Source organism: Sceloporus occidentalis, unplaced genomic scaffold, assembly GCF_023333645.1.
Source record: "Sceloporus occidentalis isolate IW3139 unplaced genomic scaffold, rSceOcc1.0.p SCAF_150, whole genome shotgun sequence".
NCBI classification, from domain to species: domain Eukaryota; kingdom Metazoa; phylum Chordata; class Lepidosauria; order Squamata; family Phrynosomatidae; genus Sceloporus; species Sceloporus occidentalis.
The window spans coordinates 302,614-522,164 of NW_028317130.1; the positions used below are offsets into that span (position 1 = coordinate 302,614).

At 43.4% G+C, this 219,551-nt stretch overlaps 4 protein-coding genes across 10 annotated transcripts; 1 reads left to right on the top strand and 3 right to left on the bottom strand.

Annotated features, from left to right (window-relative positions):
- The first annotated feature begins 17,980 nt into the window (after positions 1 to 17,980).
- TEX52 (testis expressed 52) lies at positions 17,981 to 22,273 on the top strand. The gene is made up of 2 exons (XM_089500198.1): positions 17,981 to 18,498; positions 22,033 to 22,273. Exons 1-2 carry the CDS (start codon positions 17,981 to 17,983, stop codon positions 22,271 to 22,273), a joined length of 759 nt encoding a protein of 252 aa, XP_089356324.1.
- A 10,666-nt stretch (positions 22,274 to 32,939) lies between these two features.
- Positions 32,940 to 79,821, bottom strand: ITFG2 (integrin alpha FG-GAP repeat containing 2). Of its 5 annotated transcripts, XM_089500202.1 has the most exons (13): positions 79,526 to 79,819; positions 75,528 to 75,623; positions 72,790 to 72,831; positions 68,281 to 68,455; positions 63,079 to 63,218; positions 62,121 to 62,269; positions 57,506 to 57,600; positions 54,514 to 54,567; positions 49,760 to 49,851; positions 47,370 to 47,487; positions 43,724 to 43,897; positions 34,724 to 34,803; positions 33,383 to 33,508 (listed from the first exon to the last, which is right to left on the bottom strand). In XM_089500202.1, exons 1-13 carry the CDS (start codon positions 79,661 to 79,663, stop codon positions 33,476 to 33,478), a joined length of 1,386 nt encoding a protein of 461 aa, XP_089356328.1. In that variant the 5' UTR covers positions 79,664 to 79,819; the 3' UTR covers positions 33,383 to 33,475. The 5 variants fall into 5 exon arrangements, with proteins under 5 accessions (XP_089356327.1, XP_089356329.1, XP_089356328.1 ...); XM_089500201.1 differs by lacking the exon at positions 34,724 to 34,803 and having other exon boundaries at positions 32,940 to 33,508; positions 79,526 to 79,816; XM_089500203.1 differs by lacking the exon at positions 34,724 to 34,803 and having other exon boundaries at positions 32,940 to 33,508; positions 79,613 to 79,815.
- Positions 79,822 to 89,801: 9,980 nt separating this feature from the next.
- FKBP4 (FKBP prolyl isomerase 4) lies at positions 89,802 to 143,756 on the bottom strand. The gene is made up of 10 exons (XM_089500192.1): positions 143,502 to 143,756; positions 135,952 to 136,096; positions 132,091 to 132,233; positions 117,790 to 117,910; positions 114,810 to 114,966; positions 113,592 to 113,682; positions 100,501 to 100,584; positions 97,243 to 97,428; positions 94,035 to 94,274; positions 89,802 to 93,361 (listed from the first exon to the last, which is right to left on the bottom strand). The coding sequence occupies exons 1-10, from the start codon at positions 143,616 to 143,618 to the stop codon at positions 93,266 to 93,268; spliced, it is 1,380 nt and encodes a 459-aa protein (XP_089356318.1). The 5' UTR covers positions 143,619 to 143,756; the 3' UTR covers positions 89,802 to 93,265.
- A 13,793-nt stretch (positions 143,757 to 157,549) lies between these two features.
- Positions 157,550 to 218,430, bottom strand: LOC149280648 (dihydropyrimidinase-related protein 1-like). 3 transcript variants are annotated; one of them, XM_089500288.1, is made up of 14 exons: positions 218,034 to 218,430; positions 207,126 to 207,214; positions 200,912 to 201,096; positions 199,010 to 199,174; positions 195,230 to 195,291; positions 192,070 to 192,150; positions 186,985 to 187,053; positions 184,747 to 184,867; positions 182,233 to 182,389; positions 180,202 to 180,343; positions 164,269 to 164,439; positions 162,742 to 162,921; positions 159,639 to 159,804; positions 157,550 to 158,534 (listed from the first exon to the last, which is right to left on the bottom strand). In XM_089500288.1, the coding sequence occupies exons 1-14, from the start codon at positions 218,421 to 218,423 to the stop codon at positions 158,443 to 158,445; spliced, it is 2,070 nt and encodes a 689-aa protein (XP_089356414.1). In that variant the 5' UTR covers positions 218,424 to 218,430; the 3' UTR covers positions 157,550 to 158,442. The 3 variants fall into 3 exon arrangements, with proteins under 3 accessions (XP_089356414.1, XP_089356415.1, XP_089356416.1); XM_089500289.1 differs by lacking the exon at positions 218,034 to 218,430 and adding an exon at positions 211,829 to 211,881; XM_089500290.1 differs by lacking the exon at positions 218,034 to 218,430 and adding an exon at positions 202,139 to 202,257.
- Positions 218,431 to 219,551: the final 1,121 nt, after the last annotated feature.

The window sequence follows — 219,551 nt, forward strand, 5'->3', positions numbered from 1 at the left end:
AGGGATTGAGCGGAGGCGGAGGTCCTGACCGTGCCGTGCCAGTCCAATCTTCCAAGGCGTCGTCGAAGGCATCTCGACACACCTCCAAGCTGCCCGAGACGGGGGCATCCTCGGTGACATCGAGGAAGGCTGCACTGGAGGACAGAGGCAAGACATCTAAGCCTGAGTCCGTGGGAGCCGTTGTCCTCTCAGATCTGCCGGACAACCCCCCGAGGATCGGGTTGAGACGCTGCGATCATCAAAGAGGAGGCACTCCAAGGAAGCAGCTGAGGACTCCGCACCCAAGAAGTCCAAGTCCAGCCAGGACCAGAGTGGGTCGGCGATGTCCTCCAAGGGGAAGGAGCGCGCTTCCCATAAGCCGCATTCCCCATCCAAGAAGGTTCGCACACCAGCCTCCTCGCATCCAGAGGACTCCTCCGCCTTGCATGCGGCTCCCATCCTGGACACACCTCTGCCTTCGACAGTGGAAATCGCCCGTGCCGATGCAGGGACAGTCGGCCGGAGGCAGTCTCCTTCTCTCTCTCTCCACTCGGATGACGACGAACCGGTGGATGAGGACACTGACATGTTCTTCGACTCGGAGATGGGGAGATACTACATGGCAGTGCCGAGGGAGACCGCCTTCCGAGAGTTCACCAGGCTGAACCTGCGTCCTGTGGCCCCTCAGGGAGAGAAGCCCCCGTCATCGCATGTGACGGCTTCAACATCTGCCCCGCAGCGCTCCGCAACAGAGCCGTTAGCCTTGCAGATCCCGATGCATCCCGCTTCTCGATTCCGGGTCCCGGATATCCCGCTGACATCGGACACCGACTCGGAGGGGGAGCCCTTGCCATTGTCGGGGGACCTTTCAGATGACGACACCTCCGTCCAGGTGTCCCCGCAACGGATGCATCATCCTGAGCCGTCTTCTCTAACCGATGATGTGTGTTCGTTCAACGAGCACATCATCAAGATGGCAAGGGCCCTGGACACTGAGCTCTCCTTCCCCGAGGAGGAGGCTCGGGACCCAGTCGAACGTCGGGTGCATGGCCGGGTGCCCACACCGCCCTCCATCCCGCTGCTGCCATCCTTGGAGTCCATCGTCCGGAGGTCGTGGGATGCACCAGCCTCCTTGGTAGGATCGTCCCGGAGGATCGAGTCCCTCTACCGCATCTCCCCGTCGAGTTGCTCTTGGTTGGCCGACCACCCCAAGCAGAACTCGGCGATAGTGGAGGGGGCTCAGCAGGGCTTCGTCCCCAAGCAGGCTACTTCTCCAGTCGACCGAGAAGCAAGGAAAGTTGATGGTCTTGCCAAGAAGGCCAACTCAGCAGCGGCCCTCGCAGTCAAGGCCATCAATTATAACGCCCGCATGGGGCCTATATCCAGACCCTAATGGAGGGGATCTCGCCACTCATCCTGGACGTCCCGGATGAAGTCCAGAGGCGCCTGGTAGAGATCCGTGATGAAGCCCACTCCATCGGCAGCTGGCTCATCACTGCCTCCAGGAATGTGGCTGACTGTGCAGGACGGGCCATGTCGGCATCGATGGCTCTGTGCCGACATGCGTGGCTGAGGGGGTCGGACCTCAACTCCAACGTCAAGTCAGCAATCGAGGACATGCCACTCGATGGGACCGGCCTCTTCCACGCCGAGACCGACGAACGCCTGAATAGAAAGTTCAGGATGAAGGCGGCGGCCAAGAAGCACGGAATGTCGTCGGCTTCCATCTCGCCCTTCAGGAAGAGGCAGCGTCCGTGGCAGCCCCAAGGTCAGTCACAGGGGCCCTTCCAGCAGGACCGGCAATCTCAGCAGCAAGGCTCCCAGAGACGCCGTTACCCCTCTCAGTCTTCCTCCTTCTCTGGCCGTTGTAACTTTCCTCCCCGGTACCGAAAGTCCCACCGGCAGGATACCGACCAGGGGAAGAAGAGAGCCTGAAGGGTTCTCTTCCACCCTTTTCTTTTTGGACATTCTGAGGCCCTTTGCCACCACTTGGGCCTCCATCACAACGGACTCGTGGGTCCTAAACATCGTCCGTAGGGGTTATGCCCTCGAGTTCCAAGAGCTCCCCACAACCGGAGCCTTCATGTCCACTCTCCCCTTGGACACCCTTCTCGACGAAATGCACACCTTGTTAGACGAGGGGGCAATTTCCCCTTTATCGCCCTAACATACTCCAGGGCGTTCTTTTCCAGGTACTTTACGGTACTGAAGGCAGATGGTGGCATCAGACCCATCTTTGACTTGAGGGGTCTGAACTATTTTCTTGAATACCGCTGGTTCCGTATGGTAACCTTGGCTTCTATTCTGCCCCTGCTCCACCAGGACCTGTGGTTCGCGACGGTCGACTTGAAGGATGCCTACTTCCACATCGGAATTCGGGAGTCCTACTGGAGATTCCTCGCCTTCGCCGTCGGCTCCACCGCGTACCACTACAACGTGCTTCCCTTCGGCCTTGCCACGGCCCCGAGGGTTTTCACGAAGTGCCTGGCTCCAGTGGTGGCATACCTCCATCAGAGGGGTCACAGAGTCTTCCCGTACCTGGACAACTGGTTGTTTGCCGCCGACTCACAACAAGAGCTCCAGGAGGCAGTCTCATTCGCCTTGCACCTTTTGGACTCCCTCGGTTTGGTCGTCAACAAGCAGAAGTCCCACTTCACACCGACCAGGCAGGCCAAGTTCATCAGCGCCATTCTCAACTCCGAAAGATGCTCCGCCTTTCTCCCTCCAGACCGTTTCTGGGCGTTGACAGCATCGCTGAGGTCTTCTATCACCCACAGAAGGGTGAGGGCCAGGGACGTCCAGGTAGCCCTGGGCCACATGGCATCCACTACGTTTGTGACACCGTGGGCAAGGCTTCGCCTCCGACCCCTGCAGTCCTGGTTCCTCTCAGTCTTCTCTCTGATGGAGGACCCTCCGTCCAAGTGGCTCACGGTACCGAGACCGGTGGCCGCTTCCCTGAGGTGGTGGCTGGACTGCCACAATGTCTGTATCGGGATGCCCTTCCACCAACCTCAGCCTCAATTGACTTTGACAACCAATGCTTCCCTGGAAGGCTGGGGCGCCCACCTGCTCGACCTGGTTGTCAAGGTCAAGTGGTCCGCCCAGGACAAGCATTTCCACATCAAAGCATTGGAGATGCTGGCAGTCAAAAAGGCGTTGAAGGCATTCGAATCCTCAGTCGCAGGCAAGGTGGTCCTCCTGAGAACGCACAACACCACCGTGATGTATTACATCAACAAACAGGGATGCACCAGATCCAGGACTCTGCTCGAGATCACTCTCCGCATTTGGGACTGGTGCATCCACAGACGGGTGCTCCTCCAGGCGATTCACCTTCCAGGATAACGAGTTGGCGGATCGCCTAAGCAGATCTCCCTCGGTGTGCCATGAGTGGAGGCTCCATCCGGAGACAGTCAGCAACCTGTTCGATCGGTGGGGAACCCCCCATGTCGACTTCTTCGCGACCGAATGGAACAGCCACTGTCCCCAGTTCTGCTCCAGGAGGTGGATGGATGGATCTCTCGGAGACGCGTTCGCCTTCCTTTGGACAGGAGAGCTGCTCTACGCTTTTCCTCCCTTCCCTCTCATCATCAGAGTGGTGTCCAAGATGACAACAGACCGATCGGATGCGATCCTGATCACCCTGTGGTGGCCGAGGCAGCCCTGGTTCGCATCCCTTCTCCACCTCTCCAAGAGATGCTTCCTCCGTCTCGACTTCCGTCCGGACTTGCTGTCGATCCAGGACGGCTGGATTCTTCACTCGGACATCGAGAACGTGTTGTTGGTGGCCTGGAGAATCCAGCCCTAGCCTCACTGCTGGATGCGGTGAGGACTGTGATCCTGGCTGCGCAGAAACCTTCCACCCAGCGGTCCTATGCCCTGAAGTGGAGGAGGTTTAATCTCTTCTTTGATCGAAAGGGCTTGTCTCCGACTCAGGTGTCCACTCCAGTGGTACTGGAGTTCCTGATGGCGCTTTTGGATGAGGGGTTATGCCTCACATCCATCAAGTGCTATTTGTCTGCAATTTGTTCCAGGTACCAATTTGAGGGTAGGGCTTCCTTTTTTAGGGACCCCTTGGTGAAGGGGTTCCTGAAGGGATGTGCCAACCTGCACCCTCCTGTGTCGGTACCGGCCCCGGCTTGGAGCTTGGAGGCAGTGCTGGCCACCCTCCAATCCAAGCCCTTTGAACCGATGGCCACAGTGGACTTGAGACTATTGACTTTAAAAACCGCTTTTCTTGTGGCCATCACCTCTGCCCGCCGTGCGGGCGAACTGTGTGCCTTGCGGAGGGACCAGCCCTTCCTAAGATTTCACAGGGACAAGGTAGTCCTCCGGACAGACATTACTTTCTTGCCCAAGGTTGTGTCTGCTTTCCACATGTGCCAGGACATTGTGTGGCCCACTCTGGCGTCCAATCCGACTTCGGATGCGGAGCGAAGTCTACACTCTCTCAATGTCAGGAGAGCGCTGGCTTTTTACCTGGACAGAACTGCTGCTTCCAGTCAATCCGAGAGACTCTTTCAGTGCTACTCAGAACCGAGGAAGGGGTTGCCTGTGTCTCCGCAGAGGTTCTCCAAATGGGTGGCTGGTACCATCCACCTCTGCTATGAGCTTTTGGGTAAACCTCTCCCTGACAGGGTTCAGTCCCATTCCACAAGGGCAGTTTCAGCATCCTCAGCATCCCTGTCGGGGATCCCCTTGGAGGATGTTTGCAAGGCTGCCGTCTGGTCCCAACCTCTGACTTTCATAAAGCATTATAGGCTGGACACCAGGGCCATCCGAGACGCAGCTTTCGGGAGGGCTGTGTTGGTCTCAGGGTTGCATTGATTGCACCACTGGTGATTGTTGTTTATAAGGTTTATGTAAATAATGCCACTGTTTTTTACATTCTGTTGAATGTTTGGTTTGCACAATTCCGATGGGATTGGTCTTGCATGACCTTACATCCCCTTCTCAGGTTTTGCAATGTTATTGCTGTGTTGAGTTTTTGTGCACAAACAAAAGACTGACTCTTTTTATGGTTCAAGGTTTTATTGTTATAATAAATATGCCTTTGGTTTACCATAGCTTTGGTTTCAGGACACTCCCTCCGCCGCTTACCTAAGCTTGTCAGTCTAAACCCATTTGTATGATTCGCAGAGACCACGAAGAAGAAGGACAGGTTGCTTACCTGTAACAGTATTTCTTCGAGTGGTCATCTGCGAATACATACAAATCCCACCCGTCCGTCCCCTCAGTGTCTTGCTCTTATTGGCTCTTTCCATCGCCTGCTTGGCGGAAAAATTGCGGAACTGGGGAAAGAGCGGGAAGGCAGGGGCCTTATAACGGGTGGGCGGAGTTACTGCCCAAAAGTTTCTATATGTTGCAAAGTAAACTCTGCCCAGTGATTCCAGTAGGTTCCGAACAGCACTGCGCAGGCGCAGTGAAACCCATTTGTATGTATTCGCAGATGACCACTCGAAGAAATACTGTTACAGGTAAGCAACCTGTCCATCTCATAGGTTACATATTGGTCCAATTTTCATAACACCCAAACATACCAGTTACTATTTGTTCACATTAAAATACTTCATATCCAGAGAAACTTCCGGTAAGATGGTGGGGTGATGGTCACAATCTGCAGTAGCAGGTGGAGAAGCGGCACCGTTTGCGGTAATTAAAGGAAAGGGACAATGCTCCCCCCGATATAGGGGTCTCGGGTGGTCCCATGGGGTCCTCATTTGGGGCCAGGTGAATCTCGACGACCCCCCAGAGGTATTATATCCTTTGGTGGAACCAGGAATCAGACGCCAGAGGACGCAGGCATAACAGCGACTGCAAGCAGGGGCCTGCGCAAAGCCCTGCCGAAGCCGGTTTTTTAACCAGGTGCGTGAACAAAGCGAACTGATATAAAGCGTTACTAAGGAATAAGGTTCTCAGCAGTAACACTTTATCGGAAGGATAGAGGAAGAAATTGGAGATATAAGTGGATAATTTCTAAGACTACGTTTGATTTGTCATCAGTGTGGCAAAAATTATTTAATACAAAACAAGTATAAATAACCCGACTGAGGTGAAAGTTGCAAGGAGAGGAGATAGAGTGGTTTAAATTACAAACGAAGACCGGCGGGGAAAAGAGAGGAGATTGAGAAGGAACAGAACAAAGACACTAAGAGGAAGTGAGTTGAAGAAGAGAACTAAGAGAAGGAGATTTCGTAAAAAGTATTTGGGAAAAGAAACGGAGAAGAGAGAAGGATAGAAACGGAAGGAGGAAAGTGAGACGAAGGTGGACTAGGAGGAGAAGCAGACAGAGACGGGGGAAGACAAGGAGGAGAAGCGGACGGGGACAGACGAGGAGGAGAAGCAGACGACTGCGGACAAGGAAGAGAAGTAGACGACGGAGGACGAGAAGGAGAAGTAGACGACTGCGGATGAGGAGGAGAAGTAGACAATGAGGGACGAGGAGGAGAAGTAGAGGATGAGAGTGGTTAAGAAGAAAAATAGAGACAGTGAGAGAAAGGACAAAGTTGAGGCTTACCCTCGGCGTTTTCAAGGTCAGGGGCTGCATGGGAGAGACAGGAAGTGAAATAGAAGGAAGTTGTCAGTAGCCTAGATAACAAAGAAGGGAGGCAAGAAAGGATACAAAGAGATTTAAAGAGTAAAAAAAGAATAGTGAGGACACCTAGAGGACTGGAGAACCAATTACAAGTATAAGAGAGGAAGCGGATATAAAGAGAACGAGTAAGAAAAGAACCAAGAGGGACCTACAGATAAGACAGTGAATAAGCTGCAACGACCCCTAGAGGACAGGAGGGATTTGACAAGATACTGTAAGGTACTGTAATAGATAAAGACCAATAATAGCAAGAAGTGAAGGGGAAAATAAGTTAATTTTGAATTTACTGAGAAATAACCCTCTGTTGAAATACAAATATTAAAAATGGAGAAAACAACAATGATAACAAAAGGAGACAAGGAAAAGAAAATGTCACAACAACAAAATGAGCCAAAACAGAACATGGTACGTAGACCTTCATTAGAAATGAAGACAACAGACTTTAACCTTAAAATATTGAAAGCAATCCAAAAAAATGAAACAAACATAAGACAAGAGATAAAGAGAGGAACTGAAAGACAGAAGAAAATGTATTAAGATCAGAGGCCTAAGAGAAAGATACAATGAGGACCTTTATGACAAGGTGGTACCGGCCCTAGCAAAATTGATCGATTGCTCAGCTGAATATTTGGACCTGGATGTGGATAAGATCTTCAGGATCAACTCAGTGGTGGCAAAGAATAAAAATCTACCGAGGGACATTGTGGTGTACTTCACAAGAGAGAGGACTAAGGATAAGATTATACAAGAAAGCTATGAGAAGATTACAATAGATGGAGTGGAAATTAAAATATTTAAGGATGTTCCCGGTGAGACATTAAGGAAAAGAAGGGACTACCTGTCTCTAACAAGAATGTTACAGATGAAAAACATAAGATATAAATGGGAACCACTAGAAGGAATATTGTTTATGTGGAGACAGAGACATTACAAAATAGACACAATAGAAAAAGCCATAATTTTTTACAACAGATGGTTTAAAGAAGAAGAAACGTTAAACAAGGAAGCAAAGGAAGAAAGGAATAGGAAGGAGGATGAACAGTAAGAGAAGCGGGAAGACCAAGAAGGAGAAGAAAAGAAGGCTGCAGATGGAGAAGGTGAAGATCCAGGAAAAGAGACAGAAGTAAATGAAGAAGATCAACTCGTCGGAGCAGTTGGAGGAGTCGACTTGGAATGGGTAGAGGAGGCAAGAATATTGAGAGGAAGTATCGAAATAATTACAGAAGGAAGAAAAGAGATTAATAAATAATAATAATAAATAAAAGCTTTATTTTTATACCGCCCTTCTATCAATCAGGGCGGTGTACAACATAATACAAATACAAATACAATAAAGATAAAAACTACATTAAAAATTACATAAAATACCTTCTAGCCAGTTCACCATTGCCATCAAAGGGGGGGGGCTAACTAGGACTTATTTGGGGAAAGCTCGTTTGAACAGGAAGGTTTTTAGATCCTTCCTGAACTGTGCCATATGTACAGTTCAGATGAAAGAAATGAAGTGGATTTATCTGGAAGGAAAACATGGGGTTGGTGATGGGATGGTGTCTTATCTCCAGTTAAGATGGTCAGTAATGGGTATCCCTTTCCTGGCTATTGGCAGTTAGTTGGACCTATCGCTCATGTCCTGTTATGCCAGCATTGGAACAGAAGACCTACCATGAAGGAATTTTTATCAGTTTTCCTTGAACTCACTAGGGACCTTACCACACGGGGGCTTTTTGAGCGTCAGTTCGCATTGGCCAATGCGTATTCACGTTATATAGCATTGGAGTTCCACACCTGTGAGCTCTGAATACGCATTGACCAATGTGATATAACGTGAATACGCTTTGGCCAATGCGTATTTACGGCTGGGTTCCGAACTGAAGGCATCCGGCTCCTCCGTTTTCCAAGTATGCTAAATTAGGGGATCGGCTGGATCCGCACTGATGGCCAGTGCGGAACCCCTGCTGCTTTGGCTGGTGTGTACATCCAATCCGCTGGTTCTCTTGAAGACCACCGGTTACAAATCTCCCATGATGCTGCGCTGGAATTTCCCCCATCTCCTTCCGGTGGCCCTTTTCCCTTTTAGCACAACCGCTGGGGCTGGGAGCGTTATTTCCACTGAACGAGATAAAGCAGAAACCTTTTGTGTCCGGGGAGGGGGGAATGTATATGTATATGTGTGTGTGTGTGTGTGTGTGTATTGCCATGGGTATACACACACACACACACACACACACACAAAGATGTGTGTGTAAGCATATACATACAGCATTACACTTTCAGCTGCTCCACAATATATATATATATATAAACACTCAAGCAGACAGATGTGTGTGTACACATATAAATAAGGCATCACACTTTTGGCTGTGGCACAGTGTGTTTTTGTATATATATGTGTGTGTTTGTGTGTATATTATTATTATTATTATTAACCTTTATTTATAAAGCGCTGTAAATTTACACAGCACTGTATATACAATCTTTTTAATTGGACGGTTCCCTGCCCTCAGGCTTACAATCTAAAAAGACACATACATACATACATACATACATACATATAAACTCTCATCCCAATCCCAAGCGAAAGGTAGGTACATTGCCATGGGTGGGTGATCCAGTATTCCTGAGTGGCAATGTACCAACCGCATGATTTCACTGAGTGGATCCTTGGCAATTGCCATCCAGGGAAATTTCCTTGTAAAAGGGAATTCCTGCATGGCAAAGTAACATCAAGAAGCACACCCTAGGGAAATGCTGTGATTCCTGCAGCTAAACAACGGTAAAGGAAGAGGAGGAAGGAAATAGAGATACACATGTGAGGATTTAACAGGAAGTGGCCACAGTATGTGGTCAGATGTTGGTGCCTACAATGTATGGAGGGGGGACGAGCAGAAGATCATAGTTCGAAGGTCAAACTGATGTTTCTGAGCTGTGTAGAGGGCTTTCTGGCTCTGGAATGGTGTCCTCAGCTATACTGCTGTCCACTGCATTGTTATTTTTGTTGAGGGGTGAGGACTCGCCTGGGCTCTCCTCACTTTGCTGTTTGAGTTCTTCAGCTTCCGGGTCTTCATCGGTGCCATCGGGGAATGGGGTCCGAGGCTCGTCTTCCTCCAGGATGAACTCTGGGTGAGTCATGAAGTTATGAATGGAGGTTTTGGATTCGGGTTTCTGGAGGCCTTCATACAAGGAGCTACGGAATGCATTCACCACTTTGATCTGTGCCAAAGAGGAAGATGAGATTAAAAACAAAACAAAACAACCAAATACAAAAGTGAGTAGTTGCCAAGGGGAGCCCTTATGGATTTTGAGGGGGAAGAAGAACACAACAGGTAGAACAAGAACAGCAGCAGCAACAACAATAGTACTTTTGAACAAAAAGCTAAAATCAATATAAAAAGATGACCTATGGAGAACCAGAACAGTCATATGGGTAAGAGGTGAGGCACTACGCATGTGATGGGGCAGCCAACTATGAGGAGGCTTCAGGAGCTGCAAGAAAAGACACGTAACATTTTAAAGACAAAGGCTTTGGAAAGCATGGACACTCAAAGCAAAACCATTCTTAAATGTGTGCCTGCGTGTTCAACAACAACAAAATACCCCATCAAAACAGCTCAGAGTGGTGAGTTAAGACATATACTTGCAAAGTGTGATTTATTTCCAAGCCAAAATTAGTATGGGAAGTGGCGGTGACAGTTTTAAATTTTCAAACTTATAAATATTAATTTGTTGGCTGTGTCACACACAAAAAATGGTTGAGATTGTGTACTGCAGTAAACTGCAGCAGGTTGCCAATAATGATGGATGTACCAATGAGCATGCAAGAAACAAGTGCTGCTAAATGGGAGCTGCCCAAGCTTAAGGAGCTCCAAAGCTACACTCATTGAGATTAGAAACTAGATTGCATTTTCCAAGAAGAGTTACTAATTTTGGAGTTTTTATACAGCACTTATAGATATACTGAACAGGAGCTTCTCAATGTCCCTGGGTTATGGTAAGAAAAAGAATCCATGGCCTATCACCTAGTTTTATGCAGTCCATCCATAGTGATCCCTCCTGTCAATAAACGGTGCAGTGAGGAAAAATATATGGCTTCAAAGTCTTTCCACACCCTGGGTTCAGTTTCCTCCCCTCACCACCAATCAGTGAGGATGGAGTTAGGATCTCATGGGACAGTCAGTGTTGTCCAGAGGGAAAAAGCTCTCACATCTCCTGGCCTAAGGAGAGATGACTCATTTTGGCCATGAATTACATCCTCTCCTTCAGAACCCCACAAGCATGGTGGAGAAAAGTGAGAAATGGGCAGCCTGAATTTTTAAAGATCCATAGGAAACTAGGCCATTATACACATGGCTCTTGAGAAAGAATAATATATGCAGCTTCATAGATGTTTGGCAGCAAAGTGCCAAAGCTCTGCCTTCTTTGGCTGTTTTGAAAAACCCAGATGCACACTTAATATATTTTTTTGCTTCAACCCTTGCAGCAATCACAGTTTGCTCGGTCATGTGTAGATAAAATGCACATCAATTTTCATAACAAGGAAGCACTGTGGACACAGAAGTTAAGGCATCCTCTTCTCTTTTAAAGCATACTACTGAAAAAGTCACACTTACCCAGACAAAGCAACATAACAAACATGAAAGTGTGATAAGCATTCTATGTATTCCTGCATGGCAGAATCATTCTATGTATTCCCGCATGGGAGACTTAATCAATATATTCCTACATGTGAGAAGCATTCTTTGTATTCCTGCATGGCAGAAGCATTGTATGTATCCATGTATGGGAGACGTATTCGATGTATCCTCGCATTGGAGAAGAATTCCATGTATTACTGCAAGGGAGAATCATTCTTACTATTCCTGAATGGGAGTAGCATTCATATCAGGAGAATTTCTTGGGGAAATAAAAGAAGTCAAAATAAAAATAAATAAAAATTCAGATCATAATCAGATTTGGCTGGAATTATTTCAGGGGAAAAAGGAGTTTAGATGGAGACTAGATGAAGGACTAATAAAAATAAGGAAGTGGAAAAAGAAATAAGAGAGCAATTGAAATTCTTCTTTTTAGAAAACACAGAAAAGGATACTAAGATGAATATAATATGGGACACAGCAAAAGCAGCGATTAGAGGGTATCTGATAAAGAAGAAATCGGAGAGAAATAAAATAAAAAAGAAAGAGTTGCAAGTACTCTCAGAGAAAATACAAGAAAAGTAAAAAGTAAAATAAGAGATCCAGGTAATAGGAAAATAGAAAAGGAATTGAAAGTTTTAAAGAACCAATTAAATGTGATTACGGCGGAGGACATAAGCAAAAAAATGAAATTTGTGAAGCAAAGGTATTTTGAGCATGGGAACAAAGCTGGGAAATTTCTGGCATATAAAGTTAAGAAGGTGAAAGCAGATAGTAGAAATTAAGAATGAACAGACGGTAATGACAGATCAGTCTAAAATAAGGGACGTATTTTACAAGTATTATAAGAATTTATATAAAGCCAGCAAGGACCCTGTGGAAAATATCCCTAAAAATTTAAAAATAAAAAATGAATTTGGAAAATGTGCTGAATTCAAAATAAATAAAGACAAATCGGCAATAATTACATATAATATAACAAAAGCAAAGCAAGAAATACTTCAAGAAAAAATTGGAATTCAGATACAGAAGAAAGTAAAATATTTAGGTGTACAGATTACGGCTAAAAATAGCGAACTATTTGATAACAATTATAAAGTGGGGTGGCAAGAAATAAAGAAAAATATGGGAAAATGGTCAAGATTGCAACTATCCTTATTAAGTAAAATAGCAATAATTAAAATGTGTATATTGCTGAAAATTTTGTTTTTATTTCAAAATTTGCCAATAATTAACAACAAGAAGATTTTTAGTCAGTGGGAAAAAGACTTAAAGAAATTGATTTGGGCAGGGAGGAAGGCCAGAATAAACTGGAACATACTGATAGATGCAAAAGAAAGAGGAGGTTTAGGCTTACCAGATCTAAGACTGTATTACCATGCATGTTGTGTGGAATGGGTGTTAAGCTGGATATATTTAAAAGATGAACAATTACTAGAGATAGAAGGATTTAATCTGAGATAAGGCTGGCATGCCTATATGTGGTTGGGAAAGGTAGAATTAAATAAGGAATTTAAAGATCATATATTAAGAAGAACCTTATGGAAAATATGGACAATATATAAAGAAAAAGTATATAGATACCTACCAGATTGGATATCACTACATGAAGCGTTATTAAAAAAAAGGAAATTGGAAGCAAAAGATTCGTTAAGATATAAAGACATTTTAAAGATAGAGAATGGGAAATTAATAATAAAAGCAAGGGAGGAATTGAAAGCAGAAGGATATATTAATTGGTTCTTATATTATCAATTAGTAGAGAGACATAAGGTTGATGAAAAGCAGTATGGACTTTCACAAATTATGATAGAATTAGATCTGATTATATTGGATATGAAAGGAAAAAAATTCTAAATTTTACAAACTATTATTAAAACGGGAATTAGGAGAGCAAGTTAAACATTGTATGATTCAGTGGGTGCAAAATAAAGGTCATGATATTCAATTAAAAAGCTGGGAAAGAGTAAAGGGAGAAGATCAAAAATTTACCCTTTGTGCAGATATAAAAGAAAACTTCTATAAAATGATGTACAGATGATATTTAACACCAAACAGATTAGCAAAAATTTATAAAAATTACAATGGGTTGTGTTGGAAGTGTGGAAAAACTGTGGGGTAGCCTTTATCACATGTGGTGGACATGTCCAAAAGTGAATAAATATTGGAAGGAAATACATAAGGTGACACAAAAAATAATACAAACAGAGTTCCCATTATTACCCGAAATGTGCCTACTAAATATGGTGGAAAATAGTGAATTAAGACGGAAGATAAAATCACTTTTATATTTGTTGACCGCAGCTAGAATTATGTTAGCTAGCTATTGGAGAAGCAAAGAGATCCCTAGTAAAGACGAATGGCTTTGGAAGTGCTTAGAGGTGATAGAAATGGACAGTATAACGACGTTGCTGAAAGATGAAGATAGGGAGGATAATGAATCTTGGAAAACCTTGATAGAGATCTAAAAACTTGGGAAAAAAATATAAAGTATCCGGAAAAAGTTAATAGAAGAGAAGAAGTTAAGATAAGAATGTTTTGTAACACGGGCTAGAAAAGAAAATTGATGATACAATCCTAGTAATTAAGCAAAAGAGTAGATAGATGAGTGAGATAAAGGAATTTAAATTTACTTTTACTGAGAAATAGAAAGAAATTTATAGCTAATATAAATAGTAACAATAGAAAATTGAGGAAAGAAGGGGAAGGGAAGGGGTAGGGGGTATACAAGATGAATGAGGTGTGAAATGTAAGCAAGAGCAATGATGTCCCTCTTTAAATTGTAAAAAAGTCAATAAAGATTATTTTTAAAAAAATACTTCATATGCCCTGGTGGCACAGTGGTTAAATGCCTGTACTGTCTGCAGTCACAAGGTTGTGAATTCGATCCCAGGGCTCCAAGGTTGACGCAGTCTTCTATCCTTTTGCAGGTCGGTAAAATGAGTCACCAGTTTCTTGGGGGCAATTGACTTATACAGTGGGTCCTCGCCTTACGCGGGGATCTGTTCCGGATCCCTCCGCGTAAGGCGAATTCCGCCTATGCTCAAGCCCCATTGGAAACAATGGGGCTCGTGCGTGGCAGCGCGCAGGGCGCAACGGGCGCACGCGCCCATTCAATTGAATGGGACGCTCCACCCCTTCCGCCCCCGCATGTGCCCCGCGGCTTGAGCACGTATGCTCAAGCCGCGTAAAGCGCGCCCGCGTATGACGCGGGCGCGCTGTACATTGTAAACCACTTAGAGAGTGATGAGTTCACTGATAAGTGGTACAGAGATGTAATTGCTATTGCTTCATTATACTTTGTGTTTTATCTTTGCTAGTAATAAGTCATACAATTCACATACAGTTTCAAACACACCTATAATGTTAAAACATTGAAACTAAGTTACTTTCACACTTTCATCAGTAGTACATTTTCCTTTACCTTTCCCTCAAATCCACATCACGACAGTTGCAATTCACATGCATAACACTCACAGAATTATAGAGAGATTGCAAACAGAGCAATTAATTTAACAAAGTTCAGAACATATGGTATTTCCAAAAAGTTTCTATTATCACAGCAGCTGTCCATATGAGCAGCTTTTGCCTGTTAGGCTAGTCATTATCAGCAAGAAGGAGTCTAGTCTACTTTCTAGAGCAATGTTCTCTTGCAAAGGTCTTTCATTCCTGATACCACCTCTGCTTGGCCACTCTGCAATGTTTCCACTAAGATTGACTCAATTAAAGAAACTCAAGGCCTTTTCAAGACCTGGGCAGGGATATTGATGATAGGGTGACTTGATGCTTCTCTGGGTTGTCCCCAGAATATTCTGGTTCCAAATTCCACCGCCACCCTGAATTCCCCCTGTCACCTGTGCTCTCTCCCAAAAGCAATGGCTCCGTAGCAGCTGCCTTCCCAGGTGATCCTCATTCATTACCCAGCACCGTCGCTGAGGTCACAATGGCGTGGCCAGCCATGTTAATGATGCTGGTACCTTGTTCAGACCTCAGAGTGACTTGCGCCTGATGCGGCAGCAGTGAGTAAGTCACAGGACCAGATGGGAAGGGCAGAAATCCAGAGCAAAAGGTGTGGTTTTTAAATTTGGGTTAAGGAGAGGAAACACCAAACTGGATGTGGACATCATGAAGACAGGACATATCGAGCCCAGGGGGGATTCAGAGTTAATAACCCATGCAGAGGTTTGTTATTCACAAGGTTCCCAAAAGCTGGTTGGATGGCCATCTGCTGGGGGTGCTTTTATTTCTCTTACTGCATGGCAGATTAGGGTTGTACTGGATGGCCCTTGAAGTCTCTTCTGACCTATGATTCTATAATTCTAACTTGAAGCCCCTTGATGTCACATAAAAGCAACAAACTGCTGTGAGCAGACCTGTTTCATTGTCCAGGGAGAGGGCAACGGAAAATAGCATAAGTAGCAGAAGAATTTTAATCTCCTAATTATCAATAAAGAAAAGTCTTCTTAACCAGAATAAAAAACTATCCCTTCTGTGCATATGTTCCTGCCAGACATTTTGCTAGGATTATGGTGTCACTTATCTTTCCTTACAAATTTAATCATGCAGTAAAAAGTGTGAAATTTGTTATTTAAAGGACAAACGTCACCTCAGTTGATGTAAATACATTCTGCAGTTTTCCCATTGTTCTCTCTTACAACTCTATACACCCATGTTTCTGTTTAGTCTACAGCTGTTGTGTTATAATAATAATAAAATATAAATAATAATAAATGATAAAACTTTTATTTATATTCTGCTTTTTGTTTTGACAATCTAAGTGGCGTACAACATTAAAATAATACAATAATATATACAATCCCCCCCCCCCTTAAAAAAGGATTAAACAGTTCTAGCGATTAAAATTACAAACACTAAAATCTTAGTTAAATTGAAGTTGAAAATCCTGGGTGGCACCTGCAAACTGAGATCCTGATTTCTCTGAATGGAAGATGACGGGAATTGGGGCAAATATTTATGGGAAGGCGGAGACAAACAGCAAGATAAAGAAGGGGTAAGTTTGAGGAAATAAAAATAGGACTGCTTTTGCAAAGGCAGGTTAAATAGATAATAATGAAGTGATAAAATTTTAGATATCCAAAATCAGAAGTGTAAAATCATAGAATTATAAAGTTGAAAAGAACTCCATTGGTCCAACACCCTACTCAATGCAGGATCTCCAGAGCATCCACAGCAGGTAGTTGCCCAGCCTCTTTTTGAAGATGTCAAGGGAAGAAGACCCCATCACCTTTCTAGGCAATTCATACCATTGCTGAACTGCTCTTCCTGTCAAGACATTCTTTTTCATGCTCAGTCAAAATCTACCATTCTACAATGTAAAATTACTAGACAAGTTTTTGCTGTCTGGGACAGGAGGGGAAAAGCCTGCACACTCTTCCCTAGGGTAGCCCTTGAAGTTTTTAAAGAGTCCAGTCATATTGCCCCTCAATCATCTCTTCACCAGGCTTAACATGCTCAGCTTCTTCAACTTTTCCTCATATATGTTTTATTATCCATACCCCATATCATCTTTGTGACTCTTACCCATATCTTTGAAATTCAGCACAGAACTGATTTCGGTACTCTAGATGAGGCCTGAAAGAGTAGTTGAATTCTTTACTGCAGCATCACACTGCTAGGTAATGTTCAATTTATGGTCTACAATAATCCCAAGGTAATTTTCACTGTATTAGTGCCAAGCCAAGTATTCCCTATCCTATACCCTTGCATTTGGCTTTAACATAAACTTTCAAATTTGTTTCCATTAAATTTCGTTTGATTAATTTCTGCCCAATTTTCTAGTTTATCAAGGTCTTTTTCAATTCTGTTCCTATCTTCCAATGTATTAGCTACCCTTCCCAGTTTTGTATCATCCACAAACTTGATAAGAATTCCCTCTACCCCATCATCTAGTCCTGTGTTGGCTAACTCATGTCATGCATGCCCTCTGTGGCACGTGAAGCCATGTCACAGGGCATGCAGCAGCCACAGTAAGGTGGGGTGGGGAGGTGCAGAAAACCAAGCTGCAACAAGGAGGGGTGGTGCGCAGCCCTTCTGACTGGAACCCCACCCCTTCTGGGTGTAAGCCCCACCCCTTCTGACCAGATGTCCCACTCCCGAGGCACCTTGTCATCCTCCTTCCAGACAGGTGAGTGTGTGTGTTGTGTGTCTTCAAATCATTTCTGGTGATCGTATCACGGGGGGTTCTTGGCATGTTTGATCAGAGGGAGTTTTGCCATTGTTCTCTGAGGCTCAGAATTAAAGCCCTGGTGATACAGTTGTTAAATGCCAGTACTGTACCCAAAATGTTGCTGGTTTGATCCTGCAGCTTGACTCAGCCTTCTGTCTTTTCTTAGGCTGGTAAATGAATACCCAGCTTGTTGAGAGAAATTGGTTTACACATTGTAAACCACTTAGGGAGTTCTTAGCATTATAAAGCATTATAGAAATGTAAGTGTTATTGCTAAGCGTGCATGTGCTTGCTGGGGATAAATAGTTTAAAGAGGGAATAAATAGTTGTTTGGGAGCATAAGATGTGGCATGGGATTTGGGATCTTAGAGTGATCCTGGGGGCGGGGAGCTCATGCAGATCCTAACCCATTTTTACCTCCTCAGCAATGCATACTTAGATTCTTCTTACATTTTATCATGATTCAAAATGCTCTATAAATTGAAATTGTGTGGAGCAATATGGCAACCACATTGTAACTCAATATCACACTGGTGATGTCTCTGGATGTTCTTTTTCTCCAACTAGGATTGATCTGATTTCCTTTTCAAGATGACCACATGGAAAGAAAGAAACTTTCTATGTAAGGACAAATATGTATCATGGCCAGGATTTTCTCCAAGACCCTATCATAAACTGGCTGTTGAAAGACCACCACATACAGATGCCAAAATCAAGGTTTGCCAGAAAATGCGTTGCCCAGTTGAAGAAGGTGCCCAGTGGCATGTGTGGGGATATCATACATGGTTGGATGTGGGAAGGTTGCCAGCTATCTATCGCCCAAGACCTGACAAGCCTTTTGACAGCAACACCTGGCGATGGATTACTGCTCCAAGAAAAGATTCAATGGCTGAGTCACCAGTGCCACCTCCTTCACAGCTGGATGGGAACACCTATGTGAAATTTATCGAAGGGGATGCATTGTTTGTGGATCAGAGACACAAACAAAGAGTTCTGACTAGAACAAAGAATGAAATAAAGAAGTGTGAGCAACTCAAAATAAGGAGTGAATGTCGAGCTCCTCCTCTAGACAATCAGGGAAATATTGTGCCTCCCAAAGATTTCACACGGTAAGATACCAACTTCTTCTTAGCAACTTCCTCTAGTAATTGGTGTAGGTAGAGCTGATCTTCCCATGTGGAAAGGTGAATGTTTGTTTTAGTTAGAGGTTCAGGGCCTGCAAGAGAGAGTAGCAAAATAAGTGTATGCTTCAGCTGCCATTTGTTCTTCCTCCAAAGTGGATATTGCTGAGAGCCCTCTTTTCTTCTGAGAGTCCTTTTCTTCTAGTTTCCCTTTCAGTGATTTGTTCAGAGATCAGTATTGCCATCTCCATAGTCCCACCTCCCCCTGTGTTCTCCTTCTTTCTGCCATTGCTCTCCACTAGGTTAAAAGACAGGACAAGACAGTGGGCCTCTCATTAAGAACAGAAGCTAATGGTATTTTAAAAAGCAATTACAGGTTACTGCAATTGTGTTGATTGCTTATCTATCTGTTTTTTCCCTTTTTTGTTTTGGTGCTTATCACACCAGTGCAGGGGCAACCCCTATACTGGAGTGCAGAGAGCAATATCCAACAAACCTCAACCCCAACCCCCTCCAGTATGAATAAGATGAACCAATTACTTCCCTATTTTTCTCATAAGTGCTCCTATGCTCTGTTTGGCAGTGTTGTGTTTTGACCACACAGTACTACAAACACACTTTTTCATATGTGAACAGATGGTCTCTCCTCCCCCCCCCCCCTCCGCCAGATTTGCTTCCAATCTGCTCCATGGGAGATCTAACATCAATATAGTCTTACATTTGACAAATCTGACTCCCTGATGACAAAGAGGTTTCCAAGGAGTCAGATGTTAATTGCTTGACTCCCACCCTCCTTTGGGAAACTTTGGATTGCTTTTCCAGCACATGGATGTACATTGTGTTCCCTAGTTTCAGAGGGCTGAGCTGGCCTTCTTTCCTTCCAATTTGTCATTAGCCCAGTCTAAGGCCCGAAACAGACAGCTCTTTAGAGTCTGCTTTCAGGTGTCTTGGAAGTGTGGCATACACTGCATGCTTCAAAGGACTCTAGAAAGCTACACTGACCTACTCTTCTGCTACAATTTCAAACTGTTCCAAGCAGGAGGAAAAATGGGAGGTGTCTAAAGGAACTAGGATGAATGTCTAAAGAATTTCAACTGAGATAAGACTCAAAAGTGACATGGACAAGAAATGAGAAAGATGGGAAATCACCAAAGAAGAATTTAAACAATTAGCCAGATCATGTAGAGAGTAAGGGGCTGTATAGACGGGCTGTACAGAATGCAGCCCCTTTTTGCCCTGGATTGGGGCTGCGGCAACCACACTCTGAGGCCTCTGCAGGGAGCAAAAAGAAGCCTCAAAAAGCAGGTTCTTTCTGCTCCCTAGAAGCAGCAGCATAGGCTTGCCAGTGTACCATGATGACACCCCTTCCACGCTGCACCATTTCGGTGCTGCGCCACAGTCATGGTGCATGCCATGTAAATGGGTGCATGTCAAAATGGCATCATGGGGGTGGGGTCACAGTATCAAGCACGTGGATGCTACATTGTGACTCCGTCCACAGGCAGCTGCATTTTGCCGGTCTATCCAGGACCATTGTCACTCAGAAAAGCTAAAGCACAGAGCAAGCTCAAACTTACTAGAGGTTAGAAAAAGGAAATGGCAGGGCCACTGCATGGAGAAATGCTAACATGGAAAAGAGAAAAGACAGAACTGCTCAACACTTTGTTAGGCCCATTCTCTTACCAAACAGAAAACGATGCTGATCCTGGAGGGAAATGGAGCCAATGATTGAGCCGATGATGTAGTAGGGGAAATGCTGCACAGAGGAGATAAAGAGGTAGTATAGGAATACCTGCTACTCTAAACGAATTCAAGTCTCTGGGGCCAGATGAACTATATCCAAGTGTATTAAAACAACTGGCAAATGTAATCTCAGAGCTACTGTCAATAATCTTTAAGAATTCTCAGAGAACAGGAGAGGTCCCAGCAGACTGAAGGAGGGTATATGTTGTCCCCATCTTCCATGGCTCCAGAGATTAGGACAAGGAGCAATGAATTCAAACTATAGGAAAAGAGATTCCACTTCAACATTAGGAAGAACTTCCTGACAATAAGAACAATTTGACAGTGGAACACACTCCTTCAGAGAGTGGTGGAGTCTCCTCCTTTGGAGATCTTCAAACAGAGGCTGGATGACCATCTGTCAGGGTGCTTTGATTGTGTTTTCCTGAATAGCAGGGAGCTGGATTGGATGGCCCTTGAGATCTCTCCCAACTCTATGATTCTATGGTTGGAGGTTGGATTGCAGAAAGTTGAATCCAGGGTTTGGCTCTTTTTAAAGCTTTTTTTCTTTTTTCTTCTCCCCCCCCCCCCTTTGGTCTGACCTCACTAATTCCACAGGATAACTTCCCCTCAATTTGGAATCCATTTATTTCCTCTAAAGTTGCAGCTATATGGAGTCCTCATGGGCTACCTGATTTAGTTGGATATGAAACAGTAATACCAACCCTCATTCACATATTACAGATGTTGAATGTAAATGAGGCCAAGGCTTGAGCAAAAAGTGTACTCTGACTGTTCCCAGCCTATGAAGATAGCAAACTAGCTTTTTGTGCCCTCTGTCCAAAAGAACCTGCTAGAGCCCTAAGATCTTCTGGGGAAGGCTTTCTCTTGGTCCAGCCACCATCACAGCCTCACCTGGTGAGGACATGAGAGAGAGCCTTCTTAGTGGCTGCTCCTGCCCTCTGGAGTGCCCTTCAATGAGAAATAAGGTTGCCCCCCTCCATGCTTGCCTTTCGTCAGCAAGCAAACACAACTTTATTGAGGCAGGCTTTCATGTATAATCATGTGGTGGCTTGGGTGTTTGTTATATAGGTGGGTATCATGGTTTTAGTGTAGTTTTAACGTCTGTGATTTTATATTGTTTTTAGATGATATTTTTAATTGTTTTGTTGTAATATGTTTTTTATTTTTATTTGTGAGATGCCTTGGGTCCCTTTCAGGGAGAAAGGCAGGACAGAAATCAAATAAATAAATAAAATTTAATCCCCTGTGAGTTTCTCAATTTTTCAAATATGCCATTGGACTGAAAAAGGTTGAAGACTCCTATGTATCCTAAGTAGTAGGTGATTGCTGCTCTGTGTATGTCTGTGAGTGCCATTGTTAGGGCTGAACAGTCTTTTCTTCCTTGTGGCTTTATAGGAAGGCATTCTCTGTCCCAGGAATTATGTGGGTGTTGTGTCACATAGGTTACCCATCCTTCCGTTAGAATGTTGCGTATGTCAAACCCACACTTGAAAGGACACCTGAAGACTGCCAAAGGCAGTGGAAATTAATGCCCTGGAATTACTTTGCCAGCATTGTGCATACTGTGGCTCAGTATGTGCATACTGTGACTCATGCTGAGTATGTATTTCCATTTCTTTGGTTTATTCTGTGCATATCGGCAGCATGCAGGTGTTATTATTTACATTAAAAATATATACATTTTTTATTTATTCCCTGCCTTTCTCCTTGTACAGGTAGCCTGTTTTAGGCACAATAAATGGTAGGAATTATTGTTGTTATCTTACTTTCTGACAGATATAAGCATCTGCTTCAAGGAAAGGGCCCAGCATCACTGTGCGTTCAGCTGCAACCTGTCATACCCCCTTCTAGAGACTGTTGGGACTATCCTTGTCCAGATCTTGAACCCCATTACCAAGAAGCAGCTGTCAAGTTTGCTCTGAAGAACAGCAGTCCAATCTACCAGCAAGTGGTTGAAAAATACCAGAAACTGGCCTTATCTGGGAGCAAGATAAGGCCTTGTACACCTGTCAGCTAATAAATGATCTAAATAAATGGACAGGAGCAAAACCTGAAATTCACAGCATTTCTGGACAACATGTGGGAAGTTCATGTGTGATTTAGTAAGACTATTATTGTACACAGAGGTGAAGCTAATATTGCAACCAGAACTCTAAGTACAGTATGTCCAAAATAGGATACTGAGTACTGAGTATATCCACGGCAGGCAGTCTGGGTATCTCTGCATCATAAATTTAAATTGATTTCACAGTCATTGCCTATCTGCAAGGGATCTCATGAACTGTAGTTCTATGGTGGAAACTGTAATTCCCAGGATTCTTTGTTGGAAAGTTAATGAAATTTGTATAAAACAAGAGTTTAAAAATTCAACTCAACTCTTAATGACGTTACCTTAAATTAAACTGCATCAATAGAAGTATAGTGTCTAGATCAAGGGAGTAATAGTGCCACTTTATTTTCCTTGGTGAGGCCTCACCTAGAATACTATGTCCAGTTCTGGGCACCACAATTCAAAAAGGATGTTGACAAACTGGAGTGTGTCCAAAGGAGGGTGACTAAAATAGTGAAGGGTCTAGAAACCATGCTTCATGAGGAGAGACTTAGGGAGATGGGTATGTTTAGCCTTGAGAAGAGATGGTTAAGAGGTGATGTGACAGCCTTGTTTAAATATTTGAAGGGATGTCATATTGAGGATGGAGCAAGCTTGTTTTCTGCTGCTTCAGAGAACAGGACTGGGAACAATGGATGCAAGCTACAGGAAAAGAGATTCCACCTGAGCATTAGGAGGAACTTCCTGAGAGCAAGAGTAGAATGCACTCCCTTGAAGTGTGGTGGAGTCTCCTTCCTTGAAGGTCTATAAACAGAGGCTGGTTGGCCACCTGTCAGGGATGCTTTGATTAAGTAAAGAGATAGTACAGGAATACCTTGTTAATGTAAATGAATTTAAGTCTCCAGGACCAGATGAGCTACATCCAAGAACTGGCAAATGTAATATCGGAGCCATTGGCAATAATCTTTGAAAACTCCTGGAAAACAGGAGAAATCCCAGCAGACTGGAGGAGGGCAAACTCTTAAGTCTGGAAATTTAAAATCGGATTGTGTCAGTAAATAACAGCGACACCCAAAGGAAGGAGGACTAATTACAAGGTTCCAGGTTTGGAAGATTCATATATGAAGCTACATTAGTAAATTATATTATATTGACAGATAATTGTGTTGATTTAAAACATATCTGAACTATATTTAGATAAATTAAGAGAAGAGAATATATGATGTTGATTAGAATGCTTCAAATGAGAAATGTAAGATGCAGATGGGAACCGTTAGAGGGAACATCCTTTAATTGGAGACAAAAGCAATACAAAATTGACTCAGTAGAGAAAGCTCCTCCTCTCTTGGAACATAGCTGGTTGGCTGAACAAAAACTCAGATATGGATTTCATAGACTATATTGGTAAATTTGACATTGTATGTCTACAAGAAACCTGGTGCCCATATGATATTCGACTGCCAGGATTCGTATCCTTTTATGTGCCTGCAAGTAGATCCTCTAATAGGGGTAGATATAAGGGGGGACTGGCCATACTTCTAAAACTCTCATGTGGTCTTATGTATACAGTACTGACACCATGTGCATCAATAGCTTAAGTTATTTCTTTGCAATTAAGAAATATAAAGATACTTTTGTTCAATATCTATATTCCCTTTACCTCAAATGAGCCTAATTTAGCCACTTATTGGGACCAACTGTATAGCTATGTTGAAGATAACACCACCAGGTTTGTTTTTTCCAGGTGCATCTTAATGGACGACTTTAATGCAAGAATTGGGCCCTCAAATGACTTTCTATGTGAGCATCTCATGATTGATCCAAGCTTGCCTCCCTATCCCTTAAATCTCCCTCGTGTTGGAAAGGATTTAAAAGTTAATAATAATGGGTCATTCTTGATTAATCTTTGTATTAGTTATACATTTTTAATTTAAACGGTTCTGAAACGTTCCCAAAAACTGATGGTTTTACATTTATCTCACCCATAGGAAGAAGTGCTATGGATTATGTGATAAGCAGTCCTGATTTGTTGAATTTAATTGCCTATTTTGAAATTTGTGACAGGACTGAAAATGCCCATTTGCCTTTATATGTCTGTTTTGATCTATCTGAGCCAGTTTCTCCATCTTCTAGGAGTGAGTTAACAGCCTACAGATATGAGAGACTGAAGTATATTCATCTTCCAAAATGGAAGATAATATTAGCAAAAGTTATAAGAATGTACGGATCTTTAATGGGTTAAACATTTTAACTACTAGCACTAGGATAGATGATGCCTTGTTGACTTATATAGATATTGTGACCATCTTTCAAAATGAGGCCACCTATCCCGTCAGTCATTTTAAAGGTAGAAGTACATGGTTCGATAAGAGCTGTCTCATCTGGAAAAGGAATTTAAGACTAATGTTCCATCAGGCTTTGGCCAATCCGGAGGTTAAATTTGGGCCTTATTACAAAGCCCGTAAAGAATATTCAAATCTGGTGGAGGGCAAAAGGAAGATTTTTTTCCAGCACAACTGGGCGTCTCTGGATAGTGCTTTAAAATCCAAAGATGCTAAATACTTCTGGGTGGCAGTTAGGAAATGTATGAACAATGACATCTCTATGGACCATCCTAGTATATCTCCTCAGATTTGGTTTTTGTATTTTACCAACAAAATGGGACCCCAAACATTTGATAATAATCTATTAATAAAAAACCCTCCTAATTTTTGGAATTCAGTTTCAGCTGATGAGGTGCATCAATTGATCCTTAAATTAAAATCTGGTAAAGCTCCTGGTTATGATGGCCTCCCAGCAGAAATTTTGAAATTCTACCCCGAGCAATGGACAAAGGCATTGGCTAATTTGTTTACTCTTGTAAATAACTCTGGCAAGATCCCAACTGATTCCATTATAATTCCAATCTTTAAAAAGGAGGACAGACAGGATCCTGGTAACTACTGCACAATAAGTCTTTTATGGGTGGTGGACAAACTGTATGCCAGTTATTTGGATTTGAAATTGCAGAGTTGGATGAATGCACAAGCTTTGATAGGTCCGGAACAAGCAGATTTAGAAGACATATGTCCACTGTGGATAACATAACAGTGCTTTCATTCCTTGTAAACAAATACCTCTCACGCCCTAAAGGTAAACTATATGCGGCTTTTGTTGATCTGAAGGCTGCTTTTGATTCAATCCACCGGCCTTTACTTTGGGATATGTTGTCTAGGCTTAATATAGATCCTCAATTGTTTCTTTTAAGCCAACTCCATACAAATAATCATTGTAGAGTGAAATTTTCTGAATTGGGCCTATTAACAGACCCTATCTACTCTGGTACAGGAGCCAGACAGGGTTGTGTGTTGGCACCTCATCTGTTTAATTTATTTATGACTGATCTACCTGCCTTTATGACCACAATAGACTCTCACCCACCTTCACTGGGAAATTGTCCGATTTTTGTACTTCAATATGCTGACGATACTTTATTACTCTCTCTAACTTAGGTGGGTGTGGTCAGAGCCTTGGAAAGATTTTCTGTATATTGTGATAAATTTCACCTACTGGTAAACTTTGAGAAATCCAAAATACTGGTATTTTCTAAGAGATTTGTACTGAGAACATGGAAGATTGGTAATCAAACAATTGAGCAGGTCAAAAAGTATGTTTATCTTGGTGTTCTTTCCTACAATTCCCAGGATTCTCTGACACTAAGCCAGGGCAGTTAAACCAGTCTCAAACTGGATTATTTCTGCAGTGTGTTTAGACCCCTGGTTAATGGGGTGCAAGTGGTGGGATATGCATTCTAGACTTTAGGAAACAGATACTGGGGTGATCCTGTGGACAGGAATATTAAAGAGAAGGGAGTATGTGATGTCTGCTGTTGGAATCCAATCTTATAAGAATCCACACAGAGTCCAATATTCATGTAGGAGCAGTAAGTTTATTCATTCTGGAGCTACTGAGCACAGCCAGTCTCAGGAGAGTGAGATGAGGAAGAAGAGAACAATCAATCTCTCTCCAACCCTCTTAATAGTATATATATACTACAGGTGATATCACTAAGGGCTGTGTCTTAGGTACCTTGCATCACATCTCCCTTTCATGGAAATATAAAAACAATAATTATACACTTTAGAAAATAATACATTGTATACAGAATTTTAGAAACATACGTAGAAAACATAAATACAAAGAATACAATATTTCTCATTGACCTAACTTACACAAATCATAAAAAGTCACCTTAGGGTCAAGGTGCATTTTCAAGGAGTATATCTCTCTGGCCTAAACACTGGTCTACCATATGATGTTAAATATGTCGGTTGCCTATCTGCTGTTGGTGATGTTTGCACCTCATCATTATTCTCAGGATCCCCACCATATCCATTGGTTAATGCATCTGGTCTTACACTTCTGTCTCTGATAATTTCTGGCATCCGTTTTCTTAACTGGCATCTATTATGCCTATATATCCTACCATTAAGAGTCTTTATTTGGTATGACCGTGGTTGTTTACATCTTTCTATCACTGTGGCAGGAAGCCATCTTTCCTTGGGGTCATTAGATTGCATCCAAACTGCATCTCCCTCTTGTAATGGTTGAAGTGGTCTAGCTGTTCGATCATAAAAATGTTTTTGTCTTTGCTGAACTCTTTGTAGATCTTGAGGCACATTAACAGGAATCTTAGGGCATAATAAACCAGTTGTTATGGGAAGTTTACTTCTCAACATCCTGCCCGTCAACATTTGTGCAGGTGAATATGATAACCCTGTGACTGGTGTATTGCGATATTCCAACAATGCTAGATGTAAATCCCCACCAGCCTTCCCTACTTTGTTCATAAGCTGTTTGATAGACTGAATTGCTCGTTCTGCCATACCATTAGATTGTGCATATACTGGACTACTAAAGCATTGTTCAAACCCCCACTCTTTAGAAAATGTTTTAAATTCTTGACTAGCAAATGGCATGTTATCACTCATCACTATTTTTGGTATCCCACGGTGAGCAAATACAGATTTAAGCCTACAAATTACCGTTTTTGCAGTTTTATCAGGTAGACTTATTATTTCTGGATATTTTGAAAAATAATCAACTATCAACAGAAATGGACAACTATTCTGTTCAAAAATATCTATCCCCACCTTTTTCCATGGTGCTTCAGGGATATCATGTGGTTTGAGTGGTTCCTTTTGGTTGTTTGGAGCAAAACATGCACAGACACTACAGCTCCCCACAGCCACCTCAATATCTCTTGACATCCCAGGCCAATAATTAATTTCCTTGCTCTTTCTTTGGTCCTTTGAATCCCTTGATGGGACTCATGAAGTTGTGTAAGTACATTTTGTCTTTGACTTGTTGGAATAATCATTCTTTCTCCCATAAAAAGAACTCCATCCTGGCACCACACATGATCTGTAACTGGCCAGAAAGCTTTTGCTATTGGACTTACATCTCTCATATATTGTGGCCATTCTTGATCTAGGTATGTTTGAACCATCTTAAGCTGGGGATCACATTTTGTTGCCTCTTGTATTATACACACTTATACATAAATTTACCTGGGATATATACAATGTTGATACCTTTGAAGCTGCAAAAGCATTCGTTGCAATCGAGCAGGAGCACTGCCTATTGGTTTTTTACAGATTGACTCTAAAGGCTTGTGATCAGATTGAACTAACACAGTTTTACCAAACACATATTGATGAAACTTTTGAACCACATAACCGCAAGCAATTCTTTCTCTATTTGTGCATAATTTTTTTCTGCTGAGTTAAGAGACCTTGAGGCATAAGAAACTAGCTTATTGTCCTGAAGCAGACATGCTCCTAAGCCATCTTTTGACGCATCTGCCTGAATTACAACTGGCTTTGTCACGTCAAAATATTGAAGCACAGGTGTGCTACATAACTTTTGTTTGATAGCATTGAAGGCTTTTTGATGCTCTGGCATCCACTGAAAAACTACATTCTTTTTTAACACATTTCTCAATGGGGCCGTCAGCTTTGCCTCTTGTGGAATATACTTTGCCAAATATTGTGCTGACCCTAAAAATCTCAGGACCCCCTGTCTATCCTCGGGCGGTTTCATTTCTTGGACAGCCTTTACTTTCTCAGAATCTGGTCTGACTTCAGCAGTCACTATGTGACCCATGTATTTTACAGAGTTTACCTTAAACTGGATCTTTTCATTAAATTTAGTGTTGTTGGCACGTGCTGTTTTCATAACCTGGTGTAAAATTTCATCATGCTGTTCCACTGTTTCTGCTGCTATAATCATATCATCTGCTATCATATGTACACCTCTTATATGTCCAAATATTTCTTGGTTCTTTTGTTGAAAAACCTCACTTGCAGATTTAAGCCCAAATGGTAAGCGATTAAAACAATACCTTCCCCATGGCGTGTTAAATGTACATAATCTGGATGATGTTTTATCCAGTTTTACCTGCCAATAACCATCTTTTTCGTCTATGATCGTAAACAATTTTTTCCAGCTAACTGACTCAGGATTTCTTCAACTGTTGGGATGGTATAATGTTGCCTTCTAACTGCCTTGTTTAAATCTTGTGGGTCAAGACATATACGCAGAGTGCCATTATTTTTTTCTGTGATAACAAGGCTGCTCACCCAATCTGTAGGCCCTATCACTTTTGTTATAACTCCTGTATTTTCCATCTGACTGAGTGTATCCTTTATTATATATTGCAAAAGGCACTCCCCTACATCCTTGGGCAACAGGAGCAACTGTCGGATCAATATATATGTGATGACATCCAGGACGGATGGGAGTTTCTCAAAAGGGAGACACTGAAGGCCCAATTACAAGCGGTTCCAATGAGGAGGAAAAATGGGAGGTGTCTCAAGAAACCAGCATGGATGACTAAAGAACTTTCAACTGAGCTAAGTTTTAAATGGAACATGTATAAGAAATGGGAAAAGGCAGAAATCACCAAAGAGGAATTCAAACAAATAGCTAGCACACATAGGGATAAAGTCAGAAAATCTAAAGCGCAGAATTTGCTCAGACTTGCTAGAGAGGCTAAGAACAATAAAAAGGGCTTTTTTGGGTATGTTCTTAGCAAAAGGAAAAAAGAAGGAAATGGTAGGGCCACTCTGTGGAGAAGATGGCAAAATGCTAACAGAAGACAGAGAAAAGGCAGAACTGCTCAACACTTTCTTTGCCTCAGTCTTTTCACAAAAGGAAAAGGGTGATCAACCTAAGGGAAATGGAGCAAAGGACTCGACAGGGGAAATGCAGCACAGAATAAAGAGTTTATGACACGTGAAATTGGAACTCCAATCCAAAGCCACTCCGAAGGGAAGGGGAAGCAGAATCAATTCGAATCCAAGGCAAGTCGTGTGATTAATTATCACACGTGAAGAGTGAAATTGTCATTTCTGAGGCAAAACGGAGCGAGTGCTAAATAAATTATCTCACCAGTACATACCATGCCGATTCAACAATTTGAATTGGCACCCTTGCTCATGCTCAGTGGGGCTCTGAATGGATCGCGAGCCCTTGCACTTCCAAGGTGAGGAAGGGGGGGTCACTTCCTGGTTCCAGTTTCATGTGAATGCTAGCCTCACGTAAATGATAGCTTCACGTGTCTTCTTCCCACTATTTTATTCTATTTTTTACTCTATTTACTCTATTTCAACAATTTAGCAAGGCTGGCAACTCCCGCCATGTGTGGTCTCGAGTATACATACAGCCATATCCCAATGTGTCTTCTGTGTCAGTCATCCCTCCCTGCCACATCCGAATGTGTCCTCCATGTCAGTCATCCCTCCCACCCACATCCAAACGTATCCTCCGTGTCATTCCTCCCACCCACATCCAAATGTGTCCTCCGTGTCAGTCATCCCTCCCACCCACATGCAAACGTATTCTCCATGTCATCCCTCCCACCCACATCCAAATGTGTCCTCCGTGTCAGTCATCCCTCCCTGCCTCGTCCAAATGTGTCCTCCGTGTCAGTCGTCCCTCCTTGCCACATCCTAATATGTCCTTCTTGTCAGTCATCCCTTCCACCCACATCCAAACGTGTCCTCCGTGTGAGTCATCCCTCCCTGCCAAATCCGAATGTGTCCTCCGTGTCAGTCAACCCTCTCAACCACATCCAAATGTATCCTCCATTCTTGAAGGAATACCGGAAGCAAATGGAGCAAAACTGAAGCTCCGCATCATGGGAAATGTAGCACCTTGGAGGTTGGGGTGTGTGTGTGTGCCAGGACTGAAACAAAGTTGCATTCCACACCAAGACCAATTTGAATTGGTTTCGTATTGACCTTGGAAAGAGATTTGTGAATTAGCTAGTTCACTGAATTCCCCTATATCAGGAGTGACCTTGGATTGACTGAGGATCGGCCTTGGAATGACTCCCCATAGAAAGCAATCATGTGTGATAATCGATCACATTATAATGTGAATTCGCATAGTTGGGTCTGGAATAGCTTCGGATTGGAGTTGCAAAAACCGTCATGTGATAAGGGCCATAAAGAGGTAGTATAGGAATACCTGATTAATCTAAATGAATTTAACTCTCCAGGACTAACTACATTCAAGCGTATTAAAAGAACTGGCAAATGTAATCTCAGAGCCACTGGCAATAATCTGTGGGAGCAATATTACAGAGACCAATAACATAGAATCATAGAGTTGGAAGAGACCTCAAGGGCCATCCAGTCCAACCCCCTGCCATGCAGGAAATCCAGATCAAAGCATCCCCGACAGATGGACATCCATCCTCCGTTTGAAGACCTCCAAGGAGGGAGACTCCACTACACTCTGAGGAAGTGTGTTCCACTGTCGAACAGCCTTTACTGTCAGGAAATTCCTCCTAATGTTGAGGTGGAATCTCTTTTCCTGCAGCTTGCATCCATTGCTACGGCTCCTGTTCTCTGGAGCAGCAGAAAACAAGCTTGCTCCCTCCTCAATATGACATCCCTTCAAATATTTAAACAGGGCTATCATATCCCCTCTTAACCTTCTCTTCTCCAGGCTAAACATCCCCAGTTCCCTTAGTTGTTCCTCATAGGGCATGGTTTCCAGACCCTTCACCATTTTAGTCGCCCTCCTTTGGACACGATCCAGTTTCTCAATGTCCTTTTTGAATTGTGGTGCCCAGAAATGGACACAATATTCCAGGTGGGGCCTGACCAAAGCAGAATACAGTGGCACTATTACTTCTAGACACTATACTTTTATTGATGCAGCCTAAAATTGCATTGGCCTTTTTAGCTGCCGCATTGCACTGTTCACTCATATTCAACTTGTGGTCTACTTGGACTCCTTGATCCCTTTCAAACTTAGTCTCATTCAGCCAGGTGTCCCCCATCCTATATCTGTGCATTTTATTTTTCTGTCCTAAGTGCAGTACCTTACATTTCTCCGTGCTGAATTTCATTTTGTTAAGCTTTGGCCCAGCTTTCAAGTCTATTCAGGTCATTTTGAATTTTGATCCTGTTCTCTGGAGTATTAGCTATTCCTCCTAATTGGGTGTCATTTGCAAATTTAATAAGTATGCTCCCAATTCTGTCATCCAGGTCATTGATAAAGATGTTGAATAACACTGGGCCCAGGACAGAGCCCTGTGGGACCCCACTGGTCACTTCTGTCCAGGATGAAAAGGTGCCATTGTTGAGCACCCTTTGGGTTTGGTCAGTCAATTAAAAATTACAAATGCATGTAACAGTTACCTTGTCTAGCCCACATTTTACAAGCTTGTTTGCAAGAATGTCATGGGAAACCTTGTCAAAGGCCTTACTGAAATAAAGATATACTATATCCACAGTATTCCCTTCATATCTACCAAGCTAGTAATTTTATCAAAGAAAGAGATTAGATTTCTCTGGCATGACTTGTTTCTCTGAAACCCATATTGACTTTTTGTGATTATGGCATTGCCTTCTAGATGTTCACAAACCCTCTGTTTAATGATCTGCTCCAGAATCTTTCCTGATATTGAAGTCATACTAACTGGACGATAATGTTTTTTTTTTGGGCGGGTTTTTTGGGCTATGTGGCCATGTTCCAGAAAAGTTTCTGGAACATGGCCACATAGCCCGAAAAACCCACAAATACTATGGATGCCGGCCATGAAAGCCTTCAACTTTAGATTGGACGATAATTGTTGGGGTCCTCTTTTTTCCCCTTTTTGAAGATGGGAACAAAGTTTGCCTTCCTCCAGTCTGCTGGGATTTCTCCTGTTTTCCAGGAGTTTTCAAAGATTATTGTCAATGGCTCCGATATTACATTTGCCAGTTCTTTTAATACCCTTGGATGTAGTCCATCTGGCCCTGGAGACTTAAATTCATTTAGATTAACAAGGTATTCCTCTACTATCTCTATACTTATTCTGTACTGAAATTCCCCTAATCTGTCCTCTGCTCCATTATCTTCAGGTTGAGTACCCTTTTCAGCCACTATGGCAACCATGGCAGTTTCAACACTGTATCTTGTCCTGGAGCAGTTTACAAGTTAAAGAAGACAAGAAAGAGAAAATGATTACAGTATTTGTTTTATATTCACAAATTCCAATCCATTAGCAGAGGTATGAACAAAGACAATGCACACTACTAACAAATGGATTTAGCCCAAAATGTTCCTTCAATAATTCTAATATTGAACCAGTTTATATTATGCATAACACATTTTTTCCTTGTGGTCTTTTTAAAATACTATCTTTATTGAAGTTTTCATGGAAAGATAAAAATGTGATACATAGATACAAAAAACCAACAACTACAAAACAGTACAACAGAAACTACAAAGAACTATCACTTTCTCGATTTACATAACTGCTTTTATCTTTGTACTTCTCAACTTTTGTGTCAATGTTTTGTGACAGAAGAAAAAGTGTCTGAGAACTTAACACAAACAATGAGTACCACAAGAAAAAGAATGAAACAATACTTTCCCTTTGGAGAAAATGTTTCTATCATTTTAGGATTCTGCTGTTCCACTCCTTTACTGGAACTTGTTCTTAACACTGCTTTAGCTGCCTAGTAAGCGCTGAGAAGACATGAGGAGCAATGCTGTTAATTGTTTTTATGTCATCTGGTTATAAATTTTCTTGAGCAGCAGTTTGGCAGCTGGTGGAGGATGTTGTAGCAGGGACCTTATCATGAGAAAGTCTATGTAGCTGTTCTTCTGGAAAGTATAAGGTCTTGTGAATCAGATCCTTGACAGCAGGAACATCATCTTTAGCTACGAAAAATAAAGACACACACATTATCACTAATAAGAAACACTGTAGCCTTACAAGATATAATAATCACTATCCTATTTTCTATGCTTTTCTCATTCAAAATAAGAATACAGGAAGTAATGGTGTTACTTCTTATAAATAAGGCACAAGATTGCCCATTTAATTTAGGAGAATCAAGGGAAAACTTCCCACTATTATAAGCCCTTCTGTTCGTAAAAATTGTAACTGCTGAGCTAAGAATCTGAAATGGCATTAATTAGATCTATAAATGTGCCAAATTTCAAACCAATCTCCAATACTGCCGGAGAAATAGCACATTCAAAAATACTGAAAATTGAAACACTTGGCTCGTTTTTCTTCAACTGAAAGATATATATTTCTGGCAAATCTTTCATTCATTCATTCATTTGTGAAAGCTATGAATTGCTTTATTCAGTCTTGCCAGGGAGAAAATCCTTCATTGGACTGATGAAAGTTCTCAGCAGTGGTTCAAACACTATTAAATTTTTATGGTTGATTAAACCCTACAAGCAAAGTTATGTCATGCAGAATGAGTTCTTCATTCTGAAACTAGAAACTTGCCAAAATTCTAATATTCTTAAGCAGTAATGTCACTAGGGTTGGAGTCACCCGGACACTAACTCATGGTGTCACCTCCATTGACCACATCCCATATCACAGAATCCTAAGTCATGTTTTTGTACTAATATTAACCATAAATCATAATTTTGATCTATCACTGAAGGTAATGGCAATAGCTGTGACATAAATAACTAGCAAATCATACCTTTGAATTACAATATCATATGCACAGCCTAAATCTTTTTATACAGTCTGCCCTCTGGTATCTGTGGATTTGAGTATCCACAGATGATAAGCACACGTGGGGGGGGGGGGGGGAGAAGAAGTGGGGAAGACAAGGAGGAGGTGTTAAGAGGCAGAGGGGGCCAGAAGAAGGAGGAAGAGGAGGTAAGCGGTGACGACACTGGGGCCGAGGAGGAGGATGGGTAAGGAGGCAGAAGCGGGAAGAGGAGGAGGAGGAGGAGGAGGCAAAAGGCGGCAGGGGCGGGGGTGAACTAGGAGGATGAGGAAGGAGACGGTGGGAGGAAGAGGAGGCAGCCTGTTGCCTCCTCCTCCCACCACGGGGTTGCTAAGGGCTCCCGCCGCTGGGCAGGACATCATGCTCCCCCACTGCTGCCTCCGCTGTCCCATACCATATTCCTTGCAAGCTGCATTTCTCCTGTTGTGTCCTCTGCTCCATCACGCTGAGCATCCTTTTTCTTTTCTGAGAAGACTGAGGCAAAGAAGGTGTTGAGTAATTCTGACTTCTCTGTTCCCTATTAACATTTTGCCATCTTCTCCATGCAGTGGTCCTGCCATTTACTTCTTCATCCCTTTGCTACGGATATATCAAAAAAAGGGACATTGGCTCTTACCTGTGATATGTCCGTTTCCAGTAGATAAGAGCCCCACATCCTGTAGTTTGGGTTATGCTCCGCCCACTCACTCCAATAGGCAGGAAGTAAGGAGAGAGACCTTCTGGTGACCCCACGTAGGTGGAGCTAACCCTAGAAGGCCAGTCGTACAACAGCCGAATGCTCCAGAAAAAACAAACAATTTATTTGGATATCAAACTATAGAGAATCGGACAGCGACAGAGACAGGCAGTAAGCAATCCAGCTTGTTCCCCATAGGGAAGAACTATGTGGATATGAACCATCCTTATCCCAGCACCCCTGAGGGTGGGCCAGGATGTGGGGCTCTTATCTACTGGAAACGGACATATCACAGGTAAGAGCCAATGTCCCTTTTTCCAGTAGATCAGACCCCCACATCCTGTAGTTTGGGATTTACCAAAGCTGATCTAAACAGAGTGGGCAGTGCTGGCCCTTCAGAGACATAGGTTTGAGTACCTGCTGCAAGACCCTGCTGTCAACAGCTGCCTCAGCCAAGCCAACCTGTCAAACTAGTGATGTCTAACAAGTGTGTATGGTGGCTTGTAAGTGGACACCCTGATGGTCTTTGCTATAGGACCTATGATGGCTAGAGGTGCCCATGCACCTGTAGTCTTTGGCATGAGTGACTTGGTTTTTGGTGGTAACCTCTCAAGGATTTATGACAGGTAGTAATGCCGGGCCTGGCCCACCTGCTAGGCATGGAGACTGATGCCTTCTTGCCCATAGAACAGGGCTAAAAGGAAACAAAGTGGGGTGTCAGAGGAATGAAAGCTGTTTCTCCTCTATGGGTGGCTTGGTCTCCAGCATGGTGTATGTTTTAAATTCTTTCCAATGTCTAGGAGAATGAAGGAGAAGGATGGGGGTATCTGATTCTGACCTCTGAGGAGGTTAGAGCCCACCCTGAGGATGGGATCTGGGTTTGGCTGAATTGCCATGGAGTCAGTTGTAATAACATTGAGCTGCTTGTGTAACAGCAGGACCCCAGGCTCAGGGGCAAAATAAGGAGGGGCCCCAACCAGGGAAATGGTTTAGAGAAACTCTCCCTTAGGAACTAAGACAGTCAGCTCTCTCAGGACCATGTATAAAGCCCAGAAAAGAAATGGTGTTGTGTAGGCAAGGCAAGCAACAAGTCACCTGAGGAGTCTCTGCCCATGGAGATGGGATGCTATTCCGTCCTGGACCCTTGCCTGTGTCACAACAGTGAGGCTATAAGTCAGGGGTCCAACTAAAGAAAGAGATTGGCAACATGAACCTTCATGGCCTTGAGCCCAATTTATCATATGCATGATAGACCTTGTCACAATAGGTCTACCAAACCAGGGACCAGTTATACGGCAAGCCCATCAGCAGGCTTTGTTAGTTAAAATGTAACTATTTAGACCAGTTAACAGGTAATTGTCTTCTTTTTTTGTGGCAAATTTCCTCAGGGCTCTACAGGGTGTCTGTATGGGATTTGAAACAACCCCTTAGCAGAAAAGCCTATTTTTATTGTTTTAAAACGCTCATGGGGGGGGGGGGGGGAGGTTTTTTTTTTCTGGGATAGAGAGGAAGCTGTTTGTTTATTTCTGATTAAGAATTTTTCTTAACCCCCTGTATTAGTGAGAACCATCACATAGAAGAAACTGTATTTTTTTGTTTCTTTCCTTTAACAGACATCTCTCCTATGAAAAAAGGGAAAGAGAGGGGAGCCACCTCTCCTGAAGCTAGCTGAATGAGGTTCCCTGTGTTTTATAACAGGGACATAACCCTTTTGCCACTAAAGTGGAACTTGGTTGGTCACTTTAATCCAATATATCTATCACCTCATATGAGATGATTTTCTCAAAGATCTTCAATGCGTATCTTTCTCCTGGCTTGAGTCACCCTGTTTATTAGACTTTAAATGAATTTGTACTGTTAAAGCTTATGTTCTTACTGAGAAGTGCTAAGGCTGACACCAGTTTGCACAAGGGAGGAGAACCATGTGCTCATCTTATGTCTTAGGCTGTTCCAGCTAAGGCAAAAAGGCTCTGGCACCAATGGAGGCAGGGATGGAGGCCCATGAGGAGAGAAGAAAAGTCATCATGTAGCTTTATGGCTAATCCCCTCCCTTGTTGAATTAGTTTCTAGGCATCTCCTCTGCCCTGGTAAAAAGAAGATGGGGGTGAGCAGAAACAGCACAACTCAAACCTCATGGTTTAACAATAATAAAATGAACACCAGAAAAAGTTAACCAGTATCTCTTGTAATTCTGAGCCCCTAGTCCTGTTGCTGTGGGGGCTCTCCCCTCCTTTATTTGTCCCATCAAGGGAGGCTGCCTGGGCAGAAGTTTCTTCCAGGCAGTGAAGAAACTGCTCTTAAGTTATCAGTGACTGAAGACTATTCAAAATCATGGGTAGATAGCTGCATATGGCCTGTAGTGTAGCCCTGATATTTACAGGACATTAAGCTGGGGTTTAGAAGCTTAGCCCTTTTAATCTCAGGCAGGCTTTATAGTAACCTGGCTGCATTATAGAAGATGGCTTGGTCCTCAACTCCCTTCCCACTTGCATAGGTAGCTGGGAAGGGCAGAGGGGGCTGCTGATAAATGGTTCCCCATTTACCTGAGATATGTCTGCATCCTGAGAAAGGATAATCTCTGATGGAAAGGGGAGGCCAAGCGCCCCAACTACTCTCTCAAGAGTGCCACAGTTTGGGGCAGCCAAACACAATTGGGGGTGAAGGGAAGTCTCTACCCATCCTATCCACAAGTGGTTCTCTCCCCCTCCCCTTTTTTTTTGTTATTTTTGAGGAGGGAATGCAGGAAGATTTGTATCAATGTGTTCTCTCAGAAAACCATAGGATCCTAGAGTTGGAAGATACCCCAAGGGCCATCCAGTCCAACCTCATTCTGCCATGCAAGAACTCTCAATCAAAGCATACCCAACAGATGGCCCTCCAGCCTCTGTTTAGAAGTGGGTGGCACAGGCCATGCTCCCTCTGGTGAGGACATTTTCTGTCCTATGTGTTTCTCGGGCTGCAATAGGATCTCCCATACCTGTTGGGATCCTGGGTGCCATTGGTCCAGAGATGGAAAGGAAGGGGGAGACCAATGGTTTATGCTCCCATCTGCCCTACTGGCAGAGTCCCAAACCTTATGCTAGGCATAGTTCCTCCAGTGGCAATGGCAGAGGCCTCCTGGCAATGCTTGCCCTGAGCGAGGGCATTAGATCTGGCAAAGGTTTCCTTGCTGGCTGGAGAGAGAGGGCCCTGGTACTCACCCCTTTTCCTGTGTCTTCTGGCTGGCTTGCCTCTCTGACCTTGGCCCTGTTTCAGGCTGGGCAGAGGCAATGCAGAGAAATCCTTTGCCATGGCTTTTGGCTGGCCTGTCCTCTGAACCCTGGCCCTAAATGGGCTGGGCAGAGATGATGAGAAGGGAAGTTTCCATGACTTCTGGCCAGTTTCCTCACTGATCCCTGGCCCTAAACGGGCTGGGCAGAGGTGATGTGGAGAACAGAGACATGGAGGGGATACCCCTCACCAACTGTTTCCACGGCTCCCATGTGCTGTAATGCTGTTTGCAGAAATCTCCTGTGCTCCCACCATGAAAGGGGGCAGCTTTGGAGGAGAGGGAGAGTCATTGGCAAAACCAAGATCTTTCTCCAATCCTGGGAGCCCTTGCCATATTAAGTCTTTCTTCATGCTTCCAAGGCAGCAAGAGAAACCAAGAGAAGAAAAGGACTGAAGTGGCTGTAGTGAAGAAGCTGCAGAGCAACAGCAAACACATCCTACTGGAGTGATAGGCAGGATAAGACTGGCCTTCTAGGGTTAGCTCCACCCATGTGGGGTCATCAGAAGGTCTCTCTCTTTACTTCCTGCCTATTGGAGTGAGTGGGTGGAGCATAACCCAAACTATAGGAGCCCTGGTGGCGCAGTGGTTCTCTCTAGGAGCCCTGGTGGCACAGTGGTTAAATGCCTGTACTGCAGCCAGTCACTCAAAACCACAAGGTTGCGAGTTCAAGACCAGCTAAAGGGCTCAAGCTTGACTCAGGCTTGCATCCTTCCGAGGTTGCTAAAATGAGTACCCAGATTGTTGGGGGCAAATTAGCTTACAGTAATTAGGCAGTATGAAGCGGTGTATAAATGAAGCTTGTTTGTTGGTGGGGATCTTATCTACTGGGAAAAGTCCTTTTTATTGGTCTTAGCCTCTCTAGCAAACCTCAGCAAATTCTGCGCTTTAACTTTTCTGACTTGACTCCTATGCATGCTAGCTATTTGTTTGAATTCCTCTTTGGTGATCTCTACCTTTTTCCATTTCTTATACATCTCCTGTTTCAAACTTAGCTCAGTTGAAAGTTCTTTGGTCATCCATCCTGGTTTCTTGAGACACCTCCCATTTCCCCTCCTCATTGTAACTGTTTGAAATTGTGCTTTCAATATCTCCCTTTTGAGAAATTCCCATCCATCCTGACTCCCTTGTCTTTTACTATTCCTGACCATGGGATTACCCGCAGTATTGCCCTGAGTTTATTAAAATCAGCTGTCCTGAAGTCTAAAATGTGTCTGACTATTCCTGGCTACTCCTTTCCACTGTATAACAAACTCCACGAGAACATGATCACTCCCACCTAAGCATCCCACCACTTGTACCTCATTAACCAGGTCATCCCTGTTGGTTAACATCAGATCTAAAATGGCTGATCCCTTGTTGTCTCTTCCAGCTTTTGGACAACAAAACTGTTTTCAAGGTAAGTGAGGAATTTACTAGACCTTAATGTTTTGGCTGAGTTAAATTTCCAACAAATATCAGGATAGTTGAAATCTCCCATCACTACTACATCTCTCCTGAGAGGGTGGTCATCTGTTCTAGAAAGGCATCATTCAATTCCTCTGTCTGACTTGGGGGTCTGTAGTAAACTTCCAAAATAACATCCTTATTCTTTCCCTCCCCTTTAATTTTTATCCAGATCCTCTCCACCTGGCTTCCAGGATTTAAGTCCTGGATCTCTTCACAGGTGTAGACATCCCTGACATAGAATGCTACTCCTCTTCCTTTCCTGTTTGGCCTATTTCTCCTAAAAAGGTTAGGAGAAAAGACTCATCCCACCAGTGATGCCTATTATATTGTACAGTCGGCCCTCCTTATACGTGGATTTGCCATCCGCGGATTTGAGCATCCGGCCTCCTCCAGGCCTCCGCCGCTGCGGAAGGGCCGGATACCGGTGCTGGAGGCCAAGAGGGCCCCAGCACTGACACCCGCCCCTTCCACGGTGCTGAGGAGGCCGGATGCTGGCGCTGGAGGCCTTGAAGGCCTCTGGCGCTGCTGCCCTCCACGCCTCCTCTTCAAGAAAAAAAAGGCACGGAGGTGGGGAAGAGGAGGTGCGGAGGGCAGCAGCCCGGCTTCCGCCACCGCAGAAGGGCTGGGTAGAGGTGTTGGAGGCCAAGAGGCCCCATCACCGATACCTGGCCCTTCCGTGGCCGCGGAGGCCTGGAGGAGGCCGGGTGCTGGCGCTGGAGGCCTTGAAGGCCTCTGGTGCTGCTGCCCTCCGCGCCTCCTCTTCCCCACCTCTGCGCCTTTTTTTCTTGAAGAGGAGGCGCGGAGGGCAGCAGTGCCAGAGGCCTGCAAGGCCTCTAGCGCCAGCACCCGGCCTCCTTGCCACCGCTGCCGCTGCAGAAGGGGCGGGTGTTGGTCCTGGGGCCCTCTTGGCGTCCAGCACTGGTATCCGGCCCTTCCACAGCGGCGGAGGCCTGGAGGAGGCCGGATGCCGGCGTGGGAGGCCTTGAAGGTCTCCGGCGCGGCAGCCCTGCTTCCTCGCCGCCACCGCAGGAAAGGCCTGGTAGCGGTGCTGTTGGGGGCCAAGAGGCCTCCACACCGCCATCCCGCCCTTTCACGGCGGCGGCGAGGAAGCCGAGGCTTGGCCTCCGCCGCCGCCACCCGGCTACCCCTGCAGAGGCGGCGGCAGAGGCCAAGCCGCTGCACCGAGAGAGTGAAGAGAAGTAAGGGGAGGGGAAGGGAGGGAGGCAGGGAGGGAAGGGAGGAGGGAGGGGAAGTAGAAGGAACTTTTGTCCCAATGGCGGCGCGTGTGCACGCGCGCTGCCATTGGGACAAATGGGACTTGAGCATACGCGGATTTTGGTATACACGGGGGGGTCTGGAACGGATCCCCCGCGTATAACAAGGACCCACTGTATTTACTTTTTTGTGCTAGGGGTTCATATTGTTTATTTCCCATGCTCTTTGAGTTAGTGTAGAGACATCTAAGACCATGGGTCCCCCCTACTTGCTGCCTATGCAAATTTTTTGTCTCCCACTGTTAGGTCCTTGCACTGTTTGCCTTCTTCCCACTATGACAGTTTGGCTATTTTCACCAGCCCTTTTGTCTTCCAGAATACTGTCTCCCTCCCCCACATAACTCAGTTTAAAGCCCCCCTGATCAATTTTTTGAGACTATTGGCAAAAACATTTTTGCCAACTGGCGTGAGATGAAACCCATCCCTTGCCAGAAGTCCCTCCTCATGGAACCTCAGCCCATGATCCAAAAATTCAAATCGTTCTTGGCAGCATCATCTGTAGAGCCAGCTGTTCACCTCTGCTATTTTTCTCTCCCTTCCTGGGCCATGCCCTTCAACTGGGAGAAGAGATGAGATAACGTGTATCCATCTCTTTCAGCTTCCTCCCCAGATCCTCTTAATCCTGATATTCTGAAGGCTGTTGCCTTGCAGTATAATTGATTCCCACATGAACCAAAAGAAAGGGGTAATAGTCAGTAGGCTTGAAAAGTCTTGACAGCCTCTCCATCACATCACAGATCTTTGTCTAAGGGAGACAACACACTTCCTGAGACATCTCATCAGGCCCACAAATCAATGATTCAGTACCCCTCAGCAAGGAATCTCTCACCACCACATGCCTCCTCTGAGGCTTAGCAGCAGCTGTTCCCCACAGTGGTACACCCATGGTTCCCTGTACAGTCCTTGAGGACTGTCCCTGCTGCTCTTCCTCGTTGTCGCTGATAAAGGAAAGAGCTTCAAACTAGGTTTTCCTACGTCTGTGTGTCACATTCCTCCACCTGTCTACCTGCTATGTATGTGAAGTGACCTCCTCTGTAGAAACTTCTTGTGTGTGTTCCCCATCCAGGACAATCCATTCCATTCTTTCTAGGAGAACCTCTTGCTCCCTAATATGCTGAAGTATCTTTACCCAGGCCTCCAGCTGCTGAACCTTCTCTTCCAACAGGGCTATCAACTTGTGCTTGGTGCTGGTGAAGTTACCCACATTCATAGGCAAGAACATGACATCCCACAGCTGTTGCAGGTGATTGCAGTAGCTCCCTCAGTGTCCATATTGAGATGTCTTAAGTAGTTGCAAAAAAGGACTCTGGGCTTCCCCCTCCAAAATCCCCCGTTAATCACACTCGAAAAGACCCCTATTGGCCTGGCCTTTTCACCAAGTGCTGTCAGCGAGCTGAAGAGACGGGGGCTATAGCTATATTGAGAGCTGTCGATTGCTAGCTCCTTCCCCAAGCACATTTCCGATGCACTTGCTCTAAGCAAAAGCCCCTCACTTAGCCCCTTAAAGAAAAACAGTTAAAAAGTAGTGGAGAATCCCCAAACACAGCTCCCAGATCATTTTCTGCTCTGTGTTGTGAGTCTTACTTGACTGAAAATTTGTGCACCAATAGGTGCACACCTCTGAAATCAGTTAAAAACAGCAAGGCTGCTAACTCCACCACAATGACTCACAAAAACCCCACCACTCAGGAGCATAACACTCCAAGTTTGAAAAGAACTCACCCAATGAAAGTATAAAAACCTGGGGCCTCTCCTTTCTCTTCCCACTGAGTCTCTTACCTCTTATCCACTCATACCATCTTGTTAGTGTTTTAAAGGCATGCAGGCGAATACCATGGCCTGTTTCTGCCAAAAGGCAGATGTCTGGGGAGCAGTGTTTTCACCCTACCTAGGGTGTCACCTGGTGAGGACAACACTCCCCGCACCTGCTAGTGATGCCCTTGTTTTTAAGTAGACAGGCTGTCACAGAAAAATAAAAAATGGCTACAACTTTATTTTCTCTCTGTTAGAACCCTATCCCATAGTAACTGAGGTACCTCAGGAAAAGACATGCAGGGGTTTTGTGCACCTTTACATTTTTATTTTAACATGAAGACTTTTTAATTTAATTGAATCAAGAAGTAAATCCACTGAAACATCATCCTTTAAATGTGCAGCTTACAGTTCATGTTCTCATCACTTCTCTTTTCCTTCTTATTTATAATAAGGAACACCTAAATGGCTTGGGCCCGAGTTACTTGAGGGAACGCCTCTCCCCATATAATCCACCCCGCACTCTCAGAACATCAGGGAAAAATTTACTAGTACATTCTAAGGTGAGATTGACAGCAACTCACCAGAGAGCATATACATTGGCTGTTCCAATATACTGGAATAAACTTCCAGAAGAGCTTCGGATGAATTCCACATTGGATGCCTTTAAAAAGGCTTTAAAGACCTACCTCTTCCGGTTAGCATATCCTCTGGACTCTTTATAGAGAATGTTTCCCTCTGATAGAAATGGCTAACCACGATCGATAGATTCCATGTACGTGTTTTGTTTTTATATGCTGTTTTGGTTTTTACTGATACTTAACTGTATAGATATGTGTTTTTATGATGTACATTTTTAAAGAACCTGTGAACCGCTTTGATCGTTCCGGAAGAGCGGTATACAAATAAAGTATATTATTATTATTATTATTATTAAGAACACAATTTGGAAATTATATGAGGCTTGTAACATACCAACATTCATCTGTAGCAGGAGATCTCGGTATTCACAGTTGTCCTCTAATACCTTCAGCAAATTGGTGGATTCCATTCTCTCTAATTGAACATCCCAATAGATGTGGATCTTTTGGTTGAAACTGACGTATACCAGACAAGGGCTATTGCATTGTCCTTTGCAGGCATAGAGACCTAGAGAAACAAAGCACCCATTATTTGAGGACCATAGAGGATGGAAATGAACTTGAGAAAAAGTTTAGTGAGATGGCAAATATTCTGCCCAAGGGAAGTGCAAGTCTACCTCCCCTCCCCTCCCCTCCCCTCCTCTATTAGAGAATCTAGCAGGAAGTGCCAAGGAACAGTACAGGTTCTTTGAGAAGACTTTACCCTGTAATGACTCTCCAGCTGCTTTGATAGCCACTGGTACCATTTTAGGTTATCATGAGGGTGAGAGTGTCCTCTCATTAATAATTTAAGATACAAAATCTTGATTAAGAAGGTTTGGCAAAGAATAAATTTGATCAGAGGGTGCTGTGAATGTAAGCCGCTCTGAAGAAAAACTAATCTAGTACAGAATGGAATTATTCAACTGCAATGTACTGGTTTTAGGGAAGCTTTGGAAGACAGCCAGTGTGGTTTAATTTTGCTTCAGTGAGAGCTACAGAGGTTTATCACATGGAGATTTTTAGAGCTTTTGCAGGTCAGTTCCGACGTGACTGCACTTTCAACGATGCACATTCACGTCAGAATGTGAATGTGTTATCAGACACCATTCCTTTCTATGGGAGCTCCTTCCGAAGTGCTTCCTCAGTGATTCCAAAGTGAACCATCATTTTGGTAAAACCGAAAAAAAAGTGACTTCACAGAATTGGCTTCCGGGCTCACTTCGATTGCACTATGAATTGGTCTGGTGTGGAAAACCACTCTTATGTCACCCCCCTTGGCCCCCTGCGTCCTGCTCCGTCATTCCCCTCCTCCTCCTTCATGCCATTATGCCCCCTCTGCCACCTTGCAACCCATCCCATCATTCCTATTATCCCCTGCCTTCTCCTGCATCCCAATCCTGGCCCCAGGGATCCCCAGAGACCTATCCCATCATCCTCTGCCTTCTCCTGCATCCCAATCCTGGCCCCAGGGACCTCCAGTGAGGTATCCCATCATCCTCTGCCTTCTCCTGCATTCCAATCCTGGCCCCAGTGACCCTCTGTCATCCATCCCATCATCCCCCGATTGCTCCTGCATCCCCATCTCACCCTCTCTGCCAAACTGTCATCTATCCCATCATCCTGTGATTACTTCGTCACCCTGATGAAGGATGACAGCTAAGGAGGGGGCAGGGAAGGAGGACAGCATCCAGAGCCCCACTGAGCATGCACAAGGGTGCTGATTCGAATCGTTGAACCCTCCGGTGTGGTAATACAATGTGCGCTCTCTCCCCTTTGCTTGAATCTGCATCACGTGACTTGCTTGGAATAGAACTGACTCTGCTTCCCCCTCAGTTCGGAAGAGCAGTGGAAAGACAACCAGGTGTGGTAAAACATCACGTTTTAACCTTAATTTGCATTGCTAGACAGGAGGGACTCTGGATCTGGTGTGAAAAAACATCATGCTTTGCATTGCTAGAACAGGAGTGACTGCAGATCTGAGCTGCAACCCCCCCCCCCCCCACATGTGATATGGTCCACAGTTGAGATTACAGTTTTTGCTGCAAATTTTGAGATGGTACAGTTGGCCCTCCACATTTGTGGCTCTGACTTTTGTAGGTCTGATTATTTGCAGTTTTGATTAATATATTATCTTCAGGAATCTCTAAGTCCTCCAGCACAACTCTGCCAGAGATTGAGTGCAGAGTTGCACTGGAGGATCTAGAGATCCCTAAATAGATGTTCTCTCATGTAAAAAAAAATAGTGGTTTTTTATTTGAAGTTTTTCCACTTTCATGGGTGTCCTGTGCCCCTAACACCAGGGAGTATGGAGAGCCCACTGTATTACTATTCTTTTGTTAGACCCTATTAATATAAAATGTCAATGGAGTGTTTAATCAGTGCAATTATGAATTTATTGTCATTTATTTGTTAGATGCATATCCTTTCTTTCTTTCAAAGATGAGACTCAAGTAACAGTAATATAAAATAAAAGAACAATGCAATTAAAACATGAAATTAGCCAGCTATTAAAAATAATTAAATTAAATGCTCAAATTAAAACAATGAAGCACACAGGTTAATAATATGTTCTTGGAAAACATACAGCATGCAACTGGTAGCAACCTCTCCCAGCTGTTTCAAGCTATATTTTAAACAACATAGTGTAGACAGAACCCTGAAGGCAGCAGAAGGAAATAGTCACAATGTGAAGTAAGAGTCTGCCAGTACCCCATTCTGAATTTGCCCCTTTAGAAAGAACTGGAATCACTGTAAGACAGTTTCTCAAGCCCCATCTCAGAGAGGTGGCTCAGAAGTACACCATCCCTGATTATATCAAAGGCATCACCAAGAGGTCCAGCAGAACCAACACGGATACACTTCAATCCAGTTTCTGGGGTGGATCATTTTATTCTCCTGTCCTGTGCCTTGGACAGAGATAATTCTCTTCTATTTCCAGTACTAGAGATCCTTTTAAACAGAAGATGCTAGTCATTTACTTTGGAGTTTGCCAACATAACCTATGGGCACCTAATGAAATGTGACAAAACTTGCTGTTGATGATGTTTTGTGCCTTCAAATTGTTTCTGACTTATGGCAATCCTAAAGCTAACCACACCGAACCCTAGAAACCCATTAGGTGACTCATCCTCAGAGAAAGGCAAAGGAGAAGCCACACTGAAGAAATCTTGCCAAGAAAACTCCATAATAGCAAAGCCACAAGTAAGGAATGACTTGAAGACACATTAAAACAAAAAACATATCTTGGAAGTACATTTTTGTTCATGAACATATGAAAGTGCTTAATAGTGAGTCAGGACATTGGTTTACTCAAATGGATACTTTGTATTCCAGACTACTGATCAACAGCAGACAGATACACAACGTACAAAGTAGAAATTACATGTGTAGGAAAGAGCAAAAAACATTATGACCAATCAATTAATTGAATTTAGTGAATTCTGCAAGAAATATGCTATTAAAAATTCATAGAACAGTTTCTAATTCTCAATATTCTGAAGTAAGTGTAGTGAAACAACTTTACTGAAACCCACAAAAAAATCCTTTTCTTTATCCTATTAGCAAAAATGCTGAAACACAGATAAATGGCATTGGTGTAAGCCTATGCTGGAAATCATGGATCCAGGAGTAATTAAAACTTAATTCGTAGAACTGGTAGCAAATCATAGTCAAAGTCATAAACATAGAATCATAAGTTATAGAATGGACCACCCTGAGAATTTACACTTATTTTATATTCCACCCAGCAATGCCTTTCCAGAGACTTACGTAGGAATTTTTTGAGCTTTGTGATTGGATATCCTTGAATTAGAAATGCTACAAAATGAACCTGGAATCTACTGGATCAGAAGTACATAAATTCTGCCACTAAACTAAAGAAGCCTCTCTCTCTTAACACAGGACAATGAGTTCAATTGCTATTAATTGTTTACGTATTACTGAATCTGAATTCCAGGACATCTGGATTCCTTGGATATGAAACCAAATAGGCAGCTCACCTGCACAGAAGGCACTCACATTTTCATCAACTTGGAACCTAGCCACTGTCCGGTTGTGATCTATGATATATGTTTGTCCATCCCAAGCACAAGCAATCACCTCCTCATGCCCATTTGCCTGAAAGAGTTCAAAAGTCACATTAGAGTTTAAAGTTTAAAAAGTCATATTAATTGTAAGAACAATACCCATTCTTGTATCCATCTGGCTCAAGTCCTGGAAGATTGTCACTAAAGACAAAACAAAGACGTTGGTGTAAAAAGACAAAAAATTGGAATAATAATTAAAAATATTAGATGGACTAGATGATCCTTGTGGCCCTTTCCAACTCTACCATTCTATGATTCTGTGAAACACAACCTAGAGGATAAAACAGGGCAGGAGAGGAAGAGAGATAGCAATCTAACTCTTTGCCTCTTGTGTCAACACTGGGGCCATTTCTAATTCCCTTACTACCTGAAATCATTATCCAGGAATATATTATCTGTTAAAAGTGTTAAAATGAAGCAAGTAGCAGTTGACCAGCAATTAGGTAGAGGCTTTTCTGAAGCCTCATGAAGATGCACTAAACTTTCTGAAGGAAGAATAGAATACAGTCGGCCCTTCTTATACATGGATTTTTTTATACACGGATTCAAGCATCCACGGTTTGAAAATGTTTTTTAAAAAGTATAAATTTCAAATATCAAGCCTTGATTTTCCATTTTTTGTAAGAAACACTATTTTGCTATGTCTTTATATTTAATGGGACTTGAGCATCCACGGATATTGTTATCCACGGGGGATCTTGGAACCATACCCCAGAGTATAACAAGGGTCCACTGTATAATAAATGTATTACAGAGTTTCAGTTAAGAGATTAGTCATCACAAGAACAGAAAGCTGTCTACAAAGCTCCCCGCTCACAAAAGCTCCCCAGGCTCACAATATTCAAATACAGTCAGCCCTCCATATCCATGAATTCTTTTATCCACGGATTTAATCATCCATGACTTGAAAATCCATTTAGATCAAAAAATTAAAATTCCAAAAAGCAAACCTTGATTTTTGCCATTATATATGAGGGATTCCATTCTACTATGCCATTGTATATAATGGGACTTAAGAATCCATGGATTTTGGTATCCATGGTGCGTTACAGACCGCCCCTTTGGGGCGGCCTGTAGGTGCTCCTTTCCCCACTGGATCAGGGCCTCAGCTGCCAGAACGGCAGCCTCTGAGGCCCCGATATACTGCTTTCCAGGCCGCGGGGAAGCGGCAAAAGGCCACTTCCCTGTGGCCTGGAAAGGGGTGTCCTTGGGGCTTCATGCCCCAAGGACACCCGACGGCGGCAGGGAGGAGGAGAAAGGGGCTGCTTGGCCCCTTTCTCCCTTGCATTGCTGGCGCAGCCGTCTAAAGGCTTTGCTAGCGACGCAAATCGCAGAAGGAGCTCCGTTTCGGAGCTCCTTCTAGCACCGCGGAAAGGGTGCTCTATGCGCCCTCCCGCGGCGCAAAGATGTCATGTCTGCGCTGCCCCGTTTGGAGGCGGTGCATTTGTGACGTCGTAATGGCGCCCCTCGTGTGGAACGGGCGCCACCATTTTGTATGTCCTGGGGACGTACTAGGGTTAGGTGCATGCGTAAGGCACGCACTTTCCCTAACCCTAGTACATCCCCAGGACGTACTTTACACCCGTCTGTAACGGGCCCATGAGAGCTCCTGAAACCAAACCCCAGTGGATACCATGGGCCTACTGTACTTCCTTTCAAACCCTCCCTTCCTTCATCCTCTCTGAAAGGAGAATGCCATTGCTTCCAGTGCTCATCAGAAGCAGCCTTGAATCTAGATAGAGAAAGGGAAATGGGTTACAACAGTGTCTGTGATGCCTCTCTCCTCAGAAAAAGGCATGCCACTAGCACGTCCCTAGAGAAATAGCTCAAGAAGCAAATACATAGATAACTCATTAAAACAGCTGATGCCTTTTAGCCCTTTAACATCTCTTTTCTCTTTCAATCATCTGCCTGTTTAATTCTCTTTATATGATTCTTTTTAAGTGTTGCCATTTTTCCTTCTAAATTGCTGAAACTGATTCCCATTCCTTATCCATTTCTTATCTACCTTCTCTGTAGATTTTATAATATCTGGAAGATCCAAAGGTTTCAGAAAACTACTAGCAAACTACGTGGGAAATTAATATAAGCTACATTTAAGATGTAAAATGTAAATTGTTATTTTATTGTAATGTTTGTTGAGTTTTTATGTGTGTATATATTAATAAAAATATTAAACAAAACAAAACCACTGATGTTTGAGCTACAGAGGAAAAAAAAGGAGAAGATAATTCTGTATCAATCCAAGGAGGGGACCAAAATGCAAATACCTATTCTAAATGTGGTAACTGAACAGAACTCACAGTAACATCCAGTTTTTCTAGAGCAAAAAGTTGGTGGTCAACCTGTACTGACCACAACAGCTTGTCTGCCCCTTCCATGAGTTTCAATGTCCCTACAGGAGAAAGATAACATTAAACAGCAAGGCAATCACATCTTTCCATATACAAATGAACATAGTTCATTATATAGCAAGAATGGCAACTTCTAGTGATTTGTGTAGGTCTGAATCTATCCCATGTGGAGTCTTAAAGGTCCACATCCCCATCTTTGCTCTACTGCCAACATTTCAGATATCAAATATTTTTCTTTTGCCCCCTCTCCATGGCCAAGAGCATAATATGAAACCTCTGGAAGGGTGCTACTGGCCATTTTGCTACATTTGGAGGCCTCGTGCACCCTTGCCATCTGTTCTAGTTCCATACAGTCCTTATTTCCAAACAGGAAGCAATCATCCTGTCACTTTGGAAAAGTGACTCTCCACTCGTTTGGAAAAATGGCCCATTCTGACCTTACAAAGATGGTGGGAGGGGGGGCAATACAGAAGAAGGGTGTGATAATGGGCTTCTTCCGTTATCTAGGCAACATAGCTGAGGGATAGTCTCCATTCAGATAACAAAGGGTTAATGATGTTATGAGTTTCATCTTTATTCGGACATCATCACAGTGAAGCATCAGAGATGGCAGTTCAATTTCTTCTGACCCTGGAAGCTGAGCAGAGTCAGCTCTGGTTAGCACTTGAATGATGGGAGACAGCACATGAGCACCAAGTTCTGTAGGCTATATTTCAGAGGCAGAACAGCCAAAACCACCTCTGAGTATTCCTTCCTTAAGAAAATCCCATGAAATTCACATGGTCACAAGTCAACAGGTGACTTGAAGGCATGTGCGCACACACACAACTGACAATGCTGCTAAGAGTCTAGTCTCACTTTGTAATAGGAAGATGACCTAGGCATCTCTAACCATATACTGATTTTATTCAACTGCACTGTATACTGAAGAGCTTCTGGGCAACAAAAAGACAGTTCTATAACTGCAGTTCTTTGAGTGATCATCTGTACACTCACACAAATATGTTATCTTGTGTCTGCACAGTACACTATTTAGAACCTTCCAGAATCTAGTAGAAATGTTTTCGTTGTAGCCCTGCTTACCTTCAGCAAACCTACATAAAAGGCTTCCTGCTGAAACCACCAGTTCTATGGACACTGATGCAGCCATCCAAAGGACCATAAGGACACAATGAGGGGAGGACAGCAAGAGTTATGTGAGCGTACAGATGATGACTCAAAGAACTACATTTACAGATATGCAACTTGTCCTCCTTCTTTGTGGTCCCTGTACCTTACACAAATAGGAGATTATTATTATTATTATTATTATTATTATTATTATTATATTTATATCCCACCTTCTTCCTGGTACAGGGACTCAAGCTACATACAAGAAGGAGGCCAGCTCTCCAAAAGACAGTGTCAGCCTGAGACCTCAGATCCACTCATCTGAGTTATGAAAGTTATCTATTCATCTCAGTTTTGAAAATCATAGGCTATGACCAGACAGCTGCACAACAATGTCCTCAAATAGTACACCAGCCAGCAATGCCAAAGATGGGGCCACGACCCATGAAGAATGAGCTTGAATTTTAGCCAGAGGGGCTCCCAACTTGGATTTGGCAGGAAAGTAGGAAGAACAATGTCAGCATTAAGATGGAAGGCTGACACCACCTTTAGCAAGAAAGTGATTTTGGGTCTGAAGATGGCTTAGTAAGAATAGAACCAGAAGTATGGGCAACCCACTCAGGGAGCACAGAGCTCGCTAGTTCATCTGGGTGTTATAATTGCGATCAGGAAGGCAATCTTCCAGGACAAAAACTGAAGGTCACAAGTGGCCATGGGTTCGAAGGGCTTCTCACATAGTTGTTTCAGGATGATCTTGAGGTTCTACCTCAGCATTCGACCAAGGATCAGGGAAATTAGAGATTCTTGTAGCCCTTCAAGAATCTCTTTACCTGGAGATCAAGGAAGTAGGACACCTTTCTGAGTAACTGGAAGTTTGCAGAAATTGTGGTGAGATAATACTGGACTGAAAACAGGAATAGACCTTGGTCAACAGCATGAACAAAAAGTCCAGCTCATGCCTGGTGTTAGCCTTAGAAGGAGGAATCAGGAATGCATGGTGGAGGAACAATGGGTGGCAGCAATGAATTCTCAGATGCTGATAAGCAGGAAAGCTAAGGTGTTGTCCTCCATGAGGGTTCATAAAATCATAGGGTTGGAAGAGACCACAAGTTCCAGCCAGTCCAACCCTTCTGCCATGCAAGAACCCACAATCAAAGAATCCCTGACAGATAGCCATCTAGCCTCTGTTTAAAGATCTCCAAAGAAGGAGACTCCTCCACAGTCCGAGGGAGTGTGTTCCACTGTCAAACAACTCTTACTGTCATTAAGTTCCTCCTAATGTTGAAGTGGAATGCCTTTTCCTGTTTAAACAGGACTATCATATCACCTCTTAAGGCTAAACATACCTGGCTCCCCAAGTCTATCCTCATAGGGCATGGTTTCCAGGCAATTCATCATTTTGGTAGCCCTCCTTTGGACACACTCCAATTTGTCAACATCGATTTTGAATTGTGGTGCCCAGAACTGGACACAGTATTCTGAAATTGTGAAGGCTCTGGAAACCATGAGGAGAGACTTAAGGAGCTGAATATGTTTAGCCTGGAGAAGAGAAAGTTAAGAGGTGACATGACAGCCCTGTTTAAATATTTGAAAGGATGTCATATTGCTGCTCCAGAGAATTGGACCCAGAACAATGGATGAAAGCTACAGGACAAGAGATACCACCTCAACATTAGGAGGAACTTCCTGACAGTAAAAGCTGTTCGACAGTGGAACACACTCCCTCGGACTATGGTGAAGTCTCCTTCTTTGGAGATCTTTAAACAGAGGCTGGATGGTCATCTGTCAGGGATGCTTTGATTGGGAGTTTCTGCATGGCAGGGGGTTGGACTGGATGGCCCTTTTGGTCTCTTCCAACTCTTCAACTCCCAAATGCTAGACAATGAAAAATCAAAAAGACCAACAAAGTTGGAGTTCAAGCAGGCATCATAAATGATAGCGAAAGCAATCATGCCCGGTTCTTCATAACACTGCTGCTACATTAGAAGAAACTGGTGGTTTCAGTGAGAAGTCCCTTCTAATCATCCTGTCCCTTTGGCAGGACTACTGCCAAAATGCTTCAACTAGATTCTATAAAGTTCCAAATTGTGCTCTGCACAGGCGAAGGATGTACAGTGATTACAAAGAAATGTTATTCCACTATTAGAGAACAAAGGTTAGAAGACTTCATGCTAGAATCAACTTTGTAGTAGTAATGGTAGCAAAGAAAACATACTTTTCTGCCACATTTACATGAGCACAACATTAACTAAAGGCGCTTTCCTAAATGGCTAGCAGCTCTTTATATTCTGATCCAGAGGAAGGTTAATGGAAACCCTCCAGGAAGTTTTGGTGACAACATGCGGCAAATTTTTTTTTCAGATACAGTTTATTCTCCTTGATCCTAACTTAGATATTACAGTAGCAGCAAATTAAAAGGTGGCTCTAGCTATTTTCTCATCAGATGGTTTGTGGAACAAGATAATGTGGACAGACTACTAAAAAGAACTGAAGTGAGGCCCTATATTCTTTATCCATGCTCCTACTTGCTTATTAAATCTGAAAGCATGGTTTATATATCTGGGTGTCAGGTGGCTAATGCCTTTCTAACAGGAGGTACAATATTCCCAGGCCTATTCCTTTCTGGGTTCTCACACAATCTTAGTATGGACACCACTGGGTCACACTAGCCTGGGCTGATAGAACCCAGTTGTGAAGTAGGACTCAGTTTATTCTCTTGGATCATCAGCAACTTTTGACAATGTTGTCTACAGTATTTTTCTAGACTATCTTACCAATATGGGACATAGACACACTATTTTAAATTGGTTCTGAGTGCCTACTAGAGGCGTATTTCTCAACAATGGTACTGTGAGACTACAACAAGCCACCAGTCTTTGGCTTATGGGGAGCCAGCAAGGATCCATTCTGTCTTGTATCTATACAGAACTAATATCTACAGAAAGCTGAGGTTATCTGGTCTGAAGAATGTTGATGATACTTAATTGTACTTCTCATTTAAATTACAGTGGTACCCCGGGTTACGAAATTAATTCGTTCCGCCGCCGCTTTCGTAACCCGGAAACTTTCGCTAGCCGAAAAGCCCATAGGCGCTAATAGCGAAAGCCGCGATTTCGTGCGAAATCGCGCCGAAAAGCACCAAAAATTTTCTTCGTAACCCGGAATAACCTTCGTAACCCGGAACTATTTAATTGAATGGATTTTTTTCGTAACCCGGAAATTTCGTAAGGCGGCGCATTCGTATCCCGGGGTACCACTGTATATAATCCCATGGGATGGTAGAAATGTTAAACCATATCAAACAAGGTGGGAAGAATAGAGAGGGTTACATGGAGTGCATGAGTCACCTGCTAAAATAACTTCCCTGGCTATCAGTCTAAATCCAGGCACAATTCACAGTACTTGTTATTATCTATAATGTCCTAAATGGCTTAGGACGAGGCTAGTTGAACAACCATTTCCATGCCATTGATGGGCTAGTTGTGAGAATGTTGGGCTCCTGCAGTATCTTCAGTAATCTGAAGAGCTATTTCCATCTACAACCCAGAGTAGTCTTCCTTTTCTGTTCTTTTTAGGAAATCAGTAGGACTTACCATCCAAAGTGCAAAGCGCAAATAGACCAGCACCACTATGCTCCTTGGTATATCCTACATAGACAGAATACAAGAAGGCAGAGTTGCAAAGCAGTAGGATCCAACTATTACAACTGAAGTTCAGTAAAATATTCAATTAAGGCCTCTTCCATTCTTAAAATTAAAATTACCAAGTCCCATTCAGGCTGAGTCTCCCTTATCTGAAATGCATGGGAGCAAAACTGTTTTTTTTTTCCCTTCAGATTTTGGAATATTTGCATATACATAACAAGGTGTCTTGGACATGCAACCCAAGTCTAAACATGACATTCATTTATGTTTTATACACAGCTTATACACATAGCCTGAAGGTAATTTTATACTGTACATAATATTTTAAAATAAAGTTTGTGAATGAATCAAAGTTTGTATACACTGAGGAAAGCAAAGCAAAGGTGTTACTATATCAGCCACCCATGTGGACAATTTTGGGTTATTTTAGAATTCCAGATAATGGATACTCAAACTTACTATCTGCCCCAAAACTCCTATGGCATAGTTTATTAATCTTGGGAAAGGCCTCAGTTTCCACATTTCAACAAAATTTCATTTCTCCATTGAATTTTATTTTGAAATTGAGTTAAAAATAGAGGCAACACAATCTTCCATACTTAACTGTGGTTTTAACTTTTAAAATTCTTTTGGTGAGCTTTATTCAATTTATGCACAGGAAGACGTTTCTGAGACTGAAGCATAGGTCAAGAAATTATTAAGGATTAGCACTTTCTAAACATCTAATAGTGAATGTCCCACCCACTCCCAAAAACTGGAGATGCTTTTCAATATCATGACCCTGAAAAATTAGTTTTAAAATGCATAATAAGATTGACTCATTATTCAACAGTAAGAATGTCTGATTCTCAAAATATCTGATCTGGCTTTTCAAAAATGGTCAAAGCCTGTAGCACATGAATGCATGGAGGTTGTAAGCCATTTTAATTTATTCCACTCATTTTTTAACCCTATAGTGCTTTCATTATAGCGTTTTCATTACGTTCTATCTTAGATATGACTATCACTGAATAACACAACACTGGTCAACACATGCTTTTGAGTGCCTTTGGCAGGTTCTACCTGAGCCTTCCTGATTTGGGAAGGATTGGTTCCCTCTCCACCCAGGCAGGACAAGAAGTACTATGAAAGTGAAGATCCTCCTGGATCCATGATTTCCAAAGCTTTCCAAGCAAGGAAAAAAGAGTGCTTTTAAAAAAAATAATTATTTAAAAGAAAAGAGAGAAGGGGAACAAATAAGCAATGTGGGCTGATTATGATCTTGAGCAAGGGTCGGCAACCTCCGGCCCACGGGTCAGATGCGGCCCGCGGAGGCCTTTTGGCCGGCCCCTGGCTGCTGCTGCCACCGCCGCCGCCGATTGCAGCTTTTTGCCGCTCCGGGCACCGCCATTTTCTCCCCCAAAATGGCGGCGAGGTCGCGTGAGAATTTGCTGCCATTTTTGGGGGAAAAATGGCGGCAGCCTAGAGGCGAAGTCTCGCACGACCACAGAAAAGGTCGCGCGAGACTTTGCCACCATTAGCGGCGGCCTCTAGGAGGCCTGCTGCGGCCGCCGGAGCCCTCGAACAGGGTTCTGACGGCGGCAGCGGGCCTTTGGGAGGCCCGCTGCCCTCGCCAGGGGCCTCTAGGAGGGCCCTGGCGGCGACAGGGGGCCTCTGGGTTGCCTTCACTGGGGCCCTCCAAAAGGGCCCCGGCAATGGCAAAAGGGCCTCCCAGAGGCCCGCTGCCGCCACCGGAGCCTTCTGGGAGGTCGATGCCGGCGCCCTCCAGGAGGGCCCCGGCAGCAGCAGTGGGCCTCTGGGAGGCCCAATGCCTTCACCAGCGCCCTCCAAGAGGGCCCTGGCGGCAGCAAGGGGCCTCTGGGAGGCCAGTTGCCGGTGCCGGCGCCCTCCAAGATGGCCCCGGCGGTGGCAGGGGGCCTCTGGGAGGCCAGCTGCCTTCGCTGGGGCCCTCCAAGAGGGCCCCGGCAATGGCAAAAGGGCCTCCCAGAGGCCCGCTGCTGTCACCGGAGCCCTCTTGGAGGGCCCCAGTGACGACAAAAGGGCCGGCAAAGAGGAGGAGGCCTCCAGCACTGGGGGCCCCCACCGGCTTTTTTGCCAGCCTCTGCCGGGGCCTGGGGCCCCATCAGGGGCCGGCGAAGAGGAGGAGGCCTGGCCCCCGGAGGGTGGAAGCCCCGCCCCCGGCATGTGGCTCCACCCCCCGGGTTCGGCCCCCCCAGTCGCCTGATGTACAGCAACCCGGCCCCCGGCTCAAAAGGTTGCCTACCCCTGATCTTGAGAGAGAACAAGTGGGGAGCATTTTTTCATTGTGGAATTCTGGAGGAGGAACTGATCTCACAGACTATAAATGTAACAAAAGCCAGTTAATCATCACACTGCAAAAAGTAAAACGTATACCTTGGAAAAGATGTATAATAACAAGAGGCATTCGAGGGAAGTATATGATAAAGCATTTTGATGAAGCAAAGTGGACAGAAAGAAGATTTTCTTTCTCTGTCATAATATTTAGTCTTCCTCTGAAGCTGAATTCTGGGAGAAGGATTACAGACCAAAGGGCACACTTCTTCACAATAGTGCTCTGAATACCCAGAATGTGTTATATAATTGCTAAACGTTATCACTATTACAATCCAAAAATATTTTTATCCTTAGACGTGCTCTTATGTTTAAACAAGGCCAGAGAAATTTGACAGGTAGAGGCTGCACACAGCAGGAATGGGTTTGTAATTCTGTAGGATGGGAATAGAGCAAAGTAAACTTGGATTTGTGTAAAAGCAGGTTTGGAAACAGAAACCAAATTGCACAAGAAGTTCCAGGGCAACCTGTTCAACTCTTCCCAAGCTTTAGGAGCAGGATCATAATTCACAGGCAATCTGGAATTCCTCTATATGCAATTATATTTTATTTCCTACTTTTTGCCAGGCTCAGAATTTCCAGCACTTACCTCTGCCAATGCTGCCAATGAGATGGGTGGAAACATTCTTATTGTGAATTCGACCTGATGTCTGGTGGAGAATGACATCCCGAACTGGAGCTTCCCTAAAGAAAGCATAAGGTGGAAGGTATCTACTCATGACAAGAGCAGTATCTTTGAGTTTCAAACTCTTATGAGGGTGGTAATTGGCTCAAGTGAGAATGTGGGTCTGCATCATAACTGTAAAGTGGGGGAGAGTGGAAAACCATTTAAAGATAATTGGCAGCAAATGGGAGAGAGAAGCTGAAGTCTAACAGGGCCAGGACACAGATTCTTTTCCTCTAGATCCCTTTGTGAGCTGTTTCCAGGAAACACCATCTTAGCCACTATGGATGTGGAATCCCTGTACACCAACATCTCACACAAGGATGGCCTACAAGCCATCAGGAACATCATTCCAGATGGGAACCTATCCAGCCTAGCCACTCAGGTCTGCCAGTTTGTTCTCTCACACAATTAGTTCACCTTTGATAACATATACCTTCAGGCTAATGGCACGGCCATGGGCACACATATAGCACCACAATATGCCAATACAGTCGGCCCTCCTTATTCACGGATTTTTTATCCACAGATTCAAGCATCCACAGCTTGCAAATGTTCCAAAAAAGTATAAATTCCAAATATCAAACCTTATATTTTCCATCTTATATAAGGAACACCATTTTGCTCTGTCATTATATTTAATTATATTTAATGGGACTTTAGCATCCATGGATTTTGTTATCCATGGGGGATCCTGGAACCAAACCCCAGTGGATAACAAGGTTCCACTGTATCTTCATGGCCGACCTAGAACACTTCCTTAACACCTGCACCAAGAAACCGCTCCTCTACCTGAGGTACATTAAAGATAACTTCATAATTTGGACTCATGGAGAGGACTCACTAAAGACATTCCACCAGAGCTTCAACAGCTTCCACCCTCCATCAACCTCAGACTGGAACTATCTACTGAACAAATTCACTTTCTGGACATCACAGTACAGCTACAAAATGGACAGAGAAGCACAACACTAAATAGCAAACCTACAGACTGCTACATATACTTACATGCCTCCAGCTTCCAACCTGAACACACCACTAGATCTATAGTCTACAGCCAAGCCCTCCAATAAAATCGCATCTGCTCAGACCCACAAGACAGGGATGCCAAACTCAAAGAATTACAACAGGCACTCCTCAAACTACCTACCACATGAAGTGAGAAAACAAATAAACAAAGCAAGATGTGTACCCAGAACTGATCTATTACAGAACAAAATGAAGAGAGGAAAATGAGAGAACCCCACTAGTGGTCACATACAACTCCCAACTGGGTCCACTCAGGCACATCATCTATTCTGGACAATAATGCCACTCTCTCAAGGGCCCTTGGTGGCAGACCTTTACTCGCTTACAGACAGCCTCCAAACCTCTAACAGGTATTCATGTACAGGACGACACACAACACAGAAGGTGGCACAGGTACTTGACACAAGCCTTGACACAAACCAAGATGCCAACTCTGCCCACACATTTATCCAGAAAATGTCATCACAAGAACTAATGGTATTACCCACAATATTAGGAGGGCCTTCACATGCTCATCCTCCAATGTGATGTATGCTATACTGTGTCAGCAATGCCCTTCAGCACTCTACATTGAGCAAACTCTTCCATGTAACACACTAAAGTTCTAGCATGAGATGCAGCATCTTATCGGACTTTCTTGAAAGAAAGCAACAGTGATTTAAAATGACACTTTACATACATATATACAACTGTAGCCTCACTCTGATTTGACAGACATCTAAACTTGTTTAATCTTAATACAACCACACTGTAGGAAAGGCAGCAGAAACCTCTGGGACGTACTGCCTCAAAGTTCTGAGAGGGTTTTAGGGGTAGGGAGGGGGTGGTAAAGGTTTTCATTTTACTGTAATGGAGACACTATAGAAATGCCACTCATTCTCCCACTGGAGGGTTTTATTTCTGCACTGGGATATTAACGTTCAATTTTCAAAATGAGATAACTGAAACACAAGTTACAATAAATACATTCTATTAATTGATAAACTGTACAAAGACTTGCATATGTGCTAATGAATAGAAGGTGATACAGTTGATTTCTGATTTCAGTAAGGCCTTTGACAAGGTTCCCCATGACATTCTTGCAAACAAGCTAGTAAAATGTGGGCCAGACAATGCAACTGTTAAATGGATTTGTAACTGCTTGACCGGCTGAACCTAAAGGGTGCGCAGCAATGGCGCCTCTTCATCCTGGAAAGAAATGATCAGTGGGGTGCCACAGGGTTCTGTCTTGGTCCAAGTGCCATTCAACATCTTTATCAATGACTTGGATGAAAGAATAGGGGGCATGCTCATCAAATTTGCAGATGACATCCAATTAGGAGGAATAGCTAATACCCCAGAGGACAGGATCAAAATTCAAAATGACTTTAAATAGATTAGAAAGCTAGACCAAAGTTAACAAAATTAATTTCAACACTGAGGAATGTAACGGCGAAAAAATGAATTGCATATAGAATGGGGGACACCTGGCTTAACAAGACTACATGTGAAAGGAATCTAGGAGTCCAAGTAGACCACAAGTTGAACATGAGTCAACAGTGCGATGCGGCAGCTAAAAAGGCTAATGCGATTTTAGGCTGCATCAATAGAAGTAGTGTCTAGATCAAGGGAAGTAATTATGCCACTCTATTCTGCTTTGGTCAGACCCCACTTCGAATACAGTGTCCAGTTTTGGGCATCACAATTCAAAAAGGATGTTGAGAAACTAGAGCATGTCAAAGGAGGGTGACTAAAATGGTGAAGGGTCTGGAAATCATTCCCTATGAGGAACGACATAGGGAGCTGGGGTTGTTTAGCCTGGAAAAGAGAAGGTTAAGAGGTGATATGATAGCCCTGCTTAAATATTTGAAGGGATGTCATATTGTGGAGGGAGCAAGCTTGTTTTCTGCTGCTCCAGAGAATAGGACCCAGAACAATGGATGCAAGCTACAGGAAAAGAGATTCCACCTCAACATTAGGAGGAACTTCCTGACAGTAAGGGCTGTTTGGCAGTGGAACACACTCCCTTGGAATGTGGTGGAGTCTTCTTTGGAGGTCTACAAATAGAGGCTGGATGGCCATCTGTCGGGTATGCTTTGATTGAAAGTTCCTGCATGGCAGGGGGGTTGGAATGCATGGACCTTATGATATCTTCCACCTTTATGATTGTATGAGGAGCATCTTACGAAGCTGAATATATTTAGCCCAGGGAAGAGAAGGTTAATGGGTGACATGGTAGCCCTGCTTAATTATCTGAAGGGATGTCATATTGCGGATGAAGCAAACTTGTCTTCTGCTGCTCCAGAGTCTTAAGACATGGAAAAATGGATTCAAACTGCAGGAAGAGATTCCACCTAAACATTAGGTAGAATGTCATGACAGTAAGAGCTACAACACTGAAATGTGCTGCCTTGGAGTATAGTGGAGTCTCCTTTAGAGGTTGTTAACAGAGGCCAGATGGCCATCTGTCAGTTGTACCTTGACTGCATATCCCTGAATGGCAAGGGTTGAGATGACTCTTGTGGTCTCTTCCAATTCTATGATTCTATTATTCTTTCTTGAGCATTGGAATGTATACTGAGTGTTTCTAATCTGTGGGCCATTGTTTTGCTACTCATATTTGCCGACATCTTGTAGTTAGGACTAGAGTAGATTGTGTAACTTGGACCAGCTCTATTGGTATGCCATCTGTTCCTGGTGATTTATTTCTCTGATTGCTTCTACTTCACTTTTTAAAATTGAAGGTCTATTTTGTCCTTAAATGTCTCTGTCATTGGCGCTTGCTAGACGGGCCCTATGGGGCGCCATCGTGACATGTGAGGGGCGGCGCTTTCAGACGCCCCTCACACGTGATAAGGGCGTCAAAATGGCGGTGCCCTGTACATACAGGCACTGCCATTTTGACGTGACGGACGCCTAGTGTCCGCACTTCTTGGCACCCTTTTGACGCCGCAAGTGCGCCATTGGCACCTTGCGGCATCACAACCGCACCACAGAAAGAACCCGCTTTTTGCGGGTTCTTTTTGCTGCACGAGGGAGCCACGCGGTTTGTCTGCTGCGGCTTCCTTGTGCAGCAAACCAGGGCAGCGGGAGACCGCCCTTTTGGGCGGTCTGCATCCCACTATTCTTTCTTTTTTATATAGTTCTTCTGCATAGTGGTACCATCATCTTTTTATTTCTATTTGGTCATGTAATGTGATCCCTTGCTGGTTGTAAATCATCCCCACTATCAATTTAAATTTCCCTTTGATTTCTCAGATCTTGTGGAAGGGGTCTCTTGTTCTCCTTTTTTCTTTTCTACATCTATTTTTTGATTAGTCATAAATATTTTAACAGTGATAACAGTTCCTCTTGATTGGATTATTTGTGAAATTTGGAATTATGAGCTTTACCATATTCAGTCTCAATGCAAAACATTAATGGCAGAACTTTAAAAAAAACACCTTAATTAAGGATCTACCTAATATGAAATGTGATGAACTGTGATTATTAGACTATGTCTATCTGCCCCAACCAGGCCTGGAAATTTCACCTGTTAGTTGGAGAACTGTCTGGATTTTCTATTGGAGGCTGTTTTTCTGCTTTCCAAGTACAGAGCAGTATTGCATAACCACATCCAGGTTGTGATACAATCATCTCAGGAGCACAATCGGAGCCTGGATTTACAGACAGGCTATCCACCTGTTTTACCCATGGAGAAAAAAAGGGCATGAAACCAGTCAGTCAATTAAAAGTACTATCTGTGTGGGATGATGGGTTAATTACCTTGCTACTCTCAGCTAACTCCCCCATTCACATGTCCTCAGCCCTGGATTCATCTCCTACTATTTATTCATTGTTGTATTTCCAACTATTGCCCTTCCTATCTGCCACATAATCAGTCTTTCTACCTACCCAGCCTATGGTTCTTCTCTAACATGATCAAACAAATCACTGTTTCCATTATTCATCTTCTGATCCATCTTCTCTCTCCAATTACATGTCTTCTGCTCATCATCTCCCAAGTCCTGGAGTGTTTTTACTTGTCTTGACTTCCTCTGCTTCATTTTCAAATCTCTCCTATCTGGTTTCTGGCCTCTGCACTCCACAGGCAACCACAGAGGCAGGACTGAAGTGAGCACAGTTTAGGGGAGAGAGAAAAAACTAGGGTCTCATCTACATATAGTTGTTACTGAAACTTATGGGATGTAATAGGAGGCACACTGATAACTGCCATAATTACTTAGTTTCAATTATTATTTGTATCAAATTGCCTTGTGGTAGGTACATGAGTAAATAGATGTTAAGACTCAGCTAGGTTATTTTGCAAAAAAGACAAGCATTATTCATTTACAGTATGTCAAAATTGAAGTTTAGGAGGCAGCAACTACAGGGCTCTGGACTAAAGAATTCCTTTTTATACATCACTCCTTCCTTCTCTCATTCCCCTAAACTTCTCGCTTCTATGGTATAGTCGCTTACACAGGTGTCTACAAACACACATTTCCTACCTGTCCCTCCAGTAGCCACTTTTTGAGCAGCACCAACTGTCCAGATATATGCTCTGAACACTCAGATGAGTCCTCCCATCGAAAGGCCCGTACAACACGATCTGTATAACCTACTACCAATTCACATTTTCCATCTCCATCTGTAGGGAAAATGAGAGAGAGAGAACAGTGAAAAACAAAGATGGAACAAAATAAATCCATCTTGCTTTCCCCAAAAAATGTTAAGGAAACACTCCTGTGGTTGGCCTATTTTAATCAACAGCCTATATACCATACCAACACAGTTGTCTGTATTCAAGCTAGACTGGTTCTGGTGTGTTACAATAATGCAGAATGAAAAATAAAATCTTATACATATCTTTTGTAGAGAGTGAACAAAAGTTGTAGAGAGTGAACCACATATTTTGTGAAGAGTGAACAAAGAGCCGAAGGAGGGAGGGAAACTACATAACTAATTTGTCATTGTTAAAACCTCTAATATAAACTTCTAATATGAAAAATGTATTTAGACACCTATACTGCTTTTTGACATGGCTGAATAGTAATAGTACTATGAAGGATAACTGTGAGAAAGAACACAGAGTTTATAGCCACTGATTTTTTTTTAATTACTTAATGAAAAAAAATCAGGGTTAGCCATGTTGGCCATATAACAAATCAAAAATTCACCAAACAAAGGGGCGGCCTGTATCCGGCCCTTTCCCTGCCGGATCAGGGCCTCAGCTGCCACAGCGGCAGCCTCTGAGGCCCCAGTCCACCACTTTCCAGGCTGCGGGGAAGCGGCAAAAGGCCGCTTCCCCGTGGCCTGGAAAGGGGTGTCCTTGGGGCTTCATGCCCCAAGGACACCTGACAGCAGCAGGGAAGAGGAGAAAGGGGCCACTTGGCCCCTTTCTCATTTGCGTCACTGGCGCAGCCATGTAGAGGCTGTGCCAGCGACACAAATCCTGGAAGGAGCTCCGAAATGGAGCTCCTTCCGGGGCCGCCGAAAGAGCTCCCCAGGCGCCCTCACATGGTGAGAGGACGTCACTTCCACACTGCCCTGTTTGGAGGCGGCGCGGTGGTGACGTCCCAATGGTGGCGCCCGTGTACATAGGGCGCCGCCATTTTGTATGTCCTCAGGATGTACTAGGGTTAGGGGCGTGCGTAAAGCACACCCTTTCCTAACCCTAGTACATCCTCAGGATGTACTTTATGCCCGTTTATAATGGGCCAATGATACTTTTATAGGAACAACCAAAATGCACAATTAAATATTGCACGTTTTCGAAGCTCCACTGGCTTCTTCATCAGGCAAGATGTTAGAAATCATACAGAAGGAAAAAAATGGAGATGCATTTTGCTGTTTTTTTATTCTCAGTTCAGATGGTATGGAAGGGAATTACTTGCAGGCTGGAACCTCCTCCTTCTGGCCATGCGGTCACTGGAAGATTTTCAAAGTCCAGGAAATTTAACATCCATTTGCAAAACAAAAGAGATGCTTCTTTGCAATCCAACATGTCTCCATTATTTATGAAGCCCTCCTTTGTGGAGGACACTGAATTCATCAAGTTTTCCTGAAGACTTCTTGCCTAATGAAGAAGCCAGTGGAGCTTTGAAAGCCAGCAACATGTAACAATGCACTTTGGTTGGCCGAATAAAGGTATAATTGCTTGGTGGGTTTTTAATGAAACCTTGCACAGACTGCTTCTGTCATGGAGGTTTATTTTCAATTTTGTTATGACATTAAATATGTAATTAATATTACTGGATAATATTGTCTGCTTTGATCAGACCTCACCTGGAATACTGTGTCCAGTTTTGGACACCACAATTCTAGAGGGATATTGACAAGCTGCAGTGTGGCCAGAGGATCATAGAATCAAAGAGTTGGAAGAAACCTCAAGGGCCATTCAGTCCAACCTCCTGACATACAGGAACACAATCAAAGCACCCCAAACAGATGGCCATTCGGACTCCATTTAAAACCATCCTAAGAAAGAGAATTCACTACACACGAAGGCAGCATATGTGACTGTCAAAGAGCTCTAATTGTCAGGACATTCTTCATAATGTTTAGGTGGAATATTTTTTGTAGGTTTTTTGGGCTATGTGGCATGTTCTAGAATAGCCACATAGCCCAAAAACCCCACAAAAAACTATGGATGCTGGCCATGAAAGCCTTCGACTCCAATTTAGGTGGAATGTCTTTTCCTGTAGCTTGCATCCATTGTTCCATGTCCTAGTCTCTGGAGCTACAGTAAAACAAGCTTGCTCCATCCTCAATATGACACTCCTTCAAATATTTAAAGAGGGCTATTATATGACAACCTTTTCTTCTCCAGGCTAAGCATACCCAGCTAATTAAGTATCTCCTCACATGATATGGTTTCCAAGCCCTTCACCATTTTGCTCGCCCTCCTCTGGACATGTTCCAGCTTGTTAACATTCTTTTTAAATGTTGGTACTCAGAACTGGGCACAGTATGCCAGGTGAGGCCTGACTAAGCAGAATAGAGTGGTATGATTACATCCCACAGTCTAGAGACTATACTTCAATTGATGCAGCCTAGAATTGCATTGGCTTTTTTAGCTGCCACATCACACTGTTGACTCATGTTCAATGTGTTGTTTACTAGGACTTCTAGATCCCTTTCACATGTACTATAATTAAGCCAGGTGTCTCCTATCCCATATCTATGCATTTCATTTTATCTGCCTAAGTGCACTACATTACATTTCTCTGTGTTGAAATTCATTTTGTTAGTTTTGGCCCAGCTTTTGAATCTATTAAAGTCATTTTGAATTTTGATTTGACACCTAATTTAGTGCAATCTGCAAATTTCATAAGCATGCCTTGTATGGAACAGAGGCAACTCAAACAGTGAAAGGTCTGGAAATCATGTCCAATGAGGAGTGGTTTAGGGAGCTGGGTATGTTTAGCCTGGAGAAGAGGACATTAAGAGGTGACATGACAACCTAAGCATGTCGTTTTGAGGTTGGAGCAAGCTTCTTTTCTGCTGCTCCAGAGATTAGGACCTGGAACAATGGATTGCACTTGGTTACCCTTGTGGGGGTTGGACTAGATGACCCAACTCTATGCTTCAATGAATAGCTATTTTAAAATGAGAAATAAGGAAGCTGGGGTTGAGCGGTTAATTAGTACTGTGGATTAGTACTGTGGATTTCGAATAACTATAGTAAATTCTTATTAAAATACTTATCAGTAACATTCGATAATGTTTTGGACAGAAGGATAAGACAAACACATTTTCTATTCTGAATATTACTTATTACTGCTTTGGAAATGTTAGCAATTTACTGTAAGTGAGAGTTAATATAAAGGCATTAATGTGAATGACGAGGAGAGCACATTCATTTGCATACTGATGTGATGATAACTCTGATCCTCATGGAAACTTTTAGTGGAACACTATAGAATATAGTTACAAAACACAAGTACCACACAGACTAAATTATAGTGTAAAGACATACATTTTAATATGAAAACTATCAAACTTATTATTATTAACCATCAAATTATTATTAACCATCAAATGAGCACAAATTTGGCAGAGCAATTTCCTTTAAAATACATTAGTTAATGTTAAAAAGGAAAGAAACAGAAAACAAGTCTACCGGTAACTATAACTGGACAGCAGAAGCTACCCTATTCAGATGGCTATACAGTTGAGATCATTGTTCATAACTCTTATCTAATTTCCTGAAACTATTTATAATTAAAGGGGGGGGGGGAGTAATAGAACTACAATTGCATGAGATATTTGAAAAGGAGATAGAAAGATATAATTCCTAATACAGCTGCACAATTGGTCACACTTAAGGTTTGGTTCTTGGAGAGCCTATAAAAGCTACTGAAATGAAGGAATAAAAATGGTTGGAAATGCTATTGGAAACTTTATCATAGCATAATAAAGAAAATAGTTCACAATATATTTTTAGGAATCATATGAAACACTTTCTCCTACTGAGTTGGAAAATGGTCTAGAATATTTTGAGTTCAGATACTGAGCAAAACAGTATTTGTTTCCTATCATATTTTTCATGCACTGAAAGGTAACGAAAGATAACTGCAAGAAAGAATGCTAGGTATGCCACCAATTTTTTTTAAAAAAATTACTGAATGAAAACATGTACAGACTGTTTCAGTTACAGAGGTTATAATTTTGTTATGACATTAAATATACACTTAATATTTTTGGGGACACCCATTAATAAATGCATACATAGGAATTAATATTAACTTTACTCACATTATCTAAAGCTTACGTGTGTGTGTGTGTGTGTGTGTGTGTGTGTGTGTGTGTGGAGAACTACACTGGTGTAGTTGGAGTGTTGGACTAGGAATTCTGAGAGACCAGGGTTTGAATCCCAGCTTGGCTATGGAAACTCCTGCATGACCCTGGCCAAGTCACATTCTCTCAGTCTCAGAGGAAGGCAAAGGCAAATCCCATCTGAATTAATCTTGCCAAGAAAACCTTGTGACAAATTTGCTTTAGGGTCTCCATAACTCAAAAATGACTTGAAGGCATACAACAACAAACTACTGCACTGTAAATATGTGAGTTACACCACTCATGGTAGACATATATGGAACAGATTGAAAGAGCATAGAATATTTTGCATGTGGCAAGACACACATATAATAAGATTCAGAGCAGTCTTCCCTATCCATGTGTTTTCTAGACACAACTGACTGTGTGGCTAATGGCTATACAGAATAGGAATGATGAGATCTGGAGTGCACCTGGCAAATAATGATTTTAAGGGTGTAGAAACTGTACTGACAGAAAGAGAATATTTGTTCAGAATTGCAATTTATTTGTTAAAATTAATCAAAGTATCAGGAGAGATTTCCTATAATTCTGAGAAATCAAATGCAGGTTAACAGGATATATAATTAAAAACATGAACATTTATATGACAAACAATAAGAAGACAGATGATAAATCAATTAAAAAAAAAACAAAATCCCTAATGCACCATTTTAATTTGCATAATTGCTTTGAATGGCCAAGAGTTTGGCCCTACATTTCTTGTCCTAGTGAGCTATTCAAGCTTCAAAACACTCAAGATCTAAGAAGAAAGAGGGGCACTTTCGGGAATATATTCATCTTTCTCATGGGCCTGTAACATATCCCACAGTGGACAATGAATTTTCTATGCTCTGTGAAGCCTCTTCCAGTCCATGTCTTTTGTTACTCACCAATGTCATTGATCAGCATAACCTTAGTGTTGGCTGGAATGTGCTGTTTAAATCCCAGCTTCTGGTCATCTGTTGCTGAGAGCTCATGGTAACCCAAGGCATCCAGGTGTTTTGAGGGCAGAGTGAGGTCAAAGAGATGAAACCAACCTTCAGCACTCACTGCAACAACTAAGTTCTAACAGAAAGGATTCTTAATCAGCATGATATGCAGGACAGTTATAACACGGAGGGAATTGATACTACCTTGGAAAGTGGCAAAAATCCTGGGAAACCTTTCCAAACAACAGAGAGGAATATGAAGTTGAGTGGTACTTCTCCTTCTGAAAAGTCTTAAATGTCAACTGTACCACCTTCTATTCATTAGCACATATGCAAGTCTTTGTACAGTTTATCAATTAAAAGAATGTATTTATTGTAACTTGTGTTTCAGTTATCTCATTTTGAAAATTGAACGTTAACATCCTGGTGCAGAAATAAAACCCTCCAATGGGAGAATGAGTGGCATTTCTATAGTGTCTCCATTACAGTAAAATGAAAACCTTTACCACCCCCTCCCTACCCCTAAAACCCTCTCAGAACCTTGAGGCAGTATGTCCCAGAGATTTCTGCTGCCTTTCCTACAGTGTGGTTGTATTAGGATTAAACAAGTTTAGAAGTCTGTCAAATCAGAGTGAGGCTGCAGTTGTATGTATACTTAAGCAGTGAAAGTGTCATTTTAAATCACTGTTGCTTTCTTTCAAGAAAGTCCGATAAGATGCTGCATCTCATGCTAGAACTTTAGTGTGTTAAATGGAAGAAAATGTCACTGGCAGTAACACCACTGTTTAGAGATATGTGGTCTAAATACAATTCTTAGTCTCAATTACAATAGTCCCACTGAATCAATGAAAACTTATGATCAACATTTAGGTATGTTCTTTGATTCTAACTGGTCCTAAGAACTGAATTTAATCCTGTGTTTACTTTCACCTCATTATAACTGGACCAACAACTCCTGGTCGTAAATGCAGCAAAGCAATTTCAAAGTCTGACTCCAGCTACTTGACCTTACTTCTGCTTTTTTTTCCCTGTTTCTGTTTGAGATCCAGTTTAGAAATCTCAGTAATGGGCCTAGGATACCCTTGGGTTTCATTTTTTATCCATTAGTTTTTTAGAGTTCATAGAGTGCAATGCAGTCACCCTAGCAGCTGAAATGTTTTTTAAAGATTTCCTAATTGAAAGCCAGCATGGTGTAGTGGTTTGAGTGCTGGACTACGACTCTGGAGACCAAGGTTTGATTCCTTGATCAGCCATGGAAACACACTGAGTCACATGCTCTTAGCCCCAGAAAACCTCGTGATAGATTCATCTTGGGGTAACCATAAATTAAAAATAACTTGAAGGAATACAAGAACAACAACTTCCTAATTAATGTATGAGGCATAATGCTTCAGTTTTTTAGATGAGCCAGAAATCTTCTGTAAAACTTCCCTGCTAACTACCATATATACTTGACTATAAATTGACCTCATGTATAAATCGAGGGCAGATTTTCAGGCCAAAATTATGGATTTGATACCCATGGATGAGTAAACAATAAAATTTAGAGGCATGTAACAAAGGATCTAAAAAATGAAGCACAGGAAAACAATGCCAAAGAACTTAGAAAATTCCAGCAGGCATAGCTATTTGTGTTCAATCGAAAGGCTGGATTAATAACAGAGATGGTGGGGAGGGGGGCAGTGCTTCCAGTACAGATTACACTCTTTCACCAGTAATGGTTCTTTTTTAAAAACAAGAGTTAAAATACAGAACAGTTGTCCTCATTCACGTCCCTCAGTCTTTCACAGACAGCAAGTAGGGAGTGACATAATAGTGCATGTGCCTGAGGCTGTGCACCGCATTGTAATCAATGGAGCTCCAATACTAGCAATTTTCCTGATTCGGGGAGGGGGTGTCTGGAACAGTTCCCCCATAAATCAGAAGGGACGACTGTACTTACATTGACTTAGCTTTTTGGGGTCAATTTTTTGATGAAAAATTCTATATACATTACAGTTTGCCCACAGTATCTGTGGGGGATCTGTTCTGGGGGCCCTCCCCGCAGACATCCAAATCAGCAGATGCTCAAGTCCCATTGTATCTACTGGCAGTGTGAACATGTGGGACAGCTGGACTGATGTCCTCCTCCCTCCCTCTCTCCACCTACCTTCCTTCCTTCCTTCCTTCCTTCCTTCCTTCCTTCCTCCCCCCCCCCCCCTTCTGAGGCTTTAGCCCAGGGCTTGGCTTCAGGGACAGTTCGGAGGCGGAGGCTAGAGCCCCACCAGCCAGAGGGAGCCAGAGCCAGGGCTTGGGTCTTGGAGCCTGAGGATTCCATCCCAGGATTAGGGCCTGGGGGTGAGGGCTATGAGATCCATCCCCGGGCCCGGCTCAGGCTCCCTCCAGCCAATGGAGCTCCAGCATCTGCCTCCAGTCCACCTCTGAAGCCAAGCCTGGGGGAGACACCTCGGAGGGGGAGGGAGGAGAGAGGGAGAGGAAGGAAGGGATGAAGGAAAGAAAGAAGAGGGAGGGGGGACTTCAGTGTAGTTGTCCCCAATGGTGGCACAGCCACTGAGGACAATGTAGGCTTGCCGTCCATGGATGTTCAAATCCATGAATGGCAAGTCCATGGATACCGAGACCCCGCTGTATATATATAGCTGTGCCAAGGGTCAATGAAGGAGTGTTGTGTTGAGATTGAAACAAGCTTGTTTTCTGCAGCTCCAGATAATAGGACCCGGAACAATGGATGAAAGCTACAGGAACAGAGATTCTACCTTTGTGTGTGCTGCTCTCCTTCTTAGAAGGTTTTTAAATGGAGTCTGGATGGTTATGTTGGGGATGTTTCGATTGTATTCCTGTATGGCAGGGGGTTGGACTGGATGGCCCTTGTGGTCTCTTCCAACTCTATGATTCTACGATCCTCTAAGGGTATAGGCAGATTTAATTTCTATTGAAATGCATTCCTATGTTGTATGTGCCTTACACTCACCCATGTTAGGTCATATGAATGAATCTTGCCTCCCAAAGGAGTGTTTTCAGGAACACCTTCAGCTTCTATCCCAACAGTCCTGGGCAAGTTCAGACCCATTTTACATGCCTATAAGACTTAAACCTATTCTGTGGCCACTTTCGTTTCCAACATGGTTAATCAGTAAAAAGCAGTAACAAGCAAAATAAAAGCACACACCTGTCTTTATTCTAAAAAGTTAAATTACTACACAGTTTCACAAATGTCATATTTGTAATGACATCCATTACATAAAACTTAATTGAATTGAAGAATTATTTATTTATCACTGGCCCTTTCTATTTAAGGATCTGGATTGGGAGAATCAGGTGCCAGTCATTTTCTGGGCAAGGTACATAGTGTTGGTTATTACCTTTAAAGCCCTACATGGTATAGGATTCTCCATTTAATCTGCCCCGTATCTTCATGTCCTGTGGTGGACACTTGCTCCAGTCAGCCAGGACTGGATTGGCAACTGTGAACCAGAGGACTTTTTTTTTTCAGCTGCTTCTAGACTGTGGAATGGCCTACTGGAAGAGATTCAACAGTGGAATACGCTGCTTGAATTTAAAATAGCATTAAAGACCAGTCTCTTTCGCCAGGCTTATCCTGATTATTTTTAAATTGTGAATGCTGAATTTTAGATTGTTTGAAAATGTATATTTTTTATTTGTCCTTCAAAATTGATGTGTATTTTAACTGAAGTGTTTGAACTGATGTTGTTTGTTAACTATTAAATTGTTGTTGTCCCCCACCTCAATCCAAAGGCAGAGGAGGGCAAGAAATAAATATTATTGTTAATAGTAGTAGTAGTAGTAGTAGTAGTAATACTAGTATTTGGAGAAGCTGGAAATTTGGAAAGAGTTGAGAAGGCAAAATGAAGATGAATTATTAATTATTCATCAGAGCATTACTGTAAAGGCTACAGGAGAAACATGAAGTTTGCAATTCTGTAGGAACTGGGATGAGTTAATACATCTGCCCACATGTGTAATTTTCTCTCCATGTGTAAATGGAGGAAAGAATATAAACTCTTCAACTTTATTACATGCAGTTATTCATAAAAGGATCAGGCTTCATAAACAGACCAAACAGAATGCCCACCAGGACCTAACACAAATAATTAGTCCATAAATATATGTAAGAATCAGTAACTCAGAAAATATTAAAGTGAAACAGCATAGAATCACAGAATCATGAGTTAGAAGACACCACAAGGACCATCCAGACCAATATCCTCTCATGCAGGAAGACACAACCAATCTGTGAATTCTTGCATGGAACATATATATTGAGTGATCCCCCACATAAGGCAAGGGCGCACTTTATAACAATTCATAATGCATATAATACATGATATAGAATGGTAGTGAACATTATTTCATGAGATGTAAAACTGAACAGTGTGAGGATACATTATGCAATAGTAGCAAAGAGATAGAACACAAACACAAGTGAAGAAATTATTTTTAAATTTTTACCTTTCCTTTATTGCACACATCCCCAACACCAACACAGGTAAGCTGGAAAAAAAAGTATTAATTTGATTAAGTCTAACACTTTCCAACTAAATCAGTTCTAATGCAAATAGATAAATAAAATATAGCAATAGGGTCTAATCTGAAATATATCTGAAAGAAATTCATTGGTCCAAAACACACTATGGAAATAATTCAGTTTGAGACTGCTTTAACTGCCCTGGATCAGTGTTAGGAAACCTGGGAGTTGTAGTTTACTGTGGCACTAGAGCTCTCTGATAGAAAAGTTTCACAAAACTAGTTTTCAGAACTCCCTAGCATTGAACCAGTGCAGTTAAAGCAGTCTCAAACTGGATTATTTCTGCAGTGTGTTTTGGCCCATTTACTTCAGAATCATATACCATAGGGCTACTACAAAGGCTGATCCAGATGAATAGCTAATGAGTAAACCAAATGCTTGTGTTCCTTGTCTCCTGTAGCCTATCTTCTGATACTGCATTGCATTACAGAGGAGACTCCACCTAAGAGCTGTTTCTTCAACATTTGCAGCAAACAAAACAAAACAAAACAAACAAAAACACAGTCTTAAGTGCTCAACCAGTTAACTAGGGGTATACAGTATGTGTTCAAATTCTGCAATGCTTAAAATACCTGTAACCATGTCATAAGAAGGTCATGTCGTGTTAGGCCATAATCAGAAGATTACCAAGTAGACCACAGCCAATATTATGAGGCAGGAAATTACTCCCAATCTGTTTTGTGAGCAAACTGGAGAAACCTTGTAAACATGATTTCCTAGTGGCCTGTGGGGTTTTCACCCTTTATCCCACCACTGTATACAACAAGTGTGGGGGCTTCCCACTCAAGCAATCACACCAGTGTCACTAACTGTGAGGATTCCTTTCAGGAAATCCCAACACCATGGCCACATACAGAGGTCTCTATACTTAACTCATCAAATGTGAAGCCTTCCAGTATTCACTGTAAACAGTGTGAAGGCTTTCCCTAACCCACACCTCTGACACATGTAAGGATTTCCTCCTGTCCCCCTTCTGCGACCCCAACCGTAGGATTAATCTACAATCAAGGCTCCTATGAAGTTTTATACTAAAGTTGCTCCTCCATTTGTGCCGACTTCATATTCACAACCCTTGCTTACTTGTGAGGAGCAAATGGAGGGGATTATAATGGGGACGTGCCCCCATTCAAACCTGTGGGGCTTGAATATGTGTGAAATTCTGTTTTTGTGGGGGGGGGGGGGTGAGGAATGGATCTCCTGTGAAAACTGAGGTCTGACTGTACTTTTATTCCCTACAGGATACCACCCTTTCACCTTCAACGTTGCCACCTTGTCTAGGGTTGCCATAACTCCGGACCTCCAAAACGGGAAAAATGTAGGACAAAATTTTCAAATGTAGGACACAGAAAATGTGTCCTACGTTTGAAAATTTTGTCCTACATTTTCCCGCGGAGGCCAAGCGGCGAGGGAAAGCCTCCACTTAAGGAGGCTTTCCCTCCCTGCCTGGGCCCCGGGCCTCGCCGCGATCGGGGCCTCCCTCCCTTCCCCAGCCTCCGCAGAGGCCGCGGAGGAAGGGCCAGGCCTCGCGCGTTCGCCGGGGCCTCCCTCCCTTCCCCGGCCTCCTCAGAGGCTGAGGAGGAAGGCGCGAGGCTGCCGGTGATCGCCGGGGCCTCGCCTCCTTCCTGGCCTCCGCGGAGGCCAGGAAGGAGGGAGGAGGCTGCAGGGAGGCGGGGAGGTTGGCGCGGCTGCGCCCAAGAGGCGCCGCCTCCTTGCAGCCTCCTCCGCCCCAGGCCTCAGTTCCCTCCTTTTCCTCCCCGCGGCCATGCGCGGTAGAGGAGGAGGAGGGCAGCAAGGCCCCCCGGGTTGCTCCGCAACCCCGCTGCAACCGGGCTTTTCCCCGTTTTTGGCAGCACCTGTGCCGTGACCGGGCAGGTGCCGCCAAAACTGGGAAAAACCCGGTTGCAGCCGGGTTATGGCAACCCTAACGTTGTCTGAAATCCAGGTCTCAGAATGATAGCAATTCCAGAGGCCAGAAAGGTATAAAAATACAAACAAAATTTTATTTACAGAAGTTAAACATAAAATATCAGATTATTTATATATAACATTTAAAACAATACTCTCTCCTCTCAAGCCAAATTAAGCCCTTACTAATGACACAGCTGAAACTCCTTTCTCTCACTCCAATCCTAGACTCACTCACAGCCTTCTCAAAGCATATTTCCAGCTGCAGTCTTCTCCAAAACCCAAGCTAAATTGGCTCCCCTCTAACGCACACTCTAACTGCCATTTACTAACTGTCCCATGCAAATCTCCTCAAACATTCCCCCAATCCCATCCACTTCAACACTCCATTCTCTCCTCACTGCCAATTACTTACCTCATGCTTACACAATAAGTCACATAACTTTTTTATATAGAAACCCATGACATCACGTGTTCACCTTCCAAAAATGTAGGAAAACAAGGACTAGACAAGGATCAAATGCATGGAGTGGACAAGGATTTGAAACTAGATCCACCATTCCATAAACAATCTTCTGCACTCTGGGCTGCAGTAATAATCAAGTGCTCTGATAAAGGTCTGTGTACTAAAGTAGACAATAAAAAATTGTCCATTACCATCAGACAGTGACATAGTTATCAGGACAGCAAGAAACAGTACACAAACGGTGCTAGATGCTGTAATATCAAGGAGGTGATATATTCAGCTTCTACTCACCATTCCTTGACATGAGCGCACAATCCAAGGCTTGCTTTCATCATTCTTGTATATAAATAGTTTTCCACTGGTGTCTCCCACCACTAGCTCATTCAGCTGGAGAAGAAAAGGAAATTATATTGATAAAGAATGTTTAAATATTCAAAAGTTATGTCTTATTTCAGTTTCCACACAGACACACACACAATAAAGAATTACGCTTATGGGCAACATTAGAGTACAAATAAAAAACATAAAGAAAGCAGTAATTCTGGGCATGTCTGGTCTGGGACCAAAGAAAAGATTCAACTATTTGGTTTCTGGAGTGAACCTTCCTTTTAAACTCTTAGGTTATTGACTGAATTAAAGCTGGTTGAACAAGGATTACAAATCCATGATTCTGAGGAATGGTCTAGACAAGAGCTACTTTAATCTTGATTATTACCAATAACAGCTAGTGTGGGATGTTTTAAGATTGCTCTTCATTTTGTGGCAGAATCATAGAATCACAGTTTGAAGAGACCACAAGGACTATCCAGTCCAACCCCCTGCCATGCAGGAAATCACAATTAAAGCATCCCCGACAGATGGCCATCCAGCCTGTTTAATGACCTCCAAGGAGGGAGACTCCACCATTCTCCGAGGGAGTGTGTTCCATTGTCAAACAGCCCTTTCTGTCAGGAAGTTCCTCCTAATGTTGAGGTGGAATTTCTTTTCCTGTAGCTTGCATCCATTGTTCTGGGTCCTGTTCCAAGCTTCTTTCCTCCTCAATATGACATCCCCTCAAATATTTCAACAGGGCTATCACATCACCTCTTAACCTCCTCTTCACCAGGCTAAACATCCCCAGCTCCCTAAGTCATTCCTCATAGGGCATGGTTTCCAGACCCTTCACCATTCTAGTTGCCCTCCTATTATCCCCTCTGTTGTAAACCGCCCGGATTCCCAGTGATTGGGTGGCATATAAATAAATCCTATTATTATTTTGGACCTAAGTTAAGTATGGCGCCTGCAGCCGTCCCTCTACCCGCCAGATTGGGGCCAGGGCAGTCTCACTGGCAGCCCTGCAGCACCAATCTGGAGTTTTTCCAGATCACGGAGGGAGAAGTGGCAAAAGGAATGTCCTTGGGGCTTCATGCCCCTGGATACCCCAACAGCCAAAGCCCTTTCTCTTCAGCATCGTTCCCGCCGTCATTTGGTTGCTGCGGGAACGATGTGGCGCCCAAAAGTTGCTGCCTAGAGCAGCTTCTTTTTTGCAGCAGCGCAACCAGGAAATGGCACTGTTATGATGCCACTTCCTGTGCGCAATGTATAGTCGCTGTGCGGCGCAGCCCGCGTCATGGTAACCCCGTGTGGACAGGAGGCCGCCACGAGGACGGCGGGGTCACATGCTAGGATTAGGGACCGTGCAGTTGGTGCGCAGTCCCTAACCCTAGTATCGCTGCCAGGACGGCACTTAGTGGCCGTCTGTACCGCACCTATATTTAACTAATTAACTGGTGCAGAATACTGACGACAGACTTTTGGTGATGAATTTCAGTAAACAATACTTGATAAAGCTTGAGCTGGGAAAGAACAGGATTCTACTCTAGCTGTAGCTGTGTATGCAATAGGTAACACAAACAGCAACTGCTACCAGAATCCCTTACTCAGTATGTATGTCATGAACAGAGAAATGGGGAAAGCACATTTAGCTTGCCTCATCAGATACGCACAGCATGTTAAAGATCTATAAATTTGCCCACCAAAATACAGTTGGCCCTTTTTATACACTGATTTTTTATACACGGATTCAAGCATACACGGTGTGAAAATGTTCAAAAAAAGTATAAATTTCAAATATCTAACCTTGATTTTCCATTTTTAATAAGGGACACCATTTTGCTATGTCATTATATTTAATGGGACTTGAGCATACATGGATTTTGTTATACACAGGGGATCTTGGAACCAAACCCCAGCGTATAACAAGGGTCCACTGTAATAAGAAAAATAATGGCTGGTGAAAGAAGAAGTACAGCTGGCCCTCCAGATTTGCGGATTCGCAGTCTTAATTATTCACGAGGTGAAGGCCACTCGCCCAGGCATTCCTCCTCCCCCTCCCTCCTGGGCTTTTCTCCTCAGGAAAAAAAGCCCAGGAGCCAACTATGGCGGGTTACAGACCGCTATAAAGGACGTCCTTAGGACGTCCCATTTTGAAAAACGGGCGTCTGTTCCAGACGCCCCTTACCCTATCACGGACAGAGTCCGTGACAAATGGCGGCGGCCGTTCCACACGGCCACCTCCATTTTGATGTAGCGGACGCTCTGCGTCCGCACGTCACATGGCATAAGTGACGCTGTGAGTGCGCCCTTTGGCACTTGTGGCACCTCTTCCGGGGCCTGAGAAGGAGCGCGATTTCCGCGCTCCTTCTCTGCAACATCCGGGAGCCGCGCCGTTTAAAGGCCGCGGTTCCCGGACGCTGCAAGCGGTGGTGGAGCCAGACTGCCACTTCTTGGCGGTCTGTAACCCGCCTATGTTTCTTTCCCGGCCAGCCAAGCAGCAGCCTGGCCAGGAAAAGGAGGAGGAGCCTCCATCCCTTGGGGACCCTTTGCCTGCCCCAACACTCCCTGGGCTGTCTGAGGGGCAATGGGGCAAGCAAATGGAGGAGGAGTTTCCATCCCCCTGGGACTCTTTGCCTGCCCTGTCACTCCCTGGGACTGGGAAGCATGCGCACCAGCTCCTCCCACCTTTCCTTTGCTTGGGACGGCTGACTGCAGCTGTCCCAGGCATCAGAGCAGGAGGTGGGCAGGGGTTGTGTTATTTGCGAATTTTCAATTATGGTTATAATACACTCGTCCCTCCACATTTGAGGCTTTGATTTTTGCAGGTTTGATTACTGAAGGATTTTATTCGTATGTTCTCTCTAGGAATATCTAGGTCCTCTGCCTGAGAATTCTAAATACCTCTCCTTAAAAGTGCCAATACCAGAATGCAACAGGAGGCAGCTAGAGCAGTCAAAGTGGAATAGTAGCACTTTAAGAGTATAGTGTGATAAACATCTATGATAATAAGCACCAATTACTTGTATCATGTGAAAACTCAATTTTAAAGTCTATAATTAGGCATAACCAGTTTATAATTTTAAGTTCTTAATAAAATATAGACTGTATTTATTAAAAGTCTTTCTGTAAGAGGGGAAGCCTGAATGCTCAATGGACGGACTCCCTCAAGAGAGGCCTGAGCCTGGAGGACCTGAGGACAGACTTGGAGGGCAGAGGGGCCTGGCAGCGTCTCATCCAAAGGGCCGCCATGAGTTGGGGCTGGCTGGAGCACAGCTAACAACCACAACAAGAATCTTGTGGACACCAACCCGCGTCTTCAGATGCCATGGCAGATAAAGCCTGAATTCTTCCTGGAAGTGAAAATGACAAAGCTGAGGCTGCCATGCTTTGGCCACATCATGAGATTAATCAGAAAAGACAATACTACTGTTAGGGAAGGCAGAAGGCCATAGAAGGAGAGGCAAGCCACGCGCTGGGCTCAGTGAGAAGAGCAGAGGAAGAGATGGCCTCCTGGAGGGGCCTCGGCCTCCCCAGGGCTGACTGGAGGGCAGGGAACAACAGCCACAGACACAGCCTGCACTGGCCTTGAGTACTGCCATGGAAAAGCCATGGGCTAAGTTGGGAGAAAAGGGTCCTCCTTTTGGGGGGGGGGGTCTGTTCGGTGTGTCCCCAAACTGTGCTCTTTAAAGGATTTTGGACTTCAGCTCCCAGAATCCCACGCTATTGGCCGACATGGCTGAGGCTTCTGGGAGATGAAGTCCAAAATCTCTTTAAGGCAGTGATCCCCAAACCTGTGCCCTTTAAGGGCTTTTGGACTTCACCTCCCAGAATCCCACGCTATTGGCCGACATGGCTGAGGCTTCTGGGAGCTGTAGTCCAAAATCTCTTAAAGAGGCACAGTTTGGGGACCACTGTTTACTTCCCCTCCACGTTTCCTTTTTATGCAGCCTCGGTGTGTATTCCCGCAGACGCACCGCGTCGTTGTCGGCGTCTCCGAGGCAGATGGCGTGAGGGAAGAGGCTCCCGCTGAAGTCCAGGGTCACGCGCTGCACGTAACTGACCGAACGCATGGTCGAGCCGCCGGGGCCCTTGACGCCGCCGACGCCTCTCATCGAGTGGCCGCTCTCTCTTGCGTCTCTATGGACATAGTAAGGGTGCTCCGTTGGGTCAAATGCTGCGTTGTGAGGAGGAGGAGGAGGAAGAGAGGAGCAGCATAGCGATAAGTCTCAAAGAGTGCCCATTCAATTTTCTGGAGACGGAACTTCCTGGTTTATTTTCTCCTTGAGAGGCGGGAGAGCGAGCTGTAAAATTTACTCTCTGGCGCCCCCAGCTGGCCCTTCAAAATCTAGACCAGTGGTTCCCTAAACTGTGCCCTTTATGTTGGACTTCAGCTCCCAGAAGCCTCAGCCATGTTGGCCAATAGTCTGGGATTCTGGGAGCTGAAGTCCAGAATTCCCTTAAAGGGCACGGTTTGGACCACTGATCTAAACTTAAATTGGGAAGCAGTAACAAGACAAGCTTTAGAATAACTATACACTTGTCCCTCCATATTCACTACTTAGAGGCACAAGAGCCTTGTGAATATGGAAAAACCGGAAGTAACAAAAACACCATGTTTTTACCTGAGAGGACACCTCTCTAGGAATCTCTAGGTCCTCCAACGCAACTCTGTGGCTAGCATCCGACAGACACTGACCATAGAACTGCAAATGCCTAGTAGAGTATTCTCTCTAGGAATCTCTAGGTCTTTCAGTGAAACTTTTCGTTAAAGTGGACCATAGAGTTGCACTGGAAGACATTCCTAGAGAGAACATATTAATAAAATCCGTGAATAATCAAATCTGCAAATATGGAGGGATGAGTGTATATCAATAAATCTTACCAGCTTGAAATTGGGATCTTGGCACTTAGCACGTTCCAATGATCTGTAAAATAATGTGAAATTACTAAAAATATAGGATGGATAAAACTGAGGAAATGGATTTAAACTTTTATTTTTTAAGCACAAGAAATTAAATATTATAACACTATTACAAATAGCCAGAGATTAGACAATTTTAGGCTGCATCAATAGAAGTATAGTGTCTAGATCAAGGGAAGTAATAGTGCCACTCTATTCTGCTTGGATCAGGCCTCACCTGGAATATTGTGTCCAGTTCTGGGCGCCACAATTCAAAAAGGATATTGAGAAACTGGAGCATGTCCAAAGGAGGGCAACTAAAATGGTGAAGGGTCTGGAGACCATGCCCTATAAGGAACAACTTAGGGAGCTGGGGATGTTTAGCCTGGAGGAGAGAAGGTTAAGAGGTGATATGATACGATAGCCCTGTTTAAATATTTGAAAGGATGTCATATTGAGGAGGAAACAAGCTTGGAACAGGACCCAGAACAATGGATGCAAGCTACAGGAAAAGAGATTCCACCTCAACATTAGGAGGAACTTCCTGACAGTAAGGGCTGTTTGGCAGTGGAACACACTCCCTTGGAATGTGGTGGAGTCTTCTTTGGAGGTCTACAAATAGAGGCTGGATGGCCATCTGTCGGGTATGCTTTGATTGAAAGTTCCTGCATGGCAGGGGGGTTGGAATGCATGGACCTTATGATATCTTCCACCTTTATGATTGTATGAGGAGCATCTTACAGAGCTGAATATATTTAGCCCAGGAAGAGAAGGTTAATGGGTGACATGTTCAATTATCTGAAGTGATAATTCGGCAGGTTCTCAATGTCCGGATGAGGGACCCACCCGTCCTGGAGAGTGAGGAGGTTCGGACGGAACTCGAGATGGAGGAAGTCTCTCCAGGAGAGGTGGAACAAGGATGGAAACCATGGCTGTCTCGGCCACCAAGGGGTTATCAGGATGGCATCCGAGTGGTCCCTTATCATCTTGGAAACCACTCTGGTGATCAGCAGGAATGGAGGGAAGGCGTACAGCATCTCTCCTGACCAAGCGAAGGCGAACGCATCTCCGAGGGAGTTCTTGTTGCGCGCTTGGGAACAGAACTGGGGACAGTGGCTGTTGAGAGCGGTTGCAAAGAGGTCGATCCGGGGTGCTCCCCAGCGACTGAAGAGGTCATCAACCATCTCAGGATAGAGCCTCCACTCATGGCAGATGGTGGAAGATCTGCTGAGCTGGTCAGCCAAGTTGTTCTCCTCTCCTGGCAAGTGGATTGCTTGGAGCAGAACCCTTCTCGGGATGCACTAGTCCCAGATGCAGAGCGTGATGTCAAGCAGAGTTTGTGACTTGGTGCCCCCTTGTTTGTTGAGATAGTACATGACTGTGGTGTTGTCCATCAGTAGAAGTACTACCTTGCTAGAGAGGTTGGTCTTGAAGGCCCTCAGTGCCTTCTCCACTTCCAGCATCTCGAGAGTGTTGATGTGGAGAACCTGTTCCTCTAGTGACCACTTGTCCTTGATGAAGAGGTTTGACAAGTGGATGCCCCAACCTTCCATGGAAGCATTGGTGGTCAGGGTGACCTGGGGCTGAGGAGGAGAAAAAGGCATGCCGGCGCAGACGTTCCGAAAGTTGAGCCACCAACAGAGCAAGCAGGAGTTGGGGAGTCTGTCACTGCATTGAAGACCAACAGGAACCATGACTGGAGAGGCCGAAACCATAGCCTTGCCCACAGGATCACAAAGGTCATGGAGGCCATGTGTCCCAGGGCTATTTGAACATCACTGGCCCTCACTCGCCTGTGGGCAAGGCAAGTCCTGACCGAGGAGCAGAGTATGTGGAAACAGTCCTGAGGGAGATAGGCGACGCAGTCTTTGGAATCAAGGACGGTGCCGATGAATTTGATCCTTTTGGATGAGGTGAGATGGCACTTTTCCAAGTTCACCACGAGCCCAAGGGATAAAAGGAGTGACAAGGTGAAGCTGACGTCTTTTTGCAATTCGTCGATGGAGGGGGCCACAAAAAGCCAGTCGTCCAGGTATGGGAAGACTCTGGAGCCTCGGTGGTGAAGATAGGCCATGACTGGAGCCATGCACTTGGTGAAAACCCTTGGGGCTGTGGAGAGGTCGAAGGGAAGGACGTTGTAGTGGTACATGTCAGCACCGACGGCAAAGGACAGGAGCCTCCTGTGACTTTCTCGAATCCCCACATGGAAGTACGCATCCTTCAAGTTGATCATCGCGAACCACAGGCCCTGGTGCAATAAGGGCAGAATAGAGGCAAGGGTTACCATACAGAATCGCCGGTAGGCCAAATAGGAGTTGAGAAGTCTCAAGTCTAAAATTGGTCTGATGCCACCATCAGTCTTGGGGACCGTAAAGTATCTGGAGAAGAAGCATCTAGGGGCCTGTGAGTGATCAAGGGGTGAGATTACACCCTTTGTCAAAACAGTGCGTACTTTGTGAAGAAGGGTGTCTGGGGGGGTGGAAACAACAGCTCCAGTTGGTCGGAGCTCTTAGAACTCGAGGGCATAACCACTGCAGATGATGTCAAGGACCTAAGAGGTGGAGGTCACAGAGGCCCAGGTGTTAGAGGAGGGCCTCAAAATGTTCAAAAAGAAGGAACTGGAGGGGATGATGGAGCACACAGTCACCCTTCAGGACCTCTTCTTGCCCTGGTCAGTATCCTGCTTGTGGTAGTTTTTCCTGTACTGAGCAGGGGCCTGGCGGCGGCCAGGAAACAAAAGGATTGGGATGGGTAGTGCTGCCTCTGGTGCTCCTGCTGTTGGTATGGACAGTCCTGCTGAAAGGAGCTCCTTTCCATACCACTGACGTTGACCTCCGAACCTCCCGCGGGAAGAAGACTGTGCCAAATCCTTGAGGATTTGGAGCTCGACTCCTTCAGGGACATACCGTGCTTCTTCGCTGTGACCTTCATTCTATATTTGAGGTTGAGGCGCTTGTCTGTCTCTCAGTTAAACAGGCCCGCGTTGTCAAAGGGCATGTCCTCGATTGTTGCCTTTGCGTTCTGGTTGAGATCAGAGGATCGAAGCCACGTGTGTCTCCTGAGGGCTATGGCAGCTGCCATGGACTTGGCTGAGCAGTCAGTAGAGTGGCAGGCAGAAGCCCAATGGAGTGGGCTTCATCCCGGGTCTTGGTGAGGACGCCCTGGGTCCCAGATGTCCGGGATGAGAGGAGAAATCCGCTCCATGAGGAACTGTATGTAGGCCCCCATACAGGTGTTGTAGTTGGCCACCTTCAGTCCCAACACAGATGAGGCATAAGCCTTATTGGCCAGGCCGTCGATTTTCTTGGCTTCCCAGTCCGCCAGCAAGGTGGAGATCTTTGGAGTGAAGGACTGCTGAGTGCCCTGGGGTGGGCAAACAGCCACAAAGACTGAGAAGGGGTGATCCTATATAAGGACTCAATCTTCCTATGGTGCGTGTGATAGGAGCCAGAGTGTCCCAGGAGCACTTCGCAATCTTCTCCAGGGACAGCAGCAATGGGATGGACGCTGGCGTAGGTACTTTACAATGGATGCGCCTCTCTATGGGGTCAGCGGCATCATCCTCAGCATGGGTAATCTGGAGATCCAGAGTGTTTCCCATCTTGATGATGTGCACAAAGGAACCCACATCATCGGTCAGTGAGGAGGATCCTGGCTGAAACAGTTCCTGGGGCAATTGATGGTCAAACTCGTCCGAGGAATCAGTGTCAACATGAGGTGCCCGAGGGAAATGCTGCTTGGATCCATCCTGGTCAGAATCCGAAGTGTCACCTGCTCTAGAAGGCAGAGCCTGGGCCACAGCAACCGCAGCGGGGCGAGGTGTTGGGGGGCCGGAGGCGCTTTCACCACCAGTGCCGGTCTCGGTCTCGTGGGGAGAGTAGAGGCTTGGCCAACGTGACGACAGACAGAGTCATGACTAATAGCGAAATAGTATCTGTCAGCCTCGCTATCGTAAAACAGGTCTGAGTCCGCATGCTCCTGGTGGCGTGGGGCCTGGTGAATCTCGGCCTGGTGGAGCACCACCTGAAGGACCGGCGTGAGGGACCAACGGATATCAGATGAGCCCCTGCGAGGTGACACAGCCGTGAGAATCTGAATGTCATTGTTGGAGACCAGATGAAAAGCCAACGTCACTGGCAGAGAGGAGACTGAGGCTGACACAGGTGTATGCCGAGCATGGCAAGGCTCGGATCCAACTGGTACCAAGGGGGTCCTTCTGGACTCGGAAGAGGCGGCATGCTCCCTTGAGGCCAACTGGAGCTCTCCAGAGACTTCATGCACACCTTTTTGGAAGAGCCGTGAGGAGAACCATCTCCTAAATCCACAGGCCTCTTCCTTGAGGATTTGGAGCTCGTGTCCTTCAGGGAGCTCGCATGCTTCACCTGGGCCAAAACAGACTTCTTGAAGCCCAAGTCCTTATGTTTTGACTTGTCCTTCTTGGACTTAGATTTGGACTTACCGGGTGCTCCTTTGGACCCAGCGTCCCTCCTTGGGACAGTGGCACTCGGCTCAGTGGTGGAGCTCTGGGCCACAGCGGTAGAAACCACAGGTACTGACTCCGATGCTGCTGGTGCAGAGACAGAGCGAGAGGCTGATGGAGGCTGAAGAGCCTGTTGGTATAGGGCAGCCTTCAGGCGGGAGTCTCGGTTCTTTCTTGCCTGTGGAGTCAGCAATTTACAGAGAGCGCAGGTCTTTGGGTTATGGGCCTCACTAAGACAGAGAAGACAAGAGGAGTGCGGGTCTTGGCCGGGTATTTTACCCCCACAGATGTTGCACTTTTTAAATGGAGGCGGAGACATCATAGCCAATTCCAGAATCCAAATCGTAGTCACTGAACATGCCGAGAATGGTCAGGAAACACGAGGAGATCAGATTGAGGATAGTCAAGCAGTCCGAGGTCAAATGTCCAGCAAGAGAGATCGAGAATGGTCAACGGTCCGAGGTCAAAATCCAGTGAAACAAGCAAAGTCACAGAAGCGAAGTTCCCCAAGCAGCTAACACAGCGGAAAGAAGGAACTGGGGAAAGAGCGGGAAAGCAGGGGACTTATAAGGGCTGGGTGGAGCTATGGCCAAAAAGTTGCAAAGTTAACTTAGCCCAGTGATTCTAGAAGTTTTCTGAGCAGCACTGCGCAGGAGCAGTACAACTCATTTGTATGCATTCACAGAGACTACGAAGAAGAAGTAAATATATTCAGACTGTGCGTATGATATTGTAATTTAAAGGTATAAGTTTAATTTCGTTAGTTGTTTATGTTTATTATTATGTATTATGTCACCACCTCCCAAAAATAGTATTCTACGGTGAACTCGCCAGAGGTCAGCGTAAGAGGGGCTCTCCAAAGATACAAGGACTCCCTGAAACAACATCTCAGGCTCGGCCAATCACCAACAATGGTCTGTCCTGACCTCACATTGGGAGGCATGGAGACGCACAAACTACGATGCTGCATCCTTTTTCGAAAGCTCACGCCGAACAAGTTTCAGAGAGAAACAACAACGCATAGAACCACAACTTGGAAACATCACCCAAGAAGACTTTCTGCTGTGCTTTCTGCAACCAGACTTGTTTATCTCGGATTGCCTTTTTAGTCATCAACGCGCTTGTAGAAAGCGTGGGATGAGTCCTTCCTGAATCTTCATTCACAAAGAAGAGACAGAGAGAGAGAGACTATTACCATTAGATTCAGTGATGTATGGGAATTATGCTTTATGAGTAACATTAGAACAAAAAAACATTACTAAGGATTCTGTTTGCACAAACAAACTGTGCTTTGTTGTTATTATTATTCTTTATTTATATAGCACTGTAGATTTGCACAGCGCTGTACATAAAAACAATAAATATAAAAGAATAAACCTGCCTAAGGCGTACAATCTAAGAAATAATAGGATAATACATATAAAATACATAGCAAAACAGGAAATGGTTCAATAAAACAGGCAACAAAAAAGAACATCAAATAGCAAGTGACAATCACGCAATGCCTGGGAACGCTTCACTGAACAGGATGGTTTTCAACTCCATTTTGAAGCTGGTTAAAGAAGTGATGGTCCTTGCTTGCGGGGGAAGAAGGTTCCAGGAGTGAGGGGCAGCAAGTGAAAAGGGGCAAATCTGAGATGGGGCAGAGAAAATCCTGGGCTGGGACAGCCGACCTTGACTACCAGAGCAGAAGGCCTGAGTGGGAAGGTGAGGAGAAAGAAGGTCTGATAAGTAAGGAGGGGCCAGCCCATGGAGGGCTTTAAACATCGACAGCAGGAGCTTATACTGAATACAGAAAGGGAGGGGGAGCCAATGAAGGGATGCCATCAAAGGAGAGATATGGTCAGAGCGGTGGGCGGATGTGATAATGAGTGCAGCTGAATGCTGGACAGAAATTAAAGGACGGAGGTGGGAAAGAGGAAGCCCAGCCAGGAGGATGTTACAGAAATCAATTTGTGTTTAGAGCTGCACAAATATGTTCAAACTGTCACCCTGAGAATGTAAGAGGAGGTCAATTGGGGGGGGGGGGGTAACATCATGAGTTACCACACTGGGTGATGCCAACCCACTGTCCCCCATCCCAAGCCACAAAAAAACTGTGATAACAGCTTTATAGAGCTAGTGGCTGCTAGCTCTGCTCCAAACCAAGTTATTCACTTTTTCTCAGCAGATGTCCCACTTCCTTAGACCATATGCTCACAGGAAGCACACCACCCAAAACACACAAGCAAGCTTAAAACATCTCAGCCAAATACTCAATTTCATCCCCCCCCAAACACAAGCTGAGTTTATTATCTTTCTGCAAAGATAGCTCTTGAAACATCCTATCTGGCATACATACCATTGTTTCAGTTCTGCTCATCAGGGAATACCTCTGCCACATGTTGGTTCTTCCTCCGGGAAGCTGCAGGAGCCCTTCCATCTAGAGCTCTCCAAAGTCACCTTCATGCTCTTTGAAGATGGAGACTGTTGTCCCTCTTCCTGTGGCTCAGGAAGTGGGACAACATTCTCAGGGGAAAAGTTTGAACACATTTGTGCAGTTCCAAACACATGTTTGTGCATGTGTAAAAAAGAGAGATGCCATGGACTGTGGGATACCATAGTTCCCCCATGGCCTACCAATAAGGCACAACCATATCCACTTCAGTGATGGTCCTAAATTGTTACAGCTCAAATGTAACATTCACAGGGTCAGGGTCATAAGGCTTTTTAAACTTTCCCCTGACAAGGCCAGCAGTCTTTAGGATGCCCCAGGATTGACAACCTGAAGGAGGGTAAGTGTGGGCAGGATCAGGTTTTCCACCCTCTGAAGGCTGTGTGTAATCAAGCTAATGGGGAAGGCCAAGTCTGTGCAGAACCACTCACTGCAAATGAAGAAGCAGGCCAGGGGCCTCCCACTATTTCCCAAGATTGGTTGAACCAACTCTCTTATTGGTAGTGTTGCCAATTTCCAGGGAATTCCCCAGAATTGGGGGAATTTAATTAATTTCTTTCCGGGGATTTTGACTGAATAATAATAATAAATATTGGGGAATTCTGGAGATTTTGGTAAAACATTCCGGGGAATATCTTGTTGTTGCTTGTTGGCAACACTGCTTAATGGACTGCTGTCTTCCCAGATGTGACAGACAGATCCCTTCTAGTACTGATAGGAATCTTTTCATCTCTTTAGAACTGGTCTGGAGACTAGAAGAGCTAGGCAAGCTGGGGTTCATCAGGTTAGGAGCTAAACCCTGATAGAGAACCTACAAGACAGCTCTTCCTTTTTTCTTCTCTTCCTGAGCCTTGCCTCCTGGGTGGGTTGCTGTTTTTTTATATATATTGCCACCCTTTCTGGGACAAATCCAATGTCCTCTCTACACTTTATTACTTTCTCCTGCATCCTTCCTTTCCTTAGTTATAGCCTCAATGTCTGTGTTTGTACTGTTCCACTCCCTTGGCTGCTGAGACTCTGCCACTGTTGCTGGCTGCCAGCATTCTTTTTATGGATAGCATAGCAATTGGCACCTTCCTCAGTTTGTCAGAAGCAGAAAAGGAGAATGGTAGTCATTTGGCAGTCCCTAATATACTCTAAAATGTGTCATATTCTTCCAAGTGCCTGCCTCCTATATTAAGCAATTTCCCTCCTCCCTAATGGTGGCTTTGTGTTCTTCCAGGGGAGTCTGTTCTATCGAAAACACACACCTCTTTATCTTCTGCATGTGTAGATGTGTTGGCTTCAAACTGCTTGACCTTCTCTTCCAACAAGGCAACCAGCTCTCCATATTCTCAGGCAAGCAAAGCATAGATATCTGCCATGTATAGGCAATGTCACATTACTCTGGCCTTCCCCAAGAACTCTCTGTCCAAATGCCCACAAAATATTTGTGTTTGTCTCCCTACTTCTCAGTCTCTTGTTTGTGAGCTCCAAAGACTGAGGAAATAATTAGATAGACAGTGGCTGTGAGCAGTGCCACCAACCAAGTCAGTGATTCGCTTCCTCTCACTGGAAACAATTATCCCTTAGACCATGTGCTCAAAGAGAGCACATTGCTCCAAAACATTAAAAGCACACAAGCAAGTTTCCAAATAGCTCAGCCAAACAACCAGTCTTAATTCAAAAGACACAAGATCACTTTAATCTGTGATTTCCACCAATCCCATGTAAATTGGCCATTTTCCTTTCCCTGTTTTCCAAGCTCCGGAGTTCTTAGAACAGGTGATGTTTGTTTCAACAATTATCCATCCCAGTAGCTAAATCTCAAATTGTAGAGTTCAGGAACAAGATCAGCAGATTGTAGTGGTAAGAAATGGAACTCAGGCCTGTTACAGACTGCCAAAATAAAGCTGCTTCGGGTCTCTTTGGAGGTATGCTATTTAAATGATGTGTGGGTCCTAAGAGTCTGGAGGTCGCTCCAAAGCCACACTCCATTCCTAAGCACTGGAGGGCAGCTTTGGTGCAGCTTCCGGAATCTTAGGATGCATGCATCATTTGAACAGCATACCTCCAAAGAGACCCAAAGCAGCTTTATTTTGGCAGTCTGTAACAGGCCATAAAGACTAGAGGAGACTCCTAAATAGTACCACTCTTTCTGTCACTTGTTGAGCTTTTAGGGTTAGAAATACTCCGTTGCCATTCCTGACCACTGTTGATGTCTTTCCTGACAGTCTCTGAGCAGGACGTTCATAATTTCTGTGCATAGCAGACCACCAGAGCTACAACGGTTCCTCTTCTGCTGTTCTTCCATGGGTAAGCAAAGGTTTTATTCCAACATACTTTTAGAACTGAAAGTCTTTAAGGAAAGGGTTTTTAAGAGAGTGCTGTACTGTTTTATATTGCACTGTTTTTAATGGCTTTTTATTCAAGTACATATTTTTAATTGTTTTAATATTGTTAATTAATTCTACCTCAGTGTAGACTCTTCATGCTGGATTTGTAAGTCGTCTTCATTTTCAATCTTGGGGAAACCACAGGGCATAAAAGGTTGTTGGGAAAATGAAAAATTCAAAATGGAGAAAAAAATATACCCACTTGTGTACTTGAGCAAAACCTGGACCCTATTCAAAGCTTAAGGTTTGAATCCTGGTAGAACTCTTTATCAGGACACAGGACAGGCAAAGGCAAAGAGCTTTATTATGTGTACACAATCCTCTCCTGAACAGAGTGGTCTATGCTAGGGAGACGGGTGAAATGACATTGTAACTTATAAGTTTTATATCCTCTTTTCCTCAAGACCACCTCCAGATGATCACAGCCATTTTCAAAATTCTCCATTTGCAGGTTTCACATTAACCATTTAGACAAACACTTGTATGCACATTCTGCAAAAATCATATAAAAATTATTTTTTAATTCTCTAAGCCTTTCTGTCCCATTCATTGGTCTTTTATATGATTTTTGATACATCAAAATAACAAAGACATATTTATCCAGTATGTTCTCAGAGTCACACTATGTTTTCAGGCATACCTTCCAACATCAGCAACAAACTGTATGTACTTGGGTGAAAAATTATAAGGTTCAAATTTTGTAGCCACTAGAAAAGCCCCTTTTCAGATTTTTAGCCCAAGCCAATTAACATTGACAAACATAGCTTGTTCCAAGCTATATTAATCCCATTTCTAATTCTGCATTCTCACATTCCCAATTTAGGCAGGATACAGACCGCCCAAAAGGGCGGTCTGCCGCCGCCCTAGTTTGCTGCGTGAGGGAGCCGCAACAGACAAACCGCATGGCTCCCTCGCACAGCAAAAAGAACCCACAAAAAGCGGGTTCTTTTTGTGGCGACGTTGTGACAGCGCAAGGCACCAATGGCGCACTTGCGGTGTCATAAAGGCGCCAAGATGTGTGGATGCTAGGCGTCCGTCACGTCAAAATGGCAGCACCCGTATGTATAGGGCGCCGCCATTTTGACGCCCTCTTCACGTGCGAGGGGCGACTGAAAGTGCCATAGTTACTACTACAGTGGGCCCTTGCCTTATGCGGGGGATCCGTTCCGGACCCCCCCTGCGTAAGGCGAATTCCACCTATGTGGGAGCCCCATTCATTTGAATGGGGCTTGTGTGCGGCAGCACGCGGGATTCCACAGGCGCGCGCCCCAATCATTTGAATGGGATGTGCTGCCCCTTGCACCACGCGTGTTCCCCGCAGCTTGAGCACGTCCGCCTATAACGCGGGCGCACTGTATTACTAACTACTGCTTCTATTTTAGCAGGACTCCATCTGCTGTTATACAGTTTTGAAGACACAGGATCTTTACAAAGGATAGGAAGTTGAAGGCATCCTATTGTTAATACTTCCATTTTGGCTGTCCCTAGGGCCCTGAAACTTTCTCTCTAGAAAGGCCATCCAGCCTCTGCTTAAAAACATCCAAAGGAGACCACCATTTCCAAGCCAGCGTGTTCCACTGTCAAACAACTCTTAGTAGCAAGAAGTTTTTTCTAATGTTTAGGTAGAATCTCTTTTCCTGTAGCTTGAATCCATTGCTCCATGTCCTAGTCTCTGGAACAGCAGAAAACAAGCTCCATATGACATCCCTTCAAATATTTAAACATGGCTGTTGTATCACCTCTTAACCGTTTCTTTTCCAAGCTAAACATACCCAGCTCCTAAAGCTGCTGCTGACAGGGTATGGTTTCCAGACCTTTCACTATTTTGGTCACTCTCTTCTGGACACACTTTAGCTTGCCAACATCCTTTTTGAATTGTGGTGCCCAGAACTGGACACAGTGTAAAAGCAGAATAGTGTGGTACTATTATTTTCCTCAATCTAGACACTATATTCCTATTGATGCCGCTCAGAATTACACTTTTTTTAGCTGCTGTATCACACAGCTAAATCATGTTGAGCTTGTGATCTATTAAGACTCCTAGATTCCTTTCATATGTATTGTCAAGCCAGGTGTCACCCATACTAAACATGTGCATTTCATTTTTCTTGCCTACGTATATGTTACATTTCTCCCTGTTGAAATTCACTTTGTTGGTTTTGGTCCAGTTCTCTAATCTGTTCAGGCCTTTTGAATTCTTTGGGGTACAGGTCCTTGTACACTACTTCTGGAAGCATGTGAGTTCTCTGTTTATGTCTACAAGTGACCTGTTGTAATGGTCTCCATAGAAATGCTTGCCTATTTTCCTCTGTGTTTGTGTACTTTCCCATCAAAGAGAGGCTTGTTTGCATGACAGTAGAGACTTGTTTGCTTGCAGTAGAAGGGCTCTGACCTCAATACAGAAGTCTTTGAAGCATGTCAGATATTATGCTCCTGTTACACCTATCACAATAGTTCAGACTGCTGAGCTCACAGCAGTATCCTTATGTGCAGGTCTGCCAGGTTATGTCTTGGTTGTCCGAGCAAGAGTAATTTCATGGATGCAATTTACCATGGTTGTATATGTCCTGGCTTCTGAACAAAGATAATACATGGCATTGTCAGCATCATGTCCTGTAATTGGTATGTGGCAGAAATGTCTTTATAGATGCTAATGGAATGCCTGGTTCTGTGTTATAACTCTGCTTCAAAATGATTTTATTTCCCTTTCAAAATTGCTGCTGGAGATGTGTAGGATCCCTAGTAAATTACACCTATATTATACTAATGGAAGAAACCACCAGCATAGCTGGATTTATAGGATAGATGAGGCTCTGTCTTTAGCCTGTATAATCCCTTAGGCCAAGTGCTCATGGATTCACAGTGGCAAATGATATATGAAGTTCTCTTTTTGGGCCAGCAAATGGTAAACTCAAGAGACTGATAAGTAACATTATCCAAACTTTTGCTAAACATGGCACACAGTCAGCATTTTTTTTTTTTGGTGCTTTATTGCTCAAGCTTTGGACTGCGGTCTTCATCTTCAGCAATATGCAAAAGAAGAGGCATTACAAGAACGGTGACAACATTTGCCCATGGGAGGAGCATGCCTGCGTTGACAGAGGAAAGAAGACATGACCAGGTTGTAATAGGAGAAAGGACACACTAGTTTTGTTTGTTCTTAAGTCTTTCATACAGTGACTTTTTAAAGCTAAGCTGATTCTTTGACTTTTATTTAAGAGTAAACAGAGTGAAGGGTGAGATTTAGGACTAGACTGTGAAGGAACCTGAGGGATGCCAGTCAGAGAAGAACAAGGAATTAAAAAGGAACGAATTCTGATTGAACTCCCAAGATCAACAACAGACCGAATAAATAAAGTCCCTAAGATTACTCGAGTCTGTTCTGCCACCAATGTTTCCTACATAGACAGACACAAAGCAGCACCATAACCCCAGCCTCTGCCCCTTATTTCAATCAGATAGAAAAATAAAGGTCTAGTTCACTGGAAATTCTTCAGTTTTACAAAATGGATCCGCGCAATAGCTTCAGGCTTCTACATCAACTTCTGTTTTTTCTTCAACTCCATTCTGTTTGTCATCTTTCATTTCTGTGTCTTCTTTATGGACTATATCACTATCCGGCTATGGAAAAAGTGTTAGAATAAAAACAAGGTGAGCAGAAGCCTTGGTTCTTTCAGCATTTTGAGGTAGTTTCTGAGATGTAGGCATAGAGGTCTTCTAACTCAAAAGAGGACAGCCCAAATGAACAGTAAGTTAATAAACAGACAGCTTAAATTATTGTAATCTTCTTAAAATGAAACTAGGAGTGGGAAATGTGTGGCCCCAAAAAGAAGGGCATCCAGTGTAGCCCATGGGATCTTCACTGGCACCCCATAATTTTAGGGGTGACCCAAGCCCCATCTTTTGACCAAAAGAATCTAATTTAAAATGCTTTAGTTTGCTATTTCTGGGGGCTCCCCACTTCAGAATAGCAAAACACCCACCCAAAACTTTCCCAAAGGTGTTGCCTTGGTCACCAAAATGGTGGCCACAGTGGCAGAGCTGCTACCCACCAAAGATGCCCCAAATTGGCATGTAAGGTACTCTGGGCTCTAGACTTAGCGTACTCAGATTAAAAACTAAAAGGGACATAAGAGTGAGGTCCCAGAGTAAGTTTAAAGGGGACAGAGGCATGCACTGAAAGGAAACTGAATCACTGATATCCCAATACAAAATAGTTAATTTCTTCCCTTATAGTGTTCATCAATTGTTAGTAAGTGAAATCCTCCCCCTAGCCAAACAGAAGTAGGATTACCTTTGCCTCCTTGTCTGCAAGCCTCTGAAACATGTTGGCATACATCTTTTTCTCTCTCTCATGTTGTTCACGGATTTTTTGATGACAGATCATTAGCTGTGCTTTGGCTGCTTTGTTACTTGGGTAGAGCTGTAGCACCTTCTGGAAATCTTCTCTGGCCAATTCGAAGTCATTGACAGCCAGGCGGGCTTCACCACGCCGGAAGAGGCCTTTCTCATTACTGTTATCCAGTTCAAGAGCCTGACCGGTGAAAAGAAACATTTAGGATAGATATTCAATTGTGGGCATGCAGACTTACAGCCATATCTCTGACACTCCTGATGTGCTTCAAGGGAATACGGGGCTGTGAACCAATGGGCTAATTTCTCAAAATGTGGGGGGGAAACACTCTAACAAGAGATCTAAAACTTTTTGTTTGTGTATTCACACATGTGAGAAGGAGAGAAAAGATAGCACAAGGGGAGCATGTAATTCTGGAGGAGAAACTGAAGATTAGGAAATGTAACCTGTACTCAGGACAAGTAGCTATGATTAGCACAGAATACAGTCTGCCCTCCCCATTTGCAGGGGATCAGTTCCGCCCCCACCCACCCCCAAATGGGGAAAAGAGCGTATGCTCCAGCCCCATAGAAAACAGCGGCGCACAGAGTGCCCACCGTGAATACCTGCCCCATTATTTCTGCTGGGGCTTGGTTTCCGCATAAACTCAAAGCCACAGAAGGCAAGCCCGCCTATAAGGAGGGCCAACTGTACAGAGAAAATGAATGCTTTCCAACTGGAAAGGAGGTCAGGCAAGGCCACATTCTATCATCTATCCAATTAACTTGTATCCTGAGAACATCATATGAAAAGCAGGATTAGACTCAGGAGGTGTGAAAATTGGAGGAAGGAACACCACCAAGCTAAGATATGCAGATGACACCATAACACTAGCAGAAAATGGCACCAGAGCTCTCTGATAGAGAAGGCTACACGTCTCACAAAACTAGTTTCCAGAACTCCCTAGCATTGAACCAGGGCAGTTAAAGTAGTCTCAAACTGGATTATTTCTGCAGTGTGTTTTGGCCCATTTACTTCAGAATCACATACCATATAGGGCATACCTGTGGACCCAGATCTGAGCCTTGATGCCCAGGTTTCAGTGGTGGCCAGGAGTGCATTTAGACAGTTAAAACTGTTGCATCCATTCCTTGAGGTGTCAGATCTGGCTCTGGTGAAGCATGCATTGATTATATCCCACTGGGAATATTGTTTAACATACTCTATGTGGGTCTGCCTTTGAAAACTGTTTAGAAACTCCAGTAGGTTCAAAATGCTACAACTAGGCTGCCATCAAGTTAGCTACAGGGATCATGTAACTCCTCTTCTGAAAAAGGCTCAATGGCTACCAATCTGTTAATGGTCAAATTTCAAAGTGCTGGTTGTAACCTTGAAAGCCCTACATGGCTTGGGTCTAGACCAGGAGTAGGCAACCTTTTTGAGCTGGGGGCCGGGTTGCTGTCCCTCAGACAACTGGGGGGCCGAAGCTGGGTGTGTGTGTGGAGCTTCCACCCTCCGGGGGTGGGGCTGCATGCCGGAGGTGGAGCTTCCACCCTCCGGGGGCGGAGCCGCACACCGGGGGCGGAGCTTCCACCGAAGCCCCGCGGGGAGGAGGAGGCGTGTGCCTGCCCTCTCTTCCTCGGTCCCTTCCTTCGGCTGAACGGGTTCCAAGGGGCCCTTTCAGCCGAAGGGGAGGGAGGCCGAAGGGAAGGGCTTGGGCACCTGTCCCAGGCCCTTCCCTTCAGCTCTTCCCTTCGGCCGAAAGGGCTCCAAGGGCCGTGGAGGAGCCCAGGAGGCAGCAGGCCACTTCCGTGGGCCCCTTCTCGGCCCGTGCGGCCCCAGGCCTCCCTCCGGAGAGAGAGGCCTGGGGCCGCAAGGGCCCTGGGGGGAGCCCAGGGAGGCGGCATGCTGCTTCCGCAGGCTCCATTTCAGCCCTTGCGGCTCCAGGCCTCCCTCCAGAGGGAGAGGCCTGGGGCCACAAGGGCCCTGGGGGGAGCCCAGGGAGGCAGCAGGCCGCTTCCGCAGGCTCCATTTCAGCCCGCGCGGCCCCAGGCCTCCCTCCGAAGGGAGAGGCCTGGGGCTGCACGGACCAAGAAGGAGCTCGCGGAAGTCCTCCTCCTCCTCCTTCCCCGGGCGGCGCGCTCAAGAGGAGCCCGTCCCCTTTGGCCAGCTGGCCAATGGCCGGCTGGCTGGCCAAAGGGGACGAGCTCCTCCATCCTAGCCCCGTGTGCTGCCCAGGAGGAGGAGGAGGAGGCCTTGGCGACAGCAGGACCAGACTGGTCCTCCTCACCCCCACTGCTCTTAAAGGGCCAGGGGCAGCTTGGAAGCCAAGAGGCCTCCAGGCTGCCCCTGGCCCTTTAAGAGTAGCAGGGGTGAGGAGGATGAGGCTTGCCCTCGTCCTGCCCGCCCCCACCGCCGCGGAAGAAGCCAGGCCTCATCCTCTTCCTCGCCGCCGCCCTTAAAGGGCCAAGGGCAGCTTGGAGGCCCAGAGGAGGAGGAGGAGGTCTTGGTGGCGGCGGCAGCAGCAGGACCGGGCTGGGGCCGGTCCTGCCGCCTCCGCGGCCTGCAAACGGCCCGCGGGCCGGGGGGTTGCCAACCCCTGGTCTAGACTATCTAAAAAACTGCATCTTTCTATGCCCAAGTTCTAAGATCTTCAAGGAAGGGTTTTCTCTTGGTCCTATCTCATTCACAAGTGCAGTTAGTGAGGACACGGGAGGGAGCCTTCTTATTGGCTGCACGTGTACTGCCAAACTCCATGGGATATTCAGTTAGCCTGCTCTCTTTCCACCACCAGTTAAGATTTTTAATTTAGGCAGGCTTTTAGTTGATTTTAATCGTATGACAGAGATTCTATTTTTATGTTTTAATCCTGGTTTAAATGCATATGAAAACTGTTTTAGCTATGTAGTTTGATGTTTAGTTGTTGTTTTAAAAAAACTCTTGTAATAGTACTCTTTAGCTACTCTTTTTTATTAATTTTCTGAGATGCATTGGTTCTCATGGCGCAAGAAAGATGGGATATAAATTTAATGAATTAATGAATGATAGAAACAGCATGGTTTGTGAAATACTCCTTTGTTCCAACTCCAAACATAGAAACATAGCACTGGGGGTTTCCTACTACTGATTAAAATTCATGTATATCTTTGATGTCTAAAGTGTAATTTACCTTGTTGCAGTTTTCTAAGACGTGAGAATATTCCTTCAACTTCAGATGGCACATAGCCAGGTTAAGGTGGGCAGCAAGCCTCAGGCTTTTAGCTTTCAATTCCTCTTCAGCAGAGAGACCTGTTTCATGCTCTAGCCATGACACAATCTTCTTATATTGTAATGTAGCTCGTTTGTACTTCCCCTCCTGAAAGGCAATGGATTATAGTACTGTGTGAAACTCAGGGCCAAAACAGACCAGCAAAAAAAGTCAACTCCGGGTGGCATGGGGGCACGGTGTACACATGGCGCACATCTTGATGCCACCCCCAAACTGGTGTCAAGCCGCCCCGCTGACCACACAGTGGGTGGTGTCACGATGTTTCTGTGGCGCAGCATTTACACATGCCGCAGAAACACTGAAAAGCCACCACTGCAGCTGTAAGGGTGCCTTTTTTCTGCTCCAAAAAGGAGCGGCATTTTGCTGCTTCTTTTTGAGCCCCAAAAAACACTAGATCAGGGCCATGGTGTGAGGTTGCCACAGTCACAATCCAGCGTTCAAAGGGGCGACGTAGAGCCATCCCTTTACAGCCGTCTGTTTTGGCCCTCAAGTAGGTTAAGGGCCCAAAATAGGTCTAGGGGCCACACCTATAATTTCTCAAGAAAAAAAGAAATTTAATTTCATCATACAGTACTATCAATTCGATTCAAACAAACTGAGAAAAGTTTGAAGAATGGTTTCTGCATTTCTAGAAAATCTCTTCTTAAATATTTTAACCTAATAGATCAACTACAACATCAGTACATAAATCATGTAACATTATGGCATGCAGTAGTAATCACCAGTGAAGTTTAATAAAACATACCATCCTATTGTGACATGCTATTAGTGCTAATAACATTCCTGTCACAGGAGCTAGTAGTGAAAATAAAATCTTATGCAAGATCAGATGAAATCATTCTGTTGATTATATTTTGAACTGGTTTCTATATATTTAACATTTCCAATCTGTGGGCCATATTTGTTGACAGATTTTAGTTGGAGCTAGGGTATGTTCTATCTATGTAGTTTGAAGCAGCTCTTTTGGTATGCCATCTATTCTCAGGCGCTTTACACGGGCGTCGCTATTATGACATCATGACCACACCCAAACAGCGCAGCGTCGGAGTGACGTGCTCACGCCACTGCAGGGCACTTGTGGCACCCTTTCAGCGGCGCTGGAAGGAGCTCTGAAATGGAGCTCCTTCCTGGGGAGTGCCTTGTTCCTGCAGCCACCAGGAGAAAAGGGCCGAGCGGCCTCTTTCTCTCCCGGCAGTGGCTCCCTGGGGTGTCCTGGGGCATGAAGCCCAAAGGACACCCCTTTCCAGGCTGTGAAAAAGCAGCTGATCAGGCCTCCGGGGCTGCCACTGTGGCTGCTCAGGCCCTGATCCGGCAAGGATTACGGCACTTGCAGGCCGCCCCATAGGGGCGGTCTGTATCCTGCCTTAGTTAGTTATTTCTCCCAAACGCTCTTTAGTGCAGCTTCCACTTCACTTTCTAAAATTATGGGTTCATCTTCAAATGATTTTTTCCTAGACTGAATCTGTAATCCTTTCATCTTTATTTATATACTTCTTCAATATACTATTTCCATCATCTTCTTATTTCTACTTGGTCAAGTAATGTATTCCCTTGCTGGTTGTAGAGGATCCTTTCTCTTGGTTTGAATTCAAAGGGAAATTTAAATCAAGAGGAGGGAGTTTCTATGACAAGTAAGGGATCAGCAAGATTTCTTGGATCATGTGGAAGCGGTCTCTTTTTATTCCTTTCTTGTTGTTATCTTCTATTTCTCTGCACTGATTGTTATCGTAATTCTCCTTGTCTCTGTGAACAAGTCGTTGAACAGTTGCTTTCAAGGGTCTTATTCTATTTCTGGCACCTTTTACTTTTGCTTCTCATCTGTTTGAAGAGTTTTAACTGTCATCCATTGAGGCTTCTCTTTTTTCTTGGCTGCAGATAGTGTCTTTTTGTATTCCTCCCTGACAATGTCTCTGGCTTCAGTCCAGAGTTAATAAAATAAAATAAATAAAACTTTTATTTATATCCCGCTTTTCTGTGACAAGCGGCTACAACATGTTAAAATCCACATTTACAAATGTATGTCCCAAATTCCCCCCCTTAAAACAGGATTAAACAAATTACAATTAAAACATCTATTAAAAACACAAGAGTTCACCTTGTTCCCAGTCAATTAAGCTTAATAGTGCCAATCTATTTTTCACATTATTCTTAAATTCTATGGGGATGTTCTTTACCACATAATCATAGCCTTCAAGTTGTATTTTGGCATGATGGTTTAGTATTCTTCTTTAGCTTTACTTCTGCTATTAGTAGTTCATGGAGTGTGCCACAATTTGCTCCTGGTCTTATTTTTACAGAAAGAATGGAGCTTCTCCATTTTTTAAATTTTTTGCTTCTAGTTACGTAGTCTATTTGATTTCTATATTGGGCATCAGGTGATGTCCATATATACAGTCACTGTTTAGGTTCTTTGAAGAATGTGTTTGCAATGAACCAGCAGCTGACCTTGCAGAACTCCTACTTCATTTCTTGATCCTAGGACAAATTTTCCTACAATCCTTGATTTTGTTCCCTTTCCTACTTTTGCATTCCAATTGCTTATGATTAAGAAAAAGTCCTGTTTTGGTATGTGATTGATTTCCTTGTGGATTCCAACATAGAATCTTTCAATTTGATCTTCTGCCTCTGTAGCTGGAACGTAAACCTGGAAGCGCTGTGTAAATTTACAGCGCTTTATAAATAAAGGTTAATAATAATAATAATAATAATGGTTACACAGATAGATTTTCCCTAAAATCTTATTGACATGATTTGGTCAGACTTTGCATTATATTCTTTGATTGCATTGCTACATCACTCTTCAATATTAATGCCATCCTATTTGTTCCTAGAATTTCATTTCCTGAGTAAAACACTGTATAATGATCTGGCTCAAAATGCCCCATTCCTGTCCATTTTAGCTTCTTATCCCAGTGTTTAAACTGTACGTTTCATTTCTAGTTTATATCTTATACAGTTTTGCTGGGACTATTTCTGTTCTCCAGGGATTCTCAAAGATTATTGACAGTGGTTTTGAGATTATTTCTTCAAATTCTTTTAATACTCTTGGATGAAGTCCATCTGGACTTTTTTCCATGCAGTGGCCCTACTCCCAAGTATATGCCCCATTACTTTTAAAAAAGCCAAGGAAGTTTAAAAAAAATTAAACATTATACTTACTTTGAAATATTGGGTACCCTTTTCTTTTGCAATGGAACCTTGTTCCAACTTCTCATCAGTATTCATCTCCCAGGATTCCTTAGCCTATGCAAACAAAAAAGAAGCTGATCAGCAGGTGAGCTTATGGACAAAGGAACCGAAAGGGCCAATGCCACAGATTTGTACAGAACTCTAAAATGGTGGGGGAACCTGGCAAGTTACATTACATACATACAGATTACATTACTTCCACTTCTCCTATAAAGGCAGATGAGAGATAAGCAGCAAATAAGAAATAACAAGCTCATCCTTACTTTTCCTATGCCTTTTTTGCTTTTACCCCATTTACATCTACATGTTGATGTTGTGCCCCCTTCAATATAGTACTGTATATGAATTAAAACATTTTATTTGTTTAATATGCGTATTTTCATGTGTACATTCATGTATATTCACATTTTAACATTTTATAAGGAAGTAACATCATCCAAATGAGAACAGCTTTATTTTAAAAATTCAATACTTAACATGTGTTAATTTTACAGTGCTCTATAAATAAATGTTAATGATACTAATAATGTGTGTAAATTTTACACATATTATCTCACGTGTGGCCATACTCACATAAACTGGTGCCCACAGATATGTACACACTCAGTCATGCTCTTTCATTTCTTTCTTTCACCACACACATATTCATTTACTGTCTCACAGTCACACAGAAAGTTATTCCCGTGTGTGTGTGTGTGTGTGTGTGTGTATGCAAGTAAACACAAGTGCATAGGCAAGTATGTAAAAAAAGAGATAAAGTGTATGACTAAGTGTGTATATGTGTGAGAAACAATTTGTGTGGGAGACTGTGTGTGAATGAACGTATCTGTGGCAGAGTCAGAAGAAGTGCATTACAGAGTGTGTGTGACAGGAAGTTACTCACAAACAGAGAGGTACCAAGCACGTTAGAGAGAATATGTTGAGGCTGCAGCAATGTCTCATCCTGACAACTGGGGCAGTGATTGGATGGATGCGGGAAGAAGCAGAGGTGGCTTGGGATGGGCCTCCCAGAGACCACAATCCAAACCACCCCACTCTTCCCCTCCTTCAGGCAAAAGCAGCAACTCTAAATATCCTCCTTGCCTTTCTCTTCCCCTCCAGGACAGAAAAAGTTTGGGAAGAGGAGGGAATCAGGGTGTCCAAGTCCCGTGCCCCCGCCCCCAAGCAACCTTCACACACCTCAAGGAGTCCTGCCCAACCATTTCAGAACCACTGATTTAGTGTTCTGCTGTCCCCACCCCCACCCCCTTTGTTCTCAGTATTTCCAATTCGCTGAGCTGGAATGTTCTAAGAGCTTGTCAATAGTCTGCAGTATGGATTCCTCTTGTAGGCCAGAGTGCCTCAGGCTTCTGTGAAATCAATGTATACATGTCCCATGCAAAACATTTACATGTGGATGAATGTAGTCCCCCCTACCCCCACACACATACACATGTACGAAGCCTTTTGAGGAAAACTAAAGAAGAATAATCCTTTTTCCATTATTATTTTTTCCCAATTTTGTCCAATGGAAATACAGGGCATAACTCGGTATTGGTGAGCTAGCCATCCGTAGACTGGAGCACTATTATTATATTGTATTGTATTGTATTGTGGTGTATGTACATGGCTGTGACAACACGGTTGTGCGTATACTGAAAATACACTGACAATAATGAGAATTGAGGTTTCATGCTGTTTGCTACCCATGGGAGTATCAGAAGAAGTGAGTCAGAAACTTGCCTTGGGAATGAGCTAGCAGCCAGGAGATCTCTATAAAGTTATATCCCAGTAGACTGAATTCACTGATAGAGATTGGTGAAAAAGCAAGGCCATCAGGGTCCTTTAGCATTGGTGTTTACTGGGGGATTTTTTGAGGAGGAAGCCCACAGACCTGTTTCAGTGATTACTTTAAGACTTCTCAGTATGGACACTGAGGGAACTGCCGCAGTCACCTGCAACACTTGTGGGAAGTTTGTCTTCTTGCCTTGGGATGTAGGGAACTTCACATGCACCAAGTGCAAGTTGGAGGAGAAAGTCCAGCAGCTGGAGGCCCGGGTAGTTACACTTCAGCATATTAGGGAACAAGAGGTTTTCCTGGACAAAATGGAACTAACGGCCTTGGACAGGGACCACATATTGCTGGGGAGGAGGAGGTCACTTCACATACACAGGAAGTAGACAGCTGGAGGAATGTCACACAGAGAAGTAGGGAAACCAGGGATCGTTCTGGGAGCTTACAGCTACAGAATCAATTTGAAGCTCTTTCCCTTATCAGGGATGATGAGGAAGAGCAACATGGACAGATTTCAGGGACAGAGCAGGAGAGCCTGAGAGTACCACCACAGGCAATAGTCACTGCTAAGCATTGATGGAGGTATGTGGTGGTGGTGGGGGACTCCTTGCTGAGGGGTACAGAAGCAGAAAAGGTATGGGAAAGGTAGCTATGTCTACCTGACCCAGACTCTTGGGCCGAAGGGGCAGCCGAGGCTTGAGCCACTGGGTGGAGGGAGGCTTGGGAGGCAGTGGAGGAAAAAGCTGCTGCTTGCATGGCAATTAAGGAAACCAGGGCAGAAAGCTCTGGTGGGAGCATTTGGGGAGGAGGGGTGCCGCTCGTTGCGGTGCTACTCACACTCCTGGATTTGTCCTCCATGGCAGCCACTCCCTCCCGATTTCGGGACAGGTTGCAGCGGCTGGGCGCGGTCGAGCGCGGAGACGAGGGATATCCCTCCTCCGGCTGCGCCAAGCGGCCTTCATGTCGCAGCTCAGAGTCTTGGGCCGAACCCCGTCGTTCGGGAGAGGCCCTCTGAGCATGTCCAGACTCACCAGACATCCCGGGGCTATCTAGGTCCTCCATTAGTTCTAGTCTGCCCCACAGAGAGAAGAGAGAGAGAAAGGATTTTTTTTTTTAAAGTAAGGAAGAGAAAGCTTGAAAAGCAGCCTGACGGAGCGAAGGCAGGAACTAGACTGGGCAACTGAGTGGGGGGGTGTCTCCCTGTGATGATGCCCAAAGTCAAGATCCTGCCTGATTGGAGCAAAAGGGGAGAACCAACCCTCATTAAGGATGGCTCCGCCCTCAACGCTGGAAAAGCAGTGATTTGTGGGCATGACAAGGTGTCTCAGGAGGTGTGTTGTTTCCCTGGGGCAAAAATCCGTGATGTGACAGAGAGGCTGACAAGACTTGTCAAGCCTACTGATCATTACTCCTTTCTTTTTGTCCATGTGAGAACCAATGATACTGCAAGGCACAGCCTTCAGAATAGTCAGCAATGGGCGCAGGGCAGAACCCTGTGGCCTTTGACAAGCTTGTAAAATGTGGGCTAGACAAGGTAACTGTTACATGGATTTGTAATTGGTTGACTGGCCGAACCCAAAGGGTGCTCAACAATAGTTCCTTTTCATCCTGGAGAGAAGTGACCAGTGGGGTCCCACGGGGTTCTGTCCTGGGCCCAGTGCTATTCAACATCTTTATTAATGACTTGGATGACAGTATTGGGGGCATAGTTATCAAATTTGCAGATGAAACCAAATTAGGAGTAGCAGCTAATACCCCAGAGTACAGGATCAAAATTCAAAATGACCTGAATAGATTTAGAAAGCTGGGCCAAAGCTAAAAAAATGAAATTCAACATGGAGAAATGTAAGGTACTGCACTTAGAGAGGAGAGTGGTGGAGTCTCCCTCCTTGGAGGTCTGTAAACAAAGGCTGGATGCTCATCTGTCAGGTATGCTTTGATTGAGAGTTCCTGAATAGCAGGGGGGTTGGGTTGGATGGCCCTTGTGGTCTCTTCCAACTCTATGATTGTATGATTCTATGAATTCCAGATGGCTGCCAATTCCTGTACCCACTCAGTAACTTCTTCACCATTGGATCTTGGAAATAAGAAGACCATTGCTGAGGTGGAAATGAAAAGAGATATTCGTGAGACAGAACTTCAAGAACAACAGAGAGACCTGCATATGAGAGAGACAGGAGGAACTCAAAGACATGCTGATTTCAAGCATGGGATAGAGAGAACTCTCTCATTGATAAAACAAAAAGAAGACAAACTTCTTTCACTTTTATAAGTAGGATCTTTGCATCGGTGGCTTTTGGGCAGCACCAATGATGGCTGGATTGTACTAGGTAACAATCTTAAGAGGCGTATTTGCCACCCAGACAGCTTGAGGTTCCCAAGACCTGTGATGAATTTGACTTTCATGGATGTTGATCAGGCTAGGCTGAAGAAGAAAACAAATGTAAGCTCTTTGAACCAGATGAAGGAGCGGTGCAAATCACAGCAGTCTCAACCACCATGGTGTTATCATGATGGCATTCACCTTGTTAGACTGCGACTTCATCACCACTCTGGTGATCAGTGGAAAAGGCATACACTATTAGGCTCCTCCAGCTGAAGAGAAAGCTATCACCACACAATCTGTTTCAGAGGGTCTTTGAACATAATTGGCAACAATACTTGCTCTGCAGGCTGACAGACCAACCAACCTGTGGAGTGCCTAGTGGCAAAAGATTTCACAATGAGTGTCAAGATGGAACATCCACTTGTGACATGGATCTGATGAGTCCCAGTCCCAGAGAAGAGAAAAAAAAATGGAAGTGTAGGAAATGTCTAGAAGTAACTTCCCTTTGACCTGGCAACCAAAAGCCAATCTTCTATGTAAGGAAAGAATATGATGCCCTTCTGTCTCAACCACAGAGCAACTACACCCATGCATTTTGTGAATACCTGAGGTACTGTGGACGATCTGAAGATAAGAACTCAACATTGGAAGTCTCTTTTTTCCACTGCAAATCTTCGGTACTAAAAGCTGGATTCCAATGTGGAAATGATTCTTGATATCAAGTGTAGCAAACCTCTCTGCAACAGGGGAAGGATGGAAAATAGGGTGACCACTGTGATGCACCTGGGTAGAATGTAGGCACCGACACCTCTGAGATCCACGATCTAAAGGAGACCCCTGTCTTTCTTGTGGACAATAAATTAGTGGAAAAACCCCTTGTGAATTGATGTTACTGGGACAGGTTCAATAGCACCTTTCCTGAGCAATTTTATCGAGCACAGGAAGGGAATGAGGTGGATTACCCTCGTAATGGGGTACTCTGCAAACTCAATGGGTTACACCTTCCTGACAACACTAAGAACCCAAGTGTTGTTGGTAAGCACAGCCCAAACATGGTAATAATGGACCAGTGTGTTGCTGAAGTTAGAGAGGAGGTGCAAAGGAGAGTGGAAGAAGAGATGCCTCTTTCCTTGGTCCTGGATGTTTTCGTGAAGGACAGTCAGTATTTGGAAAAACACTGACATTTCATGGAGGACACAGAAGACTGAGATGGATTCTAGGATCAATGGGAAGCAAGACTGTAAGAACACCTTGGTCCTCAAGATGATCTCCACCATCTGAATAAAGGCCTGCTGTAATCATGAGATTGCAAAGGCATCAAGTATTGCTGTACTGTCTATCCCATCTTCTGAGTAAACTCCAGTTTTCCTTCTGTTCCTTTATTAAAGAGCTCAGCATTATCAATATTCGATCGTGGCCCTGGCTTGGGTAGAAAAACCAGAAGATCAAAGGTATGTGTGATGCCTAAGCACCACAGCCCCAGCAAGCACCTTTACTGAACAGTTCATGATGTAGCAAGCAGAATTATTTGCTGCCTCACCACAGAATAGGTCTCTGCCTGAAGAGAATACGCCAAATGCTTCTCTTCATCTGGTAGCATACTGAACAGAGGTGAAACCTTTTCTGGAAGTTTCTGTTGATTAGCTCCCATATAAGCAGTGTAATTTGTAATGTGTAGCCCTAGGGCAGAAGAACAGAATTTCTTCACCATCAGATCTAGCTTCCAACCCTTTCACTGCTGGCATGGAGTGAGATTTCTGAACTGGGCAACTTCAAGGAGCCCTTGTGGTACAGTGGTTAAATGCCTATACTGCAGCCACTCACTCACAAACCATAAGGCTGTGAGTTCAATACCAGCCAAAGGGCTCAAGCTCGACTCAGGCTTGAATCCTTCCGAGGTCGCTAAAATGAATACCCAGATTGTTGGGGGCAATTAGCTTACACTTTGTAAACCACTTAGGGAGTGCTTAAGTGTACTGATAAGCAGTATAGAAATGTACTTGCTATTCTATTGCTACCCAATTTGGTTAGGGATGCTTGAGGAGCCAGTCAGCATCAGAGACAGATACGTATTATAGATTGTCAATCTTTCTGAATGTCGATGGGATCATAGATGGTGTGTCTCAGGAACACTGGAGATCTTCAACAGTGAAGGCAGGGATCAAATAGATGCCAGGTCAGACTTTAAATTGGATCCTCCTATAGACTGGATCCAGGGGTTCCATCTCTTGGTGTTCCACCTGAAACTCTAAGACATTCAGCACGTGCAGCATTTCTTCAGAAAAACCATGAACATCATATTTTGGTGAGGACAATTCTGTCATGATCCTCTCCCACTAAGAGTTTGGCTTCTGAAGTCAAAACAGATTTAAAGCAGCCATGCCATTCTTCAGTTCAGTCTGACAGCCACCTAAGTTCTCCACAGCAGGATGAGGTAGAAGAGGTAGCTCCAAGTCCTCAGGAAAGGTACATTGTTCAATGTCTGGCACAAAATGTCCCTGCCCCGCAAGCAAAGTGAGAAGCTGCATGCACACAGCTGGGAAATGCCCTCTTGAAATATGATCTGCAAGTTGGATGGGGCTGAATCAAAATACTTTATAAGTCAAGGGCCTTTCTCCCTTTTGTTTGCTGGAAACAAACTTGGTTTCTCTTTGAGCTTCCATCCACAGTGAGATCTGTCTGACTCTGTCATGTGCAACTCTGGATTGTTTCTTGACTTCCTTAACTCAACTCATGGACTTTATGGCTTCTGACCCTGGACTGTTTGTTATTGGATACTGCTTGTTCCATCTGCTTCTGAACCTCTGGCATTCTGACTGATGTAATGTGAGAGGACAGATTCATGCTTGACTAAATGCCATGAAGGGAAACAACAGTCTGCTATGTCCAACATATGGAGCCTGTTGATGATGGTGTGGGTGAAGGAGAGAGCTCTAGCAGGTCAGGAAGTTGTTTCTCCACAAGAGACTGATTCCTTGATTCCAGCTGGTGGAATATCATGAAGCATTTCCTAAGGTTAAGCATTCTTGACAGAGAATGCTGCTCAGATTGAGGCAGGACAGCCAGTCAGAACTGATAGATGAGAATGAGTGGCTGGAGCTAACTGGAATATTACCAACCTAGTCAAAGATGGCATCAAAAACAAACAGCTTCATTTATATACTGCTTCATACTGAACTAACAGCGTCTAAGTGGTTTACAACTGTAACCTAATTGTTCAATAAGTGGGGTGTTCCTGGACTATGTGATGGTAGGGAATATCATAAATATGGCCCCTTTCAAAGACACACAGGGCATGTCCCATATTATAATAAACATCTCTAGAGAAAGTGCAATAGTAAGGAAAATAACCTCCTCCATGCCTAAAGCGATCCCAACAATGACAGTGATCCCTCGAGTCCTACCATAATGCCTCAGGTACCCTGAAACATGTCTCAATAAATAACTTGAGATAGATCTTCCATGATATTCTCCAGAGAGTGAAGGGAGAAGAAGTAGTGATAGAGTATTCGGCAATAATGCACTGACAAGACAGAGATGCAATTGGCAAAGCACCTTTAGATCAAATGTGGGGTTGTGGGACAGCAGAGGCCTAGGTCAAATGCAGTGGATTTGCAATTGGATGCAAGGCAAATCCACTGTTACTGTTTCTGAAGTTAAACCCATTTAAACGTGCACTAACTGCAAGAAGTCAAAGAGGTAGAGCAGGACTGGATGTCTGTTGGTCCAGGGAGCATTGAAATTTCTATCATCGCCTTGATGATGGTTTTCAAAATAGCAGAATCATGGAATTGGAAGAGAGCACAAGTGCCATCCAGTGCAGGAACGCAAAGTCTAAGCACTCCTGACAGATGGCTACCCAGTATCTATTTAAAAATCTCCAAAGAAGGACACTCCAGCACACTCTAGGGCAGCATATTCCACTGTCGAACTGGTTTCACTGTCAAGAGGTTCTTTCTTGATCTCTTTTCCTGCAGTTTGAACCCTAGTGTTCTATGTTCTATTCTTTGGAGAAACAGAAAACAAGCTTGCTCTGTTCTCAATATGACATCTCTTCAAATATTTAAAGATGGCTGTAATGTCACCTCTTAACCTTCTGTTCCCCCCTGCTAAACAAGCCTTTCATTCTGCTTTCTTCTCTCCTATTTCAAAGTCCTTCATCTTCTTTGGTGTGTGAAAGAAAAGGGTTATTGTTTGACTTCACACCAAATCAAGAAATAAAGTGACAAATGAAAGGGTTCAACTTGTATCAAAGCGGGACATATTTTCAGACTTCCATAAGACAAAAAAGGAGGGAGGGAGGGGGTCAGAATAAAATCATAGAATCATGGAGTTGGATGAGACCACAAGGGCCATCAAATCCAACCCCTTGACATGCACGAAATCACAATCAAAGCATGCCCAACAGTATGCAGAGGAATCTTGTAGCACCCTGAGACCACTAAAAGAAAGAGATTGGCAGCATGAACCTTCATGGCCTTGAGCCCAATTCATCATATGCACAAAAGGCCACAAAAGGTATAACAATCCAGGGACCAGTTGTATGGCAAGCCCATCAGCAGGCATTTTCATTTAAAATGTAACTATTTAGAATAGTTAACAGGTAATTGTGTTCTTATTATGGCAAATTCCCTCAGGGCTCTGCAGGATGTCTGTATGGGATTTGAAGCAACCCCTTACCAGAAAACCCTGATTTTATGTTTTAAAACACTCATGGGGGAAGGGGGGTTTCTCCTGGGATGGAGAGGAGGCTGTTTGTTTCTGATTAAGAATTTTTCTTAACTTCCTGTATTAGTGAGAAACCATCTCATGGAAGAAACTGTATTTTTTAGTTTCTTCCCTTTAACAGACATCTCTCGTGTGAAAGAAGGGGAGGGGAGCCGGCTCTCCTGAGGCTAGATGACTGAGGTTCTCTGTGTTTCCTAACAGGGACTTAAATAAATATATAAACATAAATATTAGGAGTAAACAGTTATTTTTCAAGATGTGGGAATACCCAATTGTAAAGGAAGTATGACTAGAAAGACAATGATTTCGAATATCTTTTGTAAATAGGTATATATGTTGTTGTTATTAGAAGGTAATGTAAGGTAGTAAACTTAGAAAAGGACTGGAATGGCTGTAGTGAAGAAGTTGCAGAGCAACAGCAAACACATCTTACTGGGGCTCCCTATGTTGAGCCGGCAGACCCTGAGCTAGGGAAGCCTAAGCTCTTGGGGTCCTCTGCCATAGCTACCACCAAGGAAGGGGGAAAAGGCAGGAGAGAGGAGAAGAAGGGGAGGCCAAGAAAACCACTTTCAGTGAAAGGAAAAACTTTGCTGGCTCGAAGAGACACATCCTGCAGGAGCGTAGGCAGGAACAAGACTGAGGCCCAGGGGGGCTAGCTCCTCCCTATATAGGGGGCCTACAGGAGCAAATTGGGAGGAGCTAACCCAGAATACAGGAGGTTGGGACCCTGTCTGCTGGGAAATGTGGCAGCCTAATGCATGGGAGGGTGGCAGTATGATTGGAAGACACAAAGAAGACAGGAGGAGGCGACAGAATGTGAATGAAATGAGGGCTTTCTCTTTACCTTTGCTACCTGATGTGGCTACCACACTCTCCCTCATGGTAAAACTGTTCCCTGGCAACTAGTAAAGATGAAGGCCTTTATATTTGCTCAGGCCATTTAATAAAAACAGATGATTGAAGCCATTAGATATCTAATAAATAATATACTATTAAATAGTTCATTACCTACCACATTCCATCTACTAAACTAGTGACCCGATTAAAACAAAGGTGTAAGATACAAGAAGTATAAACACACTGACTTCTGCTAATCATTGCAGTGTCATCCAAATACTTGCAAACAGGCTCTAGCATAATCCATTCTCATATTTTCCCTGGAATTGAGGTCAGGCTGACTGATCTGTGGTTTTCTGGATCTTCTTTTTACCCTTTGTGAAGAGAAGGACAATATCTGCTTGTCTGCAATCCTCTGGCATCTCACTCATTCATCCTCCAAAATTTCTCAAAAATGATGGCAAAGGATTCAGAGAGTGGGTCAGCATGTTCCTTCAATACTCTCGGATGCAGTTCATCCAGCTCTGCAAGATTAGAATTCATTCAGATCCCTGACTAACTTCTAATCAATCTTAATTTGCAAATTGCATTGTTTGCCAAAGTCTCTGCTGATGCATGGAAACACAGTTGTTGTTGTTGTGCGGGTTTTTTTGGGGGGAGGGGTCAGAAGCAAAATGGGTGTTGAACAATTCTGCCATTTTGTTGTGATCTGTTAGCAAATCACTATCATTGCTGAGAAGCAGTTCCAGTGTTTCGTTAGTAATTCTCTTGCTTCAAATGTACATGAAAAAACTACTTTTTGTTGCTCTCTGCTTGTTTAAGCCAGTCTTAGCTCATTCTGAGGTTTAGCTTTCCTTACAGTATTCCTGCAAGGTTTTTCTTGGGCCTCATTCCCACTATAGTTTAAACTGGATTGTGATTCAATACGACCCGGTTTAAATGAGCATGGTTCCCACTTAATCCGAATTCGGAAAGGGGAGCCATGCTTTTGACCCATTTAACCTGCATCAAAAAGACGCTGGTTAAATCAGGGTCTTTTGGGCTGAACTGATTTATTTTGGAATAAATTTATTCAGCCCAAGTGAGAACCAGGCGGATTAGAATCCGCCCTGGCAGCCCGGCTTCCCCGGCCTCTCTGGCTCAGCCATGCTTCCCTCCGGTCCTCCAGCCTGCCTCTCCATCATCTTCCGGCCTTCCTCCTCATCCTTCAGCCTACCTCTATGTCATCCTCCCAGCCATGCCTCCCCATCCTCCGGCCGGCCTCCCCGTCAAGTTCCCTTCCTCTCCGTCCTCCAGCCTGCACCTCTATCCCCGTCAAGTTCCCTTCCTCTCCGTCCTCCAGCCTGCACCTCTATCCTCCAGCCTGCCTCCATCATGCTCCCCGTCCTCTGGCCTGTCCATCGTTCTCCCGGCCTGTCTCTCCATCCTCCGGCCTACCTCTCCATCCTCCAGCCTGCCTCCCCATCTTTATTGTTGTGTGCTTTCATACTGTTTCCAATTTATGATGAATTTATCACAGGGCTTTCTTGGCAAGATTTGTTTAAAGGAGATTTGCCTTTGTCTTCCTCCTCTTCATCCTGGAGAGAAGTGACTAGTGGGGTGCCACAGGTTCAACATTTTTTACCAACAACATGGATGATGGAACAGAAGGCATGTTTATCAAAATTGGAGATGACACCAAATTAGGAGGCGCAGCTAATACCCCAGAGGACAAGATCAGATTTCAAAATAAACTTAACAGATTAGGGAGCTAGGCCAGAACTAACAAAATGAATTTCAACAGGGAGAAATTCAAGGTATTACATATAGGGAGAAAAAAAATGAAAGGCACAGACATAGGATAGGTGGCACCTGACTTGGCAATAGTACATGAGAAAGGGAGCTATTAATCTTAGTGGACCGCAAGTTGAATATGGGTCAACAGTGTGATGTGGCAGCTAAAAATGTCAATGCAATTCTAGGCTGCATCAATAGGACTACTGTGTCTAGATTGATGGAAGGAATAGTGCCACTCTATTCTGTTTTGAACAGGCCTCACCTAGAATACTGTGTCCAGTTCTGGGTACCACAGTTCAAAAAAGATGTTGAGAAGCTACAGCATGTCCAGAGGAGGGTGACTAAAATGATAAAAAGTCTGAAAACCATGCCCTATGAGGAGAGACTTAGGGAGAAGGGTAAGTTTTGGCAAGGGAAGGGAAGGTTAAGCGTTGTTATGATAGCCATGCCTAAATATTTCAAGGGATATCATATTGAGGATGGAGCAAGCTTGTTTTCTGCTACTCCATAGCCTAGGCCACGGAACAATAGATGCAGCGGGATAGAATCATAGAGTTGGAAGAGACCGCAAGGGCCATCCAGTCCAACCTCCTGCCATCCAGGAAATCCAAATCAAAGCATCCCTGACAGATGGCCATCCAACCTCTGTTTAAAGACCTCCAGGGAAGGAGACTCCACTCCACTCCACATGATGTTCACTCTACTGATTGTATTCTATGGCACAGCCTCTGGGCAGTAGCTATCTTGTTGTCAAACCATGCTTCTGCCACAACTTTTAATGAATGGGAAAATCCCATGAATAGCTGTCAATTGTGCAATTAACCTGTTATTGAAGTATGTGTGATAGGTAATTCACAGAGAAGGGCATTTAAACAGCATTCAGTGCACATGCATCCCCCCCCTCTCAATGAAGGTATGACTACTTACTTAATCTCGGATAGCTGATGAGAGGAAACAGAATGGTAGTGTGAAAAGATCAATTATCAACCTGTTATCAATTTGCAATTGTGTGGTAATGTTGTTGCTGTTTCAGGCATTTAAAAAGTTGCAACAACATCGGGAGGGAAGCTTCATGTGATAATCTCCTTAGTCTCCCACCACACATCAGGGTAATTGCATTTATCCATAACTACTAAACCTTGCATCTTGGATAGTTCTGAGATTTATTTTGAGCAAAGGCATCATCCATTATGTCCTCTTGATTTGGTGGCCTTTAGTAAACCCCCAGCACATTGTTGCATTTATTTCTTTTGCCATTTATTTTTATACAGACACCCTCTACTGGTTCACTCTGATCACTGTTGTATATTTCTGCCCAAGTGAATTAGATTTTGACATAAAATGCCACTCCCCCTCCTTTTCGTCCACATATATTCTTTTTGAACAGACTATAGGTTTTGATTGTTACATTCCAATCATGGGAATCATTCCATGAAGTCTCCATTATACCTATAAGATCATATTTACATTCCTGCAATAGGACTTCAAGCTTGTCTTGTTTGTTTCCTAAACTCTGCGCTGGCACATAGACATCTAGCACCTGGTTTGTTCTCACAAACAAGCAGAAATGTCATATAGAGTTTGACAGAATTAATCACTAGAAAATCTTCTTCTACATACCTTTTCAAAACTTTTGAGTTTGATTTCATATCGTAGCTCTGCATCTGAAGGGATCTGAAACTTCTGTTTTCCAGCACTTCCAAAACCATAGCTGTGAGAAAATCAAGAATCATTTAAGAGCTAAATCAATCCATTCTTTCTCCCTCAAAACATTTTCAGACATATCACACTATCCCTCAATCAAGAAACTAAGCTTAGAATGCTGTTCAAACATTTCAGCACATTATTTTTATTATTTTTTAAAAAAAGAGTAGAACAGCGGTCGGCAACCCCCAGCCCGCGGGCTGGATGCGGCCCGCGGAGGCCTTTCCACCGGCCCCTGCCTTCCTTGGCCGCCGCCGATTGCAGCTTTTACCAGATCCCGGGGACGCCATTTTGGAAGACAAAAAGGCGGCGGCCTAGAGGTGAAGTCTCGCGCGACCTCGCTGAGGCCCCCTGTGGCCGCTGGAGCCCTCCAGGAGGGTCCGACGGCGGCAGCAGGCCTCTGGGAGGCCCAATACCATCGCTGGGGCCCTCCAAGAGGGCTCTGGTGGCGGCAGCGACCCTCTGGGAGGCCCGTTGCCATCGCCGGGGCCCTCTTGGAGGGCCCCAGCGACAGCAAAAGGGCTAGCAAAGAGGAGGAGGCCTCCAGTGCTGGCGCCCCCCGCTGGCTTTTTTGCCGGCCTCTGACGGGGCCTGGGGCCCCACCAGGGGCCGGCAAAGAGGGGGAGGTCTCCTGCGCTGGCAGCCCCCGCCAGCTCTTTCCTGGCCTCTGACAGGGCCTGGGGCCCTGTCAGGGGCTGGCAAAGAGGAGGAGGCCTGGACCCCGGGGGGTGGAAGCTCCGCCCCTGGCATGCGGCTCTGCCCCCGGAGGGTGGAAGCTCCACCACCCCCGGCTTCAGCCCCCCAGTTGTCTGAGGGACAGCAACCTGGCCCCCGGCTCAAAAAGGTTGCCTACCCCTGGAGTAGAATATGTTAACATCACTGTTACATCCAAAATAACATGCAAAAGGTGATCTTCTCATTGTCCCAAATCTAACAGTTCATTAATATAAATGACTTCCAACATGTCACTTCCAAGATCTGCCAAGAAGAATTCTACTAATCAATTTTAAGAGGATACTACTAAATTCTCAAATTTAGACTCATCTCAAGAATGGACTGTGTCTCATTCCTTCACTCACTCATTCATTCATTCACTCAAGGAAAAGGTGTGGAAGAATGACTTCAAAACTATACCTGGGTTTGAGATATATCACACACTCTTCCAACTTCTCCATTTTCTGCAGTGCTTTGTCCAGGCCAGGAGGAAGGTCGTAATTTTCTCCCTCTCCTACTTCAAACCGCAGTTCACGTTTGTCAAATACTCTGTCTCCATGCCAACCTTCTACCTCAACTGGTACAAAAAAGTAGCATATTTAGATGGGAGTATAGAGAATCTGTCTTACAAATAACTCCCAACACTGTAAAGTATTGTGCAAAGCATAATTATCTCATATAGTCTTAGTGCAGAGTGTGGACATAGTACACTTCCCCGATAGGGCTATGAAATACCAGGAAAAAGAGTTTCAAATTATTAGGCAGGGCTGGGCAAAGTACAATTCTGGGGCCACATATAGCCTCCCTGTTTTTGTGGCCTCAGTCCTCCCAGGTTGACTGTCCTATCTTTGACAACAAACAAAAGAGTGAATTGTCTTTCCTAGAAACCTTCAGGTATGGCAACTCACCTTTTAAATAGGTTGCTGTCTTTCCTTCCACCCACTGTTTAACATTTATCACATAAAGCATCAGAACATTGTTTTGACATTAAACATACCCATTTTTCAAGTCTAGCTATTTCTGTTTAATTTTATGCAGTCATCTAGCCCCTGGAAGGTCCTGGAGCAGAAAAATGGACTCAACCAGCTGCAGTTGCCCAACCCTATCCTAAGCCAAGATACACAAACAAAATGTATAATGTTTCTGAGTTACACAGGACTATTTATCTGACATAAAAGAAAGCTCAATTCCACAGGCATAAACTTGTATTAATAAGGAATTTTGATGCGCACATTATGTACAACTGGTTATTGTGCCGTTATGCCTCTTAAAAAAGCAGCACACCGACTGCCAATAGGAGATATTACCTGTACATTAACTTTTCTACAGAGAGTTAAATCAGTTCATATAACCTAAGAGTGAACTTCCAACAGCTGTAACGTGACATAACATGCATACCAGACAATCTCCTCCGTGCTTTTGGTAGGCTTCACATTGTGGACTATTTCTCATTACTCCTGCTCTTACTGTAGCTCCTTCAATGTAACTTGGAAAAGTTAACAAAGTACCTTTCACCAACATTTAATGCCCTCCTTCTTCATATGGATATTTGAGATAGAAGGAGCTTGCACTGTTTCCTTTCTTTTTTTTTTAATAAAAAAAGAACACTGCATAGTTATAAAAGGATCACTAACTCCTTTTGTCCTCTGCAATATACAGCAAGGAAAAGCAGTGTGCAAAAGCTTAATTTTCTCACTTTGAAAGGAACATAGCAGCACAGCCTCTGCACATTTCAGGCACCTCAATGAAGTCAAAAGAGCTCCTGTGGCTGTGGGAGCTTTGTTAGTCCTGCTCAAGTGGAAGAAAAGAAAACAGGAGAAGCAGCAATTGCTGCTAATCATGTAAATTTATGACAGGCAATCTCTTGCACACTATGATGATTTTCTACAGTGATGGCTGAACCTGAATTAAATTTGCTGGCATTCAACATTTCAGCTGCAAAGCTAGGAAATAATCTGTTGTCGTAACGTTTATACAGAGTTCTGACAGTGGTTGTAAAGTCAGCTTGTTTTTCAATCTCTTATCACAATGAAGTTTGAAAATACATATCAGCATGACATGTGGCACAAAGAATCTTGGTTCAGGATATCATCTAGTCAAATGTCAGTACCTTGTGTGTGAACATGTGAAATTCTGAGAATTCACCATGAACCATGAATTCTCCATCTTGTACACTACATTTTATCTGTAAAATATGTGCATGTGTGAGTATAAGTTTTCTATATTTTTTTAGTTGTATAATCCATTTTGTGAGTTCAGTCGTAGACTGGTTTGGCTCTTCTTCAAGAGGTCTCAACTCCAAATATTGTAAGATCTCTGCAATAGATATACTTAATTTGCAATCTGTGAAAAACAGTGGATTACAGGATTCTTTAAAACGATCTATTCCAGCTTTTTTAAAAAATGAGACTAAATAGTTGTACAGATCGGCAAGAAACGCCGGTGTCAGGGTGGAGCTGGGGTGTGGCAACTGCCCGCGGCCTGCCCCAACTCTGTCCCCAAAGCGGCGTCACACCACCTGCCCACCCAGACGGAGGGCAGTATCGTGACGTTTCTGCAGCACAGCATTTACACACGATGCGCTGAAGAAATGCAGAAGAGCTGCCACGTCTACAAAAAGAGAAGCTTTTTTTTCTTTCCCAAATAGGAGCTGCACTTTGCCTCTTCTTTTGGGGCTGGAAAAACGTGTACGGTTGCCCTATCCGGCAAGCAAAGGGGAGGCACATTGCTGCTCCTTTAGGGCCATCTGTTTTCAGCTTAAGTCCCCCAAAAAGATGACAATGATAACAATGACATAGAGAAGAACTGGAAATTACATTTAAAAAGAGCAACAAAAACAATGCGTAACTCCTCCTTGAGGAAACACCGCCACATGTGGGACTTTTTAATTTAGAAAAAAGGCAGGAAAAGTGGAGGCCATGATTGAGGGGTATGAATTTATCCACTCTGAGAAAGTAGGCTCCAACCTACAAAAGCTTATGCTACCAACTTCGTTCTTTCAGTTAGTCTCAAAAGTCTTACAAGATCCCTTTGCATATTGATTTTCCAGACTCATATGGCTATGTCTTTGAACTGCCACTGCAAGATGTGATGATGGCTACCAAAACTAGATACATTTAAACAGAACTGGATAAATGCATGGAGGATAAGGCTATCAGCTACTATTACTTATGGTATGCTATCTCCAGAATCACAGGTAGTGAATGCCAGCTGCTTGAAAACAACTGCAAGATAATAAGGAGGGGATTTTGCCCCAGAGAATGGTTGCGATGAGAGAATGTGCAATCCTAAACTGAAGCTGCAAGCAGTTACATCTGAACTAGCTACTGTGCTCTGGACTCATAAGCATCCCATTTAATATCTTTCTACAAATAGCATTCACACTTCTCCGGACACTTACTTTCTACTAGGGCTCCTTCATTAGGTTTGGAGTAGCCTTCTCCTTTTTTACGGATTCGTCGAATTATTCCACCATCTTCGTCGTCTGTGAGATCCTTCCCTTTGAACTCAAATAGTTCTATCTAGAGAAGAGAATAGGACAATGGAAACTCAGAGTTTATAAAATTCTGTAGGGCTTGCCTAACCCCGAAGTAAGAGAAGGAAGTACAGTATTCTCTTATTAAATAATTTACTGCCTAACACATTAAAATTCAAATAATTATACTTTTTACGCAGATAATAGCAACAGTTATGTCAAACCACATAGAAACAAAAAGGCAAGGAAATATAAATACAGATCAGGCTAATGCCAATTGTATCCTGAAAGCCTTGCTTTATTTTTTTACTTGCTTATTATTGTGATGTAGTTATTTTGTAGCTAATCTTATGTGCGGTAAAGACTGGAGTACAGCTTCCTCACATTTCTATTCTATTATTAAGTATCTGGAACACACAACTCACCATAAAAAGTAGGCAAGGCATTTCTCCAAGTTACATAGTTTCACGACTCCTTTTTTAAAGAATAAGATGCCATTCATTCTCTCCCACCCCCCAAAAAGTTTTCAGATTTCTTAATTCCAAATATTTATGGACTGTGATTTTTAAAAGTGTCCCTCTTTCTGCGTTTCATTTGTACATTTTCAGATGTATCTGTAATTGGTGTGGAAGGAACTGAACTTCTATATTTCTGTGCTTCATGGCACAGAAGCAAATCACAACAGAGAGCTCTGTGCAACCTATATTATATCTGCGTGACTTTGCTTTCTGTGGAAGAATTGCTTGGGGAATAGTTCTCTGTCTTCCTTCACAACCTGATTCCTTCTATGCCTCGCTGCGTTAGTGATGGATATTACCAGCAGGCAGGACCTTGAATACAGAAGTCATTATCCAAATAAATAAGCTACTTCTCTTGCCCTATGTATTTGGGTGATTAAAATATTTTTATTCTGGAAAATAGTTGAAGGCTTTGGGCAAATTAGGCTTTAAGCAAATATTAAACTTCATTTAATACCACTGTAATCTTTTTTTTTAAATTAGATTTTATTATTTATTAAAAAACATATCAAACAGGGAATCTGTAATCTTTTATTGTGCCTCTTGAACTACCTTTTCTTTTTACTTTATCACACTACAGTGTTATACTACTATTATTCCACTTTTAACTGCCAAGGCTGCCTCCTGTTGAAGCCTGGGATTTGTAGTTTAAGGGGGTGGGGCATTTAGAATACTCAGCCCAAGAGTTCTTAAGCCTCACAAAACAACAAACCCCAGAATTCTACATGAGGCAGCCACAGCAGTTGATTTGATTTTATTCTCGTTTTTCCCAATTTGTGTCATTTGTAAACTGCCTTGAGGGCTTCTTTGTTCCAAAAGGCATGGTGAAATCCAAATAAATTACCTTTTTACATATGTGCAATCAGAGCTTTTTCAGAATGTGCAGCTAAATATAAAATATGAATTTCTATGGAAAAATATTCTGATCTGCAAGAGTGTCTGAATGTTCAAATTTCAAATGATGAAAAATTGTGTTATGCCAACTTTACATAAAAACAACTAAAAACACAAGGTCCAAAACTCATGGGCCAAATAAAATGCCTTCTGGGTGCTTTGGGGGCATAGCATTCAAACAACACATGCCCCCAAACCTCCTGGAAGTTGCTCTGAGGCCACCTAAGGCAGCCCAAACCCATCCAGAAAGGAGCAGTAAAAAGCTACTCCTGCCAGTAGCCCATTCGGGACCATGGCAGCAGTCAGTTTCAAGACCACGGTGTCCAGTTGCCATAGTCCTTGAGTGATCGGAGCCAGAGCAGCCTCTAGCCTCTCCTTTTGCCCCATCTGCTTCCTCCCAAAGTGAATGGTAAAGTGAGTAGTCTGGAATCCTCTGGAACCCAACCTTGATCAGGCATATGTACAGTGCAGCCGTGTCATATGCAGGCGCCCTATACGCAGCTTTCAGCATGTACTGAAAGCTGCGTGACAAGGGGGAAATAGTGAGCACGCCCCCGCTCACGAACCCCATTAGTTTCAATGGGGCTCGAGCATACATTGAATTTGTCGTACACGGGGGGGCAGAATGGATCCCCCACATAAGACAAGGGCACACTGTATTTATATTGTCACTATCAAAAACACTCCCTGCAAGCTCCACTGCTGCTCTCCACAGACTATTCATCAGTGTTTCTAAGATGAAGGAAAATATTTTAGAGCAGAGGTGGGTAAGCTTCAGAGATCCAACAGCCATTTTTATGTCCCAAACACCTGCCACAAGTGGCAGCAGCCTTGTTTAACAAAACCAAAAGTGACCAGAAATCCACTTCTTGTCTAGCTTATACCTGAGGGGGTGGGGACAAAGCATTTAATGTTCCTGGAGACATTCAGGTCCAGAAATTATTGTTTTTCTGCCAAAATGTTATTTTCCCCTACTGAGGCAAGTGGGTTGTTCAGAAGATTCCCACCTCCTATTTAGATGATGGAGCTTCTTTCTTGATAAATCAGGTGAAGCTCTTAATATTATGATGAGGACAATAATTATTACAGCTTTTTATGCAGGGACATTAGCACAACTAGTCTTGTTACCAATGGAAAAATAATGCCTTGAGGAGCCCTGGTGGCGCAGTGGTTAAATGCCTGTACTGCAGCCACTCACTCAAAACCATAAGGTTGCGAGTTCAAGACCAGCAAAAGGGCTCAAGCTAGACTCAGGCTTGCATTCTTCCGAGGTGGCTAAAATGAGTACCAGATTGATGGGGGCAAATTGGCTTACAGTTGTAAACCACTTATACACTGCTTAGGCGGTATGAAGCGGTATATAAATGAAGTTTGTTTGTTTGTTTTGTTTGTTTCAAGATAATGTACAGAAACAACATTATCAAGTTTCAAAATAGAACATCTACCTCCAGATTTATTGCTTAATGAGAGGTCATTAGAACACAAAATGTTACTTGCAAAGTACCAGGTCTTCCATAAATGCTTTAGTCTTCCACAAATGGAAACATGGCCTTGCATCTTGCTTACTATAAGTCAAAACTGCCAACACAGAGAATTACATATTTTTTAAAAGAACTGTACAAGTTCAAACTCATTTTCCTTTCACATGAAATCAGTAGTTTTAATAATAACATTTAATGTACACAGTACTCCAAATTAATATTTCTCACTGTAAATTTTTAAATTTCCTGTTTAGATCTGGCTTCTGTTTTCTTCACTTTTGTGTAAAACTTGAACATAACAGACCTCTGCATTTCTCATACCACACTTCAAATTTCGAGCATTTTCTCCTACTCTCTTTATGCTTCTAAAGATCATGAAATGTAACTCTAAGCAACAAAGTACATGTAATCATATATGCACACATGTACACAGAAAAAAAGACAGACTGTGAATTAGAATGACATATAAGGACAAAATTATCTTCCTTTTAAAAAATCTGACAGGGACTTCCAGGTTGAAGATGGTGGAGTAAATCAGTCCACAGAGCTCCTCCACTTTGGGGACAGAGCTTTATGGGGTATATAACAGCTTGTCAGGGAATTATCTCGCATGAGAGGAAGGGATCATGCATGTGTGTCCGACTACCTGTTCCTGGCAGCCAGGCGACAAAGCTGTTGCTGCCAACTGTGTTTGGAATGGAAGGGATAGGCATGATAAGATAAAACCCCACTGTGTCAAGCCCCCCAAAAGAGCTTTTAAACTCAGTGCAATCAAATTCCTTAAATTCCTAAGATAATTTCATGAAAATGTCTCTGGTTTGATGGGACTGTTAACCTTCTACATTTAACTTCTATAGGTTAATCAATGAGTAATCATTTCACCTCTGCTCATGTAATCAACAAGTGGGCCCTTTCAGTTATTCTAAATTTAATGTTTTTAAATTTAAAGGACTTTAAAGAATAAAATGTTGGAATATAATTTTACATTGAAGCTTTCCCATTTGCTTTTTAATTTGCAAAATATACAGGTTGAGTCTCCCTTACCTAGAATTCCAAAATTTGAAATCTTCCAAAAACTAAAACATTTTTCATGGGAGACAGCTTTGCCTTCTGATGGTTCGATGTACAAAACCTTGTTTCGTGCACCAAATTATTAAAAATATTGTATAAAATTACTTTCAGGCTATGTGTATAATGAGTATATGAAACATAAATGAATTTTATTATTAGACCCATCTCCAAGCTATCTCCCCCTCCAACACACACATATTGAAAACTAGCAATATACACATATGATGTGAAACCACCAGATTATGCAAGGCTTGCATAAATTAACAAAAACATTTTGACCCTTCTAACTAAAGCTTTTCCCATAACATATCTAGATTTTTCACCCTGCCAGTCTCCTACATTTATTATGATTTCACCACTGCAGTCCATAGATTTCTGCCTTTTTAACATGCTGGAGGGTAGCTGGTGAAGCTGGCTTATTTCTTATTTCTTTCTTTCTTTTTTATTTTAACACAACAATAAAACAGTAATAACTTCAATAAAAGTAAAACAGAAATAGTGAACACAAAATAATAAAAATGACTTCCAAACTCTAATATTTGGCTATTTGTAATATTGTTACAATATTAAATATCTTCTGCTTAAAAATAAAAGTTTAAATCCATGTTCTCCATTTTATTCATCCTATATTCTTAAAAACTTCACATTATTTTACAGATTATTGGAATGTGGTAAGTGGCAAGATCCCAATTTCAGTCTGGTAAGATTTATTGATATATAGTTATTCTAAAGCTTGTGTTGCTACAGCTTCCCGATTTAAGTTTAGATAGTCAATCATATCTGCCTAAGCTTTCCTAAATTCCTGGATTATTCCATTTCTGCTCAAAAGAGTCAATTTATCAAAATTTCTATAAAACTGTACAATTTCCATATGAATTCTGATATGTCTGGAATTTGTTCTTCCATATATTTTTGCATAAATTAATTTAGCTGCTGTGACCATGCAGAAGATGATTTTAACACGTCTCTTCTCGAAATCATCGTCTATTATTCCTAAGAGATACATTTTAGGGTCTTTCTTAATTTTTGTATCTCAGATATAATTTGTTGATTTGAGCTCAGAATTACTTTGATATCTTGCACAACCACCACATGTGGTAAAAGGTACCTTTTGACATCTGACATTTCAACATTTATTTTTAATATTCTTATACAGGTTTGCTAGTTTATCAAGAGTTACGTACCATCTGTATTGCATTTTATAAATATACATATATTTTTATGTATGTATATGCAAATACAGGTATTCCAGAATCCCAAAGCATCTTCTCCCAAGCACTTTGGGAGACTCAACGTAGAATCATAGAATCGTAGAGTTGGAAGAGACCACAAGGGCCATCCAGTCCAACCCCCTGCCATGCAGGAAATCTCTTCAATGGGGTTATTAACCCTAAAAGAGATAGAAAGGCAGCAAAGAAAATTAGGAAAGATCAGGGGAAACTTCCCAAAAGCTGTATAGATCTAATACAGGAACACGAGTTAGTAGATATTTGGCCTTATAAATATGATAACAAACCAGGCTTTACTTTTTTTTCGGAACCCCACAATTCCTGGTCGAGGATTGATCTTTTTCTGGCCTCTAAGGAACTGGCAACTAAGATCAATAGAATGGAAATAGACCCTAAAACCTTCTCAGACCATAAATTGATAGAGGTAATATTATCAGAAGGGTTTAAAGGTACTTCATCTTGGAGATTACAAAATAATCTGTTAGAAGACAAAGAATTTGTAGAAAAGATGAGGAAAGAAATCAAATATTTTTTTGTTGAAAATAATACCCCGGATGTAAAAACAAAATCTATTTGGCATACGAGTAAGGCGGTGTTCAGAGGCCTATTTATTAAAAAAGCAAGTGAGATTAAGAGAATAAAAAGAGAAAAAGAGAAAAAACTAACAGAAGAAATTAAAAGGAAAGAAGAGCAATTAAGGAGAAACCCCACAAATTTAAAATTACTTAATGAATTAAAAATCCTACAAACACAAAATCAGGAAAGAATAAATGAAGAAATTGTAAGAGACTTGAAACGAACTAAGCAAAACCTTTTCGAAAATGCCAATAAGATAGGGAAATGGTTGGCCAATTTTTTTTTTAAAAAGGGGAAAATAAAATAATAAGCAAAATTAGATTCCACAATGAGACAATTACAAGACAAGAAGAGCTTTTAGAAATCTTTAAAAAATATTATAGTGAATTGTATGAATCTAAAGACAATTTCGTAAAACAGCAAGAGAGTTTGAAGAAATACCTAGAGAAAAGGGAAATCAAAAAAATATCTAAGGAACATAAAGAATTGTTAAACTCCAAGATCACAAAGCAAGAAATTAGTTCAGCAATTTCTAGATTAAAAAAAGGAAAATCTCCCTGGGTTGACGGGTTTACAGCAGATTTTTACAAAACCTTCCAACTACTCAACCCCTTATATGATTTGTTTAATTCGATAAACAGAGAAGTTCCCCCAGACTTGGGAAATGGCTAATATTGTGCTTATACCTAAAGAAGGTAAAGATGAAACACTTATGGAAAACTATAGACCGATTAGTTTATTAAACAATGATGATAAACTATATACGTCTATTTGGGCAAGCAGACTAAAAGAAATTCTCCCATCAGTAATTGGGAAAGAACAAAATGGTTTTCTCCCAGGACGCTATATTAGAAACAATATGAGAACGGTTCTGAACAGTTTAGAATTTTACACCGTAAATAATGAAAGGAAAGGTGCGATATTAGCTGTTGATATGGGAAAAGCTTTTGACCGAGTGAAATGGGATTTTCTTTTACCAGTGTTAAAGGAGATGGATATGGGTTCCTTATAGGAACGGTTGAACAAATATATAATCGTCAAAAAGCTCATTTGACCATCAATAGGGAGAGATCCAAAGAATTCACTATTAATAAGGGCACCAGACAGAGATGCCCTATGTCTCCGCTCCTATTTACAATTGTGATAGAGGTATTAATAACATCTATTAAATCAAACCCAAAGATAAAAAGTATCAAAATAAAAGGACAAGAAACAAAAATAAAGGCTTTTGCTGACAACTTGGTGGTAATTATTGAGAAACCGAATCAGCATATCGATGCACTTATTTATGAATTAGAAGAATTCGGCCAATACTCTGGACTAAAAGTAAACAAAGAAAAAACAGTTATGATAACAAAAAATATGTCTAAAGAGAAGAGACACTTCTAAAAGAGAAATCAGGCTATAAGATAGAGAGTAAAATCAAATATCTAGGGATTTGGATTGTGAAGGACAATTTAAAATTATCCAATAATAACTACTTAAATAGTTGGAAAGGAATAAAAGAAAATTTGGTAAGATGGAACAAATTAAACCTCTCTTTACTTGGGAGAATTGCAGCAATAAAGATGACAATCCTTTCTAAGTTATTATACCTATTGTTAAATTTACCCATTGAGATTAAGGAAAAGATATTTAAGGAATGGGACTCTGAACTTAGAAAATTTATATGGAAGGGACAAAGACCAAGGATAAGGTGGCAAGTTCTGAAAGATAAAAAAAGAAAGAGGAGGATACTCTGTGCCGGATCTGAAACTGTATCATTGGGCCTGTAGTTTGATCTGGATTCAAAACTGGATCAAACTAGAAGACAATGAATTGCTTAATTTAGAGGCGATACAAATTAGATTCGGCTGGCATGCTTTTTTGGTTATCAGAAAATTAAATATAATCAAGATTTTATGAACCATCCGATTAGAAGATCTTTACTATTGACGTGGGAAAAAAATTAAAGCTAAGTTTTATTTTAGCCTGCCAATATGGATCTCTATGCAAGAGACGTTCTATGGCAGATGGACAAAGAGCAAAACATGGCTTACATATAAGAATTTAATAAAAAAAGATGGCATAGGAAACATGGATATAAAGTCAAGGAAAGAGTTGGCCATAGAAGGTTACAACATTTCTTGGTTTAACTATCTTCAGATCAGACAACGCTATAATGAAGATAAAAGTACAATAGGCATTGAAAGCAATTTGAATGAACTAGATCAAATATTTGGGTAATCAGAGAAGGGAAAAGTATCTAAACTATACAATCTGTTACTAGAAGATATATGGAGCAAGACACCATGAAAGATTATATGATTAAGTGCAAGACACCATGAAAGATTATATGATTAAGTGGGCAAGGGATATAAGGTCTAAGATTTCAATAGAAGAGTGGCAAAATGCATGGAGAAAGACGAATAAATTTACTGCAGCACAAGACCATAAAGAAAATCATATGAAAATCATGAATAGATGGTATTATACACCTTGGAGACTGAAAAAAATCAGGGACAATCTTCCAAGTATGGTGGCGCTGTGTAGAAATTCAGAAATTTTGGAAAGAGGTTCATGAGACAATTCAACAGATATTTAAGATAAAATTTGTAATGAACCCTAAATTGCATTTGCTTAATATGACTTCAATCCTGAATGCACAAGATGAAAAAAAAAGCGTTGAAGGGTAATATTGTATTTAGTTACAGCAGCAAGAGTCTCAATAGCAAAATTATGGAAATCAGAAGAGAGGCCCACGTGGGATGACTGGATGCAGAAAGTTAACGAATACAGGGAATTAGATAAAATCTCATGTCAAATTAAAGAACAAAGCACCAGTGACAGAAAAGATGAGTGGGAAAAAGTTTTGAAAACTTGGGAATTGAAATGGAATTTAAAAACAAGCTTACTAGATGTTTAATACCTGAAAGTTTCCTAGAGTTAATTTGGTGTTGTAATTTCATTTTTCCTTCTAATATCTTCACAAACTCTCTCCTATCACTGCAGGTCTGTAAATGATTTAACGACACCTCCGACAAAGCATTTTATTCAGAACAAGAGTTGAGGTTTCAAAAGTTTAATATGTATTAATTAAGTACAGTTTTCCCTTATGGGAGGTTAGGACAAAAATGAGTTCAATTTCTTATTCAATATATGTTCTTCAGTGAATAGATCTTTTCTTTTTCTTTGTACATGATGTTTAATACATAGCAATATAGTAGGTTTTCTCTGTTAGCTTAAAAGCTAAAGCACCTTTCTTTTCCAAATCCGATGAATTAAGGAAGTTGGAATGTAATCCACAATGGCTAAAGAACAGTACATCTTGTTTTCTTTTTTTAGTAACTTTGTGGTTTTTAATGTATTATATTTGTAAATTTTGCATAAAAAGATTATATGGGGGGGGGGGGAGGAAAACTCAATCAAAGAATCCCCGACAGATGGCTAGCCAGCCTCTGTTTAAAGACCTCTAAGGAAGGAGACTCCACTACACTCTGAGGGAGTGTGTTCCACTGTCAAACAGCCCTTACTGTCAGGAAGTTCCTCCTAATGTTGAGGTGGAATCTCTTTTCCTGCAGTTTGCATCCATCATTCCTCATTCTACTCTCTTCATTCTAGTCTGGAGCAGCAGAAAACAAGCTTGCTCCCTACTGAACATGACATTCCTTCAAGTATTTAAACAGGACTATCATATCACCTCTTAACCTTCTCTTTTCCAGGCTAAACATCCCCAGCTCCCTAAGTCATTCCTCATAGGACATGGTTTCCAGACCCTTCACCGTTTTAGTCGCCTTCCTTTGGACACGCTCCAGTTTCTCAATGTCCTTTTTGAATTGTGGTGCCCAGAAATGGACACAATATTCCAGATGAGGCCTGACCAAAGCAGAATAGAGTGGCACTATTACTTCATTGATCTAGTCACTATACTTCTATTGATGCAGCCTAAAATTGCACTGGCCTTCTTAGCTGCCGCATTGCAATGTTGACTCATGTTCAACTTGTGGTCTACTTGGACTCCTAGATCCCTTTCACACATAGTCTCGTTCAGCCAGGTGTCCCCCATCCTATATCTGTCCGTTTCATTTTTATGTCCTAAGCACAGTACCTTACATTTCTCCATGTTGAATTTCATTTTGTTAGCTTTGGCCCAGTTTACTAGTCTGACCAGGTCATTTTGAATCTTGGTCCTATCAACTGGGGTATTAGCTACTCCTCCTAATTGGGTGTCATCTGCAAATTTGATAAGTATGCCCCCAAACAATGGGGTGCGTGCACACGCCATGGGCGCATGAACCATTTCTTTAATTGCTGTGCGGTTTCAGCATAAGCTCGAAGCCTGCATATGGCGCAGGCGCACTGTATGTATTTAAAAAATTAAACCATTTTTTCCCAGCAGAAGAGGTCATAGCATCCTCTAAATTGGGATGGCCCACCCATTAGCTCCTACTAGGCAGGAAAAAAGGATCAACCTCCCTGTACCCTTTTGGGAGGGGCAACAGCCCCCCAGGTTGATTTTAGGATGCTTGTTTAAAAATAAAAAAGGCAATCAGTTGTACAGTTCAATGAATTAAGTAGCCTATGGGTCAACTCCCAATTAACATCAGTAGACCTCAGTTATACAAAATACTAGAAATTATAGCTAATTTTTTTATCATATCTCCAGTGTCTAATCTTGGAACACCTCTCTGCTCAGCCCAATCCCCCACAGATTCCTACCTCTAGCTTTTTCTTGCTCTAGTTCCTTTGGACTTTTTGCAGTTCCCTTCTTAAACCAATGCTTCTCAATTTATAAAAAATGTATGCTGCAGTATCTGCTATAATTAAATAAATATAATTAAATAAACCTACATAAGTTCAACATAAATGTGGATTCACAAGGTGGCTAACAAGTAGTAAGATATAATAAAAGTATGAAAAGGATGGAAAACACAGATTACGGCACACAAAATAAAACAAAGCATGATGCTGCAGCACAAACAACGAATCATCAGACACTCCTCCTCTGCGGAGAATATTTCACAAATGGGGTGCCAGCACTACAAAGCGTTCTCTCTCTTTAGCACCCTCTCTCCTCAATGATTAGCCTGTAGTTCACTGGATCTTCTTTTCTGCCTTTTTGGAAAAGAGAAGCAATGTTTGCTCATCGCCAGTCCTCTGACACCTTACTAAGGATTCTCAAAAGATGATAGCAAATGTTTCTTCAGTATTCTGGGATGCAGTTCATCTGGCCCTCCAAATTTGAACTCATTTAGGTTAACTAGGTGATTCCTAACTTCTCAATCTTGATTTGCAAGCTGGATACTTTGCCAAGGTCTCTGCTGCTGCATGGAAGCACACAGACCTCTTGCAGGGGTGGGGGGAGGGGAACTGAAGCAAAATAGGTATATATTCCTTACTGAGCAGCAGACTCAGCCCAAGTGAATTGAAATGGAAAGTTCAGGTGATTCATTTGAGACTTCCCTGCTGAAAAAGACTAGGTGTGTGAATTGACTTCAAACCTGAGGAATCTACTCCCCACCCTCTTTTTAGGACTGACCTGCAACCTGCAAAACAATGATACAATTGGAAGAGTAAGTTACAATTACCAGATACCCCTCATGGCTACATGTGGGCTAATACAAAAGGAATTTATCACACAAGGATTTTTGACATAAACAAGGAAACCTGGCTTACAACACAGTGCCATCCCCTGGGTACCTTTGCTCATTTTCTAGCGATATGATAAAGAAAAGTCAGACTGAAGTCTATTATTACTATGCTGTGGCCCAATAGTTCTCTTCAGTGTCAGCCGCTGGTTGGACGCCTTTCAGGATTTAAATTGTCAGCTGTGATTGGGACTGCATCTAACCTGCAGAAATAATGCAGTTTGACACTGCCTTAACTGGCATCGCTCAATGCTATGGAATTCTGGGATTTGAAGTTTTGTGAGATATTTAGCCTCCTCTGTCAGAGAGCTCTGGTGCCACAACAAATTAAAAATCCCAAGATTCCACAGCATTGAGCCATGGCAGTTAAAGTGGTGTCAAACTGCATTATTTCTCCAGTGCAATTACAGCCTATATCATGTTTTATATGTGATGTTTTGTTTACCTGACCTTTACAATTAGACCGTCTTTCCTGACTCAGTATCTCTACATGCATGTACAGATACACCACTTTCAAACAGCCTCTGGAATGAAGTGAGTTACCTTTAATTAATAATTAATAATTTGATTGTTAGCCTACCATAAGAGCAACCAAATGCTAACTCTGTTACAGAAAGCTGTTTTATGAATTTCCTGAAGTACTCTTGAGTTTTATGTGATTTACAAAAAAAATTTGTGAAGAGATTAGTACATCCTCAGAAATTCACACATAGTTTAAATTTTGCTTACAGAAAGCAAAATACTCTGTCACTTGTCTGCTGCAGTAGAATGAGGCTGAAATATTACTTTTGATTACCCAAAGGCTCTGTATAAGAGTCTATAGTTGAATATAGCTGAGAAAATGTAATGCTTCTCGCCAGAAGCATTGTCTAAGTGTATAACACATACCACATGATGCCATCACCTTCCTTGAAGCCCTTCCATTCTTTAATAAAAGTCCCAGTATTTCAGCTAAGCATTTTAATTTTATTTTGGTTTGGTTTATTCTTCTCTTCAGCACTTGGACCCATTTTAAGTTCTACTCTGCTTCTGTTTTCTCCTCCAGGTCTTATCAACAGCCCAAGAAGGAATTTAAGTTAATGCTGAAAGATAATATATATAAGGTAAAGGTAAAGGTAGTTCCTTGACATGAATGTCTAGTCGTAACTGACTGTAGGGGGCAGCGTTCATCTCCATTACTAAGCTGAAGAGCCAGCATTGTCCAAGGACTGCTTTTGTGGTCAAGCGGCCAGCATGACTACACCAAACATTGTTACCTTACCACCAAAGTGGTACCTATTTATCTACTTGCCTTTGCATATTTTCGAATTGCTAGGTTGGCAGCTGGGACTAGTGACAGGAGCTCACTTCATCATGCAGAATTCAGGCCTTGAACGGGCAACTTCAATTGCTCCTAGATTGTGGAATGAGCTGCCGGGAGACGTTTCACACTGTCTGAATTTAAAACAGCATTAAAGACCAGTCTCTTCCAGCAGGCCTATCTAAACATGGATTGAAAGTTTTCTGAATTTGTCTCATTTCCTTTTTGTTCACTGACTGAACAACTACAACCACCAAATTCACATTAATGGCTCCATCCAAGGTACTGTGCCATCCAACATTTTTATAAAAGCACAGGGTCCAGATCACAAAGGCCTGTTACAGACAGCCAAAATAAAGCTGCTTCGAGTCACAGTGGAGGTATGGTGTTTCAATGATGCATGCGTCCTAAGAGTCCAGAAGCCACACCAAAGCCACGCTCCAGTCTTTAGGGCTGGAGCGTGGCTGTGGTGCAACTTCTGGACTCTTAGGACGCATGCATCATTGAAACACCATACCTCCACTGTGACTCGAAGCAGCTTTATTTTGGCTGTCTGTAACAGGCCAAACTGTCATCATTCCTCTCTGTTCTATTCTGGTAAAACCACAACTTGACTATCCTGTTCAATTGTGGGCACTGAATTAAAGAAATAGGTTATGTGTATCCAGGAGAATGTCTGGAGACAGATGAACAGGACACTGAAGGATCTGGAAACCAAGTCTTAGGAAGAATGGTTTAAAAAGCCATATGTTTTTAGGCTCAAGAAGAAAAGACTGAGACTTAGTAGCAATCTTCCAATGTTTGGAGGTTGTTACACAGAAGATAATCAACAAATGTTCTCCTTTGATCCAGAAGGACTTGAGTAAATAGCGGAAATTTCAAGGAAGTACATTTTGGTTAAAATGTTGTTGTTATCATCATTATTAAGATTTATTTATTATGAGATGCTTCTTAATGGTATCTATTAGGGATGGTGCAAGTGTATCCTACAGTGCATTTCCTGCACTGGAAATTATGATAAATTATGCAAAATCAGTAAATTCAGTCACCCCTCCTTTTTTGTGGACTTCAGTATTCATGGAGGGGCGACCTTCGTTATTTTTAATGGGGCACACCCCTGTGATACATACCCCAAGCTCACTGGCACGCCCTCCTTCAAGCCTATGGTGAGTCTCTATTTTCGCAGGGGGGAGGGCGGAATGGATCCTCCACGAAAATGGAGGGCCAACTGTATATAAACAACTGCAGAATGTATACATAATGGCCTAGTCCAAGGCAAAAGGAAGGAATTGAGGATGTTCTTCTATCCACTGCATTATTGCAGGTCTCTACTTCTAATACACAGTTTCTCATTTCACGGAGCTCCATTATCTAACCCTTGTCCTACTTAATCAGGTGCCATATTCACAGGCTCCAATCCTGAGATACTAAGATTTCCAGTCAGGTGTGTCTGGCACAAATTGTTTAGCTTTGTCAATATGCAGGGTTGCCCTGCTGCTGTGGATGTAATAAATATTATCCTGAACTTACCTCAAAAATCAGTGTGGCATTGGGAGGTATCTTAGGAGGGCTGCCAGCAGAGCCATAGGCATATTCTGGTTTACAGGTAATTTGACAAAGTTCCCCAATTTTCATCGTTCCCACAGCTATGTCCCAAGCTTTGATAACTTCACCTAAAAACAACCAAATCAAACAAACACAATTTGGCCAAATTACTAAAATTAAACATGAATGAGACATTATTGTCACTAGTTTCAATACCCATTATTCACATACTTTTGCTAGACAAGAAGGCAAAGATGCTGAACATTCAACTTGAAAACCGTATCACAAAAAGTGAACTAAGGGCCTGGACAGTCTTCAAAATAGGCTTAGTTTTAGTATCCTTACTAGAATTCTAAGGCATGATAAAATTCTGTCTCCTACATTTGTCAACTAAGTTTTTTTTAAATGAATATAAGAGTCACGTTTACCATCTGAAGCAAAGCAATATTTAAAAGAACATAATTGATAACAAACACTTAAAAGAAGAAAAACTGCAAGTTGAAGTTATAGGTGCTGAAGTTCTAGAACAGAACATTGTTTTTCAGCTCTCTTCAGGCACTGAAAACACATGCAAGTTAGCCGCATATCAGGCAAGGAGGAGTGGGATGGCCATGCGAGCTTCATCCTCTCTGTCATCACTGACTGAAACTATTTAATAAAATCAATTCAGAAGAAATCTCCAAGGCACATGGCAAAAAGATTGAATGATTTGGGTTTCAACACCTGGGGAGGATACCAGATATACGCATTCTTAAGAAAGAAAGACAGGTTTGTCAGGAAGAAGAGAAAACAATCTTCTCCTTAATAAAGGTGCTAAGATTTTCAGTAAACTGACAGTACAACTTATTCAGTGGAGAGATAGTCATGTGATGAGTGACCAAAACATATTTATCCCTGAAAGACGCATATTGGACAAGGTTAGGTGAACAATCATTATCACCTAGTGTAAAAGGCCTAATATATGACACTAAGCAGTAATGGCTTTTGATTCTGATAAGGCCTTTGATCATCTAGTGAAAGTTCATCTTTCAAATGTATTAAAACATACAAGTGGCTAAACTGTCTACAGCACCTGATGGAAAGATAAGATCCTATTGGCTACTATGAGATGGATTAATAACATCTGCTACATTTGAGAAAAGGTTTGAACCCAAACATATATGTACCCCACTTTTTCTAGAAGAAAAGTGCTTTTCATTTATTGCAGTGGTTCCCAACCTGTGGGTCGCGACCCCTTTGGGGGTCGAACGACCCTTTTTCAGGCGTCGCCTAAGACCATCGGAAAACACATATTTCCGACGGTCTTAGCAACAGAGACACTACTTCTCTATCCGTCTCCAGAACATACACACTCTTAATGGCCTGAATTAATTCCAGACAGATACTCCGGCTCCTCTCTTCCTCCTCCCCCTTGGGCTCCTCACACCCAGCATCCCACCCACCTCCTTCCTTCCTTCCTTCCTTCCTCCCCATCCTTTTCTCTCCAGCCATAAAACAAAACGTGGCTCTACCACAGCTTCCCCCAGCCACAAAATCGGGGGTGGGGGTGGATGACGAGGCTGCCCCCGGCTCCTTGTCTCTCTCTCTTTCTCCTTCCCTCTCTCTTTCTCCTTCCCTCTCTCTCTCACGCACCTCTGCCTCCTCCCCCTTCTAACCATTCCTCCTCTTCCTCCTCCTTTCTACTGAGAGCGCGCGAGCAGCCACACATGGTGCAAGGGAAGCACCTTCTCCTCCTCTCTCTATGTCTCCCTTCCCTAACCCTCCTCCTGTTCCTTCTCAGCCTGCCCTTTCGCCACACTCTCCTTCCTTCTCCCTCCCTCCCTCCTTCCTTCCAACCCTCCACTTTGAACTACCGTTAGTTCCTGAGGGGGTGCCTTCTCCTCCTCCTTCCCGACCTCCCCTTCTTTCATCACTCCTTCCCTGTCTTTTTGAACAACCTTCCCTATATTTGGGGGGGGGGTGTCTTCTGCTCTCTCTTTCTTCTCTCTTCTCCTCCAGGGTGACTAGAGGTCTTCCTCACTGCAATGGAGGACAAGGCACCCCGAAATAGTGGGCTTTGAGGAAGAATGGAGGACATGACCAAGCAACAGCTAAAGACACTCCTATAAATATAAATCCCTGCTTCTTAGTCCTGTTCATAATGGAGGACAGTTTGGAATTCTTCCTGGACAGGAGACTGGAGTGTAGGATGTGTCCTGGAAAAGGAGGATGCCTGGCTACCCTGCTTCTCTCTCCCTCCCCTTCTGAACCATTGTTCCTTCCTTTGGGGGGCGCCTTCTGTTGCTTTCTTTTGCCTTTTCTCCCTTATCTTTTTCTTGCCCAACTGCCAACCCACCCATTTGTGGGGCTTTCTGTTTCCTCGGACCCCAAGGACTCCAGATGCTTCCACTCCCAGGGAACTGTGCCTTGGGGGGCAGCCAGACATCAGAATTCACCAGAGAGCACACTCTCTCAGCCTCAGGGGCAGGCCATGGCAAACCCCCTCTGAACAAATCTTGCCAAGAAACCCCTGTGATAAGTTCACACCACTTTAGGGTCACCATAACTCAGAAAGGACTTGAAGCCAGACACACAACAACGACGACACATTAAATGTCTTTTCAAAAGCACTGGGCATTGAACACTGGGCTCAAATCCCTGCTTAGCCATGGAAACCCACTGGGTGACCCTGGGCAAATCACACTCAGCCTCTGGGGAAAGCCATGGCAAACCCCCTCAACAAATCTTGCCAAGAAAACTCCATGATGGATTCACCTCAGGGTTGCCATAAGTCAAGAAAGGACTTGAAGGCACTCAACACCAACACCAACAAAACTCATTCACTGCCAAGTGAACTTATTTCTGCTTCTCTATGTGCAGAACTAGGCTGCCTGTGGGACTAAAGAAGGAATTAGCAAACTAGTCTTAAACCATTTACGTCAGTGGTCCAGAGAGAAGTGGCAACCCATGGGCCAAATTCATTTTGAAATACTTTTATTATTTTTTATTTTATTTTTTAAAAAAAGTAGTTTCCCTACAGGCCAAAAAATGCACGCTCGCATTCAGAAAATGTATACATCCTACATATCAGATATTTACATTACGATTCATAACAGTAGCAAAATTACAGTTATGAAGTAGCAAAAACAAAAAATAATAATTTTATGGTTGGGGGTTACCACAACATGTGAACTGTATTAAAGGGTCATGGCATTAGGAAGGTTGGGAACCACTGATTTATTGCATATGCAGTTTTGGCAAAAATGCATGTAAGACTGCTACATCTATTTGGCAAAGTTAAAAGAGATAGGAAATGGGAGAAACAAGTGGATAACAAAAAGAAATTAGCCAGCTCCATGATCATAATCTTTTCTGATTTTAGATTTTGGGTTCTATTTATAACTGACACATTGGTGAAATGTTGTTTAATCCCTCTTCTGTATTTTTCTCTTTGGATCACAACCAAAAATGTTAAAGAGCACTGAAGTGTCAGTACAATACATGTGCTTATATGCAATATATAGTTTGCTCCAACAATTCATAATGAATTGTCTTTGTCTGTTTATGCCAAACAGAGCAATGAGTAAGAAAATAGTGTTCCAAGTCCTCATAACAAACCACAATGGTGCAAGTGCACTTCTGAGAGCTATTGTTGCATCTGTTCTACATTATTTGTGGAACCCATGACACTAATTAAAATCTGTTTCATAATGAAAAAAGAATTCACTGTGAAAAAGTGCAGCACAAGGAATAGTAACACTGCAAGTGAAGAAGAGAATCATTGTTAAATATGAACAGTGTCATCCATCATTAAAAAAAAACTATTAAGAGATCATGTTCCTGCATACCAAGCACAAAACACACTACCTTTGCCGAAGTCAAATGAGAACTTGTCCTTTCTGTCCCGGCTTGAGTCAAACTTTGTGCCATCTAAAAGCCACCCTGTATAGTGAACAGTCACCTTATCACCTATCATTGGAGATTCTGTTCCTGTACCTTCTTTCTTGATAACCTGTGAGAAGGAGAGAACAAAGCAAGATTTATCTGAATTTTCTGTAACTAGGAAACTACACTGCCTTGAGAAGGAAAGTCAGGTTTGTCAAAGAGAAGAGAAAAAAATATATCAAGAGCTACACTTTGCTTTTCTTCAATGTAATATACAGTTCATGCTTACAATTCCTGCTCTTTAAGAACAACAATAATTTCATTGGTATATTTATCTGTTTCCAATTAACTGTGATTAAACTTCTGCTTTGGCTACTTCCCATGCAGTTTGATTGTGTCAGTATCCATTTTAAACATTATCTTGCAATCACTTACAGTCTTTATTGTGCTAACAACACCTGTAAGAGCAGTGTAAAATGCAGAGGACATAGCAAGTGCAGTCTGGCAAGATTATAGGTAGAAAAAGATAATGGTAGCTATTTCATGGTTTCAGTTCAGCTGTATCCAACCTACAGTTCTCTGAATAGTGATACATTTAGACTACAATGACAGGTCCATTTTCAAATCAAATAAATCCACAAATCAAGTAAATAATGTTTGTATTCCTCTACAAACATTACTAACAATGGCAGTATCTGCACTTTAGAAGTAATCCAGGTGCAGACCACTTTAACCGCCATGTGTCAATGCTAAGGAATTCTGGGAACTGTATTTTGTAAAATGTGGCTTTGTGTCAAGAGAGCTCTGGTGCTACAACGAACAACAAATCCTAAAATTCCATAGCATTGAGCCATGGTAGTTAAAGTGGTATCAACCTGGATTATTTCTCCAGTGTGGATGCAGCCAATGAATATCTTATAAGGTTGATCATTTTCACTGAGGCTATTTTTCAGTGACCACTCAGAAATTCCCCCCCTTAACCCAGCAGGTGTTTGTTCCCTTACAGAATGTGAGTAAACACATGGAAAGCAAAAGAGACACTCCATGGCCACACTTAAGCAGCCTTTTTCCAACCTGACTTTTGGATTTCAGCTACCAGTATAGAATCATAGAATCGTAGAGTTGGAAGAAACCACAAGGGCCATCCAGTCCAACCCCCTGCCATGCAGGAAATCTCATAGCATCCTCGACAGATGGCCATCCAGCCTCTGTTTGAAGACCTCTAAGGAAGGAGACTCCACTACATCTGAGGGAGTGTGATCCACTGTCAAACAGCCCTTACTGTCAGGAAGTTCCTCCTAATGTTGAGGTGGAATCTCTTTTCCTGCAGTTTGCATCCATCATTCCTCATTCTAGTCTCTCCATTCTAGTCTGGAGCAGCAGAAAACAAGCTTGCTCCCTACTGAACATGACATTCCTTCAAGTATTTAAACATATCACCTCTTAACCTTCTCTTTTCCAGGCTAAACATCCCCAGCTCCCTAAGTCATTCCTCATAGGACATGGTTTCCAGACCCTTCACCATTTTAGTCGCCTTCCTTTGGACACGCTCCAGTTTCTCAATGTCCTTTTTGAATTGTGGTGCCCAGAAATGGACACAATATTCCAGATGAGGCCTGACCAAAGCAGAATAGAGTGGCGCTATTACTTCCCTTGTTCTAGACACTATACTTCTATTGATGCAACCTAAAATCGCATTGGCCTTGTTAGCTGCCGCATTGCAATGTTGACTCATGTTCAACTTGTGGTCTACTTGGACTCCTAGATCCCTTTCACACATAGTCTCTTTCTCTGCTGCTGTTCCTCATCATCCTTGATAGTAGAGAGAGAATGAAATCTATTCTGTAGCTGCAAGCTAACAGAACGTTCCCTGGTTTCCCTACTTCTGTGTGTGACATTCTTCCAACTATCTACTTCTGTTGTGTGACCTCCTTCTCCCCAGCAACTTCCTCTGTGTGTTTCCTGTCCAAGACCGTCTGGTCTGTTCTAGTCAGGAAAACCTCTTGCTCCCTATGATGTTGAAGTGTAGCTACCTGGGCCTCCAGCTGCTGTACGTTCTCTTCTAACAGGGCTACCAACTTGCACTTAGTGCAGGTGAAGTTCCCTGCATCTGTAGGCAGAAGACAAATATCCCACAAGTGTTGCAGGTGACTGCAGCAGGGCCTTCAGAGTCCATACTGAAAAGTCTTAAAGAGACACTGAAACAAGACTGTGGGCTTCCTCTGCTAAACTTGGCCTTTGTCCCCAAGCTCTGTCACTGAGTTCAAGTCACTGGGCCTATAGTTATGTAGAGCTCCTGGCTACTAGCTCCTTCCAGAGGCAAGTCTCTGATTCACTTCCTCTGAGGAAAACCCCACAAGTCCCTTAAGGAAAAAGGGAAAAGAAAAGTGAACAATTTAAAGAGCCACCCCCCAACAATGTTTTCAGGTCAGCTTCTCCCCACCATCTACTATGCTCCTTCCCTACACGCATACATGCTTTGTCCTGCACACGCAGTTCCATATCCCATGGAGACAAAGACTGGCATGTGTGTGGAGGAGGGATGGAGTGGCACGCGCAAAGGGCAGCATGGGGAGAGACCGGGAACCGTCACAGTGGTTGGGGGAAAGGACGCTCCTCCAGACGGCAGTCAGAGCTGCACCGAGGCCTTGGGGACAACGAGGAGGAGAAGTGGACAGAGCCTCATTTGTACCTGAGAATAAAAAAGGCGAGAAAGAGCTAACTATCCCTTCTGGGTAGGGAAGGGATGGCTTTTTTCTTGTCCTTTGTCTCTATCAAGGACCAGACCGAGGACTTCGCCGAAGAGCTTTTCTCCTCCGAATGGTGGCATGGTAAGGTTTTGTTTTGACCTAGGATCAATTTGCCAATTTTTTAACCATATTTGTCTCCTTACAGGTATTGAAGCTCACTGAGCCCTGGCACTGAGTGGGATGATGTCTAAAGACATGTCAGATGAAAAGGCAAGGACCTTGAGTAGCTTGTTGATGCCCTGGCGTAATTTGGTATTGCCTCAGGACACCTCCTGGATGAGGTCCTTGGCCCAGATAAAGGCAGCTTTGGATAAGATGGATATTGCTGATGCAACTCTGATTGATGTTAATGAGGCTTCAAAAGACCTTTTTAGACCCGAGTCAGCCCTCTTATCTTCTGGGTTTTTTTTTAGTGAGTCCTCACCTGCTTTAGAATATATGGCCAAAGTGACCAGAGCAGTGACCAGTGCGTCCACAAGGGGAGTCTGGACACTGCAGGTTGGAGTGAGTAAAAGTTTTTGAATGTTATGAATCTCTGACTACTTTAATGAAGTCAGCGGGGAATGGCACGTTAATGGAGGAAGGACCAGGCTTGGGAAGAGATTCTCCTTTTCCTTGAGGAATGTCACAGTCCTCCGCCTGGGGGCAGGATTTGTACTCCCAGCCAAATCAAGAGCTTTAACTGCCTTTTAAAACAAGATCTGAAAATTGTCCGGGGGGGGGGGGGGGGTCAGTCTGCTAAAGGATGGTGTTGTTATTGCTTTGTCCTCCACTTCCCCAGAGAGTTCGCCCTCTTTGCATTCACAAGTATCATCTGAGCCCTCTTCCTCCTCCGAGGAGTGGGGGGAATGGGCACGTCTAGCTCTCTTTGATTGGATCTTACGGCCAGAAGGGGTTGCAGATCTGTTGGTCTTTTCATTTGTGCTATGTTTAAAGGAGTCCAAGGCATGTTTCCCGCCTTTTTTGGTGAGAGTCCTAGTTTTTGGCCTACCTTGGAATGAACTTCCCGCACTTTGATGGGGTAGATTCGAGGGAGGAGCGGGACAAAGGAGGGGACGACAAAGGTTCTCAGGTCCTTGGTCTGTTAGCGCCATTGCCCTCTTGTGCTGAGCAGCCTTGGTGTTCCCCAGCTGACTGGCGGGTCTGAGCATTTTGGCGGGAATCCTCCCTCTGGTCTCCTAACATGGCGTCCGCCTGCCCAGAGTGGGAAGGGGGACCTGCTGTGGGAAATCATTGGCCTGAAATGGACACTGCTTGCATGGATATGAGGGACGAGATGAGTGTGAAGAGCTCGGGAGGAAGCAGCTGGACAAGGGGGCCCAGCAGAATGAGGATGTTACTCACTATTATTAAATAATAATAATAAATAAAAGTTTTATTTTTATACCGCCCTTCTTCAATCAGGGCGGTGTACAACAAGGTCAACAATACAACATACATACATCCAAACAAATACAATATATTAAAACCGTATCACAATAAGACCTAACATATTAAAAATATTACAGCCTCATGCCAGTCTGATACTGGCAGAGGGAAGGGGGGAGGAGAGTACATATTCAGGGGGAAATATTCAGGGATAGGCTTGTTTGAATAAATAAGTTTTTAACCCCTTCTTAAATTGGGGTAGGGAGGTGGCTGCGCAGAGCTCCATTGGCAGCGAGTTCCAGAGGCTGGGGGCCGAGACCGTAAAGGCCCTCCTAGAGGTAGAAGCTAATCTAGCCTCCGGAACTCTTAGAAGTTGCTGCCCCGATGATCTGAGGGTGCGGGGCAGATTATATGGGGAGAGGCGGTCCATCAGATACCCTGGGCCCAAGCCATTTAGGGCTTTATAGGTAACGACCAACACCTTGTATTGCACCCGGAAGCGAATAGGCAGCCAGTGCAGATCTTTAAGCACTGGAGTTATATGACTGGCCCTAGATGTATTAGTGACCAGTCGAGCTGCCATATTCTGCACTAATTGCAGCTTCCGGGTGTGATACAAGGGTTGCCCCATGTAGAGCGCATTGCAGAAGTCCAAGCGAGAGGTTACCAGAGCGTGTACAACAGTTTCAAGGTCCCTCCGGCCCAGGTAAGGACGCAGCTGGCGTATCCGCCGAAGCTGATAACAGGTGCTCCTGACTGTCGCATCCACTTGAGATGTAAGGTGGAGCGACGAGTCCTTCACGGGGAACGTGACCCCGTTCAGGACAGGTGGAATTACCGCCGCCCCTGGACCAGGAGAGCCTATCACAAGTACTTCCATTTTCTCTGGATTCAGGCTGAGTCTGTTTTCCCTCATCCAGCCCATTACCGACTCCAAGCAGGCCACAAGAGGAGAGATGCCATCCCCGGTCACTGCATCAGTCGGAGGCATAGAGAAGACTATTTGGGTGTCATCAGCGTACTGATAACCCCGCGTCCCATGTCTCCGGATGATCTCTCCCAGCGGTTTCATGTAAATGTTAAATAGCATGGGGGACAGAATGGCTCCTTGAGGGACCCCAGATGTAAGGGCCCTCTTATCGGAGCATACGTCTCCCAGCTGCACCATCTGGAACCTCCCAGAGAGATAGGATCGGAACCACTGGAGTGCAGTGCCCCCGATTCTCACCTCTACCAGGCGCTCCAGAAGGATACCATGGTCTATGGTATCGAAAGCCGCTGAGATGTCCAAGAGCACTAACAGGGACACGCTTCCCCTGTCCATGCCCAGACGGAGATCATCATCATTATTAAAAGCAATTCTTTGTTTCTTTTTTAGTGTCACATTCAATTTTTATTCTATGTAGTCTTTTATTTTTTTAAAAAAATCTGAAAATGAAACCAACCAAATTGCAATTCAGAAACAAGCCAACTTGAACTCCTGTATGTGCAATATTTATAATACTAGGATAAGTAAGTAATTTGCATTTTTAATTTGCAATACAGAACTATTAAGAGTAATATCCTTTCAAAAGTTTGTACATATTTTTCTTATTTTTATTAATTTCAAAGTAGCTCCAATACTCTAAATGGCATTATCTCTGTACTATCACCAAATGCACCTCTTTGTGACCTGTTGCACATGTGTACATACATAAATAATCATTTCCGCTTATCGAAGGTTCCACCATAAAGAGAAAAGACAGGACTCTTCTCCCTCAAAAGAAACAGTAATGACAAGAGCTAAGGTAGTAATAGATGAAGTAACCTGATAACTACTTGTGCACATGTATGCGCCTTCATGTTGCCTGTCAACTTATAGTGACCTCATGAATTTTGTAGGGTTTAAAGAAGCATAGACCTCAGACTGCTTTTATAGACTTATTTCTTACTATACCATGTGTCACACCAAGAAACTTAACCCCTCCAACCTGTTCTGCATGTAATTCCTTTATAGGTAATACATTCCTGTGCCAATTTAAGGTGAGCATCAGACTCCTCTAGAAATTAATTGCTGTACTGTTTTCTTTGTTGTGTGTCTTCAAGTTGTTTCCAACTTATGGTGACCCTAAAGGGAACCTATCATTAGGTTTTCTTGGCAGGATTTGTTCAGAGGTTTGCTAGGAGGCTGAGCGAGTGTGACTTGCCCAAGGTGGCGCAATGGGTTTCCATGGTTGATCTGAAAACTGAATCTTGGTCTCGAGAGTCACAGTCCAACACTCAAACCACTATGCCATGCTGGCTTGTAGGGCTTTGAAAAAGCTCACCCAGGCCATAGCACAGTGGTCCCCAAACTGTACTCTTAAGAGATTTTGGACTTCAGCTCCCAGAATCCCAGACTATTGACCAATATGACTGAGGAAGTAGACTGAAGTGTAGGAAATGCATCTGAGGAATCAGACTGAACTCTAGACTGAACTCGTGAGCTTTCTGCTCATGCTGCAAATTTGTCTTATAGTCAGTCTCAAAGATGTTCCAAGATCTCTCTACATTATTATTATTATTATTATTATTATCATTAATATTATCTCCGACTGCATCTGAGGAAGTAGACTGAACTCTAGAAAAGCGCATGCTGCCAATTTATTTCTTTCAGTCAATCTCAAAGGTGCTACAAGATCTCACTAGGGAGATTGCACACTACGCTACACTCTAATAATAATAATAATAATAATAACAACAACAACAATACAATATTTATTTATATCCTGCCTTTCTCTTCTGAGGATCTAGGCGGGTAAAAACAGCCCAATACAACATTTAAAAAGAGTAGTCACATGACCCCAATCCCCTCGCCCTCCCTCCTTCTGCTAAAATACAGATAAAACATCATGCTATATAAGAACACTGCTCTTCGACTGTGGCTGCTCTGGCTGCCTCCTGTGGCATTCTGGAATTTGGAGTTTAAGGAAGAGGCGTTTGGACTCCTCAGCCAGAGCTCTTAGGCCTCACTGGACTACAAACCCCAGAATGCAACGGGGGGCAGTCAGAGTGGAATAGCAGCGGTATAAAGAGGGCTGCGCTGCAACCTACTAGGGCTCAAGCCTGGCACTAATATGGAAAGGATCTGGTTTAACTGCCTGCCCCCCCCCCGGCTGAAGGCTATGAGATTGTGGGCATTGGGAGTTTGTTGTGGGGCCCAGAAGGCCCACAATCCCATAGCCTTCAGCCGGGGGGGGCAGGCAGTTAAACCAGATGATTTCTGCAGCCCAGGCCCACCATGATGGCGAGAGTGACTACAAAGCCCGCTTACAGCCCTGGGCCCCTAATACTATTATTCCTCCACCTCTGAGCAATGGGCCCTCGCTCTCCCCATCTCCCTCGTCCAAACGGCCCAGCGCCCTGCCCTGCCCTCCCTCCCTGCCTGGAGTGTACCTTGAGGACCCCCCCGTCCTTCTTGGGGGCGATGTCCACCCCGCCCTCCCCCTCCGGCGCGCTGGCGGCGGCGGCGGCGGCGCTCATCTCCTCGGCCTTCCCTTCCTCGGCGGTCATGGCGACCTCCCTCCTTCGCCCTCTCAGGCCCTCAGAGCCACCCCCAGCAAGCGAGGAAGAAGGCACTGCTCCTCGGAGACGCAGAAGGCCCTCTTCCGCCCTCAGGAGCCAGAGGCGGCGGCTGCTGCTGCTGCTGCTTCCCCTCCTCCTCCGTCAAACGGCCTCCACAGCGCCTCTGCCGGCAGACGGACCGAAGGCAAGAGGAGCCAGAAGTTTCCAGAAGGGAGCAGCAAGAACAGGCCGCAGGCGCCGGGCTGAAGCAGGCCTGGAGAGCCCCGCAGGCTCAAGGGAAGAAGGGCGGCTTCTGAGGCGCCTCACTCAAAAGGGTGGCCCTCCCTTGAGGCTCCTTTACACTCACAAGGGAGGCCTTACAACTGCATCCCTTTTGAATTGTGGGGCCCAGAACTGGACAGTCTTCCAGGTGGGGCCTGACCAGAGCAGAATAGAGTGGCACTATTACTTCCCTTGATCTAGATGCTATACTTCTATTGATGCAGCCTAAAACCGCATTGGCCTTGTTAGCTGCCGCATCACATTGTTGACACGAGTTGAACTTGAGTCAATCAACAGTGCAATGCAGCAGCTAAAAAGGCCAATGCGGTTTTAGGCTGATTTTTTTCTCAGTGTGTATTCACACATTCAGTCATTAAGGTCCAAAACACACTGCAGGAATAATTCAGTTTGAGACTGCTTTAACTGCCCTGGCTCAATGCTAGGGAATATTGGGAACTAGTTTTGTGGGGCATTTAGCCTTCTCTGTCAGGGAATTCTGGTGCCACAAGAAACTACAATTCCCAGAACTCCCGAGGACTGAGCCAGGGCAGTTAAAGTGGTCTCACACTGGATAATTTCTGCAGTGTGTTTTGGGCCTAAATCTACAGTTTGGATGCCTTGAACACAAAGTCTTTGCATTTCTTTGGTGCCCCAGTGGTGGGCCTTGAGGCTTCTTTACATTCACAGGCTGCCTTTGGGGCTGGGAGCTTAAGGCTGAGGCCTCCCATTTGCCCTCTTACAAGGGCCCTACAAAGTCCACTGGGCTGAGCACCTCTGGCCCAGGAATGACTCACCAAGCTGCCTGAGTTGTGTGTGGCAGCAGTTGAAATTATGAGCGGTCATTTGTTATGAATTCACCATTATATAGCATCAGTGTGCATAGAGAGATCTTGTAGCACCTTTGAGACTAACTATACTCCTCCCTCCACATTCGCTGGGATTAGGGGCACAGGACCCCCCGAGAATATGAAAAAATTGCAAATAACAAAAACATGTTTTTACCTGAGAGAACACCTCTCTAGGAATCTCTGGGTCCTCCAGCGCAACTCTGTGGTAACATCTGCCAGACACTGACCATAGAATTGCGCTGGAGGAGCTACAAATGCCGAGTGGAGTGTTCTCTCTATGAATCTCTAGGTCTTTCAGTGTGACATTTGGTTAAAGTTGACCATAGAGTTGTGCTGGAGGACTTAGATATTCCTAGAGAGAACATTTAAATAAAATCCGTGAATACTCAAATCCACAAAAGTGAAAGTTGCAAATGCAGAGGGACGAGTGTATATCATCCGGAACTTGTTATTCCACCACTGAGGGTGTTGTGGATGATGGGTTCAGCCAGGAATTCCCTCATGAAATCCCTGGCTTGACAGCGTGAAGTAGGCAAAAGGACCCAGGATATCGCTGAGAATTCAGAGTTTATTTTAAGCCGGCTGTTCCGAAAAGGAAATAGAATAAGACAGAAAAAGAAAAAGATTTTGGGACCTCATTTTGAGTAAAATGGCAGGTTTTATAGGGGTTCAAACAAAGAAGCCTCTTCCATACATTCTATTGATTGTTTCAAAGTTTAAACATATAGAACTTTCTTGCAATCAGAACAAAGATACATGAATACATTAAAATATACTTATGGCACATTTGGTTACATTCTTTCTTCTTATCACCTATGTGTTAATTTGCCCCCCTTCCCCTGCCAGGGATGCTGCTCTTCTTTTCTCTGATTTATTATGGCTCTTTAGAGGAGACCAGGAACCAAATGAAGCCTTGGTAGTGCAAAGGGCCATTTTGTTCTGTAAACATTCCTGCAACCCTGCATCCTTGATGGGGCCCTAATCTACATTCCTTTTCTTGTATACAGTCTGAGCAAATGCCTTTTTTAATAGCTTCTAAAATGGCTTTTCACATTCTATATTTCACTATAGATTTCTAAGCACAGCAGAAAGTCTCCTTGGGTGATGTTTCTGGGTTGTGGTTCTTTCTGCGTTGTCATTTCACTTCCAGACTCGTTCAGCGTGAGCTTTCAAAAAAGGCTGCAGCATCGTGGATAGTGTATCTCCATGCCTCCCGATGTGAGGCCAGGGAGAACCATTGTTGGTGATCTATCTGGCCAAGCCTGAGATGTTGTTTCAGGGAGTGCTTGTATCTCTTCTTTGGGGCGCCCCTCTTACGCTGACCTGTGGCAAGTTCACCATAGAATACTATTTTTGGGAGGCGATGGTCCTTCATCCTAGAACTGTGTCCTGCCCAGCGCAGCTGCGTCATCAATAGCATGGCCTCAATGCTGGTGATCCCTGCTTGCTCAAGGATAGCAACATTAGTTACATAGTCAGTCCAGTGTATATTTAGAATTGTGCATAAACAGTGCTGATGAAAGCGTTCAAGGAATCGTAGGTGTTGGCGATAGGTGACCCATGTTTCAGACCCATAGAGGAGAATAGACAGTACAATGGCTCTATACACACTGATTTTTGTGCTTCGCCTCAAGTGTTTGTTACTCCAGACTCTTTTGTGAAGCCTTCCAAATGCACTATATGCCTTTGCCGGTCTGTGCTTGATCTCTTTATCAATCTTGGTGTCTGAGGAAATGATGCTTCCCAGGTAGGTGAACTGCTGGACAGACTTAAGCACAGATGTGCCTACAATGATGTGGGGATGGTAGAGTTCTTCCTGAGGTGCTGGCTGGTAGAGAACTTCCATTTTCTTCAGACTGACTTCCAGTACAAAGAGCTCTGCAGCTGTTGCAAAACAAGATGTTAGGCACTGCAGAGCTGCTTCCATATGGGCAACAAGGGCAACATCGTCAGCAAAAAGCAGCTCACGGACTAGACAGTTTAGAGTCTTAGTGCGGGCCCTCAGGCGGCTTAAGTTAAACAGGCTACCATCAGTATGGTAGCATACATAAATGCCGTCTTCTTCTTTGAGATCTGCCATAGCCATTTGGAGCATCATGCTGAAGAAGATTGTAAATAGGATTGGAGCAAGAACACAACTTTGTTTTACACCATTAGTGATTAGAAAGGGCTCCGAGAGAGTATCGCCATATCTGACTTGACCTTGCTGGCCTTCATGTAGCAGGATGATCATTTTGAGGAATTTGGGGGGGCATCCTAGTCGTTCCAGGATCTGCCACAGACCTTTTCTACTACAGTGTCGAAGGCTTTGGTGAGGTCGACAAATGTTACAGAGTCCTTTGTTCTGCTCTCTACATTTCTCTTGCAGTTGTCTAAGGGCAAATACCATATCTGTAGTGCTCCTATTAGCTCTAAAGCCGCATTGGCTTTCAGGGAGAAGTTCTTCTGCAATAGCAGGAACTAATCTGTTCAGGAGTATCCTTGCAAGGATTTTTTGCAAGAGGCAGCAATAATGTGAAAAGAATAGGGTTATATTCCTGCACCACAAAACAGGAATGAGGTGTCTGCTGAAGCACACAACAGATGTTACAAGTCACCATAATAACTCAGTTACCATCAGTGTTTGTCATCCTATATATGTAGTGGCACAGCTGTCTAGATAACCTCCTCAGTGTCCACAAAAATGAGTTTTCCTTTTTATGTTTGTTGAACTCCAGAAACTGAGATAGCAGCTGCTTGAGTGTAGCAAGGACTTGCAACATCTGTGCTGTGTTTGTTTTCTTGCTAGAGGATTTGCCGGGCTGTACCTACAGCAAGTGCAAGCTGGTTACTTCATTAGAAGAGGAGCTGCAGCAGATTAAGGCTTGTGTATCACACTTCAACTTATCAGGGAGGATGGTGCTTTTTTTTGGAAGGAATGGAACAGACTCTCCTGGAAGCACAAGACATGGAGGATACTTCTAGGGAGAGAGACAATTCCCAAAAACAGGATGGAGATGCTTGGAAAAACAAGACACACAGAAGCAAAGCAATCAAGAACCATGTTTCAAGCTTGAAGCTACACTATAGATTTCAAGTTTTCCCCTTTAAATGATGATTATGAGGCATAGAAATGGATAAGAACCTCCCATCTGTGAAGTCACGGAGGTGACATTGATTCTGTGCCCAGACAAAGAAGAGATGTCTGGTGCTAGGAGGCAATTCCTTGTGATGAACAGAAGCAGTGGTGTGTGGCCCTGACAAAATAAATGAGTCAAGAAGTGGTCTGTTTTCCAGGGTAAAGATCCATGAAGGAACAGAGAAGCAGACAAAACTCATCAAGCCCATTTCCTCCTCTTTCTGATCCACATTGGAACAAATGATATTGTGTGACTTCAACACATTGCAAAAGGGCTGTAAGGCTCTAGGGAGGTAGATGCAGACTACTCTTTCATTGCTCCTTCCCATTTGAAGGATCATGGCCCAGGAAGAAGAATACTAGAAGTGAACACTGGCACTTGATATGGTGCCATGAAGAAAGATTTGGCTTGTTGGACTATGGTCTGCACTATCATTTCATAGAATCATGGTAGGGGCCCCATGCACCATTGAGTCCGAGCTTCAGTTCATTGTGGGAAATGCAGCTAGAATATCTCCAGTAGGTAGCTGTCCAGCCTCTTTGAAGACATCCAGAAAAGGAGATCCCAACACCTTTCTAGACAATTGGTTCCATTGTCAAACCTCTGTTACTATCAAGAAGTGCCTCCTAATGTTCAACTAAAATCTACCCTCCTGTAACTTTAAACCATTAGACTTGGTTCTGCCCTCTGAGGCAGCAGAGAACTAACCTGTACTTTTCTTTTAGCGACAGCCCTTTAGATATTTAAAGAGTGCAATCATGTCACTCACTCAGTCTTCTCTTCATGAAGCTCAATGTTTCCAATTTCTTAAACCTTTCCTCATTTGGCTTTTAATGTGTTGCAACAGAAGAAAATTAGGATGTTGAGTCTCCATTTTATTGTGTTTTAAATATGTTTTTAAAACAACTTTTAGCTTATGCTTTAACTTGTTTTTTTAATAGAAGTTCTAACTTTTGGACTAAACGTTTTTTAGTTGTATTGTGTTTTTACAAGGTTGTATGCTGCTTTAGATCCCATGCTTGGAAAAAAGATATAAATAAAATGAAACAAAGAAGGATATTTGGCAAGAGATGGGTTGCACTTCACAACAGTTGGAAAGAACATATTTATTATTTGGAAAGAACATATTTGCTAGAAGCCTCACAATTATGGTCAGAAGGAGTATAAACTGAAATACGTGCAGGAGGGAAACAGTCTTCCAGATGGCAGGGTAACACCAAGTACTGGGGACAATAGCCTCAATGATACAAGGGGAATTTGGTATATACTACAGAGAAAGGAACAGGCAAAATCACCTCTTGAGTATTCCTTGCCTAAGAAAAGCCTGTAAAATCCATAGGGTCTCCATATGTCAACAGGCAACTTGAAGACACACACACATACACAAGAACCATATGTCCTCCTTTTCCATGTCCTCATTTTCCAGACATGTTCTACATTTCAATCTTCTGTCCAAGGTGAATTCCAAAATGTCTTCCATTTTGAGCATGACTAAGAAGCATGAATTTATATTTATATGACTGTTTTTAGCTTTTATTTTGTAATGGCCTACGCTTTTCTTAAAATATTTTACATTTTGCAGTGCCTTGCTCTCCTTTGCAGTTTTGACATCTGGTTACTCTGCACAAAAACCCAGCGGTGGGCAGAAAAGGAATCAGCTGGAGAGAATGACCCATGGGCCTACCTGTCTTACATCAGTGGTTTTCAACCTATTTCTTCTCACAGCTTACTGACAAGGTGCTAAAATTGTCAAAGCACTCCATCAGTTTTTTTTAAAGACTCGTTTTGAAAAACGGGTATTAAGATTGTGTTTAATGTTCACCACCTAAACCTCTTAAATATTCCTTGCCTAAGAGAACCCTATGAATTTCATGAGGTCACCATAAGTCAACAGATAATAGCAGGTTTGTTGTTGTTAAAAGGTAAAGGTAGTCCCTTGACATGAATGTCTGGCCATAACTGACTGTAGGGGGCGGTGCTCATCTCCGTTTCTAAGCACAGAGCCTGCATTGTCGGAGGACTGCTCTGGTGGTCATGTGGCCAGCATGACTGCACTGTTAGCTTCCCACTGAGAAGTGGTACCTATTTATCTACTTGCATTTGCATGCTTTCGAACGGCTAGGTTGGCAGAAGCTGGGACTAGTGATGGGAGCTCCCCCATCATGCAGCATCTGGGCCTTGAACTGCAAACCTGCCAGTCTTGCAATCAACAGAGTCAGCGTCTTAACCACTTGAGCCACTGCATCTCAACTGCCCTCAAATCAACCCCGATTCATGATGACCCTGTGGATGAGACATCTCCAGGACCCCCTAACCTCCATGGCTCTGCTTAGGTCCTGCAGACTCAGGCCAGTGGACTCTCTGAGTGAGTCCAACAATCTGGTGTGTGGCCTTCCTTTCTTCTTACTGCCTTTTTCCTTTCCATGCATTATTGCCTTTTCTAATGAGTCATGCCTTCTCCTGATGTGGACAAAGTACAACAGCCTCAGTTTTAGTATGCGGAGAGATCTTGTAGCAGCACCTTTGAGACTCATTGAAAGAAAAAAATTGGTAGCAAGAGTTTTTCTAAACTTCAGTCTGCTTCCAGCATCTGAGGAAGTAGACTTGAGTCTAGGAAAATTCATGCTGCCAATTTCTTTCTTCCTTTCAGTTAGTCTCAAAAGTGCTACAAGATTCCATACTGATTCTACAGACTAACAGGGCTATATCTTTGAAGCCTCAGTTTTGTCATCTTGGCTTCCAGGATGATCTGTTCTAGGACATTTGTTTGTCTTTTTGGCCATCCATGATACCCTCAGCACTCTTCTCTAGCATTAGCAATAGCAGCAGCTTCATGTATATACTGCTTCATACCACCTAAGCAGTCTCTAAGCAGTTTATAACTGTAAGTTAATTGCCCCCAACAATCTGGGTACTCATTTTAGTGTCCTTGGAAGGATGAAAGGCTGAGTCGAGCCTGAGTCCTGGCTGGTATTGAACTCACCACCTTATGATTTGAGAGTGGCTGCAGTACAGGCATTTAACCACTGCACCACCAAATGAGTTTTCTTTTTATCCACTTTATTTCCGTTGTCCATCTCTCACATTTTTTGGGAAGGCAGCTAGCTATGCAGCTAAGTTTCTGAAGCACTATCAAAAGCGCTAATAGGCAAGAAAGGGCGGCTGGCTGTTGGTCTGCAGAAGGCAGCGACCAATCAGCCGTCGAGTTGGGAGAAGCCCTCCCCCACGCATGCGGCTCCCTCTTTTAAGCTCTCTCCTTCACTCCTCAGGAGGCAAGCACTGCTTCTCCCCTCCCTCCTTCCCTCCCTCCCTCAGAGCGCCAGGTTGCGCCTTCCCTGCCACAGTGAGTGGGATTCCGCTTCCAGAGCCATGCTTAATGAAGGTGCTCTTCATGTGCGGGGGAGGGACTTCCACTAACGCAGCTGTTCATTGCAAACTGTGCCCTTTAAGAGATTTTGGACTTCAGCTCCCAGAAGCTTCGGCCACGTTGGCCAATAGTTTGGGATTCTGGGAGCTGAAGTCCAAAATGCCCCTCATTAGCTGCATGGAGAGGAGTTGGTATATTCTACTGATGATCTGAGTATGACATTTCCATCAATGGGAACACACCTGGCAGACACTAAGGAAGCAATTAAAAGAATGAAATGAAGGAAGGAAGGAAAGAAAGAAAGGAGCACACATGGTGGAAACATGAGGCACACATGGAGCAAAATGATGGGCAGTCAACACAGTAATTCAATTTCTGCTTAGTTCCAATGACCTTTCTGTTGCAGAGATGATAATTCTGTGCAGATAGATCAAGCAGTATTAAAACCTAATTATCCTGAAGGATCACGTTTTATTTATTTATTTATTTCCTAATTGGCAATAGATATTGGGGATGTTTACACTCCTAAAAATATAAAAGAGCAAATAAAACAACAACTAAAACATTAAGACAGTGTTACCAAAAATGCCAAGGTCCTGAGAGGGCACCCATAATCAAGATTTAATAAGGGAATTTTTATTAGCCCAATTATAGCAGTCGAGAGGGCTTGGGCAACTCAAAGCAGGGATCAAGCCTGTGTGTATCGGTTCCAAGAAACAGAACTCCAGAGTGCGTGCCCAAATGTATCTGTAATGAAGGGGAATCACCATTCACACAAAGACACAGGGATAGCCTCCAGCAGTCCTGGCTTTAAATCTTGGATGGACAGTAGGATGTCTCTCTTTCGCCTTCTCTCCCCTTCTCCTGTTGAACTCTATTTCTGCCTCAGGGAGAGGGAGGAGAAGAGAGGAAGAAAGGGTTATAAATAAATAAAGGCAGATGTGGTTTTGAGTAGAGCTACAATCCTAAATAAGTTTACTCAGAAGCAAAATTTATTGGGTTTGCTAGGACTAGCCTCAGGATGGTAATAGCAACCCCCAATCTGACAGTTCCTTTCAGTCTCTACTGCCAAGATTCTAGTTCATGCCCTTGTGGTCTCGCAACTGGATTTTTGTAACCTCCTTCTGGCGGGGCTTCCTCTTTTTCACCTCTGTCCTTTAATTTCTCTCCAGCATTCAGCTGCACACATTATCATGTCTGCTCACCACTTTGATCACATTTCTCCTTTATTGTCATCCCTCCATTGGCTCCCCCTCCCTTTCTGTATTCATTACAAACTTCTGTTGATGACTTTTAAAGCCCTGCATGGGCTGGCCCCTACTTATTTATCAGAACTTCTTTCTCCTTACCTTCCCACTCGTGCCCATTTTGGTAGTTAAGAACTGCTGTCCCAGGCAAGGATTTCCACTGCTCCGTCCCGGATCTGCCCCTTTTCACTTGTTGCCCATCACACCTGGAACCTCCTTCCCCCACAAACATGGTTTATGTCCGGGAATGCTGCCAGCAGACACTTGACAGTAGCTGATAACAGAGCCTTAGCACGGTGGAAGTGAAAGTAAAGCAGACCTTGCAAGGAATCAGTCTGAGAGCAGTTCGAGAAAACAAGCCGAGTTCAGAATTCCAGAAGTCCAACCGTTCCAAGAGTCAAGCCGAAGTCAGGATACTGAGAAACAACGTTGGTTAAACAGTCCAAGGTCAAAACAGCCAAGAGATAACGAAGTCCGGTCTGAGGTCAAGGTAACAAAGAATCCAGATACTAGGAGCTAGTGCTAGCAGCAATCACACCGAGAGATCATGCAATAAATTCTAGCAACCAGCATTAGTCTCTTTCCCACTTAAGTAAGGGAAACTCTCCCTCATGCCACCTGAGGCTGGTTGGCTAATTGCCTCTCGGCAATTCTCTGTGATCTGCGCCTGCAAGCACTCTTAGCTGTTTTCTCTTTGAAAGAAGGCACCTGCATGCAAGCTTCGTCCCCAGAGTCCCACTAGGCTGTGGTACCATAGGAGGCCTCTCTTCGGCACTAGGACCTGGTTGAACCTCCTCCTCTGGAGCTGGAGGCTCACAGCTGGGACCTGGCAGGGCAGGAACAGCACCTGGCGTTGCCTCAATCAGCCCTTTCTCTGGAGGAGACTCATCCTCCTCCTCATCCTCCGAGAGCTGATCTTGGCTGGCCATGACAGTTTATCACCTCTTTAACCAGCTTCAAAACTGAGTTAAAGACAATACTGTTCAGGGAAACATTCCCAGACATTACATGACTGTCATCCAATGTTATTTTGATTCGTTGTCTGCTATATTTTATTGTTTGAATGTTAAGATGTATTAATATGTATTATGTTTAATTATTTTCATAGAGTGTATGCCATAGGCAGTTTTTATTATTATTATTATTAGTAGTAGTAGTAGTAAACTTTATTTATAAAGCACTGTAAATGTACAGCGCTGTGTAAATGTACAGTGCTTTATAAATAAAGCTTAATAATAATAATAATAATAATAATAACAACAACAACAACAACAACTTGTCAAGAAAACCCTATGATAGGCTCACCTTAGAGATTTGGATCTCTCTGGTTTAAAGACCAGCACTTTAAACATTGGTCTGCCAGATCAGTTCTAATTTTTAAAAAGGCACGTAGTGGAATTTAAAAAATGCAACCATTAATGTGCTGAATTTGCATAATTAGAATGTAAATTAGCGGATTGCATAATTAGAATATTTTCATAATCTGCAAATTAGGTACCTGTATTTTAAGAAGTGGAATATGGCAACCCTAAGAATGTGATACTGTATTGATTCCTGAAGCAGAGTTCCAGTCAGGGGATACTGTGAAGTGAAATGGCTCAGCAGCTGCCTATGGATTTTGGAGTGGCCAGCTATGCTGAGGAGTCAAGTGAGCCACTGATAGAGTCTGTCTGAACTCAAGCGAGACTGAATCGGGGGTGCCTGAAAAGGCATATTTATAGAGCAAAATATATCCTGGAGCAGTGGGATTAAAATGAAGTATCCAGGAGGGAAGATTGAGAAGGGAATTTGTGAATGAGCAGACAATCACTACAAATGTCTCTGAACAATTAGTTATAATTTCCAGAAGGAAGTATTCTTGGATTTTTGTCCACCCTACACTGTTCAACATAAAAACCTGAAGTAGATTTTCATTCACTTTCAGTTTGGATTTTTGTTTGGTTTTTGGTAGTTCTGACAGTCCCATGAGGTCCCCGGAAGATCCCAGGCTCAGATAATTAGATGTGAACCCTACTGCCGTTACCCACTCCTGGTTTAAGAGGTAAATTGTTTAGAAATCTTGCTGTGGCAGATGCATGGCTGCAATTATGTTCATCCATCGACAGGCAGGTCCACAAGTGCAGAAAAAGTCCACCTAGAATGGAGAATGTCCAAAGCTGATGCTGGACTGGGCTTGCCAATAGCTTTACTTCCAAATTTTCTTTACTGTTCTCCTTACTCTCCTCAGCCCATGAAACAGCTATTTGGTGTGTGGTGGCTGGCAACCCAATTTTCATGTGGGGATACGGTATAAGCCATCCAGTGTGCTCTCAGATCATCACAACTGCAGTCTTGCATGTTCACTATCCAGTTGGTGCGAGAGTGAATGAAGGGAGCAAAAAAAAAAACAAAAAACGCTCTTCTCATACCACTGGCTACCACTTGTGTTTCCTCTCATTATATACAAGAGTGACAGCTTCTTGCGGGGAGGGGGGGGTTGTGCCTTTTAATGAAAGGGTGAGGGTCACTTTGAAATGGATCTTGCTAGTGGACTCTTGGTTTGAATCTGAAAAATTATGAGAACTGAATTTTTGCCCAGATTTTACACCATTTCCAAGTTAATCTGAGCTATCCCTTTCTTCAGGTTCTATACGGTGTTTTCTATATGCTTGATATCATCTCCATCCTATTTTCTTCCTCTTTCAATTGGGCTCTTTGTGTTAGCATAAAAACACATACACTCTCATCTAATGCCAGTATAAATCTGTATGTGAATACATTAAAGCAAATGTGTTTAACATTAAGGCAGTTCAATTATATATTTGATTTTCTGCTGGGGGAAAAAGTTTCACCTGATTTTCTCCTTTTTTTTCAGTACGTTGCAATATAAATAGATGTATCTTCAGGTTTTTATCTTGAGGTGGTCCTACATCTTTGAACAAATCTTAGTCTACATTTTCTGGGAAATGCCTATGTAGCTCTCAGCAGGCAAGTTAATAAGTACAATCATCCCTCCATATTTGCGGCTTTGATTATTCACGGATTTCATTAATATGTTCTCTCTAGGACTGTCTAGGTCCTCCGGTGCAACTCTGTGGTCAACTTTAACTAAACGTTGCACTGAAAGACCATTTGTAGCTACTCCAGTGCCATTCTGTGGTCAGTGTATGTTGGACGTTGACCACAGAGTTGCACTGGAGGACCTAGAGATTCCTAGAGAGGTGTCCTCTCAGGTAAAAACAGTGTTTTTGTTATTTGTGGTTTTCCCATATTCATGGGGGTCTTGTTCCCCTAACCCTAGCGAATATGGAGGGACAACTATAGTTGTTTTAACTTTGCTGTAGTTTAACTTTCCTAAAGCACCTGTGCCTTTGGTAACGTGCAACAGGCCCGTAGCTAGGCCTTTAGGGGCCCTGGGGCAGAAAGTACATTTGGGGCCCCTATTTTTTTTTATATCCTGAGTCCTACTGCGAGCCACGGGTGCCATCTTGGCACACCGCTATTTACATGGGGCGCGTGTCGATGACATGGCTCATGTGCCATGTCCAAATGGTGCAGCGCACGAGGGACGTCACAGTGCCTCTCCAGAGTGCTTATGCTGCCTCTGTTGCAGTGGATAAAGGAGCCGCATGTCATGGCTCGGTTGTCATAATTTTCTACCACCAAACCGGGACAAAATGTAGAAAAAATGTAGTATAAAATTTACCCCAAAATGTAGGACAAGATTTACCCCAAAATATAGGACATTTAAGAAAAATGGAGGACATAACCAACTAAAAGCCAAAAACATTATTAATTTTTTTAAAAAAGTAATATAAATGCTTATATTGTGGAGATGAGACTAAATGCATCTGAGGAAGCAGACTTTAGGAAAACTCATGCTGCCAACTTCTTTCTTTCAGTTAATAATAATAATAATAATAATAATAATAGAATTCAAAGACAGAGATTTTGGAGCACCTCTGAGACTAAATGCATCTGAGGAAGTGCGGCAGAAAGCAGCAGTGGAGGAGAACCAAGATTTGATCCCTTCTTTGGGCATAAAAAACCCACTGGGCTTGTCACAGCCTTAAAAGAAAGTGAAGGCAAATCCCCTCTGAACAAATCTTCCAAGAAAACCTTTGGGCAAATCACACACTCTCAGCCTCAGAATAAGGCAAAGTCAAACCCTCTCTGAACAAACCTCCCAAGAAAACCTCTTGAAGGCGCACACTCGCACACACCCAAGTCACCAAAGGCAGACTCTCTGAACAAAGCAAGAAAACCCACTAGGCATGTAAGTCACACACTCTCAGCCTCAAGGAAAGACTGGCAAAGGCAAACTCTGAACAAACCAGGATGTTTTGAAATTGCTCCTGGGTGGAAATGTAGGCCGTGTCCTGGATAAAGGAGGACGTCTGGTCACCCTGCTAAAATGGAAGACATTTTGACATTTCTCCTGGCCAGAAAGTTGAAACATAGGACACGTCCTAGAAAAGGAGGACATTTGGTCATCTTACAAAAAATAGAGGATGTTTTGAAATTCCTTCTGGGCAGAAATCTGAAATGTAGGATGTGTCCTATAAAAGGAGGCCAGAAAAGAGTTAAGCTTTGAGCTCTGGGCCCCATAACATATGTCAACTCCCAGAATTCCATAGCCTTGAGCCAAGAAAACACTCAAGCCTTGATATCAGGGCCCCACAGCATGCTCCAGCTCCCAGAGTTCCATAGCTTTGAGCCAGAAAAAGAGTTAAAGCGCTGCCAAACCCAGTTATTTCTCCAGTGTGGATGCAGCCTGATGCAGCCTCTCTTCTCTCCCTCCTTCTCCTCCAGAGCTCTCTTTTGCCAGCCTGGCACCTCCCCCTCAGGCCCCACATGGCCACGACTCGAGCCTTCCTGACTTCCCTGTTGTTGGGAGGGAGAGGCTGGGCAGGCCATGCAGGGAAGACAGAAAGAGATTGGCCAGGTGAGGGAGGGCGGTGCGGGGCCCCCTTTGACTGGGGGCCCCAGGGCTTTGCCCCGCCTGCCCTCCCCTAGCTACGGGCCCTGACGTGCAAATGAAAGACACCAAATAACAACAATCTTGATTATAATCCAGAAGAAGAAAAAGCACTTCATTTCATTTTCTTTTATTTCACAAGCCTCAATTTAAAAAAAATGAATCACAACTAGTTGATTTTGATACATTATAAGTGGAACGTGATTTATAAAGGAGGAAAAAAAAACTCTGTACAAAAACTTTAAAAATCCCACAACAATTGGAATTTTTTTGGAAGTACCAAAAATTTCATGCAAAAGGTGAACACTACTGTCCAAATGTGAAATCCTCTAAACTGGATGGCAGGAGTGTCAGCGTGTTTAAATTATGACTCTTCCTACAAACAAGCAAATGTACAGACTTGGAATGTACTAAGTGGATAACAGCCACTAGGCCCTCTTCTATTCAGTCTTGTATTGAACAATGCTTTTTATTTGGGTCTATAATAAATTTAAAAATTACATTAACAGAAAGAAGTCTGACCTATTCTATAGCATTTTAAAAAAATTCTATGGTTTCCTTTCTTTAGTGGAATTTCGTACCTTGGCATCATGCCTAGTTCACTGTTGGCAACATGTCTAAAATAGACTCACTCACAAACTGCAACTTGCATTAGTAACATGCATCCACTACTCTAGCACAGCTGGGGGTGGGAAAAGACATCCAAAGGAACCATCAGGTAGACACACAAGACATAGCTAAAAGCAGCAGAGTCACTAATGGGACAATGGAAGCACCATGCTTTAAGGTGACACAGGTATGAAAGCACAATTGTGAGGCAGTTAATCCAAGCAAACACACTACACTATGATGACCTCTTTCTATGCAAAACATTTCAAAAAAGGAGACAAGTAATTCCCCCCACGTGTTAGTACCAAAGAAAACTGTGAGGCCAACAACACAGACATAAAAGGGAAGTAAGCTTGTTCCCGTGGCCTTTCCTTCATTCTTGATTTCTAAGCTTCCATTTCAGCTTATCCAAGGCTGGTAATATTGGAGCGGCCACCAGGAGGTGCAACAATGCGATGTCCAGTACGCCGAGGGTTATTATCATCTACCTGAGCACCTGCACAACAGGAAGCCAAAAATAAAATTCATGTGAAATGTTAAGACTTTAATTTAATTAACATTCAGTGGCACAAGTACTAACAAAAGCTAAACTTGTGTAATTTTTCTATAGTTTTTGAAAATCTGTTTCATTTGAAAAATCAAATCTAACTTTCTAAAAATTTTGATATTGGAAAGAATATCCTCTCGTATCACTTTCAGGGAAAGGAGCTATGAGATAAGCCCTGCCCCGTTCCCCACATTCTCATTAAATACTGGATACTGAGTTTGCTGTACTTTTTATGGAGGTGTACTTTGTTACGGCACAGCTGAAACTAAGCCAGTGTGCTATTGTGGCCTAGGACTCTGGAAGACCAGGGTTCGAATCATGGCTTGGCCACGAAAATCCAGTGGGTGACCTTGGGCAAGTCTTAGTCTCTCAGCCTCAGAGGAAGACAGTGGCAAAATCACTCTTAACAAGTATTGCTCCCTCAGAGGGAAAAATGATAAGGGATGGCCATATACTGGAAAAAATTGGAAGGCACACAATGAATACTACTATTGAAATTATGAGATAATCGCCTGAAAAGCAATATGGACTTCTCTGTGCATTTCTCTTCTATTACATACTTGAAGCTACTGGGCCAGGGTATGCACACTTGAGGCTGTGGGACAGAGGTATGCACATACAGCACTCACTCCGATACCCAGAACCACACATATTATGTCACAAGGCTGCACTCACTTCAATCTTCAATCTCTTCAATCTGAAAACTTCTCTTTTCAAAATAATTAAGCAATATTGCACAAGATCCAGCATGTCATAGTGTGTGAGAGTTGGACTATGACTCTGGAGACCAGGTTTGAATTCCTGCTCTATCATGCTAACCCACTGGGTGACATTAGGCAAGCCACTCTCTCTCAGCCTCAAAGGAAGGCAAGAGAAAACCAGAGGTTTGTTCAATCTTGCCAAGAAACCCTTGTGATAGGTTTGCCTTGGAGTTGCCATATGTCAGAAACAATTTGAAGACAAACAACAACTATTATGCTTTCACATAAAACCATTATTTATAACAGGGAATGCTTTCAAAAGATTTTTTGAAAATCTGTCAAACCTCTTTACCTGATAAGCTAAAATTAGACTGGTGGAGATTTCGGATTGGTGGAGGCTGGTTTTTGGCAGGAGATGATTTAGTGGAAGGTGCAGGGGTTGCATATTTTGGTGTTGCTGGGACTTCATAGACTGGTCCATCATACATTCCTCTGCAAACTCCTTGTAATTCTGTTACCTAAATATGAAGAAAAAATATTTATAGTAGCTTGACATTTTACCTTCATATTCCTAAGCTCAGAAGCTTGGATCCAGTATCTGCCATGTGTAGATAAAACAGCTCTGTTTGTGGAAAGTGACCTGGATCTGTTGTTAGTTCCCATTAGAGTAGACGCACTGAACCAGTGAGTTTTTCCTACATGCTGAATCACCCCAGAACAACTAATTAAGTGGGTCTACTCTAGGTGAAATGGGATTTAGACTGAAGTCTCCACCAAATTTTCAGGGATCTACCTCTCAGTCCATTCAGCAGTCCTCTAATTCTTTGTACAGTCAGCCTCCCATATCCAGAGACTTTTTTATCCATGGGTTCAACCATCCATGACTTGAAAATATTGAAAAAATGTATATAAATTCCAAAAGTAAACATTGATTTTGCCATTTTATATAAGGGACATCATTTTACTATGTCACTTTATATAATGGGACTTCAGCATCTACAGATTTTGATATTCATGGAGGATCCTGACCTCCCATGGATACCAGGGTCCCGCTGTATAGTTTTTTCAGAGAGCTGTATAGTGCTTTCAGGAGGGGCTGTTGCTAGAAAAGAAAGAAGCATGTCTGTTTCCACCAAGAAGGTCTGTTTCTGCTAAGCAGTACAACATCTATTTACCTACATGTGGATTCTAAGATAGAATTAACCTCAGTTAACAAAATGAATATATTCCTGGGTATTACTTCTTTAGCAGAATGTTTGGTACCAGAGGCAAAAATAAGATGGAAAAAAGATGGATAGGATCTTATTCCACAAAAAAGAAGAGCAGTTCAACATGTTTCAACATATATCCAGAACTAACAATATGCACATGTGAAATGAAATAATTATATTACGTACACCCTGCATATGTGATCAAAAATATTTTGAACTTTTAGAGACCACGTCAAATCTTATTTCAAAATATATCCAGGGATGATTTTTTCCCCACCAGCTTCAACTTTGTTATATTTACCATTTTACAGATCTCTCTCTCTTTCATATGGGGAAGACTGTTGCTATTTACCCTACATGTTGTAGACAGGTATGCACAGCTACATTAGGAATGGATAGAGTGGAATCCTGCTCTTTCCCAGTTCAAGCTTTATTGCATTGTTTACAGCACAGACACTGCTGCAACCCAACACCAAATGTCGGTGCTTCTACAGCTGTCCTCCATCATCCTGATGCCAGTGCTGCTTTAGAAAATCTCCAGCTAGAAGAGGACAAGGAGGGGCTGAGTAGGCCCAAAAAGACTTCGTAAAAAGGAGGTTCTTCTTCAAAGGCTTTGTTACAGTTTTCTCTTTTGACAGAAGATAGTTTTTAGTTTCATAGAACTGATGTCCTTTCTACCACAAATATCCTGGACAAAAGTTTTCACCCTTTTCTTCCCCCAGTTACCTTACTCTTCAATATTCTGCCTCTTACCACCCCCACACCCCAATTACTTTCTACCATCATCCACAGAAGAACATACTTTTCTCCTCCAGCTGCAAATCAAGAGAAACTGTGTGGCATTCTTCTCTTCCCTTAGAATCTGTTGCATTTTAGCAAACAGTTTATTCCTGTTTTAAGCAAGGCCAAGCAAAAAAGCAGTGTCCTGCTTCCAGGTCTCGGTAAGTCAGTGGTTCTCAACCTTCCTGATACCGTGACCCTTTAATACAGTTTCTCATGTTGTGGTGACCCCCAACCATAAAATTATTTTCTTCTCGGTTCCTAAGACCGCCGGAAATATGTGTTTTCCGATGGTCTTAGACGACCCCTGTGAAAGGGTTGTTCGACCCCCAAAGGGGTCGCGCCCTACAGGTTGAGAACCACTGCAGTAAGTAAAACCAGTTCAGCAACACTTGACTCAACACTATCCTAGATACATCTACATATATGGCAACCAAACCACCAGTAATGGGATTCATGTAAATGAAGATGAAAAAGCATTTATCATCAGCAAGCAAGTTACAGCAGATCCAAAGACTTAAGATCACAGAGTTCAAAGGAAAAGACTATTAGGTCCAACTACATGGCATGCTGGAAGACTGAACTGAACCACTATGAGAAATTCAATCTCTGCTTAAAGACCGCAAAAGATGGAGAATCCACTACCTCCTGAGGCAATCTGTTCAACTGCTGAACTGTTATTACTGCCATGAAATTCTTCTTAATGTTTAAGTAGAACACCTCTGGTGTCACAGTAAACTACAAATCCCAGGAGTCCATAGCATTGAGCCATGGAAGCTAAAGCAGTGTCAAACTGCATTAATTCTGATGTGTGGCAGCAGTCCTATGAGGAAAGAATTTGGGAGCTGGGTATGTTTAGCTTGGAGAAGAGAGTTAACAAGTGACATGATAGCCCTGTTTTAAATATCTGAAGGGTGTTATCCTGAGGATGGAGCAAGCTTGGTTTTTTACTGCTCCAGAGAACAGGACATGGAAAAAAGATTCCTCCTAAACATCAGAAGGAACTTCTTGACAGTAAGAGCTGTTCAACAGTGGAAAACGCTCCCTCGGAGTGTCGTAGATTCTCCTACTCTGGAAGTTTTTAAACAGAAGCTGAATCTTGGGGATACTTTGATTGTGGGTTCCTGCATGGCAAGGAGTTGGACTTGGTGGCCCTTGAGGTCTCTTCCACCTCTGTGATTCTATGATTCATTGTGATAGTTAGTGATAAAAAGAAGCACACACTTCATGTATGTAACTTCTTTTATTTAACTTTTATTAAATGCCATTAATTTCAATATAGCAATGGTATAGCCACATTGATTAGTTCAGGCCCATCACACCATCTTAGCTTAAGGTACTTCATAAAACTGATATTAAAATAATTTGTATATTGTTATTAAAGCAATTGTTATTGTTATAACGCAACAATAATAATATTAACACAACCAAAAGAATACATAGCTTTGATGCATACAAACCTACCTTATTCCTAATTTTGATCCGCTGATAAAGGTATTCAGGGAAAGGCTTTCGGGGAATAAAACGTCCTGTTCCTTTACTTACATGGAGATTTCCATCGTCAAACACAACCTTTCCTTGGCTAATGACTATGAGAGGAGCCCCATGGCACTCCATGCCTTCAAAAATATTATATTCAACAGCCTGAGCAACAACAAAAATATGCAGTTTATTACCATTTATTTATAGGCATACTTTGTACTATATTAATTCTACCTTCAATTAGAGAATATTAAGTACATAAGTCAATTAATTTTCTCACATGAGAAAATACAAAAAAATACAAAGAAATGGCACACTATTGGCCAGAACTAGTAAAAAACAGGAAAAAAGTACTATGAAATATTTAACCGTTTGGAAGCAAATTTGAAATATTTCCTTATATGGTTGACTTGTTCAATATCCATGATGGGAATGGAATGTGATACTGATCTGTATTAAGGAACCAAAATACATAATTTCACTCACCACAAATCCAGTCTAATCCAGCAGTGGCCTTTCTCACATATGACAAATCATCACTATGATACTTAAACCAGATTTGGGCATTCCAATCCCTAATGTGCTGAACACATGAACTGGAGATCTTTCTATCATCAAACTTGGCATCTTAACCACCAAGCCACCACATCCCTGTAGTTCCTCAAAAGCAGTCCACATATCTTGCATTAATAACTAACTTCTTCTGAACTGAGAGCAGTTTCAAGAATGTTCAATAATATGGTAAGGAGGCACAGATATTGCCATAACAGGCTGCTGGGCTAGTGTATTCTTTTTATGAATCTAAGTCATTCTTTGGCTCCCAGCTACTTAGTACAGTCATAAAATCCACTTGTCCTATCAAAATAACACAAAATCCAAGAACAACAACCCCCAAAGGTTCAAGAAAGAAAGCTCAACTCCCACTGATAAGCCTTACCTCAATATACTCTACATTTGAGTAAAAATGTATTATATATAATGATCACAGATGTTGTTGGACTGCAATTTCCAGCATTTTTTACCATTGATTGTGTTGGCTATGGCTGCTGGAAGCTGCAGTCCAACAATATCTGAAGGGCCACATGAGCTAGTGTAAATACATTTTGGATACCTTCTGCTTTTCCAGGCAACTGCAAATCTCTCACATCCAAGTAATTCAAGTTGGATTTAGACACTGCCATATTTCCAAGCAAGATACTGAGAAACCTTTACCCAGCTGTATGCAGGGCATCAATGGACCATGATCTAAGCAGGGGGTGTGAGGTAATCCTGCTACTGTGGGATGAGACCACAGGCCACTGGTAACTTATTCACAGAGTCCTAGGGTGTATCCCTGGTAATAACAGTACTGGCATCCATATCTGGAGCTCAAATGAGTGACATATGTAGCAAAGAACATTTGTGTTGGTGCTGTGCTGCGACATGTAAGGACTCTTTAGCAGTTTACACCATTAACAGGAATAATACCTCAAATCACTCTCACAAGCATTGAAGAGCTCTTCCTCTTACCGATTTGTGACTTTTTGCTGTGATTGTCTTCCCCTTTTCTGGATCCCAAATTACAATATCAGCATCAGAACCCACAGCAATCCTGCCCTTTCGTGGGTACAGATTAAAGATTTTGGCTGCATTGGTACTGGTGACAGCAACAAACTGGTTTTCATCCATTTTACCTGTAGACTACAATAAATTTTATATAAGTAACATAAGAATGGACATGTAATAATAAGTACATATTAGAAAAATAGGAGTATTGGTCCTTACCTGTGATACATCCATTTCCAGCACAGAAGGGCTGAACATACTGTAGAACAAGTTGCTCTCCCACTTGCTCCTATTAGGCAGGAAGAATAAGAAAGACTTTCTAGTTTCCACATGGGGGAGCAAGCCCCCTGAAGGTCAGTCACTAATCAGCCAGAGACAAAGCTTAATCAGAACAGAAGGAACGTTATTTATTAATTTAACACAAAAGGTAACTAGGTGCAATGAAGAAACTGAGAAGAAAGGCATATATGAACAGAAGAAGCAGTTAAAACCTTCCATACCATCCAACAAAACAGGCAAGAATTTATGTGTGTGTCCCCAAAAGGACACACTCTGGATCTCCTGTGCCATAGGTTATGTGTTATAAACATTTACATGTGGTCTCCAGATCTTACTGACAGCACCCATTGAGTGGACAAGATGTTTGGCCCTTCTCTGCTGGAAATGGACATATCATAGGTAAAGACCAAAAGCGTTTAGTTTGTAATTAACAAATATGGAAGGTGATTTCCATGTAGCCACCCTGCAAATTTCCACCAGAGGGGAACTGGTGACCAGGGCTGCTGTGATGGCTGCACTCTTAGTGGAGTAGGCCAGTCTCAGGTCCAGATTGGTGACAGGCTGCAATGCAGGATCTGATCCCTCTGCTGAGAGTGGAGGGGCGGTCAGCTTATTCCCCATGGGGCAGAGCATCTGAGTCCACAAGTTCTTCATCCTTTTCAGGCAAATTTTCATGGCTCTGTGCATGTACAAGGTGTGCCAGATCCTTTCCATGAATTGGATGGTTATGGACAGAAAGAAGGTAGGGGCCAGATGGAGCAGCACTGAGTCTGGCCTGATGATGCCAAGTTTGGAGACCCTGTATGCTGAGGTGATGACCATGAGCAGGACTTTCTATGACAGATGCTTTAAGGACTCCTCCCTGAGGGGTTTGAAGGAGGGTACAGTCAGCACTATGAGCAACGTATGCAGGTTCCAGGATAGAAAATGATAGACTATCAGTGGTGCTAGGTTTGCTAGCCCTTTGAGGAGTCCCTGGAGATGTGGATGGGAGGAGATTCTAGGTGCCTGCTTGTGGGGCAGCATGGATGTTATGATGGCCACTTGTCTCTTGACAGTGTTGGGCCAGAAACCTCACTCAATACCATTCTGGCAGAACTCCACCAGGGTTGGCATGGAGACCTGAAGGAAGTCCAGCTGTTTGCACCTATGAAACACTCGGACGATGTATCTGTATATTCTGTTGGTGGAGGGGCGTCTGGAGGCGAGAACAGTATTCACAACCTTGCCAAAGTATCTGTAGCTATCTAGCATGGCTTCCACATGTGGATCTGTAGCCAGGTTGGGTCAGAGTGGAACACTTGGCCCTGTGATGTATGGGAAGCATTTGGACACCATCCTGATGATCCCCAAGAACCAAGTAAGGGTAAAGGTACAGGTAAAGGTAAAGGTAAAGAGGGAGGGAGGGACAAGCTTGTCTGAGAAAATGGCAAGCATCATCCTGGCTGGATTGATGAGAAGTCCATAGAGCTGAAGAAGCATGTCCTGCTAGGAGTGTAGGCAGGAAAAAGACTGACCTTCAGGGGATTTGCTCCCCCACATGGGAACTAGCAGGTCTTTCTTATTCTTCCTGCAAGTGGGAGGAGCAACCCATTCTACAAGATGTTTTGGTCTTCTCTGCTGGGAAAATAGGTTTGTAGACAATGGGGTAGAAACACTGGATCCACAGTTTCCTACCACTTTTACTGTCATAACTCCATCTTCAAAGAATTCTGCAATTTGTATGATTTGGTGAGGCACTTAGAATTCTATGCCACTGAGTGACAAATCCCAGGATTACTTAGAACAGACCCATGACAATGAAACTCAAATGAAACAATATAACTGGGTATTGCAAATACACCAATAGCTTATGGAAATTTCCTGAATAGCCCACCAATTGGGTCCACTACTGAGGTCATTCCAAAGTATACCACTAAATCTTATACTTTACTGTACTAGTACATACTTTCCTGTACATTCAAATTGTACACAATGATATAGATGATCAGTTTCAATACAGATCTTCTGCAATTCCAGTAAAATAACATTTCAGGAAATGTACATATTTGAAAACAGCATTTTAAAAGATCCTTAAAATACCTGTAGCAACTGAAATGTTTGAAACCATAGAACACAGAGGAGCCAGGGGAAAAAAAGTAAGACAGCTAAAAGAAAACTGGTGGAAACTGATTCAGTTATAGTTTATTTGGTTGTCATGGATTAATGGCTCATTTTTGCCTATTGCTGGATCACAAAGCTGTCCAAGCTGGTAGATGGACTGGGTGGTTGTCCCTGAGGTAATAAGCCCTGCCACCAGAACCTCTTTGTCAAGAAGGAGGAGTGCTGGGAAAGGTCAGAGCTCAGAGAAGCGTGAAGCTGTTCTTTTAGAAAGAGCTGTCTCCCTGTTTGTAAAGAATGGAAGAAGTGCGATCAACCAACTTGGAGAAAGTGACAAAGGTCATATAGAAGAGGGAGAATAAAGTCATGTGTGTAGGGATGCAGGCAAAGGAGATAGCGGTGATAGCTGATAATTCATATTCTTCTGTCATGGAGCTTATTCAGGAAGAGAAGACAATGACTTTTCTGCTGTGCTATAAGTCAGTAGCACCAGATGCAAAAGCAGGGGTTATGAATCATGTAAAGGCGGGTGAGTTGTTACAGAAGGAAGTTAGAGATATAATTTAGGCACAGAGTATGCAAGGAAGTGATTTATCTATGGAATGTAAAAGCAAGGGGGGAAAGGTAAAGGGTTCCCCTTTTCATGATTGTCAAGATGTGTGGATAAATTGTTAGAACTTTGGAGAAACTGAAAATAGCTTTTCAACTGTTTTATTTCCTGTCAGAGAAAGAAGGAGATATATTAGGTTTTCTATAGAAAGTCAAGGAATAAAGTGCAAAAGCAAGTTTACAGTTGAACATAAAAATTTTTTTACCACAGAGGATTTAGATAACTTTAATGTAGACAATGAAGACACTGAAATAGTTTTGTCATACCTTGGCTCAGTCATTAATCAGAGTGGGACTGCAGTCATGGAATCAGAAAAAGATTAGAACATGGAAGGGCAACTATGAAGGACTTAGACAAGATTTTGAAATGTAAAAATATATCACTATAAGATGGCTTGTACCATCTTAAGCTTGGTGTTACTAAACTTAGAATAGAACAAGCCATCTTATTTCCCATCTCTTTGTGTGAGTGTGAAAGCTGGACAGTGAAGAAACCTGATGTGAACAAAATAAACTAATCTGAGATGTGGTGCTAGAGTATAGGTTCTGTGAATACTATGGACTGCTAAAGAGACAAATAAATGGGTTATAGAGCAAATCAAGTTTGAGCTTTTCCTAGAAGCCAGGTTGACTAAACCGAAGCTGTCATACTTGGGCCCTATAATAAGACAAACTCACTAGAAAATATGACAATGCATGAGAAGGTGGGGGCAATAGGAAAAAAGGAAGCCTGCACTTTAAATTGATACTCAGTCAGGAAAGACAAGGCCATGAGTCTGCAGGACCTGAACATGGTGACTGATGAGAAGATGACTTGGAAGTCTCTCATTCATGGGGTTGCCACGCATTGAAGTCAACTCAAAGTAGCTGACAACAACTAATAGTAATTAATTTAAGAAAATGGAAGATAATAACAAAGTTAGAACAAGAGACCTCTTCCACAAGATCCATGAAATCAAAAGGAAATTTTAAACTAAGAGTGAGGTTGTTATATGAGCAAAAGAGAAACACACTGTAAGATCAAGACAAAATAAAAATATAACGAAAACAATACACTAAGGAACACTACAAAAGAGATGACAGGATAGCAGATTCCTTCAGGGAGAACCTTTTGACAACAACTCCACCATTTTAGGAAGTGAGGGGGAAACTGCCATCAAAACAAGTAACAAATTTAAATAGGGACAGATGGCATTCCAATAGTGCTATTTCAAACCACAGAGACAGAATCCATTCAAATTCCAACAAAAATCCACGAAGCAATATGGAAAACAAAACAATGGTCCACATATTGGAAACACTCAACATACATTCCAGTCGCCAAGAAACAGATGATGGACCATTGCATTAATTTCCTATGCAAGCAAAATGATATTGAAGATTTTACAACAAACGTTTTAAACAAATTTGAGTTGGTAAGTACTGATGATGTGGACAAGCTCCTTAGTAGCATGAATAAGACGACTTGCCTTCTTGATCCTTGCCCAATTGGCTGGCCATTCTGGGGTGGGAGGAGACAATCAAGTCGTTGTTGGCAAAGATAATTAATACATCTTTCAGGGAAGGCACCCTGTCTTCTTGCCTTAAAGAGGCAGTGGTCAGACCACTTCTAAAGAAACCTTCCCTGGACCACCTCGATAGAAACAACTATAGGCCAGTCTCTTTGTTAGCATTCTTGAACAAGGTGATCGAGAGGGCAGTCGCCAATCAACTACAAGCAGTCTTGGAGGAAACTGATTTTCTGGATCCATTTCAAATTGAATTCAGGACAGGATACGAAGTTGATACTGCCATGGTCGCCTTAGTCAATGATCTCCTTCTGGGCATTGACAGGGGAAGTGTGATCCTATTGGTGCTCTTGGACCTCTCAGTGGCCTTCGATACCATAGACCATGGTATCCTTCTGGAACGCCTGAGGGAGTTGAGTATCGGAGGCACTGTTTTACATTGGTTCCGTTCCTACCTCTCAGGAAGATTCCAGATGGTGGCATTGGAAGACAGTTGCTTCTCTAAAAGGGAGCTAAAATTTGGCGTCCCCCAGGGTGCCATCCTGTCTGCCATGCTGTTTAACATTTACATGAAGCTGCTGAGAGAAATCATCCAGAGACATGGGACAGGGTGTTATCAGTACGCTGATGACACCCAAATATATTTCTCTATGTCTCCGACTGATGCAGTGACTAAGCATGGCATCTCTCCTCTGAATGCCTGTCTTGGGGTGGTAATGGACTGGATGATGGAAAACTGACTCAAGCTGAATCCAGCTAAGACGGAGGTACTTGTTATTGGGAACCCAAAACTGGGAATGGAGTTATGTCAGCCAGTTCTGGATGGGGTCACACTTCTCCTGAAGGACTCTGTCCGCAGCTGGGGGGTGCTCCTTGACTCATCGCTCCAGATGTCAGCGCAGGTGGATGTGACAGTCAGGAACACTTGTTATCAGCTTCCATTGATACGCCAGCTTCCTGGAGTCAGGAGATCTTGAAACAGTAGTACATGCACTGGTAACATCTTGCTTGGACTTCTGTAATGCGCTCTACTTGGGGCTACCTTTGTGCCAAGTTCCGAAACTTCAGATGGTATAAAACTTGGCAGCAAGATTAATTACAGGCACTTCTTGGAACAGTCATATAACACCTGTTCTGAAATCCCTCCATTGGCTGCCAATTAGTTTCCAGGCAAGGTACAAAGTGTTGGTGATTACTTTTAAAGCCCTACATGGCTTGGGTCCAGAATACTTAAGGGAACACCTGTCTGTCCCGCACATTGAGGTCCTCGAAGAAAACCTACTTCAGCCAAAAAGAGCTAGGCTAACCTCAGTCATCCAAAGAGCCTTCTCTACTGCTGCACCAAAGTTGGGGAATGACCTTCTGGAGGAGATCTGCCAGATCTCTACTCTTGCAGCCTTCAAAAAGGCTCTGAAGACAATCTCTTCCAGCAGACCTTCCCAACCTAGTTAACAAACCCTAGCTTCCTCTCCCCGTCTATGAGTAGGATTTCAATTGTGATATATGTCTCTCCGCCCGCCAAATTTTCCCTCTAATTTTAAGCTAATTATGTATTGTATTTTATTGTTTTTAACTCTGAATACAGTGGACCATTGTTATACGCTGGAGTTTGTTTCCAAAATCCCCCGTGTATAACAAAATCTGTGTATGCTCAAGTCCCATTAAATATAATGACATAGCAAAATGGTGTCCCTTATAAAAAATGGAAAATCAAGGTTTGATATTTGAAATTTATACTTGTTTTGAACATTTTCAAACGGTGGATGCTTGAATCTGTGTATAAAAAATCCGTATATAAGAAGGGCCAACTGTATTTAATTTGTAGTTTTACCATCGGGATGGGGGGTTGGGCAGGGATTAATTTTGTATTTTATTGTACTTTTAAATATATTTTTACTGTTGTAACCCGCTCGGATTCTTCATGATCGGGCAGGCTATAAATTATTATTATTATTATTATTATTATTATTATTATTATTATTATTAAAAGTGAGATTTATTTATTTATTTATTGTTATTTTATATAAGGGACATTTTATTACCCCATCGTATATAATGGGACTTGAGCAATTCTAGGCTGCATCAATAGAAATATGGTGTCTAGATCAAAGGAAGTGAAAGTGCCACTCTATTCTGCCTTGGTCAGGCCCCACCTGGAATACTCTGTCCAGTTCTGGGCACCACAATTCAAAAAGGTTGTTGACAAACTGGAACGTGTCCAGAGGAGGGTGACTAAAATGGCAAAAATTCTGGAAACCATGCCCTATGAGGAGCAACTTAGGGAGCTGGGTATAACTGAAGAGACCGTTAAGAGGAGTTCCTGCTACAGAGAGGAGGAGGAGAGAGGTAGCTGGGCAGCCATTTTCAGTGGTGACTGTTTAAAATTTTTAAAAAACTCTAGGGAGAGTGTGCTTGTTGCAGAGGGGGTGGAGCTTCAGTGAGTCACATCTGTGACTCACTAGGGGCGGAGCTAGCAGACTAGCTCTATAGCACTCCTCCCAGAGCCTCTCCAGAGCAGTTCCTGCTACAGAGAGGAGGAGGAGAGAGGTAGCTGGGCAGCCATTTTGAGTGGTGACTGTTTGAATTTTTTTTAAAACTCTAGGAACTCTCAATCAAAGCATCCCCGACAGATAGCCATCTACAAAGGTGGAGTGTCCACCACAATCTGAGGGAGTGTGTTCCACTGTTGAACAGTCCTTACCGTCAGGAAGGTCCTCCTAATGTTGAGGTGGAATTGGAATGTTAGACTTACCTGAGATACATCCCTTTCCAGCAGAGAAGGTCTGAGCATCCTAACTTTGGGTAGCTCTACCCTGGTAGGCAGGGAGAGAAAAAACAATAGGCCTGGGGATTGGCCCCGCCCCCATGGGCGGAGCGACCCGAGGAACCTCAGTCGATGACTAGCCAAGAATTATCGCTTTAATATCTCTCACTATATTATGTATTTTTATTTTTAATTGTGAAGAAGAGCAGCGCCGACCCACGCCAGAAGGCAATAACACAGGGTGGGGAGGATGCTCGGACCTTCTCTTCTGGAAAGGGACATATTTCAGGTAAGTCTAACGTTCTGTTTCCCAGCAGAGAAAGGTGCCGAGCATCCTAACTTTGGGATTTATAAAAGCCACCAAATTTAGGGTGGGCCAGCTGGCGTAGAGGGAGAGTCAGAGATAATTTGTTGTAACACCCTCTGACCAAAAGCTGCCTCAGCTGACTGGAACCGATCCAGTTTATAATGTCTGACAAATGTGGAGGGGGTCCTCCAAGTGGCTGCTCTACAAATCTCGGCCAGAGGAGCATTAGTTGTCAAGGCCGCAGACGTGGCTGCGCTTCTAATTAGCCATCAACAGTGATGCCTAGTGTGGGGTCAAATTAGGAGCTTTGTAACAGGCAACTTTGTAACAGGCAACTATACACTGTTTGATCCACCTAGTAAGTGTGGAGACTGATACCTTTTTTCCTTTAGAATATGGTCAAAAGGATATGAAGTGGGCTTCCGACTTTCTGAAGGCCGCTGTCCTCTTAAGATAAATCTTGATGGCCCTGCACACATCTAAGGTATGCCATATTTTTTCTAAGTCTTTGGTCAGTTGCGGACAGAAGGAAGGCAACACAATGTCCTGGGATGTGTGGAACACTGAGTTCACCTTGGGAATGAAGGTTGGATCAGGTCGTAGAAGTATCAAATCTGTTCTGATGATGCACAACTCCTTGCGGACAGAAAGAGCACCGACCTCGGAAACTTGTCGCGCTGATGTGAGTGCAGTAAGGATCAGAGTCTTCCAGGTGAGGAACTTGAGTGATGTCTCTCTCAGTGGTTCGAATGGGTGAACGGTCAACGCCTTCAAGACCTCGTGAAGGTGCCATGACGGGAAGCGATGTCTGTTCGGGGGTGACCTGTTAGTCACTCCCTTGAGCAGCCTGCGGATGTGCAGATGATGAGATGTCCTGGCCGCCTCATCGTGTGTCTTTTTGAGCTTGCACCACCTCTTGAATGGGAAAACACTTGGTTAAAAAGGGATATACAGTATGCCTCTGTTTGTGCACTTTGTAACTATATTTATATTGTGTGTACTTGTTTCTATACTTGGTGTGAGACGCAGAGGAATTGTTATAGTTCTGTACTATTTTGGGAATTGCAGTCTTCAAGCCCAGTTCTGCTTATCAACTTACAGAGTGCAGCTTATAGGCTAGAACAAGCCTCACAGCAGGTTTCAGTTCTGGTTTAGTTTTTAACATATTGTTCTAATAAAATTACAGATTTTTTAGCTTCATTTTCCCCTAAACTCGGTGTTTTCCCATTTGCTTCTTGGTTTAGGGCATCACCTCCCAGTTTTTCTTTTTACCACCTCTTGAATGCCTTGAATGTGTATTTGTAAACCTTGAGTGTCGAACGCTGACGTGACACCAAGATAGACTTGATCACCCTTGGAGGGTAACCATATCCAGTCAGCATGTGGCGCTCAATCTCCAAGCGTGTAGCTGAAGCCAGGCTGGATCGGGATGGTGAATCTTGCCCTTAGACAGCAGGTCTAGTCTGATGGGCAGAGGTAGGCTCTGAGTTGACAGACTGAGGATCTCTGAGAACCAAGGCCGTCTGGGCCACGCTCGGAGCCACCAGGATGACCTCTGACCTGGTCCTCCGCATCTTGGAAAGGAACTTTGACAGGAGAGGCACTGGTGGGAAGGCATAAAGGAGGCCCTCCAGCCACCAACAATTGAGGGCATCCATGTCTTCCGCTCCCTCTGTCCTGAATCTGGAAAGGAACCTCTGGGTCTTGGCACTGGACGGAGAGGCGAACAGGTCTATCACTGGAGCTCCGAATCTCATTGTGATGATTTGGAACACCTCCAGGTGAAGGCTCCACGCTGACTGGTCTATGTCTGCCTTGGAGTTTAGTTTTCCTTGAAGATGTTCGGCCTCTAAGGAAGTCAGGTTGTTTTCTGCCCAGGTCAGGAGTGACCTTGTCTTCTCCATCAGGGACCAGGATCTGGTATCGCCCTGGCGATTGACGTGGGCCTTCGCTGTAATGTTGTCTGTCCTTATCAGGACCACCTTGTGGAGAATCAAGTGATCGAAAGCTTGAAGTGCCAGGTGAATTGCTTGCAGTTCTAACCAGTTGATGCTGTGAGTCCGCTCTGTCGGGCTCCAGCGGCCCTGGGCTAAGTGGGGTCCGCAATAGGCTCTCCAGCCCCAGAGACTGGTGTCAGTGGTAATATGTATCTTTAAAGGTTTCCAAATAGGTCGCCCTTTCGAGGTCGCCTTGGAGGTCCACCACAAGAGGGACTGGTGCACTCTGTTGTCAAGTGGAATCTTCTTGGGCTTTTTGAGGGTGATGGCTCGTTGGTAAGGGAAGAGTAGCCATTGCAGTGGTCTGGTGTGAAACCTCGCCCATGGCTGGCAATCGATGTCTGCTATCATGAGACCCTGAAGGTGGGCCAACAGTTGTAGACTGACCTATGGCGAGTCCAGAGTCTTGTGGACTGCCTGTTGGATGGCACTGACTCGATCTTGGGGAAGGCAGACTATGCCCGCTCGGGTGTCTATCACGGCTCCCAGATGTTGGATCTTTTGGTTCGGGAGAAGGGTACTCTTTTCTAGATTGACCAAGAAGCCGTGGTCTTCCAACGTCCTGAGTGTCTTGTTGGTGTCTTGAATTGCCTGACTCTTGGAGGGCTCAGTATCAGCAGGTCATCCAAATAAGGATAGACATGAAGGCGTAGCAACCTTAGATGGGCGACTAGGGCCACCATGACCTTGGTAAAGACCCTGGGAGCCAAGGCCAGGACAAAGGGAAGTGACTTGTATTGCAAGTGGAGCTTGCCATATTTGAAGTGGAGGAAACGCCGCAAAGACGGGTGAATAAGAATGTGCAGATAAGCATCTTGTAGATCCATTGAGGAAAGAAAGTTGCCCAGTTGTAGGTTTTGAGTGTCTCCATTCTGAACTTCTTCTTGAGGATGAATCGGTTGACCCCTCTCAGGTTTAGAATGGCTCTCCATAATCCGTTTTTCTTGGGTACTAGAAAAAGGTTGAGTAGCATTCTTTTCCTCTTTGGTCTTTCGGCACCGGTTCGATGGCTCGAATGGTGAGTAGGCGTTTGATGGCTTCCAGGAGGAGGCAATGTTTTTCGGGATCGTTTGATTTGGGAGAAGGTGCGAACATGTCGCGAGGCACATGACGAAATTCTATTCTGTATCCTTTTTGAATAGTTTCTAAGACCCACCTGTCTGAGGTGGATCTTTCCCAAATCTGGCTGAATCCCTGAAGCCTGCCCCCTACTGGAGGGACCCCATCATTGTTTTTTATTCTTTCGGGATGATTTGGGGCCCCCGCCATCTTTGTTGGGGAAAGAAGACCTGTTTTGTTTGGGAAACATGGAGTCTCCCCATCGAGGCTTGTTGGACCTGGACTCCCTGGCTCGGGAAGAATTGGAGTTGGAATGGGAGGGAAAAAAGGATTGGGAGGAACGAAAGGAAGATCAGTTCCTAAACTGTCTCTTATCCTCTCTTTAATTAGCCGAAGGCAAGGCCTTCTTCTTGTCCTTGCCCTCGACCAAAACTGGTTCCAGCAACTCGCCAAATAGCTGAGTGCCCAAGTAGGGGGTAAAAGCCAGATTTTGTTTTGAGTTTGAATCAACATTCCAATTTTTTAGCCACGATTGTCGTCTGACAGCCACGGTCACTGCTTGGGCCCTTGCACATTGTTGGACTGTGTCAAGGGTACCATCGGCTGCCAAGGCAGATGCCTTGGCAATTTTATTGATGGTCTGTTTGACTTTAGTGTCAGCATTGGGGAGAAGGTTGAGGAGATCACGAGACCATTGAAGGGTGGCGCGCATTACCATGGAGATGGTAGTTGCCGCCCTGATAGCTATGAGCATGGCCTTGTGTGTTCTTTTGAGGGCCCCCTCAGCCCTCCTGTCTTTGGTGTTTCTAAGGGTGTCTTCCCCGTCTCTGCTGAAGACCACAGAAGATACTAGGGCCAACACCGGGGCATCCACTAGGGCAGTGCTTCTCAGTTATTTTCTGTCATGCCCCCCCTAGGAAGAAGAAAACATTTCGCGCCCCCCGCACGACTGTAAATAGTATCATTTGTCTATAAAATTGGTCAAACGAGCCCCCCTTTACGGAGCCTCGCGCCCCCCCTGGGGGCCCCGCCCCACTATTTGAGAAGTACTGCACTAGGGGAATCTTGAGCTTGTCCATGACTGCTGACTGGAAGATATAGTGTTTGCGGGTAACACTGTGTTTGGGTCTGCTAGCCGCTGGCCTATTCCATTCATCTCTAATAATTTGCATGATACTGAAAGGACAAGGGATCTCTTGGACAGAGGGCGCTGCAACTGGAAATAGTTCTTCACCCACCTTGGGGAGGTCTGAGTCAAGCGGGGCTCACTGTGGTGAGGGCAAGTTTATGCCCAAGGTCTTGGTAGTCTTTTTAACCAGAGGTACATAGTCCTCAGGCATGAAAAGGCGTGAAGATAATGGAGCCTCCATGGTCTCTTCACCCTCATCCTGAGATAGTTCACCCTCTTTGGACTGAGAATCCGATGATTCAGAACACCCCCCTGAAGCCTCCTCGTCAGAGGAGTGGGAGGAGTGGGGGCGCCGCCGCTTTGTGGATCCCTTAGCATACCTAGGCCTTTTGAGAGGGGGCGATATGAGTGCTCAGACCCAGAGTCTGAGCCTGAGGGGTATCTTCGTCCCCTTTAGACTCTGCAGAGGACTGTGTGGGGTTGGAGGATGTGAGGTGGATGAGGTCCGCCTGACCAGCGGAGGTACCGCTGGGCTTGCCACCACCAGGCTGTCTAACCGGGGCCCTGGTGGTCTTAGAGGCCGCCCCTCTAGCGGGGGCTGCAAAGGTTGGGGGCCTCAGGTTGTCCTGCGCCATGGACGAGGAAGGGGTCACCCTTCACCTGACCCAGAGTGGCCAAGATGGCCTACTTCCGGGGAGGAGTTAAGATGGCGGCCCCCATCGTGAGCCATGTGGCTAAGATGGCTGCCCCCAGAGGGTGCTGCATGGCCAAGATGGCCAGTCCCGGGGGCTGGCGGCAGTGAGCTCCCCCCAGTGGGCCCAGGAAGCCGCGACTAGGTTCCACGAATCAGGGGGACTCCCCACCCGGTGGAAGCGGTCCCCTCCCAGGCGTTGAGGGAAGCGGGATCCTGCCCTGAATAGAAAGCCCACATGATCATGGGGGGTCCCGCTGGGGCGTTGAAGGGCACACCACCCCAAGGTAAGATGCCAGGCGCGAAAGGCCGCAAACTGGCGAAATTGCCCTCTGTCTGTGGGACCCTGGTCACGGTCGGAGTCTCCTGCACTAGGAAGGTTTTAAACCAACGCAGGAGCTCGGGAGGGGTGTGTGTTATTCACGTTTATCCCTCCAGAGGAGCCCTGGTGGCGCAGTGGTTAAATGCCTGTACTGCAGCCGCTCACTCAAAACCACAAGGTTGCGAGTTCAAGACCAGCAAAAGGGCTCAAGCTTGACTCAGGCTTGCATCCTTCCGAGGTTGCTAAAATGAGTACCCAGACTGTTGGGAGCAAATTAGCTTACAGTTGTAAACTGCTTAGGCACTGCTTAGGTGGTATGAAGCAGTATATAAAGAAGCTTGTTTGTTTGTTTCCAGTTGTGAGATCCGGGGTCTCAGATGGGGGCACTCTCTCCTCCGACCCTGACTGGGTCATTTGGGAGGCCCTGGCCTCGGCAGCAGAAGGGAGGGGAAACCCCTCCGTCTGCTGCGGCTGCGCTTCTGCCGCTTGGTTGGGCATTGGTGAGGGCGCCTAAGGGCATGCAGCCAGCAAAGCCAGGGCTGGCCCGGGCTGAGTGGAAACGTGCTCCCCTGCCGGCTTGTTGTCCTCTCAAAGGGTAAAGGCAAGAAAAAGAGGGGGGCAAGATGAGGGAAAGGAAAGGGAGAATTTTTTTTTTAAAGAACAAGGGAAGGAAAGAAAAGGGAGAAGAAGAGGCAGGCAAGTGTGGCGAGCCGAAGGTCTTGAGTCTTGAAGCAGAAGCAGAGAAGCACATCCTAACAGGAGCAAGACTGGGGTTCCTCAGGTCGCTCCGCCCATGGGGGCGGGGCCAAGCTCCAGGCCTATTGTTTTTTCTTTCCCTGCCTACCAGGAGATGAGTGGGCGGAGCTACCCAAAGTTAGGATGTTCGGCACCTTTCTCTGCTGGGAAACTCTTTTCCTGTAGCTTGCATCCATTCTTCTGGGTCCTATTCTCTGGAGCAGCAGAAAACAGGTTTGCTCCCTCCTCAATATAATATCCCGTCAAATATTTAAACAGGGTTATCATATCACCTCTTAACCTTATCTTCTCCAAGCTAAACATCCCCAGCTCCCTAAGCCGTTCCTCATAGGGCATGGTTTCCAGACCCTTCACCATTTTAATCATCCTCCTTTGGACACACTCCAGTTTCTCCACATCCTTTTTGAATTGTGGTGCCCAGAACTGGACACAGTATTCCAGGTGAGGCCTGACCAAAGCAAAATAGAGTGTCACTATTACTTTCCTTGATCTAGACACTATCCTTCTATTGATGCAGCCTAACATTGCATTGGCCTTTTTAGCTGCATCATCATACTGTTGACTCATGTTCAACTTGTGTTCTACCTGGACTCCTAGATTCCTTTCACATGTAGACTCCTTAAACCATCCTATAGCTATGCATTTCATTTTTCTGCCCTTAGTGCAGTACCTTACATTTTTTGTGTTGAATATCATTTTGTTAGTTTATTCAGGTCATTTTAAATTTTGATTCTGTCCTCTGGGGTTTTAGCTACCCCTCCTGATTTGGTGTCATCTTCAAATTTGATAAGTATGCCCCCAATTCTGTCATCCAAGTCATTGATAAAGATGTTGAATAGCACTGGGCCCAGGACAGAACCCTGTGGCACCCCACTGACCACTTCTCTCCAGTATGAAATGGAATTATTGTTGAGCACTGTTTGTGTTCAGCCGGAAACCAATTACAAATCCATGTAACAGTTGCCTTGTCCATATTTTACAGGTAGAAGCACAAAATTAATTTGACATTTGAATGTAGCAAAGAAGATGCCCAATGAAAGCATATACAAAGAATTTGAGTCTTGAAATCCCAGTGCAGAAGAAAAAAAACTAAAGGAAAATTTAGAATAAGTAATAGTCTAGAGAGTAATAACTAAAGCCTACCGCAGACAAAAAGTGAAGAAAATAATAATGAGCAGAAGAGAAGGTGTTTAAGCATTACAATTGTGAGGACAGAAGCCTTATTGCTGACACAATCCAAGCAGAATAGTGGAGAGGTAAAGAACCAAAGTGATAGAAGAAAAAAACTTTAAAAACTTAATTTTATACACAAAAGAGGGCACAACATTGGGGCTAAGGAGGTCATTGGCAAATAGAGCCTAGAGAAACAATGGGGGTAGCAACCAACCACAGATGATGCAAGCAAGATTGACAAAGTACTCATTAGCTGCAAAATGATGAATTCGGCAGCTTCCTGGGAGAAGCTGAAAAACCAGGAATCTGTGACTTCTGGTTCATAAGGGAAACCCTACCTCAGTTTAACAACACCACACTTAGCCCACACATCTTCCTTGCTGTGGTGTACTAGCAGATGGCCCAGGCAGAGAAAAAGAAACTGGGTCACATGGGAGGTGAGACTTTGGTTTTGAAATGGAAGATACTGTGGCAGCAAATGGATTCTGCTGCAGTAACTATCTTCCCCTTTCCAAACCCCACAGAGTCACAGTTAGTGCAAAATATGAAGTTTATTCTGTGAATGTGCTGCTCTGCCAGATGGGTGGAAGAGCTTTATAATAATAAAGCTTTATAACAATAAAAATCCAGTTTGTTTTAATTATATTTGGTTTCCATATAGTCCCAGAAGTGCAGACTTTTCTAGTAGCAGATGTTTACTTAAATAAAAGATGTGATTTAAGTGTTCTTTCAGCCACATAAGAATTTCTGATCTATGGGACTTAACATGCTTGTTGGTAGATACTGAGAGCTGTAACTCTGAAATAACTTTTACAAGCTCTGTTCCAGAACCAGCACATGTACAACACTAAATCAAATTAAAGGAGTAAATGAATCTGTGACGAGCAAGACAAAAGGAAACATGATATCCAGTTCCCAGGGAAGCCTAGGCCACAGGGGATACCAGTTTTAAAGTCTTCACTCTCAACTGAGACCAACTGACACATGGCTCCTGGAACCATTTCTTAAATGGCCATTCTAACTGGGGCCCTTAAGACACTACATAGTTATAGCACTATGATTCCACTTTAACTGCACTTGTTCCAACCTACAGCATTATGTGGAACTGAAAATAAGAGCCCCTGAATGCTGGTCCACCGACCTAGGTGGCTCTGGCTTTCCTTATGTGGCTGCATTGATTAAATTGTGATTGTTTTTACTTACTACACACTTGTGCCAGACAACTGTCATTCTTTCTTCAATCCCGTTTACTCCTTCTGGAATCAGAGTGAAATTGTCCTTTCCAATGGCTTTCTGTGCTGTGCTGTAGGTACAATGGGCACTCCCAACCACCTGCAGGTCACCACTAAAGGAATTTACAATGAAATATTTATGACAAAGATTGCAAGTGGAGGAGACACTGTGAATTCCTTACAGCTTTTATTCAAGAACACATATTTTTCTCATAACTACTTTTTTCAATTCTGCTTATATTTGCTTTATATTCTCATCAACAGAATTATTGTTTCATGAGTGATTTTATGTCAGATTTGAGTGAAAGAATAAATAGACTAAAGCAATAAAAATTTATATATACTGCTATTTTTAAATGTGAATCTACAACTCAGTCTCAGAAAGGGAAGAACTGTATGTTAAGCAGAAGGTAAGTGATCATGAATATTTAACTGCACAGCATCCATGGCTGCTTTTATATGAATGAAAGGAATACTGGGATCTTCATCAGTGTTTAATTCTTTTCTTCCAACCCCACTCTCCAAAATGTGCCTAGTCCAGGATGTTAGGACCCTCGTCTTCTGGAAATGAACGTATCACGGGTAAGTACCAATGCTCGTTTTCCATCAATGGGGGGAAATTACAGTAACTCCATGCCTTCAGTTCCATAGATAGGGAACACCCTGTGTGTGATTCTGAGTAGAAAAAGCATAGGAAAACTCCTATTCTTCTACATAATTTGATACTGTCCTATTTTTTTTTAAGGACAATAGTGGCTGGTGATTTCTAAATCAATGTAGAGGAGAATCCACACCAGGTTTTAGTAAGAATGCTAAAGCCTTGTTTCAGAGACAGAGTTCATCACCTTGGATAGCTCTTCTGAAATCTAAAATAAACCTCCACCTAAATTTACCACTTCGTTGGCATCAAAGCCATAAGCATATTCAGCATGATGTTTAATTTGACCATAAAATAAACAATAGCTGGCACCTTCTTCAGTATTTATGATGTTGTAAGCTAGACTTTGTTGTTGTTGTTGTTGTTGTTGTTGTTGTTGTGTGCCTTCAAGTTATTTCGAAGGCATGGTGTCTTCTTGGCAAGATTTGTTCAGAGGAGGTTTGCCTTGCCCGGAGACTGAGAACATGTGACTTGCCCAGGGTCACCCAATGGGTTTCATGACAGAGCTGGGCATTGAATTCTGGTCCCCAGAGTCATAGTTCAACACTCAAACTACTACCACTGTAATTATTGGATTTGCATTTATGGATGTTGCATCATTGTAATGGCTGAAAGTGCCCACCAAACCCTGTTTTTTAAGCCAAGCAGCCCCCTCAAATGGATTTCTGAGGCACTGGAGAGTGGGGCACTGACCAATGACACATCCAGACATCTCTTGGTAAAGAGATATGTTGTTATAACTGATGGCAACAACCCCTGACACCAAAGCTTGGTGTATAATGTGTCACTGCCAGGAAAGGGCTGGATGTACCATTGGATGAGTCCTGCTATCCAAGGCCTTGGAAATCATTCTGGGAGAAGGCTGCCACGCTATAAAGGTAAGCTGGGGGGAAGTATCAGGAGATGTAGTTACAAAAACAGGCCTTCATTGTTATAGCTGTATGTCCCAATGCAAGATTTCAGAAATGATTTGTAGTATTCCTTTGACAACATGAAAAAAATAAGCTGTTATCAAATCATACTAAACCTCCTGTTTACTACTACTGGATTGTGAAAACCAGTGTGATGTAGTAGTTGGAGCACTGGACTGTGACTAGAGAGCAGGGTTTGAACTGATACTAAGTCATGGAAATCCACTGGGTACCCCTGCGCGAATCACATTCTCTCACCCTCAGAGAAGGCAAAGGCAAATGCTCTCTAAACAAATCTTGCCAAGAAAACTGTGATAGGTTCACCTTAGGGTCACCATAAATCAGAAATTACTTGAATGCATGCAACAACTACTACTACCGGATCTTATTTCTTATTACTTAATTATTTAATGTACTTTAGTACAAGGAATACCATGCTAAAAGTGACGTCAAATGATCAGGTGTTGTAGGATCCAAACTCAGAGGTGGTGAGGTCAAAAATGCCGCAGCCTTTGCCCAGTTTTTGCTCCAATAATGTGTCCCATCTGTTCCCAGGCTGGCAGTGATTGGTTCCCCCAAAACAAGAGCACCTTAGGAGAAGGAAACAACTGATTATATCTTTCCCTTTCTTTCCCAAGCATGGTGATTTAACAGCCATTCAAGAAAAAGCCACATAAATTAAATTTAACTGATAATGAAAATAGGTTGCAAAAGTTTGATGTTACTGTAGTTGCTCTGTTTTAGCTACAACTTCAGAGGGATACCATATTAGTCTGTCACAACAGACAAAGAATTATGTGGCACCATGTAGTCTAACAAATCTGCAGATGCCAATTAATAACATTTCATGCATGCTTGAGTCAGAACACTCAGGGCTTACTAACCTAAGGATGTACACCAGATGCACTCCAGTACTGGTGCAATCTGTCCAAATGATGTATATCCACATTCACAGCAAAACCACTGTTTTAAACCATTCATCTGGTTTAAGAGAACCCACAGTTTATTTTGAAGTTTTCAGGAAATTCTGGAGTGCCTCCAGTTCTGTTGGCTGTCTGCACAGCTGGATCGGGTTTGATTTGGCTGGATCCAGTTGTCTAGACAGCAAATGTGGTGCCATCTCCCTTACTCTGCACTGAGTAGTGTAGAGAAGGGGATGGATCTTCTTCAGTGTCACCACCACTGCCACCTCATTGGCCAAACCATTTCCTGCAAGAGCCTGGCTGTCGCCATCACTTCTGCTGCAGTCAGAATAGGGCACCTGTACAATCAATGTGGAGGGTTTAGAACGACCCCTTCCTTGTTGATCACATGGTTGGGTGACCTTAGCAGAAACGGCAATGATGGCCAGACTCTTGCAGGGAGCTGTTAAGCCAGTGAGGCAGCAGCTGGCCCATGTATCCAATGATGCTGTGTCACACCTGATTCAGTGTATGGCTGACAATATGGTCAGTCTGAGGCCAGTTCAGGGCATAATGTTCCAGATTGGCCTTGGACTGAGCTGCTCATATGCTGGCTAAGAGGTACTGAGAACTGTAATCCAAAAATGTAAGGTTTCAAAACTCTGCATAGACTCTAGTGCATGGGAAAAGATGTTATGGTATCTCTGAAAATAAAGTGCCACAAGTCTGCAGGAATTTGTCATAAGCTGAAGAAACATAAACGTTTGCAGAGAGGCATGATTAAGCAGAAGGAAAGGTTTTTCCACCAATGCATTTGACTAGTTCCAATTTGAAGGATTATTAAATAATTTATTCCAGTCTGAGCCTTTTCATCTTCTCTGCTGTAGTTAAACATTAAGGAATCTCTGTCTCACTTCATGGAACTCCCTACAGACTATTGGCTTGCAGTGGAGATATCTAAGTTCAGACTTTAAAGTCTTTAGCTGTTTGGCTTTCAGCCATGCAATAACAACTGTAATTAATGAAACTGAATGAATGAAATGGAATGAACATCAAGATTATGTGCTATTTAACCAAAGTTTGAAAGGATGTATAAAGAATTTATTGGTGGGCTGATCAGATATGTACAGTAGTTGGTCTGCTCAAATAAAACAAAGCAGCACTACCCAAGAGGCAACAGGGAGTAAGGTCTCACAAGGATTCAGACGAACCCTTCCTTCATCCCACAACATCCTCTAATCACCAGTCACTGAAGCAAGACTATATTTGTTCCAATCTATTGCATCCATAAGATAATGTTTATACAAGCTAAATGAAAACATGAGATAATAAAAAAGGAAAAGAAATGCACAGAAGGGGGTTGGTACAAAAATAAAACACCAAGGTACTCCAAAATTCTCATAGTTGAAGTTCCACAGCACAGAGTCCAGTCAGTTTGGGCTCTCCCCTTTAGCCTCCCTTTCACCATTTCCACAGATATTTCTGTAAGAAAGACGGCTTCACACAAAATGGCTGCAACATCAAGTGCGGATTGGCTTTTCAGACTGAGCCATTACGCATGACTGATCAGATACCACATATAGAATTTTCATATGGTCTCCCCTAACCATTACAGGTAAGTTTGCAGGAACTGAGCAGGGTTGTTGATGACAGACTGTCTAGGATTTCTCTCATTCAAAGGGTCACCATATGTGAAAGCCAACTTGATAGCAATTAACAACAACAGTAATTGAGTCATTTCACTTGTGAGAAAAATATGCATATGGTTGTGTAAAACAGCTCTTTCTGCTTCAGTGTGGATTTCAGAGTTGAAAAATTTGTTCTCTTTACTACCTTAATGGTGCTGTTCCATATAAATTAAACGTTAGCTAGATGAAGCAGCTGATAAAGGTCTGCTTGTACTGTGAAAGAAATAGCTTCTCTTCTGTGTGTTCACTTATGGGATGGTTACTGAAGTAAGTCAGCAGAGCTAGATCCTGCAACTTTCTATACCCAGAGGCCCAATGACAAATCAGATGCCTGCTTTGACATTCTGCATTCTGTACCTTTTTTTCTGGCGAGTGAAATGATATCAGCAGCACTCTTACTCATGACCTTGGTGATATATAGTGGACAGTTAATCCGACCAGCTATGGTGATGGCACGGAAAACAGCTTCTGCCTCAAGCTGAAACAGGAAAACAAATTTAAATAAAATAAAAAATTTCTCATAATTACTCTGCAGAATGTTCACTCAGATATTTCCAAGATTCATTATGTCTTTCTTCTGAAGGTCTGGCTGGGCCATTAGGCACAGAAAGATAATATTACTGCTGCATCTGAAGTGGCAGATACCAAGGGGCAGCGATGTCAGCCTCCTGTCTGTTCCATTTGGACTCCCTTGCAAGTTGTCCTGGCCCCTAAACTAGCCTAATGCCTGCAGTGTACTGGGAGAACATTCTCTCATTTCGGCATTTTAGTTACAATGAGTCAGGAGAGTGATGCAGCAGTCAAAAAAGACAATGAAATTCCAGGCTCAGGAGTAGTTTCCAGAAAGTTGCATTCTGCTATGGTCAGACCTCACCTGCAACACTGTTCAGTTCTGAGTATTACTGACAAGCTGAAATGGTTCAAAGGAGGCCCACTGAGACAGAATGGTTCAAAGGAGACCCACTGAGACAGAATCATAGAATTGATTCTAAGGACCTAAGGACCATCCAGTCCAAAAACCTTCCATGCAGGAATATATAATCAAAGCACTCCCAAGAGATGGCCATCCAGTTTCTGTTTAAAAACCTCCAAAGAAGGAGACTCCACCACACTTTGAGGCAGCGTATTCTACTGAAAAGCAGCTTTTACCATCAGTAAGTTCTTCCTAATGTTTAGGTGGAGTCTCTTTTCCTGTATTTTGAATCCATTGCTCCACATTCTAGACTCTGAAGCAGCAGAAAACAAGATTTTTCCATCCTCAATATGTCATCCCTTTATTTAAACATGGCTATCATGTCACCTCTTAAATATCTCTTCCCCAGCTAAACATATCCAGCTCCCTAAGCTGCTCCTCATAGGCCATGGTTTCCAGACCTTTCATAATTCTGATCACCCTCTGTTTGATACACGCCAGCTTGTCAACATCCATCTGAATTGTGCTGCCCAGAACTGGACACTGTATTCTAAGTGAGTTCTGACCAAACCAGAATAGAGTGTTACTATTACTTCTCTTAATCTAGATTCTAGAGTCCTATTGATGCAGCCTAGAATCATATAGGCTTTCAAAAACTGGCACATCATACTGCTGAATCACGTTCAGCCTGTAGCCTACTAAGATATCTAGATTCCTTTTGCATATACTGTTGTCAGGCCATGCGTCACTCATCCCTTACATGCACATTTCATTTTTTTCTGCCTATGTAGTGCCTTTCATTTTTCCCTATTGAAATTCATTTTGCTAGTTCTAGCCCATTTCTCTAATTGGTTATGGTCATTTTGAATTTTGATCCTCTTCTCTGGGATATTAGCTACCCCTCCTGATTTGGTGTCATCTGCAAATTTGATAAGCATGTCTTTATTTTATCATTCAAGTAGATGAAAAAGATGTTGTGATCCACTAGTCACTTCTCTCCAGGATGAAGAGAAGCCATTGGTAAGCACCCTTTGGGTTTGGTCTGTCAACCAAATATATGTCCACTTAACAGTTGCACTGTCTAGCCCACATTTTACTAGCTTTTTTGCAGAAAATACCACAGGGGATCTTGTCAAAGGCCTGACTGAAATCAAGATACATCAGATCCACAGCATTACTGTCATCTACCAAGCTTGTAGCTTTATCAAATAAAGAGATTAGTCTGGCATGACTTGTTTTTGAAAAAAAATCCATGTTGACTTTTAGTGATCATGATAGACCTTTCTAAGTGCTTAGCGACAGTCTGTTTAATGATCTGCTCTAGAATCTATCTTGGTGTTGGCATGAGGCTGAGTGGATGGTAATTGTTTGGGTCCTCTTTTTCTCTCTTTTTGTACATGAGGACAATATTTGCCCTCCTCCAGTCTGCTGGGACTTCTCCTTTTTCTCCAAGAATTCTACATCTTTCTTCAGTCTACAAATATCAGCAGTGTAAATGTTACAGCTTAATTTTTAGCAAGACATTCTACAGCAAGGCTATGTTTTCATAGAAGCATAAAAGCTGTGAAGTGCTGACTGATTTCAAATTTAGTTTCCTAGACTTCGCCTTTTTTTATGCAAGGGGGGAGGTGTTCATTTTAACACACAGCTGCTACAACACTTAAACAGACTGCAACTCTCACCTCTTCAGGTCTGCTTAAGGCATGTCCTTCAGGTCCAGTAATTCCCATTTCCAGCATGCGCTTTTGTTCCTGAAGAGAAAACAAGAACATTACAATTTTCTACAGCTTTAGACTACTGTGATCCTGAATAACAAGTAAGACTGTGCAATTGTTTCAGACAAATGCAGGATTGGGATGATTAACCAAATGAGGGACTGTATGCTAGAGGATTCTGGGGCACGCCAAGTTTGTGGGCTGAGGCAACAAAAGCAGCTTGCCACATAATAAATAGGTGCAGTGTAATCAACCAAACCCCATTTTTCTTATTATATGGCAGAGCACCCAACCTGAAGTACTTGAGGGTTTTTGGCCAGTATGCCTCAATACTTATTCCTTCTCAGTTTCGGAACAAGAATGAGCCCAAGAGCCAAACGATGTGTTTCATGGGCTATGAGTGGAATAAATACAGGTTTTTGATGGGTGGTAAAAGGGTTCTGTACACCAGAAATGCAAGGGGAGAAAGTTTACCCTAACCAGAATGTCATTGTGAAGCGTAAAAACATTGGTGCTAACACAAACAATGGAAATGGAGGGGTAAATACATCCAGGGATGTGAAGGATGAGGAACCAGGCACTTCACATCAGCCTAGTGGTTCACATCAACAAGGCACTTCAAAGGAGCCTAGCACTTCAGTTGACACACAATCACAGACACAACCACACACCGAGACACCAAAGCAAGAGACAGCAAAGGAAGAGCAGGTTGAGGCTCAGAAACAAGACACTCAGGCCAGTGTTAGTGGCAATGACACTGAGGGTGGTCAAGGCACATTCCTGATTCCCATGAGGTCTCAGAAGGGCAAGTTTTTTGTGGTAAAACAGGCACAGGCCTCTTATGTGATGGTGGTTGGGAAAACAGGTAACACCCAAGAAAAGTTCAGGGGGACATGAACTGAGCAAGAGGGGTGGAAAGGAGCCAGAGCTCAGATGTGTGTGGCTGAGTGGAGCCAGGATGTGTTTGGTGTGTTGGCCAGGCCTGTAAGGCAGAAAAAGGCTAGAGACAGGCAGAAGAAGTTTGAGCCGGATAGCACCAGGGAGGCCAGAGCCAGGAGTGTGGCTGGCATGGGCTATCAAGAAACAAGGAAAGGTTTGTGCATTGCAGCCAGGGATCAGCAGAGATCAGACTGGTGCAAGGAAAGTTGGCACAGAGATCGAGAAAGGTTTGCTGGACATCAGACAGGATCCCAAGGCAGGAGGATCTGGAGTGGCAGAAACCAGGACAGAGGTTTCAGGGTGCGCCAGAGACTGGATGTGCCAATGAGTGCCGGATGCTGGAGCTTGACATGTGAGTTGTCAGAGTTGGGTGGATTGGGACATGGATCCATGGATCCACAGCATCTAGGACAGCAGCAGATAGAGAGTCAGGGACTGATCTGACAACCAGTTGCCCTGGGGGTCTCATCAGCTGGAGGTCAGAAAGGCAGAGTTGCAAATCACCTGGGACAACAGATGCAGAGGTTGCTGCATTGTCTGGTGGTAAGAGTGCTGGACAGTCGGCTAGACAGTTGGCAGAAAGTCTAGGGGAGCACTGTGGCACTGCAACTAGTGTGAACAGGAGTTCACAGACATGCTGGAGGCATGGCAGAGTTTTGGACTCTGGAGATGTAGGACTTGGTAGATTGTGGGGTGATACCAAGAGTCAGAAGGCTAGTGCAGAATGGGGAGCTTAGGCTGCAGCGTGTTGGTTCTTGGAACAACATTACAAACATTGCACATAGCAGACACCTGTGGGACATCACACATGGATGGCTAACAGGGATGGTACACACACACAATCAGGACTACATCACACATGACACAAATGTGAATGACACATGGGACACACCACATGTCATTTGGAGGAGAATGTCAGGACCATGTGGCACACTTGGCCTGGAAATGACATGGATGTGGCCACTAGGGGGGACTGGAAAAGAGGTTATCACAGTTCAAGTGGCAGGTGTGCATGAGTCAGCATTTGGGAGCTGTGCATCATGGGACAGCTGATGCAACGTGCAAGTAGGTGAGGTCAGCCAGCAGTGCATCATGGGCAATGGTATGATGCAACCTGCACTGGGGATGAAACCAGCAAGGGTTCATTGGTGGCAAGACACCGCGTGACTTCACAGAAGACCACCTATAAAAGGGAGAGGGTGTTGGGTTGTTGTGCTCAGTGACTGGCAAAGCATTTTGTCTATATATAGAGCTGTGAGTATCCAAGACGGCTGTCTGATACTCTGTGCGATCTTGTAAATAGCTTGCAACAAGTTATTAAAGCCCTCATGTTTGAGAGAGCCTTGCTGTCCAGCAGTGTTTATTTCTGCAAGCTGGAAACTCAAGACTGGTCAATCCTGAGTGGGAGGAATTTTTCCTTCTCAGCCTGAAGCCTTTGCAGACGTCTCTCTAAGAGCCTTCTCGTGGCGTCCTGCCTGCGTGGATCAATTCTGCACATGGTTGTAGTGGACACAGCGCGTCTCTCTACACCCCAACAAAGGACTGGTAAATGATTTAGACAGGAGAGGTTTGGCTTCTCGAACTATGGTCTTCATTTCTTAGACAGAGAACTACCAGCTACAAATAAATTGCACCTCACAAAGACTGGAAAGAATATCTTTGGCAGCAGCATCACAAGTCTGATCAAGACAACTTCAAACTAAATCCCTGGGAGGGTTGAAGTTAAGAATTTAAGCACCAGTCCAAATACAAGCTCTAAATATAAGGATTTGAATTCTAGAGGCAAAACTGAGGGATAGAATGGAATCCAGAATACAGCTGAAAGGAAATTAATAGATGAGAACAAGTCTTCAGATTTCTATAGATCAGTCCACATAGTTTGTAAAACAAACAAGATGAGCTTTAAGTCCTAATGCAGGAAGGTAAACATGGTTTTTCAGGCTATGTGGCCATGTTCTAGAAGATTTTCTTCCTGACGTTTCATCAGCATTTGTGGCTGGCATCTTCAGAGAATGCTTGCCTGGAAAAAGTGGGTCTATATATACTGTGTGAGCCTGGGAATGCAGTAGTGATTTGCATGTCTATTGTTCTGTGCTTATGGTAGGCCTCAGGCTGGGAGGCTAATTCAAAAGAGGATTTATATCTGCTAATTGGTGATCATTATCTGCTGGGAAAGCCCCTCACTCTGAGTGGTTTCCCATTTGCATTTGCTGAGTCCTTATTTTGCTATTCCTCAGGACTGGTAGCCAAATTTTGTTCACTTTAAGGGGTTCTTCTTTCCAGTTGAAATTATCCAGATGTTTGTAGATTTCAAAGGCTTCCCTGTGAATCCTGACATGGTAGTGGTGGGCATGGTCCAGAATTTCAGTGTTTTCAAACCGTATTTTATGCCCAGGATGGTTTGTGGCATGTTCTGCTACTGCTGATTTTTCTGGCTGGCCCAGTCTGCAGTGTCTCTCGTGTTCCTTGATTCTTGTTTGCACACTGCGTTTGGTGGTCCCTATGTAGATTTGTCCGCAGCTGCATGGTATGCGGTAAACTCTTGCGGCTGTGAGAGGGTCTCTCTGGTCCTTGGCTGAGCGAAGCATTTGCTCAATTTTCTTTGTCAGTTTGTAAACCATTTGCAGGTTGTGCTTCCTCACCACTTTGCCTATTCTGTCTGTGACTCCTTTGATGTATGGTAAAAATACTTTCCCTTTGGGTGGCTGCTTGTCACAGGGTTTCCTTGGCAAGTTTCTTCAGGTGCCCCACTTATTTTCTCTTGTGCCTTTGCCATCCCATGAGTCCAAGAGAATGTGACTTGCCCAAGGTCACCCAGGGGATTCCATAGTAAACTTGGATTTGAACACTAATCTCCCAGTACCCTGGTTCAATACTTAAACCACTATACCACTCAAACTCTACTATAGGCCAACAAGAAGTGGGGGTTGATGCCTTTCAGAAACAAATCTAAGAAAGATGCAGTAATTTTTAGTCACAGGTAATGTCTATTCCCCTGGCATACTAACTCTGTTAAGCACAGACTCTCCAACAAATTGTGATGTGCCTTATAGATAATTTCCTCTTTCAAACTGTAGTGGAAGGAGCAAGGGTATTGGAATGCCTAGACCTCATCCTTACCAATAGGGAGAAGTTAGCTGGTCACTGGAATCAAAGTAGTCGGTACTTTGCTGGTGAAATATATTTCTGGAGTATTTTATTATATATAGAAAAAACTGGTTTAATGTTTTGGGTTTGGGCTTTTTTTTAGCAAAAGTACAGAACAGAAAACAATTTGAGAAGTTCACCTAAAAATTCAAAACTACAACATGAAATAAGGATAATACATTCTGCAGCTAGATATGTTGACGGTGAAGAAATTGCAAAGAAACTCCAGCCTGGTACAGACTGGCGCAAAGTCTGGGTATCAAGGCCTGGGGCCGATTTTAGGGCTCAGGAGAGTGGAGCATCCACACACTCCCAAACCCTACTGCACCATAATAGCTCACCCCCATCTACACGGGGGTCACCACGATGATGTACACGTGGTGCAGCATCCAAACGGTGCTGCACCTCACGGACATCATCAGCAAACATGTCACTGGCACCACAAGCGCGCCCTAAGAACCTGCCGGGAGAGGGTTCTTTTTAAGGCTCCCGGAGGCCACACTGTTTGGTTGTGGCTTCTGTTAAGGACAAAAAGGGGGGGGGGCTTCTCACCATCCCTTTCTCCCCGTATCCCCCCTTCGATATTTAAAGTTTAGATGTTTTTAATCTGCTAACAAACCTGGAAAATAGTTGGCTTACAAATTGAGGAAAGAAACTAAACTATTTGCAAATTAAGAGAAAATTTATTGAAGACCTATATACAGAGGATTTTGAAGAGACCCCAAATGAATTTGAGAAAATATTATGGTCCCAGGATAAAAACAAGATAGCCAAAATTTATCATTTATTAATATCAAGGAATTCAGAAGTAGAATTTATAAAAGGCTCAATGGTAAAATGGGCTCAAGCTTTTAGATACAGAATCTCTTTAGAGAAATGGGAGAGTGCCTGGAGAAAAAACAAATTACTTTAAAGCATCACAGGATTTAAAAGAAAATTGAAAATAAAAGAAAACATTTCTTTTACCTGAGCTATCAAATCTCCATTTTCAGCATGGACCATGACTACAGTTCCAAGACTTTTCAGAAAAGTAAAGGCTTCATAAAGCTATGCACAATACAGAGAGAGAGAGAAACAGTCAGCAACAGCATCCTTTTTCAGAGTTGGAAAGGGAAAGCAATTCCTAATCTTTGTCACACAGAAGAAGCAAGAACAAAATGAACAAGCTAAGAGTTGATTTACATAAAATGTTGAATGCATTTAGTGTGCACAACTTTTGTTCTTTAAAGAGCTATAGTGCCTTTCCTTCTGCATGTCATAATCCTGATTCTGCTTGAAAACTAGTTGCAGTTATTAAAAAGGGGGAAAAACCTGCTCATTAGATACATTTAAGTTCACACAAGGACATAAATGGAAGTAGTAGCAGACATTTGCAGTACTGCTACTCCTTGTAACGTTTTTCCTTGCTGAAATGTTAATTTTCCTTGCTGAAAAGATAATTACAAAAATCTGGAAAGAGGACATTTTTTTCAGGTGGGAAAATGTTTTGAACTCTTTACCTATGGAAAAACTGACCTACAACATGAGACTGGCCAAAGGCCTAATTAATAGTGACAGTCCCCCCCCCCCCCAAAGATTGATTTCCTTTCATAGACTGCATTAACAAATATGCAGGATTTTTGTTTCCACTTACTCATCAGATTCCCTCTTTTAATAATATGGACACAATGAATGTGATGCCCTGAAATTACTGGTAATATTTTTTATTAACTGATTGTATCCCATTGTTTACTGTCTTGATTGCTAATGAACATATCAAATTTAATGAAAATGACAATAAATAAAACCAGAAACCGCTGTTACTTTTCTCCACTGATCTTTTAAAAACAAATCATTATGATAATTATACTAGTGTAGAAACTTTTCCATTGTGAACATTAAGATCTATAAAGAGAAGTTAAGAGAACTGGGACTGGTTGGACAAATTGGATTTTATGAACAAGCAATAAATACACTGCATTTCATAAAGATTAGCTCACTGTTTTAAACTAGTGTAAGTGGCCCAATTCAACAAGTCAATATGTTTTTTTTAAAAAAAACAAACTGTGTACCTCAAACATCAATCTGACTGTAGGTGACCCCTACTACTATGAGGGTGGACAAAAAGGAACTGCAATATTGATTTGCAATCCATGCTCTTCATTTTAAATTGCAAAAGGGGCATCCAATCGCATTTATAGAGCCTTTAAAAACACAGAGACAGAGAAATCTGTATTAGGTATATGGATTTCTTTTTCTCATTTGCCATATTTTTCTTATTTGTCATATCTTCTTAATTAGTCAAATTGATGGTAGGTGTCATGTAATTTCATTCTTCTGTTTATTCTGTAATAATAACATTTTTAAAAACAGCAAGATGCTTCCTAGCTGTTTCAAAAGCTGGGTCCCTAGTTTTGATTATTCCTAACAAATTTATTATACTACCATTTGGAGGCCTTTAAACAGAGGTTGGATGGCCACATGGGAGTGCTTTAATTTTTATATTGGACTAGATGGTCCTTCCTTTCCAACTCTATGATTCTTTTGAATTGCTGTAATTAGAAAACACAATTACTTGAATGTACTGTTTGTCTGAGGTCTATATGTAAACAGAAAAAGTGGACACCTTGAAATGTAGCAAGGGTTGCCATTAATTAATTATTTATGAACCCATGCATCACATATGTTAACTTGTGAAAAACAAATATACTGAGAAGAAGGTAGGATTACCCACTCACATCATCCTAATCCTCATCCATAAGAGTATACAGATCTCCATGATCAGTATTTTGTCCAGTGTCATATATTATACTTGCTTATAACTTATCTTTTGTAGCCTGCTCTGCATAAGCTGTTATAAGATGGTAGAATTCAAAGACATAGCTGTGTTAGTCTGGAAAATCAATATGCAAAAAAGTCTTGTAGTTCCTTTGAAAGAAATAAGTTGACAGCATGAGCTTTTGTAGACTTGAGCCTACTTACTCAGGCACATGTTTGTAGTGGAGAATGCAGAGACAGACCTATATAAGCTGTTTGTGTGTGAGAATGACAGTTCAATGTGATGAGGTGACCATTTCAGTTTTAACTGTCATTGTTGGGGGACAAAGGGAGAAGGAAGGCTGTTGCATAAAGCCAAGGAGAGTAGATAACCATGTGAATGAGAATTGGAATATAGGCCTGTTACAGACTGCCAAAATAAAGCTGCTTCGGGTCTCTTTAGAGATATGCTATTTAAATGATGCATGGGTCCTAAGAATCCGGAAGCTGCACCAAAGCTGCACTCCAGTGCTTAGAAATGGAGAGTGGCTTTGGCGCGACCTCTGGACTCTTAGGACCCATGCATCATTTAAATAGCATATCACCAAAGAGACCTGAAGCAGCTTTATTTTGGCAGTCTGTAACAGGCCTCAGTCTTGGAAACAGAGGGGTGTGTGATGAACTGGTCAAGGATGCCCTCATGAGGCTGGAATACAAAGATTTAGCCATGTTTGTCTGTAAAATCAGTATGGAAAGAGATCTTATAGCACCTTTGAGACTAATTGAAAGAAAGAAATTAACAGCATGAGCTTTCACAGACTTAAGTTTCTTTCCTCATATGCATTTTTCATGTCTCATGAGGATGGGGATTAGATATTGTAGCCAGAAAACCATTATCTCTGTTTCCCACAACTACATTCCAGTACTCATTACTATGGTTATCTACTCTCCTTGTCTTTATGCAACAACCTTCATCCTGCTTTTGTCCCCCAAAAACCATTGTTAAAACTGAACTGGTCACCTCATCTCCATACTCACAAGGTGTTGAATTTGAATGGACATTCTCACACACAAATGGCTTATATAAGTCAGTTAGTCTCAAAGGTGCTACAAGATCCCTTTGAATATTGTATATTATAAGGTCATTCTATCATAATCATAGAGCACATATGTTAATTTGTTTTTGTTTTTTAGTTTCAGCCAATCAATGATGGAAAAGTTAACAGACGGAAGATCAATATCACCTTCTGTTATCAGAATTGGTAATAAGACATGACTGGTGCATTATTCTCTCCCCTATCCCCCTGCACCCCAAGTTTAGGCTGAATGTAAAAGCATGTTTCTTTATTAGAAATACTACTGGGATGCAAAAAGCTATGAAGCAGATTACCTGGCTGTCAGTCATTTGGTAGAGATCTTTGTAGACCATGTAGGCTTGGAAAGAATTAACACCTGTTACAGAAAAAAGAGATATTAACTAATATAAGCTAGTATTTTTTTCAACATCATTTTTAGCATAACTGTGCATAATTGCATTAAAACAGTACAATTTTCATTTAACACTGCAGATATTAGACAGACTTCAGCCAATTATGTGAGGATGGATATTTCTGCTTTAAACTTAGTAATCCAACCATTCTATATGCTTTGGATGTATATTATGTTACTTTGACGTCTTAAATCAGGTAAGATAAATATAGATATGGTAACCTATTAAACATATATAGTTGTTTTCAACAGAAAACATTACTAATTATTAACATTGGTTAAAATGATTTGATCTTTCACCAACCCTAATAATCAGTTTAAATTTTTCTGTTTCATAATATGGAAATGATTATTCTCCTAAAGGCCATCTTGTTGGGAAATAAAGCCTAAAGGAAAATGTCACAGACTGATGTTTGTTGGACATTCTGGAAACAGCTACATCAAAAGGGCTGTCAGGCCCAGGAAAACCCAGAGGAGTGAAGAGAAGCAGCCACCCAAAGGGAAGGTATTTTTACCATACATCAAAGGAGTCACAGACAGAATAGGTAAAGTGGTGAGGAAGCACAAACTGCAAATGGTTTACAAACCGCCAAAGAAAATCCAGCAAATGCTTCGCTCAGCCAAGGACCAGAGAGACCCTCTCACAGCCACAGGAGTTTACCGCATACTGTTGCGGACAAGTCTACATAGGGACCACCAAATGCAGTGTGCAAACAAGAATCAAGGAACACGAGAGACACTGCAGACTGGGCCAGCCAGAAAAATCAGCAGTAGCAGAACATGCCACAAACCAACCTGGGCATAAAATACTGTTTGAAAACACTGAAATTCTAGACAATGCCAACCACTACCATGTCAGGATTCACAGGGAAGCCACTGAAATCCACAAACATCTGGATAATTTCAACCGGAAAGAAGAACCCCTTAAAGTGAACAAAATTTGGCTACCAGTCCTGAGGAATAGCAAAATAAGGACTCAGCAAATGCAAATGGGAAACCATTCAGAGTCAAGGGCTTTCCCAGAAGATAATGATCACCAATTAGCAGACATTAATCCTCTTTTGCATTAGCCTCCCAACCTGAGGCCTACCATCAGCACAGAACAATAGACATGCAAATCACTCCTGCATTCCCAGGCTCACACAGTATATATAGACCCACTTTTTCCAGGCAAGCATTCTCTGAAGATGCCAGCCACAAATGCTGATGAAACGTCAGGAAGAAAATCTTCTAGAACATGACCACATAGCCCGAAAAACCCACAAAAAAACGACAGAGAGTATTTGTCATTGGTAGAAAAGGAGGTTTTTGATGTGGTTGATAGGCCAAAAGATCACAAAGTACCCACAGATTCAAGGCCAGGTTGGTGGCAAAAGGTTTTGCACAGCAGAGATTTAAGAGTTTTGATAAAAAATTTTCTTCAACAGCAAAGCCTGAAAGTCTTAGATTAGTGTTAGCTTTGGCAGCTAGACAAGGAAAAATTGTAAGGCATTTTGATTTTGAGACTGCATATTTGAATGCTCATCTTGATAAGGAAGTATACGTGGTGCAACCACAAGGGTTTGACAAAGACAGTGATAAGAAGGTGTACAAACTGAATAAGGCGTTGTATGGTCTGAAACAAAGTGCAAGATGCTGGAATCAGTGTATTCATGAAGAGCTTGTGAAGCTTGGATACAAACACAGCATTGCTGATGCTTGCGTGTACACCGAGGGACAGGTAACACTGGTAATTTATGTGGATTACTTGTGTGTTTCAGAAAAGTCAGAACATGAAGTGCAATTGGTGCAAAAGGAATTGTCCAAGAGGTTTGTTCTTAAAGACTTAAGGAATCTAAGGAATTATCTTGGTATTGAGGTGGAATGGACTGAGGATGGCAGAAGTTTGCTAAGAAAAAGATTGAAGGGCTGATTGAAAAGTGCGGTTTGCAAAGTGCAAAAGTTGTCCAATGGCCCCTGGTTATGCCAGCTGTGAGTCAACGAAGGAATTTGAGAATCCAGAATTATTCAGAAGTGTGGTAGGTAGCTTGATGTTTATTGGCAATAACACAAGGCCTGACAGTTCTTTTACAGTTGGAGTTCTTAGTAGAAAAGTCAATAGTCCTAAACTTGAGGATTAGACTGCACTAAGCACATGTGCTTAGATATTTGAAAGGGAGCAAGTTCTTCTGCATCTGAATTAATTGACAAAAAAAAATCAGTGACAGGTCTAGTGGTGAAATATGCAAATAATCCGATAATTTAGAGAAGCAGAAAACAAAACTGTGTAGCATTGAGTACTACTGAAGCAGAGTTTGCAGCATTGTCTGAAATGGCAGGGGAGATTCAGTGGATACGTCAATTGCCTGAAGATTTGGGCGAGATATACAGAACCAACAGCAGTGCATGAGGATTCACAATCCTGTACTGCAATGTCAGAGACAGAGAATTTAAAGTGTCGCCAAAGTATATTAGTGTAAGGTACCAGAATGTGAGGGAAATGGTACAAAATAGAATTCTAAAGTTAGAATACATTGACACAAAAGACAACATAGCTGACATGTTAACCATAGCATTGCCAGTGGAAAGGCATGAACAACTGTCTCATCTCATAGGTATGATACCTTAAACACAAATTTGTCACAAAGAAACAAACATATTGCCATGCATCTGTACATTTTGGAGGGAATGTTAGGAAATAAAGCCTAAAGGAAAATGTCCAGATGTGACAGTGTGGCAAATGGTCATGTACTGCTTGTTAACCAGGGAACTGGTTGCAGCTGGGACTCATGTTGGCAACTGGAAGTATAAGGTCATTGTGTGCCAGAGAGCATGTAGTACTAATGTAAATATGCAATGTCATTCTGGAAGGAGGACAATAATTCAGGTGGCACAGGAAATGATGACAGCAAGAGGTTGGGCAAAGTGGCTGCATGGCAAAAATGTATATAAAGTCACGATCTCTACTGTACAGTGTGGGTTTGTGTCGGTGATGGATGTGATATAGCTATTGTTAGTGTGTTCCTTTCTATTCAGCAACTCTAAGAAATAAAGTGCCTCTTCAGAGATAAACCAGACTCCAGTTTGCTGTCATCTACAGCTGGATTCCTGGCAAGCTCCAAGGCTGCCGGTTGTTTCATCCTAACACAGGCTTAGGATGATACTCTGTGCACTCAATTCTGCTACAACACATCTCTCCTGCAAGATAAGCATAAACATGATCTAGGCCATGAGTGAGCAACTCTAGCTGATCCAGGGTCAATTTTTTGGGCATGGGATCATGTGGGAGCCATACATATTTCCAAAAAATAACCAAGAAATAAAAAGTTTTGGTTTTGAAAAACTGATTTATTTATTTATTAAAAAAATCAAACAGTGAAATGCTGAGGGAGTAGCTTCAAAGTATTTAAAATGTAAACCACCTTTCCTGGAGGATTCCAGGAGAGGTAGGTTTTTAAAAAAATGTATTATTGTTATTGTTATTATTATTTTGCCCAGAAAAAGGGTAGTCCAGGGGGTCTTGAAAGACAATCAGAATGATTTGACTACCCAATTCTAGCATTACAACTGATTTCTTTGTAAGAGATAACTTTTTGGGGCTGAAAGTTAACGTTAGCCAAAAATTCTTCAGCCAGCTTTCCAGTTCAATTAATTGATGTACATAATTTTTCACCCCATCAAACTGTCCCACTTTTTAACTAACCTTTATCTTGCACAAGTATATCCAGCTCTTCCCTGATCCCATCATACCAGTTGGTGATATCCACATGAAGAGAGTAATCGCAACAGGACTTGGTGTCTGCTGCCTCATGCCACCTTTCAAAGGAAGTTAATAAACTGGAACTAGGTTCAGGAAGGACATGATCAACTGCAATGAAAATGAAGACCCATTCATTATTCAGCATTTTCTTCAAAACTGATTTTAACTGCAGATGCACAGCAAACCACTGTTCATGAAACAAAGCAGGTCATAAAACTTGGTTTCATTTAGAACATTGTTTTGAAAGGCATTGGAAAAAAGTATTACAAACTCACAATTCAGTTAATTTGAAGTTATCTTCTTCCCCCCACCCCCATTTGCACCACATGGACAGGTAACCTTTTTTTTTTTTTTTAACTCGTGTTACAAAGTTGGCAAGCTTGGCAACTAATTCTAAGGAACTTTCTGTCAAGAGGACACCCCTATCACCATGACAGAATAAGGCACGGGATGAAAGAGAACACAGCTCCATTGGATGTTGCGATTTGTGACTTGTGTCCTGTCAAGTGGGCAAGATGAGAAAATAATGAAATTTATCTAAGCCTGTTCTGATACAACACATATCTAGTTGAACTGTCTTTTGACTGACTCACTGCTCCACTCCCCCTCCATGTTGCTTTATTCTTACCTTGCTTTTTATGTCTGGGTTTATAAAGGACAAAGATTCTCCCTCCCAGTTTGAGAATATGGCAAACAGGGATTAGCTGCAGCAGCACTACCTGAGCAAAACTTTGTTACTCAGTTTTCCTACATTTTTCTAATCATAGTTATCATCTAATATTATTATACAGATAGAAATACAAAACATTTACAATTTATCTAACATCACAATTAAATTATATATGCAATACTATAACCAAGTGTTGCCAAAAGAGAAACAGACTACAGGAAACTCAGGATATTTTGTTTTTATTTCCAGTTTTAAAATATTCACTTGGATTTTACACCATCTTTTACTCAATAGCATTGTGTGGCTCCACCCACTCCCTTCATGGGGAGGTGAATGTCATAACATTCAGGCTCCACAGCACAAAGGAAAGACAAACAAGAACTCCACTGCACTGAGATGTATTGGTTCTGATGCATTACAACACATGAGAACACTCACCTCCCACCTTGCACTCAGGACAGTTGTTAAACCCTTCTGAGCTATGCCTTCCCCCAGCAATGTGCTAGAACTAACAGCCTTTAAGTCAGCTAAGGATCAGCCACATGAAGAAGGGTAAGCCTGTACAGGATCAGCTTCTTTCTGGCCTCAAGTCTATGTAGCTTTAGAGGCACCAGAGAACATACTCAGGAGGCATTGTTCTAGAACAGTGGTACTCAACCTTCCTAATGCCGCGGTCCTTTAATACAGTTCCTCATGTTGTGGGGACCCCAGCCATAGAGGAGCGGTGTCTCGGTTTCTAAGAGCATCGGAAATATGTGTTTTCCAATGGTCTTAGGCGATCCCTGTGAAAGGGTCATTCGACCCCCAAAGGGGTCATGACCCACATGTTGAGAACTGCTGTTCTAGAAAATAAACTGTGTTTTCATTGCTTGGCAGCTTGTGTTTCTTCCTCAACCTTGACTAGGGATGGGCACCTGTGACCTTTCAGATGTTTTGACCATCCATTCCCTCCAGTCCTAGCCAACAGAGCCAATACTATGTTATTATGGGAGATGTAGTCCAAAACATCTGCAGGGCAAAAGATGGCCATCTGTAGTCTAGATAATCTCTTTTCATCTACTGTTGGATCCAGTGTCTCACACGGAAAAGGCAAACAAGTTCTTCTATAATTCTACTATGGATTGATATATTCTTAGTTTTTCCATTATAAATGATGGCTTCTTCCAAATACTTACTGATCATAGTAGTGCCTCCTGCTAAAGCTGCCTTTGTGCCTACATAGAAATCATCAAGAGCTGTCATGCCTTGAGAGGGCTTCTGTAGATAAGTATTGACATCGATACCTCCAGGGATAACCATTAGCCCATTAGCCTCAATGGTTTTCACTCCACCAGGAACAATTAAATTCTCTCCTATTTGTCTAACAAGAAAAAGGGAAGAGATATGCCTTACTTTGCATAGAAACAATAATAACAATCTTGATGATCACAAATATAAGCAACAGTTCTAGTATTTAACATTTGTCGCTGTTAACTGCCCTCAACCCATTGTGATCCTGTCCTCCGTTGCTCTGCTTAGTTCCTGTAAACTCGTACCCATGACCTCCTTAATAGAGTCCATCCATCTAGCATGCAGTCTTCCTCTCTTTCTACTTACCTCCACCATTCCTAGCATTATGGTTTTTTTCCCATTGAGTCCTCCCTTCTCATGATGTGTTTAAAGTACGACAGCCTACGTTTTGTCATCTTGGCTTCCAAGGAGATTTCTGGCTTGATCTACTCTAGGACCCTTTTCTTTTCTGTTTTGTTTGGGTTTTTTGGTTGTCCATGAAATCCTCAGAAATCTTCTCCAGCACCGCATCTCGAATGAATTTATTTTCTTCCTATCATCTTTCTTAACTATCCAGCTCTTACATTGCTACATGGTAATATAAATACAATGGCTTCTATTATTCTAACTTTTGTGTTCTGTTGTGTATCTTTGCATTTCAGAATTTTTTTTCCAGTTCTTTCCTCATACTTAATCTTCTTCTGATTTCCTGGCTGCAGTCCCTGTTCCTATCAATGTTTGATCCCAGGTATGAGAATTCTTATTCTATTTCTATTTTCTCATTATCTGGGTTGAATTTGTGTGCTTAACATAGCATTACATAAATATTGATATAGTTTCTAAAAGTTATACAATTAACTCCATGGCCCAAAAGGCCTGTCATGAGGCCATGTTGTGGGCATGTCATTTAGATGATGTACCCCCCCCCCCAAACCATGTGGAAGCAGTGCCGGGGCTGCCCAAACCCAGCCCATTCAGGACCCCAGCAACAGCTGGCCTTGGAACCGTGGTGTCTGGCCGCCACAGTCCCACAGTAATTGAGGTCTGAGTGGCCTTTGGCCACTCCTTTTGCCCTGTCTGCTCAAGACTCTAGTCTCTAAAACAGACTGCAAGAAGATCAGAAATGGATTTACATGTAGAAGGGCTGTAATCTCCTGGTCTGAACACTGCACAAAAGCACCTTGATCCTTAATTCCAACATCTGTCATCCTGGGCCACAATTTTAAAATTGGCTCCAGTCTGTGGACCCAACCTGGAAGGGGGCATGTAAATGAGGGATTTCTTAAAACAGCACACAGGGAAACCTCTCTGCTTCAGGGGATAACAGCTTCAAGGGGCAATGAAACGCATAACTGGACAGAATAGGCCTGGGGGGATGAGGCTTCTCTGTTCTATAGTAAACCCTAGAAGCATGCAGGTACTGCTGCTATTGGATACTGCTTATTTGAAGCATCAGTTGTGTCATTGTGGTGTGGCTGCTCAGAATTTAACAATCCCAACTAATCACTTAGAAAACAAAATTAATTCCATTCACATTAAAGACATGGAACTCTATCCACATATTTTGAATACAGGTGGTTATCGCATCCGTAATGTTAACATACACATTTAATATATAAGTAGTTCAAACATGTCTGTACAGTGAAGGAAGTACTTTACTGTATACCTGTACTCAACAGTGCATATTACAGTCAACAACTAGGATTCATTAATATCCCTTCTATAGATTGTAGAATCAAAGGTAAATGATAGTTTGTGGATAAAAAATAATGATGACAGAGCTACAACCTTCACCGTGCGCAAGAATCATAAAGTAATGTTGAAACCCTTAAATAATGGAGCTAGTCCACCACATAAAAGTCCAAGTCAAACCACTGGTATCTGGCTCAGTGTCCTCAAATTGGAATTGACTGTGGTTCTCAAGGGTTTACTGCCCAATGGCATATTTAGGGTGACTTGCATGTAAGAGGGTGCTGAAATATTTCCATATCAACTGTTTTTGATATGGAAACTGCCCTCTAGCTATATCCCTCTTCCAAAGACTGCATGTTCTTGTCTATGAAAAACAATTAACAGTCTAAAATACAACACAAACCAGGAATAAAATATTTGGGAACATTAAAAAGCATAGAAGAAATTGTAGAACGGAATAATAAATTATTTCACCAAACTCAGACAAATGTGAAGAGATAGAGTTGAAACACCATGGATGAATGAGAAATGTCTCTAAAATTATAATGAACATCTGAAAGTTCTTTTTCTATTGGGTAATGCAGCTTTGCACCCCAAAGGCTAAACACTGAAAGAATGGCAAAAATGGAATAATGTGTTATTTGGTCAAACAAATGCTCCTCATACCTTCCCCTCAAAATCTTATGACGCCTGTAGATAAGTAAATATTTGAGACTGTCTTAAACAGGTTTTGAAATTATGAACCAATTAGGAAGTTTAATTCCTAGTTTAATGCCTTAAGGGATTATGTTGCCAGAAAGAAAATCCAGATATGATTACATTGTTAAGAAACTCTTATGTCAAGAGTATCTTTAAGATTTGGGTAAAGTACAGATCATGGGTTGCACAAATAATATAATGAAAAAAAAACTAATGAAATAAATATATCAGGTGATATATCTAAACAGGAGCAAAAGATGTGATAATGGTTATAGATTTTTTGGGAGGAGGAAGGTAATGTTTCTACATTCAAATGTCTTAAAGAAAAATTAAATGTGCACAATAAAAAGTATTATCATTTTTTTCTGATTAATAATATTCTGTAGATCCATGAAATCTAACGTAAATTAGAAGATGTTATTTCTTCTAATGAATGGTTAATAGGAACATTTTAAATGGCCATGAACAATCACAGAATAAACAAACATTAAGACACATACCCCAAAGAAAGACTAGGATCGCAACTAACATTAAATACTTGGTGACAGGTTACTGAAAATGTAGAGGAAAATCAAATTGAAATGAATTTGAAGTAACCTTTCTTTAACAAAATGTGCCCTGGAGCCAAGAAGCTCTCCTCTGTCCTCGGAGGGCATGGGGCATCTGGGCTGGCCCTGTGAAGGGACCGCCGAATCCCCAGACATGCCGGGGCTGTCCTCGAGGTCCCCCGCCTCCGACATAGTCCCGGTCTCCCGGCAGCACTGGACTGGGGTGGCAAGGAGAGAGGGAAAGGGCAGCGCAGGAAAGGAGGACAGAGGATGAAGGAAAAGGAGTTTTTGGGGGGGTTTGGTAGAGAAAGCAGGGAGAAAGGCAGAGCCGAGAGGTGTGTGACTGCTCAGAGCTGAAGCAGAAATGAAACTGAAGCTACCAAGCTCCATCTAGTGGTGGCTTCTTCAATTTAAAATCTAAAGTCCTGCCTGCATCAGAGTGAGTCATAGAATTCCAACCCGCTTCTTCAGGATACCTGCACCCCATCGCTGGAAAATAAAGGATCATATGGAAGAGTGGATTTGAAGCTGGTGGCTAAATTGCTTCATTTTTGAAAATTAGAATTGTGGTCCTCTTTTTTAAGGAATTGGAATATTAGATCTATGATGAAACTGATATATATATATATATATATTAGTGTATTCCTTAAAAATAATAAAATGACACATTTGTTAATAATCATAATCCTATTTATTCAATACACTATATTAAAATAAAAATACAAAAAAACCCCACGTAAAATCAAAAGGAGGCATCATCATATAATCACAGAATCATAGTACAACCCCCTGCCATGAAGGAACACATAATTCAAAGCACCCTCAACAGATGGCCATCTAGCCTCTGTTTAAAAACCTCCAAAGAAGGAGACTCCACCACTCTCCAAGGGAGTGTGTTCCACTGTTGAACAGCTCTTACATTCAGGAAGTTCCTCCTAATGTTTAGGTGGAATCTCTTTTCCTATAGCTTACATCCATTGCTCCATATCATTGACTCTGGAGCAGCAGAAAACAAGCTTGCTCCATCCTCAACATGATGTCCCTTCAAATGTTTAAACAGGGTTATCATATCACCTCTTAACCCTCTCTGCTGCAGGTTTAACATACCCGGCTCCCTAAGTCTCTCCTCATAAGGCATGGTTTCCGGAAATTTCACTATTTTGGTTACCCTTCTTTGGACACCCCCCACCTTGCCAACATCCTTTTTGAATTGTGGTGCCCAAAACTGGACACAGTATTCCAGGTAAGGCCTAACCAAAATAGCATAGAGTGCTACTATTACTTTGCTTGATCTAGACACTATATTTCTATTGATGCAGCTCACAATTGTATTGGCTTTTTAGCTGCCACATCACACTGTTGACTCGTGTTCAACTTGTAGTCTGCTAGGACTCCTAGATGCCTTTCACATACTGTCTTGTTAAGCTAGGTGTCCCTGATCCTATGCATTTTGTACCTATGCATTTTGTTTTTTCTGCCTACGTGCAAAACCTTACATTTCTTCCTGTTGAAATTCATTTTGTTAGATTTGGCTGAGCTTTATAATCTATTAAGGGCATTTTGAATTTTGATTCTGTCCTCTGGGGTATGAGCCGCTCCTCCTAATTTGGTGTCATCTGCAAATTTGCTAACCATGCCCTCTATTCCTTTATCCAAGTTGCTGATAAAGATGTTGAATAGCACTGGGCCCAAGACAGACCCCTGTGGCACTCTGCTAGTCACTTCTCTCCAAGAAGAGCCATTGGGTTCTACCAGTCAGCCAATCACAAATCCACCTAATAAGTGCATTGTCTAGCCCACATTTAATTAGCTTGTTCTCAAGAATATTGGTGGGGACCTTGTAGAAAGACTTACTGAAATCAAGATACACTATATCTACAGAATTCCCTTCATCTACCAAGCTGGTAATTTAATCAAAATATGGTAGTTTTATCAGATTAGTCTGGCCTGACTTGTTTCTCAGAAACTCTTGTTACTTTTTGCAATTATGGCATTCCTTTCTAAATGCTCACAGACTCTCTGTTTAATGAGCTGCTCTAGAATCTTTCCTGGTATTGATGTCAAGCTAACAGGGTGGAAATTGTTTGGGTCCTCTTTTCCCCCCTTTTTGAAGATGGGGATAACATTTGACCTCCTCCAGTCTGCTGGGTCCTCCTGTTCTCCAGGAACTCTCAAAGATTATTGTCAGTGACTCTGAGATTACTTCTGCCAGTACTTTTAATATCCTTTGATGTAGTTCATCTGTCCCTACAGACATTTAAATTAACCAGATATTACTGTACTATCACTTCACTTATTCTGTGCTGTATTTCTCCTACTTCATTATCTGCTCAATGTTCCTCCGGCTGAGCACCCTTTTTCTTTTATGAGAAGATTGAAGCAAAGTTGGTATTGAATAATTCCGCCTTTTCTCTGTCCCATTAATATTTCACCAGCTTCTCCACACAATGGCCTTGTCATTTCCTTCTTCTTCCTTTTGCTACGGACAGGCCCCCAAAATCCCTTAACCTCTCTAGCAAGCCTTAGCCACTGGATGATGGGAAGCAGAGAAGAAACTTGTTGATCCACAGTGAGATATTCTTCACTGGTGTATACGTGTGTGTGTAGGGAGAAGCCTAGGGCAGGGATCCTAGGCTTCTTCCTCCACAAATGTGTATTTATGCACATGTATAGCCAAACTTTTCTGCTACAGAAAGAAACCATTGACCTCTAGAGATCTTGTTGCTCAGTTTATGACAAATGCACACTACAGATTTATGATAAACGCTCAGTGGTCTTACTGTCACTTTCTTCATCATCAACCCAAGGCTGTACTGAAAACACTGGAGGTACTGTAGATCTTGGCCAAAAATTGACAAATATACCTGACCCTAACATTTCCATCATGATTAATGGATATTCTCTGATTGGGAGTTACTCCTCAACTAACTGTTTTTGTGCTGTTCTTTCTTTACCAGCAACAAAGTTTAGCTCCTGGATTTTAAACTTTAGGCCTACCCAGGTCATCTGCACTTCTAACAATTCCAGTAAAAAACAATAAAAACAAAAAGAAAAACTTGTAATGGTTACTAAATGCAGTTGTTAAGAGACTTTAAATATGTAAAGCAGGTTACAATACTATGAAGGACTTCTTGCATCACTACACATGCCAAGAGAAAAAAATCAGTGTTCTAAAACTAACTTTATAAGCCCATCTTCCAGGTAGATATCTGCATAGAAGGATTGGTCATCATTGATAATTCGTCCACCTTTAATGAGCAGGCGATCACTCTGAAGGGATGGAGAAACAGAAACAGTGAAAACAAAATTAAGTCATTAAACTGACATGCAACTATAAATCATACAGATCAACAGTAAAAGGCTCAGTTTATCAAACAGCAGAAGGACTCAAATTCCCATGAATTTCAACCAGCACTGACAATGATCAGGGATCTCTTCCGGCAGGCATTCCCAAATTGACCTCCTCAGAATGTCCACTCTCCAGTTGGGAAATATTGTTTTTAATGCTATTTTAGGGTGGGAGGGAGATAGTGAATTGGATTATATATGCTTTGCTATGTTTTTACTTGTGGTTTGTTGTTCTATTTTTATTGTTCTTATGTTTGTTGTTACCCGCCTCGATCCAATACAGGGAGAGGTGGGATACAAATAATCAAAAGAAATCTGGAGGCACAGGGGAGGTCCTCATACTATTATGCTTATTCATCTTAAACAGGGATGTGAATTATGCAGGCTTCCAAATGTGCCCTACCCATCAATAGTGAGGAATACTAGGAGTTGCAGAGCAAGACCTGGAGCATTTCATGATTCTCATACTTGTTCTAAAATAACTTTCTAACCTCTGGGAGTCACAGGTTCCTAACTCCTTTTAACAACAAGGACCAATACCAACACTGTTGACAGAATGATTTACTTCTGTCGCATGACAAGTTTATTCAACCATCTTTTTGCTCTCTTCTATCATTAAACTTCCCCTGCTCCCAAAATCCAGAAGACATGCTCTCTAGTGCTCTTTTTCATTGCAGGTTCAAATCTTTCAGCACTTCTTATGCTGATTTTAATCACTGTCTTTTAATTTTGATCAGTTGTATACACATGTGTTCTGAGTCATTGCCTTTAATGTTTATGCTTTAGCATGTGCTTCAAAGTGCCACTTTAGTTTCTGAAAACTATTACCAAAACTTATGTAGAAAAGAATAAAATATAGCAATATGTAACCCAACACTTGACTCCTTGGGCCTGCAAGATGTATGCTAACCCACCATTTTAGCAGCTTCAAGCAGGCAGCAAAACCAGGAAACTTTCCCAAGCTGAGTCTCTTGCCATGTATCACTGACAGCCTCTGTTCAGTTTGGTGGTTCTCATATTGTATAAACAGAATATTACTGGGATTTTAGAAGAAGCAAACCATTAGCAAAACCAGAAATAGGTTGCAGTATAAATAGCTTCAACTTGCATTTAATGTATACACGTCTCTGTGACATCCAGTCACTACCCAGATGCTCCAGGCCTATTTCTATCTACATCTTCTGACCCTTAGGGTCCACCTTCCTTACTTTAACAAGTGACCTCCCTGGTAACATTTAAAACGAGGATCAAAACCTTCCTCTTCTGTCAAGCCTTCCCCCCTGAAAAATGAAGCTGTGTATTCCCGTTCCCATCGATTCTCTGCCTTACCCTTTTGAATGATTGTGTTCAGATTTTGTATAATTTGTATTAGTGGATTTTATCTATTTTTATGAGATATTTTTAATGGTTTTTATATGGTCTGTAAACCGCTTTGATCTATGGAAAAGCGGTATACAAATAAAATTTTTTATTATTATTATTATTATTATTATTATTATGTGTCAATTAAAAATCTTTCCAATTTTCCCAAAGTTGATCTGCTGTGCCCAGGTGGGGTGGGCATCTATAGTTTCTACTACTGCATAACTGATTATATAACCTGATTATAAGTTTCCACCTTGATGCTGGGTATGTATCTCCACAGAAGAAATGGTCAGATGATCCCATTCTTCTGTCCAAGAAACTTTTCCCCTGACATTGCACTATACTGAATAAAACTGGCTTCCCTAACCATGTTACTGATAGAATTCAAAGACATAGCCATGTTAATGTGGAAAATTAGTATCCAAGGGGATCTTGCAGCACCTTTTGAGACTATCTGAAAGACGAATGTTGCTAGCATGAACTTTCATAGCCTTAAGCCTACTTCTTCAGATACATTTGGTGGACTGGACAGCCTAGGGACAGACCTATATAGCAGTCTCTGTGTGAGAGTGTCCATAGGAGAGAAGTGACCAGTGGAATGCCACAGGGTTCTGTTCTGGGCTCAGTGCTATTAAACATCTGTATTAATGACTTGGATGACATTATTGGAGAAATAATTATCAAATTTGCAGATGACACCAAATTAGGGGGAATAGCTAATACCCCAGAGGACAGGATCAAAATTCAAAATGACCTGAATAGACTAGAAAGCTGGACCAAAGCTAACAAAATGAAATTCAACACAGAGAAATGTAAGATACTCCACTTAGGGCAGAAAAATGAAATGGACAGATATAGGATGGGGGACACCTGGCTGAATGAAACGACGTGTGAAAGGGATCTTAGAGTCCAAGTAGACCACAAGTTGAACATGAGTCAACACTGCAATGCGGCAGCTAACAAGGCCAATGTGATTTTAGGCTGCATCAATAGAAGTATAGTGTCTAGATCAAGGGAAGTAATAGTGCCACTCTATTCTGCTTTGGTCAGGCCTTACCTGGAATACTATGTCCAGTTTTGGGCACCACAATTCAAAAAGGACCTTGATAAATTGGAGCGTATCCAAAGGAGGGCGACCAAAATGGTGAAGGGTCTGGAAACTTTGCCCTATGAGGAACGACTTAGGGAGTTGGGGATGTTTAGCCTGGAGAAGAGGAGGTTAAGAGATGATATGACAGCCCTGTTTAAATACTTGAAGGGGTGTCACATTGAGGAGGGAACAAGCTTGTTTTCTGCTGCTCCAGAGAAAAGGACCCGGAGCAATTGATGCAAGCTACAGGAAAAAAGATTCCACCTCAACATTAGGAGGAACCTCCTGTCTGTAAGGGCTGTTTGACAGTGGAACAAACTCCCTCGGTGTGTAGTGGAGTCTCCCTCCTTGGAGTTCTTCAAACAGAAGCTGGATGGCCATCTGTTTGGGATGCTTTGAGATTTCCTGCATAGCAGAATGGGGTTGGACTGGATGGCCCTTGCAGTCTCTTCTATGCTTCTATGAATGCAAAACTTTGTGAGTGTAGAGATGAGGTGACAAATTCAGTTTTTAACAATGGTCATTAGGGGACAAGGCAAGGTTGTTACCTGAAGCCAAGGTTAGTAGATAACCATACAAATGAATATTGGGATGTAGTGTGAGAGCCAACAAGAAGATGTGATGAACTGGCCAAGAGAGCCCCATTAGGCTGGGGGAATAGCTAGAGTTATGGTGCGTGTAGCATGTCAGGAAAGCACTGGAAATTATACATGGGATAAGGAGATATTGCTCCTATCCTTACCCCATCCTGAAGTCATCCTTATCACATCTGCACCAATCCTGTCCTTCTCTGTTCAACCCACTGCCGATGGACTGACATTTGTTGATATACTCCAGTTCTGCCCTTTCTCTTTCCAATCTTCCTTTGTAGTCTTTTTGTTCAAGGACCACTTTTCTGAGGCCCAAGATGGAATGCCCAGGAAAACTGAAGTGTTCCTAATGCCCATGTATCCTCTGGCACAGGATCTGGCCTATTTGCCCGATGTGGAGGGCGGAAGGGCATTGTTGGCACAGTATGGCACAAATCACATTACAGCATAAGCATGTGAAAGGCCCCTGATATGTCATTGGATCCAATTCTATCCTGTGTATGTTTGATCTAATATGTCATTGGGGATGTCATTAGATCTGGTTATGACATTTCCTCAATAGACTTGGGAGTGGAGGGGACATGGTGGTATAGGGGGATCGCTGAGGGATGTTTGTTTGGGTGTCTTTCAAGTGAGGGGATGGGAGTTTCCAGAGGACGACTAAGAAAGCTTCTCTTCCTGTTCATTCCATTCAATCCTTTGCCTCCTGCTCGCTGTGCAAGATCCCCTGCACCCCTAGGAAAGAAGCCATCCCTCTCTTGCCCTCGGCGGGGCAAGCAGTCCCCCTGGTTCTCTGGGGCAAGGAGGCTTTCTCCCTGGGCGAGTGCTGCCCTTTGTCTTAGTCCGCTCCGTTATCAATGCAGACCATGCCCCTCTTCCCCCTCCGGAGCAGACCGGCTCCTTGCCAAAGACCCTTCCGAAAACGCCCAGGGCCCCTGGGAGTCCCGGGCCCCACACCTGGCCAGGGCGGCCCCGACTTCCGCCGGCCTCCTCCTCCTCCTCCTCCTCCTCGGGGTCTGCTGGCTACGGAAGAGGCCGAGGGGGCCCCCAGCCCCCCGGGAGCCCTGGCGGGGTCTTTGCTTGCCTCCAGCGCCCCTGGGACTCATTGGTTGCCCCTGGGCCGAAGGGGGGCAGGAGGAGGAGGAGGAGGAGGGGAGGGCTGCCCCTTCCTCCCCGAAGCCCCGGCCGGCCTTCCTGCCTTCTTTCCCCGGGAGCCCTGGGACCCCCCCCACTGGGCCCCGCCCGCTTTTGTTTCCTGGGAGGAGGAGGAGGAGGAGGAGGAGGAGGAGGAGGGGCGCAGCAAGAGCGGGGGCGGAGGCCGGCATGCCCCCCCCAGCCCCTGCCAGTCCCAGGAGAGGCCCGGAGCCCAGGGGAGCCCCTTCCGCTGCCCCCAAGGAGCAGCCCCAAGCCCAGCAGCCCCTCCAGGCCCAGCCCAGCAAGAGGAGGAGGAGGAGGAAGGGGCGGGAGAGAGGGGGGCTGGGGCTGGCTGACCGTGATGCGAGGGATGCTCTTCTTGCCCTGGAAGCCCGACATGCCGGCGGAGGAAGAGGAGGAGGAGGAGGAGGAGGAGGAGGAGGGGACAAAGCGAGGGGCTCAACGCCCCAGAAGGAGAGGGAGGCCGCCTTGGTGCCTGGGCGGGAGCGCGCACCCCCGGAAAAGGACCCCCCTCCGCCGGAAGACCCTCCCCACTCCCAGCCCTGACCCAGGAGAGGACCCCGGGCCCCGAGGGACCAGGCCTCCCAGCCCAAAGGAGAACCAGGCACCGCCGAACGAAAGGAAAAGCTGGAGACCCTCATCATAGAAAGGGCCAGCCCCATCCGTCCTTAATCCTAGTCCTGATCAACATGCCTTGAATCCACACTGGAGAAATAACTCGGTTTGGCACCGCTTGAACTGCCCTGGCTCAAGGCTATGGAATTCTGGGAGTTGGAGTATGTTGTGGGGCCAAAAAACTACAACATCCAGAATCTCTACTTCCTCTAGATGCATTTCATAGACTTCAGTCTACTTCCTCAGATGCATCAGAAGTAGACTGGAGTCTAGGAAAGCCTCTGCTGCCAACTTCTTCCTTTCAGTGAGTCTCAAAGATCTCTCTACAGACTGATTCTACAGACTGACATAGCTATATCTTTGAATCCTTTTGCCCAGGGTGCCCTCTTTCAACTCACTCTCCCCTGGGTCCTTCTGAAGACCGCCAAGCCTGTCCAACCAGAAGCAGGAGGCATAGAATCATATTTTCATAGAGTTGGAAGAGACCACAAGGGCCTTCCAGTCCAACCCCATTCTGCCATGCAGGAAATCCAATAGATGGCCATCTAGCCTCTGCTTAAAGACCTCCAAGGAAGGAGACTCCAGTGCACTCCAAGGGTGTGTGTTCCACTGTCGAACAGCCCTTACTCTCAGGAAGTTCTTCCTAATGTTGAGGTGGGATCTCTTTTCCTGTAACTTGCATCCATTGTTCTGGGTCCTGTTCTCTGGAGCAGCAGAAAACAAGCTTGTTCCCTGCTCAATATGACATCCTTTCAAATATTTAAACAGGGCTATCATATCACCTGGACAGGATAGGACAAACAAACAAAATGCAGCTTCTTCTTGTGGAGCACTAATGATGCCACAAGGCGCCAATGGCGCACTCACGACATCATTAGTGTCGTGCAATGTGCAGACACTTAGCATCTGCTATGTCAAGATGGCGGCGCCCATGTAGAATGGACGCCGCCATTTTGTACGCGCCAAGCACGTACTAGGGTTACAGGCGTCTGGAAAGGATGCCCCTTTCTAACCCTAGTACGTGCTCAGCACGTACTAGGGTGTCCGTTTGTAACGGGCCAGTGATACCTTTATTGGCCAACCGAAATGTTCAATGTACTTGTTGTGAGCTTTCAAAGCTCCATGTGCTTCTTCATCAGGCAAGAGGTTACAATCCAAATGGTAAAAAACAGCAATTGGAGATGTTAGTCAGATGGCTGCATGTTGTTTCAGTCCTTAGTAAAGATGGTATGATGGGGAGGGTATCTTTTGCAGGTAGGCTCCCATATCCTCTCCATCATAACATCTTTACTAAGGACTGAAACAACATGCAGCCATCTGACTAACATCTCCAATTGTTTTCTTCTCTCCTGTTTGGTTTGTAACATCTTGCCTAATGAAGAAGCCCATGGAGCTTTGAAAGCTTGCAACAAGTATATTGTACATTTCAGTTGGCCAATAAAGGTAACACTGATGGTACCCCTGAATGTTTACAATTTACTAAGGTGAGAAAAGCAATACAAATGGCTCAAACCAGGAGAACTTTTAGGAAGTGGCCCTTAAATATGCATTTTATAGTGTGGCGACAACCGAGGCAAAAGATGATACCTGCACAATGGCTGATGTTGTGGACATACCTGCAGCCATCATGTGTGTTCTCTGCTCACAGCTAAAGGCTGGTTGAGAACTCCTGCTCTAGATCTCTCCAGAAATTGTGCACTCCATTTTAACAGATATTCCTGTCTGTTCTGTGACAAAAACAAAGAGGACTCTCTTTCATGCCAACCAAATTTTAAACTGTGTGTCATTTCTAATGGCAGACATTAAAGTCTTAGTCTAAGACAGGGGTAGGCAATCTTTTTGAGCCGGGGGCCGGGTTGCTGTCCCTCAGACAACTGGGGGGCCGAAGCCAAAAAATAAATAATTAAATAATTTTTTTAAAAAATAAATATATAAATAAACCAGGACAAATGTAGGACAAAATTTTCAAATGGAAGACACTTTTTTTAAAAAAAATGGAGGACATGCAAAAAAAAATTGCTGATTTTTTAAAAAATGTTAATATAAATGCATGTTTCTGAGGCTTCTATAGACAATTGCCCCCCAAAGGCCCCAGCGGCAATCGGCGGCAGGACCGGGCTGGGGCCGGTCCCAAGGCCTCGCTGGGCCGCATCCGGCCCGCGGGCCGCAGGTTGCCTACCCCTGGTCTAAGACATTTGCAAATTAGTAGTTTGGAACACAATATTAACTCACTTCATCCTTTCCTGCTCTCTTATTTGAATAGCACCAGGACCACCACATAGTTGCCATTCTGCCTCCACATTTGGCTTGGCTCATATCGTTATTTATTCACTTCATTTATTTGTGTATGTTTAGTCTCCAAGATGCACTAGGAATTTTGCCAGTGGTGGAGAGAGAAAATGTACTGTGGAAGCCAACCCTGATGACGGATTGGTACATACAGTACAGCTTGCCAGATGAAGTAGTCAAAACAGGGAGGCAACTTCAAGTAGCCCATGGTACATGAAGCGGCTTTCACCTGCTTCTTAGCTTGCTCTGCAACCATGCATGTGCCAGGACATTACAGAAAACTTCCCATTGTGTCTTGATGACAATCGCATGGAGAGAAAGTAGTGCTGAAAATTTCAGGCACTTCTTCCAAATGTATCCTTACAATCTGTTTTTGATCGTGTTTCTCCACTCTATCGCAATCATAGAATCATAGAGTTGGAAGAGACCACAAGGGCCATCCAGTCCAACCCCCTGCCATGCAGGAACTCTCAATGAAAGCATCCCTGACAGATGTCCATCCAGCCTCTGTTTAAAGACCTCCAAAGAAGGAGACTCCACTACACTCCAAGGGAGTGTGTTCCACTGTCGAACAGCCCTTACTGTCAGGAGGTTCCTCCTAATGTTGAGGTGGAATCTCTTTTCCTGGAGCTTACATCCATTGTTCCAGGTCCTAGTCTCTGGAGCAGCAGAAAATAAGTCCGCTCCCTCCTCAATATGACATCTCTAAAGTAAGCCAATGGAAACATGTTGATTTTGTAACAGATGAAGTAGCTTTTATCTGACAGACCAAAGACTTAGATCTTGATAAAATAATCCATATAATATATCAATGTGACATAGACTCGCAGAGTTGGAAGAGACTACAAGGGCCATCCAGTCCAACCTCGCCATGCAAAAAGTCATAATCAAAGCGTAACATAAGTTCACCAAGCACATGTTTGTACCAAAAGACTGAAAAACATAGGGAATGTGCCAAGATGCCTAAACAGGAGTCTCAACTATGGCTACAATTTTGAGAGAACACAGATGCCAAGGACTGGGGGGTGAGGGGGGGGGAGTTGAGCTGTGAAGTGCAATAACATCTAAGTGAATCCATTGCCTATTTGGTGAGATGGTTCTGGGATACTGGACTCACAATCTTTCCTCTATTGCAGTAGTTCTCAATCTTCCTAATGCTGCAACCCTTTAATAGAGTTCCTCATGTTGTGATGACTCCCTCCCAACCGGTGTCTTGGTTCCTAGGACCTTTGGAAATATGTGCTTTCCGATGGTCTTAGCTTTCCCCTGTGAAAGGGTTGTTTGACCCCCAAAGGGGTCACGGCCCACAGGCTGACAACCGCTGCTCTATTGCAAGCTTGGCTGACAGGTCAGCCTGGACTTGAAAAGAGCAGTAGAAGATACGATCATTACCTTGATTTATAATTCTTCTTCTCATGGTCATTACAGAACTAGACAATAACTAAGTACTTAGACTTATGTGTCAAAAGCATCACATTCTTGGTTTCGTAAAAAAAAAAAAATACAAAAAAGCCTCCAGTAGCAAATACCTCTCCAGTGGTGATTCTGGCCAATAAAATTCCCTTGCTTTCCTCTCTTCATTTATCATTTTAGTGTGTGGTTGGCGCCTCACAGAAAGCCACAAACCACTGTCAAATTCTCCTGTGTTTGCACCACAACCATGCATTGCCATATACTTTAGCGATGTATTTATGAGAAGTTTCAGTTCTGATTAAACACTTTAAAGTGCTTGATTTTAAGGTGTGTGTGTATACTATATCATAATTACTGAGATATAGATATATAATGGATTCTCATTATTGCTTCTAAGGAGCTAGTTTGGTTCTAGGAGTTCAGGGGGACCAAGCTGCCCTTCTCCAGACTCAGTGATGGGTGCAGTGGAGAAATCAAAGGATGCAGAAAAAGGCTAGTGGCCAAAGGGGTTGTTTGCTCCTCCTGTCCATCAGAAAGTCAGGATCCCTGTGAAGTCCAGCAGTTCTCTTCTGAAGCCCTGATGTGTCACAGCTCCAGCTTTGCTGAGCTCATCAGGACTAACCAACGACATCTCTCTTATCAATAATTTATATATACATAGATATTTATATGCATGTATGTATATCAGTTATCAATAACATCTGAATATATCAAAATATCCTAGGTAGGTCATTTCCACCACAATGGTGTAAGTCTGAGGCTCTCAGTCGTCCATGCTAGGATAGCTGCAGGCCAAATGGCCTGCTCTACACAAGGTTACTAGGTAGCCCACCAAACTGGGTTTCCTTCTCAGCAACTGCGATGCCGCTCTCCACAAACTTAACTGAACCATGGCTGAGCCTTTCAGCTATTTCAGCTACTTCAGAAAATCTGAGAAGTTTCTCATCAAAGAGATGTCGTTGCTTAGTCCTGTTGAACTCGGCAAATAGTTTTTTTTGTGGGTTTTTGGGGCTATGAGGCCATGTTATAGAAGAGTTCATTCCTGACGTTTCACCAGCATCTGTGACTGGCATCTTCACAGAAGATTTCAATGGCTTCCTTGTGCATTCTGACCTGATAGTTGTTGGCATGCTCCAGAATTTCAGTGTTTTCAAATAACACACACAGATTAACATGCTTCCTCTAATCCAACAGTATGTATACCCCACTCTCTTCCATGCCATCATTTTCTGAAGATGCCAGCCACAGCTGCTGGTGAAATGTCAGGAATAAACTCCTCTAGAACATGGTCTCATAGTCTGAAAGAACCATGAAAACCAATGGCTGTGGAAGCCTTCGACTTCACATTGGAGCTCAGCAAAGCTGGAGCTGGTACACCTCAGGCCTTGAGAAGAGAACTGCTTGTCTCCGCTGAGTTCCTGGGTGAACCCTTTAAGGAGGAGCAAGGCAGCCCTTGTGGAGGAACACTACTTTGTCCCACAGAACTCCCAGAGTCAAACCAAGCCCTTGGCATCACAGAATCCTAAAGATGAGGGACTTCCAACCACCTGGAGCCTCCCCAGCAGGTAGCTGTCCATCCAGCCCTCCTTCTGGAGGTGTCCAGGGAAAGAGGCCCAGGCCCAGCAGCCCTCTGGAGAAGTGGCTCCATTGCCCAGCCAGTCTTCTCCCACATAGAATCATAGAGTTGGAAGAGACCGCAAGGGCCATCCAGTCCAACCTCCTGCCATGCAGGAAATCACAATAAAACCATCCCCGACAGATGGCCATCCAGCCTCTGTTTAAAGACCTCCAAGGAAGGAGACTCCACCACACTCTGAGGAAGTGTGTTTGTTCCACTGTCGAACAGCCCTTACTGTCAGGAAGTTCCTCCTAATGTTGAGGTGGAGTCTCTTTTCCTGTTCTCTGGAGCAGCAGAAAACAAGCTTGCTCCCTCCTCAATATGACAGGGCTATCATATTATCTCCTAACCTTCTCTTCTCCAGGCTAAACATCCCCAGCTCCCTAAGTCGTTCCTCATAGGGCTTCATGGTTTCCAGACCCTTCGCCATTTTAGTCGCCCTCCTTTGGACACATGGCTCGTTTCCCAGCGTGCTTTTTTTGACTTGTGGCACTGGTCACGAGGTTCCTTCCAATGGTCCCTGCCACCGCTGGCCCTGGCCCTACCCTCCTCTCCTGCGGGGGAAGATGGGGAGGGGGCTCCTGGAGAAGGCCTTTCCCGGCTTACCTCCCCTCCGTCGGGCCCCAGGAGGGCTGCCACCACCTTGCCCAGGGTGGCCCGGGCCTCTCCGCCGGGGGAGCTGAGGACGGAGCCGGAGACCTCGCTGCCGGTCTCGCTGCCGTTGTTGTTGTCGGCTGCTCCGGAGGCGGCGGCGGAGTCGAGGCCCTCGTGGCGGCTGCCGCTGCGCGGGGTGCGGGAGCCCTTCTGCCCGACGCTGTAGGCCTCGAAGTCGATGGTCTTGTTCTCGTAGGCGCCCTCCACCGCCGCGAACATGCCCCCGTACTTCTGCCGCGGGGTCTGCGCCGTGGAGCCCGGGCGGGCCAGGTACACCGGCAGCTCCCCCTCCGACTCCCACGGGACCCGGCGGCGGCCCCGGCGGCGCTGCTCCTCCGACATCCCCTCCCTCCCTCCCTCCTGGGCAGACCGAGGGGCAAGGGCACGACCCCCTCCCTCCCTCCCTCCCTCCCTCCCTCCCTCGGCCCTTGTCTCCCTTCTTAACCTCCCTCCCTCGATCCTCGCTTGTTGTCTGTCTGTCTGTCTTCCTTCCTTCCTTCCTTCCTTCCTCCCTCTCAGCCCTTGTCTCCCTTGTTTCTTCCCTCCCTCCCTCCTTCTCTTAGCCCTTCCTGCCTGCCTTCCTACCCTTCCTCTCTCAGTCCTTGCTTCCCTTCTTTCCCCCTTCCTCCCTTCCCTTCCCCTCTCAGCCTTTGCTTGCCTGCCTTCCTCCCTCTCTCCCTTAGCCCTTTCCTGCCTGCCTTCCCTTCCTCTCTCAATCTTCCTCCCTTCCCTTCCCTTCCCTTCCTCCCTCAGCCTTTGCTTGCTCGTCTGCCTTCCTTCTTCTCTTCCCGGCTCCGCAGCCGAGGCACGTGAGGGAAAGTACAAAGGGACGCGGCGGAGGGGAGGGACGGAGGAGGAGGAGGAGGAGGAAGGGGCCGCAGCGCCTCGGGAAGGCCGCCCCACGCCTTGCCGGGGCCCAGCGCGCAGGGAGGCAAGCGCAGGGCTCTCCCAGGTGGATCCTAGGGCCTCCTCCTTGGCCTGGGAAGGCGGGGGAGGATAGGGTCAGGGGGAGGGGGAGGGGGAGGGGGGCCCAGGCATCCCCGGAGCCGGAGGGTCTGGGGTGGGGACTGGGGAGGCCCCTGCGGCCAGGCTGAGGAGCTGCCGCGTCGGAAGCGATGAGCCGCCGCCGAGAAGTCGGAGGAGGAGGCCTCCAGCAAAGCCCCTCCTGGAGGGAAAGCGGGCCCTTCTGCTGCCCAGACAGAGAAGGCCGCCCTCCCTCCCCTCCCTCCGCCAGAAGGAGCCTCCCAGAGGCAGCAAGAAAGGCCCCTTCCCGACTCCCTCCTCCGCCGCAGAATGAGGCCGTTCAGCCTTTGCTCCCCCTGGAGACCCCCATGACCCCCCGCTCCAGTGCAAAGGACTCACAGGCCAGGAAACCTTGAAGGCCCTGGGAGCAGCCCACCTCCAGGTACTAGGACCTTCTCAAACAAACGACAGGGCTGGCCCAGAGAGAAACCATTCTGGCCCAGAGAG

What these genes read in the sequence shown, in the direction of transcription:
- TEX52 (XM_089500198.1), top strand. Translation starts at nt 17,981, where the DNA reads ATGACCACATGGAAAGAAAGAAACTTTCTATGTAAGGACAAATATGTA. An exon ending in CCTCCCAAAGATTTCACACG is followed by an intron (nt 18,499 to 22,032) that starts GTAAGATACCAA and finishes ACTTTCTGACAG; the next exon opens with ATATAAGCATCTGCTTCAAG.
- ITFG2 (XM_089500201.1), bottom strand. Translation starts at nt 79,663, where the DNA reads ATGAGAGGCGTCGGCGGCGTCAAGGGCCCCGGCGGCTCGACCATGCGT. An exon ending in GAGACGCCGACAACGACGCG is followed by an intron (nt 75,624 to 79,525) that starts GTGCGTCTGCGG and finishes TTTCTTCTCCAG; the next exon opens with CTGAATGAGCTAGTGGTGGG. An exon ending in ATGTGTGCAATAAAGGAAAG is followed by an intron (nt 68,456 to 72,789) that starts GTAAAAATTTAA and finishes CCTTTCTGTTAG; the next exon opens with AACTTAGTTGTTGCAGTGAG.
- FKBP4 (XM_089500192.1), bottom strand. Translation starts at nt 143,618, where the DNA reads ATGACCGCCGAGGAAGGGAAGGCCGAGGAGATGAGCGCCGCCGCCGCC. An exon ending in AGGGTACCCAATATTTCAAA is followed by an intron (nt 97,429 to 100,500) that starts GTAAGTATAATG and finishes ATTGCCTTTCAG; the next exon opens with GAGGGGAAGTACAAACGAGC. An exon ending in TTGCAGACAAGGAGGCAAAG is followed by an intron (nt 93,362 to 94,034) that starts GTAATCCTACTT and finishes CTTTTTCCATAG; the next exon opens with CCGGATAGTGATATAGTCCA.
- LOC149280648 (XM_089500288.1), bottom strand. Translation starts at nt 218,423, where the DNA reads ATGTCGGAGGAGCAGCGCCGCCGGGGCCGCCGCCGGGTCCCGTGGGAG. An exon ending in TTCACTCGCCAGAAAAAAAG is followed by an intron (nt 182,390 to 184,746) that starts GTACAGAATGCA and finishes CCTTCTCCTAAG; the next exon opens with GTGCTCTTGTTTTGGGGGAA. An exon ending in TTGTCTGGCACAAGTGTGTA is followed by an intron (nt 164,440 to 180,201) that starts GTAAGTAAAAAC and finishes AATTTATTGTAG; the next exon opens with TCTACAGGTAAAATGGATGA.